The sequence below is a fragment of the Phocoena sinus genome, chromosome 14 (genome assembly GCF_008692025.1).
Source record: "Phocoena sinus isolate mPhoSin1 chromosome 14, mPhoSin1.pri, whole genome shotgun sequence".
Classification (NCBI taxonomy): Eukaryota; Metazoa; Chordata; class Mammalia; order Artiodactyla; family Phocoenidae; genus Phocoena; species Phocoena sinus.
Window position 1 is genome coordinate 72,503,746 of NC_045776.1, and position 228,896 is coordinate 72,732,641.

The following is a 228,896-nucleotide window of genomic DNA, read 5'->3' on the forward strand; positions in this document are numbered from 1 at the left end:
TTCCTACCACACTCAAGGAGGCCCATCAACAAGTATTTATTTATTGGGCTCTTTTGTTGTGTGGGCAGCTCTGGCTGGGTTGATCAGAGTGGGTGGCTGCTTCCCTTCTCCACTGGGGACACAATATGGAAGAGTGGCCATGACCTTGGCCAAAGGGGTTGGGACCAATCGGCGGCTGACCCTAGGGAATCTCACACATGAGGCAGGGCAGATGCTGAGTAAACATGTGTCAAGTAAAGGGGGATGTAAGAGACAGTGCTCACCCGAGTAAAGGGGGATGTGAGAGACAGTGCTCACCTGAGATGCTCACCTGAGCTCACCTGAGGTGCTCTGCTGTTGGGCCCTCTCCATGTAAACCTTCATTTCCTCTCACAAGGGCGACCCTAGAAAGCAGCCCTGATGGTATCCTTTTTAAAAGCTAAACTGAGGCACAGTAAAATTTTCAAGACTTACTGATTTGAATCAGGCAGCACCAAAGAAAAGGTGGTCAGGAGCGCTCCACCGGCAGAATCTAGGAGAGAGGTTTTTAGAAAGAAGATGTGAAAGCAAGGAAATCATTTGATTGGCTATTGCTTAAGGGGTTGCCTTGTTTGGGAACGCCTAGCTGGCTGTTGGTGATTGGTAAGTTTCATTTTCTCGGATTCAAGTGCATTGGCTCTGGCCTCGGTTTAGGTTGGCTTGCATAGGCTATGGAGGCATCAGGGCCTCCCCAGTCTCACGGCCTCCTTTTTCAATTACTTTAACATTCTCATTGTTTTCTCCTCCCATGCCAGGACACCCAATGAAACTTACCAATCACATGTTTAACATCCTCCTCTCACAGACGAGGACACTGAGGCTCAGAGTGATGAAGTGACCTGTCCAAGACCACATGACTAGCGTGGTGGAGGTTGCAGCAGAGGCCACACTGTTCAACCGGACATTATGCTGCATCCAGGAAAACAGAGAATGGAATAAAGGGAGGAAGGAATGAAGGAGAGAGTAAATGAAGACAAGAATGGGAAAATGAAAAGAGCATGAATCAAAGAGCGGATGTTTTCATTTTTTTAACGGAATAGTTGATACATAAGATAATACACGTAACACCTGCGAGTTATAAAACACACTAAGAGAATGAACAGACTTGAACCCACCACTATCCTAAGACAATAGAAAGTTACCAATAACTCGTCCCTACTGACGCCAGCAGTTCTGCGAGCTGGCTGCACGTCGAAAGCACCTGGGGGGCTTAGACAACCACTGATACCCTCAGGGAGCTTGATGGGATTTGTCTGGAGTTTGGTTTGGACATCTGGATTTTTAAGAGCTCCCGAGATGATTCTCATGCGCAGCCAGGTTTGAGAACCACTGGCTTATAATCACCTCCCCTATCATATCCCTCTGATTTCCCCCCATCCTCACCTTTATCCTAAATTTGGTGTAGTGAATGGATTCTTTTCCTCTTTCCTTGCCTGTTTCCAGGACTAGCGACGTTTGCGATTGAGCTCCCGCCCATCACGCGGGGGCACCAGAGAAAAACGCAGCCTTCTTTTTCCTCTCTGCGCGTCTAGTAATCGCGCTGCAGGAGGCTTGGCCCTCGCGGCGCTCCGTCGCCGACCCGTTGCCCCGGCAACGAGCGGGGAAACGGCCGGCGTAGGTGCAGTTCTGCTCGGAAGGGTTGCAGCGGGCCGGGCCGGGCTCGGTTGGGACATGCTGCAGCTCAGGCCGGGACAGCCTTCGAAGATTCCGGGGCGCAGAGAAACGTAAGTCGGGGGTTTGGGCTCGGCCGGGGGCCGGCTTTGGGGCCGGGACCCTCAGAGCCCCGCTGCAGTCGGCCCCGCGCTGGCGGGAAGCGCGTCCGCTGTCGCGGGACGCGATCGCAGGGAGCCCGGGGGTTCGGCTTCCCGTTCTCACTCTGCTCCCCGCGCGCTCTGGGTCCGACACTTCCCTCTGTAACCGCTTTTGTTACAGAGGGATGCGACTTTTTCAGGGAGCAGCCCAGCTTGTTGGTGGCAGATCCGGGACCGGAATCTTAAGTTTTCTGACTCCTGGTGCAAAGATTTATCCGCGGGCGGCTCACAGGGCAAGGAAAACAGTTTGTCAAGCCTGCCACAGTCTGAAGACAGATCATAAACTGGCAGCCTCAGGCTAAACTCGGCCCATAGACGCAGATCACTTTACTTCGGGATCGGAGGACTCTGAGCTTGTTTATTCAACAGAAGCTCCTTAAGTATTGTCACAGCCAAGCACTGTGTAGACCTTGCACATAGGGCAGCTTTTGGACCAGGGGAAAAGGTGTCCGGAGTGAGACTGGTTCTGCTTTCGAGTCTCCAGCTGTGTCCCCAGATTGCTTCTTGACCCATGCAAATTCATTCCTCTCTCTGGGTGGTGGTTTCTCCATCCGTAAGATGAGGGATCTCCCTCCATGCTAATCCAGAACACTTCCAGATGTGACACCTGGATTGGGCCACTCTCTGCGGGTTGCCGAAGCCAGGGCATGTTGGCCCCAACAGGCAGCCTCTTGCAGTCTACAGAGTCCGGGCACTCATCTCAGACTAACATGAATTAGGATCCCAGCTCTTTTATAAATTTCCTCCACTTCCTGCTTTTGTAATCTTGAGCAAGTCATTTTACCTCTTTGAACTTAAGTTTTCTCACCTGCCAAAAAATAGGGCGATAGTAACAATGAAAAAGATCGTATATGTCAAGGGCTTGGCACACACAAGTATTCCTTAAATTATTATCTATGTTACCTTAGGCAGAGCATAGAAGTCCCCAGTGTGCTTGTCCAGCGTTGCCAGGACTGGTTCTCTGTCTCTGTCTGCAGTGCCCTTCATGATGTCTGGCTCACAGCCCGGTGCAGTCCACGCTTATTTAAGTAGATGATTTGCAGTCCTGATGACAAGTCATTTTTAAAATACTGGTGCCTGGGGGCCTACACTAAGACTGTTTGATTTAACTAGTCTGGAATGGGGCCCAGGCTCTACCAGGCGATTCCAGTGTTCAGCCAAGGGGTGAGGATCACGCATTAAAGGGATGAGGGGTTGCAGCAGGCTCATTTTCTTACCACTGCTGTTCTCCTCAGATGGCACTCCCCACGCTGCCCTCCTCCGGGTGCAGCCGGAGGCTCCCGGATCAGCAGGCTGCACGACAGCAACGCCGGGAGCAGGAGGCCCAGCTTCGGCAGCAGTGGGATCAGAACAGCCGCTACTTCAAGGTGTCTGACATCTGCAGCTCCAAACAGGCAGAATGGAGCTCCAAGGCCTCCTACCAGAGGAGGTAATTGTGTGGTGACCGCCATCGTTTAGGGTTGAGGGCCACTTGCTGTCAGGAGATGTGACCTTAAGGACCTGGGGGAGTGTGGCTGGACAGCATGGATTACCTGCACAGTGATGTCTTTCCAACTGGAAATTGAAAAAAAGATCATCAGTGAAGTAACAAATTCGCACTGAAAAAGACAAAATGAGAAATGTATGTAGAATGTGGAAGTCTCCTTCGTAACCCCATACCCCCAGGAGAGAACCACAGTGAACTGTCTGGTGCATATCCTCCCATACTCTTCTCCATTTGTGTTTGTGTGTAAATATATATACACATATACACCCATTTTCTGTAGAAATGCATGTAAAAACATTGAAGTTAAAAGCATAGGTTTTAGGGGCTTCCCTGGTGGCACAGTGGTTGAGAGTCTGCCTGCCGATGCAGGGGACACGGGTTCGTGCCCCGGTCCAGGAAGATCCCACATGCCGCGGAGCCCGTGAGCCACATGCCGGCTGAGCCTGCGCGTCCGGAGCCTGTGTTCCGCGACGGGAGAGGCCACAACAGTGAGAGGCCCGCGTACCGCAAAAAAAAAAGCATAGGTTTTGGAGTCGGACAGGCCTAGATAGAAACCCTGACTGTGTCACTTGCTGTATGAATGAGCTCAGTTTCCTCATCAGTGAAGTGGGGCTAAAACAGAACCTACTTTATAGGATTTATGTGATGATTAATATAAAACCGTCCAGGTATGTAGTACCTGGTACACAGTAACTGCTCAAATAATATTAGCTGGTACCATTAGTACGCGCATATATAAGCCCATTATACATTTTCTTCTTGCAAAAACAAGATTCTATTATGCGTAGTGGTTCTGTCACCTCTGTTCACTTTGGCTGGAAGAAACCTTCCCGGGTCACCACATTCTGTCTGCCTCAGCCTCTGTCACCCACACAACCAGCCACGTGTTCCCTGTGCGGCTGTAGCACATCTGGTTGATGGTGGCTCCTTCTTAACCAGCATGCACGCCTACCAGCGGGAGAAGATGAAGGAGGAGGGGAGGAAGCGTCTGGAGGCCCGACGGCAGAGACTCAGGCAGCTTCTGGCAGAGGAGCAGGACCTGCTGGCCAGAGAACTGGAGGAGCTGAGGCTGAGCATGAACTTGAGGGAAAGAAGAATCCGGGAGCAGCACAGGAATCTGAAGTCAGCCCGAGAGGAGCAAAGGAAACTGGTAAGTAGCTTTTTAGGAGGCTGCAGAGCGGGAGTCCCCAGCCTGTCAGTGATGCCACTTGGGGTCCCCTCGGGGGCTCTGACCTGTTGAGACGGCACTTCACTCCAGAGCCAGTCGGGAAAAGTGCTTACTCTGAGTTGTTCTTTATGTGTGTTTTCCATGAGTCATCTCTATTCTCTTTGGCCCCTTAATTATTACATCTGAGTCCTTTTTCTTTATTCTAGTTCTCTGGTCCCACAAAGGGCTGGGAGTGGTATATTTTATCTTCCAAAGTAGTTGTGTGCGATGGTGAGCCCCAGAACTCTGTTTTTAAGCCTGTTGTATATTTTGAAACAGATCTTTAGTATCTAGGACCCATCTGTAGCATCAGATTTGGGCCCCCTTTTGTCACCATTATAAGAGTCATTTGTCAGCACTGTGTGCTTCCAATCAGGTGTCTGGCTCCCAGCGCCGTGGGTGTGAGGCATGTGGGAGGTCTGAAGGGCAGGCACAGTGCCGGGTGCCAGTGGAGGAGCTCTTAGCCTGAGCTGACTTCTATTGTGGGTTATCCAAAATGTGGACAGATTGGAAAAGTGACATCAGGCTTCCCTCTTTGTGTTTTCTTGACAGATTGCTGAACAGCTTTTGTATGAACACTGGAAAAAGAACAACCCCAAACTTCGAGAGGTGAAAACCAAGGAGATCCTTCTGTTGATTTGCCTAAGTAGATGAAGTCATGTTTCCCGTCTTGTTTTTAAGCTTGCATCTTGTGCTGGGGTGAAACAGAGATCACTCCAGCCACCTTGAAAAGAAGCCCCACACAGAAGATCTGGGTCATTCGGTTAACAGCTACAAGTGGCTGTGAGGTTGGGACGTCTGATAGGGAGGGGGGACCCCAAGGGCAGAGGCTGGGTAGGCAGAAGGGGCCACCTTGGACGGCCTCATACGGTCTTCCCCTGGAAGTGCTGGGGAGCACCTGCGTGATTTTAAGCAGGGGTGCGACAGGGTCCCAGCTGCATTTTGGGGAGCAGCAGCTTTGGCAGTAATGTCGAGGTGGGGGGGGGAATGGGTGATGTCAATTGAGGGGTTGCTGCCGCAGCCCAGGCAAGTAATGGTAAAGGTCAGAACTGGGGTGGCAGGAGAAAGGGGGACAAATCCACAGGCTTCGGGGCAAGGAGAGAGCGGGGCGTCTTGGCTGGGGTTACATCATTCAGCAGAGATTGGGCTAGAGGGAGAGACTCCCATGAAGGATATAATTAATTAGTTTCAGTGTATAGTTTGTGTATCCACTTGGTGTGTTCACTTGTGTGCTCATAACTTCATGTAGAAATTGCCAGTCACAAGTACTGGAGCATCTGGCTGCTCTGCAGTGCTGTGCGGTTAGCGCTAAACCCAGGAGGACTCCTCTCCCCAGCCATTTGTAGATTTCAGTGGCTCCTCCAAAGTCATGTACTCAGATGTTTATTCAGAACATTCAAGTTAGTTGCAAAGGTTTACATGTGTGAGTTGAGGAAGAAATTTAAAACTTTTATAATAATTTCCCAAACAAAAGCTTTGGACGGTGGTACAATTCATTTTCTGATCCAAAAGATTGTTTAAACCCAAATCTCTTATTAATTACCCCAAATTTGTTGCATCTATTGATACAGGTAGTGCATGTTTTTACAGCTTCTCTGTTGCAGAGGGAGTACTGGGGAGCCAGGCCAAAGGTTGAGTCTGTTCCTCATCTAGCTTCTGCCCTGGGGCCTGGCAGGCTTTAGACCTACCAGGGTGGCCTTTGAGATTAGATTTCCATTTCAGTGTCTGCTGACCTGTTCTGGCTCAGCCCCAAGGGTACTGGAAGAAAAGTTTGTTACTTTTTTCCAATTCTTGACATGGTTTAGAATTGACTGGTCCTTTGGTTTTCTAAATGACTTGCAATCAGACTGTATATGTTGGGGTCACCATGCACTTACTTATAAGACACCTGGCCACATTCCAGGCCATGACACTGTACTCGGCAGTGAATATGTGTCCAATGAATCAGTTAGGAAGTTTATTCTCTGCCTTCTCGTCCTCAGATTGAATTGGAACTTCACAAGAAACATGTGATAAACTCTTGGGAAACACAGAAAGAGGAAAAAAAACAGGTGTGGTATGTGTTGGGAGACTGTCTCCATGTCTTTTTTTTTTTTTTTTTTTTGTGGTACGTGGGCCTCTCACTGTTGTGGCCTCTCCCGTGGCGGAACACGGGCTCAGCGGCCATGCTCTGCGGCATGTGGGATCTTCCCGGACCAGGGCACGAACCCGTGTCCCCTGCATCGGCAGGCGGACTCTCAACCACTGCGCCACCAGGGAAGCCCTGTGTCCATGTCTTTGAATTTGTTTCTTGTTTTCAATGTTAATGACTCCAACACAGGAATAGACTTTTTCTCGGTTTACTTAACACATGTTAAAACTGAATGTTTGCTGCTCTTATGCAGACAAGAATCCTATGTGATCACTCCCAGGGGCAGAGAGTAAGACAAGGCGTCCAGGGCTGGTTGATGGTAGACGCAACATGCATCCTTAAAGGTTGTTTCTGTTGCAGCACCCTCTTTTGATGTAATTTACGTCATAAAGTCTCAACCTTGGTTTATAGCAGCAACTCTGGGGATAAAAGTCCACACCTCCGTGGACCCACTGCTTCACCTCTGGGTTCATTTTGGAAAGTGTTTTGTTGACTTGTGGAAGGGAAGGAACCCTGGTGTTCTTGAGCCCCTCCTCTGTACCAGGCACTGTGCTGAGAGCCTCCCCAGCTTCATCTCTGAGGGCAGCACCACTCCCATGGTTCCCACAGTGAGAATCGAGCCCAGGAAGATGCACCTTTGCCTGGGCCACACAGCTGATAAGTGTGTGGCCTCCTCGGGTGCAGACGTGTTGGAATGAGGAACGGGCCCTGAGGCTTGCTGGCCGGTGGTGGGGAGCAGGGTCTTTGCCAGCTCCATGCTACAGATACTCACCCCCGGGTCCCTTTGGCTCCATGCAGCAAGAAGCCGCCGAAGAGGAAAAGGAAAAACGGTATGAAAATGAATATGAAACGGCCCGACGGGAAGCGCTGGAACGGATGAAAGCAGAAGAGGAGAGGAGGCAACTGGAGGGTAAACTGCAGGCAGACGCGCTGCGCCAGCAGATGGAGGAGCTGAAGGTGAAGGAGATGGAGGTGAGGGCGAGCCCCGGCGCCAGGGCCTCCTCGCTTGCAGCTCCTTCTTGTTAGGAAACGGGCGTTTAAAAAGCTGCGCTAGGGGGCTTCCCTGGTGGCGCAGTGGTTGGGAGCCCGCCTGCCGATGCAGGGGACGTGGGTTCGTGCCCCGGTCCGGGAGGATCCCACATGCCGCGGAGCGGCTGGGCCCACGAGCTATGGCCGCTGAGCCTGCGCGTCCGGAGCCTGTGCCCCGCGACGGGAGAGGCCCCAACAGTGAGAGGCCCGCATACCGCAAAAAAAAAAAAATAAATAAAAAGCTGCGCTAAACAGAGACCATATCCGGGGGGGCGATTCTAAGAAGGGAAACAACGCTGGGCTCTCCTTCTGACATGTGCTCCCACCTGTGGTTCTTTCTGTGCCCAGATTCTAGAGTGTCAACCGTCAGGAGATAACACGCGTCCCCTCCGACGTGTGTAGAGAGGCCTGCTGTCCCGAGAGCCTCCTGAGTACTTGGATTTCAAGTGCTCTTAGTAGACTTGACTTAGTCTGATGATCCAGCACACAGCTCTCGCGGGAGACTAGCAGTTTGGGGTCTCAAGGCACAAACCATGAGGATCTTTGGTCCTGGAAGCTGTTTTGAGAATACTGTGCACAGTTGCTCTGAGGGGCTGGATCTTCTCATGCAGGCGAGGGGAGCACTCCCCCCTTCCCCAGGCCAGAATGATTCAAGAACTAGATCCTTTGTGCCCACGACGTATTCTAAGTGCCGAGCACTGGGCTGGCTGCTAGGGATACAGCTGGGAGCTGTATCGGTCAGGGAGACAGATGTTTAGTTACAATAGGCTTGGGAAAGTGCAGGGCCCTGTGGGAGCACGGGGCAGGGGTTCATCCTTGTTGGCAGGGTTGGGAAGGCCCAGCAAGATGAATGAGTGAGCTGGGCCAAGGGGCTCAGAGCCCCAGGGGTGGAAGGGGATCCTGGCACCAGGTGGCCAGGCCACCCTTGTTGTGTCGTGTCTGCTGAGGGATGAAGGAACTCTGATTCTCATGCACTTACCTGGTTTACCGTCTTGTACCCATAGGCCACCAAACTAAAGAAGGAGCAGGAGAATCTGCTGAAGCAGCGCTGGGGAGCTGGAGAGGCTGGAGGAAGAGCGGAAGCAGATGGCAGCCTTGTGGCAGAAGGCGGAGCTGGGGTACGTGTGAGAAGGACCCCCAACCCCTCGCCTGCCTTCCCCAAGCGGGCGAGCCTCTCACTTTCTCAGACGTGCAGTGGTAAACCCTGAAACCGAACGGGATACAATCTGCAGAAAGCGGCTGTCTAACCTCTGCTTTTCTTTAGGAAACACTGAAGGCAACCCATATTTTCTCATTTCTAGACGCTTTTTGAGACATCAGTATAACGTGCAGCTCAACAGACGTACACAGCAGATCCAAGAGGAACTGGTAAATCTGAAGGGACAGCCTGGAGTTTCTTTCACTTCCTTTTGAAAAGCATGTTTTCCATTGCTTAGTAATGGGTGCGTTCTCATAAGAAAACACCAAGTGAGATCCCCCCTTGACCAGCAGCCCCCGCAATCCCTGCTCCTCCCAGAGGTGTCTGTTTGGGTGTACATCTTTCTAGATATGCAGTTGACCCCTGAACCACGTGGGGGTTAGGGGTGCTGACCCCCACGGAGTTGAAAACCCACGTACTGCTCTCTCTGCCTCAAAAACGAATTGATAAATGACCCACTGAAGGGCAGGAAGCTAAAACAGTTTGGTTAGAATCAGGACTCAAACCCTAGTTCATTTCCGTCTACCTACTGTACTCTCTAGTCAAACACTTTTCCCACACTTAGTTAAAGATCTGTAAAATGAAAACACTAGTATATTTATTGAAAAAGATCTGTGTGTAAGTGGACTCACACAGTTCAAACCCATGTTGTTCAGGAATCAACTGTATTTACATACACACACATACAGGGAAGTGGTGAGTTTGGGGGGTTTTCAGTTTCATTTTTAAATGTACTTGAAGTGGCATTGCACAGCATAGTACCTAAGAGTACACCTCAGGCTTCCAGACCAGTGTTCTTAGACTGAGCTTGTTCTTTTTGACTAGCTGCTCGGTATTCCTTGCAAGTATTTTGATGGGCTCCCTCACTGAGACCAGACAGGAGAGTTGCTTTCCCACCCCAGTCGGCTTTCCTCTTACGGAACAGCTGCAGTGAGCACTTTGTGCATATATCTCTGTGCATTTGTGTCTCTGTAGCTTATATCCTGTGAAGTGGAACTGCTGGCAAATTGTGTTCTAAAAAGCTGTGCTACCAGATGTGTCTGAGGGCAGAGATGTGCGTGTGGTGGCAGAGGGTCTCTCCCTGTGGGCAGAGAAAAGCTCCTGGGCCTCTGTGGTGTCTAAATCATCCCTACGTGATCACAGCCTGCCTGCTCTGGAAACAGCCCATGTCTTCCCAGAACGCCTGCTTTCAGTGCCGAGGGGCTGGCAGAGCTGAGGCTGTTGCTACTGCAGGGCTGGGCACCGCGCCCACTGCGCTTCCTCGTCCTTCCTCTAGGAGGCAGACAGGCGCATCCTGCAGGCGCTGCTGGAGGAGGAGGACGAGAACCAGCGCGTGCACCTGGCCCGGAGGGAGCAGGCCCAGGCCGATGTGGCCTGGATGAAGCGGGTCATCGAGGAGCAGCTGCAACTGGAGAGGGCGCGGGAGGCGGAGCTGCAGACGCTGTTGAGGTGAGAGGTGGCATTCTGGCCTCTGCTTGCACCTCGATTCCCGCAGGTCAGCAGGTCGCTGTGAGGGTTGTCTGCTGTTGAAACTCCCATCCTTGTTCCTCTGTCCATCATTCGTGAGGAGCACATCTTTGCTAGTGGACCTGGCTTGTGGGGTGTTTCCCTCGGGTTATTTAAGGTGGAAGCCGTTAGGGTTTAGAGTAAGGATCTGTTCATCTGAGATCTTAGAAACTTGAAAGGAAATGGTTATAAATTATGGAGACATTGAATGCTTCTTAGGTCTATATGAATGGGTCTGGATCCTAAAACTTAATCTGGTAGATTGAAGTACTGGAATAACAGGTAACACTTATTGAGCACTTACCGTGCGCCAGACACTGTGCTCAGTGCTTTACGGTCCTCCTCCTGTTTAATCCTGACATCCAGCCCAGTGCTGGGGTCACAGAGTACTTGGGTCACGGGGAGTCGAGGCAGTCACTCACTTGCCCCAGGCCACAGGGCGAGCTAGAGTGACCGCAGGAACATGGTGACAGAGCTCAGGCACCGGCGTGCCCCTCCTCTTCTCCAGCCCCGATGGTTTCATTCACTTCAGTGTTTAAATGTCCTGGATGCACGTCTTCACCAGTGCTTTTTGTAAGGAGATGGAGGGTTAAAAAAGGGAACTTAAAGTGCTTACGATAGTAATACTTTCTGTGAAGTTGTCCTTCCCTGTAATCTGCTGGAAGTTTATTTGGAGGTTGGCTGCACAGAAGGTATGTGCTACCTGGTGCCTTGGAGCCCTGTTGGTTCTCTTCTACCACCGGTGGTGGTAAGGATCCAGCTGTCATCCTCTCTGTGTCTCCCTAGGGAGGAGGCTAAGGAAATGTGGGAAAAGAGAGAGGCAGAGTGGGCCCGCGAGAGGAGTGCTCGAGACCGGCTGATGAGCGAGGTAATCCGGGAGTGGGCGCAGGTGGCCGGGCGGGTGTCGGGTTGGTGACCACGTGCTGACCCTGCCAAATGTTCTGGGAACAGAGTCCCCTCTGGGCATTTTCAGTGGACTTTCAATATTATTATAAAAGTAATATACGCTTACTAGGAAAAAATTCAGTACAGAAAAGTAAAAAAACAGTCACCATCTACATCATCTACACAGCCACTATTTATTTCCTTCTACGCTTCTGTTTCTATGGATAATGTTTTTTCTACATACTATACTGAGCTATTTGATTTCAATCATTTTATTATACTATTATATCTTCTTTGTAAATGTCATTTTGATGGCTGTGTAATGTATCTTGTGGGTATACAGTAGTTTGTTTTTCCGTTTCCTTTTGTGGATCCATTTTTTTTCTGATTTTGAGCCGTTATATATTACTGCAGTGAACATCTTGGTGCAGAAGCCGTTTCCACATTTAGGATTTTTTTCTTGGAGTGCAAAACCAGAAGTAGACTAAGGAACATGACTTTTATTTGTCATATATAAGTAGTGCATTATAAAACACACCCCAATTCAAAGGAAATCTTTTGGGGGGAAAAGGTCTTTATTATCCATGTATTGGAAGTTATCTTAAAGTGGTTTAAAATGGAAATTATATTCTGTGCAGGCCAGCATGCTACATTTTAGAACCCATGGGAAATCCGGTCTCAACTGGTGCTTTTTCACTTTTGTGAATACCAGATACTCTCCAGCATCTTTTTATTTTTTTCCCCCATTTAAAATGTTCCTCCTCATTGTGGCCACTTTACATGTCCCCCCCAGAGAGCATGACTGTTGGGTATGGCAGGTGGCTTCCTGCTGGTCCTGGTTGCCAAGTCCCGACCATCATGTGGACATAATCCTGCTCTGGCCAAGAATCAAACACAGCAGGTTTCTGCTGCTTTGAGCAGTAAATTTAAATCCACAAGGTTGGTGGGATGACCCAGACCCTGCCTGTGGCCATCTACGTGGCTTGTGATTTCTTACGTTTTCTAGAACTCACTGATAGGGAGTGAGAGTCACCTTGTTGCTATGTGTCTGTGCCCTGGGGACGGAGCTCCATCCCTGCCTGCTTTGATCTCTGGTGCTCGGCTGTCTCCATACGCACAGTCCACGTGCACTCTGTGTGCGATGGAGACGCGTGGGAAACGTGGCCGATTGTTTGGACCGATCCCGTAGTCTGGGCTTGCCTTCATCCTGGTGTATTTGGGCCTGAGGCTGAGGATTAGGCTGGGTCTGGTCTCCATGTAGCTGCAGCTGCAGACTGTCCACGGCTGGTAGAACAGGCATCTGTTAAAGTCTAACCAAAATCTTCCCTCTTCCTTTCCGCTGAGGATAGGTTCTGACAGGAAGACAAAAACAAATACAGGAAAAGATTGAACAAAACCGACGGGAGCAAGAGGAATCCCTGAGACACAGAGAGCAACTTATTCGAGATCTTGAGGAGGCCAGAGAGTCAGCTCATCGTGAGAAAAAGGAGAGCGAAGAACTGAAATCGGCCAGGAAGCAGGAGCTGGAAGCCCAGGTGGGGCTGAGCCCTGGGATGAACGCACGGGCAGCAGGCCCTGCTGGGGTTCCTGTACCATCATGGCACAGGGTTCAGGGACCCTTGACTTATTTCCACAGCCTGGCCTGGACCTTGTCCAGGAAGCCCACGTTTGGGAGCTCAGAGCATCCCTTTTCATTTCCCGCTGGAACCCTGACCCTCCTGGTTGTAGCTCCAGCCCCGCTCCGGGTCCTCTGTCTCCCGTGGAAACAAGGCTGCTGTTACCATTCCTTGCCTCTTTCCTGGCTGCATCTGCAAGCACCTGGCTCACTGGCCACAAGTCTCTTTTTATTCAATTCAGTACCTAATAGTTAACACAGAAGGGTCTTCCCAACACGTGGCTACGTCCAGAGCTTTTTACAAGGTGCATTTTACCACACACATAACCTCTCCAGTACCATGGTACCATTCGGTACCATGAATGTCCTTCCCATGAGGGCACTGCCACCACTAGTGCTGAGCGCTGATGCTCCAGCGGGGGGACCTGAGCCTCTCCCTCTGGATCAGAGGCAGGGTTCTGCCCTGCGGCCCGTCCCGGGTGACTTTGCTCTCGGTGGCCAGGTTGCAGAGCGCCAGCTGCAGGCGTGGGAAGCGGACCAGCAGGAAGAGGAGGAGGAAGAAGAGGCGAGGCAGGCAGAGCAGCTCACAGACGCCCTGCTGCGGCAGGAGGCGAAGATGATGGCCGAGCAGGGCTACCGGCCCAAGGTAGGGAGCCGCAGCGGACGGCGCTGCTGCCGTGCTGCGCAGCCTGGCCCTGCTCTCCCAGGCTGGCTCACAGCCCAGGGCGCAGGGCTGCTTCCCAGCAGCTCAGATTCTTCCTTGCTCCTCTTCTTGTGTGTTTCTTCCTTTCTCGACTGGTAGGAACCTTGACACAGCGTCTGTTTCAGTCCTTCACTGGGCCTCAAACAGCCCTTGTGGCGACTTTGCTGTGGCTCCTGCCACTGCAGCCCAAGGACTGAGGTCCTGACTGCTAAGCTGCGTGCCTGGCCACCCTGTTCGGGATAGAGAACAATCCAAGAAGAGCTTTGCCGTGGCTGGTGAGAGGTGAAGGCACAGTGGTGCTGGGTCCTAACTGTCCAGACAGCAGAACCCAGCTGACCGGGGTGACCAGGGGCTTGTTTCCCTTCCTCTCCTGCCCTCGGTACCTGCGGTTGCCCCCTCCCTATCATCTGATCCTCTCCTTCCTTCTTTCCCTGCCTCACGAACTACTTGAGTGACCCCCAATGCGGGGTATCGGGGGATCACAGACAAGCAGAGGCCGTCACCCCTGGGAGCTGATGACTAAAGCACCCAGGAACTGACTGAGGGCTCAGCAGGCGTGTCGCCTTTGTCCCTCCTTTAGCAGGGCCACTCTGGCGTTCTAACAGAGAGGCCAGCTTCTCTGTGGTCAGAAACTCTGGGAAGCTGATGAAACAGAGCAGGTACCACACCTGCTGCAGAACGTCAGTGTCCTAAGTGGCCAGGGATCTCAAGGCGCAGGGAACAGCATTTTCTAAACTTACTCCATCATGGATCAGTGAGTGTCTCAGATCGAGGTCTCAGAGAGCCACGTGAAATGTTACTTAGGGCTGGTACTTAAAAAAAAGAGGGCCTCATTTAGGGCCTAAGGTCAAAGACTTTTCATCTCTAAATGAAAATAGCCATTTATACTGTGCTTGTAGCTCTTTCTTAAAATGAGATTAATTTCCAGCGCTCCAAAGACTGCTGACCTAATCAGTCTTATGTTTTCTTTCTCTTCTCAGCCTTATGGACATCCCAGAATCGCTTGGAACTGACTCTGTTGGTACTGTAAGCACAGAGAGCAAGGTTGGTGAGGCCTCTGACATGCAGCCGCCAGACCGTCTTACGTGTTCTGTTCCAGCGTTCGGGTCACTGTAAAATAGTTCAGCGAGCCTGTTCAGTTCCACAATTAAACAGAGAGAGGATCTGGCCAGACTTTAAGCTGTGATGGATTTGCAGCATGCAGCAGGAGGCCCTTTCCTGCCTTTCTTATCCTAGAAAGGGGCTTCACAGTTAACACATTGACAGTGCTGTCACAGTCTTGTAATATGTTGATAAATAATATAGATTCTAAGTCAAAGCTAGGAGTTACACGTTGTGTTCCATGACAGGATACATGGTTTCCTGTTGTCTCACCCCTAATTGTCAACCTCCAGTGAGGACTCCAGCTAGAGATAGAGAAATTTTTCAGTTTTTAAAATTGCCATTTAAATTTAACTCTTCTATTGAAAACAAATTTGTGGGTCTTGGTACAGTTTATTAATTTCAGGATTTATTAATTTAGTTGTCCCAAAAGGATCACGTCCTGTTTTATGGAAGAAAAGAACTATGAACCCTGAGACAATCTGATGTCGTCCATGGATGCTTTCTAAAAAGGTGGTGATAAATGAGTCTTTCCTCCTTAAAGAAGCATTTTGGTAGAATTTCCATAGAGCATTGCATGGGGGCAGGGGTGATGATCCCAATGTATATGTAACTGAGCCTCAAAAAGGGACCTCAGAGGGGCTTCCCTGGTGGTGCAGTGGTTGAGAGTCTGCCTGCCGATGCAGGAGACATGGGTTCATGCCCCAGTCCAGTAAGATCAGTCCAGTAAGATCCCACATGCTGCGGAGCAGCTAGGCCCGTGAGCCATGGCCGCAGAGCCTGTGCGTCCGGAGCCTGTGCTCCGCAACAGGAGAGGCCACAGCAGTGAAAGGCCCACGTACCGCAAAAAAAAAAGAAAAAAAAGGGGGACCTCAGAAGGTCACCTGGTTGGCTAACCTTTTGGCATGACACCTTGGACCTCTAATGTCTTGGGAAGGGCTCAGCTGTATGCAGGCTTCTGGGATTTATGTGCCCAGAGGAAGGGGCACTGAACCTGAAAAAACGAAATCAGACTCAACCACAGATCGGCCAAAAATCTGTCTTCCCACTGTTCTATCAATGTGACATAGTCCTAGATTTATCTCTATAAATAGCTGTAAGTTCCTTGCAGCAATAATCGTATTTTTATGACTTGTATTTTTTTCATGTTCCTCCTCTGAGGTTTCAGTTTTCATTACATTGTGTTCAAGATTCCATATCTCAGTAAATTACAGCTAATTACAGGGCTGGGTTCCAGGTTATTAAAACAAAGTTTATTTAAAAATTCGGAGTCTAAGGGCTGCATTGCCTTTCACTTCCATTGTGCTGTAAAAACAAATTGAGCTGCGAACCGCGTCCTTAATCTGTTTTTCACTTTGTCTTACATTTCTTTGGATATGATCCCCTGAGCACCACTTTCATTATGTGTGCTCATATTTACTTCCCTTCTTTCAGGTGTTCATTAGTTGTGAAATAAAGTTCTGGTTTGACAGCATTGCTTCCAAGCTTTGTCATTGTTGCTTTTATTAATTGCTGCAAAGTGGGTTGTATAGAATGATAGGTTTTTTTTGTTTTTGTTTTTTTTGTTTGTTTTTTTGTGGTACGCGGGCCTCTCACCGTTGTGGCCTCTCCCGCTGCGGAGCACAGGCTCCGGACGCGCAGGCTCAGCGGCCATGGCTCACGGGCCTAGCCGCTCCGCGGCATGTGGGATCTTCCCGGACCGGGGCATGAACCCACGTCCCCTGCATCGGCAGGCGGACTCTCAACCACTGCGCCACCAGGAAAGCCCAGAATGATAGGTTTTTACTGATTTAATCCACATCTCTTACAGGTTTGAATATTTTCTATGGTCACATTTTCTAGGTTATATTCATTTTTCTTGTGAAAGTGGTATTGTCTCTCATTTCCATTGGAGCCTCTCCTAAGTAGACTACAGGGAATTATTAGCAGTCATACATTGTCCAAGCTCCAGGACAGAATCGATGTGGACAGAATTTTTTTCTTCCGCCACGCCACGCGGCTTGTGGGATCTTAGTTCCCCGACCAGGGATTGAACCTGGGCCCTCAGCAGTGAAAGCGCAGAATCCTAATCACTGGACCACCAGGGAATTCCCCCAGATTATCTGTCTTTTTGTTTTTTTGGCCACGCTGCATGGTTTGTAGGTTTACTGAATATTTCTTATTTCTTTGAGTTTTTTGTTTTTGAAGCCTGGCAGGAATCTTATTAGCATTAAAGATTACATTATACTGGTTCTACACACTAATATATTTAACTGTTTCCATTCTAAACTGGGCCTCAATCTTTGTTTCCAGATTTAGAGATTCCACTGTCTTACTGTTTCTGGTATAGCACATACTCTTCTTAGCTCTTATCTGTTGATTGTGTTGTAGCTATATACATACACATATATTGGTTTTGTTGTTTTAAGCACCTTTTTCTACTTACTGTAAAATTAATAATTTATAGATCATTCTATAGCAGATTCTTCTACAAGGTTCAATTCCTTTAGAACAGATGGTGTTGAAGCCATTACTAACATGTTCTGTGTGTAAACAATTCTCACTCTTTTTGCTCCCTCAGCACATAACCTGTTTAGGGTGGATGCTCTGCGAGGCCTGGGGAAGTTAAAAAGCTGAACAAGAACAGGCACAGGAATCAAACAAGTGCATGGATAAGCAGGCGTCACTGGCGGGCACAGAGCCAGTTGTAACTCGTGGGACTGAAGGAACCATGTGTGCCATAAATATATTCAGTATATCAACATTTCCTTATGAATATAATGAATATTTTTTCACAATCTGGGTTTTTAGGTAGTTTTCAGTCTTCATAAAATATAAAGCATCATTATAATGCCTTCAAAAGTATTAACGTCAGCAGTGCCTGCTGACCTTGCCGAACTTCAGCCGTGAAGCCACCTGGAATTTTATTTTAGGGAGTTTGACATTGTCATGTCTTCACTTTAGAGGGTTATTTACTTTCTGACTTAATGTTATGATCACTCAGAAGTTCTAAAAGGTAGAAAAAAAAATCTACCTCAAAGGATATAAGCATGTGATTTTTTTTTTTGGCGGTACGCAGGCCTCTCACTGTTGTGGCCTATCCCGTTGCGGAGCACAGGCTCCGGACGCACAGGCTCAGCGGCCATGGCTCACGGGCCTAGCCACTCCGCGGCATGTGGGATCTTCCTGGACCAGGGCACGAACCCGTGTCCCCTGCATCGGCAGGCGGACTCTCAACCACTGCGTCACCAGGGAAGCCCAGCATGTGATTTTTTAAGTTAATTTTTTATTAAGACTTTATACATAAGTGTTTCATTTTTTGGGTGCTAATATAAATGGTATTAATGATGGTAGTATTATTTATTCATTCTCATTTGGCTTCTAATTTTTTTCTTTAAAAAATGGTGTTTCTTGGACTTCCCTGGCAGTCCAGTGGCTAAGACTCAGTGCTTCCAATGCAGGGGGCACGGGTTCACTCCCTGGTCGGGGAACTAAGATCCCACATGCAGTGTGGCAAGGCCAGAAAGTAAATAAATAAATAAAAATAAAAATAGTGTTTCTATAAACATATGGACACATAACTTATGTTGCACACATTCAAGATTATCTCTGGCTAGATAGCTAGAAGAACTATTTCAGCCTTACAGTGATGATGATGAGAAAGCCTTGTTTTATGTTGTGACACTGTCCTTGTAGGGCTTTGGCACTCTTTTTCTCATTTTGGTTATTAGCTGACCTAAAAGACTTCTCTTTTGCTCATTTTTTTCCCCCAAACACCCAATCCTCCATTTCTATGCAGAAACAGTTATGGTAGAGAACATTGCTGTGTTGAGTTCCCCATGTGTGTGATTAGCCAAGCCGTGTGGCACTGTCATTCATGCTGCTGACTTGTCACTCCTGAGACAAACTGAACAGCCTGGCTTACAGTTACCATACACATTCTTGACGATACAAGCGGGGTTCTTTGGGCACCTGTGCAGAGTTACTTTGGCCTCTGCCAGCCTTTCAGGCCCAGGCACCACACAGGCCCTTCCTACATGATGTGAGCCAGGTCCCTGGCATCCAGTGCCATGTACACATCCATAACTCCTGGATCTGTATCTCTGGTCCTGACTCCTATATCTGCTAGCGCTCTGACATCTCCACTCTATGTCCCAAAGATGCCTCAAACTCAGCACAACAAGAATAATCAAAAGATCTCTCCTAAACTCCCATCATTAAACGAAACAACAGCAACAGCCATCTGGCCCTCCTGCAGCGTTCTCAGATAAGTGAATGGCACCACCATCCACCTGCCCGCTGCAGGAGCCATACCCCAGGGCACTGAGTCCTGCTACTTTGACCTGAAATCTCTGAGTCCATCCACTTTGCTCCCTCTCACCACCATCTATCTTTCATCCCTACCACTGACTTCTGCCTGAAGTCACCCATCCACCTCACTTTTCTCTCCATCCTGCAGATCTTTTACAAACACACACCTGAAATGAAAATCTTCCACTGTCTTCAATGGTGTCCCTCTGCATTTAGGACCAAGACCCAAATCCTCCCCTAGCCTACCAGGCCCCATAGTGGCTAGCCCTCCAGGAGCCCTCCCTAAATGCACCAAGCTGCCCCCTGGCCCAGGAACATAAGTAACAATCAGACTGGAACAAAGATGTTCCTCACAGCATTAGTTAGAATAGCAAAAACTGATAACCTATATGTCCAACACGAGGAGGCTGTTTGAGTTTGGGGTATTATACAGTGAATTAAAATGAAATGGAATGCTTAAAATTTTCTGAAAATTCTGGAGAAATGTTCATGCTGTGTTAAAAAGCTGATCAAAAGCAATAGCTACGTAACTTCATTTTTAAGGAAACATAATATTACTTTGTGGGTATTTCTCAAAGTTGGGATAATGGGTATTTCTCGTTTTGGGTGCTTTTCTATATTTTCCACAGAGAACATTTATAACCTTTGAAATGAGGGGAAAATGTTATTAAAAAAACAAAGAAAAAGGCAAATACTAGATAATTAACAAAACTACAAGATAAACCCAAACTAAATAACCCAGCCTCTATTCCTTAAGGAGGTATTTCCTACCCTCTGGCAGGAAAAATTAAGGACCCATTTCCAAATATGGGTGTGGAAGGTTTCTGGTCAGGACACAGTCCTACGGTGGGTTCTGGGGCCCCTCCCCATGACCTCGGTCTCTGAACAACTTGGATGGGTATTACGCTGAGTGAAAAAGCCAATCTCAAAAGGTCACATGCTATATGGTTCCACATATATAACATTTTTGAAAGGAGAAAATGAGGGAGAACAGATTCATGGTTGCCAGGAGACAGGTATGACTCAAGGGGCAGCAGAAGGGAGGTGTCTGGTGATGCAGCAGGTCTGTATCTTCATGTGGTGACAGGAACCTACTTGCGTGGCAAAATGGCAAGAACTACACACACACAAATGTGTCTAAAATCTATGATATCTGAATGAGGTCTGTGATTGCACCAAAAGCAGTGTCCTGATTTTGATATTGTACTATAGTTATGTAAGATGTCACCACTGGGGGAAGCTGAGTGAAGGGCACAGGGTACAGTTTTTGCAATTATTTTGTGGGTCTACGATTATATCAAAATAAAACATAATAGTAATCTAGTGTAGGGAAGGTTTCTTAAGACCCAAGGCACACTAACCATAAGGAAAGGATTGATAAATCTGACTACATTAAAAAAGCTTATCTTCAAAAGACACCTGAGAGGGAGGCATGCCCACAGAATGCGCAAGGATGTTTGCAACACAGATAGCAACAAAATGTTCAGAACATTAAAAAAAAAAAGAAAACCCTCCTATGAATAATTTAAAAAGAAAAAAAACAGCACCTAATGAAAAACAGGTAAACACTCAAACAGGCGCTTCACCAAACAGGAAATCTAAATGGCTATGATAAACATGGAAAAGCACGCAGCTGAATTATAGATCAGGAAATGCGAATTAAAACTACTAGATACAAGCCCACTGGATTGGCAACATTAAAACCGCCTATTACACCACTGTTGATGAAGATGTAGAACAAGGGGAAATCTCATCTTCTGCTGGTTCCACCCTTTGGAAGACAGCATGGAAACATCTTACAGTTTGGAGATGCACATCTCCATGACCCAGGAGTCCCATGCCTAGGTATACATATACCCTACAGAAACATACAATACATGTACCAGAAGATAGATTTTTCAAAGCAGTATTTTTCATAAGAGCCAAAAGCTAAACTCAAACGTCCATCCATAAAATACTAGATAGATAAATCATGGTGTATACGTTCAGTGAAGACTGCACAACATGGGGAATGTACTAAATAGAGCTACACACGCACGTTGACCTAGATGAATCTCAATGTGAAGGAAGAAAAGCATACATCAGTGGCTCCGGTTACAAGTTTGAAAACGGGCAAAAGAAAGCTCTTACTTAAAAAGGGGTACACACAGGTGTTCAACCAAAAGCAAGGAAGCAATTAGCACTGAAGTCTGGGGAAGGAAGGACCCATGGGGCCTTCTAATGAAAAGGCAATGCTCTGTTTCTTGACCTGGTGGCAGAGACACAGGGGGCCACATTATAATTCTGCATGGATGCGTTAGACATATTTCTGTACATAAGAGTCCAGGTTGGGGGAGGTAGGGTGAACAGAATGGAGGGGGAAGGGCAGAGGCTGTGGCCCAGGCTGGCCCGGGTTCCTGTCCTGATGCCCCACCACTTAGGGGCCAGGTGACCCCTCTTTGGGCCAGTTCTTCTTCATCCATGAAAAGTGGAGAATGGGGATGTGAGGATGGGTAAGATAGATACCGAAACCACCAAGCTCAAATGGACCTATTTTTCCTGCCAAGAGGATCCCTGCCTCCTACCCTGCCCAGTAAACAACCTGCCAGTGGTGGAAGCACCCTCATCTCTGCTGCTGGACTCTGGCAGGATTTCCACCTTGCTTGAATAGCGCAGGCCGGATAGGCTGTGCTCCTCCACTGAGCCAGCTTCCTCCCTCCCTCCCTGAGTGCAGGGAGTCCCATCCAGTCCCCTGGAGGGAGCCCCCCTGGCTTCCAGCAGCAGGCACAGGGCTGATCCTTCCAGAAGGACCAACCTGGGTGCCTCTACCATGCCCTGTGGGATCTGTGAGGCCCTGAACTGTTGAAGCAGCTGAGTTGGGCAACATCCTCCACTCACAGATCAGAGTCTGACTTTGAGTAGTGGTTACCAAATGTCTCAATTTGAAACAGACAGAAAAGACAAGAAATACTGTGGTAAACACGGAATTGGAAGACAAACCAAAAACCTGGTGTTCAACATTCCTTTAAATTCCCCCGGCACCCAGGGTGGGCAGAAGACCACACAGAGACCAGCATCCTGGCCTTCCTCTCTGATGCTCCCAGGCAAGAGGATTGCCGCTGAGTCTGCCCCACACCTCCCTCCCACCTTACCTCTATCCAGGTCGTGGCCATTCCTCACCCTCTTCTGCTTCCAGAAGCTCTGCTGTCTGCCACATTCCTGCAGCCCTCATCCTGGAGGGTCCACTGTGCCAGGAAGAGCCCCTTGGTTGAGCACAGGCCCTGTGCTCTGACTTGCTCCACCACCACTAACTGGGCCTCAGTTTCCTCATCTGCAAAATGGGGGGTTGTTTCAGTTGCTACCGTATAAAATTGCACTTAGCCCAGTGACCGCACACAACGAGTGCCAGTATGAACTCAGCCCTTCTGGTCTGAAAGGAACGGGGTGGGGTAGGGTGGGGAAGTATTGAAAGAGGGAGAGGTCCTGAGAGGGGAGGGCTGGGAGAGGGAAGCAGATAGCAAGGTGTGGGGCGAGGGGGGCTAAGAGCCACTCTTAGGCCATCGTGTGGGTGGGGATGTGTGTGCAAATTTTAAGACCAGACTTCCTGTCCGTAATGTGTCCTGGGCTCCTGAGGAAAGGAGGACCTGGGAGAAAGATGGAGCTTACAGGACTAAGGCAAGAGAAGAGGCCAAGGCTGGGTGAGAGGTAATTACCTGGGGATCTGAAAGGGAAAGGAGGTGGAGAGAAGGCTGAGGGCAGGGGCAGGACACAGAGGGTGGTGCTACAAGGGCTGGAGAGGAAGGGAGGGGAGTGAGGGGCCTGAGAGGGAAGAGAGGGGAAGGTGTTGGGAAGGGGTGAGGGGTGAAAAGGGATTTGGGGGAGAAGATGCACTGGGGTGAGAAACGGGCTGGGAAGTTTGGGGAGTGTGGTCAGGGAAGCTGTACTTGTGAACAAGGACCTGGGTGTGGGGGAGGGAGGATGGTATGTTTTGGGGGGCAGGATGAAGCAGGGCTTCACTGTGCCTTTCCTTGTCCCAAGAGGCCCCTCCCCGGGGACCTGCTCTGTGGTGAGCTGCCACATGCCCCCGTAAAGCTATGAAGGAATCCGTCCCACCCGGTGTGGCTCTGGTTTCTGGTTTGGTGGCCACCTCTGCCCGGCGTCCGTGGGCCATGGGGGCCGGCTCCTGGACAGCCTCGCAGAGTGTCAACCTCAGATGGCCCCCGAGCTGTCCCTGTGGTGAGGCCGCCTCTGTGAAACCCCATGGTTGGGAAAGCAATGCCCATGGTGCTTGGGAGCCAGTGGACAGTCCTGCCAGTCGGTCGCTCAACCAATGCTGGAGGGGTCCTGGTGCCTGGGGCTCAAGGGTGAGACACGTCTTATGGGCACAAGAAGACTGTGCCCTGGTTACTTACTAATGCCCTTTATTCACACATTACCTCTTACGCAGACGTTCAGGGATGCAGCCTCCCCAGGCTTCACCTCCGCACAGAGGCCATGTTCTCTGAGCTCCTTAGTCACAGACCCCTCTAGGGTCATGAAAACCCACCTTGGCTGATTACGAGGAAGACACACCGGACTGGCAGTAACTCACACACTCTCCCTCATCTCTGGATGCAGGACGTAACCTCAAGTGTAACTTCCTCATCTGTAAAATGGGAACAACTCCTCCTGCTTCATAGGGCTGCAGATAGGATTCAACAAGTTAATATACATAAGGAACCCAGCACAGTGCCTGGCACAGAGTAAATAGTTGATAAATGTGAGCTTTAATTATAATTATTACAAAAACATGGCTAAGAGTGATACCGACCAGGGTTCTTGCCTTCCCCAATCAGAGAAAATTGACTAGAGGCCAGACATGAAATTCAGGCAAGGCTTTATTGGGGCCCCTGCTGCAGCGGGGGGGGCGGGGGGGGGGAGCGAGAACAAACACCAGTTTCCCTGGCTTGCTCGCTAGCTGGCAGGTGGGGCAAGCCTGTTCCTTATGTGGGGTGAGGGTAGGGATGTGTCCAGAGGTCTAGCTGGAGGGGTGGCTTAGGTATTGTACCTCCCCCTTAGGTGGTGTTGAGTGCAGGGGGCATGCTCAGTATCCTACTTTTGCTCCCAACATGCTGTTTTTGCTCCTGGCTCTTCAGAAATGGCAGTGTTTTGGTGGGTTTTTGTTTTTTTTTTTGTCTTTTTGTATCTTTTGGGTCCAGAATTTGCCCCAACTGCCCATGCACACAGTGATTTTTAGTCGAATATAGTTTCTCTGTATTTTGTAGCTTGAGGCGAGGTGGGTCCAGGTGCAAGCTTTGCAACACTGCAGTAAAGGGTCCCAGGTCCCAGGCATGTCTCGAAAGCAGAAGGCAAGGAGCTGTGTGGTGTTGGTGACGGGCCCTAAAAATGGCCTACAGCGGTGCTTCTCAGAGTGTGGTCCCTGGACCACCAGCAGCAGCATCCCTGGGACCCTGTTAGAAACGCAGATTCTTGGGTCCCTGCCCCAGAGCTGCTGCATCAGAGATGAACAGGAGACTCTTTCACAAGCCCTCCAGGGGCTCTGATGCTGGCTCACTGGAGAACCCCTGCCCTAGGAGCTGCCTCTGGGAGTGAGCTGATGGGTCTGAACTGCGAGGTCCTCGGACGAGCTGGATCACACAGACAGGGTGCTCCGTCTTCCCCGGACTTCTCGCTTAGAAAGGCACCCGTGCTGCCCCATCCCTTCTTCCGTTTGGGAGAAGTGCCCCAAGTCACCCGTGGGGAGGACAGTCGTCGGGGACTGTGGGTATCCTTGTTAAACCCAGTGTGAATCTATCCCACAGCTCTCCCATGTGAACCTGCACAACAGCCTGGCTCTGAAAGTATAAGACTGGGCGCCTCGAGAGACCGAACTGACTTCACCACCCGATCACCTGCCCAGGAGAAGTGAGGGCGCCTGCGCTCGGCTGGCTTTCGCTGAATTTACAAAATTTAACGTGAGGAGTAAATGCATCATGATAAGATACATGGAACTGATTCCCTGATGCAGGACTTCTCGTAAGAAAGCTATCTGCTGAGCAGAGAGGAGGAAAAGGTCATCCTTTCTGAAAACGGACAAAGCCGCCCCAGGGTGGAGGCACATTTGATACCATCTCTCATCGAAGATGGGGTTCTGTGGGAAGAACTTTCTAGGAACTTTGACCTAGTATCTGGAAACATCAACTTATTGATGGGAAGCATAGAATTACCACAAGGACACTTACAGAGCCTGTTTATTGCATAACTAGCAGGCACAAATTCCAAAACGATTTTACAACGCTTAAAGGGTTGAACAATAATTACAGGAATAGAATGTACAACAAACAGGAAAAATAAGTACAGAATACTGGGTGACATGGATAAAACACATTGGAATAAAAGGCATTTCATTTTTCCTATGCAGCATTTTCTTTTGTAAAATCAAGGTGACCTTCAACCGGGACGAGGAAAGAAGGAAAACTCTCTGCTTTGGGAGCTCAGGGTGGCTGCGGAGGACACTCATGCTGGTCTCACTCTGGTTCCGCAGCTTAAACCGCTGGAGGAATTGGAGGACAGCTCCTGAGTTGTGCGTTTATAGTTCCAATTGATGAGATGCTGTATTTGGTCTTTGGGCCCGATTCATTGTTCTTTGGCAAGTAAGAACTATTTGCATGCCGAGGCAGAAGATGACTTCAGCTGAAGGAGCTCAGGGGTGGAGCCGTCTCCCCCAGCAAGTGGCAAATGCCGGTTTCCTACCTCCGACCTCTCAGCTCCGAGGGGCTTTTGAGGGGGCGGGGATTTGAGAATCAAGGGTAAGAGAATGACATTACAGAACGCAGACACTAGTGCAAGGCTGTGGAACCCATGTGCAAAAGACGGTGAACAACTGTTCAGACAAGGTGCGAGTTGTCCGCAGGCCCCGGGGACCTCTAACCCTGGCCTCTCAGGGCCGAGGAAACGGGCAGGGCACTTTGATAAGAAGGACGAGCTGTGGCCCTCCTGTCACTCCACCTGGGAACTTCCTTCCCGGGTTTTGGCACTGTGGGTTAACAGAGCAACCTCCTGTGGTGTTCTCACAACGCGAAATGCTTTGGTGGTCCCCACGTTCCTTGACTTTCTCCAGGGGCACGAAACAGCGTCCTCCACTGCAGGTCCTGAGTGTTGGAGTGAAGACACCACTTCACCCACCGCAGGCGACTCATTATGCAGAAGCCCATCCTCTCTGGGAGGCCAAGGGCACTGACTCTGAACTGCCGCTGGGCCTTTCCCGAGGAGCCCACGTAGGCCTGGCAGGAGGGCACGTGTTTGCAAGGAAGAGGAGGGACAGCCCGGTACATGCAGCATGCAGAAAAGGTTCTCAGACAGTGCTTGAACTTAAGGTAGAAGACATTCCTCGAGAAGGCGTCCCCTCAGCATCCAATAAGAGCACGGCACTTAGGTTTGTGCAGACAAGTCTTGGAGATGTGGACCCTTTCCCCACACTACTCAGTGCAGCAAAAGCCGGCGAAAGCACCCACTCACAGTGACTTAGTAAACCAAACACCATTGCGGTTCGCCTCTCCGAAAGCATTCGGTCACACTACAAAGGTGTTTGTGAATCAAACAGTTCTGTGAAAATACAGGCTTATTGAGGATGTTTTTAGGCAACTCTGATTATTTTGACTTTTTCACGTGTGTGAACGAGCGCTACGGGACAGAAAAGATGGGTGAAACAAGGACTAACAGCAACTGATCACAGGGTACGGTGGCCACGCTACAGATAAGGTTCAGAGGCTAAACCGGGGGAGACCAGGGAAGCCAGGCCCTCACACTACACAGCAGAGCTGTGAGCTGGCAGCCTAGAGGCCGAAGCTCATCCACACGTGTGCCGTGAACACTTTTAGATGAGTTGCGAACATTTACAAGTGGAGAGACAGCACAAAAAATATCTGGTGTCTCCTGACAAATCAAAGCTCCAGCAACCCCAGGCCCACTTTTCCACGTGGCAGCCTGAGTGGAGCCAGGGAGCTGCTGTGACCACTGATGTGCCATGGGCTCCCCCACTGTCCCCTGCCCTGGGCACCTGGCTCGCTTCACTCACCAATGTCAGTACCACCTGGCCCCTCTGGTCTAGGTCAGGGTCTGAGCCACACCCACACAAAACTGCGGGAACAAGCAGGAAGGAATATGCTTTAGCTTTTAGAACAACAAAGCCCTTTTTAGTAACTTGCTCCCCAACCAGGGATCGAACCCACACCCCCTGCATTGGAAGTCCCTTGAAAGGTGATGTCTAATTGTGAAGTACCAGTGAGATAATGGAAGAGAAGCCAACTCAGGTGATTGTACACATCTTACCTCATAAGAAGTCCTTAAAGGTGGCGAGATATGCGAAGCAGATCGTGTGGGAAGGCTTTAGGCGGCTAGAGGAGTAAGGGGAGCAGATCACTGCTCCTGTCACCGTTTATGGCAGTGCTATCTGAATGGGGAGGGACAAAATTAGTTACGGCTCGTGGGACTGAGGCTCCGCAGAGTGTACGTGATAACACGGCCAAGGGACACACGACAGGGAGCATGAGTGCTTATCGGATGCCATGGAGACTTGAGAATGATAGTAAAACAGAAATAGAAGATAGGATCGAAAAATCAGATGAGAGAACACCTAATATGATAGAACAGTTAAAAGAAATCGAACACTTCATTGTTTCCTTCCAAGAGAGATTGTTACACTATTTTTAGAAAGTGGCAAAGTCCTTTCTCTAACATGCCTGCTTGGAGATACCCCAAACTTAGAGATTCTGCAGTGGAGGCTGGAAAATCTGCTTATTGCACAATACTTGAGAGGGAACAGACAATGTTGACTTTTTTTTTTTAACCCAACTCTCTCCAGAGAATGTTTCAGTAAAACTCTCTCTTATAGTTTTAGCCATAGGCAAGGAGTCTGAAGGCATGGAAAAGTTCTAAAATACTCTAAACAGTGAAGATCTGCTTTTGGATATCTATGATCATTAACTCGACGGTCACGGACAGCACAACAGCACGTCAGAAGGTAAACTGGCAAACAGGCACAAGTAAGGCAAGTGGGTTAAATTAATAGTTGAAAATTTGTTAGAAAACATGCAAAAATAATACTGAGTTTTCTTTTTAAAAGTTTTAAATTTTCATTAAACGTTTGTTTCTGTAAAAATCGAAAGAGTTCCATGTCTAAATTGGAAACCGGACTTAGAAAAGCCTCAAAAACAGAAGGGCCGGGCCAGCCCTGCCATTCAGTTGTTGTTCTCTTTGGTGGTGATGGTGACCAGCTGTTTGGCGGCCTTGGCGATGTCGTACGCACACTGGATGACCTGCTGCGTGACCAGCTGGATGTCCGTGGGCGGGCCCGGGTCACCTGGGAGGGTCTTCTTGCACTCCGACTGGAGTCGGTAGGCACTGGATGTCAGTAAGCGGAGGGAAGTCCTCACCATGTCGGACCTGGGTTTCTAAACAGAAAAACATAGGCATTCGCCATGAACTGCAGGGTGGATGTATCCGAGAGCACGGACAAGCATTCCTCAGAAAACAACTCAAACTATTCCACAGTGAACAGCAGTTCTGTCCAGCACTTTTTCACTGAGGGTGCTCGGAACATTGCAAGCTTGGCAACCCACAGTGTGGCGGATGCTGAAGGGCTCTGTCTCAAAGGTCAAAGTGCGTGCAGTGTATTTAATAGTATGCATTTAGTAGTGCTATACTGAAGTGGTTTTTGAAAAATATTAATCCACTTGGGTGAAATATTCCAGATAAAATTTCATTCTATTAATGCTTTACCTTTCAGCATTTGGCTTGTACATTCTTGTCTTATTAAACCCAAATCAATACTCATGTAGCACAAAAAGTATTTCAAAGCTCTATATGGCTATTTGCATATTCAAAACTTCCTGTGCTACAAAAAGATTAATATAATGTAAAGGTCATAAAGAAATTTCTTACGATTCATTAAAAGGGATCTGAACCAAGTTAGTAGGGAGTGACTTACTTTGGGGAATAATGCTGCCATTTCTGTAACAGCTACATGTATCCTCTCTGAGCAGGGAATATAACTGCAAGAATATTGAAGAGGTTATTCAAAGACAGTGAAAATAATTCAGAGACAGAGAATACTCGGCTAAGAATAGGTCCCATTTACATTCCCATAACAAAGGGGTTGAGGCCTTGGCCAACCTGCTGTGGATCCCACATCAACAGGAGGTGCTCTGTGATAAAGCAGGGGCCCCATCCTTTCTTGACAGTTCATTCAATCAGACAAAAACAGTCTCCAGGTATGAATGTAGGCAACGTCCACTACCAGCCAGGTGGAACCACAGAACAGTTAGTCTGTAAAGATATCTACACCTCCTCAAGGTGGTCATTCAAATTAAGACTGCCTACATTTTAATTAAATCATTGCATCTCAAGAAACTGGTTTGAATTATACCAAAATGCCTTCCAATGGGGAATTCCCAACTTTTACCTTTATGAGCAGTTAGAACCATACACCATGTAATAACAAAAACACCAATGCATAGGAGTTATTTAACTTGCAAATGTGAAGGGGCAACAACCCATCTGGTGACAAAGGCCCTCAAAAAAAGGCAATGTCCACAGCAACCACTGTATCAGCCACAAATGTTTCTTGAGCATTAACTGAGATCCACACCTAAGAGTTTTTTATGTTTTGCTGGTTATGGTTTTCATTTTGACCCAGAAATATAATTCACCCTTTCCTCCTGCTACATAGAGGAGACATTTTTCCTAAGGACATCTCTCAAAAACTCACTCATTACAACATATTTTAGGAAGTCCTGAATAAGCCACGAAAGAAAGCACATGCAGATTAATGACAAAGTCTTCCTCCTTCTCTACCACAGGGAGTCCATGTTCACAACTTGTTATCTTTCCTTGAAAAGGCTTTTGTGCATAATATGCAGTAATCCCTGGACTGTGTAATTGTGTGTAAGAGAGAGAGACAGAAACAGAGACAGGCAGCGAGTGAGGCTGGAGGCTGAGGGGATGGGACCAGGCTGAGGGAAGGTCAGGGGCTGTGGGGAGCTTGCTCAGCCCAGGGGACCAGGACTAAGCCTGACCGTGCCTGCATGGGCTACTGGTCCACTTAGGACAAGCATAAGCAATGGATATCGAGAGGAGAAAACAAGAGAAAAAGGCATGGGTTTAATTCATATAATGCAAGATTATAAATGAAAGTGTCGGGACTTCCCTCGTGGCGCAGTGGTTAAGAATCCGTCTGCCAGGGCTTCCCTGGTGGCGCAGTGGTTGAGAGTCCGCCTGCCAATGCAGGGGACACGGGTTCGAGCCCTGGTCCGGGAAGATCCCACATGCCGTGGACCAACTAAGCCCGTGTGCCACAACTACTGAGCCTGTGCTCTAGAGCCCGTGCGCCACAACTACTGAAGCCCGTGCACTCTAGGGCCTGTGCTCCGCAACAGGAGAAGCCACTGCAATGAGAGGCCCACGCACCTCAACAAAGAGTAGCCCCCGCTCGCCGCAACTAGAGAAAGCCCGCGCGCAGCAACGAAGACCCAATGCAGCCAAAAAAAAGAGAAAGTGTCTCAGATACGCAAGGAACCAGAGATTTTAAGAGAACACCGAACAATTTATAAAATATAAATTCTCTAGACCAATTCTAGTTTAAACCAAAAGAGTGAGTTGATGATTAAAAATCTCTGCACCATTCTCTCATGGTTCTTACAGAAAACAGATCATGACATATATTGAATGGATTTGTACGTCTTAAAAAAAAAAAAGAAACTTCCCAAATTGTACCAAGCACCATATATTGTGATCTTTGAAGCCAGAAACAGCTCCAGGGCAGATATTTATATTTTTGACAACCATCGAAGAGAGAAACTTAATGTAAGCATAGTTTTTGGCTGCTGTTTGAAATACGAGCAAGGCACTTCTGAGCTGGGGGAAATGAGAAGTGAAGCATGTTGTTCAATGGTGGGAGAGCCCCAAGGAAGGAGTTCACCCTGTTATCACGGTGCCTTGATACATTTGAGGTGTGAAACGTTTTGCTTTATGTAATGTGGTAATGAAGTTGCCTGTTGCCAACTGTGGTGCTGAGCAGAGGAACTCCACACCTGTAGCGTGTGAGGCAGGAAGGGCGTGTGATAAAGAGGATGTGCGGGGCAGGGGGGAGATAAACAGCTACATAATTTTCGTGGAAGGAGGCTGAGAAATTATGCAGGTTCCTCTTTTTCTCTGAGGAGCCTCCAGCAGTCCATCCATGAAGACTAGCTCTGTTCCTTCAATAAACACTGACCATTCCTCTCCTACTGAGTGGGAAATAATGACACTGGGAGAAGTCTGAGCTGTACAGCAAAACGGAAGACAGTAGAAAATGGGGAGGTGAGCATGGCAGTGCGAGGGACACGGAGAATGCAAAAAACACTGGTGCATCTTTTCATGGAAGAGAACAGGAAAAAGAAGAAGCAGTACTGTGTTCCTTGAACAACTTTTGTTCGTGCAAAGGCATGGAGAGAAGTTCTTCACCGAAGCCCTAAACTTTGCTGACAATGAAAAAAATGAGATTGTTCTTGGGTTTTGATCAAATTTTGCCACTTTCATAAACTCAGTGGGATGATGTTAAACGTGTCATGATTGTGTCTGGAGCAGGCCGGCCGCGTGAGACTAGGATACCACCTGCAACAGCTAACAACTTACCAGAGGACAGAGGGGTGAGTTAGAACGAGAGCTGGACCCTTCTCTGCAGTAAGAAATAACTCCGCAAGATATGGTTCTGCCCAGAGTGAGCAGACTCTTCATTCAGGGGCAGAGAATGATTTGCGTGACAATTAGATCAACTTTTCTAAAAACCACTTGCTTCTTAGATGTGCACATGCATGAGGGAAAAAGGTAAGAAATCAGGTTCATTTCAGGATACCTTCTATGGCAGTAGATTTCTCCCCAGCTAAGGAGACCACAGACAGCAGTATGGCCGGGAGAATGTGTTGCCAGTTTTGAGGTAGCTTCTTTCACCTCAAGAACTGGGAATGTCACTACCCCAAATACGCCGCAATTCTATCTCTAGAGGCAGCTATATTCAGAGCACTTCATAAGAAGATGAAAGATTAAAAATACTACATAAAAAAAAGACAAATTTGTTTTTAAGCCTGTTACATAAACCTGAAATTTTCAACAACTTTTTTTTTTTTTTCGCCGTACGCGGGCCTCTCACTGTTGTGGCCTCTCCCGTTGCGGAGCACAGGCTCCGGACGCGCAGGCTCAGCGGCCACGGCTCACGGGCCCAGCCGCTCTGCGGCATGTGGGATCTTCCCAGACCGGGGCACGAACCCGTGTCCCCTGCATCGGCAGGCGGACTCTCAACCATTGCGCCACCAGGGAAGCCCTTCAACAACTTTTGAAGTGAGCGTATTAAAAAAAAAATCCCCATCTATAAGGGAGCAACAGCATCTCTTCCAGAGCATGTGCACACGTCCCGCCAGGCCAGATATTCAAGCCTCCTTACCTGTCGTGTTTATTTTCTTGGGCTGCTCTTAAGAGCTCCTGTATGTTTTTAGTGATCTGTTCAGTCTTCCGGATGACGTCTTCGGTGCTGGGGAAGATGGGGCTCGGGGCCGTGTGGGGCTCTGCCGCATCTGGGCCTGAGCCATCACCTTGCCACACTGTATTTCTTTGCCTTCCCTTCCTGCTTGACCTGTGAGCGTTGAAGAAGTGGTTAAATGTGACAGGTAGTTATCAGCTGCCTCTCTGCTTCTAGGAGCCACAGCATGTGCATGTGCCGAAGGCGCGAGTGGGCTGCTTTTGTGGTTTCCTTTACCCTGTCTGGCAGGAGACTCAGCGTAAGGCTGGTTCATCAGCAGGCAGCCACAGCTCATAGGGAGGCTGTTTCACTCTACCATGGGGGTGGACATGATGACCCTAGTAGGAAGGCTAAAGATGGGGAAAAGGAGGGAACAACCGGAACAGGGAGGGTGTGTGGTTATGAAGCCACCCTAATCGAGGCAATTCCTTGGGACGCAAATGCAGGCTGTAACCTAACGTTGACTGGAAAATGAAATGGAGAACTGACTTGAAGCGCATTACAGAGACTCAGAGATGAGTCTAACCTGCTGGTAAAAGAACAAAAGGCCCCTGTGGCAATAATGGGAGATGGGAAGAGGTGTGAACTATGAACTTATGCCTTAATATCTGAGGACCTTATGGGTCTGAAAACAGAGAAGCGGGTGCAGGGGGTGAAGTGTGCCTCCTGACCACGCTGCTCGGTCTCTGGTTGAAGAGCCCAGCCCCAGGGCATTCTTCCTGCACATGTACCCCAAGTCATCCGGGTCCCTGTCATTGGGAGTGTTGTCATAGTCACTTTCAGGTGTGCTGTTCTGCTTCTCCAGCCTGGATGCCTACAAGAGAAAAGGCGACCCCATTAGTTGAGAGCACCAGACACTTCTTGGGTGCCTTCTCAGGAATTGTTACCTGTCAGGCTACGTGGCCATCATGCCCCAGATCTCATCTGGGACGGGGCCCGATGCTTTATTAAAAATTTAGGAACAGGGAATTCCCTGGTGGTTCAGTGGTTAGGAGATGGTGCTTTCACTGTCCGGGGCCCGGGTTTCATCTCTGGTCAGGGAACTATGATCCTGCAAGCTGCGTGGCGTGGCCAGAAAATAAAACAAAAAATTTTTTTAAATTTAGTAACAGATGAATAGTGGATCCAGAAATGGTTTCTTTCCTTCTCTGCCCCTTTTTCTTCTTTGCTTCTTAGCTGCTCCATACACAGACCCCCGGTACAAACTAACAGACGTGCAAGGCAACGCTCATGTTTAGCTCTCTGAGGAGTATGGAGTTTAACTATAATATAATGGGGCCCATTTAAGAAGCAAATGGGTCCGCACATATATCCACAGATGTCAGCACTGGGAGTCGCCTGCAGATCAGCTAGTCTAATACCAGATGAGAAAAGGAAGGGCCAAAAGAGCTGGGGCTCACCCCCAAGGCCAAAGAGTCAGCAGAAAACCTGGACTAAGAACCTGGGCTTCCTGTCTCCTGCTACCTCCAATACCCCACACACCTGGGGCCCTGAGGACCACCACTGCTCACAACACAGCTCTCCAAGAACTATCCTCAGAGACGGCTTGTGTGAGCCACACAAGGAAACCAGAAACCATTCATTCATTGCCACACGTTGTTTGTGAACCAAAACGGATTAACCTGGTGTGACACTTGGTTTCCAACCCCTTTCATCTGTCTCCCCAAACATCTATCCCTTAAAACATAAAGATATGGTGCAACAAAAATGGGACACAGGAAGCCTACAACTGTTTTGAGCAAATGGCAGCACTGCTAAGTACAGGGCCTTCTGGGGTGACAACATTTGAAGGGGACCACATTCCTTTGAAGGGGACTATGTTAGTTCTGGAGCATTTAATACAAAGGATTTCCCCTCAGTATTTATTTTACCCATAGTGCTTGGGAATTTCTTCATTTGAACAGAAATCAGTGGAAGCTGATTTAAAACCTAAATTGATTACCAATTGCAAAAGAGAAATATGAGCTATTTCTAGCTCTGTAACTTGAATTTAATCCAAGTTAATCAAAACATGTGCCTAAGGAATTTTATTGTTGCTGCAATAAAATGTGGCTAAAGATAAAGCGCCTGTAAACTCAGAGCCCCGTTTAAACACACGGAGACCCTGTAGCTCCACTCAAATGAACGGCTCCCTTAGAGTGAGTCAGTTAAGTAAGTCTCCATAAAGTTTAATTATTTGCTCCTTCCTGATAATGCTGCTTGGCCCTCTGAAGGCCCTATGCGGGCGGTTAGGCAGGTAGGCAGCCAGCCCTGAGATGGGGAAAGGCTCCTTATTCATACCACGTGTTGCTTACTATCCCCATGACCCCTCTCTGCCCTCTCCCAGGGAGAACACTCTTTCTCTGTCTGCTGAGGTCTTTCATGTTTCCCCCAAATGCTCTATTTGGTCCCAGCCACTTAACGTAAGACACTTGCACTGGGCTCCTAAAGTTCAATACGAGTTCATACTGAAACCACTCAAATACATCTGGCAAATGACTGAAAATGTTGGCCTGCAGCTATAAAGAGAGTCTGTAAAGCTAAGTTCTGTAAAAACTACTATAACATTTAAGATCCCTTTGTTTATATCTCCTACCAGCAAGCAGTTCTGCTTCACTAGCTGCTTTCGGTTTGGCTTTATGGATCAATCAGTGAGTTACTGGCTACTGGCTATCTACATGGAAGAACAAAGGCAGGCAGGGAACAGTGAAACCAGGCTCTTGCAGAGATGATCTCAAAAAACAAAACGAAACAAAAAACAAAAGACAAAACAAAACAAAAAAATCTCTTCTTACCTTTCACAGTGAATGTCTGACTAATACATTACTTTTCCTTTAGTTTTTTTTTGTTTGTTTGTTTTTGTTTTTTTTTGTTTTTTTTTTTTTTGCGGTACGTGGGCCTCTCACTGCTGTGGCCTCTCCCGTCGTGGAGCACAAGCTCCGGACGCGCAGGCCCAGCGGCCACGGCTCACAGGCCCAGCCGCTCCGCGGCACGTGGGATCCTCCCGGACCGGAGCACGAACCCGCGTCCCCCGCATCGGCAGGCGGACTCTCAACCACTGCGCCACCAGGGAAGCCCTAGTTTTTATATATACATACACACACAGAGATGAGTGTGTGTTTGTGTGTGTACAGGCACATACACAGCATAAAATGGAATGTAAAAAATGTGTATTTAAATAATTATTCTGGGACATTTGTCCAGAGCTGCTCTGGTGGAAAAAGCTAGAAAATGGAATTAAACCCAGAAAAACCCCACCTTTTTATAATGGATCTTTTTGCCTTCCTTGATGTAAATTTGACAATTACAAATCAAATGCATTACCTCCACAATGATCAAAAGTACCAAGTTTCATTGAAACATTTTAGAAGAGTAATGATTCATATATCTAATAAAAGTACTCAGGAAATGTTTCTCAAATACAGAAAACAACGTACAACAATAACCGCCCAGGAAATCCGTTACTTACATTAAATCCTTCATCGTTATCAACAAAAGCATATTTCAGGATTTCAAATTAGTCAGCATTAATTTTATGAAAATTATTGTAAACATGCAGAACTAAGGTCTACTAGATAAAGTGCTGCTCTCTCAAAGCTGTTAATAGAAAAGTTACCTTATAGCTGGTGCTGGTTCAGTTTATTTAATAGATTGGTAGTTTTCTCTGCGTACAGACATGCCATAAAAGCCTAACCTCACGATGAAGCTGTCAGGAGCAATGAGGATTACCCGTTTAAATGGCCAGTATAAAACACTGTCTCAGTAAGCAGTCCTTGCAATAATTCTCAAAACTACCAAAAAATTTTTAAAAACTTTCACAGTGGACAAAAAGAGGTTTACTTGACTCTTAGCAACAACATTTCAAATAAGATATTCATTTCTATTTAACTGCCCCTTACTTTAACTGAAATACCATAATATAAATAGTGCAGTTCAATTTCAGAACTGCTCAGAAGATAGTAGCATATGTCAAGAGGTTTTTTTTTAAAAGATTACCTCAAAAGTGCAGAAAAGAACCCCCAAAGGGCCTCCACATGCCATAAGGCACTGGCAGTGGGCAAGATTCTCCATCGTTCCTGCCGATGTGGAGGGAACGGACAAAGGGCAGTGCAAATCCCCCTGGTCTGTAAAGGTGGTCCCTCACCCACACCCACCCTCCTTCCTCTCACTTTAGCCGCACTGCCCTTCCAGTAAAAAACAAAAGAGCCAGGACCTGAACGCAGGTCTGCAAAGCCTGTGCTCTGTCATGACTTTCTCAGCTTGCTGCCATGTACTCTTCATGCATGAAACTGTTTTTTAAACTGACAGTGCCTTTGGGAGCAGGGAGGTCACCTAAGTCCCCAGGACCCTTTAACTGACTTTCCAAAAGGCTGGGTGTGGACAAGGTGCTTGATAAATACTTGCTGCCTGGCTACTCTAAAAGGAGCTTACCTGTATCATGTGCTGTTACTGGGAATGTAAATTATACGTCAGCAAGCTGGACTTGACCAAAGAACAAAGTGAACAGCTTCATACTAACAGGTGCCTACACCTCCAGTGCTGCCATGTGTTGCAATCTGGATGCAGAATGCAGGGACTGCAAAACCTTGGCTTGTCAAGTAAGGTGCTGAGGTAAAATATGTCAAGAAGTAAAAAAACAATAAAAAATAAAGAGCACGATGTCTTAGTGTTTCCGTTAGTCCAAATACACTAGTTCTCTGAACAAATTTGGACAGATTTGCCCTATTATAATATTTAGCCAGCAGCCAGCTAATTTTCTGATTGTTTAAAAAGACAGAATGCTCAGAATCAGTGTTACAGGGTGAACTGCAGACTGTGTTAAATGTCACGTGAGACTGAGCAATGTGGAGTTCGAGGAGACGGAGGCCGCCTCCTGCAGACATGCATGCGTGTGTGAGTGCTGAGAGCTGAGACACCAGGAGGGAAGCGCTGCCTCATGCAGGACAGAGAGCAGTTAGCGGAGGGAGGGAGGGCTGGGAGAAGCACAGAGCGCCAGGAGCGCTGCCCCTCCTCCAGAGAGCAGAGCATTCAGAGTGTACTTAACCCTTCGGGCGCTCTCGTCCCTCGACCAGGAAAGTGTGGAGGGGAAGGAAGGCAGAGACGAAGAGGAGGTCACAAGCGCACTCCTCCCAATCTGGAAGGGGAAAAAGAAACACACTCGGGAAAACACAAAACAAACAAAAAACCCCACCTCCTACCCTGGCTTCGGCCCAGGTTTCCCAGAAAAGAATCCTAAAAAGCGACTCACTACACACATGAGATCAGTGCTGAAACTTCCACGCTAGCCAATGACAGATCCCTAGAGATGTTTAATCCCTTAGTGAAATGCCTCTTGGAAATTACTTGGAATTTATAAGGCTACTTTTCTATGAGGGAAAGACAATACCTAGCATAATTTGTCAAATTTGCCAATGTTTCTTTTTTTTTTAATAGATAGCCTTAAACAAATATTTGTTTTTTAACCAGGACAGATGATATGAAATGAAAAACTATACAAATGATTTAAAGTTGGTATACGCTATCAATCTGATCCTTAGTACAGATATAGAACTTTTACAATAATAAGACGTTCTTACATTTTAAATGTTTCTAAAATTAAAAAGTACACTGTGAAAACTAACAAAGTGGCTTTTCCTAAATTTTGTTTTCAGTTATACAAAAATAAGATTCTTAACTTAGTTCAATGGCATTCCCATTACACCCAATGTATCAAATCAATTGCTTTAGAATGTTCAGCCCAAACAACTTAAAAAGTTGAAGTAGTAGACTCCCAATTACAATATAACAACACTGTAATTTTATCACATTAAAGCTTGACAAAATTAAACTAGGGCTTAATTTCCTAGACCATATCCTTTACTTTCTATTTACTCTGAGAATTTTTTTGGAAATTCCTATAAGAGTGGACTGAAGAATAAACTCTGACATTCAAAAAGATAAATATTACTCTTTGAGAAAACATCACATAGGTTCAAAATGCCTGCAACATTTTGTCAAAACATAGGTTTTTTAAAACAAATTAATCCCCAAGAAATATAATATTTGAAACCCTCACAACACAACAGTTATTCCACTGTAGAATAGGAGCATTAGTAGCCTGTTACAGAATACAATCTTTGGAATGTAACGCTTGTAAGGTCGATATAGAATTCTTACATCTCATTCTTATGAGGTGAAAAAGCAACACTTTCTCCATGCAGGGAGGAGGATGCAGCTAAGCAGGCACACTGACCACAGGTGCAGGGGCTGCGGAGGCCCAGAGGCTTCCAGACCTGGCCTGCATGCCCAGGCCACAGACGCCACCCGCTCCACTGGGAGGAGCAGAGGAGGTGCTCCTTGAATTCTCAGGGCTCCTGTGCGTAAGGGGGCACATGCCCATCTACCTCAAAGAAGACGGTACTTACTGCCGCCAGTAACCTTTATAATTTGCTTTTGTTTTTGGAAATAGGGAAGGAAGCTTGTTACCAAGAAAGTTCCAATAGTGGCTGGCTGGGAAAGATATTATGGATACGGGGGAGAAAAAGGGGAGAGGGGCTGAGCAAGAGCCAGAATCCCCAGGGTCGTTGGAAAACTTTCGGCCAGGGGCCCTGAGTGCTTGTGGGAACACCGCAAGCACCTGTCGACATGTTAATACAGCAAACACAAGGACGACTCTTGTAGCCCAATTTGGCAAAGCAGAGACTGGGGATCCGCAGGTTCAGAAGAGGGAAGGCAGGAGTCAGGCTGGACAGAGAGTGAAAAGCAGAAGCGCCAGTGGTGTTACTTACGTGCGCGGGGAAAGGCTGGAGTCTCGTCCTGCTCTCTTCGGGGTGGTTCACTTCTCCCATTGGGAGATAGGGTTTCTGACCTGATCCCGTCTCGTACATGGACATGGGCCTACTGCCCCGGGCAGATGGACGTCTCTTTAAAGAAGAGTGGTTGGAAGTGTCTGTGTACTCAGAATCAGTTTGCACCTGATATATATTGGTTGTGGCCTGTTTCCTGAGGTTCGAATTTTCACTCTGGAGTGTTTGAAGCTGAAAGACATGTTTGGCAGTGGGACTGTGTTTTTCTATAGCAAGCAGAAAAAGCAAACACCAAGTAAACGCATACAACTACCAGCTTTAACAATAAGAACAGTTAATAGCTCGCTGGGTTGAAAGTCAAAGGCAACTACAAACCAAAACTCTTTCTTCTAGAATAAGTGAAACGCAATCAACTCACTTTGTCACTTAAGCAAATTAAATAGCTAATTTCTGAATGGAAAAAGTTGCAGTTTGGACTTTTTAAAAGCGAACTGTCTAACCACGTAAAAATTGGTCATGGTGGGCCTGGGAAACGTTTGCAGGCAAGCTGCACTCTGGATTATTCTAAGGCTGTTTCAAGCAAGAGCTTGAGATCATTAAGACATCACTTAGGTAACTTGCTTTTCAAATGAGACCTGAGCAATTTGCAAATGCCAAAAATGTCAGCAGACACCATGGAAGCAGCACAAAGATAACCAGAGTTGCTTTGCAAAGCAAGAAAGACAGTGAAATTCAGCTTATGAAAAATCAGATGAGCTACTGCTTCCCAAAAAGCCAACAAGAAAAAATAAGATCAACAAGTTTTTATTACATAATACTCTTTAAAATTCCAAACAATTTAGCACTTTTTTAAAAAGAGAGGGAACCAGATCTTGGTTAAGTTTGCTATATTAACATATCACGAAGAAAACCGGAGACCTATTGAACTATCAACATCTTCGTCTGAACGCTCCACGTAGCGCGCGCTGCCCTCTGGTGATCGGTCATCTTTCAGCCAGGGCCGGAATACCTGGCCTCTCTCTCCTTTGGCTCTGCCGCCCAAAAATGCGACCGTGGTGGTGTCAGCTTTAAACATCTAATCTGCCTGGCACCACCCCGTTTTAGTTAGAGGCTGTCACTTGGAGACCCTGAACGCTCCTTCCATTCCTTACATGCAGGCTGCTTCATGGCGCTGGATGAATTAGAGTTAAGGGATCAGCAAGGAACCGAGTTACTCTTTAGCATCTGGCATTTTAAACACAATTAACTGAGTCCAGGCTGCACAACGTCCTTCCCCTCTGGTGCTCCTCCATCTTCCAGGACATTTTATAAGCTGGGTGTGGTGTGAGTTCAGCTGTCTACTCTTTGACAGAGATTGTAAAATGTGACCAAATTCCCCACCAGGGCCAAGGCTTAAGTCCACAAGCAACTGTGTTTGCACCAGGAGATCATTACTTTTTCAATAGCAAGCCCATTCAGTGTTAGGAGTTACTTTCAATTTCTATTTTAGAAAGCACCGATCTGTGAAAAATACACCAATAGTGGCTGCTCCTCTTCATTAATTAGCATCTTTTCCAAGCAACTGTTAAATGTGAAAGATCAGACACAAATCATGCTACTTCGTCAACTATATATATATTAAAAAACTTTACCTAACTTTGAAATAAAATCAATGCATCTTCGCTAAACAAACAAATTCCACATACTTTATATTAGTAGTGCCAAACTTTTGTGAAAGTCTGATTTACTGTCTTTGCAACAGAAATACTCTCATTCTCAGTTTTCTCAAAGCGTGATCCCTAAGAAAGGATAGATTGCTTCTACACCAGAAAGGCTTTCATGGCATAACTTGTATCTGCAACTCCCTTTCCAAAGAAAGAACAGCTGCAAAGTGACAAACAGCTACTGAAAATTCCTACATTCTAGGAAACAGACAGGCATAAAGTGCCTGTCAAAACTACTTATTAGGGAACCCATGTTCTACAATGAAATGGTCAAGGTCCAACCAGTGAGGAGCATAACCGACACATGGTCCTCAGTGTAGGACTGGGGGATCTGGTCACATGCTTGTGTGTCTATGCGAAAACCTCTTAGAGTATTTTAGACAAGGTCTTGAAATCTTAAACTTTATCTTCACACTTTTCACTCTAAAACATCCAGCCTGGGTTTTGCTTTAATGTGCTTTGATGACCACTAGTTCCTGGTCTCAATTTTTTTTAATTTTAGTACTCTGTACTTAGCGAGATATCCTCAGATAAATCTGAATGGTGCTTATCTTAATAAGAACCAGACTACACTTTTTTTGGCTGGAAGGAGTATAACAGGACATGAAAAGTTATAGATAATAGGTTCATAAATCAAAAGCATGTCTAAGAATTGAGGAGATAATCTATGAACAATGGCAAATAATTCCACTCTGCATTTCTTAAAGAAGCTTGAGACATTTGCTTTCAGAGATTCGAGGTTATCTCTGGTGATTTCTACAAATACTAAAAGGAGAATAATAAGAATAAAAATGGTGATGCTTAGCAGACTGATTTGCAGTGGCAAAGTCAGCATGTTTCAGAAAAAGTCACCTCAAAAAAATGCATTAGTTCAATTAATGAGACAAACTGTGATTCATTAAACAAAAATATTCCAGAAAAGACAGAAAAAGTGCAAGTCCTGTATGCTATGGCAAAAAGGCACTTTGTCTGTCTTGTTCATGGCTGCACACCAGCCGGCGACAGGGCCAGGGTAGCACAGGACAAGTGTTTGATTAAAATCTGATCAATCTTCAGGCATTCTTGTCCCCTTCTATTACAGGTATTGAGGCCATCTATCTCAAAACGTCTCCAAAAACGACCTAGAACTCAAAAGAATCCTGGACCAAGCCGCAGACAAGGGTGCACTGCAGTGTTCTTCCCTGACAAGCAGAGGGGCACGGACCTCTTCTTAGATCTTCAGCCTTCCTTTAGTAAGCACCACTGAAAAGGGCCCAGCCACAAATGAGGTGCACCATGTCCTCTGTTCTTGATAATGATTCTGAAGCATCACTCTTCAAATGATAGTAGGAAGACACAGATATATACTTTGTTTTGTTTCTGTTTAAGGAAGTGTACAGAATCTCATTTTGTAGAGCACACTGAATGATGGGAGCAGTACCTACAAAGTCTCGGGCAGAATTTAGAATCTTTCCACTTCTTTTTCTTAGCATTCTTATAAAGAGTTATATACGTAATCCTCTCTGAAGCACATTCCTTGCTACTATTAGCCATACTTTTTTTACAGATAGAGATTAATATATTTATATATTTCTAACTCTCTCAAAAGGCGGCAAACAAGGAAATGCCGAGCAAATGGGATTGTTTCTTACCAGCGTACAGTTCTCGCTGGTGCAAACACAAAGTTTTCTTACATTTACTGAGTACCTATTCTGTGGCTCTGAGGACATCATAAATTAGTGGTAATTACTGGTGAAAAAAAAGCAGGGCTGTGGGACTGGGCTGCCAGGGCAGGGGTGGGTAATATCTTAGACTACAGTGAACAGGGACAGTACCCCTTGTGTGGCATGGGGTTTGGAATGCGGATAAACACATACACCTGTCCTGGGCTTTCGTCTGCCCTGTCTTCATGGCGTGCTTATTCTTTAGAACAAGCAATAAATAGGAAGAATGACATCCATGGAGTGGTGTCTAGCTTCCCAGGAAGCACAGGATAGTGCAAGGGTTTCTACAACTGACACAAACACTTAATAGGCTGTAATGTTTTCCTACCTGGGAAACTTACACTGGATTTATTTCTAATCAAAGCTACTTCACTTAAAATATCCAAAATACATACTGCTTCCAAAAAGACAGCTTGGCCCAAAGATTTTTAGATCTGTGCTTCTTCCCTCTGACCACAAGCATCATGCCTGGGATTCTTCCTTATACTATGGGGTTAAAGAGCAACCGTCCTGGCATTTATTGACATGTTACCTTTTTCTGCATAATTCTCAGCTCGTCACTCAAGTTGTTATTCACCTTCATTAGCTGTTGTATCTTGGCCTCAGAAGCCACTAGAGCGTTTTTGACCTCCATAAATTCCTGCACAGTGACTGGTCCATCTGATAAATCTGAATCTAGGCTCTAAAAATAAATTGGGGAAAGTGTTCACAATCTGAGACAATGATAACATTCAAGACCAACTGCTAAAGAATTTCAAATTCTGACCATGCCAGCTGGATCGCAAAGTTAATCAAACCAAATCAAAGCTTCTAAGCGTAATGCAAAAATAAAACATAAAGGTAGGGCTACGAAAGTATTTGAAAAGTTTTAAAGTCAATTATTTTCTAATAGATCAGAGAGTGGGGCTACAAATCCTTTCTGACAATGACTATGCACATCTGTCTTGTCTGCCTTTCTCTTGCTCATTCATTTTTTTTATTCATTATTTCATTAATTCACTCATTCCAACTTTTCTGATGCTTTTTTACTAAGCATCAGGCAGTGTTCTAGGGGCTTGGGATACATAAGAAAAGAAAATAGATAAAGATTCCTGCTTCCATGGTGTTTACATCCCAACAGAGTGAGAAAGGGAAAAAATAAAAAACTATATAGTACGGTGAAAGGTGATAAGTGAGATGGAAAATAAATAGAATGGATCAGAGTGAGGGGCTGGGGAGCTGAAGCTGGGGTGAAGGCGGGTGCATTTTAACCTGACACGTGGGTAGGTGGGACATGAGCAACAGCCTGCAGGAGGGGAGGTCATTAGTCAGATGGCTGTCTGGAGGAAGGGTGTTACAGCCAGTGGCAGGGCTCAGCTGGAGGGAATGGGTGTGCAAGGCGGAGAGGAGGCGGAGGCCGGCCAGTCTAGGGACCCCGTCGTGTAGGGTCCTGTCATGACCCGGCTTTCACTTGAGTGAACCCAGCGCTTCTGTGGAGACCGGGCAGAGATGTTTCAGATGGAACAGGTGACTCCTGCTACCCCCTCCACATTCCCTGCATCTGCCAGTGGCACCACTGGTTCTCACAGCTGTGTAAGCTGGAAAACTCTGGACAGAACTCCAGTAAGTCTACCTTCCCACTTCAAATATCCAACTTATTGCCAAGCCCTGCCTTTTTTATCTTCCTCCTGTTCATCCATTCTCAAATGTTTGCTGGGCTCCTCTGTGGGCCAGGTCTTGGACACTCAGCAGTGGGTAGACCAGCCAGGCCCCTGCTGCCCTGTCCTCGGGCTCACACTTTGCTACAGTAACTGTTCTTCCATCCAGACCCTCCCAGCCAAGGCCCTGAGGTAAACGTGTGTAACCTCTTGTTTGGACCTCGTCAGCACCTCCTACTTGGGTTCCCTTCCTCCACTCCCTGGTCCACTGGAACAGTCCTCCCAAAACAGAGGACCCAACATGGCTGACATCACCCTCCTGCCCTGCCTAAAAGCTTCCTGGGCTCTGCACTGTTGGCCAAGGTCCAGGCTCTTTGGTCTGGCGTCATGCCCCTGCATATGGTGTGACCCCTGCCCTCTGCTGCAGCTCTGACTCCCACTCCTTTCAGGCTGACTCCACACGTGACCAGATTCCCCCGCCCCCCCACTCCGCTGTCTCACTTCCTCTCTGTCTAGCCCACCCTCCCCAGCCTCTCCACACGCCCACATCCCAGGCATTCTTTTTTTTTTTCCCAGGCATTCTTCAAGGCACACGTTAAAGCCTCCCCTGATACTCCTCCTCAGTGACAAGTTGTGTCTCTGTTGACCGCCCCACCCCCCTCTTGTGTCTGTGTTTATGACCCTGTACTGCAGTTCTCTCTCCTCCTGGGCGGGCGGTGACGGCCTCATAGAGGAAAGGGACTAGGCCTCACTCAGGAGAATATTATCCAGGGAAGTGTGGATAACTACCCAACGAAAGTAAACATTCGTTTAAAGAATAAAACCCACCAGTCCTTCCTCACAGGTTTTATAAAGTCAAAACTGCAGAAGGGCTGTGAGTCAACAATTGACTCAGGGACAACAGACCCCCTATTTTAAAACTATTTACCTCATTGACCTTTGCTTGGCCCAAGCTAGTAGAAAACCTGACTCTACTTCCAGAGCACTTTTCACAAGCCTAGCCCTCAAGTGATTTACAAAGCAGGCAAATTTTCAGAGGGAAAGATCTGAAAAGAAAACACAGTCTCTTTCTGTGTGCGGTGTGCCACCTCACCTTCTGCCTGTGTGCCTTGCTCGCAGTGGCGTCCAGATCCGTGTCTTCATCTGATGCCACACTGTCATAGTCCGGCTGGTCATTGTCCTGACTCTCACCACTGTGCTGGTTACTGATTGTTTTCAGTATGAGCTCCACACTGTCTATCAATAGAAGCAAAAAACTTTACTTCAGGCTTGCAAAAAACTTTTTTCCTAAAAAACTAGCCATTTAAAAGACTGGAAGAAAATGACAGAAATAGCAGGGTTATATTCACACCAAAAAGGGATAACAGCAAGTTATCAACTGAACAGAAAGTCTACTAAAAACTGCAGAGACAGATTTAAGCATTCCTCTGAGCGACCTGCCAAATGTGGGCAAATTAATTAGATGGTTTAGGAAAAAGCTGCTCAGATAAGGGGACAGGTTCCCAAATTTGTAATCATTCAAGGAAACAGGGTGTAGCTCGAAATCATGAAAATAAAGCTGTAACTAATGTAAGATTAACTGCAATTCGGTTATAATTGTACCTTGTTTACAAGGTAATGTCAAGTCAAAACAGAAAGGAAATTGTTAAAGTGGAGCCTAGAAACCAGGTGATCAAAGAGTAGGCACATCGGCCTTTCGTTAGCTGAATGCCAGTGAGAGAGAAAGAGGAGATGATCCATTGGACACACGTGGGCACACCAGGAAGGTATGGTCTATAGGGAAGCAGGGATGACTCCATTGGCTCCAAGACATTTTGAATGAAAGATTTCACAAATTATCCAAGTCTCTCCACTTTCTTTCAGGCAACTCAAGCAAACCTCTAATTTCCAATATTGTTTCTGGATATTTCAATGGATAATATCTTGGTGATAAATTATGTTTACTTAAAAGGAATTTTAATTTTTAAAATTAATATTTAAAATATACATGCCGGGGCTTCCCTGGTGGTGCAGTGGTTAAGAATCCGCCTGCCAATGCAGGGGACACGGGTTTGAGCCCTGCTCCAGGAAGATCCCACAAGCCTCGGAGCAACTAAGCCTGTGCACCACAACTACTGAGCCTGTGCTCTAGATCCCGCAAGCCACAACTACTGAAGCCCATGTGCCACAACTACTGAGCCCATGCGCCTAGAGCCCGTGCTCCACAACAAGAGAAGCCACTGCAATAAGAAGCCCGCGCACCCCAACGAAGAGCAGCCCCTGCTCGCTGCAACCAGAGAAAGACTGTGCGCAGCAACGAAGACCCAACGCAGCCAAAAATAATTAAATAAAATAAATAAATTAAAAAAATATATATATACGTGCCATCAGATTATAGAAGTGATAAAGATTCAATATAGAAAAATTGAAACTGATAGAGTAATCATTCATAGCTATTGATACATGTGGTTCTATTTCCTTCCAGTCTTTTTCCTAAGCATATACACATACATACAGTCAATTTCATTATTTGTAGCAGTTACAGTCTATAAAGTTGCTGTGAAGAACAAATTAGCAAATACTAAACCATTGTTCTGACTGGAAACACAGGGTTAGGTTCCTGCAAACCTCTGATCACATTTTTGTCAACTGATAAATATATAACCTCATTTTACATGTGATTCTGTTTAAAGACATCTTTAATATATGTTGTTGATCTATTAACATTGAACTCATGGCCAACAGCACTATAACTCACGCCTGAACGAAGCTAGTCTAACACATGTATTTTCTCCACAAGGCACAACACGACCTTCTTGCATTTAGGAATCCTACACAGCTCTTCAGCACTCTACTTGGGGACCACTTCAAATAGTGAAATCATCAACAAAAACGGTAAAAGTGTGAAAACTGTGGCACTAAATAAATCTCAAAAAGGACACCTGTTTACAGTATAAGAGTTGCAATAAGGCAGAGCATGGCCTTGTTCAATCTCAGCTGGGAACGTGCATTTTGGGTGACTCAAATTTCTCAGCATGTTGCATACAGCCACAAATTACCATCAACGTGCTGTCAGTATGATTTTGAGGCAACAAATTTTAATGAATAGGTGAATTGGCAAATACGAGATCCGTGAGTAATGGGGATTAGTGGTATATTTATATTTACATGTGATATATTCACTTGTACATATGTATATAAATGTTTTCCTTACAAAATTTGGATTATACTAAAGCTTTTTAAAAAATTAATTTATTACTTTATATTATGTCATTACATAGTCTCTGAAAAAAAGTGTGCACTATTCAAATATGTAACTAACAATTGCTCTATTATTGCTTATTTGTTTCTAATGTTTCCAGTGCTATATATAACATACATGTAACATCTCTATTTCCTCTCAATCAACACCTAGAAATGGAAACACCAAATCAAAGAATTTGTACATTTTGAGACTTTAAAGGACCCTTATCACTGCACCTTCACCAAAATTTAATAAAGTTTCTTAGAACTTGTTTATGTCTGGTTGAATAAGTAAAATCAAGAAGAACAAATCGCTGTCAGTTAACGATTACTATCTCTGGGGAGTGTGATGCTGACTGAAAACTGAATCTTTACAGTATGTATTTTTCCTGTTTACATGTTTTTCAATTTAAAAATGTATTATTTCTACAATTAGAAAAAAACAAAAAAGATACAGCATCAGGGCTGGGGAGGAAGTACGTTCCCAAGCATGGAGACAGGACCCTGAGCTACTGAACAAGACTCAAAGGGCACCTCGGAAATAGGTGCTTGGTGCTCTCTTCACAATTTTAAACCCCAATAACTCTTGCTGTAGACATCTAAAGTTTATAGCGACAAATTCTAATTATGGAGAACTCAGTCTTGTAGGTAAACAACAGCAGGTTAGCTGGAATTTCAGTCAAGAGGGTTTAGTTTCTTATGTCCTTTAACAAGATCTAAGTCAGACTTTTGAGTTAATTTCACAATGCAATTTTTTAGGGAAGACAGGTGACCCAAGAGGTAAAAAATCATATATAAGATAAATCTGAATCACAGTTAATAGCGCTGAAATATTTATAATTCACCAGGACTCAAAGAGAGAAACTTGTCGTCACAACATAGCACCAATAAAACTTACAGGGCTTTAACTAAGCTGTGGTGTCAATGACTGCTTTAATTATTTTTATAACTTTAACACTCGTGCGAAGTTTTAAGGCCAAAGAAGCAAACATTTAGAGGTCTGAAACAGTTACCTTTTGAACTAGAGAGAGGACTACCTTGCTGTCTCCTCTTGGCATCACTGAGAATGTCGATAACCAGAGTGGCAAACTCATGGGCGTTAAACCGAGCTAGTTTCTGTCTGCCCTGAGGGTGAGAAAATAATTGGAAAGAGTCCCAGATGTAAAAATATACACATATTCACATAAAACTAGTCAGACTACTGTTAGACTTCGGCAAAGACCTTCCAGCATGCTCAAAGTATCATCAATCACAGCCATAACTGAATCAAATTTAACATTTTCCTTGTGAACAGTTTAAAACCATTTACATAATAGAACAATATAACATTTAAGTTCTCACAATGCATATCTATTTTTGTGAACCAAAACAAAATGGCTCTCTTAATGCTTTCTTTCTAATATCAATTCAGTTTTGAAGTAGGCCTACTAATCAAAAATTAATTTGAAGGGACAAATTTTAAAATTTCAACATAAAGTTATAGTCTAGATGCCGGGACTCATTATATCATTATATATAACCAGTAATCAATAAAAATGAAAAGAGCTTCATAATTTACTCAGTTTCACTGCTCTTGGTGGATGGTTAGGCTTTTTTCAGTGCTCTGTTATTACATACAGTGCTTCGATGAAAATGTGCATAAAGCTTTGTATTTTTAGTTTATTAGAACATATTCCCAGATGAGGAATTCCTATGTGGAAGGATGCAGTTAATCTTGAGGCCTCTGAAACCAGTTAACAGATTGCTTTTCTGAGGTCTGCAGCAATTTAAACTCTTATCTGTAGCATGAGAAAGCCCATCTTGCCACATCCTTACCAGTCTGGAGTATCCTTTAGTATGTATTGATACTTTATTAAGTTGATTGATAAAACTTGCATTAATGCCTTCAGGTTGCTTTCTTTGATTACTAATGAGATTAAACATTTCTTCACATTTGAAAGCCATTTATTATTTCTTACTTTCTTTCTTTCTTTTTTTGCCCTTGTACTTGTGGAATCTTAGTTCCCCAACCAGGGATTGAACCTGTGCCATCAGCAGTGAAAGTGCGGAGTCCTAACCACTGGACCGTGAGGGAATTCCAGCCATTTGTATTTCTTTTGTGAATTGTTTTATATTCTTTCCCAGTCATCTATTAACTTCTATTGCTTTTCTTATCAACTTGTGAGGGTGTGTGTGTGTAAAGGATATTAACATTTTAATCAATCAAAAAATCTTACATACCTGTCCTGGGAAAATAAAATGCCATGATATCAGCCATTCCCCAAATATCACTACTAGTGAGTTTTTGGACTTGGCCACTTGCCTGGTTCCGTGTCGATGAATACTCGGGATTGACTGGAAGGAAGGGGACGACGGTTGTCTCGGTCACCAGGGTGCTGTGATTTTGCGTGGCAAGCCAGACTAGCCAGAGGAAAGAGCCAGAGATAGAATCTCATCACCACGGGCACCACTGCTCCTCTAAGAGCCGCGGCTCTCGCATTACTAGGTAGACTAGGGACAGCACACTCCGAAGCCAGCATACACGAGAGTCAATGTTGACACACGTGTTATCAGGACAGTAAAAATTGGGCAAAACACTGAGGCTGGCAGCTTGTTGCTGCCTACTGATAACAGAAGCTTAGTAGATAAAGCCACATGTTAAGTCACCTGCATCAGTCTCTCGCCTGTCAACTTCATCGTACACATCCATGGCAAGTTCTTCAAACAAATGATTACTTAGCTGAAAGTAAAAAAATATCAGGAACACAAGGGACAAGGATTAACACTAGGAAGATGAGTGGGGACTGCGATGTATTCACCCTTCTACCTCCAACGTCTTATCCAAAGCCAGTGCTTACTTAGTAAATGCCCACCATTATTAAACAGACAGTAACATTTCCAAAATAGTACAGATCCTCTAGAAATACCTGCCACCCACAGCAGCCTCCCTCCTGATATGCAGATAGGGCTGTGCCATAAGGGAAGCAAGAGGCATCTAAAGTGCCTATCTCAAAGGCAGGGTCCAGTTCTCCGCTCTTCGTGTGACATCACCTTTTTAAAGTCTCTTCTGCTCTTTTGAGAATGTTTGCCAGTACCCGCTCTGCCCCCAGTATATGGGATCTGAAACCCTTGGTAGGATAAAGAAGTCAAAACACACCATTTCGAGAGGATAAAAAGTGCCACTGAAGGAAAATACCACCCAGACCTCGGTTAAGTCTCTCTGCTGTCTTCCTCAGTAGAGGTCCCCCAAACCCCTACAAAACTACCTAAGCGTCCCCTACCAAGGACAGCCCGTCTAATCAGTACATTGTGCAGTGTCCCAACAAAACAATCCCCACAGACTGGGGTGACCTCCTGGCAGCAACTGGGTCTTCCTCAACCCAGAGGAGGCTAAGCCCCTACCAGGCTGGCTCTAGCTCTTTCTGCACTTTTTGCCTCATGAAACCCTGCCGCTCGGTGGCTGTTACTTCTGAGTTGACTGCTTCCCCACTCTGTGAGGGAAGATGCTGAATTTGATCCATCCTCTACTGTTCCCTACATCCCCACACAGTACCCAGCACCAAGATGGGACCCAGTAAATATCCATTCATACACTGACCAGAAGGTACTTCATGCAGAATTTAAAGCTGGCTGCACACACCTCACTGAACTCGTTAAAATGGGTACAATACATTGTTAGGTGACAAAAGCAGGATATAAAATTCTATAATTATGCTTCAGTTAAAAAAAAAAAGGTAGGCATCGGAAACAAGAATGAGAAAAAATATACCAAAATATTGAGCGTGAACCCATTAAGAATATAGTAAATGAGGATGATTCCCCTTCTCTATTTTCCAAATTTTATCTAGTGTGGTTACATTACATTTATATTTAAAAATAAACTCTGAGAGCCTTTTGCTGGATAAGGTGATGAAGGATTGGGAAACTGAACTTGTACCATAAACACCCAATCTGTTTCCTCTAAGGGGCTACAAGCTAATGTTATTATTACTAATAACTACAGCAGCAACACTGTTGCGGGCTTACATCCCAGGAGCCTTGCTAATACCATCATCATTGTAAATACAACACCTCTCTGAAGACAGGAACTACTATTATACCACTTTACAGAGAAGGATATCAAGGCACAGAAGTTAGCTTACCTAAAGTCACAAAGCCAAGAAGTGATGGACCTGGGATGCAAGTTTCTCTTAAAATGTTAATATTTACTTTACTAATTCAAGGAATACATTAGTGGTCTTATATTTCTCCCAGCTTTTCACTAGGGAGGGAGGAAGGAAAGAGGGAGGGAGGGAGGGAGGGAGGGAGGGAGAGAGGGAGATATTGTGGAATAAACACTGAATTGGCACTGATAGGAGGCGGAGACCACAGCGTGGGGGCAGCTCACACTCACTGGGCAGCTCTGACTTGCTGCCTCTGCTGGATCACCATCTCCCTTTCTAGGAGAGGACACCGAGGTACACAGAGGTGAAGGAGCTCGTCAGAGCCGAGATCCACACCTGACCAGTCTGACCCACAGCCCAAGTTCTTGAGAACTATGCTCAACTTTGTCCCAGATGTTTATCTAGTGCCTGCCACACGCTAGAGATATTACAGACATAACCCCAGCTTTCAGCCTAGCAAATGTAGAATAGGATAGTCAAGGGGAGCTTGGATTTTATCCATGTTTGAATTATTTAAAATAAAAATTGGCTTACATACTGTTAAGTAATTAAAAGGAAATCACAGAATATTCACTGCTGACTCCAAAGCTTATCATCCTAATCATCTTACTATATGACCTCCTTAATTTAAGAAAGGCAATAAAAACACATACACACAAAACTGCAGATAGAGAACACAGAGACACCAAATTGCATAAAATACATTTATTTCATATTACAGTTAAATGCTAGTAATGAGAAATTCATTTAATATAATATTTAGTACTTAATATTATATGAAATTCTAGTAAAGAGTCTTCTATGAAAAGGGGAATGAAGAGTAAGACATAAATTAGGGGAGTTGCAAGTTCAGAGTTAGGCTTTGGGAAAACTCCTACCTACACTGTGAAGGGGGTCAGATTTCAGCTACTTGAATGATGAAAGGGAGGGTAGCTGGGAAAGCACAGCAGGCAAAAGAGGATTCCTGAAAGAGGACTTGAAGGTGGCCTCCGAGGGTGCTAACCCTTAAAGAAATATTTAAACGCACGCACCCACCCACACCCACACCCACACCCACACCCATACCCACACCGTGGGAACCAGCTGGGAAGCAGGGCAAGAACTGAAGGGTGAGAGTGGGATGACGCCCATAAAGGCTACGAAAAGAAGTTAAGAATCTTGGTTCTGATCTTGAGAGCAATGAGAACAGCTGAGGCGGGTAATCTGGTGGTTAGAACGGCTGGGGAAGCACTGGGCGAGGCTTCATTAGTGGGGACTAAACAGAGAGAAACTGTTCCCAGAGGAGTAGATTTCTCGGGGTCCTGACTAAGGCTGAAATGGGCAGGCTGAAGAGAAACACAGAGACTAAAGTGAGCTTGTGACCTGCAGAACTGGGCAAACTCTGAGCACATAGTTGAGGCAGAACCAGCAGTTAGAAGCCTACATTTACAAAACTCTGATGAATGGCGTGGGACACGCACGACAGTTAGCGGTGGCTGGATCCCAAATAGCAGCTAGTCAATCTACAGTACTCACCGTTCCAGTTTCAGCTCTTATCATTCTCTAGCATCCTATGAGGCTACAGGAAGTAATCCCAAGAAGTGTGTCCCATTTATTCATGTACATTGAGAGAAACTAGGGAACTCTTACGGGGAGAAACAACTTCCTAATGTCAAAGGCACAGTCTTCACTTTTAAAATGACAGAGAAAAATGCCATTATTTGAAGCCAAGCCAATAAACTGGATATACTAAACTTACTAGTACTTTCATTCTTCTTTGCTACATACTCGATGGTCTGCTTCTGATTTAACATCTGAGAGCATGAAACAAAGTCATCTGATGTACTAGGTAATGGGCTAAGAACAGGTATTAGCAGGACACATGGTTTTCCATACAGGAGTTCACTAGGAAAGAGAGATACTCACAGACTGAAGTTTCTTCTTAGCAGCTTTTGCCAATTCAGACAAATCCAGGCTGCTAAGAAAGTGTACAAAACTAATAAGCAAATAAATAAAACCATTTTCATGAGCTCTGTAGAAGATTAAGATAGCCAAGGGATTAAGATATTAATTACAGTTCATGGACAAGGTCAGAGGCCAAAATTCTACAGCCCAATCGTCAGTGAGGAAACTGAACAGAACTTAGTGAAAGTATCTCCTAGAAATACCATAATCATGCAAAGTGGTAAACCGAAAAATAATCACCTACTAGCCAAAAGGCAAAATTATTGCCAGGTTAGTCCCCAGGCCCTTTATGTGAGAAGTCGTAATTTTTAAAGTGTTAAAAAAAGCATGCAGAGGAAAATACAAAAAGGGCAGAATGTTAAAAAACAGAATGGTAAGATTACATATGGAATAGCAATTAACCATTTCATAAACTCTTGCCAGTACTTATGCAAAGTTTATTGGCTAAATCAGGGTTTAAAGTTCATTTCTGCAGCCGTGAACTCATCTGACCTTATAGACCAGGGGCAACAGATTATAACCCACATTTTGTTCGGCCTATGAGCTAAGCATAGTTTTTACATTTTTAAGTGGTTGGAAAAAAAACCCCAACAAATGATACTTCATAATATGTGAAAATTATATGAAATTCAAATTTTAGTATCCAGAAATAAAATTTTATTGGAACAGACATGCCCTTCATTTACATAGTGTCCATGGATGCTTTCATTTACAACTGGTAAAGTTGAGTAGTTGTGGCAGAGGCTGTATGGCCCAAAAAGCCTAAAATACTTACTATCTAGCCCTTAAGAACAACAAAATTTGCTGATCCCTGTCATAGACAAAGGCTACACTCTTATAACATAGAAATATTCTGTGATATATCCAGAGACACAATATACTGTCACAACTAGCTAAAACTGTGACAGTATCTCTAACTCCAATTGGATTAGCAAATTTCTTACTTGTGCTTTTTCAAACTTAAGTTTTATATGGTGGTTTACTTACAGCCATCTTATTTCCAAATTGCATAGCCATAAAAGAGAAAAATGTATGGGCTTTGTTAAACACAAAATATAATACACTTAAACACTATACAACCAAGGAAATACTAGTGACAGATAATATTGATTGGTATTTCAATGGCCTTACCTGTCTGCCATTTGAGGTATTATAAAGTGCTGTCCATTTTTGTGATCTGAAACAGAAACCAAGTCAAAGTTTTGTTCATATAAATATTGATAAGATCTGTAAAGGAATACCATCATTATTTTCTCAATTTATGTTTTGCAATTAGTATCTTCCCATAATTATGATCTATGTGGGAGAAACAGAAGTTGCCAGATTGACTACAACTTCTCAAAATCTGGCCAGTAGCAAGGATCATTTCCTTATTTTCTTCTGATACAAAGGTCCCAACGTCATTAAGTGGAAAGCCAATGCTCACCCTAATCCTTACGCTGTCTGTCCCCAGTATAACTAATGATCTTCAGCCATGGAAAGGACATTTAGGGAGCTGAAGTAGCTTGGAGCAGGCTTCCATCTGCTCTCCCATGTGGGATGGTGGGGCTTCCTTGAGCTTTAGTGGCTTACCTTCAAATTAATCAATTAGCATAAAACAGTCAGGGCTGGCCCAGGTGGTCTGGGCAGGTCCAGGCACGTGCTCTGTCTCCTATAATGCTGACTGAGTCCTAATCAAGCTTGTGGAGGACAATGATCATGTGTCAATGAGTAAAGCCACTATGAGCATTCACATACAGGTTTTTGTGTAAACATAAGTCTTTACTTCTCTTGCATAAATACCTAGGACTTCTGGGTTATAGGTAAATGCATGTTTAACTTGGTAAGAAACTGCTAGACTTTTTTCCAGGGTAGCTCTATATCACTTTTCTAACTGCAACGTATGAGAGTTACCATTGTTCCACACCTTCCCCAGCACTAGTGTTGTTTTGAGTTTTGTTTTATTTTGGTCATTCTAATAGGTACTTAGTGGTATCACACTGGGTTTTTTGTTTTTGTTTTTGTTTTTGCGGTATGTGGGCCTCTCACTGTTGTGGCCTCTCCCATTGCGGAACACAGGCTCTGGATGCGCAGGCTCAGCGGCCATGGCTCACGGGCCCAGCCACTCCGCAGCATGTGGGATCTTCCCGGACCAGGGCACGAACCCGTGTCCCCTGCATCGGCAGGCGGACTCTCAACCACTACGCCACCAGGAAAGCCCTTAACTATAGTTTTTGCAGAAAAAAAGCTTAAAATTTTGACAAAGGCCAGCTTATCAATATTTTCTTCTACGGATTGTGCTTTTGGTGTTACATTTAAGTACTTTATATAATCCAAGACCACTAAGATTTTCTGTTTTCTTCTAGAAGTATTAAAGTTTTAGGTTTTACATTTACATCTATGATCCATTTTCAGTTAGTTTTTTAAAAAATATTTTATGTTTGTTTATTTATTGGCTGCATCGAGTCTTAGTTGCGGCACGCAGGATCTTTGTTAAGACATGCGGGATCTTTTGTTGCAGCATGTGGGCTTCTCTCTAGTTGTGGTGTGCGGGTTTTCTCTTCTCCAGTTGTGGCGCACAGGTTCCAGGGCACATGGGCTCTGTAGTTGTGGTGTGCGGGTTCCAGAGCGTGTGGGCTCTGTAGTTTGTGGCACACGAGCTCTCTAGTTGAGGCATGCGCGCTCAGTAGTTGTGGTATGCGGGCTTACCTGCCCTGGCATGTAGGAACCTAGTTCCCTGACCAGGGATCGAACCCATGTCCCCTGCATTGGAAGGCGGATTCTTTACCACTGGACTATCAGGAAAGTCCCCTCAGTTTTTATACAAGATGTGAGGTTTAGGTTGAAGCTCATTTTTCTGCACATGGATATTCAGTTGTTCCAACACCATATACTGTACTGTCCTTTCTTAATTGAACTGCCTTTGCAACTTTTGTCAAAAGTCAATTGAATGGGGCTTCCCTGGTGGCGCAGTGGTTGAGGGTCTGCCTGCCGATGCAGGGGACACGGGTTCGTGCCCCGGTTCGGGAAGATCCCACATGCCGCGTAGTGGCTGGGCCCATGAGCCATGGCTGCTAAGGCTGTGCCTCCGGAGCCTGTGCTGCACAACGGGAGAGGCCACAGCAGTGAGAGGCCCGTGTACCGCAAAAAAAAAGAAAGAAAAAAAAAAGTCAATTGAATGTATTTGTGTGCGTCTATTTCTGGATTCTCTATACAGTTTCATTGATCTGTATGTCCACCTCTTCACCATAACCACTGTCTTGAGTACAGCAGAGCTTTACAGCAAGTCTTAAAATTCGGTGGTGTGATTCCTCCTATGTTACTACTGTTCTTTTGCAAAACTGTCTTGGCTATTCTAGTTCCTTTGTTTTTCCATGTAAAATTTAGAACCAGGATGTCCATGTCAATAAGCAAATCCTTTAATTGCATTAAATTTACAAATTAATTTGTGGAGAATCGTCATGTTAACTATATTGAGTATTTCAATCCATAAACATAGTAGAAACCCTTTTTCAGGCTTTCCTTGATTTCCTTCATCAGCATTTTGTAATTTTTGGCATATAGATTCCACATATATTTTGTTAGATTTATACCTAAGTATTTACTTTGAAGCTATTATAAGTGTTATTATTTTTCTAGTTTCAGGTTCTAATTGCCCACTGTTAGTCTACAGAAATATGATTCATTTTGGGTTGTTCATCTTGCATCCTGCAACCTTGCTAAACTCATTCATTAGTTCTAGAAACTTTATTATAGATTCCTTGGGATTTTCTACATGGAAATCATTTCATTATGAATACAGGCAGTTGTATTTCTTCCTTTTTAATCAGTGTGCCTTTTATTTGGTTTTCTTGCCTTATGGCACTGATTAGGATTTCCAGTGCAATGTTGAATAGAAGTGGTGACAGTGGACATCCTAGCCTTGTTTCTGATTTTCAGGCAAAAGCATTCAATCTCTCATCATTAAGGATGATGTTAACTGTGGCTTTTCAATAGATACTCTTTATCGGATTAAGGAAGTCCCTTCTATTCCTAGTTTGCTAAGGTTTTTCTTTTTCTTTAATCACAAAGGGATGCTGAATTTTATTAAATGCTTTTTCTGCATCAACAGGTAAGATTGTACAGCTTTCTTTTTTTAGTCTGTTAATGTGATGAATCACATTAACTGATTTTCAAATATTTTCAAATATCAGTCATATATCTGGAAACCCCACTTGGTATATTACATTTTCCTTTTTACATATTGTTGGATTCAATCTGCTTATAATTTGTTGAGAATTTTGGTGTCCCTGTTAGTGAGGGATATTTTTTGGTGCCATCTTTGCTGGGTTTGGTATTGGGGTAATGCTGGCCTCATGAAACGACTTGAGAACCATTTCCCCCTACCTTTTTTTTTTTACTGTTTTTTTTTTTTAACATCTTTACTGGAGTATAATTGCTTTACAATGGTGCCCTAGTTTCTGCTTTATAACAAAGTGAATCAGTTATACATATACATATATCCCCGTATCTCCTCCCTCTTGCGTCTCCTCCCACCCTCCCTATCTCACCCCACTAGGTGGACACAAAGCACCGAGCTGATCTCCCTGTGCTATGTGGCTGCTTCCCATTAGCTATCTATTTTACATTTGGTAGTGTATATATGTCCATGCCTCTCTCTCACTTCGTCCCAGCTTACCCTTCCCCCTGCCCATGTCCTCAAGTCCCCCCTACCTTTCTATTTTCTAAAAAATATCACATAAAACGGATGTTATTTCTTCTTCGAATGTTTGGTAGGATAGTCTCATTTTATGGGCAAAAATTGAAATGTGAATTCCGAATACTTAAAATACTTAATAATGTAATAATATAATATAAAATATAGTATAATAATATAAAATACTTAAAAATATCTGTAAAGAATTATAACTGCAAAGCTAGCAAGCCATGTGAGTCATAAGCCACACTGACTGTATTGCTGTATGGCAATACCACTTCAGCTGGTTCATAGTATTTACTAGTGCCATCATCTGGGCTAGGGTTTTCTTTAATGGAATGTTTTTAAGTACAAATTCAAGTTCTTTAAAATGTAGGATTATATATTTACATTATCTCTTTCTTCTTGGATAGGTGTTGGTAGTTTGTGGCTTTCAAAGAATTGGTTCATTTTATCTAAGTTGTCCAATTTATATGTACAGTTATTTATATTTTGCATTACCCTTTAATGTCTGTGGGTTTTTTTGTTGTTTTTTTTTTTTTTTTTTTTTTTTTTGTGGTACACGGGCCTCTTACTGCTGTGGCCTCTCCCGTTGCGGAGCACAGGCTCCAGACACGCAGGCTCAGCAGCCATGGCTTATGGGCCCAGCCACTCTGCGGCATGTGGGATCTTCCCGGACCGGGCCATGAACCCGTGTCTCCTGCATCGGCAGGCGGACCCTCAACCACTGCGCCACCAGGGAAGCCCTGTGGGTTTTTTAGTGACATCCTCCTACGTGTATTCTTTCCTTTTTTCTTTGTCAGTATGTCTAGACATTTACCAATTTCATTAATCTCTACAAAGAATCAGCTTTTGGTTTAATTGATTTCTCTCTACTGTTCTCCTTTCTCAATTTCATTGATTTCTACTTTTTATTATTTCTTAACTTCTGCTTGCTTTGGGTTTATTTTGCTCATCTTTTTCTAGTTTCTTGAGGGTTGGGAAGCTTAAATTAGGATTTGAGACCTTTCTTCTTTTCTAGCATAATAATTTAATGCTATAAAATTTCCTGTAAGCCTTGCTTTAGCTCCATCCCACAAATTTTGATTTGCTGTCTTTTCATTTTTGTTCATCCGAAAATATTTTCTAATTTCCCTGAAGACTTCCTCTTAGACCCATGGATTATTTAGAAGTATGCTGTTTAATTTCCAAGCATTTGGGTATTTTCCACTTATATTTTGATTATTTATTTCTAGCTTAATTCCATTATGGTCAGAGAATATACTTTCTAGGATTTTAATTATTTTAGACTTGCTAAGGTTTGTTTTATGACCCAGAATATGGTCTATCTTGGAATGTTTGACTGTGTACTCGAAAGGAACATATGTTCTGATGTTGTTAGGGAGAGGATGCTATAAATGTCAACCAGATGCAGTTGGTTGATGGTTTCAGTTCAATATCCTTGCTGATTTTCTACCTCTAGTTCTATCTATTAACTAAACGAAGACTGTTGAGTCTCCAACAATAATTGTGGATTTGACCTTTTCTCCTTTCAGTTCTATCAAAGTTTGCTTCCTATATTTTGCAGCTCTATTGCTGGGTGTGTACCCATTTAGAATTGTTATGTTTTTTTAGTGAGTTGACCCTTTTATCACGTTGTGTCCCTCTCTATCCCTGCTAATTTCCTTTGCTCTGAAGTCTACTTTGCTTGATATTAATATAGCCACTCTAGCTTGCTTTTTTTTTTTTTGCGTTACACGGGCCTCTCACTGTCGTGGCCTCTCCCGTTGCAGAGCACAGGCTCCGGACGCACAGGCTCAGCGGCCATGGCTCACGGGCCCAGCCGCTCTCCGGCATGTGGGATCTTCCCGGACCGGGGCAAGAACTCGTGTCCCCTGCATCAGCAGGCGGACTCTCAACCACTGCGCCACCAGGGAAGCCCCCCTCCAGCTTTCTTTTACCTAGTGTTGGCATGGTATATCTTTTTACCCCTTTTTGCTTTTTAACTTACCTATACCATTATATTTAAAGGGGGTTTCTTGGACACAGCATACAGTTAGGGCTTGTTTTCTTATTTTTAATCCATTCTGACAATCTCTGCTTTTAATTGGTGTTTAGATCATTAACATTTAATGTAATTATCGTTACATTTGGATTTAAGTCTATGATTTATTATTTAGTTTCTATTTGAACCTCAGTTGTTTGTTCCTCTCTCTCCCCTTTCCTCTCTTTTTTTGAATATTTTGAATCAAAACATCTTTTGATTATTTGGGTAATTTTTAACATTCCATTTTAATTTATCTCTAGAGTTTCTGACCATATATCACTGTATAGTCTTTTTTCAGTGCTAGGGATTAAACTATACATAACTTTTTACAATCTACTTAGAAGTAGTATTTTACCATTTTAAGAAGAATGCAAAAATTTACCTCCATATTTCTTTTACCCTCTCCCTTTTATGTTATAATTGTCAAATGCATTACACTGACATATGCTGAAAACCCCACTATACAATACTATAACTTTTGCTTTAAACTGTCATACACATTTTAGAAAACTTAAGAAGAAAACACAGCCTATTGTACTTATCCAGATACTTATTATTTCTGTTCTTCTTTCATTTCTAAAGCTCCAAGATTCCCTCTGGTATCAATTCCCTTCAACCCAAAGAACTTTCTTTAGTATTTCTGTTAGAGCAACTAATTCTCTTATTTTCTTTCATCTTAAAATGTCTTTAGGGGCTTCCCTGGTGGCGCAGTGGTTGAGAGTCTGCCTGCCAATGCAGGGGACAAGGGTTCGAGCCCTGGTCTGGGAGTATCCCACATGCTGCGGAGCAACTAGGCCCGTGAGCCACAACTACTGAGCCTGCGCATCTGGAGCCTGTGCTACGCAACAAGAGAGGCCACGATAGTGAGAGGCCCGCGCACCGCGATGAAGAGTGTCCCCCACTTACTGCAACTAGAGAAAGCCCTCGCACAGAAACGAAGACCCAACACAGCCAAAGATAAATAAATAAATAAATAAATAAATAAATAAATAAAGCTGAGCTGATGTCCAAAAAAAAAAAAAGTATTTTTTCGGGAATTTCCTGGTGGCACAGTGGTTAAGAATCCGCCTGCCAATGCAGGGGACACGGGTTCGAGCTCTGGTCTGGGAAGATCCCACATGCCGTGGAACAACTAAGCCCGTGCACCACAACTACTAAGCCTACGCTCTAGAGCCCACGAGCCACAACTACTGAGCCCGTGTGCCACAACTACTGAAGCCCGTGCACCTAGAGCCCATGCTCCGCAACAAGAGGAGCCACTGCAACGAGAAGTCCGCACACCACAACAAAGAGTAGCCCCCGCTCGCCGCAACTACAGAAAAGCCCATGTGCAGCAACAAAGACCCAATACAGCCAAAAAAAAATAAATTTATGAAATAAGAAAGTCTTTATTTTTTCTTCATTCCTGAAGGTTATTTTCACTGGAAATAGAGTTGTAGGTTGACAGTTCTTTTCTTTCAGCACTTAAAAAATATTGTTCTGCTGGGGCTTCCCTAGTGGTCCAGTGCTTAAGACTCCCACTTCCACTGCAGGGGGTGCACATTTGATCCCTGGTCGGGGAAGTTCCGCATGCCCCGTGGTGTGGCAAAAAAAAAAAAAAAATTGTTCTACTTCCTTTCCATCTCCATGGTTTCTGATGAGAAATCCACAATCATACAAATAATTGTTCCTTTGCATGGTATGTCATTTTTTTCCTCGGCTGCTTTCAAGACATTTTCTTTCTTCGATTTTTAGCTGTTCGATTTTGATGTGTCTGAGTGATGATTTCTTTTGAGTTTATTCGTTTGGAGTTCTCGGAGACTCTTGAATTGTAAGCTTACTTCTTTTGCCAAATTTAGAGTTTTTAGCCATATTTCTTCAAGTATTTTTTTCTGCATCACATTTTTTTTTTTTTTTTTTCGCGGTACACGGGCCTCTCCCGTTGTGGAGCACAGGCTCCGGACGCGCAGACTCAGCGGCCATGGCTCACGGGTGCAGCCGCTCTGCGGCACGTGGGATCTTCCCGGACCGGGGCACGAACCCGTGTCCCCTGCATCGGCAGGCGGACTCTGAACCACTGCGCTACCAGGGAAGCCCCTGCATCACATTCTTTATGATCTCCTTCTGGGAGTGTGATGATACAAATGTTTTGATTTTGTCCCATAGGTCCCTAAGGCTCTGCTTGGTTTCTTTTCCTCCTACTCTTTTTTTCTCTCTGTTGCTCAAACTGGATTATTTCTAGTGATCTATTTTCAATGCACTCTTTTCTTTGCCATCTCCATCTGCTATTAAGCCCAACCAGTGAGTTTTAAAATTTTAGTTATTGGATTTTTTAATTCTAACATTTCTGTTCTGTTCTTTTCTATATCTTCTATTTCTCTGTGGAGACTGTCTATATTAGATTTGTTTCAAGAACGTTCACACTTACTTCTTAGAGCATGATGTTACTATCTGTTTTAAAATCTTTATCTGATAATTCCAACATCTGAGTCATCTAGGGTTGGCATCTGTTAACTACCTTTTTCCGTGCAAGTCTTTGGGATTTTCCTGGTTCTTCACATGTGGAGTAATTATGGGTGGTATCCCTGACATTTTGCATATTACATCGTGGAGACTCTGAATCTTCCTTAAACTCTATGGAGAATGTTAATATTTTGTTCTAGCAGGTACCTGACAGGTGAGGTGAGTTCTGTCTCCGGGGCCAAGTGGTGAGAGAATAAAGAGAAAAACAAAAGCAATCAGGATTCCCTCAGGCTCTTGGTCAGAGATTTAGGCACCTGTGCTGCCACTGCTGTTGCCACTTCTGAAGCCATAGGATTGCCTAGGGACTAGGGTGGGGAAAAAAGGAAGAGAAAAAAAACCCAGGGGAATTCCCCTATTCTTTGTCCTGTAGGAATCCCACTTCCTGCTCCTCAGACCACACAGAGAAGGCTTCTTTGCACCTGCTATGCAGTTCCAGGTTTTAGGCTGTCCTGGATGCCATATCAGAAGCAAAATAAAGGGGACACTCACCACCAGCTTGATGGTACTTTGAGTTCCCTAATCTACCTGCTGCAGTCCTCAGATAGCTACTCCATGTATTTGGTCCATAGTTTATAACTGTGTTCAGCAGGAGAGACAGGGTGGGGGGTGTGCTTATTCCATCTCACTGGGAACTGGAACCACACCAAGGGCTCTTAACTCTGTTGTACAACCAGGGTGGAGAACCACTGTATACACGTATGTGGATATTCTATATCAAGGGTTGGCAAACTTTTTCTGCAAAGGGCCTGATTGTAAATATTCTGGGCTTTGTGGCCGTATGGTCTCTGTTGCAACTACTCAACCTACTTAACTCTGCTGCTGTAGTGTGAAAGCAGTCGTAGATAATATGTAAATGAATGGGCATGGTTATCTTGCAATAAAACTTTATTTGAAAAAAAACAGGTGATAGGCTTATCTGGCCCATGGACCACAGTTTGCTGACCCCAGTTCTACCTCATGAGCAAAGCTGGTTAATGGTAAAGTTCACTTTTTTACTTTTTCCCATTCCTTAGATAGCAGAATTCTGCAAATAACTACAAAAGTTAATCCTTTGCTCTTCCATTCCTACTCCCATTAATCACAAGAACCGTTGTGCACGTTCAGTTTGGGTTCAATTATGCTCTTTGATTCCTGAAACAGTCACTACTGTAGAGCTAAAATTTTAAAAACTAAAATTCAAGATTTGACCGATGTTACATATTTCACATATAACAAAAAATGCTGTAGCTTTCATTGCAAATAGAAATCCTTATTTGCAATTTTCTCAAGGATACATTAAAGCAGAGATCATAAATGATAGTGTCCCAATTTGTTTTTCCAGAGACTGACTGGCTGGAGGTGTGGAGAGGCTGCTGTCCTTTCAACTCACCTGGTTTCCTGCCACACAGATAGAAGGCTAGTCTGTCAGTCAGCTCATACTGTATTTCTACGAGGCGTTCTGCCAGCTCATGGTGCCCTCCTTGCCTACCAAGAGAAAACAAAGTACCATTTATATTGCTCGCTGGCCACTGGAGCTAGAATAGAAAAGTACAGAGACGTCCCCTGAGATACCTGAGTCATTTATCAAACGTGACTTTTTAGAATAATCAACCTTTTTGTGTGAGGTAAACTGTCAAGTCTACTTCGATTCCCACCTTTATAAAAACTGTTTTCACAATCTCAACTATCGCCTTTCCTTTATTAATTTATAAGACAGAGTACTTAATAAGGAATTCAAGGACTTATGAGAGGGACAAAGAATAACTTCATCTAATGAGGTAGAAAATAAAATTAATAAATGGTCAAGGGTAGAGGTTCTCAAAAATTAACTAGCATGCTTAAAAAAATATACAGATGTCCAGGACCCACCCTTGGAAATTCTGAATCAATAAAAACAGGAGCAGTGTGGACATTAATATTTTGAAAAAGGTCCTTCCCCTAGATGCTTCTCATGCAGCCAGCCTGACTTCTGGATTAGAGTTCAGTAACCACTTCAAGGTCTTTGATTCAGGGAGAGACAGACCAACCTAATGCATAGCTCACACCTCCTTGTCTTTAATTTCCATCACAGAAAATATTAATTTTGCCTTTGAAACAAATATTTAAGCTGCTTGAAATCCTTTAAGTAACAAGGCATATAAATAAATCATTACCCTGAGAGACTATTATGTGCAAGGTACAAGAGGAAATTCCAAGATAAGTGATAATTATCATTTACTGAGGGCTCTGTTCCCCTTAAAATATGAAGTCAGTTTCTGCCAGTTTCTCTTCCCACATACGACGTACTACAAAAATATTCTCCAAGCTACCCACACATCTTTGATTTCTGTGATGCACATCTTTTTTTCTCATTTTTTAACATCTGTGAAATCAGGAAGTATCCTACAGTTGATAGTACATCATCATTTAATTGGTTGAGTCTTTTCCTTTTTAATGGTATATGAAATAATGATGACCCATATAAACAGTAGCGCGTTAGACCTGATGAAATACTGTATTCCTCAGTACCTTAGCTCTTATTCCCAGACACACTCTGCTCTATCCAATCAGGTCTCCTGCTGTGCCGAACATCCCTGTCCATCCCTTCTTCCTGAACTTGACCCACGCCCTTCTTCTCACCTGGAACACCTTAGCTCATCTTCACACACCCAAATCCAATCTACTCTTCAAAGACCAACTAAAGACATTTCTTAATGATCTGGGCCACAGTGAAGAAATCCTATATATGTATCAATTTTGGTAATGAGTTCTACATTATCATGCCTCATTTAACTCTTACATGCATTTATGAACCTCCTCCTCCCTGAGAGAATAAATTCTAGGAGGGCAGAGTCCATTTCACTTGCCATTTTCAAGTTGTCACTTGTCATTTTATCCTCTGCAGAGTATAATTCTTTGCAGTTAATTTGGAAAAAGTTAATTTGGAAAAAGAAGGAAAGATGATCCATCTTCTATCATTTAAATGATATTCAAGCCTAATCTATGGATGTATTTATTTATTTTCCAGCACTTCACAGCCAAAATTTTGAAACAAAAAGTTAAAGAATTTTATAGCAAGCACCCAGATGTCCACTACCTAAATCCTGCAATTAACATTTTACTATACTTGTTTAACCACATATCTATCCATATAGATTTGTTTCTAAGTTCAAGCAATGAATAAAACTATTAAAAAACTGAGGAGTGGGTTCTGCAATTCTTCATACTTGATCTGTACAACTATGGCTCAAATACCACTGCGTTTAAAGGATAAAAAGAAATGAAAGACTGGAAGCTAAGCACAATGGTTAATGGTTCTACCCTCCCTGACTTTAGCTGGCTCTAAGATCATATGCGTTTGAAATACCTTCATCTGCAAAATAATAGCATGCAAACCTCTGAAGGGGTTAAATGTTAATCATACACAATTTAGCCACTTAACAATGAATCATACACAACAGAAATAATCCCAAACAGAGAGAGGTGACAAGAATCTAGCCTCTTACCTTGCATAATCAACAGGAGTTTTCCCACTCGCATCCTGTGTGCCTGGGTCTGCTCCATATACTGCCAATAATTCCGCCTGTAAAATCTGCCCTGCTTTAGAGGCAACATGGAGTGGGGTGTTTCCTTTCTCCTAAGAATCATTAATAAAAAGTATACAAAAAGAAGCAAAATTAAATAAACGAAAGGCTAAACGAATGCAACCCATTTCGTTTCAATTTAATATCTGAATCAATTCATGCTTTCTTACAGGGTGAAAAAAGTTGGCTTGTGCTCCTAATGATAATAGCCTCAAACAGGTTTCAAGATTCCCTGTTCTCACGCTTGAATGGAGTTGCTGAAAAATACACACACAAGAAAGAATATTTGTTAAAAATGTAAAGAATGTCGTAGCAGAGCAGCTGGCAGACTATTTTAATACACATTATAGTAGTACTACATCATCTTTATTTAGCTCAGTAAGGTGGATGAAGCAGTCTCTCCCTTGCTGGTCACAACCATCCCCGGGCTCTAAGGCAGGGTCAGGCCCATTTTCCTGACAGGAAACTAGGGCTGGGAAGGCTGACCTGACCAAATGCATGATCTAAGTGGCACAACCAGACCTTGAGTGAGAGGGAGTGTGAAGAGGTGGCTGAGCATGGCTCTGAAGTCTGAATTTCAAACCATACACCCCTCAAGCTGTGTGAACTTGAGGAAGTTCTTTAGCAGTCTGAACCTCAGTTTCCTTATCTCTAAAATGGTGATAATAATGCCACCTATTCACAGGGTTACTATAAGGACTCAATGATATAACAAAGCATGGAGCCTGGTACATAGGAAATGCTCAAAGAATACAGCTGCTATTATTATTGTTGATGTTGTTATTTGTTGTTATTATTGAACCTAGGGCTTTAGAGCTTCATATCCTATACCGTGCAAGTCACAGGATTCTGCCTTATATCATACCCTCTCCTCAACACTGTTCTTGGCCTTGTATACAATGATTTAATGAAGTCTTTCAGGGTGGGAAATAGGCCTGTGCTATACCAAATTCTGTACCACTACAGAAGTGCCCTTATACATTCAGAAGAGCTGCCTTCCTTCAAGTCTAACCTAGAATTGTCCAAAATGCAATAACTCTTATCATAGCAATGGAGAAATCTACACTAACATCTGTATCCAAGTCTTATTTTTTAATTATATTTTTTTAAATTGCAGTAAAAAACACATACCAAGTCTTATTAATAAATGGAAGTAACAATCATATACATTTCCATGCAAAGTTTAAAATTATGAGTGCCTACGATCTGTGTGAGCATTTGCCGAAAGCAGTGCTTTGAAAATAAGGATCTGTATTTTCGTGGCATCTCTCAAAAACATGTAAAGCCCCACATAAAGAAAACCATCTACTCATTTTGCAAGTTTAATAAACCATCCCGTGTACTACAGCTTCGAGTCACACCCTGCTTCCTGAAGATCCCACTCAGCATGCAACCTAGAAGCCTGCAGAAGTCCCACAAACCTTCTAGTCCCCCCTAGAAGCAAACTCTGAGATGGCTCTTATTTCAAAGCTAAACAAAAACTTACAGAAATACAATTTTAGAACCATATCTGAAAAACACAAATAGTTTTCTGGATACTTATTTGTTCCTCTGCTCCTTATACCTCCACTAACATGAATGCTTGCCATTTGAAGTAAGATGAAAGAAGAAACCAACTGCAAAAAAAGCTGTTACTAATTATTTAGTGTACAGAAAGGAGCTTTTGTTTTTCTTTTCTTTCTAAGTTTTTTCAAATCAGCCGATATGCTGCTTCATCCAGCAATTTTAGGGATTTTAAAAGGTGTGACCCACCTTACTAAGATCTTTGGCAGTCACACTATCGTCATCCCGGCAGGGCAAGCGGTGGACAAATGCTAACATCTGATACTTTGCTCTGATGAATTCTGCTTTATTAGGACTGGTTCGAAAACAAAAAAGAAAACAGTTCACTTGCAGTTCAGCTATGACATTCCCCATTCTTCAGACTGTAAAAAGAAGAGGAAGTGACCCACATCCCCCACTCAAGAACAGAATGAACAATACTGAAGTAAGTTTCAGCAGTGTGTTGTCAGGCCTGAAGTCTGAAAACATACATTAGTCATTATAATGGCCAGGACTGCAGAATACCTGCTTTTTATAGCATTTTTCTGCTCTGTGTAATTTTCTTCCTAGCAACCTTGCGAGGAAGCAGCTCTTCATCCCATCTTATAAGTGAGGCATCAGGCAGACTGGAGCCCAGAACCAAGATTTCTGGTCTGGCTGCCTACTGTTTGAGTGCCAAAGCTCAAATGTGATTACATCAAAAGCCACCAAGCCTTAGTCTTAAACCGGAGAAACCACTGAATTGTGCTGGGTAACCATGCAAAAGAGATGGTCCCATGCTTGGCTTTGTTCTGCATTCCTAATAGCAAACAGGTCAATGCAAAACTGGGTGACCACCTCCCGTGCTGCCCCTGTAGGGGCTGGTCAAAAACAGCTGCACTCCTTTCAGCGGGCCCCAGGGGTTACGAAGAAATAAGAGTATTTATAAACATTTCACTCACTGTACTTTATCCTGTGGATTAGCTTTGCGTCTTCCACTGATAAGAGAGGCAGGGTCCAGCAAAGAATGCTCCCATATAGAATTAGCACCATTATTATACAAGGTTTCAACCATCTAAAACCAAGCAGCATAAAATCATATTTAAATTTCTTTCTGCAAACATCCAGTGGGAATCAGTGACTGAACTGGGAAAACAAAGCCCTATTACAAACACTAGCATGACTGGGATATCACACACGTCATTATCTTCTGTTTTAGAATGAGAAAGATGAACCTGCACGCAGGATTCAGGTTTGACCAGCAGGTACTTAAATGGGTTCGATTACATTTTCTCATAGATGATGAAGAAAGAGTACTTTGACACTTTAGGACAGTATTTCCCAAGCCTGAGCATCCAAATTCTGTTTTCAAGGTTCTTAACATTTTTCTTTAAATCACTTTCTAAAACTTTCACTAGCAATTATAATTTGATGTGCTAGTTACAGTTTTAGGCAACCATTTCAATAAATATTTGAGTATTACCTACATCTACCTTGAGTACCACTGGTGGTTCACGTGCCATACTCTGGGAATTGTTTTAGGGTCAAATCTGGCATTTTAAACTACTCATCTCTGAACTTTATTCAGATCCTATAATATAATGAGTACTCTGTATAATCTGACAGCAGTAAACATCCATTTTCACATGAGAATGAGCTGTTAGAAACTTCTGAGCAAAAGTTATTAATAAACCATGTCTCCCAATTTCATTTCAAAGCATGACTCCTGACATGGCCCCATCTGTTTTTTACGTCCGTGAAGATATTGTCACATCAAAGATCCACACTCACTTGTTCTGATCCTTTGGTACACATAGGCAAGTTTTAAGGACATGTTGTGCAGCTGGCACAGATTTAGTAAAATATGTACTCAAAACAAATGAAGGCGAAACACATGCGTAAGTCTGAGTTCCAACATAACTCGAAGAATGTGTACCCCGAGAGAGAAGTACCGGTGACATGACAATGGACCCCCAAAGAAAACAAAAGGCCCCCTGAACACTTAGCAGGGTGTTAGGCATTCAATCAAAACAGAACTTAATTGTCTCTAACAGGTTACAAGAACTTTAAGAGAACTTAAATCAGATGTTTCAGAAATTTCTGAGGAATCCCAGTCCATGCTTCTATCAAAGCGGACAACTTCATGAAAAGTTTCTAAGGCAGTCACTTTCAGAAACATTCATCACGGTATGTGGGAAAGACAGACGGTTTAAGAACAATTTCTGGTGACATTCTAGAAAGTCAGCAATGAAACATTAGCAGGAAATTCTAATGACTGTCTACCTATAGTTCAGATTTTGGGACAAGATTTACATTAGGAGGGAAAAAAATCTTAAATATTAATTCAATAATTATATATAGCATCAATAAGCATGGCACCTCTGCTCAATTATGAGTCAAACATTTTTGTAAGATTTAAGAAGTATAATTTTAGTGCTAAAACAGTGAGCCCTAAAAACTTAAATTACAAACCATGAGCAGAATTCTTATTCTTTACCTGAAGCAATGTTGGAGGCCATGGTGTGTGTTTAAGATGCCTTACTTGAGAGATATGGCGCCCTAGACTCCGATGGACACTGCAGCACTCGTCACATATAAAAGTTCCCCTATTTACTGATGCCCAGGAAGGATCTGGAAAGGAGAATGAAATCAGTGGCAAGGATACCAGGTGGTTGCTATTCCGCCAGATGGCAAAAGACGACTGCGGTTTGGTTTTTCAGAAAAACAAGACATTTCTGTTGTTTTAGTATGCTAGGCAACATATCAAGCTGGCGAGTTTGTCTGATACCCTAATGAGATCTACCATCTCAGATGTGTGCTCTTTCAATCAACGTAAGAGAAGCAAACTGAGAGGATTCACCTGAATCATTTCGAATCCATCTCCACCAGTAGCAAGATAACATAACTGTGCCAGTGAACAATCCACACAGCATTATGTGAAGTGAGTGGTGAAAAGACAGCTACCCTACAACTGCTACACATCTACATGCCACTGGGCTTAGCAGAAAGCTGCAAGTGACACAACTATACAACTGCTCAGCTGCTATGGTTCTGAACACAGACTGGGAAACCTGACCTCCTGTGTGCTAGGAAATGTGCTATCATACCCATTAGGTATTTTAAATAAACTGTTGAGTCCGATCTCGCCACTGATCTCAAAGGACAGAAGCTGTAAAAACAGCGGCTTCACAGAAGCAAAGATGTAAAATACAAGGGAGTAATACTTCTGGTGTGTGCACAACACATTTTTTCCTGTGAAGTCCCACAGAGCTTCATCAGACATCCTTTGAAACAAGAATAATTCACACTTGGTAAGCAGTAAGAATAACTCACACTGGGAAAGTAAACTGAATATTTAGAAACTCAAAATAAAGACAGACCTTCTACATTTCGTCAGACTCACAATGGGGTGACAATGGGTGCCGCTCAAGCTGCCTGGCTTAAGGGGTATATTTAAAAATTCTTCAATGCCCACAAAAATCTCTAAAATGCATGTACACCATCTTTACCATTTCTAACAGTTTATTCAAACCCCTTCCAACCATATAATGAAAAGTTATGGGATTTCAATCAAAGACAAACTGGGAGTCAAAGAGTGTAGTGGTTAAGAGGGCTGGCTCTAGAGATAAGCAGTCCAGGGTTTGAACCTCAACTCTGCCACTTCTTGCATAATGATCTCAGGCAAGTTATTTCTCTGAGGGTCCTCATCATGGATCAAATGGGAAGAACACCACATCTTAGGGTGGTGAGGATATAAAGAGTAAGTGAAGTTCCTTGCATATAGTAATATTTCCAAATTATTTTAAGTACCATTCAAATATTTTCAAGAGCCCACTGAAATTCATGGCCACTAGAGAAAGTTTTTGTTTGCTAATACATGAAACATTGAATGTTTCACAAGAACACTGTCTTACTACAGTGAAAAATCTCAGTGGAGTTTTCAGGCAGTTGAACTCAGAGTAGGATATGAACTAGATTCACTTTAAAAAAAAAAGGTAAACTATTTATTGAATACTAAGATTTGATCATAGTTAGTCAAATGTTTGCCATGAAATAAAACAGAAACAAAATTATTCAATGAAGTACAACTATGTCAGTACTACTAAGCCATTCTAAAAAGCAAAGTTTGGAAACACCAAGATGAAGGATCCCTGCAAAGATACATAACAACTTTGCTTTTTGCAGTATGGTACTATGACTAATGACACACATACAAAAAGACTGTTCGTTTTGAATATTACCTTTGCTTTTCACGTATCATTCAGAGTATTCACAATCTTCTTGGAGGAAATTTAACAGGAACAAGACAACAAGGATTTAACACACACTAAGCAAGGTTCTATATTAATCACCTTAACATCGTGAATCAGGATCCCATGGAGAGAACATCAGAATGTTAACAACACAGTAAAATCCAAATCGAGTTTGTACGACTGAGAGTGGGTGAACCCCTTCCAGTTTATCTGAATGTTTTATTCCAGGGCTTCTTAACCTGGGTTCTAGGAACACAACCAATGGGCTTCAGAAATGTCTATAACCCCTCTGAGAAATCTTAACATAAATTCTGTATGAAAGAGTTAAGCATGTGTGCATTTTCTGGAAAGAAGGCCTGGGCATTCATCAGAATCTCAAAAGGGTCACTTCCCTGGTGGCACAGAGGTTAAGAATCTACCTGTCAATGCAGGGGACACAGGTTCGATCCCTGGTCTGGGAAGATCCCACATGCCACGGAGGAACTAAGCCTGTGCGCCACAACTACTGAGCCTGCGCTCTAGAGCCCACGAACCACAACTACTGAGCCCACGTGCCGAAACTACTGAAGCCAGCGCCCCTAGGGCCCATGCTCGCACAAGAGAAGCCATTGCAATGAGAAGCCCGAGCACCGCAATGAAGAGTAGCCCCCGCTCACTGCAACTAGAGAAAGCCCGCATGCAGCAACGAAGACCCAATACAGCCCAAAATAAATAAATTAATTAAAAAAAAAAAAGAATCTCAAAGGGATCCCCAACCCTAAAGGTAACTCTTTTACTAGGGCTTTGCAGAAAAGGCAGCACAAATTCCCAGCTGCTCAAGTTCAGAACATTTCAAGGTAGCCTAATTATATTCAAAACAGGAAGGAAGTGACTCAAGTCTCTGTAGATGAGGCATGAGACAACAACTAAAAAGATAACAATGGAAGAGAAAATGTTCTGAAATGCACAAAACGCCGGAGAAGTGCAAGACTGCATTTATTATTTAGTTGAGTATTTAGTGTGGCAATGGAGATGCAGTTTTCCTTTGCCCCATACCATCCACTGAGAAGCAAAGAAAATGCATTTCAACAGGAAGTTTGAATCTAAATTCATGTGAATCAAACATCACAGAAAGTTCAACTGAAAACAGGCAAGAAAATAAGGAAGTGGAACAAATAACATTTTTAGAGAATACAATGGAGCTCATATAACACACTAACTTGGTTTCTGAAACACTTCTTTTTAAACTCCTCCACCCATCTCCCTATCTTCAAAGGAAACTGGTAACCCCACTCACAGTATACAGGCCGTGAAATAACCACATAAGGTTTGAGTTATCACAATACTATTTAAAATCAGTCTCCACTTCCATATGACAAGATGAAGCTCCGAAAAGTTGCAAAAACACTGGTGCTCATTTCGTTAAGATCGTTTATTGGATGCTATTGTGCCAAAGAAGCCATCTTACAACTTCAAATTCAAAGCAGATAAATCCAAACACTGAAAACAGCATAGAGACCCGTCAACCCAGTTCCAACCGCTAAGATGGATCTGAACTCTAAATCTGAAAACTATGCATGGGAGGAATGGTTTTGGCCTTTCAATGCTCCCATATGCCTATACTGCCTGAAGGCACAAATGGGTACACTTGCCCGTGATTTGGTGTGTGGTTGTTTTGTAAGGTGTAATTAATGTATGATTTAGAAATTCAACTATAGCTTTAAGGGACTGTAAAGGTTCTGTACACAGTACAAAAAAGAAAAAAAGGAAAAAAACCGCCTTAAATGAGATGATTCTAAGAATATTCATGGAATCTTCCCTACCCCTGAGCACTGTACTCCCAATTATCCTCATCGGAAAAATGAGGAAATCAAGACTCGGCCAAATGAAGTCACTAGCCCAAGGTCACCCAGAGGCAAAATCTAGTTTGAACTCAGCTCGTTCAGATCTCACAACTTGAAACCGGCATTGCCTCCTAAGTGCCGGTCGCATTTGCAAGTCGCCGACATCCTGGAGATTCTCCGCGGTGGAGTGGGAGTAGGGATGTCAGGAGCGGGGAACTCATCCATGGGGGTCCTCTGGCGAGTCTCAGTGGAGGGAAGCGGCGAATGTCACCCACTCCGGGCAGGGCCCCAGGGCCCCCTCCTGGGGTTGGGAGTCTGGGTAGCTGTGGGGAGGGGGCTGACACCTGCAGCCTCTGGGGGCCGCAGCCGGGAGGACGCTCGGATTTCACTTCTGTAACTGGCCTTCCTGTAGATTGCCCAAGCCCCTTCCTGTTGGGAAAGCGGGCCCGACCCCGCCGTTTCACCGCCCGGCCTGGGACAGAGGGGACGAGAGGGAAGGAAGGGACGGGAGGGCGGCGACCCCCTGCCCGCTCCGGCTCAGACAGGCCCGGGACGGTCCCGCCCCAAGGCCGCCGAGATTCCTCCTCGTCCCGACCCCAGACATAGCGTGCAGAGCTCGACAGCCGGGACCCGCCCGGCCCGAGGGGGCGGCCCCGGGACAGGAGTCCCGGCCAGGAGAGATGAAGGGAGCGGGCCCGGCTGGTGCGACTCACCCGGCCCGCTGCAGTCAGCGCACACCTCGCTGCTCCGGAGCCGCTTCGACATGGCTCCCGCCTCCCACCTGCCGGGAACCTAGTGGCCGGGGACAGCGAAGGCGGCGGCGGCGGCGGCGCTTCCGCTCTAACGGGTCCCCACGGTGGTGCTGGCTTCGGTGCCTCTCCCCTCAGCGCCTCACAGCCGCGGCGCAGCACGCACGCGCGGGGAGGCGCCCTTCGGCGACGGGCAAGTCATGTGACCGGAAAGGGCACGCTGCCTTGTCGCCATCTTGAGTGAGGGCAGGTGTCTTCTGTCCTACTTCCAAATTTCCTTGATTTGGTGTCTCCCTCTCTGGAAGAGATTCGCTTCTTCCCAGCGCTGATTAATATCAGGGGAAGCAGCAAAATCTAGTGACTAGAGGTATGCAGCCGCAACCTTCCTGAGGCTATCGGTAGTCAAGTCATCTAGCATAACTTTGGCCAAGTTCACTTATTTATGCATTCCTTTATTCAGCAAATATTTATTGAGCATCTACTATGTTCCACACACTGCTCCAGGCACTGGAGAAGGAGCAGTGGGCCAAGAAGACGAAATTTCCTGTCTTTATGGTGCTTACTTTCAGCTGCACTAGATCTACAATAAGTAAAATAGGAATATGTTAGATGTTTCCTTACGCTGCAGTTTTAATCTCATCTGCAAAATGGAGATAATGTGTATCTACCCGTAGGCCATGATTTGCTTTTGTATAGCCTGTTACTTAAAAATGATTTTTACATTTTTAAAGGGTTGTAAAGAAGAAAAAGGAGAGAAGGGATAGGATGAAGAATATTCAACAAAACATATATGACGTGCAAAGCTAAATATTTACTGTCTGGCTAAGGACAAATGGGATAATTTACAGAAGAGTGTGGTGTGCCTGCCCCATAGTAAGCCCTCAATAATAGTAGCTCCTATTATTATTATAAAAAAAATTTGTTTTTTGGCTGAGTTGGGTCTTTGTTGCTGCGCACGGGCTTTGTCCAGTTGCGGTGAGCGGGGGCTACTCTTCCTTGCGGTGCACAGGCTTCTCATTACGGTGGCTTCTCTTATTGTGGAGCATGGACTCTAGGCATGCGGGCTTCAGTAGTTGTGGTTTAGCAGGCTCAGTAGTTGTGGCTCGCGGGCTCCAGAGCACAGGCTAAGCAGTGTTGGCGCATGGGCTTAGTTGCTCCGCGGCGTGTGGGATCTTCCCAGACCAGGGCTCGAACCCGTGTCCCCTGCATTGGCAGGCGGATTCTTAACCAATGCGCCACCAGGGAAGCCCTGGAATTTGATATTACTATTATTTTCTAATCACAGCTTTTTTTTTTTGTCTTGAGGATAAGAATAGATAATCTAACTCACAGGATGGTGTGAGATAAACACAATGAGATGAGTTTAAGCAGTGGAAGAAGAGCAGAGATGTGATCCTAATGCTAATGAATATTGTATGCATTATATGTAAACACAACCATGGTCTCCCTTCAGCAAATATTCCATGCCTATTGTGGGCCAGGTACTGTTTTAACATTAGGTACTCTGGTGAGCAGTTATCGTGGAGTTTTCCGACTAATGAATTAAGAGAAATGTTCAATAAACATAGGATGATGAAGAGAAAGAAAATTAAATTGCACAAGGCTTCTGAAAGGAGAGAAGTCCTGGAAGAGGTCTCAGAAGCACTGGTCTTTGGTTCATCTCTCCATTTTTATAAATGTGTGGTATGGGCATAACCACATAATTCCCACACATTCCACAGTTAGAGCCTCTGGGTTCCATCCTGATGCTCCTGCACCCTGTTTTGGTTTGCAGACTAACAAATCTTCTGGACTCAACACATGTGGAGAATGGATTAGGCCAGGATTCTTTTTTTTTTTTTTTTTTTTTTATTTTTTTTTTTTTTATTTTTTGTTTTAAGTGGGCCTCTCACTGTTGTGGCCTCTCCCGTTGCGGAGCACAGGCTCCAGATGCGCAGGCTCCAGATGCGCAGGCTCAGCGGCCATGGCTCCCGGGCCCAGCTGCTCTGCGACATGTGGGATCTTCCCGGACCGGGGCACGAACCTGTGTCCCCTGCATCGGCAGGCGGACTCCCAACCACTGCGCCACCAGGGAAGCCCTAGGCCAGGATTCTTGAACAGCTGTGGTTGCAGGCATCTGAAAAGCTGGATGTGCACAAGCAGGGAAGGCAGAGGGTATGCTTCCAAGATGCATTAAATAACTTTGCCCAGTTATGTGGTCTAGTTGTAGACAGCTGTGCAGAAAGCTCAGGCTGGTGAGTAGCTGTAAGTTGACTTGGTTCTTCATTGAGTCAAGGAGTTATAGTGTCTTAGATTGAAACCCAAAGAATGAACTTAATAGTGGCTGACTGTGGTCAAGTCTAAGTATTATCTATTAGTCCTTTTGGCCATAACCCCAAATTCAAATGGCTAGCTTCAAAAATAGATGACATTCATATGTGGAATAAACCACCACCTTAGGTAACTTTGAATCATAACCCAGTTTGGGGTTCAGGTAGAACAGTGCTTCTCAGTGGGGGGGTGGGGGATGGATTTTTGTCCTCCGGGGGGCATTTGGCAATGTCTGGAGACATTTTGGGGGTAGTGTTACTGGCATCCAGTGGATAGAATGGCCAGGGATGCTGCTCAACATCCTACAAAGCACAGGACAAGTCCCACGTAAAGAATTATGTGGTTCACATCTTCCTTTCCAATTTGGGTTCCTTTTATTTCTTTTTCTTCTCTGATTGCTGTGGCTAGGACTTCCAAAACTATGTTGTATAAAAGTGGTGAGAGTGGGCATCCTTATCTTGTTCCTGATTTCAGAGGAAATGCTTTCAGCTTTTCACCATTGAGTATGATGTTAGCTGTAGGTTTGTCATATATGGCCTTTATTATGTTGAGGTATGTTCCCTTTATGTAGTATTCAACAATGGAATACCACTCAGGCATTAAAAAAAAGAATGAAATTTTGCCATTTGCAGCAACATGGATGGACTTGGAGGTCATTATGCTAAGTGAAATAAGTCAGACAGAGAAAGATAAATACTGTATGATATCACTTATACGTGGAATCTAAAAAATACAACAAAGTTGTAAATATAACAAAAAAGAAGCAGATTCACAGATATAGAGAGCAAACTAGTGGTTAACACTGGGGAGAGGGGTAATATAAGGGTAGGGGAGGAGGCACAAACTATTGGGTGTAAGATAGACTCAAGGATGTATTGTACAACACTGGGAATATAGCCAATATTTAGTAAAAACTGTAAATGGAAAGCAACTTTAAAAATATATTTATTTATTTATTTTTGGCTGTGTTGGGTCTTCGCTGCTGCGTGCAGGCTTTCTCTAGTTGTGGCGAGTGGGGGCTACTCTTCGTTGCAGTGCGCAGGCTTCTCATTGCAGTGGCTTCTCATTGTGGAGCACGGGCTCTAGGCGTGCGGGCTTCAGTAGTTGTGGCTCGCGGGCTCTAGAGCACAGGCTCAGTAGTTGTGGCACACGGGCTTAGTTGCTCCGCGGCATGTGGGATCTTCCCAGACCAGGGATTGAACCCGTGTCCTCTGCATTGGCAGGTGGATTCTTAACCACTGTGCCACCAGGGAAGCCCCGGAAAGCAACTTTTTAAAATTGTATAAAAAAATCAAAATAAATAAAAGTAAAAAATAAATAAATTAAAAAGAATCAGAGCTACCAGAATAGCAAAAAAAAAAAAATTACGTGGTTCAAAATGTGCCGAAGTTGAGAAATCCTGAGATAGAACCATCCTCTTATTGTGCAACTATTTGATGCCACTTCTCTAGAGTTTATAATTCCCCCGTGAAAATTGTTTGGTGCTGCCCACTTCCAAAATGGCTCCTGACCAATCGTGGAAGCATATGCCCAGGTCCAAAAAGGCTAGGGAGTCAGTAACTAGAATGGTTTGGTCCAGGCGTCTGTTGTCACCCCGTGACCACAGAGCCGGTGGAAGAGGCCCAGTTGTGGACCGAACCATATGAGAAAGCTGGAGCAGGGGGAAAGGGGGTGATGAAGGGTAGACCGAGTTTTCCATGTAGAGATTCTGGGCTAAAGAAGAGAGTTTTAGCTCTGTTTTGGGCATTACTGTGTTTCCAGATGTGGACTTCAGGTGGGTGGGGTTAGGCGGACCCCGGACCAGGTGGTTGTCCTCTCCTCCCCCCCGCCACGGCGCGCGGTGGTTCGCTCCCCGCACTTCCCTGTTTGGGGCAGTTCTGCCCGCAGAAGTCGGTTCGGGAGCTGTCAGCGCAGGCGGGAGCGCGGCGGGGCGCGGGGTAGGCGCGGCCGACCCCGTCCCCGACCCAGCCCGCGACCGCCGACCTCCCGCGCGTGCCCCTCACCTGGCTAGCTAGTCCCCCTTGCCTCGTACCGCGCCCCTCCCTGGCTCCCCTGGTTCTCTCGCTCGCCGGCCGCCGGGCGGGCGCCAGAGACCCTGCCGGTGCTGAGACTTGGCAAGCGGGCGGTGAGGGCCCGGCTGCGGCCTCCTCGCCATGTCCTCTGCCTGCGACGCTAGCGGCCACTTCCCTTTACACGTCCTGGTCTGGAACAACGACTACCGGCAGCTGGAGAAGGAGCTGCAGGGCCAGGTGAGGGGCGAGGCGGGGGTCCGCCCCCGGCGAGAGGAGGGGGGAGTCGGGGGTCGCATCGCCTCCCTGAGCCCATCTCCAGCCCTCTGCCCTCGGGGCCCTGCAGACCCCTTCCACTCTGCAGTCGTGGGACAATAATAATAATAATAATAACATGTATTGAGTGTTTAATGTGTTCCAGGCCCTGTGTCGAGGTTTTATATATATTATCTCTCTCAGCCTTTCCAACAACCCTAGGAGGTAGGTACTATCGTTAAATTTGACAGAGAAGGAAACTGAGGCTCTCAGAGGTTATGTGCCTTACACAAGGTCCCTCACCTAATAAATACCAAATCAGGATTTTTAACTCTGGCCAGCTGGCTCCAGAGCGCACCGTCTTAACCAATTAGGCCTGCCTCTCCCCAAAATGTATGAGCAACACACACCTCTCACCCCACCCATACGTTTTGTAAGGAAGGGCTTGGTTGGGTTTGGAGTCCAGGTTCTAACTTGCCCTGTGACCTTGGGCAAGGCATTTTCCTTTTCTGGCCCACGTCCACTTATTTGTAGAATGAGGGTGTTGATACCCCTGTGGGCAAATCTTGTACTTGACTATTATCAATAGGTCAAGTTTGAGAATCACTGGTGCACAGCATCCTTAAAATCACTTCCTATTTTAAAGTGCTTTGATTCCTTACCTTTTATTTATTCCCATCTGTATAAAGCAGTGGTTCTCAGTTGGAAGTGATTTCATCCTTCATCCCACACATCAAGTAATTAATGGGGACATTTTTGGTTGTTACAAGTGGGGAGTGGGTGTTACTGGAATCTAATGGGTAGAGGCCAGGGAAGCTGCTCAATATCCTATAATGCACAAATGCGTAAGACACCCCCCTCCCCAACTAAGATTTATCTGTCCCAAAATGTCAGTAGCATTTTGCTTGAGAAACCCTGCCTTAAAGGCATCCCAGCAATTCTGGGAGGTATTGGTATCCTCAAGTTACAAACTAACAGACTTAGCAGTTAGGATGAGGATTTGTAATTATTTGGTATAATTGTTCTGGTTGACTTCATTTTATACAGTGTGCTAAAGTTCTGGTGTTTGAGTGGCTCCAATTTGATGCTGTAATTGTCAAGAAATTTTAGAGGAAAAGGGGCATTGGTTTTCTTATGGTTGGCAATAATTGAGCAAGGTCAGCATCCCCCCATGTGATGAACGGTTACTAAGTGTGTTCTTGTACCTTGACATCTCCCTTTTAAGTCTGTTGAGCACCCACTGGAAGTCAAAAGTTGCTCTTTTTTCATTTAAATTCTCTGTCCCGACAGAATAAACTTTCGTTGTAAGAGTCATTGCTGTTAATTAGATCATGCCCCAAGAGTAAATGATTCACCATTAGGCATTGCGGTATACCTGAAGATTTAATTCCGTTTTTTTTTACTAAACGTGGCTCAGAGAGAATCCTCCATGATTTTGCTCTCAGATTTCAGTCTCACCTTGGACACTTTAAAAATGACCAGACAGTCTTGTTTTTAGTTCTGCTACGTCTTGCTTCTGCACTTCCTTGGTATCGGGGCCGCCCAGCTTCTTACAAAATATTGAGATAAAGTACAAGGAAAGTCACAAAACTAAAATCCTATTTGATAGAGAGGTTCATCATTGTCCTTAAACCACACACACGTTCAATACTGATTTCTGAAAGCAGCAGGCTTTCTGTTCATTGGAGTGAGGAAAAGAGTTTAAATGAAGCGCAGTCTTTCTTTATAGAAAAACTTGTTCGATAAGACCAAGTCTTGGTTTATAATCTACAATGTGGCATGGTTGAATTATTTCTTTTTCCTGCAAGCTGTGATAGACATGTTCATCGAAAGTTCGCTGTGCCTCTTACCTTGAAAAACGTTAAGGACATTCGCGATTAGAGAATTATAAGTTTGCAGCAGGTTGTCCCGGAGTAAATTGATCCTTAATGCCTTTGACTGGCAAGGAGGTCGGGAGAGAATATTCATCTTTGCTAATTATTTGGTTTTGGCTTTGTTATTGCTTATCACTGTAGATCATTCCACAGTATCCTGTTTTCTCTGGGGAAGGGATAGTTGAAGTGTATTCAGAAAGAACATCTTGACCGTGGAAGCTTGATTGTCATGAGCATGCAATCCAGTTTCGATCCTGAAACTTGGCCGTTGAAGGGGTGGACATGGGGCTGGCTTCAAGGGTGTGCGACCTGGCAGTTGCACAGGGCCTTGTGCTCAGAAGTGGCTGGTGCTTGGTGGTTTTTTTTTTTTTGGCTGTGCTGTGCGGCATGCGGGATCTTAGTTCTCCGACCAGGGATCGAACCCGTGCCCCCTGCAGTGGAAGCGTGGAGTCTTAACCACTGGACCACCAGGCAGGGAAGTCCCTTGTGCTTGGTTTAATGCTCTGCAGTTATCGTCTTGAAGGTCTAAATTTTTTTTTTTGATTAAGGGGCCTTGCATTTTGATTTTTCGCTGGGTCCTGCAAATTATGTAACTGCTTCAGGGTCAAGAAGTTGATAATTGATGTCTTTAAAGTACAAGGCAGGGAATATTTTGCTGCTTTCATATTTATCGAGATCCTCTGTTAATTACGAAACAGTTGCCTACACCTGTGCCTTGGAGGCAGTTAGGTTAATAGCCAGTGCTATCGCAGGTTAGATTGTGAGCTTGGGTGCTTAATTTACCCTTGCCGAATTGGTTCATCACCTGTCAAAACGCGGTATTTTGCTGTTTTGCCAGGCACCGTGCTGAAATGTTTTATGTGAAGTTTTAGATTTAATTCTCACATCAGTCCCCTGGGGTGAGTGCTATTGTGATTCCCATTTCACAGATGAGGAAACAGAGGTGGAGAGGTTCAGTCACCTGCTTACCCAGTAGTCGAACCCAGGATGTCAACCCAGAAAGTCACAGTCTGCTTTAATCCTGTATTCTTAACCCTTCCGCTTTACTTCTTTCAGTGAAAGTGCCTCCATTTCAGGATTCTGGAGAATGAAGCAGAGAACAGATCAGAAAGCGAAGGCACTTAGTAAATGGGAGCAGTACATTTACCATACTTGCTGCTGCTATTATTATAATCATCCTGGGAATGTAGCTTCTTTTATGTATGTTCCAATTTTTCTACAAAGAACACGTATTGGTTGCATAATTAAAAACAAAAAAATTCTTATCACCGCAGCAATAAAACCAGCTGTTTCACTTGAGGCTTTGTTTGCCAGTAATTTTCTGCTGTCTGTTCCTTCATTCCTTCCATCCCACGAGTGAGACGTGAAGCAGGCACACTGGTAGCTATAAGAATTTTATTTTGTTCTAGGAACAGTGGCACAGAAAGAATCGAGTTTATCCAGATGAAGAGGATAAGCACGTGTTTCTGAGTGTGAGTGAGTCAGCCCCAGTGCCACCGTCTTGCTAATAGCTGGAGTTCACTGCTTGTGTAACTTTGCCAGTGATGAGATTGTTTCACGCTTTCAATGTTTACTCAGCAGAGGCACTTTATTAAGTGCCTCTTAACCCATCAGCTCTACTGCCTTTAATATTCAGCAGGGCCTTGAAGTTGATTGGTACAGTTGAAATGATTTGTGTTATGGTTATGTCATTTGTCACTTAGCCAAAGAGGTCTGTTAAACATCTTTTGGCCTTCCTGCTGATGCTGGAAGAATGAAGGAAAATTTACGGGGACAAATGCAAAGGTCAGTCAGTGCACCTTAGCAGGGGAGAGAAAGCCCTGGGATCCAGTGGAGAGGAGGGTGGCAGATGATGCCTGACTCCAGGGCCAGCCCCCTGTTAGGGAGCCAGCAGTGAAAGCTCAAAATCTGGGCAAGAGGAAGAGGATGTTCTAGCAGCAGCAGTGCCCGGAGCCTGACCAGGGAACCACCCTGGGGTTCTCATCCCAGCCAGGGGCTAGGCTGGGTGAGGCCACTGGGCACACGTTCAAGCCAGTGCCTGTTGGCTAGAGGCCCGCTGTGAGCCACAGCCTTGCATCCAAGGGGAAGAGCCTGGAGCCTCCTCTCAGCTGCTCCTCCTCAGCCCTCAGAGGCTCAGGCTCACCTTAGGAACCAGGCTTGTATGGCTTCCTGACCCCGACCCCCGACTAGGAGTGGGAGAACCAGCTCAGGCCATAGCTGCAGAGGACCAAGGCGGTCTGAGAGTGCACAGGAATGAGGGTGGTTGACTCTCTCAAGCGAATGGAGGGCTGCTTAGCAGCCTCTTACCTGAGGCCTCCCCAGGAGGCCCCTGTGAGAGTTTCGGAAGCTCTGGCTGTGCGCTAGGGACCAAGGCTCAGAGGGGTTGAGTAATCCACCCAAGGCTAGTGAGGGGTCCGGAAGTGGGCCCGGTTGTCTGGCTCTGCAGCCCGCACTCAGCTGCGCCTTGACTGCGGCTGGAGAACAGCGGGCTGGCAAAGAGGGCTTGGACAAGAAAAGTCGGTGGGCTTACATTATCACATAAGGAGACGTGTAGAAATCTCATTCCTTTTCTTCTTTCGGGGCACGATGATAGTTAAGAGGGTGGGGATTTTTAATTTGGTATGGCTCATGACTGAAGAAACTTAAAGGAAAAACTTACATGCTCAGCTTCGACAGTGAATTCCAGTTAAATTCTGAAAGCTCTTGCTCACTAAGCTAACATTATTAGTTGAAGACCCTAAGCTCCACTATTAACTAAGGAAGTTTGAACAAATCCCTTTTAGGGAGAAAGTGACGGCTTATATGAAACTATGTAATGTAGGTGTATGATAATAAGTGCTGGCTCTTCGAAGTGCTTTCTGTGTGGGTTAGGCTTGTGCCTTTGCCCTTGTAAGAACTTTGTAAGGTAGGTGGGGTTTTATTGTTTTTTTTTAATCCTGTTTTACAAGGGAGCAAACTGAAGCTCAAGAGAAATTAAGCAACTCGTCAAACAGCATATAGATAGAGGGTAGATTAGTTTTATGTCTTACATAAAACACATACATATGTTGGTTTTCAAACATCTTTATTGAGATATAATTCACTTATGCAATTCACCCATTAAAGTATATTATTCACTGTTTTTTAGTATATTCAGAGTTGTGTGACTGTCACCACTGTCACATTCCAGAACATTTTCATCACCCCAAAAAGAAACCCCACGCCCATTAGCTGTCATTTCCTATTTCCCCCCAACACCTTCAGCCCCAGACAACCATTAAGCTGCTTGCTATCTGTACAGATTTGCTTATTCTGGACATTTCATGTAAATGCAGTCATACAATATGTGGCCTTTTGTGTTTGGCTTCTTTAACCTAACATGATGTTTTCAAGGTTCATCCATGTTGTGGAGGTATTAGTACTTCATTCCTTTTAATGGCTGAATAATATTCCATTGTATGTATAGAGTACATTTTGTTTATTCATTTGTCAGTTGATGGACATTTGTTTTTTCCCACCTTTGGGCCATTATGAATAATGCTGCTATGCATATCTGTGTGCAAGTTTTTGTGTGGTTGTATGTTTTTATTTTTTTTGGGTAAACACCTGCAAGTGGAATTGCTGGGTCTTATAGTAATTCTATGTTTAACTTTTGGAGGAACTGCCAACTCCTTTTTAAATTGACTGCACCATTTTACATTGCCACCAGCAGTGTATGAGGGTTCTAGTTTCTCCACATCCTTGTCAACACTTGTTATTGTCTGTCTTTTTGATTGTAGCCATCCTAATGGGGGTGAGGTATTATCACTTTGTGGTCTTGTGTTGCATTACCCTAATGATTAGTTATGTTGAGCATCTTTCATGTGCTTATTGGGCATTGGCATATCTTCTTTGAAGAAATGTCTATTTAAATCCTTTGCCCATTTTAAAACTGGATTATTTGTCTTTTTATTCTTGAGTAGTTAGAGTTCTTCATATTTTCCGGATACTAGCCCCTTATTAAGCATATGACTTGCAAATATTTTCTTCCATTCTTTAGGTTGTCTTTTTACTTTCTTTATGTCATTTGAAGTACAGCAGTTTTCAGTTTAGATGGAGTGTAGTTTATCTGCATTTTCTTTTGTCTCTTATGCATTTGGTGTTGTATCTGAGAAGGTTTTGGTTAACACAAGTTCGCAAAGATATAATCCTATGTTTTCTCCTAAGAGTTTTAGTGTTTTAGCTCTTACATTTAGGTTTTTGATCAACTTTGAGCTAATTTTTGCATATGGTATATACAGTACTTCATTCTTTTGCATGTGGATATCTAGTTGTTCAAGTACCATTTGTTGAAAAGATTATTCTCTCCCCGTTGAGTTACTTTGGTGCCCTTGTTGAAAATCAATTGACCATAAATGTATAAGTTTATTTCTGGACTCTAGATTGTATTCCATTGATTTATATGTCTGTCCTTTGACCAGTACCACACTGTCTTGATTGCTATAGCTTTGTGTAGTAAGTTTTGAAATTGGGAAGTGTGAATCCTCAAATTTTACTCTTTGTTTCAAGATGGTTTTGGCTATTCTGGGTTCCTTGCATTTCCTATGAATGTTAGTATAAGCTTGTTTGTTTCTGCAGAAAGTCAGCTGGAATTTTGATAGAGATTGCATTGACTCTGTAGCTCAGTTTAGGGAGTTTTGACATGTTAAAATATTAAGTCTTCGGAACCATGAACATGGGATGCTTTTCCATTTATTTAGATCTTAATTTCTTTCAACAATGCTTTATGGTTTTCGGAGTGTAAGGTTTATACTTCTTTTGTTGCTTATTCCCAAATGTTTTATTCTTTTCAATGCTGTTGTAAAAGGAATTTTAAAAAAGTAATTCATTCATTCATTCATTTTTGGCTGCAATTGGTCTTCTTTGCTGCGTGCAGGCTTTCTCTAGTTGCAGCGAGTGGGGGCTACTCTTTGTTGCAGTGTGCGGGCTTCTCTTGTTGCAGAGCATGGGCTCTAAGCATGCAGGCTCAGTAGTTGTGGCCCACAGGGTTAGTTGCTCTGAGGCATGTGGGATCTTCCTGGATGAGGGCTCGAACCCGTGTCTCCTGCATTGGCAGGCGGATTCTTTTTTTTTTTTTTTTTTGGCAGGCGGATTCTTAACCACTGCACCACCAGGGAAGCCCTGTAAAAGGAATTTTTAAAGTTTCATTTTTGAGTTGCTACGAGTGTATAGATATACAATTGATTTTTCTGTATTGCTCTCATATCCTGCAGCCTTGCAGAAATCATTAGTTCTAATAGTTTTTAAGTAGATTTCTTAGGATTTTCTATATATGAGATCATGTTGTCTGTGAGTAGAGATAGTTTTATGTCTTCCTTTCCAATCTGGATGCCTTTTATTTATTTTTCTTGCCTTATTGCCTTGGTTAGAACCTCTAGTACAATGCTGAATAGAAGTGATGAAAGAGAACTTTCTTGTCTTGTTCCTATCTTAGGAGGAAAGCATCCAGTCTTTCACCATTAAATATGATATTAGCTGTGGGGTTTTCACAGGTGGATGCTGTTTGAGGAAGTTCCCTTCCATTCCTAGTTTGTTGAGTGTTTTTTTATCATGAAGGGGTGTGGGATTTTGTGAAATGCTTTTTCTGCATTGTCTTAGTCCGTTTGAGCTGCGGTAACAAATATCATAGGATAGTTTATAAACAATAGAAATTTATTTCTTATAGTTCTGGAGCCTTGAAGTCCAAGATCATGGTGCCAGCAGGTTTGGTGTGGTGGCTGCTGAGGGCTCTCCTCCTGGTTCATAGCAGGTGCATTCTCACTGTGTCCTAACATGGTAGAAGGTGGTTAGCAAGCTCTCTGGAGCCTCTTTTATAAAGGCACTAATTCCATTCATGAGGGCTTCACTCTCATGATCTAAGCACTTCCCAAAGGCCCCACTTCCTAATACCATCATCTTTAGAGGTTAGTATTTCAACATACAAAGTTTGGGTGGACACTTCACCTTCAGACCACAGCACTCATGTATCGAGATGGTCATGTGTTTTTTATTTTATTTTATTCTATTGATATGCTGTGTTACATTAATTGATCGTCAGATGTTAAGCCACCCTTGGCATTTGTGGGATAAACTCACTTGGTCATGGTGTACAATAGCCCTTTTTATATGTTGCTGAATTTACTTTGCTAGAATATTGTTGAGGATTTTTGTACCTATATTCACAAGAGATACTGGTCTGTGGTTTTCTTTTTGGTGACGTGTTCATCATCAGGATAATACTGGGCCTATAAAATGAATTGGGAAGTTTTCCTTCCTCTTCTGTTTTTTTGGGTTTGTGAAGAATTGGTATTAATTTATTGAACATTTGGTAGAATTCACCAGTGAAGCCATCTAGGCCTGAGGTTTTTTTCCTGGGAAGTTTTAAAATTACTGATTCAATCTCTTTTCTTGTTATAAATTTTTTTCAGGTTTTCTATTTTTTCCTAAGTCAGTTTTGCTAGTTTGTGGCTGTCTAGGAGTATGTGCATTTCATCTAAATTCTAATTTGTTGGCATACGGTTGTTCATAGCATTCATTTATAATACTTCTAATTTCTGTAGAGTTGTTAGTAATGTCCCCTTTTACATTCCTGATTTTGGTAACTTTAGTCTTCTCTCTTTTTTTTTCCTTCGTCAGTCTAGCTGAAATTTTGTCAATTTTGTTGATATTTTCCAAGAGCCAACTTTTGGTTTTGTTGATTTTTCTCTATTGATTTTCTATCCTTTTTTTCCACTCTAATTGTTATTCATCCATTGTTTTAAATCACACTGTCACTGTAATATATTATATTATTCTTCCTTCCTTCTCTCCTTTCAAATGAGGAGAGGCACAGGAGGCTCTGAACAGTTAGCCATGCAAAGTGTGCAGCTGTGTGGCTCCGACATACAGTTTTCCCTGTGGTCCAAAACAGAAGAATGTCAACAAAATATATTTGGCTTTCATTTTATACGTTGTATCTTAATGGTTGCCCAGGAGCTTAGTCCGAGATGTTAGTTTTGTTCTGGGGTATGAATTAAAGTAAGTAGAGTTTCCCCTTTTGTGTGGTAAATATTGTTAAGCGTCTCCTGTGTCGGGCAGTATGCTAACCCTAGCACTTTTCATGTAGTACACTGAACTTGTTGAGTAAGAAAACAGTATCTGGGGCTTCCCTGGTGGCGCAGTGGTTGAGAGTCCGCCTGCCGATGCCAGGGACACAGGTTCATGCCCCGGTCCGGGAAGATCCCACATGCCGCGGAGCAGCTAGGCCCGTGAGCCATGGCCACTGAGCCTGCGCGTCCGGAGCCTGTGCTCCGCAGCGGCAGAGGCCACAACAGTGAGAGGCCCGCGTACCGCAAAAAAAAAAAAAAAAAAGAAAGAAAACAGTATCTGTAAGAGACATGAAAGAAAATGATGAATTTGCTAATTCTTTCTTTCCTAGTAAACTTCAGCTTAGTTAATAGTTTAAAGCCATATTACTTTTTTTAAAGAACGATGATTTAATGCAAATTAGAGTCTACGGTGGCAGAAGCTAAGAAATAGGAGACTCGGATCCTGCCCTTTGGACGCTTTGGTGAGATAGACAGGCCGTCCCCTTGGGAAAAGTCAGGGAATCCCAGGAGGTGGTGTGGGCCCCGTTCCAGGATACTTGTTGGCATTTCAGCACCTGAGAGAACGCTGAGGCCTGGGGTTGGTCCAGGAGGACACATGTTCACTTAGCAGAATGTCTTCGACCACTTCTATTTTTCCTCAGTAGCAGTTCCTGTCTTCACTCCACAATAGCCACGATACAATTAGCAAAACAGGGAAGCTCAGTAGCTGCTTACCCACAGTCCGGCTTACCTTCCTTTCCTGTGGCTGATAGTGGCTTGTTCTGGATACCTCTGGAGGCTGCACAACAACTAGCATCTCAAATCAACATAAAGCACATTTTCTCAGCAGTATCATGGCACGTAAAAGTTTTTATATTCCAAAGGCCCCATGGCAGTTTCTTGTGTCCTTGGAAGAACATCCAGAGCCGTCTTTGGAAGGCAGCACCCAGTTGTTCAGACTGAGCTCTGGAGACCCAGCGCAGCTGCCAGGAGGAGGGCCAAAATAGGAATGAAGAGTCAAAGCCAAATGGACATTTATCTGCAAATATGTCCACACACATGCCTGGTGGATCATGCTGGTTGTCTGTGGAACCCGTTGGTGCTGCTACTTCAGGGCACTCAACACACAATAATGAGAGTGGTGTTTTGGTGGGAATCCGGCTAGAGAATGTAATTTTATTCTAACTCAAATTATCTTTTGTACTTTCGGTTGTTTTTTTTTTTTTTTTTTTTTTTTTTTGCGGTACGCGGGCCTCTCGCTGTTGTGGCCTCTCCCGTTGCGGAGCACAGGCTCCGGACACGCAGGCTCAGCGGCCATGGCTCACGGGCCCAGCCACGCCGCGGCATGTGGGATCTTCCCAGATCAGGGCACGAACCCGTGTCCCCTGTATCGGCAGGCGGACTCTCAACCACTGCGCCACCAGGGAAGCCCTGTACTTTCGGTTTTGATTAAAGTCCTGCACTTCCTGTTCTTGACTTGAATGCTGAGATGTGCTGGAGAAATCCCCCATGTTCCGCATCATAGGGTGGTTGCATTTCCATGAAAGCCCTTAGCCTTATTTAGACTTAATTTGAGTGCTGTTGTGTTCAATGCCATTCGTGCTTAAGGTTGTGTTCAGTGATCTGAGGCCTATAGCCAGTGTTTATGAGGCACTTAACTTTATAGAAAAAGGAACTTAGTAACTGTCATCTTTATGTATAGCTCCCAGAGTCATGTTTCAGTCTTGCACTTGCAAGCATTCATTTTCCCATATAGTGCTGTCATGATGTGCATATACTATTTTTAATTTTTTTTGAATTTTATTTTTTCATATAGCAGATTCTTATTATCTATTTTATACATATTAGTGTATATATGGCAGTCCCAATCTCCCAATTCATCCCACCACCACCACCACCATCCCCCTGCCATTTTCTCTCCTTGGTGTCCATACGTTTGTTCTCTACATCTGTGTCACTATTTCTGCCCTGCAAACTGGTTCATCTGTACCATTCTTCTAGGTTCCACATATATGCATTAATATACGATATTTGTTTTTCTCTTTCTGACTTACTTCACTCTGTATGACAGTCTCTAGATCCATCCATGTCTCTACAAATGACCCAGTTTCGTTCCTTTTTATGGCTGAGTAATATTCCATTGTATATATGTACCACATCTTCTTTATTCATTCTTTTGTCGATGGGCATTTAGGTTGCTGCCATGACCTGGTTATTGTAAATAGTGCTGCAGTGAACATTGGCGTGCATGTGTCTTTTTGAATTATGGTTTTCTCTGGGTATATGCCCAGTAGTGGGATTGCTGGGTCATATGGTAATTCTATTTTTAGTTTTTTAAGGAACCTCCATACTGTTCTCCATAGTGGCTATATCAATTTACATTTCCACCAACAGTGCAAGAGGGATCCCTTTTCTCCACACCCTCTCCAGCATTTGTTGTTTGTAGATTTTCTGATGATGCCCATTCTAACTGGTGTGAGGTGATACCTCATTGTAGTTTTGATTTGCATTTCTCTGATAGTGATGTTGAGCAGCTTTTCATGTGCTTCTTGGCCATCTGTATGTCTTCTTTGGAGAGATGTCTATTTTGGTCTTCTGCCCATTTTTTTCCCTAATTATTATTTACTTTATTTATTTATTTTTGGCTGCGTTGGGTCTTTGTTGCTGTGCACAGTCTTTCTCTAGTTGCAGTGAGCGGGGGCTACTCTTCGTTGCGGTGTGCAGGCTTCTCATTACGATGGCTTCTCTTGTTGCAGAGCATGGGCTCCGGGTGCCCAGGCTTCAGGAGTCATGGCTCACTGGCTCTGGAGCACAGGCTCAGTAGTTGTGGTACGTGGGCTTAGTTACTCCATGGCATATGGGATCTTCCTGGACCAGGGCTTGAACCCGTGTCCCCTGCATTGGCAGGCACATTCTTAACCACTGTGCCACCAAGGAAGCTTCCCTTGCCCATTTTTGATTGGGTTATTTTTTTTAATATTGAGCTGCATGAGCTGTTTATATATTTTGGAAATTAATCCTTTGTTGATTCATTGGCAAATATTTTCTCCCATTTTGAGAGTTGTCTTTTTGTCTTGTTTGTAGTTTCCTTTGCTTTGCAAAAGCTTTTAAATTTCTTTAGGTCCCATTTGTTTATTTTTGTTTTTATTTCCATTACTCTAGGAGGTGGATCAAAAAAAACCTTGCTGTAATTTATGTCAAAGAGTGTTCTTCCTATGTTTTCCTCTAAGAGTTTTATAGTGTCTGGTCTTACATTTAGGTCTCTAATCCATTTTGTGTATGGATTTTGTGTGTATTTTTGTGTATGGTGTTAGGGAGTGTTCTTATTTCATTCTTTTACATGTAGCTGTCTAGTTTTCCCAGCACCACTTACTGAAGAGACTGTCTTTTCTCCATTGTATATCCTTGTGTCCTTTGTCATAGATTAGTTGACCATAGGTGCGTGGGTTTATCTCGGCTTTCTATCCTGTTCCATTGATCTGTATTTCTGTTTTTGTGCCAGTACCATATTGTCTTGATTACTGTAGCTTTGTAGTATAGTCTGAGGTCAGGGAGTCTGATTCCTCCAGCTCCATTTTTTTCCATCAAGACTGCTTTGGCTATTCGGGGTCTTTTGTGTCTCCATACAAGTTTTAAGATTTTTTGTTCTAGCTCTGTAAAAAATGCCACTGGTAATTTGATAGGGATTGCATTGAATCTGTAGATTGCTTTGGGTAGTTTAGTCATTTTCACAATATTGATTCTTGAAATCCAAGAACATGGTATATCTCTCCATCTGTTTGTGTCATCTTTGATTTCTTTCATCAGTGTTTTATAGTTTTCTGAGTAAAGATTTTCTTATTTATTTATTTATTTATGGCCGTGTTGGGTCTTCATTGCTGTGCGTGGGCTTTCTTTAGTTGCGTCGAGCAGGGGCTACTCTTCGTTGTGGTGTGCAGGCTTCTCATTGTGGCGGCTTCTCTTGTTGCAGGGCATGGGCTCTAGGCGTGCGGGCTTCAGTAGTTGTGGCACGCGGGCTCAGTAGTTGTGGCACGCAGGCTCTAGAGTGCAGGCTCAGTAGTTGTGGTGTACGGGCTTAGTTGCTCTGCAGCATGTGGGATCTTCCCGGACCAGGGTTTGAACCCGTGTCCCCTGCATTGGCAGGTGGATTCTTAATCACTGTGCCACCAGGGAAGCCCTGAGTACAGGTCTTTTACCTCCTTAGGTAGGTTTATTCCTAGGTTTTTTTTTTTTGTTTTTTTTTTTTTGCGGTACGCGGGCCTCTCACTGTTGTGGCATCTCCTGTTGTGGAGCACAGGCTCTGGACGTGCAGGCTCAGCGGCCATGGCTCATGGGCCCAGCCACTCCGCGGCATGTGGGATCTTCCCGGACCGGGGCACGAACCCGTGTCCCCTGCATCAGCAGGCGGACTCTGAACCACTGCACCACCAGGGAAGCCCTATTCCTAGGTATTTTATTCTTTTTATTGCAATGGTGAATGGGATTGTTTCCTTAATTTCTCTTTCTGACCTTTCATTGTTAGTATATAGGAATGAAAGAGATTTCTGTGCATTAATTTTGTATCCTGCAACTTTACCAAATTCATTGATTAGCCTAGTAGTTTTCTGGTTGCATCTTTATAATTCTCTATGTATAGTATCATGTCATCTGCAAACAGTGACAGTTTTACTTCTTCTTTTCCAATTTGTATTCCTTTTATTTCTTTTTCTTCTCTGATTGCCATGGCTAGGACTTCCCAAACTATGTTGAATAATAGTGGTGAGAGTGGACATCCTTGTCTTGTTCCTGATCTTAGAGGAAATGCTTTCAGTTTTTCACCATTGAAAATGATGTTTGCTGTGGGTTTGTCGTATATGGCCTTTATTATGTTGAGGTAGGTTCCCTCTATGCCCACTTTCTGGAGAGTTTTTATCATAAATCGGTGTTGAGTTTTGTCAAAAGCTTTTTCTGCATCTATTGAGATGATCATATGGTTTTTCTTCTTCACTTTGTTAATATGGTGTGTCACATTGATTGATTTGCATATATTGAAGAATCCTTGTATCCCTGGGATAAATCCCACTTGATCATGGTGTATGATCCTTTTAATGTGTTGTTGGATTTTGTTTGCTAGTATTTTGTTGAGGATTTTTGCATCTACATTCATCAGTGATATTGGTCTGTAATTTTCTTTTTTTGTAGTATCTTTGGTTTTGGTATCAGGGTGATGGTGGCCTCATAGAATGAGTTTGGGAGTGTTCCTTCCTCTGCAGTTTTTTGGAAGAGTTTGAGAAGGATGGGTGTTACCTCTTCTCTAAATGTTTGATAGAATTCACCTGGGAAGCCAACTGGTCCTGGACTTTTGTTTGTTGGAAGATTTTTAATCACAGTTTCAATTTCATTCCTTGTGATTGGTCTGTTCATATTTTCTGTTTCTTCCTGTTTCAGTCTTGGAAGTTTATACCTTTCTAAGAATTTGTCCATTTCTTCCAGGTTGTCCATTTTATTGGCATAGAGTTGCTTGTAGTAGTCCCTTATGATGCTTTGTATTTCTGCAGTGTCTGTTGTAACTTCTCCTTTTTCATTTCTTACTTTATTGATACGAGTTCTCTCCCTCTTTTTCTTGATGAGTCTGGCTAAAGGTTTATCAGTTTTGTTTATCTTCTCAAAGAACCAGCTTTTAGTTTTATTGATATTTGCTGTTGTTTTCTTTGTTTGTATTTCATTTATTTCTGCTGTGATCTTTATGATTTCTTTCCTTCTGCTAACTTTGGGTTTTGTTTGTTCTTCTTTCTCTAATTCCTTTAGGTGTAAGTTTTAGATTGTTTATTTGAGATTTTCTTGTTTCTTCAGGTAGGCTTGTATTGCTATAAACCTTCCCACTTAGAACTGCTTTTGTTGCATCCCACAGGTTTGGATCATGGTGTTTTGTTGTAATTTGTCTCTAGGTATTTTTTTATTTCCTCTTTGATTTCTTCAGTGATCTCTTGGTTATTTAGTAACGTATTGTTTAGCCTCCATGTGTTTGTGTTTTTACATTTTTTTCCCTGTGATGTATTTTAATCTCATAGCATTGTGGTCGGAAAAGATGCTTGATATGCTTTCAATTTTCTTAAATTTACCGAGGCTTGATTTGTGACCCGAAATGTGATCAATCCTGGAGAATGTTCTGTGCGCACTTGAGAAGAAAGTGTAATTTGTTGTTTTTGGGTGGAATTTCCTATAAATATCAATTAATTCTATCTGGTCTGTTGTGTCATTTAAAGCTTGTGTTTCTTTATTAATTTTCTGTCTGTATGATCTGTCCATTGTGTAAGTGAGGTGTTAAGTTCCCCACTATTATTGTGTTACTGTCAATTTCCTCTTTTATAGCTGTTAGTTGCCTTATGTATTGAGGTGCTCCTGTGTTGGGTGCATATATATGTATAATTGTTATATCTTCTTGGATTGATCCCTGATCATTATGTAGTGTCCTTCCTTGTCTCTTGTAACATTCTTTAAAGTCTATTTTATCTGATACGAGTATTGCTACTCCAGCTTTCTTTTGATTTCCATTTGCATGGAATATGTTTTTCCATCCTCTCACTTTCAGTCTGTATGTGTCCCTAGGTCTGAAGTGGGTCTCTTGTAGACAGCATATATGTGGGTCTTGTTTTTGTATCCATTCAGTAAGCCTGTGTCTTTTGGTTGGAGCATTTTAATCCATTCACGTTTAAGGTAATTATCAATATGTATATTCCTATTACCATTTTCTTAATTGTTTTGGGTTTGTTTTTGTAGGTCCTTTTCCTTTCTTGTGTTTCCCACTTAGAGAAGTTCCTTTAGCGTTTGCTGTAGAGCTGGTTTGGTGGTGCTGAATTCTCTTAGCTTTTGCTTGTCTGTAAGGCTTTTGATTTCTCTGTTGAATCTGAATGAGATCCTTGCCGGCTAGAGTAATCTTGGTTGTAGTGTCTTCCCTTTCATCACTTCAAATATATCATGCCACTCCCTTCTGACTTGTAGCGTTTCTGCTGAGAAATCAGCTGTTAACCTTATGGGAGTTCCCTTGTATGTTATTTGTCATTTTTCCCTTGTTGCTTTCAATAATTTTCTTTGTCTTTAATTTTTGTCAGTTTGATTACTATGTGTCTCAGCATGTCTCTCCTTGGGTTTATCCTGTATGGGACTCTGCGCTTCCTGGACTTGGGTGGCTATTTCCTCTCCCATGTTAGGGAAGTTTTCGACTATAATCTCTTCAAATATTTTCTCGGGTCCTTTCTCTCTCACTTCTCCTCCTGGGACCCCTATAATGCGAATGTTGTTGCGTTTAATGTTATCACAGAGGTCTCTTAGGCTGTCTTCATTTCTTTTCAATCTTTTTTCTCCATTCTGTTCTGCAGCAGTGAATTCCACCATTCTGTCTTCCAGGTCACTTATCCGTTCTTCTGCCTCATTTATTCTGCTATTGATTCCTTCTGGTGTATTTTTCATTTCAGTTATTGGATTGTTCATCTCTGTTTGTTTGTTCTTTAGTGTTTGTTCTTTAATTCTTCTAGGTCTTTGTTAAACATTTCTTGCATCTTCTCGATCTTTGCCTCCATTCTTTTTCCAAGGTCCTGGATCATCTTCACTATCATTATTCTGAGTTCTTTCTCTGGAAGGTTGCCTATCTCCACTTCATTTAGTTGTTTTTCTGGGGTTTTATCTTGTTCCTTCATCTGGTACAAAGTCCTCTGCCTTTTCATTTTGTCTGTCTTTCTGTGAATGTGGTTTTCCTTCCACAGGCTGCAGAATTGTAGTTCTTCTTGCTTCTGCTGTCTGCCCTCTGGTGGATGAGGCTATCTAAGAGGCTTGTACAAGGTTCCTGATCAGAGGGACTGGTGGTGGGTGGAGCTGGGTGTTGCCCTGGTGGGCAGAGCTCAGTAAAACTTTAATCTGCTTGTCTGCTGATGGGTGGGGCTGAGTTCCCTCATGTTGGTTGTTTGGCCTGAGGCAACCCAGCACTGGAGCCTACTGGGCTCTTTGCTGGGGCTAGTGGTGGACTCTGGGAGGGCTCACGCCAAGGAGTACTTCCCAGAACTTTTGCTGCCAGTGTCCTTGTCCCCATGGTGAGCCACAGCCACCTCTGTCCCGCCTTTGCAGGAGACCCTCCAACACTAGCAGGTAGGTCTGATTTAGTCTCCTATGGGGTCAGTGCTCCTTCCCCTGGGTCCCACTGCTCACACTACTTTGTATGTGCCCTCCAAGAGTGGAGTCTCTGTTTCCTGCAGTCCTGTTGAAGTCCTGCAGTCAAATCCTGCTAGCCTTCAAAGTCTGATTCTCTAGGAATTCCTCCTCCAGTTGCCAGACCCCCAGATTGGGAAGCCTGACATGGGACTCAGAACCTTCACTCCAGTGGGTGGACTTCTGTGGTATAAGTGTTCTCCAAGTTTTGCGTTACCCACCCAGTGGTTATGGGATTTGATTTTATCGTGATTGTGCCCCTCCTACCATCTCATTGTGGCTTCTCCTTTGTCTCTGGATGTGGGGTTTCTTTTTTGGTGAGTTCCAGTGTCCTCCTGTCGATGATTGTTCAGCAGTTAGTTGTGATTCCGGTGCTCTCGCAAGAGGGAGTGAGCACACATCCTTCTACTCTGCTATCTTGAACCAGTCCTCCTCTTTTTTAATATTATTTGCACACTAGTAAAAATCTCTAATACGAGTCCAAAATCAATTATTCAATGGTATATCTTACATTAGAATCACAGGCTAATTTGTCATATTCTCTAATACATTATCCAAATCTTACAAACATTGAAAATGCCATATTACACAGAATACTACTAAAGTTAACACAAAAATGAATACTGTGGATTTGGTGTATTTCATCTTTCTCATATTTAATTCTGAACTGTCTTAGGATTAAATGACATTTACCATCCACAGCACATTGAGGGTACTGTCTCAAGCCTCCTGGGCTTACTTTTGCAGGAGAATGGGGAGTCCTGTCTCAGTAGCCCAGATGCTTTTTGGCCCAGATGTGTCAGAGAGATTCTACTGCCACCACTGTGAACACACCAAATCCCTTCTGTGTGACGCTATGTCAACAGGGTTCTCCCAGACCCTCCTATTTTATTTATTTATTTATTTGTTTGTTTGTTTGTTTTTTTTGCGGTATGCGGGCCTCTCACTGCTGTGGTCTCTCCCGTTGCCTCTCCCGTTGCGGAGCACAGGCTCCGGGCGCGCAGGCCCAGTGGCCATGGCTCACGGGCCCAGCCGCTCTGCGGCATGTGGGATCTTCCCGGACCGGCGCACGAACCCATATCCCCTGCATCGGCAGGCGGACTGTCAACCACTGCTCCACCAGGGAAGCCCCGACCCTCCTATTTTAAATTTTTATACTGAATATTATCTCTCAAACTCCTTTCCACGTTTTTATGTAATATATCCAATTATATAAATGCCAGTGTTTACTTTACAGAATGTGGAGGCTCTGGATCCGCGAGGTCGAACCTTATTGCATCTTGCTGTTTCTTTGGGACATTTGGAATCTGCTAGAGTCTTGCTCCGACATAAAGCAGACGTTACAAAAGAAAATCGCGAGGGATGGACAGGCAAGTATACTTGTAAAATAATTTAAAGCCTTTCATTTTGTTTTCTCTTTCTGAACAAAGGCCAGTTTCAATCCTTATTGTCCCAAGTCATCTTTATCTTAAGACTCTTTCTCTCTTGGAACCTGGGGCTGGGCGAGAAGATGAGAGCCTCGGATGCTGCTGGCTTGTCTGCAGCACAGTGGTCCGAATTATGTCCTGGGCCAAGAGCCCTGGGTAGAGGGTGACTCCTTATCCAGAAAGTGGCTCTATGTGCATCGGACATGAGTGTAGAGGCCGGATTTCCCCTGAGGAATGTGGTGGTAACTCTAGCGAGTCCATGAGGATAGACAAAATCAAAAAAATTATAGCTGAAAGTAGTAGTATTTTCCAGTGAAATCCTGGCACTTCACTTGTTTTGCACACTCTCATACTCTCAAAATTACTCTCAGAGTAATTTTGAGTTGACTGAGCAAGGATATACACAACACAAACCCTACCTGCCCATCTCCACAGTTATGTGATCACACAGTGAAAGCCAGCTCTGAAGACACTGTCAGTATTTCAGAGCCAGTGGTAAGAAAGCGGGGAAAGGGAACGATGGTAGGGTTTGCTCAAGAGGCTAAGAGTGCTATGTTCTCTTCTCTTCTCAGTCAGGTAAGGGCTAGAAGTAAGTAGTCATGGTCATAACGATCAGGGGGGGCTGCAGCCTGGGTCCCACTTTGAAGAGAATATTGGCCTTTGATCCAGTTAGATACTTTTCATAGTGGCTTTGGAATTTGTCAGAAAGTGTGAGAATACAGGGGGGTCAAATTTCACTTTTGTGCCTTCCAGTTTTGCACGAGGCTGTGAGCACTGGTGATCCCGAGATGGTGTACACAGTCCTTCAGCATCGGGACTTCCACAACACATCCATGGCCCTCGAGGGAGTTCCCGAGCTGCTCCAGAAAATTCTCGAGGTAGCCATAAAAATTGACAGTGCCATCATTGGAGTTAAATGCTGACACAGCAGCTGCAGACACAGTTTGACATCCTTGTGCGCCTTCCTAAAGAGTTTTATGAGTCATGAATACGATGTATTGAATACCAAATGCATTATTCCTTGCTTTTCCAACTTGTTAAATGTATGAAGTCTTTCACAAATTACGTTTCCGGGTCATTAAGACTTACTCTTTTAAGTGTTACTTAAAAATTAGAACTAAAGACAAATGGACATCAAGCAATTAATTTGTCTAGCTGCCTGTTTTCTTACAAGTAGCATCCCGAGCTCAGGTCATCTTGGGGAAATTGTAATGAACATTGTGACTTTATGGGGATTTTCAGGGCCTGCTGAGGCTCAGAAGTCTGTGTGCAGCTCTTCTTGACACCCCTGTCACTTTTAGCCATTTGTATTTTGTGACTTCTAATCCATTCCCTTAATTTATTTATAGTTATTGGCTTTGGGGCAGTTTCTCTCTCTTGTGAATGATGTATGGGCTCTGTGACAGAGAATTTTCTTAAAAGACTTTACTTCTAGGTTCTTGGATTGTTTTGGATGGTGGTTACCATTCTTCAGATAACCTTTGTCACTTGCAATAACTGTCTTATTGGTTAACTATATGCAATATTCCCGAGGCAGCAGGAGACGAGAAAGTACCAGCGGTTCAATTTTCATGTTGTTTATTCTCAGTTTAAACACAGAAGTGAGCTCCCCAAGTATTTCCAAAGATATTTGCTAGATAAATCGGCTTTCCACATTTCTTGAGAAAAATTAACAATTCTGTTGAGAAAAGGAATAACTTTGCTGTGAGACAATCACTGCTTGTTATCTGAGCACTCCTCTTAAAAATTGCTGTGACACAAGCTAAATCCTGCCTAAGACATTCATTTTACACATACTACAAAAAAAACCGTCCATGAAGTATGAAATTGTTGTATCCATTGTTTTTAAAATAGATGTGTGTTTGAGTGCATAAAGATCACATAGATTTGTTTTCTTATCTAACTCACTGTAGGAGGAACTAAAAACATCATTTGTCCATTTGACAAAGCAGAAAATGACTTATTTAACATGGAGTCACCCACACTTAAAAAATTCAGTATAAAAGACTTTCTGTTTTTTACCCGTATTGATCCATAGCAGTGAACTGCACTGAGTGGTATTCTCTGCTGGAGGTTATAGACAGCCCACAAATAACATGGTGCTTGGTGGCACCAGAGGCCATGCATGACGGCTTGTCTTTCAACAGTGTCTCCTTGTTACGTGTCCACATTTCTTATCCATTGCCCCTCGGAGTGTCTTCACCCATCATTGGAATCTGGTTTTTCTTGAGCAGAAAAACACCTGGAATTTCTGGCATTTTTCTTCCTTCATGCTAACTGTTGGATTTCTTAAGTAGCTCTCCAAGAACCTTCTGTAGGAATTCATGGTAGGTCAGAAAATCATCCTAAACAGGCCTGCTGTGGTGGTGTGAAACCTCAAAAAGCCAAATCCTAAAACTTTAAGAGGAAAGTGGGGCAAAAGTCTTCTGGAGGGAAAACTCAACTTTCTGGGGGCAGTGATGTCTTGCAGCCTCTTGGTTTCAGAGTGGTCCGATAAACACCAAGCACTTCCCAGCACACAAAGCCTTTCACAGTCAAGTTCCCCGTAGAACAGATGGGGTCCGTGCTCCCTCTTCTCTGCTTAGACCAGCCTGTGACCCATATCGTGTGGTGGTGCTTGAGCCCATCCTCCTGGCTCATGGGCCATTACTGTTAGGAACACGGTTGAGCCCCTAAATCAACTTTGACTTTATCTCCCTCCAACCTTGTCACTTGCAGTTAACTTTATTAACTGTCTAGACATATTTTATATTAAGATAAAATAACAGCCTGAACATAAAATAAGGATTTAGTGTGATGGGTTTGCGATTTATGTTTCTTCTTCTCTGTTCTTTCTCGCTCTCCCTTTTAAACACCCCTAGTAAACCTTACTGTGTTTGTGTTTAGTTAATGGTACCAAGGGTAATTTATTTCATTTTTTATTTTATTTTTTAAAAATTAATTTTAATTGGAGTATAGTTGATTTACAATGTTGTGTTAGTTTCCGCTGTAAGGGGTAATTTATTTTAAACCTTTGTCCTTCAGGCTCCAGATTTCTACGTGCAGATGAAGTGGGAATTCACCAGCTGGGGTGAGTGGCTGTGGGCTTGAAATTTATTTAGCTTGAATATAGGCTTATATAACTTTTTATAAAAGTTATATGTATTTTTTTTAATCTAGAAAATGAATAGATGAGAGTAAGGGAAGACAGTCACCCACAGTCCCACATAAACACAACTGTTGTTGATGCTTTAGGTGTGTTCCTTCCAAACTTTTACCACGTGCATAAGACTTTTTCTCCCAAGCATTCATCAGTACAATATATAGACAATTTTGTCTCTTCCTTTTATCAGTTATCGCTGACATTTATCTATATTATTTGTTTTTTTTTTTGTTTTTTTTTTTTGTGGTACGCGGGCCTCTCACTGCTGCGGCCTCTCCCGCTGCAGAGCACAGGCTCCGGACGCGCAGGCTCAGCGGCCATGGCCCACGGGCCCAGCCGCCCCATGGCATGTGGGATCCTCCCAGACCGGGGCACGAACCCGTGTCCCCTGCATCGGCAGGCAGACCCTCAACCACTGCGCCACCGGGGAAGCCCTATATTATTCGTTTTTTAATATCTCACTTTAAATGGCTAAAATCTTAGTAAGGTTTATCATAAATCAGTTACTCATCTCCTTGTGGAGTTCAACGCGATCCTTTTAAACTTGTTTCTCTTTTCTTTTTTTAAAAAATTAATTATTTATTTATTTTTGGCTGTGTTGGGTCTTCGTTGCTGCGCACGGGCTTTCTCTAGTTGCGGCGAGTGGGGGCTGCTCTTCGTTGTGGTGCACGGGCTTCTCATTGCGGTGGCTTTTCTTGTTGTGGAGCATGGACTCTAGGCACGCGGGCTTCAGTAGTTGTGGCTCGTGGGCTCTAGAGCACAGGCTCAGTAGTTGTGGTGCACAGGCTTAGTTGCTCTGTAGCATGTGGGATCGTCCCGGACCAGGGCTCGAACCCGTGTCCCCTGCACTGGCAGGTGGATTCTTAACCAATGCGCCACCAGGGAAGTCCTAAACTTGTTTTTCTAAGGAAGAAGATGAGATGAATATTGGAATAGCTTGTTTTTAACAAAATGGATGTATTTCTCCAAAATCTTATGTAAGGCAAATTGACTGACAGTAATTTTCCTAGATGTTCTACTTCTGTTTCTTGTAGATCAGTTAATGACAGTTTCTAACTCCCAGATTTTCAGCTGTTTTCACTTCCAGACTTCCCTTTCAGGCAAGAAGTCATATTTATAATAAAACATTTAAATGAAGTAAAAAGTATGTGAAAGAACAGAACTTCAGCTTCTTCTGTGAAACTGAGTTCTTTTTAATGCAAATAACCACTCTGATCTCAGTTTTTGTTAAAAAAGTAGCATATTTTAGACATTTGATATCTTGAATGGTGGGCCTGACAGTATAGGGGGGCCTCAGCCAGATGGCGAGTGTAGCATATGTGGATAAGGACAGCCAGATGGATGCACTCTAGCCCTGATGGTAGTCAGTGAGAGGGGTTCATTCGGGATTGAGAATACTCTTGGGAAATTGATTTAGCGTTTTCTCTGGACAAGACATAGATCTGCAGTTTTATAAACAGCTGTAGAACAGAAAGTCCATTTTTATATTTTAAGAATGACTCCTTGTATTGTAAGTGTGGGAGTCAAGCCCAGTTCTGTATGACCGACGCCATCTTGCCACTCCTGTCCTTTCATTAAAGTCAGAATCCTGATTTCTGGGGCCTGGCTGTTCTGCTTGGCCCTCGGGCTTTTCTCAGTAGTACACTTCTCTTCTCCAGTGCCCTTGGTTTCCAGAATATGCCCGAATGATGTCTGTCGCATTTGGAAAAGTGGTGCCAAACTGCGTGTGGATATCACATTGCTGGGATTTGAGAACATGAGCTGGATAAGAGGGAGGCGGAGTTTTATCTTTAAGGGAGAAGGTGAGTGGTTCTGTTTTAGTAATCACTGCTCTTCCTAAGTTCTGAGTGATTTTTTAACCATCAAAATGTATTCACACTTATGTGCCTTTTCCGTGCCTGTCTCTGGGGCATGTTTTGTTGTTGTTGCCGTTATTCTTATTAGTTATTCAACTCTCAATTCCTGTATCTTATTTCTTATCTGGATAGTTCTCTTGCACATACCATTTACCACCCAGCACTGTTACCCTCTTGACGTATGATGTTCCTAAACCTCTGAGTGCAAGACTCTGTCTTGTGTCTCTTTATATTGCCTCCATAATCAGGCATGGTCCCCTAATGGAGGGTGAGAAATGGTGTGGCTAACCCAGTATTGTGCATAAATAATTTATATTAATTAGGTAATCATATACTTAAAGAAGTAGTACACAGATGAAATGTGTTGCTAACAAAAAATACAAGTTATTTAAAAAGTCTGCATCTTTGGGGAAGATGGCCCAGAGCCTCCTCTGAGTTATGGAAAGTTGGCCAGATCATTCCTGGGCAAATAGGTAATCGATAATCAATAGTCTTTAGGTTTTATCAGATAGCACCAGGGGGTGGGGGGGGATGGGGTGTGTTTGAAAGATGATGCAGTTTAACATACAGAGCTTCTTGGGTTTTGCATCTTACTTACGCTGTGCTTAGTTATGCCCTTCTTTCCGTGAGCAGACAACTGGGCAGAGTTAATGGAAGTCAACCACGATGACAAAGTGGTCACCACTGAACACTTTGACCTTTCCCAGGAAATGGAGCGCCTCACTCTGGACTTGATGAAGCCAAAAGGCAGGGAGGTTGAGAGGCGGCTCACAAGCCCAGTCATTAACACCAGCCTTGATACTAAAAACATTGCTTTTGAAAGGTATGGATTTAGGTTCTGCATTTTCACGTCTAATCCCTTTACTGCTATCTTTAGTGCCACGTATATATTAATTGGAAAGTATGGGTGGATTGGGATTTTTCTAATATGGTGTAAGAAACACTAGTGGGTTTTAAAGTTGATCTCTGCTCTAACCAAACAAACCACAGCTGACATCCTCCACCATGTATCATTTTTATGGCACATTGGTTAAGTCTTGGAGAAATGTCTTCATGTTCTTTTATGGGCCCTTTTCTGATGGATTTTACTTGAATTTTATTTCTGTGTTTGGCAATCCACAAGACTCCCTAGTCCCAAATCATGGAGCTTTGAGTTTCCGAGGTAGAATGGGTCCAGTACTGAGTGTGGTTATACTGATATTAGTCAGTCAAATACACACTTATCATACAATTCAATGTGGTTCTCCCCCTCATCCACCTCCTGCTTCCCCATGAGGCCTAATAGTTTAGAGCAAGAGTCTGGAGGGGTTTCAGTTTTATTCCAGACTTTATCTGGAGAAACCTCTGGGGAGGTCTGTGCCTCGGTTAACCCAGGTGAGAACACCATTTCTGGGCCTCTGCCTGTGGGCAGAGCCGAGGCGGGGAGGGCCTTTGTAAGGGGGTGGAGGCTGTCATAGCTGTTGGCCTGAGTGCTTCTACCGTAGAACACACCGAACTGAGGGATTCTGTAAGAGCCCTGAGTGTTTGCCTAGGATGTCACATCCAGCTCTCTGTAAACCAAAGCAGCGGACGTAGCCTGAGCTGACATGGACACTATTCTTCTGGATTTAGGCTTTCTTTTCTCTTAATGAATATACTGACTGTTCTATCTTTTCTTTTTCTTCTTTGTTTCCAGTATAAAATTTATTAATAAAACTGAGAGTCTTCGGTTTAATCAAACATAAGGTTTAAGTGCCCCTTTCCCCTAATTTAGATCAAGCTGTGGAATTAGGGTATTTGTTGGTAGCAGAAGAGAAAATGCCAGGTATGCTGCTGCTTTGGGAGTGACACCCCCTGAGGCAGGGTCAGTCCCCTGTCGCCAGCCTCCTCGAGCCGGCCTCACCAGGTGACAGCCGCTGTCTTCCAGGGACAGCAAGGTTTAGGGACTGACCGTGGCTCTACCTGGAAGGGTCTCGGGAAAACATCTCCAGGCTTCAGCATTTGCCTCTGCAGGCCGGGAGGGCACGCCAGCCTAGGGCTCTGCTCATAAAGCTGGAAGACGGGGGAGCCGAGGGCTGGAGGAACCTGGCACCCTCGGCAGGGCTGCTAACTGTGCAGCTCTGAGCAAGCGGCCTCATCTTCAGGTTCCTGTTTTCCTCAGCTGAAAAGAAAAAAGGCAATCTCGAGATGAAATCTCAGATGTCATGAGAGGAGCCACCGTTCCCCCTAGTTTAGCAGCAGAGTTGTAGCGTCATTGTTTGCTCTGAAGTGTAATTTACAGAGAATTGTGATGGTTACTGGCTGTTACCCAGCGGAGGGTAGACAGCCCCCCTTCCATTTGTACTGAGTTACATTTTGTATTCCTGTGGTCCCGGGGTTTTCAGATGGTTCAGGCTAACCCTCATTTTGCAAGCATCAGAGAGTTGCTGAGAGAGAATTTCTAGAAGGCACCTGCTGGTTTCGGTGGTGCTTGGAATGAAATAGGTGCTCAGTGAGCTTCTCGTGGTTCAAGCAAGGGCTTGGGCCCCTCTTGAGGGTGAGGTTTGCTGCTAGAAAAAGTGTGCTTGCCTGGTTCTTACCCGAGGTGTGAGCTAGTGTCCAGCTGATTAAATTTGGAAGATGTGGGCCTGTTACGACAGTCTTCTTCACCCCTTTCTTTCTCCTAATCTTACTCTGAGCTTGATGTTTGCAAAGTAATACTTTTGTCCGAGTGAATTTTGAGCCTGCGGATATATACCCTCTGGTTGCAGTTTGGATTTGTCTCTCCTCTGAAAGGTTCTGCTCTGCCCACCTTAAACAGAGCATTCCCTGCCACCCTCAGAGCCTTTCTCCACATTGTGTGGCAGCCTCCGAGTCCCAGCATGTGCTAAGTGGCCTTTGGCATGGTGGTCTCAGTGGAGACGGGCAGAGGTGAAAATGGCAAAAGAGGAAGCTGGGTTTTCTCCTATCATTATCAGATGCCTCTGCATGTACAGTTAATCAAGGAGCCAAGGATTTATTAGAATCTTGGTTTTAAAATAGGATGTAGATGTTGAGTTTAATAACTAAGCTGTCAGAGAGTGGATGTGGGGAAGGAAATGGAGCAGCCAGGATTGCAGGTAGAGCAGATGTGGCTGAGTGAGGAGTGTGGCAGTTCCCAGGGAGAAAGTGCGGCTCTGATTTCTCAGCATCCACGAAGGACGAAGTGGAGCAGACCTAGTCATCCTTCAGTCCGAGTGCCAGAAAGCGATGATTTCCTGTGCCAAGATACCAAGTTCTTAGTGAAAGACAGGAACTGAGGATTGAACTGTTCACCCAAAGGAATATCTTGATTTTCATTGATCGCCGACTAAAAGGGGACTAAGGTTCATTAATGAGGCAGGTGCGGTCCCTAAATTTGTTTCTGGAATGTAAATTGGAGATAGCTAGCATGTGGTATCATCCTTTTAGGCGTCCTCTCTTTCCCTCCATCGGTCACATTGTGCTAACTGTGGATAACGAATAGTAAAGTAAGCTCTGGTCCCTCCTTTCTCTGATGGACTGTAATGCACACATAAAACTCCGCATACCCTGTCTGGACTAATTGCATTTACCAAATCTCATTAGAAGAAAAGCAAACTGTTTGGAAACACAACATGTAGATAACCGCCTCCCGGCCACCGTTCTGGAGCTTCCTGCGCAGTGTCCTGCTTCACCCCGGGGTTGGAGCAGGAGGCAGGCAGTTGCCCGACACAGGCCCAAGTGCAACAGTCACAGCGGAGCTGGGATGTGACGTCCTAGACAAAGGGGCAGTCTGGGCAGGGCTCCCCCGGGAGTGGGAGCATTTCCCAGGGTGAGCTGCTTTGAAAAAGAATCAGAGCCTCTTGGCCGCATTTGGCTCCTAAATGCATTTTTTTTCCAGGAGTATATTGAGTTGAGTAACTGGGTGTTCGGGCACTTTACCAATGCTACAGCTGCTGCTGAAGTGCTGGGCTGCTTTAAAAGCAGTTCCACAGAGCTGGACTCAATGGCTGGGCTGAAAAACTGCTTTTGATATTCTTTTCCCCCGCTGCACCAAACCTGATAACGCGCGCGAACTCCCAAGCCTTTCCGCAGGCACTAATGGCTTCTGCAAGCAGCTCTCCACAGTGATGAGTTCCTGCCTCACCCATGTCCTCCCAGGAGCAGGATGGTCTGTGCCTCACTGTTCTAAGAATTCCTGGATTGAGATACTGCTGCTTATGGGGATAGAGCCACTGACTCTATCGGTGCCCACGGCTGGGATGACTCAGATGAATGCTCTGGCCCAGAGTGGCGAGCCCTTGGACGCTGGTCATCTGCACTCACTTCTTGGGGACAGCTGTCCAATAAATGTCACCACCTTTGTTGCCTCTGCCGGCAGCTTTCGTAAAGAAGCCAAGAATGGAGGCTTTCTCTTGCCGGGGGTGAGGCAAATTGATTAATAACTGTGGGAGGGGGTGGGGGATGCTTGAGCCATCTGTCGTTAATAACATCCTTCTGTGGACAGTAGGACCCTAATTTCCAAGTGTCCTTCACTAACTTAAGCTGGGGGAAGAAACCTATAAAGGCTGCAGGGATAAATCTGAATGGCATATTGTACATGTGGAAATTTGTGGTGTTCACTTTTTATCAGAACTAAATCCGGATTCTGGGGCTGGAGGACAGATAAAGCAGAAGTTGTTAATGGTTACGAAGCAAAGGTAAAAGGAAACTCTTAAAATAAGATTTAACATAGCTATTTAGCTTCTATGCAAATGAGGAGTCTGTTCAGATTTTGTCATGCATCTGTGCCATGGAGGTGCTCTGGGGAATAAGTTCTGTCTAATGTGTCTCCTCCTTGGATTTATCTTATTTGACTTTCAGAAAATGGAATAGCATGTCCCAAGGAGGTCTCTAGTTATGGCAAAGAGAAACTATGTTGTAGAGAAATGAGTCCAGGTACCAGTTGTCCTGGTGGGAGTGACAATTCCTTTAATTCTTTAAAAAAAAAAAAAAGAAAAAGAAAGGACTAGATTTAACATGCTTGTTCATCTTATTTTAATCACCTGAGTGGGTTTAAAAAATATATATTGTAAAGTAGCTTTTATGACTCTCCCAATATTTTTAGTCAGCCTAATTGTAACCAGTAGGCTTCCAGCCCACTTACCTGATGTCAGTGAATTTAGAAGATAGTTGTCATCGTGGAGACGACAGTTGCTCGAGTCATCTGGCACTGTGTCAGCTGGAAAGCTGTTTCCTGGCCTCTCGTTAGCCCTGCAGTGCAGCGGGGATTGATGGCTCACAATGGTGCTGCCAGCAGCTGCAGGGTCCTCTGGTGACCTCTGAGCAAAGAAAGCTTACATCACGCTCAGTGAGATGTACTTAGAAATAGTCCTTCCAGTGCTGGGTGTGTTTCCTGAATCTTTAGACGTTGGGAATCCACGTTTTGGCGTATAGTTAATTCTCTGTGAACTGTGATGTTTGATTTTCCGGACCCCAGTATTCTTCAATCAACCTTGAAAACAGAGCATTGACCCTGGCAGTTAAAATAATTTGAGGTCAATATACGGAATACCTTTTAAATAGTGGCTTGCTGGTTTTCTCTAAATCTTACCAGTGTAGAGAACCTTGTGTTCCTTCCTTTTTCCTTCTGTCCGATGGCTGTCTAAGTCGGTCTGAGTATAAGATTACCACAAATCAGTCCAAGTACACGATGCAGGTTTGGGCCCCTTAGTAGAAATCCAGCTGGGAGGCCTAAATTGCAGGGCCTTCTTTGAGAGTGTTTAGCAACAAGAAGGGCAAGTTGGAAAGTGCAGCCTGTCACCGTTAACTACTCAGGGGTAATTAAAAATGTCAGAGATGCAAAGTAGCTGCTGATGCATTTCTAAGTTGGTAGCTGTGTATTTTCTCTGAAGGGTTCTGATGAATGTTAACCATTTCTCATTTTTATTTTGCTGGGTTTTGTTTTGTTTTGGCTTCAGCATTCTTGCTCTTGCTATGCTTATTTGTTGAGTTTTGATTCCCCGTGTCACTGTTTCCTTTCACACATCTCTCTCAAGGTTTATACAGTGAACAATGTGAGTGTGATAACCAAAATACGGACAGAACATCTGACTGAGGAAGAAAAAAAGAGATACAAAGGTAATCTCTTCCCTTCTCTCTTTCTTTTAAAAATAAATTTATTTATTTTACTTATTTATTTGGCTGCGTTGGGTCTTTGTCGCTGTGTGCGGGCTTTCTCTAGTTGCAGTGAGCGGGGGGTTACTCTTCATTGCTGCGCGCGGGCTCCTCATTGCGGTGGCTTCTCTTGTTGCAGAGCACGGGCTGTAGGCGCGCGGGCTTCAGTAGTTGTGGCACATGGGCTCAGTAGCCATGGCTCGTGGGCTCTAGAGTGCAGGCTCAGTAGTTGTGGCGCACAGGCTTAGTTGCTCCGCGGCATGTGGGATCTTCCCGGACCAGGGCTCAAACCCGTGTCCCCTGCATTGGCAGGTGGATTCTTAACCACTGCGCCACCAAGGACGTCCCCCTTCTCCCCCCTCTTTTTTTTTTTTTTTAGTCTAGAGGAAGTCTTTGTTGCCTCTTTTAAATTCGGGGGTTAATGTGATTAGGTCATGCCAATCCAAATTTCCTTTTTATAAAATTTTCCTTAGTCTGACTCATTCTTGGAGGTTCTCCCCTGTGGTTGGCTCCACAGGGCTGTAATTAAAGCCATTCACAGGGCTTGTTTATGTGTTATGCAGGACAATTGTTGGATTCGGTTGAAAAAGTAGATAAGGATATTGGAGAATATTTATCACTGGAATGAGTGATTTAGTCCAAACTATCACGATGAAAGATTTGGACAGAACTTGGGCTCTGAGCCAAAACATAGCCAATACATGGCTGCCATATCCCAGCTGGCGCGAGGCCGGTTCGGGGCCGTGTGAAGTACCTACCTGCTGTGCCTTGGTCTCCTCAGCAGTGAAATGAGTGCTGCCAGACCTGCCTTAGAGTCATCGGGAGGATCAGATGAGCTATTACACGTAAACCTAGAGACTGGGGCTTGCAGCGTGCGGTGAGCATGTGGCCATTGTTAACTCACACCGCCTCTACCGTTCCCATTCGTCCAGTTTGACAGTTAAGGAAGCTGAGGCCTCCGACCAGCCAAGGTGCAGTTAGAATCCAGATCTGGCTCGTTCCTAAATCCAAACTTTTTCTACTATTCTGATTGAATTCTTATAACTATTGTTCATCTAGCTTAGAGATCCTAATAAAAAGTGTCCTAGAAAAAGTAAGTTAGGGGCTTCCCTGGTGGCGCAGTGATTAAGAATCTGCCTGCCAATGCAGGGGACACGGGTTTGATCCCTGGTCTGGGAAGATCCCACATGCCGCGGAGGAACTAAGCCCGTGTGCCACAACTACTGAGCCTGTGCTCTAAAGCCTGTGAGCCACAACTGCTGAGCCAGCATGCCACAACTACTGAAGCCTGTGTGCCTAGAGCCCAAGGTCCACAACAAGAGAAGCCACCCCAATGAGAAGCCCGTGCACTGCAATGGAGAGGAGCCCCCGCTCACCACAACTAGAGAAAGCCTGCACGCAGCAACAAAGACTCAACGCAGCCATAAATAAATAAATAAATATTTTTTAAAAAACGAAAACAAAAAAGGATAAGTTAGCTGATGGCTATTGGGGATGATTTTATTGGCCTGTCCATAGATGGATTTCCTAATGCATGATGGAGAAACATGAAGGTAGGATGAGAATCTTTTTCTGTAATCATAATTAAGGTATAATATTCGACATTCAACTTTTCCCTCCTCTGTAGCGGACAGGAACCCACTGGAGTCTTTGCTGGGGACTGTGGAACACCAATTTGGTGCTCAAGGGGTAAGTCGAAGTGTGAGCTTCCAGCACGGTTTAACAGGAGATGACTTTTCTCCGCTTGTGGTGGCATTTACTGAATCCTGAGCAGACCACTTGATTTGAACAGGCTAAAAAGTACTCCCCATCTGGAATCTGAGATATTCTTTTGGAAGAGAATAAGATGAGTGAGTCTTTGAAAATAAAGATTTTAGAGGCAGGTAGTGATGATAGAAATCAGGTGCTTTCTCTCCTGTTTTAAACTACGCCCTCTCTGTAAAATGGAACTGAAAAAAGGATTCAGGACTTTATATTTTAATAGAGCACCTGAACAAACACTTTCTTTCTCAGTCCTCACAATAACCATATGCAATTGCTGCCGTGGAGGTCACTGTGGGTCAGAAAAGTGAAATTACCTTTCCAACGCCACAGGCTAAAGAAGGACAGAGCTGGAACCTGAACTCCAAATCTTCCAGATCCCATGTGCTTTCAGATATTTATGTCTGTCGCTCTTTTTCCTTTCTATAATCAGGAGATAAAAGGAGAGTGGAGAAATGATTTGAAATGGAGAAATCCATTAGACTTGGTCATGTAGTTTGGTAATCTGTTTGTCAATTTTCTTGTTCTGTGCAGTTAACTTAATAAAAAAAAGTTAATGACTAGAACTTCCTGCTCTGTAGCTGGTTAACATGTCCACCTCAGAGGCTAGGTGCCCTAGGCCTCCACTTGTCAGCATCATTTGGCATTTCTGACTCCCCTGAGTTCTGGCTCGGCAGGACCTCACCACAGAGTGTGCCACCGCCAACAACCCCACAGCCATCACACCTGATGAGTACTTCAACGAAGAGTTTGATCTGAAGGACAGAGACATCGGAAGGCCGAAAGAGCTGACGATTAGAACACAAAAGTAAGAGAGACTCAGCAGCCGTTGTCAACGGATTCTTGATTGTTTCAGAAGTCGTGCTGTTTTCCAGTGTCATGTTCGGTCCTTCCTCTGTTCCCTTCCTTTAAAAATAATTTCAAATTACTGGAACTTCCCTGGCGGTCCTGTGGTTAAGACCCTTACACTGCAGGGGGCACAGGTTTGATCCCTGGTCTGGGAACTAAGGTCCTACATCCTGCAAAAAAAAAAAACAAAAAACCCCAAAACAAAAATTACTTTATCTGATGAAAGGTAACAGTAGATTGCCCATCTTATTATTCGACCTTCTCCAGATGGAATACAGATTGGATATAAGAATTCCTTATTTATTTTTTTAACTGCCAACAAGCTTCAGCTGATCAAATGAAATGGTTTCTACCAGCTACCAATTCTTCCTGCTTGCTATCGATTAAGGCTGTAGCGCAGGTCATTTCTCCTGCTTGCCCGATTTCAGGGTGATGCGAGTTCTTTGTGGCTCTAATCCCTTCCCAGCTTAGACGTAGGGGAGGTAAGGTGACTGGGAAGGCTGGGGCGTGGGGCATAAGGAAGCTGACGTTGTCTAGCCTACTGCATAGAAGTAACGCATTCTCCCTGTCTGAGGGAGATGGCCTCAGTCTTTTCTCATCCAATCCGGCAGGTTTAAAGCAATGCTGTGGATGTGTGAGGAGTTTCCTCTGTCTCTCGTGGAGCAGGTCATCCCCATCATTGACCTGATGGCCCGAACTAGTGCGCATTTTGCCCGACTGAGAGACTTCATCAAACTGGAATTCCCACCTGGATTTCCTGTCAAAATAGGTACCGTTCAATAAACCACAGGAGCGCCCATAGGTTCTGCCCGTTTTTGTGGGAGACAGAGTGTGCTTCAGGGAATTGGAGCATCTGAGGCAAAAGAAGCAGACAGTAGACTTAATGGAGGAGGGCAGAGTTATCCTCTAGTTTAATTTGGTTTAAAGAAGTGTCATGGGCTTCCCTGGTGGCGCAGTGCTTGAGAGTCTGCCTGCCAATGCAGGGGACGCGGGTTCGTGCCCCGGTCTGGGAAGATCCCACATGCCGCGGAGCGGCTGGGCCCGTGAGCCATGGCCGCTGAGCCTGCGACCCTGTGCTCTGCAACATGAGAGGCCACAACGGTGAGAGGCCCGCGTACCGCAAAAAAAAAAAAAAAAAAAAGAAGTGTCATGATTCTTAGTTCATTTTGCATATTAACATTAGGAGATCCCTCCCCAGCCATCAGTTCTGTTTACAGATGGTGCTGACAGATGAAAAAGGCATAAAAATGTGACACATGCATTGTTTTAATATGAAGCCTTACTTAAGTGAAACTTCAAATTAAACTTATTATTTGAGGAAGACAATTGACACTAAGATCCTTTGATACGTTAATATGTTTCTGGGCTTGAATTAGTCTGCGTGATACCACATATAATACATATTACTTGTGAGGAATTTACATTTTGGATAGTTGTATCCTGGCTCCTGTATCCTGTATCCACTTGAATCCTGGCTCGATCACTTACTGTGATCTAGGAGAAGTCGCTTAACCTCTCTGAATCTCAGTTTTCCCATCTGTATATTGGGAAGGGTGGTTATGATGATTAAATGAAATCATACTTATAAAAAGTACTTGGCATGGTACCAGCATAGTAAGCACTCAGTAAATGCTGGCTGTTATTCTTCTCAGTAAAGTTTATTTATAAAAGCTTTTATTTTATTAGAAATTCCCTTGTTTCATGTCTTAAATGCACGGATTACATTTGGAAATGTTAATGGCTGTAGCACTGCTGAAGAAACTGTATCTCAAAATGTGGAAGGGACCCCATCTGATTCAGGTAAAAAAAAAAAAAAAGTGGGATTATGTGATTAAAAAAAACTCATACATTTAGTCATTATAGTAATTATTCAGTTTGAAATTAGAGTATCTTATGAATAGATCTCTGTCTTGAATGAAAGAAAATTTTAGGTTTAGTTTCAATTAAGTGAAAAAAAGCTTGCAGAATATGTATGACCCCACTCGAATTAAAAAGACAGCCTGTTCTTAAAAAACAACTTTATTGAGGTGTAACGTGTATGTAATAAAATACTCCCGTTTTAAATGTAACGGTTCAGTGCCTTTTGGCAAATGTATACACCCACGTAACCCCTACCACAGGCAAGATACAGAAGATTTCCATCACCCCCCAAAATTTCCTCAGGCTCCTTTGCCATCAATCCAATTCAGATTTTGGATGCTATTGTAAATGGACTTACTTCGTAATTTTATTTTCCAGTTAACTCATTGCTAGTATATCGAAATGTAATTGATTTTTTTTTTTAATTTTTATTGTGGTAAAATAGTGTTCTGTGTCTTAGGCCAGTTGAGGGATATATAGGCCTTTGTTTTATTATTATCATTTTTATTTTAAGATTACAGATATATCTTCTTTCATATATTTACTATATTTCATAGTAAAAAAGGAAAAAAACCCACATTGGTGTGATTGTGTGATATATACACATCACATTCCTCAAAGGACCCACAAGTAAACACTGGTTACCTCTGGAATTTGGAAATAGGAGACAGGGTGTAGGGAGGGAGATCTTCACTTTTCATTTTACAGTCTTCTGTATATTTTTTGTGTGACTATGCATTTTATTACTAAAAAAAAGTGAAGGCAAAAAGAAAAAAACAGTATTCCAGTACTTTTCTCTGTCAAGATTATTCTTCCTTGAAATCTCTCTTACATAGTAGCCAACCTTGATTTTAATCATTTTAATTTTTTCATTTTTTAATTAAAAAAAAGTTTTATAAAAAGTTGAAGTGGAAATTTATTTTACTCACTCAGGCACTGTACTGTCACCTTTTGTGTCTCAGCCTCCACTCTCACAAACTTTGAGGTTGACCAATCTGTGTTTGAAATTCCTGAATCTTACCACGTTCAAGACAACGGCAGAAACGTGTATTTGCAGGATGAAGATTACGAGATAATGCAGTTTGCCATCCAGCAGAGCTTACTGGAGTCCAGAAGAAGCCAGGTGCATTTATCAGAATAAATGGTGGGGCTTGGAAGCTTGGCCTCAGTTTGGCCTCAGTCTTTGGCTAACCTGACAGACTTACTCTAAATGACAAGTTTGGCATATTCATGGTATTTACATGGGTTATTTTATATTTTATGTACCTGGTCTTTTATAAAAGCTTATGAGACCATCTGTATAGCCCCAGTCAGCATCATTCACAGGATAGAGCCTGACAGACTTGTCTTTTTCTTATACTCACTGATGTAGCTAATGATCTTCTATCTTTCGGAGCGTGCTATATAACTTCTCAGTGGTGAAACAGTAAATTCTTGCTAGTTTACGCCATCATATTTTCCCTAGAATGTTATCTATGTGTCAGTAGTCTCATACAAAGGTATGTGGATTTTAATCCCAACTTCCTCCCCAATGAAGACCAGTCATTGCATTGTGGTTGCTCAATAAGTGTGTGATGAAAAGGATGGTTGATTCGTTGTTAAAATTGTTTTTTACTCAGATGTTTCATTCTGTGGTAAGGGGCATAATCTCAAACTCAAACTCTTGAGCACTAAGGAGAGAACAGACCAGCCTGAGAACAGTTGCCTCTTGTCTTCCTATGTGGTTCTTCCTCAAGGCCTCACTTTCCTAGGACCATCCAGGGCTTGAGGATAGTAACTCCTCTGTCCCCTCCCTCTGTGGCTTCCTGCTCTACTAGAGTGGGATCTGCTTCTCCCTCCACTGCCCTTTGGTGTGGTCCTGGGCTCCTGTTGTCCATTTGTTTGTTCATTGGTTTCTTCTGTCCTTCCATCGTTCATTCGGCAGATGTTTGCACAGTGCCTGCTTTGTGCCAGACTCTGTGCCAGGTGCTGGGAGTTCTTTAATGAAACAGCCCCAGCGCCTTGCCGTCATGGGGCCGCTAAGCTTTGAGAACGGTACCCACACTCCAGTGTCCCCCCAGCTGAGGTTTTTGGCATCCTGTGTTTTTCTGAAGTCTCAGCTTGGGTAACATGAGCCCCGCCTCCCATGGACCCGTTTTTAGAGCCATTCTGTTTTCTGAGGCTGCTGGGCCAAGGGCCAGACCCCAGGGCTGGCATGTTCCCCTTGAGAGAGGCTTCCCTCTCCTAGCCGTCACTGTCAATCCAGTATGCGTTTCCTTTTCCTGTTATAAGTGAGCTTATTTTTTTCCCCAATAGCTACTTAAACCTTGTCGGCCATAAATTTTGAGAAGAGGAGTAGCCAAAGATGACAAATAATGAGTTATGTATTCCAGTCTTGCTCTAGAAGAATTATCTGCTTTATTCATTGAAACTTTGCCTGAGGTTGAGTTGTTTTTAATAGATTGACAGCTACCACCTTCTCATACTTGATATCAAATCAAGCAGGGTAGTGGACCATATACTAGCTGACATTTGGGTGTCATTTTAGAGATAACCCCAGTCTCTATTAATTTTTCACACAGCTTTGTGGATAATGGACTTGTAAATATTCTTAATCTTGTTCTTGCTGCTTTCCTTTTGTTATCAGTACAACAGTTTATTCCTTCTAAGGGGTATCTGTGTCTGTCACATGTCTTTCCTAGGAGCTTTCAGGACCAGCTTCTAGTGGAGGGACTGGCCAGGCGCATACCTGTGACGCCCAGGATGAGAGGTGACTGATGTGACTCTTGATGATTGACCCGAGGTTGGCACAGGCGCTTAGGACACTCGACAGCGGGCCTGGCAAGAGAGACTTGATACAATGTCGGCTTTCTTGCTTCCTCTTGGGTCAATTCCTCATAAAAGCAGCTCTGAACTCTTGGGGGCTGAGCTTCCAGGAACTGGTGATAGAATTGCTGACCAGTTCACTAACCATTGCCGTGGGCAGAAAGGCACCCAGTAAATGTTTTCTGATCGGTCTGATCTTCTGCGAAGAACGTATGATCACAGAGGGTCTAGGTGCTGTCAGTGGGAAGTTTATACAATGTTAAGGATGGTGCCACTTTGGGGAAGGGCTACAGAGATGATTAGATTATTATTATTCTTTTTTTTTTGGCTGCACCACGTGGCTTGTGGGACCTTACTTCCCAGACCAAGGATCGAACCTGTGCCCTCAGCAATGAAAGCTTGGAGTCCTAACCACTGGACCGCCAGGGAATTCCCAGATTATCCGTTTTAAAAGGGGTTAAACTGGAAAGATTCATTTTACAAAGCATTTTCCTGTAGTCTGGGCACATATGAAAACCTGTTGAAGTTGGGTTTTGCTTTAAAATAGATCCAGGTTCAATTCCTAGCCCCATCACTTAGTGGCTGGGTGATCTCGGGCAGGTATGTACCTGCATCCAGCACCTACACCACCAGAGTTACATGGGATCGATGGCATCATGTACAAGAGGGGATAGGAAGCGCCGGGCTCGGCGCACACTGGGTCCGCAGTTAAGAAATATGGCTGCTGCTGCTGCTGCTGCCACGATGACGATGTTAAAAGTTTCTCTGCCCCATGTCGTTCTCACGCAGGGCTGTCCAGGAGAGCCTCCCCTCCGGCTCTGAAGGCCTGTGCCCCGGCGCCTTCCGTGAGACCAGCCGTTTTGACAGCGACCTGCAGCTGGCCATGGAGCTCTCGGCCAAAGAGCTGGAGGAGCACGAGCTGCGGCTGCGGGAGGAGGAGGCGGAGCTGCAGCAGGTCTTACAGCTGTCGCTCACCGAGAAGTAGTCCTTCCTGCCTCCCGCCCGGAGGCTCTGTCCGCACACGGGCCCAGGGACTGCGCCTCACACGATGCAGCATCGGACCCTGCTTTCCACAGAGGTGCGGGGCCAGGGCCCCCCGGGGCCACCCGCGACGCTCCCCGGTGAACGGGCTGGCGGCCAGCGGCCCCATCTCCAGGCTTGAGGGGAGGAGAGCGTCCTCACTTTCCATAGCTGTACTGGCTTGCAGGTCATGTTTTTACTACCAGCTTTAGATAAAAACCCAATCCCCAATCCCACCCCGCAGGTTTGTACATTAATTTTTATCAAGGAGTGATAACAAAACAAGTTCTTGCGGAGTCAGGGTGCTTTTATATACGAGAGCAGCAGCCTTTGCAGAGTGTGGTGTATGAGAACTTGGGAGACACTTCTGTACAGTTCACCAAAGAAATGGATCATTTGTGCCCTTCTGCTTTTCTATTTTTACCTTTCTACAGGGTTTCTAGGGCACTGTCACTGTTCTACTCCGTCCCCACCTTATTCCACTCCTTCCACACCCAGCTAGAGAGGAGATAAGTACAGGATCTATTTTATTTTAGGGTTAACTATTTGCATCAAATTAAGATATACAGATGCCAACAGATGTTGCCTTAGCCTTAAAAATTACTAATGGTTTCAAACCACCTCACTCCACTTTGAGGGATCTGATTTGAATTTGTAAAGGCAGTTCCTTGGAGAGCAGGATCCTCCAGGCTAAATCCAAGGCAGCTAATCCTGGCCCTGAAGGAGCTGCTAGGAGAGCCCGAGGCTTGTTACTGAAGTGGGCAGGCTGACCAAAGGATCACCAAACCAGGGGTGTGTTCCAGGCCTTCTCTGGTGAAGGGTCTCCATGCAGAGGCCTAGGAAGACCTCACTACGTGCCCTGGGCGCACCTGAGAGGAAGGGGTGGGCTTGAAACTAGAAAGGGAGCTACAAACGGAACTCAGTGGCTCTGTATTCAAAAGGGAAAATGATGATTCTACGTTACTTTTTAGAGTTCAAATCAACATCTTTCTAGATGAATGTATTTTTTAACAGAATCTTTTTATTATTTTTAAAAGATATAAAAACGACTGCTCCCATCAGTAGCAATACAAGGTTATACATTTAAACCAGATTTTCTCAGGCCTTTTTTGGATACCCTTAGTAGTTAACTATTTTGTCTAACTCTTCTGTAAATAACCACCGCACAACATAGAGAACCTGGGGAATATGGCCGAGGGCACCCTCACTCCAGCCCGGCCCATGGATTCATTCCTACAGGCTGCACTGAAATCACCTAGTAACAATATCCTCCTCCTCTGTTTTGCGTCCATTTCCTGTCTGTTGCGCTGCTTTGGGGACCGGAAGGGAAACGGGAACTACCGCTCCATTTAACGGCTGTATATACAGTTAGCGTTGCCAATGAAACGTTCCCAAAGAATTGTGCTTTTGATTCCATATGACCATCTGCCTTTCCTTTCATGGTCTGACCAAAATTCCTTCTCTGCACACGAGGCCAGTATATGCAGCATCATGTTTGTTTCAGATACACAGTTAGCATTTTGTTTACTTGGCGTTTACCTTGAGCCAATATACGTCTTGGGAATGGCTGCAGTTAGGCCCCATCGTTTACTCACTAAGGTGAACAGAGGTAATCTCTGTTTGCATTCCATTGTTCTGCTTCCCCATGTCTTTGACTTTCTCCCCAGGAGGTCAGTTAACAAGGGACTGAACTTTGTGTCACTGTCACAGCAGTTTTCGATGATATGTGTTCACTCTTAAAATACAAATAAAGACTGCTTCCTTAGAGGGTGCTCGTACAATATTCTAGACAGCCTTTGAGTCTTTTTTTCTCTTCACGTTTTTCTTGTCCCTTCCTGTTATGTATGTCACCGGAACATTAGAATTCCTCCCAGTCCTCGCTTGTGCGTGACAAAGGTGGCACAGTCCTCTCAGTGTCCTGCCCAAGTCACACGGTCCACACACGCCCGCACGCTAGTCCTTTCAAATGGAAACTCCAAAGCCAGCATTGGGCCGCTCTGAGTACCTCTGCAGCCCTGGAGAGGGACTGTCTCTTGTGGAGTGCTGGAAGCCAAGCCAACATTAGATCTCTCTCATCTCAGTAAATCTGCTCTCTCCTTTCTTGGAAGTTCAGGTGATGATTCAGCCTCCTGGACTTGCCGTACACCTGAATATGTTGGTAATAAAACAAAAAAGGCAGTGACCAGTAAAAAAGGTTTGGGTTCCGGAAATGAGGCCTTGGTATTTCCAGAAGTTGTGAAGGATCTGCTTTGCTTTTTGGGGTGGGGTGGGGTGAGCGGAAAGTAAGCAATATTTTGAGCATTGTGAAAACTGCTAACTCTTCTTAGGTCAAGACAAGCCATACCTACGGCTTATTTCATTAAACTAACAGTTTCTAACTTTATCTTCAGGGTTTATTAAAGCTTGGGTGGACCATTACCAGCAGTAAACTTTCATCGAGCAACTTCCACACGTAAGACAGTGCTGGGAATTAAGTACAGTCCTCCCTCACTGTCTGCAGAGGCGTGTTTCCGGGATGCCCCATGGATACCAAAACCCTGTGGATGCTCAAGTCCCTTATAAAGTGGCATGGTATTTGCATATAACTTACTGTATCCTCCTGAATATTTTAAATCATCTCTAGATCACATACCTGATACAATGTAAATTATATAAATAGACATAAATACAATGTAAATGCTAATGTAAATAGTTGCTGGTGTGAGGCAAATTCAAGTTTTGCTTTTCAGAACCTTCTGGAATGTTTTTTCCCCCAAATATTTTTAATCTGTGGTTGGGTGAATCCACGGATGTGGTATACAGAGGGCTGACTGGGTAACAAAGTTCCGAAGATACACAAACAAGCTCATCACACCATGCTGGATAAGAGGCGTCAGGGCAAAGTCTGCTCTACATAATGACAGGAAAGAGACCATAACCACCAGCTTGGTCCCAGTTTCCTCCTGAACACAGATGACGTCAAAGATGATGAGTTGGACTATAGCAACTTCAAATGGCTGCAGTGCCATGAATGATGGAGTTCAAAGTCCAAGCTAGGCCCATGTCTAGAAATGAGTGTGGCTATAAGATTGAGATCCTGTGGGAAAAACTGTAATCCACTAATAAGACTCCAAGCCCCTACTCTCAAGCAGCACCTGCAGACTTCTTAATCTCAACTTAAAAGAAAGTTAAGATAGTGTTTGCTAAAATAACTTGTTTTTATGATTGGTGTAAATTAGTCAGATGTGTTTGTTAGGGGACTTGTTACAGTTCAGTTTAGGAAAACTAGGGTTCAGCCACTGCCCCTCTGCACTCCTGAAGATGAAGATCAGGAGAATAATTCCACTTGAAAATAGCAATTGGTAAACCTCTGGTGCATAAAAGTTTTCAGTTTATTGCTCTCTCGCTCCTGGAATTGATGTTGTCATCTTTACTCATTTCTCTGAAATAAGCCTTTTTCTACAAAGGTTATTCTTTGTCCTACTTTTGACTGAAATCTCATACTTAACAGACGGTAACACGGGGATGATGATGCAGGCTGGGTTTTGGATCTGTATGTGGAATAACTATTGTTTCAGAAAACTGAACATGATCCAGTTACCTGGCTGGTGATTACTGGGCAAACGGCAGGTCACAAGGTTTATGGGCCTGACAAGTTTTTACCGTTTCCTTTTAAAATTCTAAAAATGGCAGTAAGTTTTTAGGCAGATATCAAAACATGGCATCCCAGATGAGGCGGGGATGTGGGCTCCTGGGACTTAACTCTGTCCGTGCCAGAGTCTCAGAATCCCAGTCATTCCTCCCTCCGGTCAATAAACACGGGCTTCCAAGGCACAGGCCAACTGTGGTGACCCCACCTCCATCTGTGTTACTTTTCACATCATTTGATCCTCACTATAATAAAGAAAGATAAAGTGTGTATATCACTGTTTCACAGATGAGAAAACTGAAGCTCTAGAGAAGTTAAGCCTGTTTATAACTGGAGCTGGGACAAGAATCCAGGTCTTCTGGCCCCTGACCCAGCCTGAGAGATTACTTACAGTCAGTTTTCTGAAATAATCAATAGTTTGCCTTGGGGCAGTAGTGTTATTTCACATATTAATTTAAAATTCCACTTCAGTGCCTCAAGAGATTAAATCAGATTCAAGTGTGTGCGCACACGCACACACACCCCTACCTGCATTTTAAATGCTTGGAAAATAATTACTAGGAATAAAACAGCACATAAGATTTTACTTTAGTTTTAATGGACATTTTGCTCAAAAGCACGTTTCAGTGACTCAGTGTTAGGGTTACAAACAAAATCCTTGTCAGTTACTGTATCCCACATCAGTTATTTCACATTAAGTGCCGGTTGTTAAAAAAAAAAAATCAGTGCTGTGCTTGAATGGAGCACAAACAAGATAAACAATTTAACAACAAAGTTAAACGCAGCACCCTTAAAATAAAATAAATACTGTATGTAGGAAAGTATTTCCATGGGGGAAAATTCCAGTTCACCAACAGTGCAAGTGAATAGCAGCATTTTCAAAGTTGAAATTAAACTATGTAAACACACACCCACCCGCCACGGTGAACACACACTTCTGTAGCCCCTCCCCACCCAGGGCGGAAAAGAGGTCCTGCTGAGTCTCTTTTAGATTCCGAATCAGAAAAGCTGCCCTGACTTCTAGGCCAAGGGCTGGGAAGACTTTTAAGTGCAGGACAAGGAGATAAACGTGTTTGAATGGGACCAATTCTTTTTCAGATGGGCCAAGTGCTAACACTTCCGGCCACCCCCAGTGCCTCCCAGCCCAAGGGTGCCCATGGTCACAGGCCTAGCTGGTGTGACCCCAACTTCAGTGGGGGCGTCTGAGTGCAGAGCTCCGTGCAGAGTGAGGAGTGGCAGCCTGTGTTCCCCACAGCTGACATTGCTTTGCAAACGGGGCATCTAGGCCAACTCGGGATAATTAAAAACATTTGGGATTCTTAACCCATTGTGACCAAATGGTCCTTAAGCAGGGAATGTCTACATGTTAAGTCTTACTCTTCTTAATATTTTCAAGCATTAATGATTATTCCTTTCCAGTGTGGATTTTACATCACTCACAAAGTCATGTTTTCTTTCTCGTGAACATTCCAACTTTACACTGAACCTTGGAGCTTCAGGTCTTACTTTCAACAGGTACAGCCAGATATAAAAAGAAACACTGAGAAGCAGGCTTAAGTGGCCAAATACTTGCATTACAGTGTTAGGATAAGATAATGGCTAGATGTTTTTTCTAAATCATTCAGCATTTACCAACTGTCCAGACCGATGATCGTTTCCAAGCAGTTAAGTTCTGATTCCACCTTCTCCACTGACCCATGTGCAACACGACTTATTCTGCTCCCAAAGGCTCGTGGGAGGGCTGGCTTGGCCATCACCGGCGCCGAATGGGCTTGTAGACGCAAAATGCCATAAGGATCACGGTCACCAGCAGGATGCTGAAAATAGTTCCCATCAACACTGCAAAAGGAAAACAGGTTACCTCCTAACGGCAGCTTCAGGTTCTGTAAGTTGTCCACTGACAACGATTTGCCAAATGCCACTTGGTGCCAGGCACTGTGCCAGGTGTGGGGGAAGCAGCCATGACAGACCCTCTCTGGGCGTGTCGCCATGCACGTGAGGAGAGAACGTAAATGACAGCATTTCACACAGCTTTTAAGTGCCATGAGGAAGACGGTAATGTGAGAGTGCTGGGAGTGGTGATGGAGGAAGCAAGTGAGGAGGGGACAAACCGGGGCCTTAATGGGAAGACGGAGCCGGCCATGTGGAGATCTGCATGTCCAAGGATCAGCTAATGAAAGCACCTGAGGCCAGAACAAGCCAGAAAGTCAATGAACAGGAAGGAGGCGAGTGTGGCTGTGAGGAAGGAGTGAAGGAAGAAAGGCGGGGAATGAAGCCAGAGAGGAAGGCTGGAGCCAGTTCATGCAGAGCCTTGTAGACCATGAAGGAAACATGGATTTTATTCTAAGTTTAAAGACAGGGTTGTAGGCAAAGAGTGACATGATCTGATTTAGTCGGGAAATAAGATCCCTCTGGGACTTCCCTGGTGGTCCAGTGGTTAAGAATCCGCCTTCCAATGCAGGGGACGCGAATTCAATCCCCGGTCAGGGAACTAAGATCTCATGTGCCGCAAGGCAACTAAGCCAGTGCACTCTAGGGCCTGCATGCCACAACTACTGAGCCTATGTGCTGCAACTACTGAAGCCCACGTGCCTAGAGCCTCCTCAACAAGAGAAGCCACCACGATGAGAAGCCCACGCACCGAAATGAAGAGTAGCCCCTGCCCGCCACAACTAGAGAAAACCTGCACGCAGCAACGAAGACCCGATGGAGCCAAAAATAAAATAAAAAGGTCTCTGTTAAACATGACTTACATGAGTTAGATGTCATATCTCAAAATAGCCCTTGTTACCTAAATACCTGCCCTAATTTTTTTTTTAACAAACTTATTTATTTTAATAAATAAGTTGCTTAGTTGCTCCACGGCATGTGGGATCTTCCCAGACCAGGGATCGAACCCGTGTCCCCTGCATTGGCATGTGGATTCTTACCCACTGTGCCACCAGGGAAGTCCCTGCCCTAATTTTTTTTTTTTTTTCAGTACGAGGGCCTCTCACTGTTGTGGCCTCTCCTGTTGCGGAGCACAGGCTCCGGACGCACAGGCTCAGCGGCCATGGCCCACGGGCCCAGCCGCTCCACGGCATGTGGGATCTTCCCAGACCAGGACACGAACCAGTGTCCCCTGCATCGGCAGGCGGACTCTCAACCACTATGCCACGAGGGAAGCCCCTGCCCGAATTTTTAAAGTTCAGAATTCCATGAGTTTCTATGGCTCTGACTACAATTGGACCTAAAGCTGTCTTATTCCATTTAAACCAATTTTTTTGCGTTTTGGAAAGGCTCTAAAAAAAACAAAACAAAAACAAAAACCTCCAAAGCAGGAATGCAGGGGACTAGAATTGGAGAATGGAAGTCTTCTTAAAAAATACAAAAAGTGAGCTTAAAACCAAGAGTTGTTAGGTACACGATATCCACTGGAATAGCTATACTTTTGGGCCTTGATCTCCCACTCTTTATCATTATCTTTTCTCCCTCCCTTTAGTTGCCTGAATGGCAGGCCCTGGCAGAACGGTTAAGACTACTTAGGTCCTTCCTTATGGTCACTTCCCCTTTTCGAGCCTCATTCTCTACCCTATAACATGGGGCAAATGAAACCCATCTCACAAGGCCTAAATATCAATGTCATTAAAATAGTGAATTTCAAGTGAAATGTTTTTGTAGTGTTTTGGAACTATTCTAATACTGCATTTTTTTTAAAGATTGAGTTAACACTGTCACATGGAATCTATTGTTTTAAGTATAATAATTAAAGTGGCCAGCGTATTCTAAAAGAATCCGAAAATCTTAGCCTTGGAAGGGTCCCAAAAGACATTTGATCCAGCTTTTCACTGCATGTGAACATTTTTTCTACAATATTCCTGGCAGTTCCAACTCTTACTTGGAATACTTCTGTGACATTTGTTTGTCAACCAACCAAAACATTGGAAAATTAGAAAAGCATATCCACATCATTACTGTTTTATCTGTCAACTGTATCTTATTCAAATAAATCTCATTTTAGAGCTCAAAAATTTTTTCATATTTTATATGAAAAGCGCTCAACACAGTGCCGGACAGATAATAAGTGCATGATAAATGAAAGCCATTATTACCGCCAAGACAGGCAGTGCAGTACAGTGGTCAAGAACGCAGGGTTTGGGGTTAGACTGTCTGGGTTCCTGTCTACACTTATAGGCTACGTGACCTTACAGAAGTTACAGTCTCTCTGTGTCTGTTTCCTCTTCTTCAAAAATGGAGATAAAAATACCCACTGCACAGAATGGTCTAGGGCAGTGTTTCTCAAACAAAGCTGTGGTAAAGGACTAGTTTTTGTAACTTTTAGTCTGTCCCAGGCCACTACCTAGCCCTACTGTGTATGACTAATTAGCAGCTCCCTCTACCTAGAAAGCATTCCAGGTTAGGGACCTAGAAGTGGTTTCGAGTTGCTTGGATGTTGCAACAATGTCAAACCGTTAAATTTCTAAACAATCTCAATTGCTGTAAGACATCTCTTTGCAGATAACAAATAGTTTGCAGACTTCACTGCTCTGCCACCACACTTTGAATAGTACTGTTTTCAACCAGCGGGATTTTGCCCCAGTGGCAAAATCCATTTGGCAAATGTCGAGAGACATTTTGATTATCTGGACCGGGAGTGGGGTGTGCTACTGGCATCTAGTGGATAAAGGCTGGGGACACTGTTAAACATCTTACAGTGCTCACAACAGTGTGTGCTCACAATAGTATGTTCCCCACCCCCTAACAAAGAATCATCTGGTCCAGTATGTCAGTAGTACCTAGGCTGAGAAATCCTGTTCTGAAGGATTAAGCAGGATAATGTATAGAAACCACTTAGCAGAGTGCTACGGACACAGTAAGTGGTCAATACATGACAGACAATGAGTTCATGGAGAGTCAAGGTAATCCAGAAACAATACTATGTAGCAGCTTTGCAGATATACAGACATACCAATGACGTTCAGCGCAAAGAAAGGACTTTGGCAGAACAAGATTCAGAGTTATTGTGAAGTTTGCCAAGCTTTAAGCTCCAGGGCCCCTTCCAAAGCCATGTACGTATGTATGTATATGTGTGTATATATATGTGCATGCTGATGACATCCTCCCAAAAGGTATGCTTCAAGCCCCACAAAACTTAGGTTCTCCTACTGGCCTCCACCACTTCCTAGCTGTGTAACCTTGGACAAAGAACTTCACCTCTCTGAGTTTCACTTCCCTTATCTGTAAACAGGGCTGAAAACCGTACCTTTCTGATTAACTTACTGTGAGGCTGAAATAAACTCACGTACACAAAATGCTTAGTACAACACGGTATACAGGAAATGCTCGACAAATGCCAGTTATCATTATGACTATGACTATTAGTTCCATTAGAAAAGAAGAGGGGATGGGGTACATATCATGCGCCGTATTGCCTAGCTTGGGCCCACACAGCCATAGAGGAGGGGACCCAGATTGTGACCCGGGTCATTCATGCAACCAGCATGTATCAAGCCCACCAAGGACCAGGCCTTCCGCTGAACCGCAGCTCAGGCCTCTGTCCCAGGCCTTCGGAGAGAGAGGGTCGCACCTGCACCGCCTGCCCCCACACGGCCCCCGCCGTCCACCCGCGCGTGCGAAGCTCCGGCTGCCTGGAACTGCAAAAGCTCAGACCCGACCCCGCCGCCCGCTCGCCCACGGCCGCTCACCCAGGTTCTGCCCACGCAGCACCGCATACGGCCGGCTCCGCTCCGGCGGCTCCACGGGGCTCGGGGCCTCCGCCTGACCCAGCAGGAGGCTGCACAGACCGAGGCAAATCCACCGCCAACCCAGACGCAACATCTTCCCTACCCAGCAGTGGAGAGCGACCCACTTCCGTCGGAAGCCCCGCCCCGGTTACCTCTCGCGCACCGCCTTCCGTCGCACCGGGCGCGCGTCGTTGCCAGGGTAACTGTACGTCCCGGCCAGAGTTAGGCCCTCACCAAGCTTCCTCCCGGATCCACGTTCCTCCAAGACCAACGTTTCCGCCCGGGCCAATTTTCAGGGGGATCACCGTTCCGTCCCGGCAACGTCCACCTCGATCCCAGTTCCGTCCTGAACAAAGTTTCCCTCTTTCTTAGAGTTCTAGGCGGGCCTCTTTCCAGAGAGGTTTCTTAGGTCCATTTTGGACCTATCGAAGGTATTTTACAAATCCGTGTATTTTCTTACTAAATCTTCACCACAGGCCTGAGAAATAGACACTGTATTCCTATCTTACGAATGCCACCTTCTCAGGGAGTGTTTACCTGGACATCTTTTTCTGAAATTGCAGCCCTTCCGCTCCCTCGATATATACACTCCCTACTCTTTTGCCTCTTTCATCCCCTCTTAACTTCTCCCCATTTACCCTACATACCCATTTAACCTACATTTTGTTATTTTGTGATGTTGACTGGAGAAAAAAGAAATCACAAGGTGAGAGTTGTGAGTTAAGTTTTATTTGTGGCAAAATGAGGACCAGCTCTGAAGAGGTGGGGGAGGGCAGGTTGCTATATATATGATTTTAGTGAAGGGGGATAGGTGCAATCAAGCACACGTTTTGGCAGAAGGTTGCTGCTAGTCACGAGGAACAGATGTCTCTGTCAATGATTTTAGTGCTTTCCTAGATTTAAGATGCAAGAAACTGGGCTCATAAAGTCTTCTCCTGAAAAAGATCTAACTACCTGAAGGCCTGTTCTGCCAGTTTTTCCCAGAGCACAGAGTGCCACATTCCTGATCTCTTCCCTGAACTCCTTTCAGGGTGTGTTGAAGGTCATTGACTGCAGTGGCTAGTGACGTCATCCTCGTAGAGGCAGATGGCGAGAGACAATTTTTAGTTGGCACTGGGTACCTGCTATCATCCTAGAATGTAAGGTCCATGAGGGCAGAGATTTGTTCTTGCTCGCTGTTGTTTCATAGCCTAGAAGGGTAGCATATTATGTTCCATGAATGTTGGCTAAATAAATGAGGAAACAGCTTAGTTAAGTGTTTGGCCCAATGCTGCACAGAATAATACCTGGGTCAAGGTATTGTTGACCTAGGTATTGTTCTGCGTATTTTACCATTCGCTGAGACGATGAAACCAACACAGAAGAAAGGAGCTCTGAGATGACTGCAGAGATGGAAATGAAGTCTGATGACATTGAGCATCTAGCCCCAAGACACCTGGGCTAGACTTTGCAGTCACTTGACCCAGTAAGTTTCTTTCTTCTTTCTTCCTTCTTCCCTTCCTTCCTTCCCTCCTTTCTTTCTTTTTTTGCTTTAGTTTCTTTGTTGAGTCAGGTGGCTGTGATTTTCACCCCAAAGGATCCTGACACGGTAGACCTGCAGAAACCTGAGTTGAACAAGAAGTATCCCAATTATTTTAGCAAAGGGAGTGACTGTCTCAATTGTTGACCTGTCCTTTAGCTGAAGTAGGACCCAGCCATCTTTGCTCTCACCTCCTCCCTCTCATGTCCTTAATTCATTTCAGTGCATGTTGACATGAAACAGGAATTCCACATATGACCTTCATGTCCTTTTAGACCATTTTTCTTACTTGGGCACTTGAGATTGCATTTTCAAAATGGTAAAACCCCAGCAGAAGTAGAGTGTCAAATAATGACAAGAGACTGGCTTCCAAGAAAGTTATATATTTAAAATACAGCTGCAAAATGTATATTTTCACCTACATTTAGAGCAGGGAAGCAGCTGTCCTCTCCTGTACCATTTGTCCTTTTTATTGTTAATCAAGGTTGCCTTTTTCATTTTTCTCAAACAGAATCATCTTTATGCTCCTGTGTCCTGAGACAAGATGAAATTTAGCTTCATCAGCATTCTAATTTTAAAGCCATCGACTTGGCAACTTTTGCCCTCCATCATTTTGAGTACATCTGCTTCAAGCACTTTGAAAGTTGCATCTATTTTTGTTTGTTTGATGACACTGAGTCACAATTCTATTCCAGAGAACTATGTCCCTGGCTAGGACATAAAGGAACATAAATGACCTTCCAAAGTTTGTGTTAAGACTCAGGAACTAACTCCTAAAACTAATAAACCATTTGGAATCTGGGACTAAACACTTTTTTTTTTTTAATTTATTTTAATTTTTTTTTTTTGGCTGCGTTGGGTCTTCGTTGCTGTGCGTGAGCTTTCTCTAGTTGCAGAGAGCAGGGACTGCTCTTTGTTGTGCTGCGGGCTTCTCATTGCGGTGGCTTCTCTTGTTGCAGAGCATGGGCTCTAGGCACGCGGGCTTCAGTAGTTGAGGGCTTCAGGAGTTGCGGGCTTCAGTAGTTGCGGGGCGCAGGCTTAGTTGCTACGCGGCATGTAGGATCTTCCCGGACCAGGCCTTGAACCCGTGTCCCCTGCATTGGCAGGTGGATTCTTAACCACTGCGCCACCAGGGAAGCCCATGTCACTAAACACTTTCAATCAACAAGAAACATTCTCTTCTCTCCCTAGCTCCAGGCAACCACTAATCTATGTTCTGTGTCTATGGATTTGCCTAATCTGGACATTTCATATAAATGGAATCATACGATATGTTATATATTTTTTTGACTGGTTTCTCTCCCTCAGACACATGAAGGAGACATGCTTATGTCCACCTGGAGGCCTGTACAGAATCATTCATCCTGCATCATTCTGAGTAACCACCATGAGAAACGACACAGGGTATGTAAGACGTAGAGGAAGTGAACTATTGTGCTTATACGTACAATGTTATATACTGAGACAGCAATTCAGAGTAAATTCTTGCTTCTCATAACAACGTCGATGAATTACAGTACTATTCAGACATAATATTCAGCCAGATGCAAAGGTGTTCATACTTGTGTTTCCATTTATTGGATGTTGAAAGCAGAGAAACATAAAATATAGTGGTCATAGTCAGAACATTGGGTTCCTTTTGGGGGTTGCTGACTGGGAAATAGCAAAAACAATGCTGTCTAGGTGTTTCAGAAATTCTTTATATTGATTTGGATGTTGGCAGTACACACATTTATATTTATAAGAAGTCATCAAGCTGTATACTTAATATCTGTGCACCATATAATATGTAAAGCAGCCATCAAATTAAAAAAAATACCGAGAATATTTTTCTCACAAAGCAAACTTCTGGCCCTGGTGTCTTCCTCTGAATTCTTCCGAATATTTAAGATAGGAATAATGCCAGTCTTGAACACAATCTTCTAGAGAAGAGATTTAGAGGAACCACACCCATACTGTTTTTATCAGATCAGGAGAATTTTGATACCATCTTAGCAATAGACATTGCAGGAAAGGGGAATTACAGGCCAAACTCTTCTGAATGGTGATGCCAAAATCCAATACCAATTATTAGCAGTCTAGATTCAGAGATTTTTAGAAAGGAAAGAAACTGGGATTTCGTGGCAGGATTTCCATAAGGATCACTGGGTGTTTGGATGCTTCCTGGGAGAGTGGAGAGAAGAGACAATCACGCCATCAGGTTAGTGGAATGAACGTTTGGTGACCGAGGTTAGGAGGGCCTGGGTCATCCTCAGAGAAAGTCCTGGGGTAGGGTCTCTAGGGTGGGGCTATGGAGGGGTCCCTTTAGGAGGAGATGGGAGCCTGTCCTCTGCTACTGCAGGATCTAGGGACGATGAGAAGCTTGTAGGGCCTGGATTCTGGTGAGGAAGGATGGGCAGAAAAGATGTGCACTCAGAGCCAGTGCAGCCGGGGCTCCTCCCCAGCCAGGCTGCTCAGACAGTTGCTCACATCAGTAGTCAGTGAAACACTGAGGGTCACAGACTCAATTCATTAAATTACCAATGCACCAGCCTAGATGCCCACTTTCCCAGTTAAGTCACATGAACTGCTCATCCAGGGTTGGTCCGTTGAAAGGAAGTTAATTCTTGGCAGAGCTGTCATGTGACAGTTGGTTTGGAATGTCCTGAGTTCCGAGCCAGCTTGGGGGCCAAACAGACCACTGGTCATTCAGGGTAGTCCACACTGGTCATCAGGAAGGCTCAATGTGAGACAGCTGACAGTGGGAAGATGCTGGGGGAGGATGGACACATGGTTGTAATACTTCCCCTTGTCCTTCAGAGGGGCTCTGTTTGGAGGAATCTGCCATGTTTGGGGTCAGGAGTTGAAACTTAGAGTTAGGAGGCTGGGTCAGGGTTTAAGCCCTTCTTGTAGCTCAGGATCTCCTCCAGGGCATCAACTCTCTCCAACAGAAACCCTGGGTCAGGGTATTTTGAAAAAAAAGAGGGAGAGGAGCCCTTGATTTGTGTATAGGGCGCAATCTAGAAGTCTTAGGGGTTCAGGGATCTCTGTCCTCAAGGAACCAAATACATTCCTGTCCCAATTCCATTGTGCATCATGTGACTGGACGAGGCACTTAAAATCTCTAAATTTCAGTGCTGTGAACTACAGAATGTGGGTTTTACAGCTCCTGCACTGCCCATTCCACAGGGCTGACCTGGGGATCACAGGAGATGATAACAGATATTCTCCATGAGCGGTAAAGTGCCCTTCCCACGTAAAGGATGAAAAGTAAACATCCACCCTTCCCTGTCCTATAGCCATCCAAGTCCTCTCTCTGGAGGCAACCCTACCTAGATTCTAACTTATTCTTCCAGACATTTAATGATCAAACACTTAAAGAGGACTTCTGAAGTACTCTTTCTTAATCTTTCCTTGTATTTAATCATTTTACGCCTCATACTATGATGCTATAGGTTCTGTTTAAGGACAGTGCAGAGAACTCAGGCACAGAAGGGTACATAATCTTCCTAGGTTCGTGCAGCTTCTAGTGGGATTTGAACCCAGGTGATCAGGCACCAGCACCCATGCTCTCAGTCTATACTGTGCTGCCTTCCTATGTTGCCCCATCTAAATAAACGTATTTGCCCATGCAGTCTGTCTAAGTGCACGGCAAACTGCAAGATCTTCCTAAAGCCCAACTTTGATTCAGGAGGCTCTGCTAAGCAGCTGGTGAATAATGGGATCAAAAGTTTGAACTGTGAATAAGTTATCACTAATTTTCCTGTGCTCTTCTGCTAGCAACATGTCAGCCGCTCTCTTTGTTGTGAATGCATTTCCCAGAATCTGGCCTGATGGATACAAAAAGAAAATTTGATCCTCATTCAAGAAGATATGCACCTCACCCCCAGAAGTGGGTCAGAAAAATGGGCATCCTGCCATACCCCAAAGTGCACCCTACAAATGAGTCAATTGAAGGTACTTTGGAAATTAAGTCATTAAGTAGATTGAAGAATAATGATTGAAGTTTATTCGGTGTACTATATGTAAAGAAAAGTATAGAAATGCTAAGCCATATTCTTTTTTTTTTCCCATATGTGAAAATTTAGATATACTAAGTCAGTAATTTGTGCTATGACCAGAGAAGTAAAGATGCATTTACAACTCAGGTTTGGTTTACATTTAATAGTAAACAAGTTCTTAGCTAATGTTTGGGTATTAGCTGATTGCTGAACATTAGCAGAAGTAGGTCTTTCCATGAAACATTGCAGCCAGATTTTTTTTTTTCAGATTATTTTTTTAATTAATAGATTTTAGTATTTAGGACAGTTTTAGATTAACATAGAAAATGAGCAGATAATAGAGAAAGTTCTCATATACTCCCATTCCCCACCCTAGTTTCTCCTATTATCAACATCTTACATTAGTGTGGTGTATCTGTTACTATTAATGAACCAGTATTGATATATAATTATTAACTGAAGTCCATAGTTTACATTAAGGTTTACTCTTTGTGTTATATGTTTCTATAGTTTTTGACAAATGCATAATGTCTTTATTCACCACTACAGTGTCATACAGAATAGTTTCACTGTCCCTGTGTTTCAGCTATTAATCCCTCTCCCCTTTCCAGTACTGTCTCTATATTTTTGCCTTTTCCAGAATAGTCGGAATCACAGAGCATGTAGATTTTTCAGACTGACTTCTTTCACTTTGTAATATGCATTTAAGTTTCTTCCATGTTTTTCCACGGCTTGATAGCTCTTCTCCTCTTTTTAAAATTATTGAATAATAACTCATTGCGTGGTTGTATCAAAATTATTTAAAATAAAAAACCTATCCACCCATTGAAGGTATCTTGTTTTAGCAATCATGAATAAAGCTTCCATAAAATGTCCCGTGCAGGTTTTTGTGTGCACATAATTTTTCAGCTTAATTGGATTAATACATAAGAGCGTGATTTCTGGAATATATAGTAAAAGCATGGTTTGCTTTGTAAGAATTTGGTAGAATTCACCAGTGAAATCATCAGGGCCTGGTGTTTTCTTATTTTGGGGAGATAACTCATTATTGATTTAATTTCTTTAGTAGAAATAGGTCTATTCAGATTATCTATTTCTCCTTGTGTGGGTTTTGGTAGTTTATGTCTTTCAAGGAATTAGTTTAGTTCATTTAAGCTGCCAAATTTGTGGGCATAGAGTTGTTCAAAATATTACTTTGTTAACCTTTAAATGTCCGTAGGCTCAGTAATGATCACTCCCTCTTTCATTTCTCATATTTGTAATTTGTGTCTTCTTTTTTCTTTTTTTTAAAATTTTATGGCTAGCCCAGCTAGAGGTTCATGAATTTTATTGTTCTTTGCAAAGAGCCAGCTTTGGTTTCATTGATATTCTCTTTTGATTTTTTGTTTTCAATTTCAGTGATTTTTGCAATAATTTTTATTATTTCTTTGCTCACTTTATATAATATTTCTTTGTCTAGCTTTCTAAGATGGAAGCTTAATTTTATATCTTATTTTCCATTATGTTGCATTTAATTCTATAAATTTCCCTCTTAGGGCAGTGTTTCCATACATTTTGACAAACTGTATTTGCATTTCATTTGGTTCAAAATATTTTACAATTTTCTCTTGAGATTTTTTTTTTGGGTGTGTCGGGTCTTCATTTCTGTGCGAGGGCTTTCTCTAGTTGCGGCGAGCGAGGGCCACTCTTCACGGTGGTGCGCGGGCCTCTCACTGTCGCGGCCTCTCCTGTTGCAGAGCGCAGGCTCCAGACGCACAGGCTCAGTAGTTTGTGGCTTATGGTCCCAGTTGCTCCGCGGCATGTGGGATCCTCCCAGACCAGGGCTCGAACCCGTGTCCCCTGCATTGGCAGGCAGATTCTCAACCACTGCACCACCAGGGAAGCCCCTTGAGACTTTTTTTGACCCATGTTTTATTTAGAAGTGTATTGTTCAATCTACAAGTATTTGGGGATTTTCCTACTATATTTTTTGTTGTGATATCTAGTTTAATTGCATAATCAATTTCCTGACTTTGCCCATGCCTCCGTTCAGCTTTTTGAATATCTCAAGATAGTGTGTAGTAAATCTGCAATATTGTATTCCTTGAGGATGGTTTTTGTCGGGTTTTTTTTAGACAAATACTTTCTTGTTGGGCTTCCCTGGTGGCGCAGTGGTTGAGAGTCCGCCTGCCGATGCAGGGACACAGGTTCGTGCCCCGGTCCGGGAAGACCCACATGCCGCGGAGCGGCTAGGCCCGTGAGCCATGGCCGCTGAGCCTGCGCGTCCGGAGCCTGTGCTCCGCGACGGGAGAGGCCGCAACAGTGAGAGGCCCGCGTACTGCAAAAACAAAAAAAAACCAAAAACACTTTGTTTCTTTTTATGCCTTGTACTTTTTTTGTTGAATACTGGACATTTGAATCTTATAATATGGTATCTATGGAAATCTGATTCTTTCTCTTCCGCAGTGTTGGCTGTTTTGTGTGTGTGTGTGTTTTAATTGTTATAGGTTGTTTCTGTGCTGGAATCACTCTGTGGTATAAGCTTAAGGTTTTCTCAGGTCTTTTCTGAGGCTGTGTCTTTCTCTGGGAATGTGCAGTCACTTTCTAAATTCTCCCATACATATGATTACTTTTGAATATCCTAATCTTTAAATATCTGGCTTCCCCAAAAAGGGAAAGGAAAAAATGAAAGAGAGGAAAAAAAAAAGATGCTTTCCCTTTAAATACCCTGGAAGCCACTCAGCTGGTGGGGTTTGAAACAATAGTGGCCTGCCTTTATGTCTGCACCTCCATTAAAGAAAGCAGTAATCCACAATCAGAACGCAGATCCTCAGCATTTAGAGTGCAAGGTTCTTATTGCCCATTGTAGCTCCCACAAGCTGATCTAGGAATGCTGGTATGGCTGCCTGCTGTGGGGGTCGTGTTGGAGGATGAACTCATTAGTAAACTCCCACAGTTGTCTGACTAGTATGAGTATGGACAGCCACTAACCAATGAATACACATAAATGGTACAGAACAGGAAGAGTGGAAGCAAAAATGTCATCCATTATTTGTGGTCATTTTTAAATAGTAGGATATCAGTATTTTCAAAACTTCTATAACTGATTGTATTTATGACAAAATGTTAGTGAATGAATATTTTGTTTGGAATTAAATCCAGTCCCCCAATAAATGTTTGCTTTTCATTACTTGCAAAATTCTATACAACAGATGATAAATGTGGTAATAGCATATGTGATCCATGGAGGCTGAAATGGTTTTTGGAAGATGTTAAAAATGTAGCAGTAATTTAACTGGACTTCAAAATGGGCAGGATGAGTGATGGGACTCTGTCATGAATGATAGCATATAGTTTTGTAAATTGAATATTTCACAGTGATACAGGTTTCCTTCTGCTGAAAAGCCAAGGGCTGTGTCTTTCCCATCTTCTCTGCTCCTCTCCTTTGCCTTCCTTTGTCCACCAGGCAGGTGGCCCTGCGGCAGCTCTGTCCATGCTTGTTTACCAACCACATCCATGCAGCCTGTCTCCTTGCCCAAGTCAGCCAAACCTCCCTGAGGGCCTATTGGAGGAGCTCCCTCATGACAGAGGGAGCTCCTCTAACACCTATCTAACACCAAGGTAGGGTTGCTTGATTTTGTCTGAGATCATTACATTGCTTTGTTCATTTATTTCACGTTCAATTGAATTCATGTATTAAAATCTGACAATGAAGATTATAGATGGTATATACAGTTTCCATGCTGGGGAGAGTGTCACTTAGGAGTCTTTTACCAACTGACACGTGATTCAGGAGGGCATTCAAAGATGGTAGCGTCAATTACAGAACTGTGGTAGCAAGCATTTCCACCAGCAGCAATTTCTCCCCCTTGGACAAGAATTATGTAATTGCCAACTAAAATGGACTTTAGTGACATGTTCTCCAGGAAAAGCCGGTGCCTTTTGGTGTGAGGAGGTTTGGTCTGTTTTGCTTTGGTTTCCCTTGAGTCAACTGCTGTTTCCCATTTGGTTTTCTAGACTCACCAAGAGAACAAAAGAACTATGCAGGCAGTATACAGCATGATCTGACCCTCATAGCGTCGTCTTTTCTGTATTTGCAGTTGGCCTCAAGAACCAGTGAAAAGGGTACGTGTTTTTTTTTGTTGTTGTTTTTTAATTAATTAATTAATTAACTTTTGGCTGTGTTGGGTCTTTGTTGCTGCGTGTGGGCTTTCTTTAGTTGGAGCAAGCAGGGGCTACTCTTTGTTGCGGTGTGCGGGCTTCTCATTGCGGTAGCTTCTCTTGTTGCGGAGCACAGGCTCTAGGCAAATGGGCTTCAGTAGTTGTGGCACGTGGGCTCACTAATTCTGGCTCACGGGCTCTAGAGCGCAGGCTCAGTAGTTGTGGCACATGGGTTTAGTTGCTCTGCGGCATGTGGGATCTTCCCGGACCAGGGCTCGAACCCGTGTCCCCTGCATTGGCAGGCAGATTCTTAATCACTGTGCCACCAGGGAAGCCCAAGGGTACATATTTTAGAATCACTCACTTGCTGAGGAAAAATCTAGAAGGAAAGGGAGGTGGGGCTTTCTTGCTGGTTTTAGTCTAGAAAGTCACCCTATTTCCAGCTTCCTGGGATGAGGATTACGGGTATGGGGTAAGGACCGAGTTTCCAGGTAGAGAACTATGGCCATGGTCTGCAGCCCCTGGGAGGAGCTGTGTTCCCTTGAGGTGGTGTGGGTCAGTGCCCATGGGGCTTTAGGGTTGTCTGTGTGTGGGTCTGTGTGATGTGATTGTGATTGTGTAGGCAATACGTACGGTTAAAAATACGTGTTTCCCCAGTAGATATGTCCCACTTAACACATCACAATCACAAGCGTCACCTTTCTCAAAGAAAGTCCTAGCACCACTACGCACTTTATGTACATTGTCTCATTCAGCCCTCCCCAAAGCTGTGCCTGGGCATTGGTTTACTATCTCCACTCCCCTGGGAGAGAAACTGAGGTGCAGAGATGATTGACCCAAGCTCAGGAGCTCCTACGTGGAAGAGCCAGCGTGGGAGCCCGGGCATGTGGCTGGTGCTCTAGACCGCTAACCTGCACTTGTCACTCAGCCACGGGGTCGTTCATCTCAGGGCAGGAGCTTCGCAGCATCCGTGTACATCTACGGGGTCCCAGACACTGCCCACCATCAGGAGGTGTTCTCAGTGGGCACGGAGCCCAGGGCACTCTAGGTGCATTTAACAGCCGGCTTGGGCACAGTCCTGAGTGTGAACGCACATTAGGAGCCTGGCGCTCCTGGTCAGTGCACAGCTTCTGAGAGGTGTGAGGCTCCATGTAGACGATGCAGGTCGGCATCTGTCAGTGCTGGGGTCACTCCTCAGCCTCTGGCCCCAAGCACATAAGAATCAGGGGGGTATTTTAGTGTATTCAATAATATTATCACCGCAAGCTCTGCAGGTGTCAGATGGTGTGAGCTTCATACCCTGGAACAGCGACAAATAAGAACTCAGTATATGGCTTTGTTATTAGCCTGGACCCTGCTTCTCATTTCTTTCCTGCTCCTCTCCTTTGCCTTCCTTCATCCACCAAGGAGGGTGGCCCTTAATGCCCAGTCCTTGCTTGTTAACCAGTCGCTGCCGTAGACTCTGGCCCTGGGTCCACATCAAGCAAACCTCCCTGAGTGATTCCTGAGCAGCATCACCAATGACTGACAGTCACTCTGCGTCCTTCCAGCTCTCCCCGAGGGCCTGGTGGAGGAGCTGCCCAGGGACAGGGCAGAGGAAGAGAGTCCATTTAATGCCAAGGTAAGCTCACCCTTCTTCATCTGAGATAGAAGTGCTGCTTTCTTGGTTTCTTTCTTTCTTTTTTAATTCGGTTGAATTCACTTATGAAAATCTGACCATGTGCATTAAAGGTGGGATTTATAGTTGCCTTGTCGGGGAGCGTTGAGTCTCTCCCCAGTGACCCCTGATTTAAGAAGCCATTCAGTAATGCAGCATCAGCTTATAGATCACGCAGGGACCTTTCTTCATCAGAAATGTTTCCTCAGGGGACTTCCCTGTGGTCTAGTGGTAAAGAATCTGCCTTCCAAAGCAGGGGACACAGGTTTGATCCCTGGTCCCCTGGTCAGGGAGCTAAGATCCCTCATGCCGTGGGGCAACTAAGCCTGTGTGCCACAACTACTGAGCTTGCACGCCTCAACTAGAAGAGCCTGCCTGCCACAGTGAAAAATCCCTCATGCCTCAGCAAAGATCCAGGGTGCAGCAACGAAGACCGGACACAGCCAAAAAAAAGAAAAAAAAAGATGTTTCCTCAGTGGATTAAGAATTTTGCAAGGGGCAGCCAATATGCACTTGAAAGATTCATGGTGCAGGAAAAGCTTGTGCCATTTTCACCAGTGTCTCCTATACTATCTTTTGGGACATTTGACTGGACAGTTTCCCATCTGTTTTTCTAAAGTCACCAATTGGATAAAAGGTCCATGTCAACAACACACAGCGTAATCTGATACTCATAGTGTTTTCTTTTCTGTAATTGCAGGTGGCCTCAGGGGTAACTGAAAATGGTACGTATTCTGGAATCAGTCATTTGCTTGGGGAAAAAATGCTGATGATAAAGAAGGTGGGCTTTGTTTGCTGGCTTTCATCTGGAGAGCCACCCTGATTCTGAATTCCTGCTGGGAACAAGGGCTGAGGATGTGATGGAAGAAGCTGATTTCCCAGGCAAAGAACCATGGCCGTTTTTCAAGAAGCAGTTTCATTGCCTTTAGGTGGTGACAGGTTGTGTGCATAGCAGTGGGCTGTTGTCCGTGTGATCTGGGCGGTGTGATTCTGAGTGTGCACGTGCGCATGTGTGTGTCTGTGTGTGTGTTTCCCTAGATTGCCTCCAGCAAGACAACTGCCAGTGTCAGCTTCTAAACGAAAAATCCCATCGCTACTGTTTCATGTGATTATATGTGTTTCAAAATGTATCAGATTGTACACTTAAAATGTGTGCAGTTCTTGTATGGCAGGAATACCTCAATAAGCTCAGGGGAAAAATCCCATCACCAGCTAGGCAAATGTTCATAGGGTTCCAAGTGGACAAAAGTGTGTTTCAGAATCACTGTGATTGAGTCAATAACAACTTCTATTAATAATTCTCACCTCTGTCGAGCCCTTTATAGTGTCTTCAGGCAGTTTGATTGGTGGTGAATGAAAAGCAGCCATGATTGTCCTTATTTCACATAAGAGAAAACAGAGGCTGGAGAAGGTGGATGAATTATGGGGGGTCGCACAGCCCATGGGTGGGGAACTGGGTGAGGCAGTCTGGAGCCTTTGATCCAGAGCCTCTGCACTTTCTCCCACACATCTGCTGCCTGGGAGAGACTGAAATTCTCCTTTGAGTTTGGCATCAATTATGATTTTAATCCTTGTTCCTAAGCCTCTTTGTGTGGGATGCTTGCTGGACCTGAGATGCAGTAACCCCAGCCCTTGATCCCTCAGATACTTTAGTATTAAATGGATATTTCCCCCAATGATGTTTCATTCCTGCTTCTTCCCTTCTTCCCCCAAACCTTTAGATTACAGGCGGTCTCAGCATTAAACCTCCCCCATCTCGGCTATGGTGCTGGGGCAGGGTTCCTTGCTTTTGCAGGAGCCCCGGGGGGAACCCACATGTCACTCCCGGTTCTGAAGGAATCTGAGAAGGGAGCCTCCAGGAAGAGATTCACCCCAATTTTCACCAACTGAGATCTCATATTTTGCTTCAGAAAATGTTGCCAGGAGTAGCAAGTGCCATTGTCATGTGGAAAATCAGAACCGTCACTAATGCCAGGCCTAGTTTCTGTGTTCTGGGCATGAAATACTGGACAGAGATCTCCCTCAGGGACCGAGCGTCAGGAGCTCCCTTCCTGGGTGGATGAAGGGGAGGTTATGCGTTGCGAGGTGGGGAAAGAGGAACTCAGCAGTGGGATAGGAACTTCGCCACTCACGTCCCTGTCAAACCTGCCAGAGGAAATAGGGTCTGGGTTTCTTCCGAAGCCTTAACAAGTCAAGGGAGTTGTTTCAAGTCAATATAAAATGAGACAAAGTAGGGTTTGAGTTTCCTTTTGGATCATGAATCTTGTGTGGAATAGATTGTATTTTAATAGAATTTGATAGTCCTGTAGGCATCAGTATTTTTCCCTACAAAACAAAAAGATGAAACTGCTAGACTGAAAGATGTCACTGGTCAGATCAGCGGTGGAAAGGCTAGTAAACTACTCTGCAAGGAGCAAGCAGGGGACAGGTGGTCACATCTTCCCCCTCTTTGGATTCTAGAGCTGCACTGCCCAGTCTGGTAGCCACCAGCCAGATGTACCTGTTCATATTTAAATTAATTAAATTAAATCAAATTAAACATTTGTTCCTTCATCACACTAGACACGTTTCAAGTGCCCAAGAGCCCTATGTTCATACAAATGAACTTATTTACAAAACAGAAACAGACTCGAAGACTTAGAGAATGAACTTACCATTATGGGGGGAAGGGTGGGATGGAGGGATAGTTAGGGAATTTGGGATCAACATGCACACGCTGCTATATTTAAAACGGATAACCAGCAAGGACCTACCATATAGCACAGGGAAATCTGCTCAATGTTACGTGGCAGGCTGGATGGAAGGGGCGTCTGGGGGAGAATGGATACATGTATATGTATGGTTGAGCCACTTTGCTGTGCACCTGAAGCTATCACAACATTGTTAGTCGGCTATACTCCACCATAAAATAAAAAGTTAAAAAAAAGTTTTTAAAAAAAGCTAGAGAGGGCTTCCCTGGTGGTGCAGTGGTTGCAGTAGTTAGGACAGATGCCTCACCTTGGAGCTTTAGCATCCTTGGGTTAAACTGTAGAACATTACTCAGGTGGGGCTCTCACCAGGTTCCTCAACTGACCATTTGTCTTGGTCTCATTCTTCTCAGCGACCACAGAGCAGAACAGGCACAATGAACGCTTCCAATGGGGCTTCCTCTGTGTTGAATTGATGCACCAGACATATCTGCATTTTAGGTACGTAGGCTTTTCAAGATAACCTAGGCAGATGAGACATCTACTTTCTTCTTTAAAATGTTTAGCCATAGTCACTGTCTGTGGAAAAATGAGCAAGTTGTTAGAGTTTCCATGAGTTGAATGACCATTAGTGCTTGGGGCTCTATCCTTTTTACTTGTATAGATACATCAGGTTCCTAATATGTGCCATCCATTGTGCTAGGTAATGACATAAAATGTAAATATAAGTATAAATATAACTGACCTTTGCCCCAGAACTTCTGATATTTGGAGTGCTAGTTAGAATGAAAGACAATCCAGGGACTTCCCTGGTGGCACAGTAGTGAAGAATCCACCTGCCAATGAAGGGGACGCGGGTTGGAACCCTGGTCAGGGAAGGTCCCATATGCCCCGGAGCAACTAAGCCCATGCGCCACAACTACTGAGCCTGCTCTCTAGATCCTGTGAGCCACCTCTACTGAGCCAGCATGCCACAACTATAGAAGCCTGCGCGCCTAGAGCCCGTGCTCCGCAATGAGAGAAGCCACGGCAATGAGAGGCCCGCGCACTACAACCAAGAGTAGCCCCCGCTCTCCGCAACTAGAGAAAGCCCGTGTGCAGCAACGAAGACCCAACACAGCCAAAAATAAATAAATGAATTGATTTTTTAAAAAAAGTTAAGTGCATTGATGGAGAGATGCATTACATTAAAGAAAAAAAAAGGAAAGGAAAGAAAGACTCAATCCATCATTTAGCTTTGACTTGAGTTAGTGAATGGACTAGACATGGAATGTCCAGTACTCTAGCCGCCAACCACAGGTTGAAATTCGGCTTATTTGAACTGAGATGTGCTCTGAGTGTAAAAATGCACAATGGATTCTGAAGACGGAATAAGAAAAAGCAAATTTCAACTATCTCATTGAGATCTTTTAAACAATGTTTGTGTCGTCAGTGTAAATACCTGTTGAAGTGATAACATTTTGCTGACTAAAATTATTTTGACTTGTTTCCTTTTATTTTATTTAATGTGGCTACTAGAAAATTTATAATTACATATGTGGGTTACATTCTACTGGACATCCTGGTCTAGACTCAGAGATCCTCCAACTCCCGCCAGCTGGTCCGATTCGGCTGTGGCTCAGATCCCCAGCAGCAGGTGAGAGGTTGAATCAGTCAATGGGGGAAACTCGATTCACCATGTGGTAGAGGACTCCATCCGGGATCTGATTAAGGAAAAAGAGAATCATCTCTCCAGCCTGGGTGTTGAAACCTAGTCCTGCCTACAGCTCCTGGAGCAGAGGGCCCAAGGGTCCCTAAGTGTACACACTAGGTCTGGGATTGAGCTGGCCTCGGCAACACTTACTGTATTAATAAGTTACTCCAGGGACTTCCCTGGCTGTCCAGTGGTTAGGACTCCGCACTTTCACTGCCAAGGGCACAGGTTCAATCCCTGTCTGGGGATCTAAGATCCACGAGCCATGCAGTGCGGCCGAAAAAAAAAAAAAATTACTCCATTCCCCAAAATTTGGCTGTCATATTTGCCTTTTGTAGAAAACTGAGAGGTAAAAAAGAAATTACGTAAGATTAGACTCACCTCTCCTCTACTAGATTCTCCTTCTTAAAGTCACTTAAAGTGACTCAGTTCTGGAGTGAGAGTCACCTACAAGGGGCTTTTTTATATTGAAGCATCCTCTTCCCACCCTATTCACGACAGGCCTCACCTCTTTAATCTGATCATATTTTGATTTATGATTTACTAATGACTAAGAGGTCACCACGAATGTTTTTATTCAACATTGAACCAAAATTTCAAAATGAATTGCATTTTCAGAAATTTTGTATTTGAGTATTTATAAATCTCAAGAACATTGCCTATGGCCAACAATTATAATTTTTTCTTGGCTTTTAGATAAAATCAGACCTTTACATTTAATTTCATTAATATTAAATATTATTATTAAATTCAATAATATTACTATTAATATTTCATTAATATACACATGTATATATGTGCATATGTATGTATATTAGTAAAAAATTCATGCTTAATCTCTATTCAGTGGTAGGTAAAACTCATTTTAATTTCACTAATATTTTCTTAAGACCTAAAACCCTCAGCTTTACTGATTAATATTCGCACCTCACTAATACCTGATTAAACTCTCACTGGCTTTACCTCAACTATTTAGAATATGTGGGTCCAGGTTGATGGACACACAACCTATTTACTAAGGAATCATGTAGTAAGAAGGGAAGGTGAGATGGAATTTGGCCGTGCTTAATTCCCATCCTATGAGATAGACTAGCCACTTTCATTTTATTGCCAATGAATAACTAGAAAGAAGAAATCTGTCATTACTGTCATCGTGTTTTACTGCACAGTGAAATTTCAAAATGTAGGTGGATCAAAAATCATGACTCATTTTAGATGTTTTTGAGATTCAAAATATGGAAAGGTCCTAAATTGTACGTTTAAAAAATATCCTTGCTACGGAACCCTCAACGAAATCTGAGAGTTTGTTGTTGTTTTTAAACATTTTCCCACAGGGACTTCCCTCGTGGTCCAATGGGTGAGACTACATGCTCCCAATTCAGGGGGCCCAGGTTTGATCCCTGGTGGGGGAACTAGATCCCGCGTGCATGCCGCAACTAAGACGCCTTCGTGCCTCAACTGAAGATCCCACGTGCCGCAGCTAAGACCCGGTGCAGCAAAAATGAATAAGTATAAAAATTTTTTTCCCACATATTTTGGCTTTTTCCCTTCAAATATAAAAAGCCTGGAGAGGCTTTAGTTCTTGAGTGACAGTTGCAGACATATTTAACATTTGATTAATGAGGTAACCGTAAAAGGCTCCAGCCATCTCCCAGCTACCCGCTAGGTGGGGCTATGTCGAAGTCTATGAAAGGATTTGTCTCTTCCGTGCTCTGATCCAGGTTTCCTGCCTCCTAGATTCTACTTTCTGAAATGCTCACCAGAAAGCAAGGACCCATCTGAACCTGTGACGGCTCAGTTTTGTAGACACTTCTGTCTCTTGATAAATAGGATATCCTGACAATCTGCTCCTCGCAAGATTATTAAAAATTACAGCAGTTTAGGGCTTCCCTGGTGGCGCAGTGGTTGGGAGTCCGCCTGCCGATGCAGGGAACACGGGTTCGTGCCCTGGTCCGGGAAGATCCCGCATGCGGCTAGGCCCGTGAGCCATGGCCGCTGAGCCTGCGCGTCCGGAGCCTGTGCTCCGCGGCGGGAGAGGCCACAGCAGTGGGAGGGCCACGTACCGTAAAAAAAAAAAAAAAAAAAAATTACAGCAGTTTAAATTCATAGGTAAATGTTCAGCCTTCCTTCTTCCTGGAGACCTTTCACCCTGAGTGACGTGGCAAAACTCCGCCGCACCCAATGCCTGGATCAGCTGTTCCTTCTTCTAGGAACCGTTCCTTTTGTCCCAAGACAAAATATTGCTTTGTATTGCTCTCCCACGATAATTTATAAGCATTTCTAGTAGAATATGTTACCATTTTTATTTGGATTGGTATGGTCTTAAAAATTCTTTAATGAGACAAACTTAGTAGAAAGCTGAGTGTGTGGTCTTGATTTTGGATATGAAATACGAAGATATCCAGCAAAAAGTAGACAACAAACAATTACCGTTGGATTGACAGACAGTTGTATGTAATAATTTGAAATCAATCTGACTTACTTTATATTTTCTCCTGATTTTCATCCTCCCCACACTCTCCTGGCCGTCTAGGTGTCATTTAAAGCAATAAAAGAACTCAGCTGGCCTCATACCGCCAGACCCTGAGTAAGGAACCCAGGTTAGCCAGAACAGACTTCTGACTTACAGAACTGTGTGATAATAAATGACTATTGTGAAAGAGAAAAACAAATATTGTATATTAACGCATATATGTGGAATCTAGAAAAATGGCTCTGATGAACCGGTTTGTAGGGCAGAAATAGAGACACAGATGTAGAGAACAAACGTATGGACACCAAGGGGGAAGCGGGGGGGGGGGGGGTGGGGGGATGGTGGTGGTGGTGCTGGGATGAACTGGGAGACTGGGATTGGCATATATACACTAATATGTATAAAATAGATAGCTAATAGGAACCTGCTGTATAAAAGATAAATAATCTCCTATAAAAATTGGCTATTGTTTTAAGCTGAAAAAAAATTTGTGAATTAATAATGTAATTTTATTCATTGATTAAATGAGTGGTATTTATCTACTCATATTTATTTTATAACCCAGACAGACGTACTGTATGTTACTTTGTCCATTGTTTAATTCATCAAAGATGCCTAGAGAAGACAAGGCTTGTTTTCAAAGCTTGACCATGGTGTAAAAAATTAATAAAGGGAAACCTCAATTACATAGAGCTGGGAGACCAGAGGGGGAGCTGTCTTGCCCTGTGACCATAGCAGAGCCCAATAGGAAGAAGAAAGACTCCTCTTCCTTCCTGGCAAGACTCAGCCAGTGAAAAGCCGTGAACTCTTGACTAGAGCCCTCCCAACTTCTTTGTCCCCTCTATAAAAGCATTCTCCTTCCCTTGCCGCTTGGGGGTAGTCTATTTGTTTCAAGTCAACACTTTCAGAATATATAAATGCCAAGGTTTTCTGTTTTAGAAAGTACCCGTTTTGGCCAATTAGTTTCTATTTATTGTCTCCTCTGATCCTCATTTTAAAAAATCTGATTATTTTTTGCTAAAGACAAGTTTATCTTTAAAACACATGTGGGGTTTCTTTGTACCTAGAGATTTTACCGTGGGATGGACTTTTAAAAATTGCAATAATAAACAAGTGCAGAGTTTTAAAAAATCATGAAACTGTAGCAAGCAAACTTGACTGTACTTCATACAAAGAATAAAATGAAGGAAACTGATATGAGTTGTGGTACAACAATGAGAAGGGGAAATATTAAGATTATATATGAATTATTTGTGATTTCCTGAGAAGTAAAGCCCACACTTATCATTATTCTTGTGTATCTTCAAACATTTCCAAACTTCAAATGAACAAAAGAAAGTAAGTACAAAACACATAAAATGCCAACATTTTATTGAGAAACAGTGGTTACATTTGACTTTTACATTCATTCTACCATATATATTTCCCAGTCTCTGTTGGAGAGTAGGAGCCTAACTTTGATGGGTACAAAATAGCACACAGAGATGTCCTAATCACAGAGAAAAACAATTGCAAACTCAGGAATAACTCAATGCTCTGGAAGCACCCCATAGATCAACCCCACCTCAGCACTGAGAAACTCTCCTGCCTTTTGTTTCAGTGAAGCTGAGCCCAGACTGCGTCCTGACCTTTCTCCCTTATTACTGTAGTCTTCAATATCATCTTCCTTCCCTATTTAACTTTTTTGGGTGCAATTTTTTAGATTAATTAATTAACTTATTTATTTTTGGCTGCACTGAGTCTTCATTGCTGTGCCTGGGCTTTCTCTAGTTGTGGAGAGCAGGGGCTACTCTTCCTTGCAGTACGCAGGCTTCTCACCACAGTGGCTTCTATCCTTGCAGAGCACAGGCTTCTAGGGATGTGGACTTCAGCAGTTGGGAGATGCGGGCTCTGTAGTTGTGGCGCACAGGCTTAGTTGCTCTGCGGCATGTGGGATCTTCCCGGACCAGGGCTTGAACCCGTGTCCCCTGCACTAGCAGGCAGATTCTTAACCACTGAGCCACCAGGGAAGTCCTTGGGTGCAATTTTTGCTTTGACGAATGTAAAATGTATTACAGAATTCTTACAGCAATATAGATTTCCTTACCCTTTGTTCTTTATGTTATAGTTGTCATATTAATACCTCAGCATGAATTGAACTTCACCTTCTGAGATTATGGTATAATTTTTTCCTTCAAAATTCATACTTATAGTAAAAGAATTTAAGAGGAGAAAACTAAGCTATCTCATTTATCCAGATGCTACCCCTTCTGTGCCTCTTTCTTTCTTCCTGAAGATGTTCCAACTTTAGGAACTCTTGTGTCATTTCACTTCAGCCTGAAGAAGTTCTTTTCCCATCATTTTATATCTAGCTACCTGATAATTAACTCTTTTGTCTTCTTTCATCTTCATCAGCCTTTGTTTTATTTTCATTTTTGTTTTGCCTTCAATCTTTAAGGGTATCTTGGCTACATCAGTATTCTGAGTTGATAGTTCTTTTCTTTCAGTAGTTTATTTATTTATTTATTTATTTTATTTTTTTTGTGGTACGCGGACCTCTCACTGTTGTGGCCTCTCCCGTTGCGGAGCACAGGCTCCGGACGCGCAGGCTCAGCGGCCATGGCTCGCGGGCCTAGCCGCTCCGCGGCATGTGGGATCTTCCCGGACTGGGGCACGAACCCGTGTCCCCTGCGTCGGCAGGCGGACTCTCAACCACTGCGCCACCAGGGAAGCCCTGAATAACTTTTATATTGCCTTGAAGCTCATTATCTGTCATTATAAACATAGGACAAATGTTTGGAATCTCACTTTATTCTTGACTTTGGTTTGCGAAATTGCCACTGCTCTTTAAACTGTTATAATATAGGACTGTTTAAGGACCAGGCACTACCAAACTTTGAAAATATGGAGACTTTTAGAATTTATGTAATTAAAAATATGATTCTTTCCGTTTGGGGTTAGCCAGTTGGAAAGTTTAAGTTGAAACGTGTCATGATTGAGGGGTGTTTTTTTTTCCCCCAAATGATATTTAAGACAACAAACACCCTCCACCCCACCACTTCCTCAGCTAACACCTGGTCTCTCTCCTCCCTTTCACGACAAAGTTCTTGTAAGTGTTATCTACACTCCTGGTCTCCATCCTCCTCACCCAACTTACTCTTCAACCCCGCACCTAAGATCTGGCTTCTGCTCCCAGCTGTCCCTTACATTTCACCCGCAATGATCACCAGTAGCCTCTTGAGTGCCTCTCAGACCTATATTCCTGAACTTATCGGACGCATTAGGCAATGTGGACAACTTTTTTAAGCTCTCTGGCTTAAGCAGCTACCCTTCTAGACCTCCCCACTTCCCACTCCTCCTTGTATCTTCCTCCCTTTGTTAATAGTACCCTCCATCCATTACCCAGGTACCCAAGCTGGAGAGCTGATAGCCATCCTGTCTTTTCCCTCACCTCATACCTATAGTCACCAACTCCTGTTCACCCTTCCCCCAAGGTAGACCTAGAATCCCATCCCTTCTCCAGCTCAGTCCGGGTCACCTTCCCTCTCACCTGGATCACTGTACAGTGTCCTGACACCTCTCCCTACATATCTACCCCTGCCCCCTGCAATCCATCCTCCCCACAGAAGCAGCCAGACCAGTCTTTCCAGAATGGTCATTTCACCTCTGGTCGCTCCTCTGATTTGCCACCTGCCCTCAGGACAAAGTCAGCGCAGATTCACCTGATATGTGACCCAGTGGATCACTTTCTCTTTCCTAGAACAATGTTTCCACTTGGCTATCAAAACACACGCCTGATTTTTCTTCCACCTCCCTGGCTACTCCTTCTCAGTCTTGTTTGCCAGATGCTTGCCTCTCCCCAATCACTTAATACTATTAAGTGTTTCAGGGCCCAGTCGTTGGTCCTTTTCTTGTCTTGCTCTATACTCACTCCCTTGGTGATCTCATCCAGCCTCATGGCTTTAAATATGTCTATGCTGGTCATTTGTATCTCACCCCCAGACTTCGTCCCTGAAATCCAGACTCAAATATGCAACCCCCTAGCCAACTTGGATCTCACTAGACACTCAAGTTTGCTTCCAAAGCTGAGCTCCCGACCTTCATGCTACACTGTGCCCTGGCCCAGTCTTCCCCTTCTCAGTTAAGGACAATTCCATCCTTCTAGTTGCTAAGGCCAAAAACCTTAGAGTGGTCCTTGACTCTAACTGTTCTCTCACATCACACTCTATCCATTAGCAAGACCTGTTTATACTCAAAATATAGCCGGTGAAATGATATGATGTCTGGGATTCACTTCCAAATAATACAGGAGGGGAGATGTGGATGGAGATATCATTGAAACAAGATTGTCTGTAGGTCAGGACTTCCCTGGTGGTCCAGTGGTTAGGACTCTGTGCTTCTACTGCAGGGGGCATGGGTTCAATCCCTGGTTGGGGAACTAAGATCCCGCGTGCTGGGCGGCCAATAAAAATAAAAATGGGCAGAAGACCTGAATAAACATTTAAAAAACTGTCTACAGGTTGATAATTGTTGAAGATGGGGGATGGTACATGGAGGTTCATTGTATTATTCTACTTTTGTTCATGTTTGAAATTTTCCATAATAAGAAAGTTGAATCATACCACTTCTCCCTACCTTTCACTGCTACCATTCTGATCCAAGGCGCCACATCTGTTGCCTGGACTGTTGTAGTAGCTTCTGAACTGAATTCCTGCTTCTGCTCTCACCTCCACTCCCCACCCTCTGCTTTTAATCCAATCTTCCCATGAACAGCCAGTGTGATACTCTTAAAATGAAAGTCCATCCATGTCCCTCTTCTGCTTGGAACTCCCCAGTGGCTCCCCATTTCAATCAGAGTAAAAGCCAAAGTCTTAGTGGTCTTCAAGATCCTACACAATTTACCCCCTACCCTTGTACTCAAACCTCATCCCCTCCCACTCTCCCCCCTTGATCATTCCATTCCAGTCACACTGCTATTCCTCAATCCCACCAGGCATACTGCCACCACAGGGCCTTTGCACTTGCTGTTCCTTCTCCCATTCCTTTTTAATTTATTTTTATTTTTTTAATTTTTTAAAATGTTTTTTTATTTTTGGCTGAGCCAGGTCTTAGTTGCGGCACACAGGATCTTTCATTGGGGCGTGTGAACTTCTTAGTTGCCGCATACAGACTCTTAGTTGTGGCATGCATGTGGGATCTAGTTCCCCGATCAGGGATCGAACCTGGACCCCCTGCATTGGGAGAGTGGAGCCTCACCCACTGGACCACCAGGGAAGTCCTACCTTCTCTCATTCTTCCCTCTGACATACATACAGCTCACTCTTTGCCTTCTTCATGTCTTTGCTCAAATGTCTCCTTTTCAGACCTTCCCTAACCACCTTTTTTGAGACTGAACCCCTAAACGTTGCCACTTCTCATCCCCCACACGTAGTCAGTACCTTTTAACCTCTTTCCCTGCTTTATTTTCCTGATTAGCACTTATCACCGTCTTAATTATTATAATGTTACTTATTTATCCTGTTTATTATCTGTCTCCACCATTAGAGTGTAAGCCCTCTGCAGTCCGAGGATTTTGCCTATTCACTGCTGTATCCCCAGGACACCTGCGTGGCACATAGTGGGCACTCAACAAATGTTTGTTGAATGAATGGCATTCCGAGTTTCAATCCCTGCCCACCTGTCCAGGCACAGCTCTCACCTCTCCTGACAGCCGAGGTGGACCTGACAGCCGAGTCCTGGCACATACCAGGATGATTCACACTTCTCAGCCTTATCCTGTCTTGTGCCCTTTGTCCCCTGGCCACATTCCCAGTCTTTTAAGAGTCATCTCAAGCAGGTGTTCACTGACACCACAGGTGACCCCAAAGAAACTCTTCTGCCTGAATTTCCACCAGGTTTCTGTGCCCTCTTTTCTCCTAGTACACAGGACACTGGACTCTCTGTGTCTCCTCTGTCTCCCCCACTGCTCTGGGAGCCCCTGGGGCAGGAACCACATCTTACCTTGTCTTCTTAGCACAATGTCTGGCACCCAGCCAGCACTCACTAGATGTACAGTGAAGGAATAACAATACTTGCATTTACTGAATGTTTTCTCTGCTAAATGTTCTCACGCTTAATCCACACAACCTATGGGGTAGGTAGTATTCTTAAACCCATTTTAAGGGTTATTTCTGTGAGGGTCAGAGAGGTTACGAGTCTGGCAAAGGGCAGACTGGAATTCCAGAGTTTGTTCTGCGGAACCCTAGAATTCCCACTGTTCAGCCCAACCTCGAGTGAGTAACTACTCTTGCTGAGCCTGTTTCGGGTGACAAGGTTGTGGGGATGGGATTGGTGGATACCATCCAACTCCCATCTCCTGGGGGAGTTGCCTTTCCCAGGGCCATCCTCAAGCCAGTTTCAGTTTCCAAGTTGTAAAAGGGAAACTAAGAGGTGAGAAACGAAACCTACAGCAGAAAGGGTGACTAAAAGCCCCGCCTGTGAGGGTGGTTTCACCCAGTGTCCCTCAGTACCCCAGCTGCAGTGAACGGCCTCCAGGAAGAGGATCCCCTGGTCAGCCAGACACCCTTGTTTCCTCTCCACTCTGGTCCTTTATTCCACAGGGTGCTGGAGGTCAGCTGAGGAGGAGTCCCCTTAAAGAAGAGTGTGTGTGCCAGGAGCTGGGTAGGTGTGTGGGTATATATCTAGCCACCAGTGGTACTCTCAAGACAGAGATGGCAGTGCCCCCGGAGCTGTTTGTCACCCCAGCTTCCAGGCTGAACTCCTTCGTGGCTGACTGCCTGCATCCCAGCCAGAAGTGGAAAAAAGAGGTGCTGGAGACTGTGCAGACCGTGGAGCAGTTCCTGAGGGAGCAGAGCTTCCAAGGGGAGCATGGGCTGGACCAGGAATTGGGGGTGCTGAAGGTGGTCAAGGTGAGACTGGTTCCCTCCATCCCCAGGCCAGGGCTGGGCAAAATGCAGCTTGTGGGTCTACATCCCTGAGGATGCTAGGACCTGTTGCCTCATTATCTCTAGCCCATGCTACTGACATCTCAAGACACTCCATCCCAATGCACTGCTGCCTTGAGCAGAGCAAGTCCAGTAAGGAAGCTAATAATAATAGTGTACATTTTGGATGCACTAGCCTAACCCCTTAACATGTATTATGTCTAATTTGTGTACCCTGTGAGGTATGTACTATTCTTTTCCCATTTTACAGATGAGCAGAATGGAAACTCAGTGGTTTAAGATCCATAATGACCAAATGCAATGCAAGGTCTCTGATTGGATCTTGGTGTGAATGGACCATCTGTAAAATATAATTTGGGAACAATTGGGGAAATTTCAATATGGCCAGAATGTTAAATAATATATATAAGAGAATTTTTAAAAAATATTTATTTATTTTATTTATTTATTTTCTTGGCTGCGTCAGGTCTTAGTTGTGGCAATGCGGGATCTTTTGTTGCAGTGTGCGGGCTCGGGCTTCTCTCTAGTTGTGGCGTGCGGGTTTTCTCTTTCTAGTTGTGGCGCGTGGGCTCCAGGGTGTGTGGGCTTTGTAGTTTGCGGCACACGGGCTCTCTCATTGAGGCGTGGGAGCTCAGTAGTGTGGCACGCGGGCTTAGTTGCCCTGCAGCATGAAGGATCTTCGTTCCCTGACCAGGGATTGAACCCGAGTTCCCTGCATTGGAAAGTTGATTCTTTACCACCGGACCACCAGGGAAGTCCCAGGGAACTGTTTTTCTTTGAGGCAAAATAGTTTTGTGGTTATGGGAAAAAATGTTCTCTTTTGTTGGACACAAATGCTAAAGTACTTAGGGACGATGGTCCTTAGCGTCTGTAATTTACTTTAAAGTGGCTTAGTTGAAGCAAATACGGCAGAGTTTAGACTCGTTGAATCTGGGTGGATGTATAAGTGTTCATTGTATGCTCTTTCTATTTTTCTGTTTAAAGTTTCTGATAATGGAAATTTTTTTTAATGGAAGCTCAGAGAGGTGAGGTACTTGCCCAAGGTCGCACAGCTAGTAGTGAAGCTGGGATTTCAACCAGGATCTATCTTACTCCACTCCAGGCTGCCCTCACTGAGCTTTTTTTCCCCAAGCCCTTCCTGCAGCTGCATCATGTCACCTCCTGTCCTAGCTAGGATAATAATGCAAGAAGGTCAAAACTAGAAAGGTGTGATGAGGAAAACAACTTTTGAGGAAAACGATTTTGTTTTTCTGAGTGGCTGCCTAGGCATTTTACAGTATGGTGACCCTACTAACACCAAATGTTCAGAGTCTGGACTTTTAGATAGGTTTAGGGTATCCCCACAGGTTCCTGCTTTGCCTTCCCTGGTGGAACCTTTTAATATAACCACTGAGTGGGCTTCCCTGGTGGTCCAGTGGTTAAGACTCTGAGCTTCCACTGCAGCAGGCACAGTTTCGATCCCTGGTCAGGGAAGTTCTGCATGCCGCACTGTGTGGCCAAAAAACATAAATAAATAAAACTTTTTTTAAATGTAGAGCTAAGAGGGTTTAAAAAAATTTTTTTTTAATGTAAATTGATACAGCCACTATGGAGAACAGTATGGAGGTTCCTTAAAAAACTACAGATAGAATTACCATACGACCCAGCAATCCCACTACTGGGCATATACCCTGAGAAAACCATAATTCAAAATGAGTAATGTACCAAAATGTTCATTGCAGCTCTATTTACAATAGCCAGGACATGGAAGCAACCTAAGTGTCCATCAACAGGTGAATGGATAAAGAAGATGTGGCACATATATACAATGGAATATTACTCAGCCATAAAAAGAAACGAAATTGAGTTATTTGTAGCGAGGTGGATGGACCTAGAGTCTGTCATACGGAGTAAAGTAAGTCAAAAAGAGAAACACAAATACCATATGCTAACACATATATATGGAATCTAAGAAATAAAAAAAAAAGGAGGTCATGAAGAACGTAGGGGTAAGATGGGAATAAAGACACAGACCTACTAGAGAATGGACTTGAGGATATGGGGATGGGGAAGGGTAAGCTGTGACAAAGTGAGAGAGTGGCATGGACATATATACACTACCAAACGTAAAATAGATAGCTAGTGGGATATATACACTACCAAACGTAAAATAGATAGCTAGTGGGAAGCAGCCGCATAGCACAGAGAGATCAGCTCGGTGCTTTGTGACCACCTAGAGGGGTGGGATAGGGAGGGTGGGAGGGAGGGAGATGCAAGAGGGAAGAGATATGGGAACATATGTATATGTATAACTGATTCACTTTGTTATAAAGCAGAAACACACCATTGTAAAGCAATTATACTCCAATAAAGGTGTTTAAAAAAAACCACTTAGAGTTAAGCCTGTGAAAAGTTAGTAACCTCTGCCCCAATCACCTTGTAAGTACTAGGTGCTTGCTACCCTGCTCTATCTCCTGCTGGCTTGTGACCTGGGGTGGAAGACTGCCCTTCCCCCGGCTCACTGTGTCCCCTTGCTTCTGGGATCTGTAAGTAATAAATCATTAAAAAAATTTTTTTTAATTAATTTTGGTTGGAGTATAGCTGCTTTACAATGTTGTGTTAGTCTCTGCTGTACAGCAAAGTGAATCAGCTATACGTATACATATACCCCTCCTTTTTAGATTTCTTTCTCATTTAGGTCACCACAGAGCATTGAGTAGAGTTCCCTGTGCTATATAGTAGGTTCTCATCAGTTATCTCTCTCTCCTTTTTTTTTTTTTTTGTGGTATGCGAGCCTGTCACTGTTGTGGCCTCTCCCGTTGCGGAGCACAGGCTCTGGACGTGCAGGCTCAGCGGCCATGGCTCATGGGCCCAGCCGCTCCGCGGCACGTAGGATCTTCCCGGACCGGGGGACGAACCCGTGTCGCCTGCATCAGAAGGCGGACTCTCAACCACTGCGCCACCAGGGAAGCCCAGTTATCTATTTTTGAAAGTAATAAATCTTATGATTCTACTCCCTTTGTATGGGTGTATTGAAACTGCACCTTTCCTCCAAATGACCCCGTGGGTTTCATTTCCCCACAGAGGGAGTTTGGATGCTGAGGGAGCTACCTGCCCACCCTGTGTGGGCGGCTTGTGCCCCCTGGCCAACGAGAAATTAACACTTTATTTGGGCTTTAAACCCTCCCCCCACCCCTGAAAATCTGGTGAGCTGTGCTGGTCCATAAGAGTGAATGCTTGTCCTTGGGTTTGAATAGGTTTGGACTGAAGCAAGTCATGAAGCCTGTTCTAGAACGCTCTTCCCTCTCTGCCTGTATCTTACCACTGGAAAAGGTGGGAAGGGCAGCACAGGCACAGCCTTCAGCGGGATGTGCTCTTCATCCGCACCCAGAGTGCCATTCCCAGCCCTCTCACACAGGGCAGAAATGCTGAGTCCGAACGCAGGTGGAGAAAGAAAATGGGAAAGGAAGAGGAAACAAAAGATGGCGGACTCCTGCACAGAAGCAGGGCCTGCCACGTAGACTTGGGTCACAGGGAAGAAAGAGGTAGAACCACCACACCTGGTGTTCTGACCCTCTATCTGACTGTGACTATCAGTCCTGGCTGTGAGCCCATGGCAAGTTGATTAACCCCCAACTGCCTTCCTTTTCTCATGTGTACAATGGGGATAATTATACTAGTCCCCCCACCTCAGTTAATGGGGGTGAGGATTAAAAGACATTGTGTGTATAAAGGGCTTTCAGTGGTGCCAGGCACAGCGAGGGCTCAACTGGCGGCAGCTGGGTCATCATCAATGTTCCTTGACTCCACCCACCACCAGAGGTAGCCGACCTGAGGTCTGAGGCATCCCTGGCAATTCCACCTCCCGACCTGGAGTGAGAAAGAGAGAAGGCCAGAGAGTTGGGAGACTTTGTATACCGGAGGCCACAGCGCTGGAGAGCAAGTTTAGGATCTCAGAACATCAAAAAGACCCTTTCAGAATCATCCAGCTCAGGCTCCTTCAATTCAGATGGGGAAGCTGAACTCCAGGCAGCAGAAGAGATGATCTAAGTCGAGTAGAGCAGGAGAAGGGAGAGAGATATATTGCTGACTTCCTGTGTGCCAGGCACCACGGCAAGCCCTTGGCACACATTGTCTTGTCGAATCCTCCCAATCAGCCGGTGACTCACGTGCCGTCATTACTCTGAGGTTCCAGATGAGCAGCGTTCAGAGGATGATGCAACTGAGAAACAGGGGCACGGGGCGAGGTCAAGGTCAGGCGGCCCCGTTCCCCAGCCCGCGGTTCTCATCCACCAGGCAATCCTGTTCCCCCCTTTTTATTTTTATTTTATTTTATTTTTTAGATATTTATTCATTTATTTATTAATTTAGGCTGTGCCAGGTCTGAGTTGCCGCAGGCGGGATCTTATTTGGCATGCAGACTTCTTAGCTGCGGCATGCACGCAGGATCTAGTTCCCCAACCAGGGATCAAACCTGGGCACCCTGCATTGGGGGGGGCGGAGTCCCTGTGCCCCCCTTTTTAATGTCATGAAATTATTCAGACATCCGCCCCCGCCAGAATCCTCCAACCACCACCCTGTGGAGGATGACTGTTCCCTTGGAGTGGGGATCACTCTGCAGATAAGGCTGAGTCTTGGAAGCGAGGCAGTGGAGTAAATAAGAAGCGTGGGCTGTGGAGTCTGGCTGCCTGGTTGGAAGCACCCACTGTGTGACCCTGGACGAGAGGCTTGCCTCTCCACATCCCCGCTTTGTCTCCTGTAAAGAAGGGATGTTAATACTCCCCACCCGGACTTCCCTGGTGGCACAGTAGTTAAGAATCTGCCTGCCAATGCAGGGGACACGGGTTCGATCTCTGGTCAGGGAAGATCCCACATGCTGCGGAGCAACTAAGCCCGTGCGCCACAGCTACTGAGCCTGCGCTCTAGAGGCACCGAGCCACAACTACTGAGCCTGCGTGCCACAACTACTGAAACCAGCACGCCTAGAGCCCGTGCTCCGCAACAAGAGAAGCCACCGCAATGAGAAGCCCGTGCACCGCAATGAAGAGTAGCCCCCGCTCACCACAGCTAGAGAAAGCCCGCGCACGCAGCAAAGAAGACCCAATGCAGCCCAAAATAAATAAATAAATAATTTTTAAAAAAGGAAATACTCCCCGCCCATCCCTCAGGGCGGTGGCGATCATCCGTGAAAAGAGCATCAGGGATTGCCTGGTCCAGGCAGTGGCCTCGGGGTGACGGGACTCTTGTGTTCTGCAGGTGGGCTCCTTCGGGAACGGCACAGTGCTCAGGGACAGCTCAGAGGTGGAGCTGGTGATGCTCCTGAGTGGTTTCCACAGCTTCCAGGAGGAGGCCAGGCACCACAACGACATTCTGAGCCTGCTATGTAAAAAGCTCAGGTATTGCCAGGACCTCCTGAGCCTCCAGCTCCAGGACCTGAGGCTGGTCCAGGGAGTCCACTCTGCTGTCGCCTTCACCATCCAGTCCTGGGAGACTGCGGAGCCCATCACTGTCACCATCGTGCCGGCCTACATGGTCCTTGGTAAGCGGAAGCCCACCAGACTCACACGACCACCCTCCCCGGGGACCCGCAGCTTCCTCACCTCTCCTTCGTGACCACGTGCAGACACCTGTATTCACCCATTCAACCCACGTCCTGTGCTGGGTGCTGGGTGACCACAGTGCCTGGGACTGACTCAACTCTGGCTGTCCTGTGGCTCAACTTAGGAAACAGATTTATCAAAGAATCACGCAGATAAATATATGATTGGAGAGGAAGTGAGAGCCATGGAGGGGAAGGAGTAAGAGCAGCCCTGGGAGCTTCTGAAACATTTACCCCAGGGGCAGGGGCCTGTCATTGTCTGTGCTTTCCCGGAAGCAGAGCCTGAGACAGGGATGTGAGGATAAGCAGTCCCAGGAGATGCTGGTGGGGAAGCAGGGGAGTGAGATGGAAGGCGGGGAGCACGACAAGATGCAGGTTGAACTAGTCACCGTGCTGAGCAGCTGGGCTTGTGCCCTGCAGAGCTCTGGGAAAAGTGCAGAGCACGTCTCCCAAGTGGGTGGTTGAGTGTTTCATCCACCAGCTTCTGCTGGCCATTGGCTGAGAGCTGCTTCCCAGGAGCACCGATGGCACTGGTAACGGTATCAGCTACAAGCTCAGATGATCCAGCTTTCATCTGGTGCACTGGCTCCTCTTAACTAGAGTGGCTGCTGGGAGTTGCTCCATGGGGAAAGTGTCAGAATTGGGATCCCATCTGAGCCAGAAAGAGACAGTGGGAGGCATTAGTGTTAGTGATGTACGCCCCACCCTTCAGCAAACGTGCTCTCTGAGCCCAGCTTTCTTATATGGAATTAGTCCTTCCCTATAGTGATGGAAGCTTCATATAAATCGCTGAGAGATCCAAAACAGACATTAAGGGAAACTGAGGGTGTTGGGCACATCAAGAGAGGACAATAGTCCTTGAGTAGCCTGAGGAATAGAAAACCCACTTTAAAAAAATGTATTTTATTGAAGTCTAGTTGATTTACAATGTTGTGTTAATTTCTGCTGTACAGCAAAGTGAGTCAGTTATCCATAATATACACCATTATGTTTTATCACAGCATATTGAATCTAGTTCCCTGTGCTGTACAGTAGGACTTTGTTGTTTCTCCATCCTATGTATAATAGTTTGCATCTACTGATCCCAAACTCCCAATCCATCCCTCCCCCACCCACCCTCCCCCTTTGGTAACCATAAGTCTGTTCTCTATGCCTGTGAGTCTGTTTCTGGAAAACTCACTTTTGATTCTCCAGAAGGACAACCAAGAAGGCAAACTGTTAGTCTCTTAAGCTATGTGGTCCCAGGTCTCCCTGGAGAGATACTCCAATAATTACCAGTCTCTCCCCCATGGAGTAGTCAGCAACCTGGGGCTTCCTGAGCCCTCACTCTCTCCCCTTCGCCTCCTCTCTCTTCAGGGCCTTCTGTTCCCAACGCTCATCCCTCCCCAGAGGTCTATGTGAGTCTGATTAAGGCCTGCGGTTCCCCTGGACATTTCTCCCCATCCTTCAGCGAGCTGCAGAGAAACTTCGTGAAACACCGGCCCGCCAAGCTGAAGAGCCTCCTGCGGCTGGTAAAACACTGGTACCTGGAGGTGAGGAGGCTGCCAGGCTGGGGGCAGGAGCGGAAGATGGAGGAGGGAGGGGAAGAAAAAGGCAGGAACCATATCTGTCATCTCGGGAAACTGCACCAAGAGGCAATGGAGGTGGGGTGCGAGAGAAGGCTCACCTTTTTTTTTTTTTTTTTTTTGCGGTACCGGGCCTCTCACTGCTGTGGCCTCTCCCGTTGCGGAGCACAGGCTCCGGACGCGCAGGCTCAGCGGCTATGGCTCACGGGCCCAGCCGCTCCGCGGCATGTGGGATCTTCCCGGACCGGGGCACGAACCCGTGTCCCCTGAATCGGCAGGCGGACTCTCAACCACTGCGCCACCAGGGAAGCCCAAGGCTCACCTTTTAAAATGTGAACCTGGCAGAAGATGCAGATGAAGAAGGAGGAAGGAGAGGAGGGGGAGGAGAAAGAAACAGAGGAGGAAGGAGAGAAATAAGGAACGTACTGTATTTCGAAGAACGAGTGCTTGTAATGGTCCAGCTAAAGTCCAGTGCTGGCTAAGGCCAACTTCTCTGGGCTCTCTGGACATTAATCTCAGCTGAGTAAGGACTAACAAGCGGAAAAATTCGTTTAATTCCACACTGCACCAATTCCCCCTCCAAATGATTGAGTTCCTGAGTCTCATGATCATTACTGAGTGAGTACATCCACAGCAGCTACTTTTTAGATTTCACATATGATGTCTGCATGGTACCAGGTATATTTCAAACTACCCAGATGAGCATGTCATCTGAACTTATGAAAGGAAGACTCAGAAACAAACAAAAAATGAGAAAGAAAGAAAAAAGATGCTTTCTTATTTTTTAAAAAAAAGGTAAGGGTCAGATTTTAGAAAGACCAGTCCAGTCCAAAAAGAAAAAAAAAAGTATTTAAAGATAAAACTCAGAATATTACCAAAGTTAGTTTATAGTTGGTATGTTTATGGTGGAAAAGCAGTCATTTTCTTACATGATTATCACTTCTACCAAGGTTGTGATGTATCTTCAGATGTTAGCATCACCGAAGCCAAGAATGAAATTGGTTTTTTTGGTCAGTCAGTCACTTAAGAGGAATTGATCCAAGGTTTTGTGGATTTGGAGAGCTAGAACTCAACAAAATGATCTGTTTGCTTTGTTTGTCTGTCTGTCTAAGTGTACAAAGTGTTTTCTTCCTGTATATGACTTGCACATTTATTGTAATGTCCGCAGAACAACGTATCAGCTTTACTTCTATAGCCCTTTCTTTGTTCAAGTCTCTGCCACTAAGGGACTTCCCTGGCGGTCCAGTAGTTAAGACTCCATGCTTCCACTGCAGGAGGCACAGGTTTGATTCCTAGTCAGGGAACCAAGATCCCCATGTGCCCCAAAACAAACAAACAAGCAAACAAAAAACCCCCAGAAGTTTCTGCCTCTAAGACAAGAATTTGTCTGCATATGGTTTTTTGAAACAGTTTTCTGATTCAGTATTATTATTTATTTATTTATTTATTTTTGGCTGTGTTGGTTTTTTGTTGCTGCGCCCAGGCTTTCTCTAGTTGCAGACGAGCGGGGGCTACTCTTCGTCGCGGTGCGCGGGCTTCTCATTGCAGTGGCTTCTCTTGTTGCAGAGCACGGGCTCTAGGCGCACGGGCTTCAGTAGTTGTGGCTCGCAGGCTCCAGGGCGCAGGCTCAGTAGTTGTGGCGCATGGGCTTAGTTGCTCCGCGGCATGTGGGATCTTCCCTGACCAGGGCTCGAACCCGTGTCCCCTGCATTGGCAGGCGGATTCTTAACCACTGTGCCACCAGGAAAGTCCCTGATTCAGTATTATTAATTTGATGTTTTCTTTTATTTGAGAACTTTTATTTAGCTAAGTGTTACAAGATGTGTTTGTTGATCAATACTTAAGGACACAAAGAGTTCATATTGTATGTTAAACAAAACTAGAATCCCGTGATGCTAAAATGGTTGATAGTTCATTTTTGTCTGGAAACGTAACATCACAGGAGTTGTTGTTCACTTTCATGGTTCAAAATTATTTTATGATTCTTACCAACTCATCTACTGGGGTCAGGGACCAAGGAACATGTAAGTGAGCTTCTCTGGGTTCTATTCACCAAATCTTAACTGTACGAATATCACTGATCTCAGAGATGCCCAAGTTTGTGCATGCTCATGACAAACCAAAAAGTGTTACTTTGACTATCTATAATTCTGGGCTTTCATAAGCCTTGCAACGGTATCAGTTTCCAAGAGGGACTTTTGAGCATCATTTCCCCATGTGAAGAGCTGTCCTTGATTTCTTTTGTGTTTTAATTTACCAACAAGCGGATGTTTATGTTCTATCTTTTGAAGTATTTAATTCAGTTCCATTTTGGGAAAAAGATGGGGCTTTCCCCAGTGTTTTGGCTGAGCTTCTGACATAAGTGTTTTGTTTGGTTGTTTTTTTGTTTTGTTTTGGAGGGTTTTTTGTCTTTTGCCATTTTAAGTGTACAAGTCAGTGGCATTAATTACATTCACAATGTTGTGTAAATATCACCATTATTTCCAGAACTTTTTTTTATCATCTAAAACAGAAACTATACCCATTAAACAATAACCTCCCATTCTACCCTCCCTCCAGCCCTGTAATCTCTATTCTACTTTCTATCTCTATGAACTTGACCGCTCTAGGGACCTCTTATAAGTGGAGTCATACAATATTTGTCCTTTTCTGTCTGATCCTTTTTTTCCTTTTTGGCCGTGCCACGCGGCATGCGGGATCTTAGTTCCCCTAACAGGGATGGAACCGTGCCCCCTGCAGTGAAAGGATGAGTCCTACCCACTGGACCACCAGGGAATTCCCTGTGTCTGATTCTTAACCGTGGGATTATCATACCTAATTGGATGAGATTTCTGACATGAATACAAGTTTACTTATACATTTGATTTATTCTTTTTTTAAAAAAACTAAATTTATTTATTTATTTTTGGCTGCGTTGGGTCTTCGTTGCTACCCGTGGGCTTTCTCTAGTTGCGGCGAGCTGGGGCTACTCTTCGTTGCGGTGCGCGGTCTTCTCATTGCGGTGGCCTCTCTTATTGTGGAGCACGGACTCTAGGCGCGCGGGCTTCAGTAGTTGTGGCTCGCAGGCTCCAGGGCGCAGGCTCAGTAGTTGTGGCGCACAGGCTTAGTTGCTATGTGGCATGTGGGATCTTCCTGGACCAGGGCTCCTACGCGTGTCCCCTACATTGGCAGGCGGATTCTTAACCACTGAGCCACCAGGAAAGTTCTGATTTATTCTTGATTTATCTAATTCTATCCTGGTGGGAAGAAGGACAGATTTTTTGAACGTATGTAAACGCTACATATTCCTGAAAAGGAACTTAATAAAGACACTTTGTGAATATTAAGCCATCATTCTGAATAGTTTTATAAGCAAGGCCAATTTACATATGCTATTATTTTACAGAATAATTATCTTTGTTTTCCTGAGGATTAGTTAGTTCATAATCTATAAAAGGAATTTTTTTTTTTTTTTTTTTGCGGTACGCGGGCCTCTAACCGCCGCGGCCTCTCCTGCCACGGAGCACAGGCTCCGGACGCGCAGGCTCAGTGGCCGTGGCTCACGGACCCAGCCACTCTGCGGCATGTGGGATCCTCCCGGACCGGGGCACGAACCCGTGTCCCCTGCATCGGCAGGCAGACTCCCAACCACTGCGCCACCAGGGAAGGCCTATAATAGGAATTTTTATAGGGATTTTTAAAATTCTGAGGTGTCAATTGGAATAATATATCATTTACAGAATGTATCTTAGTTTGCACATGTATTTCCGTGTATTGAGGGTAGGATAGTAAGAAAGAAAGGGTTTTTTGTTTTCTCTCACATAGTCATCAATAGAACATTAACCTGAGTAATTAATTCTCATTTTGTTAAGCAATCTGCTCTTACGAAGTTGCCTACTTCTGAAATAAAAGATTCTGGTGAAATTCTGACTCAGTCCCCTTTGGTGGCCATATGAGTCTTTATCCACGAATTTATTACACTTCATAAATTTCCCATAGTGGAGTTGGGGGGAAGAGATTTGCTGGCAGATAGATTATATTGTAATCAGACCATTCTTTTATGAAATCCTTTTTTTTTTTCATTTACATACATAAAAACAAAAAGAATTGGCAGCTGTGATTTTACTATTTTAATTACGGGTCCAAAATAAACACAGCATAAAATCTAACAGTCCATCAGCTCCTAATTTTACAGGGCTGTTTTCCAGGAATCATATGTGTGTGCGTGCACACACCACACCCCTACACCCCAATTTTTGAGTGATTTAAATTCATAATGGCATACAAGACAACAATAACAGGGCTCCCAGGAGATATCTGAATACTCAAGACAAACAGACCAAAAGAGAGCGAGAGAGAGAGCGAGAGCAAGAGCGAGAGCGAGAGAGAAAGAGAGAGAGAGAGAGAGAGAGAGAGAGAGAGAGAGAGAGAGAGAGAAACACAAAATACAATCAAACTCTCATCAACTGCCACTCAGCAGAGAATAACTTCCTGTCATCTGTCTCCCGACAGAGACCACCAGATGGTCAAACCATAAAAGCAGAGTCACCGATTGTAGTCATCAGTGGGGACGTAAGTGGCCCCATGCAAATAGGTACAAGAACCAGAATCAGACTTGTCCAAGAATCAGACAATCTAGAATCAGAAATAAAAACAGAGTAGAGGTGGGGAGGGAGGAGAGAAACATCAGAAGAATAAAAGCTATTGTCATACAAGATTCACCCTCGGAATTGAAAAAAGGGGCAAGTCTGAATGTAAACAGCCCATGGGGCGCATTTCTCAGGCAACACAGTTTACTCAGTTTTGGAACAGTCTCAGTGGAACCTCCAGCTGCAACCAGAAACAAGAGGTAAAAAGTCATTCATTAAATAAGAACTTGCAGAGAAGTTGCAAGGGAATCAGACTGCAGAAGGAAAGGCTTAATCCAATAAAAAAATATATATAATAGGCGTTTAAAGAAAAAACGATTACCAAGATTACTAGGTTTATAGTTCATCTCTGTTGATGGTGGAAAAATAGCAAATTTCTCACATGCTTATCAGATCTAGAAAGGTCATGAAGTATTGCAACTTCGCAAAAGTCAGAGAAATCCAAAATATGAAGAAATCAGAGCATCACTAACATAAATCAGCACTGGAAGGGAACATACATCTTTTCTTCTGGTTTGCTCTTTTTTTTTTTTTTAATGTACCATTAAATAGTCTATCAAAAGTCCTAAAAGAAATGAACGGCTCATTTTTCCTAAGGCTTACATCTTATGATTACAGGCATTCTGCATTTTCTTTGTCATGTAAATTTTAAGAATCTCGCTAGTAAAATTTCACTAGTATTGGAGAAAATAAATTGTCTTGTCATGAGTTTACATTCTTAACAAAACTATAATTTTATTAGTTAAGATTTACAGCTTTGTGAGATGTGAATTCACAAAATGTTACAAAAACAAATTCATTAATGTATAAATAAGTTTGAAATCAATTAAAAACATTTTAAAGTCAAGGATAAAGTTGTTTTTGTTAGTTTCAGGAAAGGCACAGGTTTCATTTATTTTGGGGACTGGAACTAGACCAGATGGCCTCGTTTCTGTTTGTTTCAAGGTCAAAGTGGGTTTTTGTCTTTTTGAGGGGTGTGATATAAAACTTATTTATAATGGCCACAGGACAAGATGTCAATTTTGCTTCCACAAACCAAATAGCTGGATGTTTGACAGAAATTTTCATTTCCTAGCTCAATGTTAGAGAGGTTCTTTAGACAGGAGGTGACTGGTATCCGTTAAGATGCTTTCTTTTTCAAGTAACAGAAAAACAGAAAAACCAACTCAAACTGGCTTAACCAATAAAGAGAATTATCAGCTTATGTGAGAAAACCCACAGCAGTGGAGAGGAGGCTTCAGGCATTGTTTGATGAATGCTCCAGCTCAGTTTCTCTATAATACTCTCAGCGTCTCTCAATTCTATATGTCACCTTGGTCCACAGGCTGGCTTCCCTCATGGTGGCAAAATGGCCACATCTGTTCCTGCCCTCACATCCACATACAAGAGAGGACTTCTCTTCTTTCAACCACTGAACAAAAGAACTAGGCTTGACTCAAATTAAGCCAACTTAGATTACAAAGCTTCTCTTGAACCAATCACTTGGCAAGGGGAATAGGTTTATACTGGTGACCCTATCCAGTCAGGGCCAACCCTGGAGAGGAGGATTGGGTCAATTCCATCCAAACAGCATGGCTACTATACAATGGGGAAGGAAGAAACGCCTGTTAGAGAGGCAACCCTAATGTTCACCATGGATTCTCAGCTATTACCTAGTCCTATAGTCCCCCAACACACACATACTATTTTGTTTCTCTTTAGCTAAGACTTTTCTTTAAAAGAAATCTTTAAGGGGGCTTCCCTGGTGGCGCAGTGGTTGGGAGTCCGCCTGCCGATACAGGGGACGCGGGTTCGTGTCCCAGTCTGGGAGGATCCCACGTGCCGCGGAGCGGCTGGGCCCGTGGGCCATGGCCGCCGAGCCTGCGAGTCTGGGGCCTGTGTTCCGCAGCGGGAGAGGCCACAACAGTGAGAGGCCTGCGTACCGCAAAAAAAAAAAAAAAAAAAATCTTTCAGAAGCCTAAATAGATTAAAATGGAGCTGCTTAGGCTGGAGTGCTGATGACAGAGCCCAACCTGCTCACTCCTTGGGACACCCCTTTATCACTCCATTTCCGGGAGTTATGTCAAGCACAGTTTGAAACCAACTGGAGTAACCCAGCTGCTTAATTCTAAAATGGAGAAACCCATTTAGGGCCAGAGAGGGAAAGTGACTTGGTCAAGACTACGCAGCCATTAGGTAGCAGAGCTGGGACCACAACGTGGCCTTTTCTGGTTTCTGGTTCAATGTCATCCTTATAAGGAATCTTGGGGTCTCGCTCTCTCTTCCCATGTCTTTCAACAGTGCGTGAAATCCTGGTGCCTTAGGGCTGACCTACCCCCTCTCTATGCCCTTGAGCTACTGACCATCTACGCCTGGGAAGTGGGTACTCAGGAGGAGGCATGTTTCGGGTTGGACAGCGGCCTGGCCACGGTGATGAGACTGCTTCAGCAGTATAAGTTACTCTGTATCTACTGGACCAACTACTACACGTTCCAGAACCCGATCATTGAGGACTTTGTCAGAAAACAGCTCAAAAAAGAGAGGTACTAGATCACTGCATGCCAACCACATCTCAAAGAGAAAAGAAAGAGAATTAAGGGAAAGGTGGTATCGAGTTTTCTGGGTGGGCTTTATTAAGTAGGAAAGCTGATATCTCACCCTGACACACTTGACATCTCAAGTTGACTGCCTTTCAAAATTGCAAGGACCTTAGAGGCTATAAGCCTTTTCCTTGTTCCTCGAGCCACCACCCCACCCTACCTTAGCCCTCTTGCCCTCAGAAGACCATTTCAGAAAAACATTTCAGAAAAGCTAAGCTACCTTAGCTTTTTAGTGACAGCACGGGAAACTGGAAAGAACCAGGGAGACCCAAGTGTAAGCCCAGCTCCACCATTTTCTCATCTCTATTCCTCATCTGTAAAACAGGAATAATTGGCACCAAACATGCAGGACTGTTGGGAGAGTCAGACAAAATATTTGTAAAGGGCCTACAGTATCTAGCCTATGGTAGATGCCAGATAAATGTTGTAGCACATGCTGCCTGTACCCATTCGTATCCCCTGGGCCTTTACTGTTTCCAGGAAGGCTGGTTCAACCTCCAGCTGTCAGCACCTGCGTCGCTTTGCCTGTGGGTTTTCAGCTTCCCCCAGTGACGGGTGGAAGTTGGTGTATAAATACCTCAGCTCCCTCCCATCTCAGATGGAGGGACTCTCTTTGGGACACATGTTCTCTACTACTTCCCAGAGTCCAGCCTGGGGGACTAGCCCCCAGTTGCTCACAGTGGTAATCACCTTGACACATACCCTTTACTGGCATCCTTCCCTTCCCTGTCTCACTTTCCCACTCTCTTATTGGTGCTTCCTGGTATCTCCTTCCAAATGAATGACTTGCACTCAAATCCTGATCTTAGGATCTGCTTCTGGGGGAACGCAGCCTGGGACATCTCTTTACATTAGAAGTTTTAGGTCAATGCAAGCAATATCGCAAGGTTGTTTATTATTCCCTTATGTGAATGTTGGGTCTTTTTTTACAACGGAGAAAAACCTGGCCTCCTAATGAAAAGAGGATTTATTGTAAGGATGCCCAGAAAATTGACCTTGGAAAACCACTGGGACCTGAGGCAAATCTATAGACTCCCCTTCTCTCTGTTGCTCACTCTTACTGCCCACGTGCGCCCTTTCCTCTCACTGCTTCTCTCTCCACACCTGTTCGGCTCCCCTCTTACTCCTAGTTGATGAGGAACCTCCATCATTCCTGGTCCAAACTCCAGAGGGAACAAGTCTGATCTCTGGGCACAGGGCCTGCATATCAGGTCACCTGGTGGGTCACTTTGGGTCAGGTGACCCCACCCTATAGGTCAGCGTGTTATTACTCTAAATGAGGCAGGACCATTCAGGGAGTCAGGGATGTTGGGAGTTGAGAACATGGAGCCTAAGTTGTCTAGTTCATGTCAGTAGCCTGCTCTCACATTGTGTCACTTAGATAAAAATCTCAGCTCCCACCTAAGTCAAAAGCTCCTGGAGTACAAGGGCCGGGTCTTGATCATGGGCTTGCCATCCAGCACATGTGGTCACCCCAAGCAACCCAAATAGGCTATTAGACCCCCTTCAAGCCAATATTCTTTAAAGTATTTATTCAACATTTACCTAGAGGAGAGATGCTTGGAGACAGCCCAACCTCTCCTCTGTTGAGGCAGAGGAGATGGGTAAGAATCCCTAGGGATAACCTAGGGAGGTCTGTGCCTCAGTTTCCTCATCTGTAAAATGGGGGAAAATCACCATCATCATCATCATAGGCCCTACCTTATAGAATTGCTGTAGGGATTAAAATAGGTTAATTCACATAGGGTTTGAGCCCATGCCTCAGTAAACATCAGTAAATAGTGGTGGTGGTGTTACTGTCATCCAAAGCAATTCAGCAGCTCTAGCCTCTACATAAGCCTCACTTATGTAGCCTGTTCAGCAAAATGAAAGCTCTGAACTTGAGGCCCACCTGCCTGAGTGGGCTGCTGTTACTGTTCCAGCATGCCTTTGGAGCTCTCACCCTCCGTACACCTCAAAAATTCCTTGCAAACCCCTAAAGTACTCTGCCCAAGAGGAATTCTTGGAAACAGAATCCTCTCCATTCTGTTACTCTCCGGCAATATTTTTGGGACCTCCTAGACTGACAGTCCTGGGCTCTGGACATAGCAGATGCTCAGATGATTGCCAAGAAGGTTTCTTTCTGGCTTGTGGGCCTCCAAACCAGAAAGAACCTGGGCGCCTTCTCTCTGTGTTGCAGGCCTATCATCCTGGATCCGGCTGACCCCACCCACAATGTGGCAAAAGGCTACAGATGGGACATAGTCACTCAGAGGGCCTGCCAGTGCCTGAAACAGGACTGTTGCTATGACAACTACGATAACCCAGTCCCCAGATGGAACGTGAAGGTAATGGCTCCTCTCTGTGCTGCCAGGAGCTTGAAGCTCAGAATGAGATAACTGCATAGTATTTAATTCTGTGTCGATGGAGCCAAGAGGACTTTAGTGTCAGTTTGAGGCCTGGCTGCACCACCTACCAGCTCTGTGAACTTGGGGAAATTATTCAACTGTCTGAGCTTCAGGTTCCTTATCTTCAAATTCTTGTTTTCCTGTTTTTTCTTCTTCCCATAACCTACCAAAGAATCACTGGGATTCTTTGCTCTCAGTCATTCTCTGCATAAGCTGAGCCCAGGCAAGTCAATTCAATCAGGTGTTTTGTGCCAGCACCAGGCTTGGGGTTGATGGTGGGTGACCAAGGGGGCAACAATGGTTCAGAAATAAGACGTGGCCACAACCCTTAAGAAACTTGCCAGATGGAAGCAAACTTGCACAAAACTGCTAAATAGAATTACCAGAGAAGATACTCAGAAAACAAAAAACTGCCATATAATATTATAATGTGATGCCAAACCCACAGTACAGGTAAAGAACATAATAATCTATTTTATTCACATTGTGCTTTACGATTTGCATAGCACTTGTTCAGGGACAAGTCTATAAAATAGAAAGGTCAAGTAGTAGTATTATCTTTATTGTTACTATCCCCATTTTACAGATGAGGAGATTGAGGCTCAGAGAGGTAAAGTGAATTAACCAAGGTCACACTGCTAAGAAGCAGCAGAGCCAGAACTCACACCCAGGTCTTTGTGGGGCTGTGGAATCGGAAAATAAATGTCATCATCATAAGTCATCAAGGAAGATTCCTTGAAGAAATTAAGGCATGAGGTGGGCCCTAAAAGCCAAGGACGGATGTAGACACTCAGAACAAAGGGTACTCCATCCAGGGAGAGAGTCAGGGTAGGGGATGAGGGGCAAAGGACTACAGTTGTGTGCAAAAGACTGAGGTGCTTAGAGCAGAAGGCAGAAGCAGAATCAGGGGCTCCCTAATAAGGAGCAGAGATTACAAACTGGGGGCCCACCAGCCATATGAGGCCCACAGATGGGCTGAAAAGTATACGCCTTTGGATTTTTCCTGAATATAAAAACCATCACGAAAAGATTTTTATCTTGACAAATCAGAAGACTTGGCAATGCTGGGCCTATATTCCTTCTTAAAAGGATCAGCTGGAGGTCGGCCCACCATTCCCCTCCCCCAGCACCTTCCAGATGTTGCTCTTCAGACATCTGGGGCTATCAGGCCCTTGAGTGTGGCCTCCGGTGGTGAAGAACAGACTTTGGAGTCTGGCTGACCTCAGTTCAAATACCCGCTCGTGTGGGCAGAAGACCTAAATAGACATTTCTCCAAAGAAGACATACATACAGATGGCCAACAAATACATGAAAAGATGCTCAACATCACTAATCATTAGAGAAATGCAAATCAAAACCACAAACCTCACGCCAGTCAGAATGGCCATCATCAAAAAATCTAGAAACAATAGATGCTGGAGAGGGTGTGGAGAAAAGGGAACCTTCCTGCACTGTCAGTGGGAATGTAAATTGATACAGCTACTATGGAGAACTGTATGGAGGTTCCTTAAAAAACTAAAAATAGAACTACCATACGACCCAGCAATCCCACTACTGGGCATATGCCCTGAGAAAACCATAATTCAAAAAGATACATGTACTATAATGTTCACTGCAGCACTATTTACAATAGCCAGGACATGGAAGCAACCTAAATGTCCACCAACAGATGAGTGCATAAAGAAGATGTGTCACATATATACAGTGGAATATTACTCAGCCATAAAAAGGAACGAAATCGAGTTATTTGTAGTGAGGCGGATGGACCTAGAGTCCGTCATACAGAGTGAAGTAAGTCAGAAAGAGAAAAACAAATACCGTATGCTATCACATATATATGGAATATGAAAAAGCAGTATTGATGAACCTAGTGGCAGGGCAGGAATAAAGACGCAGACGTAGAAAACGGACTTGAGGACATGGGGGATGGGGAAGGGGAAGCTGGGATGAAGCGAGAGAGTAGCATTGAGATATATTCACTACCAAATGTAAAATGGATGGCTAGTGGGAAGCTGCTGCATAGCAAAGGGAGATCAACTCGATGCTTCGTGACAACCTAGAGGGGTGGGATAGGGAGGGTGGGAGAGAGGCTCAAGAGGGAGGGGATATGGGGATATATGTATACATATAGCTGATTCACTTTGTTGTACAGCGGAAACTAACACAACATTGTAAAGCAATTATACTCCAATAAAGATGCGGAAGAAAGAAAAACAAACAAATACCTGCTCTGCTCCTCACTACTTTTGTGATGGTCAATAAATGGCATAACCCTGCTCAGCCACAGTTTCCTCATCTGTAAAATGGGCTAATAGCAGAACCAACCTCATAGGGCTGCTGTGAGAATAAAATACATTAAGAAGAGGATGAACGGCACCCAGCACAGGGCCTGGAAGGTGATTGGAACCCCCTAAATGTTTGCAGCTGCTGCTGTCGTTGTAAAGATGAGGACAGGTAAAGGGCACTTCTGTACTCAGACAGAGGGGTGTGGACTTAACCCCTCTTTGTCCTCTCCCTTCCAGGGTGCACGAGACATCCAACTGACAGTGGAGCAGTGGGGTTCCTCGGATTTCATCATCATGGTGAACCCTTATGACTCCATAAAGAAGGTTAAAAGGAAGATCCAGCGGAAACTGGGCTCCACATCCCTACAGCGTCTGTCCTTCCAGGAGCCCGGTGGGGAGCGACAGCTCCTCAGTAGCCAGTACTCCTTGGCTGATTACGGGGTTTTCTCCAACACTCGCATCTGTCTGCTGCAGACCATGTCCCCTGAGATCCAGGTCTTTGTGAAGAATCCCAGTGGTGGGAGCCACGCCTATGCCATTTACCCTGATAGCCTTGTCCTGAACCTGAAGCTGCAGATTGAAGTCAAGGAGGGGCTGTTCAGAGAGGAGCAACAGCTAGAGTTCCAAGGCCAAGTCCTGCAGGATGGATGGAGTTTGATGAGCTATGGTGTCCAAGACAGCACCACCCTCACGCTGAAGAAAGAAGGAAAAAAGAAGAACCCAGCTAGTTCCTCTGAAAGACCTCTCTGTGCATTTTTGCCATTTAATCCAGTCCCCATCAGTTCCACCTAACCTTGCCAGTAGACAGGTGACGAGGGATATGAGACACTAGATATAGAAACGAACAATGGCCAGACCATATTCGACAATAGAACTCTGACCCACAAGCTCTGCAGCCACCAGCCCAAAGCCAAACCACAATGCCTGCATCAATCAAGCCCAAACCATCAGGATTTGGTCAATAACTGCCAGCTTCCTTATTCCCTCCCTTCCAATTTAGGATCGATGAAAGAAAGCCAAACAAGCTCCCTAACCAATCACATAGGACAGCCTGCTTCTGCTTAGCCTGCCTCCAGCTTCCCTGTGCAAACAGCCTCAGTCAGGGTATGCCTGAAGCCTTCCCTTTTTCCCACTATAAAGCTGTCCCACCGCCCTGCTTGCATTGGAGTCTCTGCCAAAGGCAACAGATGGTGGCTGATTCCCTGGCTATAGCAAGTTGGGAATAAATAATCTTTGCTTGTTCTCTTTCGGATGGTCTTCATTTATTTCCACAGATGCTAAGGCTGTCCTGGCATTATTGCTTAAACATTTGAGCCTCTCAACTCTGGAAAGTGAGGACTGTAGGGAAACTGAGATGAAGAAAAGCAAAGTCTGGGAGAGCGAGGATGATGTGGTGTTAAAAGTCCCCTTGGACTTCCCTGGTGGCACGGTGGTTAAGAATCTGTCTGCCAATGCAGGGGACATGGGTTCGAGCCCTGGTCTGGGAAGATCCCACATGCCACGGAGCACCTAAACCCGTGCGCCACAACAAGAGAAGCCACCACGATGAGAAGCCCGCGCACCGCAACAAAGACCCAACACAACCAATAGTAAAAATATAATAAATTTTTAAAAATCCTCTCGACTTATTTACAAAACAGAAGTAGAGTCACGGATGTAGAAAACAAACTTATGGTTACCAGAGGAAGGCAGGTAGGGTGGTGAGGGATAAATTGGGAGATTGGGACTGACATATACACACTACTATATATAAAATAGATGACTAATAAGATCCTGCTGTATAGCACAGGGAATTCTTCTCAATACTCTGTAATGGCCTATATGGGAAAATAATCTAAAATTTAAAACAAGAGTGGATATATTATATGTATAACTGATTCACTTTGCTATACACCTGAAACTAACACAACATTATAAATCAACTATACTCCAATATAAAAACAAACAAACAAAAAAATTCCCTCAACTCCTGCAATACACACACAAACAGTACCTAATTGTCCAAGGATGTAAGGAAAGTAATAGCATCTTTAGCATCAAAGGACATCATGTGATCAGGTTTACTCCAATCAACCCATTAAAAAGTTTGCTTTTTCCCCCCTCCCCTTTGCCCCACTTTCTAATGGACTACTCACCGTAGGGGGGGAAAATGTACTTTATAATTGGTTCTCAATAGTCTCTGGGCAATTTATCAATAGCAGCCTGTTTCCCACCTCTTTCTGCCTTCAGGGGCGGAAAGAGTGCCTCCTTTCCATGGAGCAGACAGGTGAGTCCATCCCACACCCTCTGTATCCTTTATAAAGCCCAGTAGAGCCCACATTGTAGGTAGTGGACCAATTCTTGTTTAATAGAATGATGAATAAGTTACCTTTCTCTCTTTTGTAATAGGAAAGCTGAGGCCAGAGAGTTTATTTTTTAAAACTTTTGACACACTCAGCTTCAAAGATAAAACACAAAGAAAAGCATTCCAAAGACAAAAGTGATTTTGTTCATATTTTATATTGGAGTATCTTAACTGTGGAGATTCTAATGTGTCGGTCTTGGGGGGATCTTAGGAGTCAGTATTTTAAAGTTTCCCAAATGTTTCCGATGTGCATGCAGGTTGAGTGAAGTCCTGAGCTAGAAAAACGCAGAATGTTTCCCAAACCATATTGTGCAACAGAATCACCTAGGAGAGTGCCTCTCAAACTTTAATGTGCACACAAATCACTTGGAGATCCTGTTTAAATGCAAGTTCTGATTCAGGAGGTCTGGGCTGAAGCCAAGATTCTGCATTTTCTAACAAGCTCTGGAGTTTGCCGGTGCTGCTGGTTCACGAATTATACACTGAGTAGCAGCAAGGCCCTAGGATGTTGGAGGAAATACAGATTCCTGAGTCCCACTCTCGGGGATTCTGATTCGCCTAGTTTTTTTTTTTTTTTTTTGGGGTACGCGGGCCTCTCACTGTTGTGGCCTCTCCCGTTGCGGAGCACAGGCTCCGGACGCGCAGGCTCAGCGGCCATGGCTCACGGGCCCAGCCGCTCCGCGGCATGTGGGATCTTCCCGGACCGGGGCACGAACCCGTGTCCCCTGCATCGGCAGGCGGACTCTCAACCACTGCGCCACCAGGGAAGCCCTCGCCTAGTTTTTAGTGAGACTCAACAATCTGCATTTTAAAAAGTTCCCTAAGGTGCTCTTGATGCCCAGACGGATTTACCAAAACCTGGGAACCAATCCTGGCTCATTAACCCTTTGTGTGACCTTAAGCAATTCTTCCCTCTCTATAGGTCTCATTTTCCTCCTCAAGGATAGATAAGTTGATTTCTTAGGCCCTTCCAACTCTCACGTTTAAGGAAACCTCCATAACAGTTTAGGACCAATGGCGGCCTGAGTCTGAGAACTACAATCCCCACAATGCGCTGTGCTGCTCCGCTCCCTTGTGGGATCTTGAAAGAGGATCGCTCCTGGAGGCACTCCCCACAACCCTTTGCGGTGCTTCAAGGTGGCGGCGCCCACTGGCGCCATGAGCGATCTGGAGAGCAGCAGCAGCAGCAGCGATGCGGAGGAGCTGGACCGGTGTCGCGAGGCGGCAATGCCGGCCTGGGGCTTGGAGCAGCGCCCGAGGGGCCCGGAGGAGCCAAGAGCCGGTAGGGGACTATGTTCGGGGAGTCTGGCCGAAGGGCGCAGGATCTTCCCCTGCGGCCTGAGGATGGATGGTGAAGAGGGAGTCCTTGGAATTAGACTTCTTTCCACGAGGAGGCTTCAGGGCCTGGGTGGGGTTCAGAGTCAAAGCGCGGACAAGTTCAGCAGGGAGAGTTGTTCCATTATCCCCTTCAGAGATACCAAGTCACCTGAATGTCTCTTGACTTTGCTTCCCTGGGTCCATCCTAACTGTCGCACCCTGGGCAGCCCACCACCTCTCCGAGGTGCCTGCGACCCTTACTGGGTTTTCGCGTCCAGCCTTTCCCCGCCTCCAACACTTTCTCACTCCCTGGGGCTGCCAGCGAGCTGTGTCCTACACGTCTCTCTGACCGTGACTCCCTAGTGCCTTGGGAATAAATCCAAAACCCCTTAACTTAAGGGTACCTAATCCCGGACAAAATCCAGAGGGTCCGTGAATCTGAATGGGAAAAATATTTCATCTTTACTTTCATTAATCTCTGTTTGAAATTTAGCATCTCTTTCCATCATGCATGTGAACAAGCCGCAGTAGTCTTGGCAATACCTGTTACTTTGTCTTAACAAAAGTCGCAGATTTTCAAATCCCATTACAGTCTTTGCAGATACATCAAAAATATTTTATTCATAATAAAATGTTGAAAAAAATTATTTCCACTCATCCCTGCTTTAAAATTACATTAATTTTTAGACCCATCAGTAGATCTTATTTAATACATTAATGAAGAAGCACATATATTAATACTATCCCAAATTTGGCTTTTTACTATTAATGATAACTGAATTTCAGTATCATTGGTTTTCTTTGTAATCCTATGTGTTACATTTTTTGCATCTAAAACATTCTGAGAAGGGATCCAGGCTTTACCAGACTGCCAGAGCAGGCCATGGCAAAGAACCCCTGCTTTTGTTGAAAAGGACTTACAAGCCCTTTGGTAATCCATTCCCTGCCTGCCTGTCCCTTTCTGCCTTCCTGCCATACTGCACACTTCCCGTAGGTAGGCTCCAGACCATACTGTGGGCACCACAACTCTGCAGTTTTCTCTTCATTTTCTATAAGCAGAAATGCCTTTCCATCCCTATCACTTACTAGCAGTAAGAAATTTGGGCAAGGTACTTAAATCTCACTGTACTTAAATTTCCTCATCTGTAAAGTGGGGGTAATGGTAGTACCTACCCCATAAGGTTGAGAAGGAACTGAGATGATGTATGTGCAGTGCTTGGCGCACATTAAAGGCCCAATAAATAGCAGCAATTATGTGATCGGTCTCTTTTCATGGACTGCTTTCCCCCTCCTGTCTGACTCCCACTCATCCTTTAATAATACAGCTGGGACACCATCTCTTCGGGAAAGCTGGGTTACATGCCTTCTCTCCACCATCATCATAGTTTGTGCGATTCCCTTCGTATATAATGCTTTCCTTTCTTCTACAATTGCCTCTTTATTTATCCTGTCTTTTTTCCTTTCATCCCTGCATCCCCAGCACCTAGAGTCAACTCTGGCCTGTACTTGATCCACAGATATTTATTGAGCGAGGGGTTACATGATGTGAACTTCACGAGGGCTGGTATCCCTTCACCATGGTATCCCCAGGGCCTACACAGTGGTCAGGAAAATAGTTCTTAAATAAATGAACTTGCCGGAAAGGCACCTCTAATGAATGTGGAGGCTGAGACCCCAGCCAGACTCCCAGTCCAGTGATCAACATAACTGAGCCCCCTTCTTCTCTCTCTTTCACAGCACTTAGCACACAGCCAGGCACATAGTAGGCACTCAATAAATACTGGAATCAAATTACATTTGCTTGTCCAGCATGGTGGTTAAGGGGGGGCCTCTGGAGCCAGGTGGCCTGGGTCCTCATCCCAGCTCTGTTGCTTATTAGCTGTTTGACCCTGGCTAAGCTATTTTACATCTCCGTGCCTCAGTTTCCTCTCCTGCAAAATGGGGATAATGGTAACCCCCACCCCATGGGGTCATTGGAAAGATTCAATGAGTTATACATGTAAATCACATAAAATAGTGCTCGGCACACAACTGATGCTATAGTCGTTTCTTCTATAAATGCTTTGGTGTTCGTTATTTTCACAGGTGCTGCAAATACTCAGTTGCCAGCCACCCAACCGAGCCTCAGGTACTGTGCACTTTGGGTTCACGTTTCACGCATTCATTCATTGATATTGCTCCCCTGCTGTGTGCCAGAGGCTATTAGACCCTGGGATGTCAGTGCGAACCAGACACATGTCTTCCCCGCCCTCATGGGGGCAGGTTCTGAGCTGGCAGGAAGTGAGGTCCTTTTCGTGTGTGTTGTAGGCACAAGGTGGATGAGCACGAACAAGACGGCAACGAGCTGCAGACCACCCCTGAATTCCGAGCGCACGTAGCTAAGATGCTGGGAGCCCTGCTGGACAGGTAACCTGCCCTTATTCATTAATACGAAGAGTAAGGGCTCCCATGGCCTGGAAGCTCAGAGTGTGTAAATCGGCATCGCGGCAAGCATGTGGCATCTGTCACCTCATCGCTTCATAATCACTCTACCACGAAGGTCCTGTCGTTGTCCTTCTTCTCTAGATGTGGCAACAGGCTCCCCTCTGAGAGGAAGCATTTGCTTGAAGTCACAGGGAGGAAGGAGCAGAGTGGCTTTGACTCCAAAGGCCCTGCTCTTAACCACTGTGCAATCCGGCTACCATGAGAGGAAGATGGGAACCCGAGCTCATTCCCTCTGCAAGAGGGCAAGGGACCGACTGAATTCCTATTTCTTGGGTGCTTTCTGTATGCCAGGCACTGTGAGAATACAATCTGTAAAGATCCAGGTCAGCATTCCCAAAATAGGTGCCTAGAAATGCGAGTCCAGAGTGTGGCTCTTGACAAAAGGGGTCCAACAGCAAAGAGGTGGAGAAACGCTGCGCTCTGCATACCCCCATGCCTGGGAGATTTAGATTCCTAATAGTGTATTCAAGGCCCTGAGAAGTCCTGCAGTAAAGAGACCTGTGTAACTTTGTTTAGCCCAGTATCTGGTGAATTCATTTGGCCACAATGCCTCTGTTCCATGGATGACTGATGGCGTGTCATGGGACGTGTTCCGGGATACGCTGGTCTACATCCATCCCCACTTGACAGAGCCCTAGCAGGGTTTTTGTTGTTGTTGTTGTTTTTTAATATTTATTTGGTGGCACCGGGTCTTAGTTGCCACTCCAGGGCTCCTTAGTTGTGACATGCAAACTCTTAGTTGCAGCATGCATGTGGGATCTAGTTCCCTGACCAGGGATCAAACCCGGGCCCCCTGCATTGGGAACGCGGCATCTTATTCACTGTGCCACCAGTGAAGTCCCCAGCCTATCAGGTTTTGAAAAGGAGATTGAGGGTGTTCAGGCCATAGTCCTTCAATTTGAAGTAGTCATTGAAAAAGGACAAATAAGCCTTCCCAAAGTGCACACCAGCTGCTCTTCCCAGACAGAATGTTGGGCCAGGCCTCAGCAGCCTGCACCCTCATGGCGTTAGTGCCAGTCCCCCAACCTGGGAATGTGTTAAACATGTTTAGGAAGGTCAATTAGCATCTCAACCCATGGGAGCGGTTTTTCTCCATGATGGTTCGGCTTCAGGGTGACCAGGGCCTGCCTGGCATTGCAGTGATCCACAATGGATGCTTCCCTAGGTGGAAATCCAACAGGATGCGGGTTACACGCGGTCAGGATATTCCCTGCAGTGTTCCCATATTTCTCTCCAAAGAAATGATACTCCAGTTGGTCCCCTGTGTTAGATCAGGGTTTCTCATCTTGGCACTATTGACATTTTGGACTGGATCGTCCGTGGTTGTGCGGGGCTATACCGTGCATGTAGGATGGTTCGCAGCATCCTTGGCCTCTACCCATGTGATCCTAGTAGCGTCTCTCCACCAGCTGTGACAACCAACTGTGTCTCCAGTCATTGCCTGGTGTCCCCTGCGGACCAACGTTGAACCACTGGGTTAGATACTACCCAGGTCAGGGGCGGCGCCCAGTTGGGCCAGACCGAGTCTCCGCTCCCTCTCCCCAGACCGCGTCCCACACAGGACTTCGGGGAGGCCTCTGGCACCTACAGAAGGCAGTTAGGAGAAGCACCCAGTGCATTGCTGTGTTCGCTGCGAGGATGTTGCTGAGAGCGTCGGTCTCTGCGGTGCGTGTGAGGTGACTGCCCCCGACAGCATTCCCCCAAGACCTGCTTCCTGGTCTCGTCAGTTCTCCCCACTCTCTCTGTGCTTCTAGAGAAAGGGGGTCCTGTGAAGCTCATTGCTTATCTTGACAACAGTAGTCATCTTCAGCATCGTTGTAGCTGCTGTTTACTGAGCACTGGCTTGCAGCCAGGCTCTGTGCTCAGGGCTTGGTGTCCACTGTCTCATTTAATTCTTGTGACAGCCCTCGGAGGCAGGGACTCTTATTACTCGCAATGTAGAGACAGGTAACAAAGGCTCAGAGAGATGAAGTCCCTTGTTAGTAAGTGACAAAATCAGGATTCAAAACCCAGGTCTGAAGTCTGAAAAAGGTTGGTGGGTTGTAGCAAAGTCAGTTTCCCAGTTGTGATAACGGACCCTAGTTACACGCAGTGTCACCAGAGGGAGAAACGGGGTGCGGGGGAGTCCGTGGATCTCCCCATATTATTTCTTGGCACTGTAAGTCAATCTACAATTAGCTCAAGTTTTTAAAAATTTTAAAAAAACGAACAACAACAAAACAGGTCTGCCCTGCTCTAGGAGCTGACCTCTGAACTGTTTTTTTCTAGACTGGTCATATTTCCCTTTTCGTGCTTGCTGCCAGGAAGTTCAGAACAAAATGTGTACCCTCTGTCTAGCAAGTGTGTAGGGCTTCCTGGCCACATGTCTGGCTCTTTCTGTCCTTCCTGCTCTTGTTTTCTCTTTGCCTTATTTGAAATTGCACTCATTTTGTTGTACTGTGAGTATCTTCAAAACTTCTTCAGCACTTTCTGGAATAAAGTAGGGTTTAAACCAGTGAGGCACCGCAGTTTGAGCTGGCACTGTGGACATTTGCGTCCCCATCAGGCCGGGGTGCTCTCCGCCTTTGCACTTAGTATCACATTACCCTACCCCCTCCACTTAAAGGGAGAAAGGCAAGTTTTAATTAAAAAGAATTTTCGTTGTTACCCAGAATCTCATCTTAAATCCACCATCTCTTCCCTTAGCTCCATTACCATCTCAGAAGTAGTGAAGGAGCCAAGAAAGGCTGAGGTACCGAGAGGCGTCCTGGAGGATGATGGTGAGCAGTTATACTTTCCTTTATTAAGCGCCTCCTGTGAGTCTGGAGCTGGGAAATACGTTTTTGGCATTTTATCTTCTTTCATCCCTGCAGCCCCTGTCCGAGGCATGTATTATGGTGATCCTGTTCACAGGGGGGGAATCGTGAGGGGACTGGATCTCTGAGGAATGCAGACACTGGCCCGAGGTGACCCTAAGCAGGAGTGCCTAGCCACTGCACCCTGCAGCCTCTCCCACATGAGTCTCTGTCCCCTGCCCAACTCATTAGCCACTCTGCTAGCTGCCTTAGGCGGGAGGCTCAGCTGCTGACTCCCTGAAGCCTCTGAGGGCTTGCTGACTTGATTCGGCAGCCAGCATCCCCTCAAGCACCCCATCCTCTCACTGCAGCAGGTAGCAAGTGTGCCTCTCATCCCACGATGCACCATTTTGTAGTTAGACAGGAGCGATGCCCGCTGGACTGGAAGCTCCTTGAGGGCAGAGATGGGGCAGCCTCGGCCCCTGGGGTGCCCCTGGCGGTGCTGACTCTGCCCCTGTGGGTTGCAGGCTTCCGCCTTTTCTTCACGTCCATCCCTGGAGGCCCTGAGAAGGAAGCTGCTCCCCAGCCCCGCCGGAAACGGTTGCCTTCCAGCTCCAGGTGAGATGACATACCCGCTCCTCCAGTTCCCTCGTTGTTGCCTGTGTTCTGTCTTGGCCAGTCCCCCTGCCCCCGAAATAGCCAGGCCAACTCCAGTGAGGTCCAGGCCCAGAAGGAGCCCTGTCAGTAGCTGGGGAAATAGTACCTCAGTGGGAGGGGGAAGAGTTTCCACTGGCCGTTGGCTTTGGATGTTTACTGCTTTTCGAGCACCCATCTTGTGCCAGACACTGCACTCCTGGGACATCCCTGTGAGGCCTGGGCTCTGTTAAGATCCCCAATTTATAGATGAAGACACTGAGGGTCAGAGAGGTTAAGTCACAATGTGAGGTCACACAGCCGTGAAGCAGAGAAGCCAGTATTGGAACCCAGCTCTGCCTCACTGCCAAGCCTGAGTTCTCCAACTGCCACCCTCTGTCTGTGGCCGCTCTCTGGTGGCTTGGACAGAGGCAGCGAGAGGTGGCTTTGGGGCCCCGTCCCGACTCCAGCTGACCCGGCCTGCACTCCCGTTGCAGCAGCGAGGACGGCGATGAGTTGCAGCGCTGCCGGGAGGCGGCTGTGTCAGCCTCTGACATCATCCAGGAGTCCGCCATCCACAGCCCTGGCAACATGGAGAAAAAGGCAAAGAAGAAGAAAAGGAAGTGGAAAAAGAAAGCCAAGGAGGACAGCACCAACCTCGCCCCCGCGGCCACCACCGCAAGCAAGGCCGCATCTGGGGAGCAGGGAAGGGAGTCCGCCGGGCTCAACAGAGACCAGGCACCGTTTGGGACCAAAAAGAAGAAAAGGAAGAAAAAGGCAAAGAGGGCCAGTGAGACCTCCCCGTCCCCGCCAGCAAAGAGCGCAGCAGCCATGCCTGCAAACTGAGCCCTGCTGTGAGCACGGGGCCCAGCTCAGGCAGCTGCGGGGTACAAGGCATGTCCAAGCCCCGCCTCCCTCTCCAAGTGCAAGGACTTGGCTAGCAAGTCTAGACGTCGCCCATGACTGGGGCTGGCCCAAGGGTCAGGGCAAAGAAGCGGTTGTAGGGCGAGCAAGGCCTGCCCTTCTGTGCTCCCACTGGGGCTGGGGCAGACCCGTGGTACCAGAACATTCTGTGGTCTCAGGAAGAAGGAGGAGCCTCCCAGTCATTGAAGGCTGATGGCCAAGTGGTAGAGCTTCCGCCTCCTCAGCCTGGTGTGGGACATGACCTGAAGAAAACGAGGGAGGGTGTCCTCGAGATGCCAAGCCCCAGGAGGAGTTTTGTGCATCTCCCTCCAAGCCACACAGACCTGATATAACATTGTCTGGAAAAGAAGGAGAGAGATCCCTGCCTCCACCTGGTTTTCCAGAATTTTCTTTCTTCACATTGTGAATACACCATGCATGATCATGTCTCTGAGCCAGCTGGATAATTCAAAATAAACTGTCGAGGGACCCAGAATGTAACAGAGGGATTTGGGTGCCGCCCTCCCGTCTGTGCTGAATCCTGATGAGCCACTATAAGTAAGCATCACACAGGAGGGGTCCTGCCTACACCCCCAGAAGTGTTCCCCTACCCCAGCGTCAAGACTTCAGGAAGTGTCACAGCACTTGTGGCCTGGGGGATTCGTGGACCTATGTATCCTGCAAGAAGGAGCAGAAGTTCAAGGTGAAGGTGAAGTGCTGGCTTCGTTGCCTGGCCTTGGAGATTCGGCAAAGCAAGGAAGACAGAGGTGGGATGTGAGAGCGTGTGTGCCGGCCCCATCCCTCCTTGGGCTCCTGGTCCCCTTCCGCCCCCCTGAGCCTGCCCAATCCCATCTGGACGATGTGTGGACAAGCAAGACGTTTCAACATGTTCCTCATTTACTAAGAGTTAAATAAATGTACAGGCTCGCCCTTAGCCAGCTGCAAGCTGCAGGGGGTGCCATTCCCCCCTGGTTCCTTCCTCAATCCAGGATGGAGGCAGTCCACTAGGGCTGGGTTGTCTGCAGCAGCCCCAGGGAGATGAGCCCTTGGTTGGCATGGCTCCCTTATCCCGCAGGACCTCAGCCTCCCCGGGGTGGGGGGCTGTGAACGCCTCCCCTCAGCTAGCTGGGCGCCAAGCTTCCAGGCGGCAACCTCTCCTCTGGTCTCGCCTCTCTTCTCCCTCTGGGCGCCTCAGCTCTGCCAGCTGCCCCGGCCTTACTGCCTTCTGAGCTTAGCAGCTTCTCCCCCAAAGCAGGGAAGGGTCTGCTGCCCCCCGACCTTGACTTGGCACCAGGTACAGAGTCACGAGTCTCCCATAGGAGCAGGGACAACACCTAGGCCTGCGGGGGTGGGGGGCTTTCCAGTAGAGGTGAGATGTCAGGCTGACATCAGAAGGTGTGATGCACAGGGGGACAGATGTCCAAGAAAACGGGAGGTCATGGTGGCCGGGGAGAGGGATGGCTCAGGACGAGGGAAGCTAGAGAGGCCTGCTTGCCCCAGGCCCTGGCACAGAGGAGCCACTCAGGCGATGCTTATGTGAGGGGGGACAGGTGGGTCCAAATGGGTGTGTGGGTTAAAAGCAGGAAGGGGGGCTGGGTGGAGTGGCCTGATTGGGGCACAGGTGACAGAATGGGGCCACGTTGACCTGTGACCTCTCTCCCAGCTACACAGGCTGGTGTCCTGAGAAGTGTGGCCGGCAGTTCCCTGCGGGGTGCCAGGGATCTCCACAGGCCCGGCCTGGGGGTACCAGAGTCCAAGGCTGCCCCCTCCCGTTCCAAGTGACAAGATTTACCCTGAGCAGCAGGGACAGTCCCTCCCGAGTCCCACCAGGAACAAGCTCTGCTTCCAAGCTCTGCACGGTTCCCTCTTGTGCACTGAAGCAGCCCTCCTCGGGTTGGGGCGCCTCAGAACACCCCCCTTTTCTGAGGGGAACAGGGTGGGGACTGAGGCACAGTTTTCCAGGGAAGAGCAGCAGCCTGGGGGCCGTGAAAGTTTTGCAGGCTCAAATGTCTTGGTCACCCCTGCAGCAGGCTGTGTAGGCTCCAGGGCCCATCCCCTGGGAGGCCGTGTCCATGGTTACTGGGAGGAAGAGGCCATCTGCGTGGAGATGAAGGTCTCAATGACGCTGTGGTTGGATGGCAGCAGGTGGCTATGGCCGTTGGTGGAGTCGGAGCTCTGGTACAACACCAGGCTGCTGGAGGACACTGCAGAGGCAGAGGAGGCCGCTGGCTGCCTGCCACGCCCATCCCGACCCCTCCCCGCCCACCATCCCTAAGGGGTACTCGGGATGGGAAAGTGGCACCTCACCACCTCCTGAATCTCAGCAGGTGACCGGACCCCAGAGTCACACCTCTGCCCTTGGGCCTTGTTAACCCCCCGCCAGGCTCCAGGGCCACGAGGGAGTGGCCTTCCCAGCACATTTTAGTGGGAACATCACAGAAGCGCTGGTGAGCCGGTGTCGTGGTTAGTTTTATGCGTCAGCTCGGCTGCCTTTTAGTACCCAGTCATTGAGCCAAACCCCAGCGCAGGCGTTGCTGTGCAGGTATTTTGTAATGTGGTTAACACCTACGTCAGTTGACTTTAAGTAAAGGAGAGTTCCCTTGATAATGTGGGTGGCCCTCATCCAGTCAGTTGAAGGCCTCAAGAGCAAAGGCTGAGGTTTCCTGGGGAAGGAGACTGCAGCATCACTTCCTACCCTGCAGCTCTCAGACTCGCCAGCCCTCACAGTCGTATCAGCCAGTTTCTTAAATATATGTGCGTGTGTGTGTATTCCTATTGGTTCTGCGTCTCAGGAGAACCCTCAAGAGAGCATGAATGGGCTTTGAGTTTGGACCTGGGTTCAGGTCCTGGCCCCACTACCTAGTGGCTGTTGGAAGCGCTACCAAATCCCTCTCCTCCTTGAGTGCTTTCTCATCTGTAAAACGGGGATGCCAACACACACCTCATGGGTAGAGCACGGAGCCTGGACCGTGGAGCCCTCGGTGACTGTCCCTATAGCCACCAGGGCTGGATGGAGGATGCTGAAGCTCACACTTAGCAAGTGGCTGCCCTGGGTCTCAAAGCCCGGCAGCCTGACTCCAAAGTGCCTGCTCTTCACCCTGACGTTGTGGGCTGCAGACTCAGGTCTTCAGGGAATGGAAATGTGTGGGTTGGGTGGGACGTGGTGGGCTGGAGAGCCCACACTCTGTGGTTGCCATGGGGCAACACGAATCCTTCTGACTTTGCAAGAGGAGCCAGAAGTCTATGAAAGCTCTTAATTTTTAGCTGTTGGCAACGAATTCAAAAAAATGCTAAACCCTGAGCTAAAGCAACACATCCATAAGTCACTTCTGGTCCCCAGCAAGCCCAGTTCTTACCTCCTGATTACCCCCTACCACCTCTTCCGGTTATCTTTTTCCTCAACTGAGTTAATAGATGTTCCTGTGAGACAGGCCCATCTCCTGTGGTTTCACACCCCCCTCGGCTCACTTCAGGGGAGCACAGGTGCTCCCTCGCATTTACCCCCTCCCTGCCCCCCTTCTGCTGCCCACGACTTCCTCCCCAGCTATGGGGACGGCGGTTGGGGGGGCAGGGAAAGGCCACTCACCAGTGGGGCTGGCGCTGAGCCGATGGGTGGGCTGCAGGTGCTGGATGCCAGCAGGGTCCTGGCTGGGGATGTGGATGGTGGCAGCCTGGGACGCTGGTGTGTGAAGCCCAGACTCACTGGAGGCCTCAGCGTCTGAGGTGAAGACCTGGCAGAAGGGCAGCTCTTGAGCCCCCAGGGTGTGCACTGGGGCAGGACCCAGGGAGGGGCCGGGGCAGGCCTGGGCCTTACCTGCTTGGTGGGCGTGAGGCTGGCCAGGGCGCTCAGGTTGGTGGTGTCGGTGATGAGCATGGTCTGCGGAAGCAGGCCCGTGTGGGTGTACTGGGCCACCTCGGGCTTGTGGCTGTAGAGGGCTGGCCGGGAGGGAGGGAGAAGAGAGGAGGACACAGACTTGGCACCTGGGCTGGGCTGGACCCCTCCCAGGAGGGCCTCAAGGTGGGGGGCTCAGGGGAAATGGGGCGTGGGCCTGGTGAGCAGCCCAGTGGGGCAGTGGCTGGGGACTCAGGGCTGATTTCCAAAACTGGGAGCTCCAGGTAGAGGGGTTGGACGCTCTCCCCAACCGCAGGGGCTTGCTCTGCCTGTCTCGGTGGAGAGGAGCCTGGGCGAGGCTGGGAACCCAAACCCAGCTCCTGCGGTCATCTCGAGAGGACAGGTGTGAAGGGCAACGGGAGGCACAGGTGCTGTTAGGGCACTAAGTACCGGCCTTGGAGGGAAAGGCCAGGGCTCCTGTTAGGGGTTGAGGAGGGGGCAGCATTTCTGAATCTCCAGGACCCCTCTCCACAGTCTAACCCAGAATTTCACCTGCAGTCTCCAGCCCCACAAATACACACACAGATGCCAGTAGAAAACAACATAAATCACGTATTCTCACATGGACTCAGATGAAAACACAACCACCCACATACACGCATAAATGGTGCCCTCAACCAAATACACAGATGTTCAAGTCCACAAGCCCTTATCCAAGAGTCCAAGTTCCAGAAAGGTCTGAAAGCCAACAGGTTTTTGTCTGGTTGGCACTAGAGCTCATTTGGTGGCAAAATCTGACCTGAACCTGATGTGAGGCTGAGTCTTTATTAACCCACTTCGTGGAATTCTACCTTTTGCTGCAGGAATCATGGTGTTTGATGACAGGGTGTTGCCCCAAGCCCTGCTGGGAGGTGTGTCATTCATGGTATATGCACCACGTTACCTTTCTAAAAGCTGAGAAATACATATGGCCCCAAGGGCACACGTGGGTGTGCACACACAAACACCCACTCACACAAACCCATGTGCGTGCACACGCAGCCACACGGGTTCACACACTGAAACGTATTCCAGCCCACAGACGCTCATCTGAGCACCCGCAGAGCCGCCGTCACAGAAGCACTCACACTTGAATCAGACACACACAGACCACAGCATCTGCCAAGCCACCCTCTTCCCCTGGGCTCAACGACAGCCAGTCTCTCCCACCGCCTCCCCCAGCAGGGGGGCCGAGGGGTGCTCACCATGGGGGCTCTGCAGCTGGGCCATGGTGGCCATGAAGGGGCTCTGGGCCACGTGGCTCTGCATGGAGGGCATGAGCGGCTGCTGGTAGGAAGGGTGCAGAGGCTGCGAGAACTGGACGGGCTGCAGGGTAGTCAGGCTGCTGCCCATGCTGTTGATGACTGGCACGCTCTGTGCCTGCGTGGAGGCCAGGCCTGGAGCGGGAGGGGCAGGAGTCAGCCAGACCTCCTGCTGCCTCCATGGCCTCCCCAGGCCCAGCCCTGACCCCCAGGGGCACCATCACTCCCTCCTAGGGCCAGTGGGTAGGAAGAGGGGACAAGGTAATCAGGAAACAGCCTTGTACTAGGAACCTTCACTAAGTTACAGCCCTGGCAAGTTAACTCCCCCTCTGAGCTGCTAGCTCGTCATAAGGGCAGGGGGTGTGTCAAACTAGGGTCCCTGGAGCCCTGGGGTTCCACAACGATGCAAAGGCCCTGGGGCTTAACTCTCTGTACCTGGCTCCCAGCAGCTCCCTGTCTGTCTTATATATTGAGTTTCTGCATAATAGTTCTGAATAAAGTTTTTCTGGGCTTTTTTAAAACAAACTAAAACCTAAAACCTAGAAAACTTCAGTCCCCCTTGCTCTGCTCTGTTTTCCCATAGCTGTTTTCCCTTTTAAGGTACTATATAACTTATGTATTGGATTGGCCAAAAAGTTCGTTCAGGGTTTTCTGTAAGCTGTTAGGAAAAACCTGAACCAACTTTTTGGCCAACCCATATTCTGCTTATTGTCTGCCTCCCCACTTGGGTGGCTGAGATTTGGGGCTGTTCGGTCCACTTGTGTATCACCAGTGGAACACGGAGTGGGCACTCAATAAATACATGAAGGAATGAGTCCCAGTGGCTCATCCTGCTCCTGGATTCTGTGGGAGCCCCATGAGCCCCTCACCCAGATGCCCCCGTCCACCCCACCAGCTTACCAATGACCAGGGTGGAGGCGCCCGTGTTGGTGAACGTGGGGCCCAGGGAGGCAGGCTCACCAGGCCCTATGGCCATGACCCCGGGAAGCGAGGCCATGATGAGGTTCTGGGGCTGCTGGTTTAGGCCCGGGGATGTCTGCTCCAAGCTGTGCAGTGCTGTCAGGGTGCTGACAGGGGGCAGGGGGCCCCCAGTGGCCGAGACCTTGGAGGGGAAGCCAAACTGAGTCAGGTGGGGTCCCACCCTACTTCCCTGGGGACTGCTCCAGAATCTTCCAGCCAAGGGGAGATTGGCGGGGGGGCGGGGGGGAGATGGGGCGGGACACTCACCAATTTGGCTTCTGTGCTCAGCAGACTGTGACTGGGCTCCAGACCCGTGGGGGACACTTGATGCAGGGGTGCAGACACTGTCACCAAGGGACCACCACTGCTTGAGGGCACTTCCGCCCCCTCACTGGTTGCAGGCTGTCCATAGCGCACTCCTGGAGCGGGAGCAGTGTCCAGCCTCAGCACCCCACTTCCCTGCCTGCCTCCATGGCCCCCATCATTCCAAACTGCATTGGTTTGCGCAGACCCCCCACCCCATCTTTATGCAGCCAGCAGACTTTGCTTGAGTGTCCACTTCCTGCCAGGCCCTGTGCTGGTTGCTTCCAACTCCTTGAACACAAGTAGGTGCGCAATAAAAGACAACTGAGCCAGGGACTTCCCTGGCAGTCCAGTGGTTAAGACTCTGCGCTCCCACTGCAGGTGTCACGGGGTTTGATCCCTGGTCGGGGTAAGATCCCGCATGCCGTGCAGTGCAGTGTGGCCAAAAAAAAAGACAACTGGGCCAAACTGAATTGACGGTAATGAAATTAAACCACAGCAAACTTGAGTTGAATAGAATGAACTGGAATTAGTTGAATGAAACTGAGTATCATTGAATCAAACCAGAAATGAATTGAGTTTGATTGAGTCGAATTGAATTGAATTGGATTGAAATTGAACTGATAGAAAATTAACCGAATTTCCTTGAAATGCATTTAGTTAAACTGAATCAATTGGGAATTGGATTGGATCAAACTATTCCAAATTTAAATGAATTAAATTAGATTATAATGAGTTGAACTGAATTGAATTGAATTGAACTGAGCTGAAATGAATTGAGTTGGTTTGATCTGGAATGAGTTGAAGTAACTGAAAGCAAGTGAGGGTGGAGTGGATGGAATGTAATACAGTGGGCAAAGTTGAGTGGTCAATGGAATGGAGAGGAGTGGAGTGGATAAAACAGTGCAAATAGAGTGGGGTTGGAGCTGTAAGGAAGTGCTAAGAGGTTTGGGTGGCTGCTGCCACTGGGGTGGTGCTCCCCAACTCTCCCACCCACCCCCATATTCCCTCTACCCACGGTCCCAATCCCCCTGCCCACATGGCACTCACCGTGGACCTTACCAGGGGAGAGGGCCGGTGGGGGCAGGCCAGGGGAGCCGTGGGCAGGCAGCGCAGGGCCTGGGCCTGGCCCTGGTGGTGGCCCGCTGTACGTGTCCATAGCCAGCTTGTGCCGAAAGGCTTCTTCCTTGCGCCGATTGGCAAACCAGTTGTAGACGCGCACCTCTGTGACGAGGTTGGAGCCCAGCCCCTGCGCCTGTGAGGGTGACACCCCCCTCTGGATGCACTCCGCCCTGCAGAAATGGCCACTCATGAGCCTCTGGATCAGACACAGAAGAACCCTCCGCTGGGGCTGGGGGGAGGCTTCTGAGAAGTAGGGCTCTACCTGAGTATTTGCTGAGGCTGGCAGACCTGGGTTCCGAGCCCAGTCTGCTGTGCAACCTTGAGCAAGTGACTTAGCCTCTCTTAATCTCTTCAGTTATAGAGTGAGCCCAGTAAGTGTAGGGTTGTAGTGAGGATGAGTGAGACGAGCAGCCACTCAAGGGCTGCTTGGGTCGGTGGGGGGTGGGTGCCAGGAATGGAGCTAGGTGTCAGACACTGAACAGGAGCTGAGAACTCCTGGGCCAACAGCAGGAGCTCTCAAAACCTGGGGAGCCTCCCTCAGGACCCAGAGCCCCTCTCGCCTACCCCCAGCCCAGACCAAACCAGCCCTGCTGACCACCAGCCATTCTACCTGTTACACTCCTCCACCAGCGCCTCCCGCTCCTCCTTGCTGGGGTTCTTCTGCCTCTCATAGGCCTGGAACAGGATCTGCTGGGATGCTGGGCCCCATTTGAAACGGTTTCTCCGACCCTTCTTGGTTGGTAGCTCATCGCCCGTGGGCTCTTCAATCAGCCCACCCTGCCCTGCGTGGGTGAACTCTGTGGGCACAGAGAGCCATTAGCAAAACACCGGCCAATCCCACCTTCCAGCATTGGTTCACCATGCTGGAACTGGTTCACCATGCTGGAATTGGTTCACCTAACCATGCCCATGGTTCTTTCTCATTCCTAGGATGCTGAGCCAGAGGAGCTTACAGCTAGAACTTAGAAGTCATCTAATCCAGTGATGACAGACACACAGCACACACACCGCCCCTTTCCTAACTTGTGTCCAAGGGAGACATCACTAATCAACCCCTGCGTACTTTGCTACCGGGCCAGGATATAATCTCACAGTCCTCAATACAAGGCTCCAGGTAAGCATCAGCATTTGTTCACATTTGACACATATGCCATCCCGTTTTATAGATGAGGCATCTGAGGATCAGGGAGGTTAAATATTTTTCCAGGGTCGCACAGTAGAGCAGAAACTTGAACTGTATCTCCTGAGTAGATTCCGCGCTATTTTCAACATTGCAGACTTGAAAATCAAGCTTAAAGTATAAGTATTAGCCAGGAGAGAAGAGACCCAGACACTTTCTCAGCTGGTTCTTTGGTAGGAGGCCAGTTAATGGCGCCTCCGAATAACAGAACAGCTAGTAGCCCTTCAAAGAGCAGGGGAAATATGTATATAGCCAGTATATACATACAGTACCCCTGGAAGGTTACGTATGAGACCAGGAATGCCAGTGGCTGCCTTAGGAGAAGGACACCTAATTTTTATTGTAAAATCTTTACTTCTATTTTTTTATAAATTCAGTGTGTATTACCTTGAAAACCTGGATAATTATAAAAGAAACATCAAAAACATTTTTTTTTTTTACACTTAGGCTCAAAAGTGTGGAAGTGCACTTAGGATTTTGTGGGGTATGAGGCCCGGGTTCCCTAAGCACACACCTCACCTCGGAGCCTCTACTGCCCTTCCTTCTGCCTGAAACCCCATCCCTGCATCTTCATGGGTCAAAATTCAACTCACACTTTAAGACTTAGTCAAAAGATCATACTTCTAGTTGATCCTTCCTGATGCCCCTGCCTCCCTGAGGAAGAGATTATTCTCTCCTCCTCCACCAGCTCAACCTTGGAAACGCTTTCTGTAGTGCCCTAACCTGGACCTGGCGCACGGTGAGTGCTCACCGAATCATAATGATTTGTTCTCCTGCTTCCCCTCTACACAGGGAGCTCTTGGAAGGCAGGGGCCCAGTTCACCCACCCAAAGAGGATGCCCAAGACCAACCCTCCTCCCCTCCCCCAGAGCGCCTTGCACAGAACAGCTGATACATGCTGGTTGAATCCTCCCGACTTCCTCTCAGTCTGCCTGTCCGAGGAATGGGGTGGGAGGCTTCCAGCTCCCACCCTCGAGCTGCGGGTAGTCCCAGGCCCTGCCAGGAAGACAGGGCTGCGGTCGGTTATTACTTACGCTGGGCCACCTCTCGCTGCTTGCGGACGTACCAGGTGTACAGGGCGGCTCGCTTCTGTGTCTTCATGGGGGTGCCCTTGTTGAGGTGCTGGGACAGGTGGGATTGGTTGAGGCCGGTGGTGTCGACCACCTCCCGCTGCGGGATGTTGTGCTGCTGCAGGTAGGACTTGACCATCTTCGCCACACGCCATGGGTCTTCCCTGGGGCGGGAGGCGGGGGGACGAGGACAGGCTGCTCAGCCCAGGGTGGGTGCTGGGAGCCCTGTCCACCCGGGGGGTGAGGATGGTAGATGGAAGCAGGCGTGGAGCCCAGGAGCCTGTACCTAGACTCAGGGACAGGAGGTATGGGCACTCATGCCAGGACACAAGGACATGGGGACAGAGACTTGCAGACACATACACATGGCAGACATGTGGACACAGGCCCCAACCAGTCCCACACAGACATAGGAACAGATGAAGGTTTCGAAACACAGACACACAGAGACATGGATACAGATGTAGACAAAAACAGACTCCCCCGGGAAGCTGCACAAGCCAGATGGGGAGGGTACTCATCTTTGTGCCTACTTTAAAGATTCCCCCCCACCCAATTCTACCTAGAAATGTTATTTGTGGCTGTGTCTTAACCACTGTGAGAGACTATAAACACCTGGAGGGCAGGAACTGTCTTGTTCTCGGCACCCAAAATAGGCCTGACATAGAGTGTGCCCTTGGTGAATGCATGAATGAATGAGTGGATGGATGGATGGATGGATGGATGGATGGGTGGGTAATGGGATGGTCAGTGCATTGATGGTGGATGGTGGGTGAGAGGATGGATGGATGGATGGATAGTTGGGATGTTGATGGGTAGATGTTAGATGGATGGGTGGATGGGTGGGTGGATGGATGGATAGATGAGAGAGATCTACTGGAAAAAAATTTGGGTCTGAAAACAAGGAGAGAAACGTGATTCTCCCACTTTACATCCAGGGCCACTGAGGCTCAGAGCACTGTGTCTCTTGCCGAAGGTCACAGGGTTAGCCCAGTAGAGTCCCACCCCAGCTTAAAGGATTTGGTTCTAAGTCAGTCTGTCAGATAAAAATCACAGCATCAAAACGCCTCCTGAAAATCTGCACTAAACCCTAGATGGTGGCGCAGCCAGTCTCCCCACAGCACTGAGGCGGGTGGCTAATTTCTCAACAGAGTCCCAGGTGAAGGGGTTAGGGGCTGGCATCCCAAGGCCTTGTAAGAAAAATGTGTCTGAGCACGGAATCCCACTCTGTGGGCTCAGTTCTCTCACTCGAGGGATTCAAGGGGACCTGAGGCCACCTGTGGCTCAATCTCCTGTTCTCCGCTCACTGTGGGGAATGGAAGGGGTCAGGTTGCCTGTACGATAGAAATTCTTCTCTCTTCCTCTTCTGCTCTGTCTCAACCCTCCTCTCTTCCCTTCATCCTCTCTTGAGCTTCTATTACAACCATGTGTCAGATACAACAGTGCTGAAACAGGCAGAGCTGGGATTTAAACCCAGGTCTGTGTGATCCTAAGCCTGTGTCCCCACAGCCTTGATGCAGCAGTTTGCTTCTAGAATTGAGGCATATGTGACAAATGGCATGTGTAGGAAGTGATTCATCTCCGTGTCGTTTGCCACAGCCAAAGATTGGAAACAACCTAAGCGTCCGGCAAAAGGATGCTGATTAACCAAATTGCATGCCTCCGTACAATGCAGCCGTAAAAACCCACTGAGAAAGCTCTGTACAAGCCCAGATGGAACAGTTTGTGTGGTAGGTCTGTTGTGCTATGTGTGTAAAATTTTAAGTGGGATAAAAGAAGATTTCTACGTATTTGCTTTGTTCACATGAAATACCAGAAGTATACAGAATGAACTGGAGTCACTGATTGGATGCTGGGGACAGGGTGAGAGGGGAGGGTTTTCTCTGTTATTCTTCTGTACTTCATAAATTATGTATCAATAATTTAGTATCATATAATATGCTACATATGCATATATAATGTTTAAAAGTGAATTGTGAAAAAAAGAAAAGAAAAGAAACCCCCCAGTGCTCTGAAACCCACCCCACACTGCCTTCTCCCCTGGCCCTTCTCTCTTTTCTCAAAGAACCAGTCTCGCCTGCATCCTTGACAATGCCCTTCCGAGACATGAGGGCACAGAGCCTTTCATCCACTTTGGCCCTCTGACTTCCTCCTTTTTTTATCAGCAGTTCCCATACAGGCAGGGAGGAATGGAAGGTGGGGACAGATATAGTTAATCAGCAGTCGGTCCAGCAAAGTCCCATTTGTGTAGAAATGATAGCCGTGAGAATTCATGTTTCTTGAGTATTTATGGTGAGCCAGGTAAGGGCTGGTCCTTTAAATCTTACAGTAACCCTAGGAAGTATGCCCATTTCACAGGTGAGAAGACTGAGGCTCAGAAAGGTGAACACTTGTCCAAGGTGACTTCGCTGGGACTCAAGAATATTTCACTTTCCTGAACCCCTTAACTTCTCCCCAAGCCCTATCTTCCTGCTTTCGTAGGAGCCTCACCTCCCCCGGTCCCCGGGTGCCAGTCAGAGCTGGGAGGGCAGGGCAGGACAAAGTCCAGCCTTGTGCTCCGTGGCAAACATGTTTATCTGACTCCGGGGCTGGGCTGCCCGATAGCCTCCCTCCTCCCCCAACTGCAGTCATCACCCTCCTGAGAGATCCTCCCTCGCTCTGTCTGTTCTCCAGAGAGAAGGAGCCCAGTCTTCCTTCAACAGGGCCTCTCCTGGCTCAAACTAAAGATTTACTGTCTATCTCTATCCTTCTGACCCCATGTGTCTCTATCTGTCTCTGTTTCTCTCACTCTCTCTCCTTCTGTCTCTGTGTCTCTCTGTTTTCTGCTCTCTTTCTCTCCCCCCCTCCCCACACACACGCACAGTCTCCAAGAACATGGCTCTTTGCAGGACATTTTCCCCAACGCAGAACTAAGAGGCCAGGTCTCCAGGCATCTCCTGCTTTCACTCTAATGGGTTTGAGAGTCGAACCAACCTGGGTTCAAATCCCACCACTGCGGCCTCGCGCCCAATGTGCACATGGCCCGCATCTCCCCTGTAACACAGCGTGAAATTCACGCCTGCCTCCCTGTTCTCTATTGGGAGAACTGAATGAGTGTCTAATAGGAGTGAAATGCTGAGGACAGGGCCAGGCACACAGTAAGTGCTCAGTAAGTGGAACAATATTGTTACCATCAGCAGCAGCAGCAGCGACCTAGTCCTGGGACCTCCAGCCCCACAGCAGAGGGAAGAGGACCCAGGAAAGGTGAAGGTCTGCCCACAACCCCCTCCTTCCGCCTCCTGCCAGTTCTAGGGTCAGTCAGAGGTTCGAGGCTTTGGGCCTCTTGCTCCCTGGCCTGTGGGGTTTCAGTGGATCCAAGGCTTCAGAGCTGGGAGACCAGCCTGAAGGCCACTCATCCGGAGGGGGAGCCGAGTTCTCAGTGTGAATCCCAGCTCTGCCACTGACTCTCTGGGTGGCCCTGGGAAGTTTCCTCAACTGTGATAGGGAGCTAATATTTCATAGGTTGTCAGGAGGAGAAAACAAGCTTAATGCACTTGTAAGCGCTTCGTGAGTCCTCGAGCACTACGTGGAAGTGGTCAATGGTGACATTAACAGCAAGAATGACCCAGGAGGGTAAAGAGGGAGATAAATGTATCAAGGACAGGCATGCCACGTCAGGGTGCTGTGCAAAGTGTGGGATTAGGAGGACCTGGGTCCAAGTCCTGGCCTTACTGCTTTGTACGAGTTACTTTGGGCAGGTCACTTTGCCTCTCTGAGCTTTAGTTTGCTCATCTGTAAAATGGGACCACTGATAACAGCAACTGTTCGTTGCACTCACATGCTTACCCTGTGGGTGAGCGTTATGATCAGCTCTGCCTTGCAGAGAACACTGGGACTCAGAAAAGTGAAATTGCCTGCCTGAGCAGAGCTGGGGTTCAAGCCCAGGCAGGCTGGCCCCAGTTAGGGATGTCAGATTGCCCCACCTTGGCCACTGTCTTCCTGGGTCTCAGTGCCTTGGTGCTGCCCAATGGAGAGGACCAGAGACCCTCAAGATTGAGTTTGAGCTGCTCAGGGACAGGAGGGCCCAGGAGGACACTGAGGAAGGAGCCCTGGGAACGTGTTACTCCCTTGGCCATTACAGCAGACATCCCCAGGGCTCAGAGAAGCCTAGTCCCTCATTCATTCATGCTGTGTGTCAGCACTGGGGTGGATATCAGGGGTCTGAGTGGTGAACAAGCCTCTGGAAGAGCTGCTGTTGTCATAGCAGGAGATAGAGAACAGACAAATAAGGTAATAATAAGTAATGATAAGTTTCAGGGGAAAGCCAACGGAAGTAGTGGAAGAGGGAGTGACTGTGGTGGCATTTGAGCAAAAAGAGGAGAAGGAATTGACCATAGGAAGATCTGGAAAGAGGGTTTCGGGGAGAAGGTACGACACATGCAAAGGCCCTGAGGTGGGAATCAGCAAAGTGTAGTGTAACTGGAGGAAAGTGAGGGAGGGAGGGAGGTCCCTCAGGAAGAGATCAGGGGATCAGGGCAGGGAGTTTGAATTGTACTCATTGTCCGGGTAGGGAAACGGAGGCAGGAGGAGAAGAGACTTGCCCAAGGTCACACTTGGTCACACTTGGCTTCCACGGGAAGCCCTGCCTCTTCACCATCCTTTCCAGCCTCAACCTCCCCCACTGGCCAGGCCTTCATGGGGGTCCCCCACCCCTCTGCAGCCTGTGCCCTGAGGCTCAAGGCCCCACTTTTTCCCCTCGGGGCGTTTTCAGATCCCTTTTGTTACCTGAACAATAAGTAACCCGGGTAGTTAGTTATAAACCCCGCAGGAACAAGGAGCTGGTTGATAATTTATAGCAACATCTCAAATTTAAATGGAAAGTAAATAGCATGCTGTTAGCATTAAAGAAAACCCAATCGGGGCGAGAGGCAAGCACTCCAGCCTCCTTGCAGCTTGGGGCGCCTCGCTCTCTCCCCAGCCCATTCTCCCAGCTGCGTGTCAGCCCCTCTTCCCTCCCTGCTCTGCTGGTCCGCTCCATTCTGCTTCTCCAGGCCTCTCTCTCCATCTCCCCTGACGCCCTGTCTCTTCCTCCATGTGTCCCCTCTCTCCCTCAGCTTCCAGGTCTCTGCTGGTCCCCAGGGAGCACTTTGACCCCTGCTTCCCGCTCGAGTGCTGTGGATCAAGCCTTTCCCTCCACCCATCATCCCACCAAAGGGGCTGCTGATCAAGAGGCCCCACCCAGCCAGGTAAGGCCTTTGGCACTCCCTGCCCCCACTCCCCCCCGAAAGCCCCCAGTCCCATCTGGGGCCCTGAGCAGGTCTGGCCCTGCCCCACCCTTGTCCGGGTTGCCCTCGCCCTGGGTCTGGAGATGCCAGACTCTGCCCCTCCCCTGCAACGCGGCAGGGCCCTTTGCCCTCCTCTTCCTGCCAAGTCAGGGGGCCCTGGCTACTCCCCTGCCTCCTGCCCAGGCCCTCAAAAGGCCTGGCAGGCCCTGAGAGCTCCCTGAGGCAGGGATCCAGCCCTCCCAACCCCAAGCTGGGATCAGGACCTTGGACAGAAAAGAGGTGGTCTTTGGGACTCTTGCTCAGAACCCCCAGCCACCCCCAGCTGGCCCCTGGCCCCGGTCATGGTGACTGAGGGCACCAAAGAGAGTGGGTGTGGAGCCCCAGCTGGGTGGCCTTAGTCCAGCTCCGTCCCCCTCAGAGCCTCAGTTCCCTCATCTGCGGAGCAGTTGTCCCCAGGTGCCTCCAGAGTTCATCTCAACACTACCCAAAATGATACCTGTGAAACCTCAGCATGTGCCCACCTGGCTGTTAGGATAGAGGTTACAGAGCCTTAGGGGAGGGGCAGTCCCTGCAGCCCCCAGGTTCCCCTTCCCTCACCTCCAACCTCCCCCACCCCTGCTCCGTGCGAAGTTGGTTGGCTCAGGCTTCCCCAGGCTACCAGCCCTCCAAGTTAATGATCACAGGCCTTATCAGAGCCTTTTGCCATTTATAAATTTATAAAACAAAAGAGAAATAATAAAGCCCGTGGGTAATTAGTAACCAGGTCAGCTCTGCTGAGGAGAGGGGAGGCATCGGGCTCAGACCCACCCAGTTCTCCGGGAGATGGGGAGCCAGCCAGTGGGTGGGGTACAGAGTGGGGAGGCTTCTAACGGTACCCACTGGTGAGGGGCATGGCCTGAGGCTGTGCCGGAAAGGGGAGCAGCTCCCTTCCCAAGGCTCCATTTCCCTCAGGTAAGAAAGACCTGGGTTCTGCTGACTGAATGCTTAAGTTCCGGGGAGGCCAAGCGGGGCCCCCAAAACCCCAGCCTGGGCTCCCCCTCCCCACTGGTGCATCTGGGTGCCTAGCAGGGAAGTTGGGATTGAGGGAGTAGAAATGGGCATGGTAGCTAAAAATTCCCTGCTTCCCCACCCCCGTTGTCCAGGGACTAGAATCGTGGACTCTCCTGCTTTGTCCCCATCTTGGGGCTCCCCTGGGGCATGACCCATTTCCCAAGCACCGGGCTGAAAGCCTTGGCTCATGGAGACTCGGGACCCCACAGAGGGCCGGGTCAGGGGCAGGAGGCTCCAACCTCCGAGCTAGGACCCCACCCCACCCCCGCTTCCAAGCTCTAATGGACCCTGTCCCCCTTGCCGACAACCAGCCTAAAGGCTACAGCCCATGGGACTCTGGACTGGCAAGGGCTGGTCAGGAGTCGAGGCTGGGCCCCTCCGGGCTCCTTGGGAGCTGGGGACAGGGGAGGGGTCCTTACTGCAGCAGGGTCTCCACCACGGCTTTCTGGTGGGCTGCCTCCTCGGGGCTGAGGTTCTCCAGCTCTCTGAGAATGGGCGGCGTGAAGTCTTCCCCCTCGTCGTCCGTCTCGTCCTCGGAGCCCCTCGTCTCCCCCAGCCCATTGGGCAACTCGGCCAGCTCTCCTCGACCGCCGCCACCGCAGGACTCCCCCTTGTCCGGGGGACCGTCTCCGGCCAGCAGGTAGGGCCCCGGCTCACCCAACGCCTGGATCAGCGCCTCTTTGCTCAGGCCTGACTCGAGCAAGGCCGCCAGGAGCTCCGTCTGCAGCTGGCTCAGTTTAGAAACCATGGCTCCACTAGCGCGGGCCACGCGGCCCAGGGCCACTGAGCCGGCCGCCTCCCGCCCCCCCCCCCCACCCCGGCGTGGGCTGGCTCCGTGCTGGCCGGCCAGCAGGCAGGCCCAAACCAGGCTCCTTGCGCCCGCTGCCCCCCCAAACCCCACTAGCCAAGCCCTGTGGGCACCCCCAACCCCCAACCCTGGCCCCAGTGGCCAGTGAATCAGGGCCCCTGCCCGCTCTGTTTACATTGGAGCTGGGGAAATTCTCCAAGGTTCATATTTATCCATGTGCTTAGCGAAGGGACTGAACTTTGGACTTCACCCTGCAAAGTGCAGGCCTCATGGCAGCGCAGAGGGACAGGGAGCCGTGGCCTTCCATGGGAGTGGGCAGAGCGGAGGGCGGGGGAGGCAGCGGTGGGGGGCCCAGGACAGCTGGGATGGAAGGTACTGGGAGCCAGGGAGGCCTTCGGGTGACCAGCATTGGGTCCCTCCCCCAGCGACCTCGTAGGGGGCCAGGCTGAGGCAAGAGAACAAAAACAGCCTTGGGAACAGAAACAGCAGAGTTCTAGGCTGTCGGGTCAACTCTCCTCAAGGGCAAGGCTAGGACACATCCATCTGAGGACCCCCCACTGCCAGCCCCAACGTCTGGCCTCCCAGGAGGGCAAACGCGTCAACTAAGTCTACTGTGGGCTGGGTCTGTAACGTGCGTCATTACCTCAGTGTAGCCCCCTAACAGCCCCCTAACAGAGTAGGTACAGGGATTGTGCCCATTTTACAGAGGAGGAAACTGAGGCTCTGAGAGGGTAAGCAACTCGCTCAAAGTCACACAGCTAGCAGGGACAAGTGGAGTGGAAGCAGGGTGTGGCCAGTCAAGCACTTGGTGCAGGTGCAAATTTTAAGGGGATGTCAAAAAACTCAAGACGAAATCAATATGAAAAAATATTTTTATATACTCTATTAAAAATTCAAAATTAATGTAAAACCCAAAAGAACTTAAAAGAAATGTCCACACAAAAATTTGCCTGCGAATGTTCTCAGCAGCATGATTCACAAGAGCTAAAAAATAGAAAAAACATAAATATCCATCAGTGGATGAATGGATAGAAGAAATGTGGTCTCTCCGTGCAATGGCATGTTATTTGGCCATAAAAAGGAATGAAGTCCCGATTCATGCTACAGTAGGCATGAATCTTGAAGATATCATGCGAAGTGAAAGAAGCCAGACACAAAAGGCCATCTATTATATGATTCCATGTATAGGAAACGTCCAGAATAGGCAAATCCATACAGACAGAAAGTAGATTCGTGGTTGCTGGGGGCTGGGGAGGTGGGGGTGGGCACAGGGAATGGCTGCTTAATGGGTACAGGGTTTCTTTGGAGATGATGGAAATGGTCTAATATTGATGGGGTGATGTTACACAACTCTGTAAATTTACTAAAAACCACTGAAGTTTGCAGTTTTAAGAGGGCAAATTTTATGATCTATGAATCAATAAAATATACTTTTCATTAATTTGAAAAATTAATGCCAAAAATCTGTGATGAACAAAAAATATCAAAATGTTAAATAGAGGCAGGTTCCAACCCTCACTCACCTCCCGCTAATGCCAGTCCTAGGCAAAAACTCATCCCCAACCCCCACCCTTCCCTCTTCCAGTAAGAGCCTGGACAAAAATTCCTGCTGTCTGTCCCCTGGGGTGGCCCTAAGCTCCCAGAACAAGGGGTGTGCACCATTGCCTGGAGTGGGCAGGGTGGTGCTGAGGGGCTGCCCCCAGGCTGGGGCATCTCTCAGGGGTCTGCAGAGCCAGGGTCATGCTTGGCAACGGTGGAAGGGAGAAGGCGCCCTTGGCCAGAAGGCCCTCCCTGCAGGCCAGGCTAGGCCAGCAGGGGGAAAGGGGCTTCTTCATTTTTGCACTCACCTGACACACTCAGCTGTTGTGAGGCCCATGCGGCCACTGAGCACTTGAAATGTGGCTGATGCCTCTGGCTGAAATGATAATATTTTGGATCTACTGAGTGAAAGTTTTTAATTTTAAAACTAAATACTTTAAAAATTAGAAAACTTAATTTCACCTGTTTCTTTTTACTTTTATAATGGTACCACTGGAAACTTTTGAATTACATTTGCGCCTCACATTCTATATTGGACAGCACTGCTCTGTAATTTACTTACACGTATGATGTTTATTATTTATGGTCTGTCTGCCTCTGCTAGAGTGTCGGGTCCCCCACCCCCGCTCCAGGGCAGGGCTTTTGTCTGTCTTGTTCACTGCTGTATTCGCAGTGCTTAGTATGTTGCCTCCTCCGTACTTAGTAGGTGCTCAGTAATATTTGTGGAATGAATAAATTTCATTGCACACCGCCCAACGTATACTTAGCTCCGCACCAGGCTTTAGTAACGTATGAAATGCTGAGAACCGCTCTGTGAAGTAGGCACTGTTACTCCCAGAGCCCGGGCCTCTGCACAGGATGGTGCTGGCAGTTGCCCCATGAGGACGTGGGCCCCCCACATTGCTCTCAGTGCTTCCCTTCTCCTCTAGCACAAGTAGCTTTGGGGTCAGGCAGCTCACTACTGGGGGCAGAATTCTCAAGTCCAGCTAAAGGACAGGGAAGATGCTGCATGCTGTCCCTTCGCAGTTTCATGGCTCTCCTCCTTGCTACCCCGTCCAGGAGGCTGCTTGCCGCCTGCAGCTGCCCTCGGAGACTTTCCTCTAGAAGACAGAGCCAGACAGGGTGGGGCCTGGGTACTTTGCACAACTTTTGGGCTCATTGACTGCTGGGTCCCCCCCAGCAGCCAGGTGGCTGAACTGGTGACTCCGGGACTGAAGGTGGATTTAGTTGGGAGGAGAACAGTGGTGTGGGGCGGGGGGAGCCTCTAGGGTGTCTAAGGAGAGAGACCCTCAAGGTCCAACTTCAGCTCCAGTACACACAGAGGCTATTGTCCTGGCCACCCCCCACCCCGACTAGGGCTCCCTCTGAAAATGAGAAAGGTGTCGGTTATTGATACTTGGCAACAGACAACTGAAACGGCGGTTCCAGCCCCCAGCCTGCCCTTCCCCACAATCAGGGGACACAACTAAACAGACTCAGAGGTTGGGAGAGGCATTTTGCCTTCTTGAGAATCACTCAGGACCTAGTGTGCGTTTCACGGGCCCCCCACAAACACACCTCAACCCCGCACTGGGTGGCCTCAGGCACTGAGTTCACCTTTCATGACTTATTTATAAAACAGAGGTGTAGATCTCCTAGGGTTGCTTGAGACAACTTTGTACACCTAATGCAGAGATTTGTTGGGCTCTACACAACTGCTCAAACTTTGTAATTAGATTGGACGTGACCACCTTCATTTCCTGTTACACAGTCATTTTTGCATGATACTACTTTCTTTTTATTAGAATAACTGCCATAAACCCAGCTTCACAAAATTATGACATCATCTAACATTCAAACTGCAAACTACCTTGAGCTAGCGCAAGGTGGCCGACAGATGTCGCTGTGTTCCTTTCAAAAATCCTCTAAAATATTCTGCGGCTCCCAGGGGCACCTCGAGGCGTAGTTTGGGAACTGCGGACCTAAGGGATGGTCTTGGACACAGAGGGTGTTCAGTAAACCGTAGTTGTGAACTTTATCACCATTCTCGCCTACTGAGTGAGTAAATGTTTGCAAAACCGAAGTTCTGGCAAGGCACAAGTCTTCTCCTTGGCCTTAGGAAGCGGCGCAAGAGCGGTGCCCCGTCAGCCAATCTCAGGGCTCTCTTGGAATTTAATCGCCAACCCTACCATCCCACCGCCCCCACCTCGGGGCCCACCTGTATTCATACTTGGACTATTCTTCCTCCCAGCCCCACTACCTTTAACCTTTTAACCGTTTAACCTTTATTGAGCAGTCGCTGGTATATGCAATTTTCATGCTTTTTCTCATTTAACATCTCAACAGCCTCATGAGGTAGGTACTTTTATCCCCATTTTACAGATGAGGAAACTGAGGCTCTAGGAGGCTATGTAAACTGCTCAGCTAGTGCTTGGCAGAGCTAGGATTTGAATCCCAATCTCCCTGATGCCAGAATCCAAGCCCTCGACCACTATTCCACACTACCTCTTTCTGTGAGGCAGTTCACTCTCATTAAATACTTGTTACTATTATTTTGTTGTCATCATTGTTTTGTTGTTCTGGTTAAGCGTAACTCTGCTCATTGGACTTGTCACCTTTGTGTTGATTTTACAGGTGAGGAGACTGAGGTGCTGAGGGAATAAAAGAGTGATTAAAAGCCAGACTGCCTGGGTTTGAGCCTGGCTCTGACATTTACCAGCTTTGTGACCTTGGGCAACTTGCTTAACCTCTCTGTGCCTCAGTTTGTTCTTCTGTACAATGATAATGAAAATGCTATCTGCCTCGTGAGTTGTTAGGAGGATTAATGAAGTAATACACAGAAAGCACTGTACCTGACACATTGTAAGCACTCCCCACTACTGAATGATAATCATTACCTGATTACTAAAACAGCCGTTCCACTCCCATTACCCAGGCTGAGTTTTCTTCGTTTGCAAAAGTTCTCCACATAAGAGTCCCTGCCACCCACTTTATTTGACTCTTAAGCGCCACCTACTCTATCCAGTCACACTATTTGCCATCTCCAGAGCATACCTGAAACTGTCTCCCATCTATGACTCTTGCACAAGCCGGTTTCCTGGAGACCCTCACCTGTGAACCTCAAGATCCTCCTGGGTCTCCTCCTGATCCCTTCTCCTTCTCACAGCAACATGAACATTCACTAGTCAGCCTTCCCTAACTCACTGGAGCAGGACCAGCAGCAACAGAAAGCCTTGGGTTGAGGATTAGAAACTCAGATTCCTGACTCCACACTCAAAGGGTTCCTTTAGTAGATCTGGGGTGAAACCCAAAGTGTGCACACTCCTTGCATCAAAGGGCAGAGAACTGAATAGTGTTCTCTGCAAATCAACAATAAGTGTGGTTGTATGTATGTGTTTGAGAAAGATGTGAAAGGACATACTCCAAGCTGTCAGCATCAGTTCTCTTTGGCAGAGCAGAATGCATTAAAAAAACAAAAACAATAGCAGGAGGAGAGGAAGAGAAATAAAGAAAAGAAACCTCAAAAAAAAATTGTAACTCTACAATATCTACAAGGTAATAGATATTAACTAAACTTATTGTGGTAATCATTTCACAGTATATATGGATGTATATCAAATAATGTTGTACACCTTAAACTAATATGATGTTATAAGTCAACTATATCTCAATAAAATTGGGAAAAAATTAGTTTATGATGATGGTTGCCCAACTATGATAATGTACTAAAACCGTTGAACTGACACTTTAAATGGGTGCCATATGGTGTATGTATTATATTTCAGTAAAGATCTTAATAAAAAAGAAAAGGGGACTTCCCCGGTGGTCCAGTGGGTAAGACTCCATGCTCCCAATGCAGGGGGCCCGGGTTCGATCCCTGGTCGGGGAAATAGATCTCTCATGCGTGCTGCAACTAAGAAGTCCATATGGCAAAACTAAAGATCCCACATACCGCAACTAAGACCTGGCGCCGCCTAAATAAATAGATAGATATATTAATTTAAAAAACCTAATAAACAATGGACCTTCCCAAGCTTAAAAAAAAGAAAGAAAGAAAAGAAACCTCGATAAAATATTGCATGTATAATGAAGTGACTGGGTGTGTATACGTGTGTCAGTATAAACCACAGTGAGCCATGTGGAAAGATGATCTTCAAAGGTATATTTGCAGTTATTGCTAGGTGGTAAGATTTCAGGTGATTTTTACTTTCTTGATTATCCTTGTCTGTATTATTTGAATAGTTTAACATGAATATTTATTTTCATAGATATAAAATAGAAAAACAATAACATTATTTTTATTTGAATGGTACCTCCTCCCCACCCCCCCAATGAGCCAGATTCCCCAGGCTATCGTGATGCCCACAGTTCTGTCCCCCATCTCAGGTGTTTGTCCCTGGACCCCCACCTGGCTGTGAGCCACAGACGGCAAGAACCATGGTATCTCTATTCCTGGGCGCCCAGGGCTCCCAAGTGCTATTACCTATGCTAGTGGAGCTCCAGACACAGCTCATGCTCAGGAAATAGTTGCCGGATGGGGCCCCATCCAGTGTTTCTGAATGCATTTCTCATGATTTCCTGAAGATGTCTTGTCAGTTCAATTAGATTGTAAATTCTGTGAGATCATGGAGAGCCTTGGCCTTCCTTTTACTCCCTTTGCCCCTGCCCAGCTCTGATCTGGGCACATAGTGACCCCGAAGGGTAGAACAAAGACTCGAGGCAGGAAAAACACCTGAAGGAGGAAGGGACCAGACAGCCTGGGAGTGCCTCCGTCCGTTTTATTGTCATCCTCTTCATCGACAGCAGAGGGCGCTCTAATTCCACGCAGCAAAAGTTTCCAAATCTGACTTATCTTTAGAGCTCCGGGTCACCAGGGCAAACAAAAAAACACCACCACCAAAAAAAACAAACAAAAAACAAATCCAAGGTCCCACCCCCATTGTTTCTGAATCTGCCTCCTTAGCAGAAATACCGGAGGATCCCTCCTTTGAACAAACACCTCAGGCAATTTTCTCAGGATCAAGCAAGTTGCAGAAACTCTGTCTCACACAGCCCTCTAGGTGTTTACAGGATAAAAAATGTGGTTTTGTGGTTTTGATAAGCAGAAAGCCCAGAAAGACTTACAAGGGTGTGAATCAAAGTGAGCAAACAAATTCTTTAGCCAGGATGTCACACTTCAGCCCCAGGGCTAGGTGATGGTGCTGCCTAGAGGGCAAACTATTACAAGCTTTGCTGTTGACTGAACAAGTCCCATAACCACTTTAAACCTGTTTCCTCATTTGTAAAGTAGGGACAATGTGGGACTGAATGGGTTGTTGTGAGAATTCAGTGAGATAAACTGCAGTTGTATACAGAAAGCAGGCATTTGGATAAATGTGAAAATAGCTAGTTTTTGAGCACCTACTACCTGCCAAGCCCTGCATAAGTGTTTTACATTTATTTGCTCCTTTAACCCTTGCAGGAACCTATGAGGAAAGGTCTGTTATTCTCCCCATTTCACAGATGAGGAAACTGAGGCACAGAGAGGTTAAGCAACTTGCCCATTGTCTCCCAGCTAGGAAGTGGCAGAACTGGAATTTGAACCCAAGAAGCCTGGCTCCAAGCCGCAGGATGAACTAGCCCCATGGGAACAAAACTATAACATCTTTGGTTTTTTTGTTTGTTTTTGTTGTTGTTGTTTGTGGCCGTGCCACGTGGCACACGGGATCTTAGTTCCCTGACCAGGGGTCGAACCTGCGACCCCTGCATTTGAAGGGCAGAGTCTTAACCACTGGACCACCAGGGAAGTCCCGACAACATCTTTTAGGAATCATGAAAATTGCCCCTTGGCTTTTTTGGGGAAAAGTAGACCACCCAGATGAGCGAGTCCAAAAATTAGCTGAGGGGCCAAATACAGGTGCAGGCTGCTGGCTGGGATTCCTAGTCCTACAACTTTTCTCAGATTGGCTTACATACATCTGAATTCATGGGACCAGGAAGTGCTTGGTCTTGCTAAAGCTGGTCCCCGTTGGAGGACTTCCGACTCACTGCTGGACTAGTGTCAATCAGTTGTAGCCTCAACATAGGACATGGGTAATTCCAGAAAGTTGTGGCTTCTGGACACCGCCCACTGGAAACAAGGCTTTTGTGAGGATACAAAGGGACAAGAGGGAAATCAAGCTGAACTAGTGTCCTCGGTACCTGGCATTGGGGTCATGTCCACTCATGTGCCTGGCTTGACTCACAAGTTATTGATAATCCCAAACAAGCTAACAGAAACCAGGCAATCATGTTTCTGGATGGAGAGATGCAAAGGAGCCTGGGAACACTTTCTGGGGACGGGAAACCAGAGCCTGGAGGACAGGGTGGGTGAAGGCTTCGCTTTTGTGCAGCTTCGGTTTTACACCCTGAGGGAGTTAGTCAGGGTCCTGGCAGGATACAGCTGGCACTCTCTCAAATGAAATGATGCAGCCAAGCTTTCCTGCCAGGGCTCTTTACCAAAGTGGGAGCAGATGTAGGGAGACCCAAGGGATGGAGTGTCCGGGCTGGGGCTGGGGCCGGTAACAGTGGGGAACAGTGGGGAACTGGGCCTGGCTGGGTGAGGGCTGGGATGGCCACCAGTGCCGTGAAAAGGGTTGCCCTGGGAGGACAGGTGACTCAAAGCCTGGAGGCGGGGAAGGGCAATACACACCTCCACCTCTGCCTCGCTCCAGTCCAACCCTCCAGTCTCCTGCTGACCTCTCCACTTGCTGAACCCAACCACCAGGCAGAGACTGGGGTGGGTGGGGGAGACTCCGCGGGCACGGAGCAGGGTGGAGACGGGCAGAGAGCCCCTCTGTGGAGCAGACCAGACCACTGAGCAGTAGGCATAGTTATGGAGATATGGGGATGTAATAAGAAATATATATTTGGTCTTCATAGAGCTCCTAAACTCTTGTAAAATTGAGTGATGGGGTGAGCAGAGCATCTTTTGTTATACCGTTTGATCTTAGTCACCATTCCTGACATAGAGCTCCTAAGACCTTTGAACCCCCAGAGTGATTAAGAGCGTCTTTCTGTTTGTTAAGGAGGCCATTGATGACTGGGGGCTGCAGGGAGTCCTCACCAGAACCAGAAAGACTGAGGCATTATTAGAGGGTTAGAACCTCTAACCTCTACGACCTCTGGGGAGGGTAGAGGGGCTGGAGGTTGAGTTAATCACCCATTGCCAGTGATTTAATCAATCATGCCTATGTAATGAAATCTCCATGAAAATCCTAAATGAAAGGGTTGGCATTCCTTGCACTTGGGAATATATTCATGAGCCCGGAGGGTGGTACACCCCTACTCCACGGGGATAGAAACTCCTGCACGTGGAGCTCTTCTGGAACTCACCTATGTACCCCTTCCTCTGGCTGGTCATTTGTGTCCTTTATAATATCCTTTATAATAAACTGGTAATTGGGACTTCCCTGGCAGTCCAGTGGTTAAGACTCCTCACTTCTGTTGCAGAGGGAGCGGGTTCGATCCCTGGTCAGGCAACTAAGATCCTGCATGCCGTGAGATGCAGCCAAAAACAACGACAACAACAATAAACCGGTAACAGTACGTAAAGTGTTTCCCTGAGTTCTGTGAGCTGTTATAGCAGATCATCCAATGTGAGGAGGGGGTCAGGGGAGACCCTGATTTGTAGCCAAGTTGCACAGAAGCATCAATGCCCCAGTACCTGTGAACCCAATACTTGTGACTGGAGTCTGAGGTGGGGACCATCTTGTGATATGAAACCCCTAACCTGTTGGGTCTGCGTGAACCCCGGGGGGTTAGTGTCAGAACTGAATTAAAGGCTGAGGCTTCTAAAAGTCTCATGCAGGGAATTCCCTGGCGGTCCAATGGTTAGGAATCGGCGCTTTCACTGCTGTGTCCTGGGTTCGATCCCTGGTCGGGGAACTAAGATCCCACAAGCTGCACAGCGTGGCCAAAAAAAAAGTCTCGTGCAATACTTCTACCTACGATTCATTGAACTAAATGCAGTCACATGGCCTTGCCTAGGTTTGAGAGAGGTTGGGAAGTGTCTTTATTCTAGGCAATGAGAGCTGGGTTCTACTAAAGAAAACATGGGAAGAATGTATATTAGGAATGTAACTGGCTACAAATGATAATAATAGCATCTCATTGAGCGCTTACTATGTGGCAGACCCAGTGCTGAGCACTTAATTAGTGTGGTCTGGTCAAACAAGATTGCCCTCTTGTAGCCAGGAAGACACACACACACACACACACACACACACACACACACACACACACACGCGCGCCTCTTGGACATGGCCCCTTCATTGTGAGCCATTGATGTGAGAAGACTTTGTGACCCAGCAGAGAGGGAGGGGTAATATTCCCTTAGCATAATAAGGTCAGGATTACTGGTTCTCATGAAATTAAATCAAAATCTGTACCAGGAAGCATATGAGTGTTCCATGTAAAAGATAGGGGGGAGGGATGTTTTCAAAAGGAAATTAATCTTTGTGGTTTGAGATGTGTTTGATTTTAAATACATCGAGAGAGAACCAGCCACTACCTGGCAATGGAAAGCCCCTCTCCTCCAGCCCACCCCATCCTCCCCACACCTGCCCCCAGAGGAGTCAACAAACGATGAGACCAAAGTCCCTCTGTCCCCCTCTGCGCGTCAGCAGAAACTCGGAGAAGAAAGACTTTTAACAGTCAGCAGACTCTGGGAACTGTGTACTTAGCAATTTACAAAAAGGGGCTTCATGGGGACTTTGACATTTTTACAGAGAAGGGTGATGTTTCACGAGTAGCGAAAAGGTCAGAGACAGAAGTAGGCAGTTCAGAGAGGAAGGGAGCATCACAGGGCTGCCATTTTGCACAACTCCAGGGTAACACCCACCCACAGAGAAGAGAGGACGACAGTGGTTCTAAAGGCTTATTGAAAGGAGATTCCACAGGACCTAGGGGGTGGGGCCAGGGGCTTAGAAGAACAGTTGGAGGTTAGAGGCTGAAGTAGTGGGAGATACCTCAGGACTAGAGACAGGTTTGGGGTTCCTGAGCATCTGGGGAGACTGGATCTGAAATACGAGTAGCCAGTCTGAACGAAGACCCCTGTGCCAACACTTGGCACAGAAATAGCGATGTTACCAGCCTTCAGGGGATCCACAGGCTTGATCAGAGAGCACATCAGGGTAACCAGTGTAGACCAAAGGCCAGAAGGCTTCCCCCAAATCTTTTTGCCTGGATAGGAATCCTACCACCCCTGTACAAGACAAGAAATAGGAAGCCCTGAGTTATAACTAAGCCTGAATACCACCCCCCTAACACGTGGAAGTCTTGGGTCAGGAATAATTTGATTTCAGAAAACTTAAGTGATGTTCGCAGATTCCAATCATCATCATCATCATCATCATCATCAATCACAAAATTGGGTGGGCTTGAGATAACATTAGGATCCCAGGTTCTCTCCACCCTCCCTCTCAGCAGTCCACAGCATCAGCTTCACTGAAGGCCAACTCCCCTGATGGTCGCAAAGTGGCTGCCACCACTCACTGAGGCATCTTGGTTTTGCGGAGGGTGGGCGGGGAGGAGAGGGAGGAGATGCTCACGCCCATTAGCTCAGGCCACGCCCCTCCTTGCACCTCATTGGTCCACCAGTTCAGGCCCACTCTGAATCACTCGCTAGAAAAGCAAGATGGGATTGCCGTGGTTAAGTTAGGCCAGCTGTTCTCAGTGTGGTCCTAGGACCAGCAGCATCAGCGTCACCTGGGAACTTGTTAGAAATGCAGGTCCTTCAGCCTTATCTCACACGTGCTGGATCACAAACGCTAGGGGTGGGACCCAGCGGGCTGGATTTTCACAAGCTCTCCGGGGATTCTGATGCACGAACCCCTGCCTTAGGTAAAGGTCTTCTTAAACTGCTCTCAAGGTCTGTGCGTGAGGATGACTTTGGACGAAGGTAGGTGAGGAGGGCTGAGGGTGGGGGATGGGAAGAATGCCCTCTTCAGTGGGCAGTGCAGCTCCCGCTGTCGATAGTGTGATGACAGGGACAAAGTGGACCCAGAAGTCCTCATCTGCAGTAAGGAGACAGCAAGACTAAAGTCTCCTCTTAAGACCACCACCCCCCACCCCAGAGGAAAAGGAAAAGCCCAACGGACAGGAAAACACCCCAAAAATCTACATGCATGTCATTTGACCTCTCTGCTATCCTCTAGAAGGGATATTATTAAATTCTCATTTTAGTGATGAGGAAATTGAGGTTCAGGGAAGTCGCTGCTACATGGCTACACACAGCCACTCATTCCACGTGAGATGTCCAATCTCTTGTCCGTGTGATGTAACAATGGCGGGGCAGTGGGAGCGGTCAGGCAGCAAAGGGGAACATTTTGTGTAGAGAATTTTAAAACAGTAATAAAACAGGCTAAAAGTCCTTTATTGTGAAAGTGTAATGGCAATTTTAAAGATCAAAATGCAATAGCAATTCTAATTATTTCTCAATAAAACTGGGGAAAAATAATAAAAGCAAAAAAAAATGCAATAGCAATTCTAAACAATGACAGTGACAAGACTCTCTCCCCTGAGTTGGTTTGGGTTCTAAACAATTTGGGTTCTAAACAATTTCTGTGGTTGCTGTTGAGTTTTAATAATAGAAATGATGATATAGGGAATTCCCTGGTGGTCCAGGGATTAGGACTCCACAATCTCACTGCCTAGCGCCGGGGTCCAATCCCTGGTCAGGGAACTAAGATCCCACAAGCCGCGTGGCAAGAAAAAAAGAAAGAAAGAAAGAAGAAAAAAAGATAATATAATGATAGAAGTTAAAATATAACACAAATAATACAAATTAAAAACGAGCACTTTTTAATAACTCCTCTTTTAATAAACATTGTAGTCTCCATGTAAGAAGTTAATTCAGAGAATTCTCAGTTATACAGCTGGTCCCTGACACAGCTGGTCTCAACTATCTTGGTTTCAAAAGTAAGTTTATAATAATATGAAATCACTGGACCTGGTTTATGACTCCAACTCCTATGGTACTTCATATTCCTCATTTAAACAGTAGATTAAAAACAAATAATAATACAGTGATTGTAAAGATGAAGAAACAGAACCTAGCCTACTTCAGTTCTGTCAATCTATATGGCCACTTGGAGTTTTTATTTGTGTTTAAAATTTAAAACAGTGAAACAGCATGTAAGTGACAAAGTGTCATACTTCGGTCAGTCAATGCTAATTGTGGTTCATGCATGAAATATTTTACTGAATTTCAATAATACCATTTTGTTTTGTTTGTTTTTTTTTTGCGGTACGCGGGCCTTTCACTGTTGTGGCCTCTCCCGTTGCGGACGGAGCACAGGTTCCAGACGCGCAGGCTCAGCGGCCATGGCTCACGGGCCCAGCCGCTCCGCGGCATGTGGGATCTTCCCAGACCGGGGCACGAACCCGTGTCCCCTGCATCGGCAGGCGGACTCTCAACAACTGCACCACCAGGGAAGCCCATCAATAATATCTTTAAAATTGAAATATATACCTACTTCCTAATTGTTAGTGGTTTTAAAATGAAAGAATGAATCAAGAAAATGATGATGATGATTGATTGTTACATGATTAATATTGAAAAATAGTTTTATCACCTAGAGGAGGAGAGTGTTAAAGACGGTCTATTCTGGGTCGAGTACAATTATTCAAATGTCTGAAGACTATTTCATGCCACTGCTGAGAATTCTCTCTTCCTGGCTAAATGGCCCTAATTCCTTTGTCCACTCCTCAGCTGACGCATTTCAGACAGTCCACTTGCCCAGTGTCACTCCTGGAGCCTAGAGAAGATCTTCTAAGATTGTGGCATCCAGAATGGAGGATTCTGCAGGAGAGGAGAGCGAACACAAGTTTTAGAATCAGGTGTGCCAGGATGCAAATCCAGGATGTGGCCATGTGACCTCGGGCAGGTCATTTTCTCTCTGAGCCTGTTTCCTCATCTCTACAATTTGATTAAGGATCTTTATAATCTCTTGGGATTAATATGAGGATCAGATGAGCTAACTTATTTTTATCTAGGTGTGATTATTCATACTCTTTCCCTCCCCACCCTCTAAGGGGAGAGGATTCTTGCCAACTCAGCTCCATGATACCTTCCCTTTGTTTTGCAAGATCCCAGCCACGGTTTACAGCCTGGGAGAAAAGTGGTCAGGGGGTTTGAGATCTGAGTATGGGTCCAAGGGACTGCTTTTCCCAGGGAGACCTCTGTAAGGGAAGAAGGAGTGTTTTGGAGAAGTCTTACTCTGCATCGAAAATGAGCTCCCTCCAAGACCACACCTATAAGAATGGCTACAATGAAAAAGACTGACCTAACCAAGCCCTGGCAAGGATGTGAAGCAAGTGGAACTCTATGCCCTGCTGTTAGAAATGTAAAGTAGGGGAATTCCCTGGTGTCCTGTAGTTAGGGATCTGTGCTTCCACTGCCAGGGACCCTGCGCGGCCAAACACACACACACACACATACACACACACACAAGAAATGTAAAGTGGTGCAAATACTTTGGAGTTTGTAGTTTCTTTTCTTTCTTTCTTTCTTTTTTTGGCTGTGGGGCATGCAGGATCTTAGTTCCCTGACCAGGGATGGAACCCAATGCAGGGGCCGCGGGTTCGATCCCTGATTGGGGAACTAAGATCCTGCATGCTGCACAGCGCGGCCAAAAAAAAAAAAAGAGAACATACTGTGTGATTTCACTTAGATAGAAGTCTAGAAAATGCAAGGTAATCCACAGTGATAGAAGACAATCTAGTGGTTATTGGGTATGGAGGGAGGGTGGCAGAGGCAGGAGGAAAGGATTACAAAGCACAGGAGGAAACTTTTGGATGTTACAGGTATATTCATTATCTTGATTGTGTATATTTCACAGGTGTATACTTATGCCAAAACTTGTCAAATTATACACCTTAATTATGTGCAGTTTATTGTATGTCAATTATACTGCAACAAAGCTTTTGTTAAAATGTACTCACCCCTTTGCATTCTTTGAGAGATTGGGAGAAGATTTTAATTCCATTTTTCTGACAAATAAGTCACCATGCAGAGACAAGGCCACCAGAAGCCCTGGGTATATTTGGTTTACATATATTATGCAGAAAGCCTGGTTCCTGGCTCAATAAATAGCAGTGATTGGAATTATTAATGCAGCATTCCAGGTATCATCTGACCGGCACAGAATTCTCTATTTAGACCAGAAGTTGCAAGCTCAGAGAACCTTAGGGGCCAGGCAGGTGAGTTAAAGCAAGAGTGAGACAAGCATATATGGCAGAGACCATGGCAAAAATAATTTATGTCCAGTCCAAATGCATCCAAGTTCTATGTGTTAAACAACAGACATTGGTGGGCTGAACTGGGCAAGTTTGGGGTTGGGGGGTGGTCCCTGCACTATCCCTAAGACAAGATACCTCAGATCCAGTAGGTCCATGAAATTTAGTGATTCGATAGCAACAGGTGACATCTTACAAAATGCTTTTATCAATATTTTGTCCTTCCGACAACGCTGTATGCTTGAGAGGATTATCTCCACTTCTAGATGAGGAAACTGATGTTCAGAGAAGTCACCAAGACTCCCACCCAGGGCCAGTGAAACCAAGACACCCCCTTGCTGCGTCTCACCCCAGCTTGAGTTTTTTCCCCACCCAGCTACAACTATGATTGTATTAGCTTTGTTTACTCCTGTGGATAAAACTCCACTGTCTCTTCCTTCCCATGGTGGTCACCTCAGGGGCTGAGGATATTTTGGAAGGAGAAAGAGCTCAAGAAGCCCTCTGGTGGACGTTCCAGGAAAAAAAGAGTGGAAAACGCACTGCCTGTTAGGACTCCAATTTTTTTTTTTTAAAATACACTCCTTTTATAAGGAGTTCATCTGTGAATATCCTAGGATATAATGCAGGTAAGTTCACTTTAAGAAAACTATTATATATGGTCAGTAATTATGTAATATCTTTATATGGTGCCAGGTACCCAGACTTATCATTGTGATCATTTTTAAATGTATAGAAACATTGAATCACTAAGTTGTGTAACAGGAACTAACATAGTGTTGTAGGTCAATTACACTGCAAAAACAAACTCATAGAAAAAGAGATCATATTTGTGGTTATCAGAGGTGGGGGTAGGGAGAGGAGGAGTTGGATGAAGGCAGTTATAAGGTACAAACCTCAGGGAATTCCCTGGCAGTTCAGTGGTTAGGACTCCACGCTTTCACTGCTGAGGACCCAGAACCCTGGTGGCAGAACTAGGATCCCTCAAGTCGCAGGGCGTGGCCAAAAAAAAAAAAAAGAGGTACAAACCTCAGTTATAAGATAAATAAGTACTAGGAATATAATGTACAATACAATAAATATGATTAACACTGCTGTATGTTACATATGAAAGTTGTTAAGAGTACATCCTAAGAGTTCTCATCACAAGAAAAAAAATTTTTTTTCTATTTCTTTTTTTAAATTTATTTATTTTTATTTAATTTATTTATTTTTGGCTGCAATGGGTCTTCATTGCTGCGTGCGGGCTTTCTCTAGTTGCGGCGAGCAGGGGCTACTCTTCGCTGTGGTGTGCAGGCTTCTCATTGCGGTGGCTCCTCTTGTTGCGGAGCACAGGCTCTAGGCGCGCGAGCTTCAGTAGTTGTGGCACGTGGGCTCAGTAGTTGTGGCACGTGGGCTCTAGAGCACAGGCTCAGTAGTTTGGCACACGGGCTTAGTTGCTCCATGGCATGTGGGATCTTCCCTGACCAGGGCTCGAACCCGTGCCCCTTGCCTTGGCAGGCGGATTTTTAACCACTGCACCACCAGGGAAGTCCCTTTTTCTATTTCTTTACTCTTGTATCTATAGGAGATGATGGATGTTCACTGTATTTATTGTGGTCATCATTTCATGATGTATGTAAGTCAAATCATTGTGCTGTACACCTTAAATTTGTACAGTGCTGTGTATCAATTATATCTCAAGAAAACTGGAGGGAGAAACTTAAGGGTATTAATCCTACTCACAAGGGCTCTGCCTCCCAAAGGCCCCATCTCCTAACATCATCCTATTGGATGTTAGGATTTCCAACATGTGCATTTGAGGGGACCATGAACATACAGATTATAGCACTATTCATCACACAAAAGGATAGGATTCCCCCCCAAAAAACCCCAAAACCATTACGTAAGAATGTAAACTGCAAAATAGACTTGTTTATTCATTCTGCAAATACACCTGGTGTGTGACAATCTTAACAGTTGATGGGCTAACTACGCGCCAGGCTCAGTTTTAAGTGCTTTACAGGTGTTAAAAATTAGTCCTGGGGGCTTCCCTGGTGGCGCAGTGGTTGAGAGTCCGCCTGCCAATGCAGGGGACACGGGTTCATGCCCCGGTCCGGGAAGATCCCACATGCCGCGGAGCGGGTGGGCCCGTGAGCCAGGCCACTGAGCCTGCGTGTCTGGAGCCTGTGCTCCGCAACGGGAGAGGCCACAACAGTGAGAGGCCCGCGTAACGCAAAAAAAAAAAAAAAATTAGTCCTGAAAAAACAATTATTTAGCTGGATTCTGTTATGCCTTAGTCCGTTTGGCCTTCCATAACAAAATAACCATTGACTGAGTGACTTAAACAACAGGAATTTTATTTCTCACAGTTCTGGAGGCTGGGAGTCCAAGATCAAGATGTCAACAAGTTAGATTTCATTCTGAGATCTCTTTTCTTGGCTTAGAGGTGGCTGCCTTCTTACTGTGTGCCCACAGGACCTCTTCGTGCTCTGGGAGACAGAGAAGGTGAGCTCTCAGTTGTCTCTCCTTTTAAGGTCACTAATCCTATTGGATCAGAGCCCCACCCTCATGACCTTGTTTAACCTTAATTATTTCCATAAAGGCCCTATCTCCAAATACCATCCATTGGGGGTTAAAGCTTCAACAAGTGAATTTGGTGGTAGTGGTGGGGGGGGGGGCACAAACATTCGGCCCATAGCAGTTCCCATCCGCATTTTACAGATGAGAAAAATAAAGCAACCCTCCTGGGCTGACAGTCTGGTGAGAGAGACTGATATCAAATTACAAATTTCTATCATCTCCGTGGAGGAAAAGCTTGGGGAGTTATGTAAACCTAGGGAAGTGGAACCCTGTCTACGTTTGGGGAGTCAGAGAAAGGGACTTTCCTGAGGAAGTGCTGGTGAGCAAAGGAAGGGGGTGGGGCGGTGGAGTGGAAGGCAGAGTGGAAAACCCAGAGGCACACAGGAGCAAGGCACATTCTAGAAACCAAAGAACTGTGGACATGATGCAGAAAGCCAATGGAGGACCCAACAGAGGACAGTGGTTGAATTGGGGTTGTATTTTGAAGATAGGTGACTTAGGGGGACAGGGAAGAGCAGGGGATGGCCCTGTATGAGTCCCTGCTTCCCTCAAACTGTTATTGGGGGGCTTCCCTGGTGGTGCAGTGGTTAAGAATCCGCCTGCCAATGCAGGGGACACGGGTTCAGGCCCTGGTCAGGGAAGATCCCACATGCCGTGGAGCATCTAAGCCTGTGCGCCACAACTACTGAGCCCTGAAGCCCGTGCACCTAGAGCCTGTGCTCCACAACAAGAGAAGCCACCACAATGAGAAGCCCGTGCACCGCAACGAAGAGTAACCCCTGCTCTCCGCAACTAGAGAAAGCCCGCGCGCAGCAATGAAGACCCAATGCAGCCATAAGTAAATAAATACATTTATTTATTAAAAAAAAAAAAAAACTGTTATTGGGAGCAAAGCAGAAGCAGCCGCAACTGTGGAGCCTGTAGCAGAGTCGCTCACTCCCCAGTGTGAGCTGCTTGGGGTATGGAGAGACCTTGCAGCATTGGGACTCAGATTTTGATGCCTCCCCTCAATGGCTTATTGGCTGTGTATCCTTCTGCAAATAGCTTGCCCTCTCTGGGCCTCTGAGCCTCTGGATGGACTGCAGGAGATGAGGCTGTGAGGCTCTGAGCTGCCTTCTCAGCATTACGCAGCACGTTGTACTCTGAGCGCATCATGACAAGCCCCAGGCTGTGCTGACAATGGCAGGAGTCCCCACGCCACCGCCTGCCTCCTCCGAGTGGCTTCAGAGTCCCCAGGTAAATACCTGAGCTCGCCTGGCCAACCCCAGCTCTTAAACAACAGAGCTCTGCGTTAGGAGAGCCTTTCCCTCTCCAGGACCTCACCTCAGTTCCACAGCTTCTTGAGCCCAGGCTTGTCCCCAGTCCACCTCCAGATTACTCCAGGCCCTTGTCTTTGTTGCTGTGTTCAAATCCCACTTCTGCCGCGTCCTAGCTATAAGCTTGGGCAAAGACCAGGCTCTCGAACCCCGGTTTCACCATCTGCATAATGAAGACGTATGAGGATTCAAGGAGATCTTACTGTACATAAAGTGTTCAACACACAACATGGTACACAGCAACCCCAATAACTGTTTACTGTTTACTATATAATATTCAACACATACCATATATAACATATTTATTCCGAAACCATTTATGAAGGACCATTTATGAAGGACCTGCTGGGTACCTGTTGTAGATGCCGGGGGTACAGCAGGGACTGAGATTTCATTGCTGCTTTTGTAGAGCTTACTTTGTAGGAAGAGCTATAGACAATATACAAACAACAACCAGCATTTTCATCTCTCACATGGTAATAAGCGTTCCAGAAAAATATTAAGTAGGGACGAAGTAAAGGAGCACAGAGCGGGTGATAGGGGGTATAATTTTACAGAGCATGACCTTTAAAAGCTTCACTGAAGAGGTAATTTTTGAGCAAAACCCTGAAATATGTTATAAAACTTAATCACAAAATAAACATCTTCCACGAACCCACCTCCTAATTTATGACCTAGAACATTAGCTCTTGTGAAGCTATTATTTTTATTTTTATTTTTTTGCATTGCTTTCCCACACTGAATAGACATTGCTTTTCAAACTTTAATGTGCTCTGGAATCCCCTGGTAATCTGGTCGAAATGGAAGCCAGGCCTCAGGCTTTGCATTTCCAACAACAAAGATATGGCTTTCATATTATTATTTTCATTTCTTTATTATGGCCTACCCCAGCTTTAGCCATCTTAAGAGGTCTCTCCTGGACTTCCCTGGCGGTCCAGTGGTTAAGACTTCGCGCTTCCACTGCAGGGGGTGCAGGTTCAATCCCTGGTCAGGGAAATAAGATCCTGCATGCTGCAAGGTGCAGCCTGAAAAAAAAAAAAAAGAGATCTCTCCATCTTTCTCCATCCTCCTCTGTCAAGAGGGCTTCCTGTCTGCCATACCTCACATTTGTCTCCTTTCTCATGAGTTCTGAAGTGCTTTACAGCTCAGTTGGAAAACCTGAGTCAGGAAGTCTGTGTTCAACATGTGGATTGACCACAAGCTCTCTCTGTGACCTTGAGCAAGTCATTGGCCTGTGCCTCAGTTTCTCCATTCCGAAACTGAAAGATAAGAGGCTCTTCAAGACCCCTTCCAGCTTAGACCATGGATTGGACCTTGTGTGTGTGCATGTGTGTGTGTGTGTGTGTATCTTTGTCTTTCCAGCACGGGAACCTCATTCCTGTGTTTGGAGGATCCATCTTGTAGATCAAATCAGATTTTGTGTGGAACAAAAATATCAAATACTGTTCTCACCAAGCTGGATCATTTGGAGGGAACCCCTCGAAGCACAGGCTGAAGGCTACACAGGAGGAGAGGTGGTCTGGACTTCAGGTGGCCGCCAGTGTCCAGAAGAGGCAGCAGGCTATTTGTGGGGAAATCCTTAGCTGTGGTTCCAGCCATCCTGCTCCTGAGGGTTTCTGCCAATTCTCAGATCCTGTCCCACCCATCAATTCTCTAAGCCTCCAGACATCCTTCCAACAAACTCCTTTCTGCCTAAGTTACCTAGAATTGGATGCTGTTGTTGGCAACTGTTGGGCTCAGACCTTCAAGTGGTCCTGTGACATAAGCATATGTCTTTAAAAAAAACCCAATCATTTTAATTAATTAATTAATTAACGTATTTATTGGCCACACTGTGCAGCTTGCAGGATCTTAGTTCCCTGACCAGGGATCGAACCTGGGCCCCAGCAGTGAAAGCACCAAGTCCTAACCACTGGACCACCAGGGAATTCCCCCATGTGTATTTTCTTAAGTGTCTCGCCTTTTTTAAAATTTTATTTTATTTTTATTTTGCAGTACGCGGGCCTCTCACTGCTGTGGCCTCTCCCATTGTGCAGCACAGGCTCCGGACGCGCAGGCTCAGCGGCCGTGGCTCACGGCCCCAGCCGCTCCGCGGCATGTGGGGTCTTCCCGGACCGGGGCACGAACCCGCGTCCCCTGCATCAGCAGGCGGACCCTCAACCACTGCACCACCAGGGAAGCCCCAACTGTCTTGCCTTTTGAATGTGTATGATTTACATCTCACCGCCCCCAGCTTCCCCTCCCCAGATAGAGGGGTATCTTGAGGGTCCCAAAGTAGTGCAAAACTCCAAACCAGGTGGTTCAGAGACATGGAATCCTTCCAAAGATCGTGGAGCATCTTCTAGGGCACCAAATTGTCAACCCGATACAGCCAGCATGTGGATACCCTTTGTTTGCAAATTTCACACAAAAGTTTCAGATTTCCAGATTTTCTCAGAAAATCGGAAGATCTGTCCACACTGACCCAAGGTCCCACATGGCAGCATTTGATTAGAGCTGAGTAACACCTATACCCTTTGGATGAAGTGTGACTTCTCCAGTTATCCACAGTCTCCACTCATCCCTTTTCTGTTACACCTGGACGGCTTCGCTCATTTAAATTATCTATTGGAGTCCAGGAGACACTGGAGTTTGCATCCCTTGTTTAGGTGGGGAGAATGCTGTAATTCCGACCTTGTTTTCCTTGAGCATGTCTTTAAGGCCACAGCTGGGGATAAAATGTGGCGGTGTGAGATCAGCACAGACCTTGGAGTCATTTACTATCTGTATAACCCTGGGAAAGTCCCTTAACCTCTCTGACCCTCAGTCCCTTCAATTCTCAAATGGAAATAATAGTTCACAAGAATGTTGTAAAAAAGATAAGTGATAAAGCCTGACACAGAGGACGTGTTCATTTAAAGTTTACGGAAGAGGGACTTCCCTCGTGGTGCAGTGGTTAATAATCCGCCTGCCAATTCAGGGGACACGGGTTCGAACCCTGGTCCAGGAAGATCCCACATGCCGCAGAGCAACTAAGCCCGTGTGCCACAACTACTGAGCCTGTGCTCTAGAGCCTGCGAGCCACAACTACTGAGCTCACGTGCCACAACTACTGAAGCCCGCACGCCTACAGCCTGTGCTCCACAACAAGAGAAGCCACCGCAGTGAGAAGCCCGTGCACCACAAAGAAGAGTAGCCACCGTTTGCTGCAACTAGAGAAAGCCCGCACGCAGCAACAAAGACCCAACGCAGCCAAACATAAATAAATAAATAACTTTATTTTTAAAAAAAAAGTTTATGGAAGAGTTAGGGGATTCTGAGATCTTAAATTTGGAAGGGTCCAGTAGGGCCCAGACTCAGAGTGGGTGCTTTGAAAATGTGCTTTCTCTTCCCCCAGCTTCTTGATTGCTGGGCAGAGACACTGGGTAAGGATGTTTTGGCTGAGAGAGGCTTGGGCAATCAGGCCACGGTGCCCTCCGGTGGAGTCTTGTGGGCTGGAAATAGACCAGTCCCTGAATAACTTTGGGACATTAGGTATGAGGTATGGTCAGCCACACCCCCTGATTTGCATGGGACCCGAGGGCTTCTTGGAAAAGAACTGATATCCTGTCCAGGTGTGTGAACCTGGGATTCAGACAGGTTCAAACCAGCCCAACCGTCTTGGCAGGGCAGAAGGAAGCTGGATAGAGGGAGGAATGGGGCCCAAGGGAAAATCACAGGAGGAAGATAACTGGCAGAGAGGGCCTGACAGAGGGCTGGGCCTGAGATTGGAGAGAACAGATGTTCAAGGAACAATCTGAGGCTGTGTTTGCCCTCCTTCATGCCCACATGGTCCTTGCTTGCTCCGGATGGAGAAGCCTGTGGTATGAAGGCTAGAAGGGGCTCACGTGGAGCCCAAACAGCTCTGCCAAGGGATCCCCCTCCCTGTAGAAGCTCCACAGGAAACATTGCAGGGTCAGCAAATAGCCTCCTCCGTCGACAGGCCGGGGGAGGCCGGCAAGGGGGGCAGGGCCTGAGAACCCCAGACAGCAAACAGCAGCTTGAGTCACACCTGAGGCAACTCCTCCCTTCCGGGACCTCGGAAAGAGCCACAGCGCCTGTCAGAACCCGGAGCATCACTGGGATGCTTGGTGAAGGGGACCCATGTCCAGGACAGGACTTCCTGCTGGCCCAGCTCAGGGTGGGGGTGGGGTGCGGGGGGGTTTGGGGGACCTTGGAGTACCAAGACTATAGGTAGAGGTGTGGCTGTACCCGTGGTCCCTATTATATTTGCGGCTCAGCTCCACCTATTCACCACCTGCTCTGTGTTAGGCTCCGGCCCAGGTGTACAGTGGGAGCAATGGGCAAGAGCTTCAGGGCAGTGGGGGAGATAACAAGCAAGTGACCAGATGAGTCAAGGAAACATGGAAGTGATATGTGTTGTGATGCGTCCCAGTGGCTGAGGTAGGTGGGGCTGAGTGTCCAGGGCAGACTTGATCCTTTGTGTCACCGTGGGATGAGCTAGGTAGGGGCAGAGGGGCCACCGCTGTTTCCTCCCAGGTCCTGCATTGCGGGGGCCCCTATCTCTCCTGAGAACTCAGGTCCATGGAATGACCTGCCCAGGAGGGCAGGTCAACCCTGCAGCCTTCTCAACAAGCCAACCCCGGCTGTCTCATTTTAGAAATGAGACCAACTGGGTGGGTGTCCTCAGAACCACTGGTGGGGTTGGCAATATGCTCCTACCTGCCCAGGTAGGCTCAGGCTCCAGGGCTGGGGCGTCACCTGTGACTCATCTCAGGTGGCACTTGCGGAGCCACCTGCTGCACCCCCACTGCCCGCCCACCAAACACACACACACACAGAAACTCTGCACCAGCTTTGGGCTTCTAGGAGAGGATGTGACCAGAGATGCTTACGGCAATAGGGGTTTATGATTGCTGGGACAGCAGCCATACCCTACAGCCCTGCAGACCCCATAGTGGCCATGATGAAATTTGAAGTTCATTTCCACCCCTTCCTGTGGGCAGGGGTTGTGGTCCTTGAGGACATGATGTCAGCATTTCTTAGGGGAGTGGACTGGGCTGTCTTGCAGCATTCAGAGCACTTGCTCTAGGAGGCGGCCAGCCGGCTGTCCCACGCAGCGCCCACCCACCCTCTGCAGCATTCAGAGCGCTTGCTCTAGGAGGCGGCCAGCCGGCTGTCCCACGCAGCGCCCACCCAGCCTCTGCTTGCTCCTTCTCCCTCAGAAGCGCCTCCTCCAAAGTCCACTCTGTTTCTGCTTTTGCACCCCCATCTCATTCCTCAAAGCCAGACCATACGCCCCCCACCCCCAGATCTTTCACTTCCCAGGTCATCACCTTTCCTTGGATTCAAATCCTGGCCCCTGTCCATTTATTACCTGTCTGCCCTTGGACCACATCTTATCTCCCTCTCTGCATTTTCAGTTTCCTCTTCTGTAAAATAGGAAGAAAGAATCTAGCCTCATAGGGTAGTTATCAGATTTTTCATCCAGCAAATATTGTGTGAGTTAAGAGACCCAAAGCACTTTGAACAGTGCCTGGTATGTAATAAGCGTTCAATAAATGGTAGCTATTTCACTATTATCGTAATTAAATAGCAAGTGTCTCTTCTGCTAGGTGTTGGGGATTCAGTGGTGAGGAAAACAGCCAACATTACAGTGGCTGAGGTAAGATAAAGGATGTGTAGGATCTGACACATAGAGGACCCCCAATAAATAGGGGGATCCTCCTGCCTTCTTTCCCAGGAGAATTCCCAGCTCTGAGCATGCCTCTGGTCCTCAGTGTTCACCAAAACCTATAGACCTGACACGGGATGGAGGCTGAGGGACGCTTCTGGATGGCAGTAGAGTCCCAGGAGGGTCTAGTCACCTTGGGGCGGGCCATGTGCCACCCAGTAAAGGTTTCCCTGGGGAGGAGTCCTGAGAAGTCTGGCAGATGGAGGGCCAGCTCCGAGGGTGGTGGTGAGTCCTCTCATATCCCCCGAGCTGCCTATCTGGCTTCTAGAAATGAGGTGTTAGGAGCTTGCCTTCCGTGGGTCCTTTTTTAAAAATTTTTGGCCATACTGTGTGGCATGCGGGATCTTAGTCCCCTGATCAGGGATGGAACCCGTGCCCCCTTCATTGGGAGCACGAGTCTTAACCACTGGACCGCCAGGGAAATCCCTTCTGTGGGTTCTCTTAGTTGGGCCCAGTTTCCCCTGAGTCTGACTCAGGCCTGACTCTCAGCAACAGAGGTGGTTAGTTTCAACAATTTAAGTCTGGTTTTGTGATTTTCACACCCCATTCTGGTATTCAGAGTTGCCACTCAGGGCTTCACTGAGGGTGTGGCCTAGAAGGTCCCAAACATAGGCAAGAAGGAGCACAAGCTGAGGCCAAGGGCATCTGAGTCACTTCTAAGAAGCTCTTCCAGGCTCTGGGCTCAATTATAAATGCTTCTTGCTCCAGGGCAGAGGGGGTTGGTGGGGATGGGTCAGTGGCAAAGATAGAGGTTGGGTTAACTTTTGGGAGAGAGGGATTTTGAAATACCTTAGAAAACGTAGGTCTGGTTTAATTCTGCAAGTCAGATTTAGGTAGGAGACAGAACAGAGTTCAAGGTGGCAGAAAAGCTGAGGATGTGTTAATAATAATAGCTACTGTCTGTGGAGTGCTTACAGGTGTCAGGTGCTGTACAAAATGCATCATGTGCGCTATCTCATGGAATCTTTACAACAGCCCTGTGAGGTTACTGCTATTATTATCTCCATTTAAGAGGAAAGAAGACAAAAGGTTCAGAGAGGTCTGGTCACCTGCCCAAGGCCACCTAGCTAACAAGTGATAGAGCCAGGATGTGGATCTAAGTGGAGTGACTATAGAACCTTCAGCCTTAACCCCAGCACTGGTATCACTACCTAGGTGAAGCATGATGGAAAAGTGAGAGTCCTGAGCTACAGTAGACAGAGGAATACTGGTGGGAGGTACTTTGCCTTTATCAGAGGGATTTTTAACCCTGACTGGGCATTAGAATCATCAGGAAACAGTATAAAATGTAGATCCTTAGTCCCTACTGTTAGAGATACTAATCTACTAAATGGGGCCTAGCATCTCTATTTTGCATAGTTTTGCAAATGATTCTGATGATGTGGGTTGAAAACTACTGCCCTAGCCTGAATAGGGGTTTTGAGGGATCTCACCTCTTCCCATCCTTGGATATTTTCCAGTGGGCTCTAGGCTAGAATCTAAACCACCCTGAAGATGTTTGGGAATGGTTATGAAGTGCAGCAAGGATACGGTTATGTCATTTGGTTGGTTTCAAATTGTGACTCTGCCATGAACTAGGTATGTGACCTTGGGCAAATGGCTTCACTTTTTTCAAAGCCTCAGTTTCCTCCACTTAATAATGGGGGCTAATTATACTGACCTTAAGGGGGTACCCTGATGAATAAAGGGTTAAAGAATATAAGGGGTGGTAATAGCAGAATTAACCTTCCCTCAAATAATGATAAAATCTGAACAAAATATGTACCAGAAAACCCCAATTATTTGAAGGCACTGAGACAACATCCAATAGGAGGCAGAAATGTGAAGGAAGTCAACACTTGAAATATAAGAGCTGCATTGGATGAGATTTGAGTTTTTGTGGCCTCTTACCTCTGGCACTCTCTAATCTGTGTGGGAGGTGGGGATGTGTAGAAAGCTTTGATCTTACTGGTTTGAGGTGTCAAGTGTACAGAATTCCAAGCTAATTGCTGGAAAATTAAGCAGGAAATCCCAGGGGAAAAAATTAGCTGTAGAGGAACACCAAAATCTGTATATAAACTCTGTCTAAATCCTTCCCTGTACACGGAACTACACATATGCACAGGAAGCTCCAGGGATCCCAGTGAAATCAGTGGCTGGAAGCTGAAAGAACTGAGTGGAAATTTCAGCTGCTGCCCTTTACAAGCGATACAAGGTTTGGAGTTTGAATCCAGCCAAGTTAATTGACTGCTAGAATAAGATTAACACTCTTGAGAGAAACATAATAGAATCCAGAGTCTCTACAATGTATCATTGACAATGACCAGCACACAAAAATCAAATGCTAGACATAGGAAGAGACAGAAAACTGACTGAATTTCAAAGAGAAAAAGTGATTACCCAGATGTTGGAATTAGCATCAAGAATTTAAAAGCAACTCATAAATATTTTCAAGGCCCCTCCCTGCAAATATAGTCATAATGAAGGAACAGATGGGGAACCTCAGCAGAAAACTGAAACTATAAAAAAAAGTCAAATGGAAATTCTAGAACTAAAAAGTACAATAACTGAAATGAAGAATTAACTTGATAGGTTCAATAGCAGAATGAAGATGACAAAGGAAATACTGAATTTGAAGATCAATCAATAGAAATTATCTATCCTTAAGACCAGAGAGAAAAAGAAATAACTGGAAAAAGTTAAGCAGAGCTTCATGGACCGGTGGGACAACATTCAAAGATTTACACACCACATGCAATTCAAATTTCAGAAAAAGAAAAATGGGAGAATGGGACATAAAAATATTCGAAGATAGGGAGTTCCCTGGTGGCCTGGTGGTTAGGATTCCAGGCTTTCATTTTCATGGCCTGGATTCAATCCCTGGTCGGGGAACTGAGATGGAGCAAGCCATGCGGCACAGCCAAAAAAAAAAAAAAAAAATCGAAGATATATTTCCTGATGATTTCTCAAATTTAATCCAAGATAAATTTACAGATTCAAAAAGCTCCGTGAAGCCCAAGCAGGATAAATGCAAAGAAAACCAGGCCCAGGCATGGTGTAGTCAAACTACTGAAATCCACAGATAAAGAGAAGAATCTTGGAAACAGCTAGAGAAAAATGGCACATTATAAACAGAACTATGATACAAATGACAGCTGACTTCTCATTGCAAACAACAGAGGATAGAGCCTAATAGATCAACATCTTTAACGTACTGAAAGAGAAAAAAGACCCTCTCAAACCAGATTTCTACATCCAGTGAAGATATGTTTTAAACATGAAGGCAAACTAGACACATTTTCAGATAAACAAAAACGAAATTTGTCACCAGCAACCTTGTATTATGAGAAATGCCAAAGAGAGTTCATCTGGCTGAAGGGAAATGACACCAGATGGACACTCAGATCTATCGAAAGGAATAAAAAGGACTTGAAATGGTAAATATGTGAGTGAATATAAAACACTTTATTTTTTTCTTCTCTTTTTTTAATTTTAATTTTTAAAATTGAAGTATAGTTGATTTATAATGTGTTAGTTTCAGATATACGGCAAAGTGATTCATGTATGTATGAATATATATATATATGATTCTTTTCCTTTATAGGTTATTACAAGATATTGAATATAGTTCCTTGTGCTATGCAGTAGGTCCTTGTTGTTTATCTTCTTTTCTTCTCTTGATTCCTTTAAGAGACATAGGACTGTTTATTTTTAATATTTATTTATTTATTTGGCTGTGCCGGGTCTTAGTTGTGGCATGTGGGATCTTCGTTGCCGCGTGTGGGATCTTTAGTTGTGGCATATGGGATCTAGTTCCCTGACCAGGGATCAAACCTGGGCCCCCCTGCATTGGGTGCGTGGAGTCTTAGCCACCGGACCACCAGGGAAGTCCCCATAGGACTGTTTAAAAGCTAAAATTATGACTTTGTATTGTGGGGTTTATAACATAGAGAGATGTAATTTCTATAATAACAGTAGCATACAGGATGAGAGAGGGGATAAGTGGAGCTATATTGTTGTGAAATTCCTACATCTTATGTGAAGTAGTAAAATACTAATTTTAAGTAGATTGTGATAAGTTAAAGACTCATGTTGTAATCACTAGATCAACCATCACAAATACAATTCAAAGAAGGTAGAGCTAAAAAAGCCAGGAGAGGAATTAAAATGCAATACTAAAAAGTATTCAATTCGGGGCTTCCCTGGTGGTGCAGTGGTTAAGAATCCGCCTGCCAATGCAGGGGAGACGGGTTCAAGCCCTGGTGTGGGAAGATCCCACATGCCGTGGAGCAGCTAAGACCATGTGCCACAACTACTGAGCCTGTGCTCTAGAGCCTGCAAGCCACAACTACTGAGCCCACGTTCCACAACTACCGAAGCCCACGTGCCTAGAGTCCGTGCTCCGCAATGAGAGAAGCCACCTCAATGAGAAGCCCGTGCACTGCAACCAAGAGCAGCCCCCACTCGCCGCAACTAGAGAAAGCCCGTGCACAGCAACAAAGACCCAACGCAGCCAAAAATAAATAAATAAATAAAAATTTAAAAAAACACTATTAAATAGTATTCAGTTCACCCAAAAGAAGGCAGGAAAGGTGGAACAGAGGAACAACAACAAAAAAAGATGGAAGAAGTAAAAAGCAAATAGCAAAATGGTAGAACTAAACCTAAACATATCAATAATTACATCAAAGGTAAGTGAGCTAAGCATTCTAATTACAACAACCGAAATTGTCAGACAAGGCAGAGAAGCGAGATCCCCAAATATGCTGTCCACAAGACACACATTTTATTTATTTATTTTTAAATTTTATTGAAGTATAGTTGATTTACAATATAGTGTTAATTTCTGCTATACAGCAAAGTGATTCAGTTACACACACGTATATATATATTCTTTTTTAAAAAAGTATTTATTTATTTTCGCCACGCTGGGTCTTCATTGTGGCATGTGGGATCCTTGTTGCGGCATGCATACTCTTAGTTGCGGCATGCGTAGGCAGCATGGAGTCTTACCCACTGGACCACCAGGGAAGTCCCCATATATATATTCTTTTTCACATTCTTTTCCATTATGGTTTGTCACAGGATATTGAATATAGCTCCCTGTGCTGTACAGTAGGACCTTGTTGTTTAACCATTATATATATAATAGTTTGCATCTGCTAATCCCAAACTCCTAATCCTTCCCACTCCTAATCCTTCTCACCCCTACTTCCCCTCCCCCTTGGCAACCACAAGTCTGCTCTCTATGTCTGTGAGTCTGTTTCTGTTTCGTAGATATGTTCATTTGTGTCGTATTTTATATTCCACATGTAAGTGATACCAATATCATATGGTATTTATCTTCCCCTTTGTGACTTACTTTCCTTAGTATGATAATCGCTTAGTATGATTATATCTAGGTCCAACCACGACACATACCTTAAATACAAAGCCATGTTTAGGTTGAAAGTAAAGGAATAGAAAAATAAAACCACAAATCATAAGAAAGCTGGAGTGATTCTATTAATATCCAATAAAGTAGACTTCAAAATAAAGACTGTAACAGAGGTATTTTACAACAATAGAACAGGCAATTCGTCAGGAAGATATAACAGTTTTAGGTGTGTATTAACCTAATCATAGAGCTTCACACATGAAATCCAGATAGAATTAAAGGAAGAAGTAACAAACTCACAATCATGATTAGAGATTTTAATACCTTTCTCTCAATAATTGATACAACTATTAGATAAAAAAACCCATGGCAGGGGTGGTGGTGGTGGGATGAATTGGGAGATTGGGATTGACATATATACACTAATATGTATAAAATGGATAACTAATAAGAACCTGCTGTATATAAAAAAAAGAAAAAGTAAGGACATAGAAGACCTAAACAACATTAGCAACCACCTTGACTTAATTGACATTTATAAAACACTACATCCCAAAATAATGGAATACAAATCCTTGTCAGGTATACATAGAATACTCACCAAAATAAGTCATATGCTGGGCCATAAACAAGTTTAACAAATTTCAGAAGGTTGAAATCTTACACAATATGTTCTCTGACCACAGCAGAATTAAATTAGAAATTAATAACAATAAGATAGCTGGGAAAGCCCCAAATATTTGGAAATTAAACAACACTCTTCTAAAAATCCCATGGTGGGACTTCCCTCGTGGCTCAGTGGTTAAGAATCTGCCTGCCAATGTAGGGGACATGGGTTCGATCCCTATTCCGGGAAGATCCCATATCATGGAGGAACCAAGCCCGTGCGCCACAACTACTGAGGCTGCATGCCACAACTACTGAAGCCCATGCTCCTAGAGCCTGTGCTCCACAACAAGAGAAGCCACCGCAATGAGAAGCCCACACACCACAACGAAGAGTAGCCTCCACTCGCTGCAACTAGAGAAAGCCAATGCGCAGCAACGAAGACCCAACACAGACCAAAAAAAAAAAAAATCCCATGGTATTCCAAAATAAATTGAAAGTTATGTCCATGCAAAAACTTGCACATGAATATTTATAGCTGTTTTATTCACACCTGCC

At 45.7% G+C, this 228,896-nt stretch overlaps 7 protein-coding genes, 1 long non-coding RNA gene and 1 other non-coding gene across 30 annotated transcripts; 5 read left to right on the plus strand and 4 right to left on the minus strand.

The window, feature by feature from the left end:
* Positions 1 to 1,602: 1,602 nt before the first annotated feature.
* On the plus strand, positions 1,603 to 16,164 carry TCHP (trichoplein keratin filament binding). The gene is given in 14 exon segments (XM_032602582.1): positions 1,603 to 1,742; positions 3,065 to 3,258; positions 4,255 to 4,465; positions 5,075 to 5,131; positions 6,505 to 6,573; positions 7,452 to 7,625; positions 8,687 to 8,734; positions 8,736 to 8,800; positions 8,984 to 9,050; positions 10,157 to 10,329; positions 11,173 to 11,254; positions 12,621 to 12,806; positions 13,389 to 13,532; positions 14,570 to 16,164. Coding segments are annotated over 13 exon segments (1,503 nt in total). The 5' UTR covers positions 1,603 to 1,742; the 3' UTR covers positions 14,603 to 16,164.
* An 8,997-nt stretch (positions 16,165 to 25,161) lies between these two features.
* Positions 25,162 to 74,860, minus strand: GIT2 (GIT ArfGAP 2). 19 transcript variants are annotated; one of them, XR_004345372.1, is made up of 21 exons: positions 74,661 to 74,853; positions 70,369 to 70,502; positions 68,834 to 68,946; positions 68,103 to 68,208; positions 66,521 to 66,607; positions 66,273 to 66,403; positions 64,178 to 64,272; positions 54,737 to 54,782; positions 53,567 to 53,618; positions 50,166 to 50,238; positions 49,822 to 49,919; positions 48,533 to 48,644; positions 45,391 to 45,533; positions 43,193 to 43,342; positions 39,237 to 39,485; positions 37,514 to 37,603; positions 33,222 to 33,304; positions 32,416 to 32,604; positions 28,927 to 28,990; positions 27,270 to 28,390; positions 25,162 to 27,077 (listed from the first exon to the last, which is right to left on the minus strand). XR_004345372.1 is itself a non-coding variant. In XM_032602564.1 (20 exons), exons 1-20 carry the CDS (start codon positions 74,710 to 74,712, stop codon positions 28,178 to 28,180), a joined length of 2,280 nt encoding a protein of 759 aa, XP_032458455.1. In that variant the 5' UTR covers positions 74,713 to 74,853; the 3' UTR covers positions 25,162 to 28,177. The 19 variants fall into 19 exon arrangements, 18 of the variants coding, with proteins under 18 accessions (XP_032458455.1, XP_032458457.1, XP_032458459.1 ...); XM_032602564.1 differs by having other exon boundaries at positions 25,162 to 28,390; XM_032602566.1 differs by having other exon boundaries at positions 25,162 to 28,390; positions 43,238 to 43,342; positions 74,661 to 74,851.
* Positions 74,861 to 78,896: 4,036 nt separating this feature from the next.
* Positions 78,897 to 119,006, plus strand: ANKRD13A (ankyrin repeat domain 13A). Its single transcript, XM_032602626.1, has 15 exons — positions 78,897 to 79,255; positions 97,627 to 97,759; positions 98,570 to 98,694; positions 100,841 to 100,886; positions 102,617 to 102,760; positions 103,448 to 103,637; positions 107,406 to 107,472; positions 108,811 to 108,892; positions 110,556 to 110,617; positions 111,367 to 111,497; positions 112,150 to 112,307; positions 113,225 to 113,338; positions 114,361 to 114,521; positions 116,080 to 116,147; positions 116,993 to 119,006. Exons 1-15 carry the CDS (start codon positions 79,160 to 79,162, stop codon positions 117,186 to 117,188), a joined length of 1,773 nt encoding a protein of 590 aa, XP_032458517.1. The 5' UTR covers positions 78,897 to 79,159; the 3' UTR covers positions 117,189 to 119,006.
* A 2,421-nt stretch (positions 119,007 to 121,427) lies between these two features.
* On the minus strand, positions 121,428 to 126,685 carry LOC116739327. Its single transcript, XR_004345532.1, has 2 exons — positions 126,536 to 126,685; positions 121,428 to 122,690 (listed from the first exon to the last, which is right to left on the minus strand). It is a non-coding gene; the product is annotated as an uncharacterized LOC116739327 (long non-coding RNA).
* A 243-nt stretch (positions 126,686 to 126,928) lies between these two features.
* LOC116765029 lies at positions 126,929 to 144,794 on the plus strand. The gene is made up of 10 exons (XM_032654068.1): positions 126,929 to 127,280; positions 129,402 to 129,497; positions 130,221 to 130,293; positions 131,895 to 132,029; positions 136,070 to 136,177; positions 137,764 to 137,834; positions 138,571 to 138,595; positions 140,971 to 141,058; positions 143,585 to 143,607; positions 144,784 to 144,794. Exons 1-10 carry the CDS (start codon positions 127,251 to 127,253, stop codon positions 144,792 to 144,794), a joined length of 660 nt encoding a protein of 219 aa, XP_032509959.1. The 5' UTR covers positions 126,929 to 127,250.
* On the plus strand, positions 143,726 to 171,917 carry OASL (2'-5'-oligoadenylate synthetase like). Of its 2 annotated transcripts, none has more exons than XM_032603237.1 (7): positions 143,726 to 143,759; positions 151,302 to 151,610; positions 156,882 to 157,164; positions 158,581 to 158,756; positions 165,698 to 165,939; positions 168,176 to 168,323; positions 170,906 to 171,917. In XM_032603237.1, the coding sequence occupies exons 2-7, from the start codon at positions 151,413 to 151,415 to the stop codon at positions 171,458 to 171,460; spliced, it is 1,602 nt and encodes a 533-aa protein (XP_032459128.1). In that variant the 5' UTR covers positions 143,726 to 143,759; positions 151,302 to 151,412; the 3' UTR covers positions 171,461 to 171,917. The 2 variants fall into 2 exon arrangements, with proteins under 2 accessions (XP_032459128.1, XP_032459129.1); XM_032603238.1 differs by lacking the exon at positions 143,726 to 143,759 and having other exon boundaries at positions 147,490 to 151,362; positions 151,447 to 151,610.
* Positions 171,918 to 173,991: 2,074 nt separating this feature from the next.
* On the plus strand, positions 173,992 to 182,087 carry C14H12orf43 (chromosome 14 C12orf43 homolog). 2 transcript variants are annotated; one of them, XR_004345388.1, is made up of 6 exons: positions 173,992 to 174,294; positions 176,415 to 176,457; positions 176,637 to 178,478; positions 179,499 to 179,572; positions 180,115 to 180,205; positions 180,718 to 182,087. XR_004345388.1 is itself a non-coding variant. In XM_032602742.1 (6 exons), exons 1-6 carry the CDS (start codon positions 174,171 to 174,173, stop codon positions 181,064 to 181,066), a joined length of 780 nt encoding a protein of 259 aa, XP_032458633.1. In that variant the 5' UTR covers positions 174,056 to 174,170; the 3' UTR covers positions 181,067 to 182,087. The 2 variants fall into 2 exon arrangements, 1 of the variants encoding a protein (XP_032458633.1); XM_032602742.1 differs by having other exon boundaries at positions 174,056 to 174,294; positions 176,637 to 176,735.
* Positions 181,999 to 199,223, minus strand: HNF1A (HNF1 homeobox A). 2 transcript variants are annotated; one of them, XM_032602740.1, is made up of 10 exons: positions 197,625 to 199,223; positions 190,856 to 191,055; positions 189,252 to 189,438; positions 188,582 to 188,811; positions 187,484 to 187,635; positions 187,157 to 187,358; positions 186,200 to 186,391; positions 184,938 to 185,059; positions 184,710 to 184,854; positions 181,999 to 183,327 (listed from the first exon to the last, which is right to left on the minus strand). In XM_032602740.1, exons 1-10 carry the CDS (start codon positions 197,951 to 197,953, stop codon positions 183,200 to 183,202), a joined length of 1,887 nt encoding a protein of 628 aa, XP_032458631.1. In that variant the 5' UTR covers positions 197,954 to 199,223; the 3' UTR covers positions 181,999 to 183,199. The 2 variants fall into 2 exon arrangements, with proteins under 2 accessions (XP_032458631.1, XP_032458630.1); XM_032602739.1 differs by having other exon boundaries at positions 188,570 to 188,811.
* A 6,020-nt stretch (positions 199,224 to 205,243) lies between these two features.
* On the minus strand, positions 205,244 to 205,316 carry TRNASTOP-UCA. Its single transcript has one exon. It is a non-coding gene; the product is annotated as a tRNA-Sec (tRNA).
* Positions 205,317 to 228,896: the final 23,580 nt, after the last annotated feature.

Coding starts and splice junctions, on each gene's coding strand:
- GIT2 (XM_032602564.1), bottom strand. CDS start 74,712: ATGTCGAAGCGGCTCCGGAGCAGCGAGGTGTGCGCTGACTGCAGCGGG. Junction 66,608..68,102: donor CTGCCAAAGATCTTAGTAAG/GTGGGTCACACC, acceptor TGTATTTTTCAG/CAACTCCATTCAAGCGTGAG. Junction 50,239..53,566: donor CTAAGAAGAAACTTCAGTCT/GTGAGTATCTCT, acceptor TTTTACTTTCAG/CTAAGTAATCATTTGTTTGA.
- ANKRD13A (XM_032602626.1), top strand. CDS start 79,160: ATGTCCTCTGCCTGCGACGCTAGCGGCCACTTCCCTTTACACGTCCTG. Junction 102,761..103,447: donor TTTTATCTTTAAGGGAGAAG/GTGAGTGGTTCT, acceptor TTCCGTGAGCAG/ACAACTGGGCAGAGTTAATG. Junction 112,308..113,224: donor TGGATTTCCTGTCAAAATAG/GTACCGTTCAAT, acceptor TTATTTTATTAG/AAATTCCCTTGTTTCATGTC.
- OASL (XM_032603237.1), top strand. CDS start 151,413: ATGGCAGTGCCCCCGGAGCTGTTTGTCACCCCAGCTTCCAGGCTGAAC. Junction 157,165..158,580: donor GCCGGCCTACATGGTCCTTG/GTAAGCGGAAGC, acceptor CTCTCTCTTCAG/GGCCTTCTGTTCCCAACGCT. Junction 165,940..168,175: donor AAACAGCTCAAAAAAGAGAG/GTACTAGATCAC, acceptor TCTGTGTTGCAG/GCCTATCATCCTGGATCCGG.
- HNF1A (XM_032602739.1), bottom strand. CDS start 197,953: ATGGTTTCTAAACTGAGCCAGCTGCAGACGGAGCTCCTGGCGGCCTTG. Junction 186,392..187,156: donor CGCCTCCACCCTGGTCATTG/GTAAGCTGGTGG, acceptor CTCCCGCTCCAG/GCCTGGCCTCCACGCAGGCA. Junction 184,855..184,937: donor GCCTCACGCCCACCAAGCAG/GTAAGGCCCAGG, acceptor CCCTTCTGCCAG/GTCTTCACCTCAGACGCTGA.
- C14H12orf43 (XM_032602742.1), top strand. CDS start 174,171: ATGAGCGATCTGGAGAGCAGCAGCAGCAGCAGCGATGCGGAGGAGCTG. Junction 174,295..176,414: donor CCCGGAGGAGCCAAGAGCCG/GTAGGGGACTAT, acceptor TTATTTTCACAG/GTGCTGCAAATACTCAGTTG. Junction 180,206..180,717: donor CGGTTGCCTTCCAGCTCCAG/GTGAGATGACAT, acceptor CTCCCGTTGCAG/CAGCGAGGACGGCGATGAGT.
- LOC116765029 (XM_032654068.1), top strand. CDS start 127,251: ATGTTGACTGGAGAAAAAAGAAATCACAAG. Junction 127,281..129,401: donor GAGAAAAAAGAAATCACAAG/GTGAGAGTTGTG, acceptor TCTCTCCCTCAG/ACACATGAAGGAGACATGCT. Junction 141,059..143,584: donor CAGACATATCTGCATTTTAG/GTACGTAGGCTT, acceptor ATTTTCCCACAG/GGACTTCCCTCGTGGTCCAA.